This window comes from Pleurodeles waltl, chromosome 5 (genome assembly GCF_031143425.1).
Source record: "Pleurodeles waltl isolate 20211129_DDA chromosome 5, aPleWal1.hap1.20221129, whole genome shotgun sequence".
In the NCBI taxonomy this organism is placed as follows: Eukaryota; Metazoa; Chordata; class Amphibia; order Caudata; family Salamandridae; genus Pleurodeles; species Pleurodeles waltl.
In genome coordinates this window covers 813,635,334-813,923,691 of record NC_090444.1, presented here as the reverse complement: position 1 = coordinate 813,923,691, position 288,358 = coordinate 813,635,334, and positions in this window count along the sequence as shown.

The window sequence follows — 288,358 nt, the reverse complement described above, 5'->3', positions numbered from 1 at the left end:
GTTGTGGAATACTATTTTGAAAGCTTTAGAGAGGTTGAGGAGGATGAGTGCAGCTATTTCTTCTCAGTCAAGGATGCTTTTGATGTCATTGGTGGTTGCAATGAGGGATGTTTCTGTGCTGTGGTTCTTGTGAAAGCTAAATTGAGAGCTGGCTAGGAGTTGATGCAATTCTATGTGGTCTGGGAGTTGAGTATTGATGGCTTTCTCAATTACTTTAGCGGAAAAGGCAGGATCGAGATGGACCTGTAGTTACTGAGGGTCTACAATATGCAGAAAAGGTGTATGATTCAACTTGGCTCTTTCTTTTTTAGCATTAATGAGCCATGGCTGAACGCTAAGCGTATTCTAGGATCCAAGGGTGGAGTGATATTTTAAGAGAAAAAGTGAGTCAATCCACAAATGGAAAGAAAGTATAAAGTAACCACCTTCACAGACTACAACATCAACTGGCCAGACACTGAGGGCCTCATTACGACTTTGGCGGTCTTAACAGAAGACCGCCAAAGCCTCTGCAGCCACCATATTGCCAGTGCTGGCAGTATGCTGGCTGCCCTAATAGGAGTTTTCCACTGGACCAGCGGGCGAAAACAGCGTTTCCACCCTCTGGCCCAGCAGAAAACTCACCACAACAATGAAGCTGGCTCGTAATGGAGCCGACGGGAATGTTGTGGTGTGTTGGGTGTGACAGCACCTGTCACGCATTTCACTGCAGTTAATTCAGGCAGTGAAATGCACGACGGGGCTGTCCATTAGGGCCCCTGCAGTGCCCATGCCAAGTGCATGGGCACCCAATGGCACCCTTCGGGGCCCCCGACGCCACCTTTCTGCCAGCCTTTGCATGGCGGTGAGACTGTCATTAAAAGGCTGGCGGAAAGGAGACTTGTAATCCCCAAGGCAGCGTTGCTTGCAGTGCTGCCCTGGCAAATTGCGACCGCCGAGACTGCCAGGCTTTCGACAGGCGGCAAACTGGCAGTGCCAATGGTCGGACGGTGGCCCATCATGTGTCACGGTCATAATAGGGCAGTCTGTCCACCCTGGCTGCGGTGGTCCGACTGCCATCGTGAGTGTGGCGGTCTTGAGACTACCACACTCGTAATGAGGGCCTGTGTCTTATGCTGTACCTCTAGACCATGACAAGAGGTTTGATGCAGTACAACTAACTGAATAGAGTGACCCCATACAGGATGGCATAACTAATGGCTTGATTTAGAGTTTGGGGGATGGGTTACTCCTTCACAAATGTGACGGATATCCTGCCCACCGTATTATGATTTATTTAGCATATATCAGAATCATAATACGGTGAACGGGATATCCGTTATGTTTTGATCGAGTAACCCCATCTACCAAACTCAAGATCAGGCCATAAGTGTTTTAATGAGCTATAGTTTAACAGAGAAGAGTTATTGATGCTTTCACACCTATGTGGACAACCTGACATCTTATGTTTCACAGCTTTGCAGAGCCTAGTTAAACATAGGGCTGAGTGAGTCTCCTCAAAAAGCCATGTGTCCAGCTTCTTGCTTAATTCAAGAAGTGAGCAGGAGGCTCTTATGTGTGGTAGCTGACTGTTCCATACTTTAGGAGTGATGCAGGAGAAGGCTTGACTGGCAGATTTGGTTCTCAATGTGCGTCGGATGTGTGTATTAAGAGCCTGGACAAGGGAAGGAGTCTGGAATGTTTGTGAAAGCAAATGTGATTGTTGAGGTATGCTGGGTCAGTGTTACATAGTGCATTGAAAGAGTTTGAATTGTGCTCATTTGTGTGTGGCGAGTCAGTGGAGCTTCTTCAGGTATGATGTGGCATCTGAGATTGAGAGTGATTCTGGCCACTGAGTTCTGAATGGTCTGCTGTTGTATAGCTATTTTAGCCATGTTTTAGACACAGTATTTTAGGAAACTACGCCTGCTGTTGTGCACTTTAATCCAGTTACATTTTATTCAGCATTGCTCTATTTTTCTAGTATTAGTTTTAATCTCTCTATCTGTTTGTTCTTTTGCCTAGGCAAGCATTACGTTCTTAGCACTGCATTCATTTCACTTTGTGCTTTCCTCAAGACTGCATTCAGATAGGGTTGCCGGCAAAAGTGGTACGCTGTGTCTACGACATTCACAGAAACATACATATCCTTATGTGGGGACCTTTTCTTAGAACATCATTCGATTTAATATAAAACACTTCTGTGTCCCGTACACATTATAGGGAGATTCCAGCCAGATGACCACGGCTGCATGCTGATTGCTGAACATCTTCGGTACGGCTGCTTGCTTAGACTGCCAAAACCCTGGCCTATATGGGGATGGTGTCTTTTTAGACAACAGGCTTCCTTGCCCAGGCATGGGAGAGGATGTCTTGCCGGGCCAAAACCTGAAGGGCGGTTAGGGCTTTTCACTCTGTGCTCTAACATAGCTGAGGAAGGAAACAAATATATTATTTCTAGTGACAGCATGGTGGGACCCGTTTTTGTGTTTCACTCTCCTTGCCACAATTTTGCTTCTAATGTGTTTTATCATCCTAGTTATTGCAATACATGCCATTTTATCTAAGATGCAGTTATTTCAATAAACCTTATTGATCTATGCTCTGCATCTATTTGTCTTTGCCTGTGTGAGACTAATGTAACAGAGAGAAAGGGATGAGATCTGATCGACCACGATTCCCCTGAGGAGTCTTCTCTGTCATGCGTCCGGTTGCCACAATCATCCCCGCTCTCAGGTGGAGATGAGGCGCTGCTAGTTGGCCAGAAAACCTGGATTGGGCTAACAGGCATCACTTGGTGTGGGATTGTACTCAGTAGCCCACAATTCGGGTGATTTTGCTGCCCAAATCGGTAGTCTCATTAAGATAATAAGAACCTATGTGACATGGCGCCACCAACGTTGGGTCAGGCACTAATTTTTGGATCCTCCTAAGTATCTCTTTCTCACTATGTGCTAAAGGCACCTCAATACTATATACGGAGGTGCCCGTGGTATTGAGGATTTCCTCTTCAGATAAGTAGGTAGTACCTAATTAATGCTGTAGGTTGTTTAGGCTTGAACCTTAAAAGGATTAATCCCCTTTTAGTGTCCTTACCACTGAACAAAAACCTTTACCATTACCATGGCGAACCCGCAACAGGTAGTAATTTCAGCAAATATGCAACCTCCCCTCACAGCACATTTCTTGACAAATGACCTCACAGGATAGTGGGGTCCAGTCACATTTGTTGTTGAGTCTCATCCAGCCTACAGAACAGAAACATTTTACTCTTGGGTCATTTTTCCAGCAGTTGAGGGGAACACAAACACATTTCATTACAACCCACCTGCAAACGTACCTCCACAATTCAGAGCTTATGCATATTTAGAGATATTTTACCAAGAGCATAATAATTGGCTTGATGGCACACTACCACATACAATATTACACATTAGGTCCTCTAAGCAATGATGGCCCTACCTGGCTTTATTGGCCACATATACACTGCACCCTGATGCAGCAACCTTGGCGACACCGTTTATATACGGAGCTCACAACAATATACAGACTGTTAGTACAGTTTGTAATGCAAATATTAAATACTAACCCAGCACATGCTGCCCCATCGCAACTACATGCAGTTACGCCAGGCATTAATCCTGCGACTGTACATTCGACCAGGGGTAAAGTACCCGCCAAGCGGTAGAATATTCTGTTTTGGTGAGCTCAAAAATGAATGTGCTGGAAGCAGTTTTTCCCCATACGGGTCCTCAGGATAACCATATAATACTTACTATGTGCGTGCCATTTGGGATGGTTCCCACAGTAGATAACTGCAATACTTGGGGCACAGTATTTGCCATGGTCTATACTACCACACATGGTACACCAACACTTGCTAATCTTCCGGAGGTGTTAGAACAAATTCAGATGAATACGTGGCTGCCCCGGCCCTTGATTTGGGGATGCAATTGATGGGTAATTTCACCACAGTGTTCTCAATAAAATTGAATAATCTAAAAGGGGAGGCAGTTGCACTAGCAGTGCGTATGCAGCTCCGGGATGTTCCTGCACAGGTTCAAGAACTTGAGTTGTCAAAGATTATCACCAAAACCTACTCCAGTATTGGTCGAGGTAGTCTGGGGGCCAGACCGATTAAACCCCAATTTCAGGGTAGTTGTAATAAAGATTCCCCTGATCAAGCACCTGAAGGTTCTTAAAATGCAGGGATTAAAACAAAAACACCTAAAGAAGAAACAGGAGAATCTCCCCATTCGGAGGCCCCTCAAAACAACTATAATCTTAGAACTAGAGTTAGTATAAAAACGCCAGACAGATATCAATATACTGATACACGCCAATCTCGTTCTTTTTAGGACTCACCGGAAAAACACAGTGAGAGAGGTGGGTGGTCAGAGCAGCGAACAGAGTACGTGAAACTGAGAAAGGACTCGCAACGAGGAAGGGGTGCCCATCAGACCCTGACCTCCCTGATGATGTGCACACTGGCGGTGGCCTACTCTGAGCTGGATGGGTGCTTGAGGGAATCACAGCAGCCACAAGGGGGTGAGTACAGTGAGCATCATTACAACTTATGGCTGGTGGGATTGTATCTGGGTGGTGGTTGTGTGTTAGTGGGTGTCCTTAAGGCCAGGCCAAACATTGCTGCGTAGATCCTCTGAAGGGTAATGGTTGCATGGCAAATACAGGTAACCTAGCTTGTTAGTATTCACTTCTAGGCAGGGCTGCGTGGGTCCCAGGTGTGATGCAGTTGGCAGTGTGTGCTCCTCCTCATGCCTTGGTGACTAGCCATTCACTGGTAGTGCAATGCACTGTGCGTAGGCCTGTTCCCTATGTGTGAGGGTGCTGTGTACGCCTATGGTGGTTTGGTGCAGTCATTGACCCAGTGTATCCTTTGTCTCTCTCCCCCCCTTTCTTATTTTGTCATTGTGTCCTTGTGTACATTAGCATCATCTAGCGGAGGAGTTGGGGCACTGGCGACAGAGGGAGCTGCATCCCACAGGACCCTGGAGGAAGAGTCCACTGACGTCGAGGGAACCAGTGGGACCGAGTGCGAGGGGAACACCACAGCAGATACTGGAGGGGACAACACAGACTGTGATACCTGCTCCGATGGGAGCTCCCTGGTGGTGGCAGACACCTTTCTGACCACCTTAGCTGCAGGTACAGCCGCCACACCCACACCAGCACTGCCCTCCCATTAGCCCCTCAACGAATTGCCTGTGCCCGCTCACTCAGGAGGGTGGGCATCTCCTTCGCCCAGGCACCTCAGGCCCTGCCCCAATGACCCCTGCTGCCCTGGGTGAGGAGGCTATTGACCTCCTGAGATCCTTCTCTGTAGGGCAGTCAATCATTGGGAATGCCATCCAGGGGCTGGCATCCCAGGTGCAGCAGTGCAATGCATTCCTGGAGAGCATTCACAGTGGATTGGTGGCCCAACAGAGATTGTTTCAGGCTCTGGCCTCCTCTCTGATGGCAGCCATTGTCCCTGTTTCTATCGTCCCCCCTCCAACTACCACTTCCCAGTCCCATTCTCCGTAACCCCACCCCATCCCAGGCACACATACAGACGAGCATGCACACAAGGCAACACACAAGAGTGACACAGGCAAACACAAGCACCACACTTCATCCCACAGGCACTCACACAAACACATACAGTTGCAGACACGATAACATCCACTGCCTCTACTGTCTCCCCCTCCTCCTCCTACTCCACCTCCCTCCCAAGCATGTCCACACTCACACCTGCATGCACAACATCTACATCCACAATCAGCATCACCACACCAAGAAGAACACACGTCACTGGCAGACACCTCCACAACAACTATGCATGTGTCCCCTCTGTCCGCTCCCACCGTGTCTGTCCCCCCTCCTAAAGGACAGAAGCGCAAGCACTCAGACACCCAACAGCCATCCACCTCACATCAGAATACAGCCCATGCATCTGCACCCAAATCCAGTAGACACACACCTTCAACAACCACTCCCTCATCCTCCACTCCCATTACTCCTCCCCCCAATGTCCCTAAAAAGCTTTTCATTTCCCAAATGGACATCTTCCCTACCCCTCCCCCTGTTCTGCACATATGGGCAGGGTACCAAGGACACAGCCCTGCACCTCAGCCAAAAAGTCCACAGGGACAGTGGTAGCACCTCCTGCTCATTGTGGTAACGATAGCAGACCTACAACACAGTAGGGGAAGGAGCAAGCGCCTTCAGGGAAGAAAGGGAAGAGTCCTGCACCAGCTGTGAAGATGGGGAAGGGGCCTGCACCAGCTGTGAAGAAGGGGAAGGAGCCTGCACCAGCTGTGAAGAAGGGGAAGGAGCCTGCACCACCAGGCCCAGGAGGCTCATCCAACATCCACCACAGTGCAGATATTGGACAGTGCAAGGGCTGCCCAGGAGGCTCCTCCAACCACCACCACAATGCAGCCACCAGTGAGTTTAGGGGCTGCCCAGTCGGCTCCTCCAGCCACCACCACAATGCAGCCATCAGTGAGTGTAGGGGCTCCCCAGGAGGCTCATCCAACCACCACCACAGTGCAGATATCGGACGGTGCAGGGGCTGACCAGGAGGCTCCTCCAACCACCACCACAGTGCAGCCATTACCGCTGGCAGACACCATGTAGGCCACCCTCCAGGGGCTGCTGTGTGGGCTGCCCCATCCAGAACCAGTGGGCAAGTCACCCACTCGAGAGACTGTGGCCTTGCACTCCCCAGGACAAAGCAATGGACATGTTGTCCCCTCCAGAACCAGCGGGCAAGTCACCCACTCCAGAGACTGTGACCTTGCACTCCCCAGGACAAAGCAATGGGCATGTTGCCATATCCAGAACTAGTGGGGACGTTCCCGTATTTGGCTGAGGTGCCTCCCATCTCCCTGAGGTGCCTTCCCACTTACAAAATGATGCCCCTGCAGTGTTCTCTCCGGCTGTCATATTGGGCCTTGGACTGTGCCCTGTGGCCTTGTGTGCCCTCATGACTTTGGACTTGGCATTGGCCCTTTATGGACATTTGTATATATTTGGTTCATGTGGTGGATTTTGCTATGCTAATACATTGTTGCTACTCCAGCATTATGGTCCGTGTTTTATTATGCCGTGTGTCTTGTGCGATTGGTTTACGTGTGCAGCTGATTGTGTGTATGGTGTGTGTGTGTCAGGTGTGTGTAGTGCGTGTGTGTATGTCACTCTTGTTTTCCTCCCTCTCTTCCTTGTGTGCTAGGTGGCTGTACTCACTGTCGTCGTCTTTGTCGGCATTGGTGTTCCAGGTGGAGCATGACATAGAAGATCATCGGGAAAACTTGCAGTTCGGGTTCCATGGCGGCGTGGTTCTTCCCTGTGTCTCCAATGATGAGTCACTTAAGAGCTCTGTTTCCGCCAGGCTTTTGTTGGCGTTGGTACCACCCTGGAAAAGATGGCTGTTTGTAGTTTCATAATATGGTGGGCCGTACATTGTCTTCCACCTGGCTGTTTGACGTCTACCACTGTGGTGACTGTTGTTTCCGCTGTGGCGGTTGGTGTGGTACATTGGCTGTTATCGGAGTTATCATCGCCATGGTCATAATTTGATGGTACTTACCGCCAGCCTGTTGGCGGTATTACCGCCACTTTATCGCTCACCGCCAGGGTCGCAATGAGGGCCATAGTCCCCATTCTTTCAACCTCCTGGCTTGTTCTTCTTCTTAGCACTCTCCACCATTCTTTGCTCCCCGTGAGTACACTGCTCCTGAGTGGTCTGCTAGACAGCACCCACATCTTGCGTGCTAGAAGGTAGGGTTCCTGACTGCAAATCATGTCTCAGAGAAGGGTTAGAATTAAGTTTGGTATCAAAGGCAGCCTTTGTGTGCAGATTTATTTCTAGAGTATGATCCAATTTTGATAGCTTCTTCTCGACAGCATCTAATTGAGCAAAATGCGGGCTAATTAAGCCTGATATGGCCGATACAACACAGTCACTCACATCTCCCACGAAACCCTCTGACATGAGGACCTTAGCCTCCTACACAGCTCTCCCCTCCACCCACCACTGTCTGCCTGTCCCAGATACTTGAAGGATAGAGTGGGTCACTGGACTCAGGTATCTTCTTTTGAATGTAATTCCCCAGCTCAGAAAAAGGTCACCTGCAAGGTTATCCATCAAATAACACTGCAATATCCTCTACTGCTGTCGCCTTTACTGTTGAGGATTCTGTGATGCCTTCACCAACCCTCTGTATTGTATATGTCTTTCCAAGAGACAAGATCCTGAGAACAGCATGGTGCACAGATGAACCAAACATATGAAGAACACAAGTTGAGCAGAACAAAATACCACTCACTCAATGGATCATTCCAAGAGTTGTGGGGAAATTGTAGTATGTGCCATCTCACCAGAAAATCCAAGTCAAATGATTTACGTTCGGAAACGCGTGCCCACACAAACTGTAACAAAGAATTCCTGATATGTATGATTACATATTTTTGTGGCCTGAAATATATTGGTAACACAATGCTGAAGGTGAAAATAAGATCCACAGGTCCGAGCACAGGACACAGCAGTAGCATTCACTGCACTTGCCTCACAAAAAAGTAAATTGCTCACTGTCTTGAACTGACAGACATGACTGAAGCTTTCCTGGACAGTTATTGAAAAAGTTAATCCTACTGACAATATGGCTTCTACCACAGATATACTGCATGCTACATAACAATATTGGAGAATTTCTTTGAAATCAAACACTAGGGGTTTGAACGACAATGTAGAGTAGAAGAAGATGAGAAATATGTAACTGTCTCTTGACTACCCAGAGACATTATAGAAAAATACATGGAATGAATAGACTCTTTTTCTACTCAGAAAACCTAACGTTAGTACTTTTAGCACCACAGTCATAAAAATATTTAATATTTTGGCGAATTAGACTAATGCAATCTGAAAAATCATCCATTACGTAATAGGTCTCTTGATGCAAGCCCATTTTTTATTTAGTGGACAAAGTTCCGGCCATAATCGATCATCCAACCATAAAATATTAACCTATGCATAACTGCAATGAAACAGTTAATATATTTCACATTAAGAATGTACAGTATATTTCATACCCTTATATTGGTGCACACACCACAGGTAATGTAATTAGAGATAAACATTTGAAGTGGACATGCCCTATGCTGCTGTGGCATCTCTAGGTTAAAACAGAGAGTGGCTCCATTTTAAGAGGGTTCCCAAGAGGTCTCAAAACTGGCCAGATGCTCCCGCACTGAAAGAAATCTACATTAGATTCTAATGGCCTCACCCACTACTCGGCCATCAATCACCTACCTGTCAACAGAAAGATCATTGAAAAAGAAGTCTCTGTACAACTCTAAGATCTCATCAAGGTTAACTATCTCCTTCATGACTGCCAGTCTGGCTTCAGATCACAATGCAGCATGGCGACCACCACCTTACACATTGCAGACAATGCCATCTTCATAACACATGAAGATGACACCCGCCTCCTGATATTGCTGGACTGCTCAGTTTCCTCTGGCAGTTGCCCACCTCACCCTTGGACGCACCCTCAAATTACGAATGGGATTCTTCAGCAATGTTCTTTACTGGTTCTGCTCCTACCTATTCAACTAACACCAATTTGTTCACATGGGCACCTCCAGGTCACAAAAGATACCTATTGCGAGGGTCAAGCTGTGTTTTCTAGAAATCAGCTTCAGCACTGCTTTTCAAGCCCTTCCACTCTTGCATTGGGATGATGGCAATGTCCTATTTTATGGCCTCCCAGATTCCACACTGTCACCACTTAGGGGCTTTCTACTGCCCATAGCTCATCTCATCCAGTGACTGAAAAAATATGATAACATCCCCACCCTGATGGAACTACTTTGGCTTCACTTGCCAGTCATCTTCAACACTAGCTGCATCAATTACAAAGCTGCACAACTAGCGTATCTGTTTATGTTTCAGAAAAGCTCACCATCTCTGGTAGTTCTCAGCAAATCTGCTACCAGGACACCATCAGAGTGCACATTAGGAAGTGTAAAAAAGAAAAAAGCAAGATACTAAACCTTTCCATCTTTGTTCCCATATCCTTCAAGACTGCTTCAAAGGTACTCCAATTTTGGAAAGAGTTAAAGACACAGCTCTTTAAAGAACACTACATTACTATGAAGAAATGCTTTTTAGCTAAGTTCACGCTTTAGAAATACCATATACATACATACATACATGAATACATAAATGTGTGTAGATACAAGAATATCACATTAACCACACACTCCTCATCTGTGATTAGTGAAGAATGGCTTGTACAATGGTAAATCCTAATCTTACAGGGGCCATTAAGTGAAGGATGACTAGGAAGAATTCAAAACCAGATAAGGTGGGGCCACACAATCATTGGGGTACCACTCATACAGTCATTATGTGTTCCACTTAGTGCTAACTCTAAGAAGTGTATGATTAAGTGCTATTGATACTGTGATTATCCTATGTTATATGGATTTGTAGAGCGGGGCTAATGAACCATAAGGGTATAAAGGCGCTGAGTAGGCCAGGCCTGAGGGAGGAGATTGTGCCTGTTTCATCTGGAAGAGCTATGTCTTGAGGATCCTTTGGAAATCCCTGAGGGAGGGGAAGGTTCTGAGGTATTTTGGGAGGCCATACCAGGTCTTGGCTGTGAGGTATGAGAAGGAGCATCCTCTGCTTATGGTCTTCTTGATACAAGGGAGGTGTGCTCTTACCTGGGATGTAGACTGAAGATGTCAGGTGTGTTGGTAGAAGTTGAGGCTGTGGTTGAGGTATGCTGAACTGGTTTAGTGGAGAGCTTTGTAGGGGGCGAGTAGCTTGAACTTACACCTTTCCTGGACTGGGAGCCAGTGGTGATTGTTGGGTTGTAGATATGTGGTTATTTCACTGGATGTTGAGGATGTGTCTAGCGGACGTGTTCTGGGTGGTTTGGAATTACTATGGAGCATGGGCTGGTATTCTGAAGTAGAGGGCTTTTCTCTAATCAAGTCTACTTGTGATAAGAACGTGGGTGACTGTTTATCTGGTGTGAAGTGGGATCCACTTTAAAATCTTGCCTAGCATTCGCAGGATGTGGAATAATGATGAGGCAACGTCAGTGATCTGTCTGCTGATGGAGAGGTTGGTATCCAGGATAATCCCAAGGTTCTTGACATGGTCAGCAGGAGTGGGTGGGGGTTCGAAGTTCAGAGAACCTCCAAGAGGCGTCTCGTGGGACTGGTTGTTACTGGCGACAAGGACTTTGGTTTTATCTGTGTTGAGTTGGAGATAGTGGTTTTTCATCCAAGCAATGACATTGCTCATACATTGATGAAGCTTGCTTTGGGGTGCTTGTTGAGTCAGTAAAGGAGGGAATGAGCTGTATGTCAATGGCATAGGATACTATATTGATGCTGTGGGCTCTCACAATGTCTGTGAGGGGCATCATGTGGACGCTGAAGAGTGGTGGCCTGAGCGACGATCCTTGAGGGACTCCACAGATCAGTTTATAGGGTTCTGAGGTGTAGGAGGAGAGGTCTAACTCAATGAGTTCTGCCTGTGAGGAAGGAGGATTTCCAGTTGAGGGCCAGTCCACAGATACCCAAATGCTGAAGCTGTCTGATGAGTAAGTTGTGGAATACTATTTTGAAAGCTTTAGAGAGGTTGAGGAGGATGAGTGCAGCTATTTCTTCTCAGTCAAGGATGCTTTTGATGTCATTGGTGGTTGCAATGAGGGATGTTTCTGTGCTGTGGTTCTTGTGAAAGCTAAATTGAGAGCTGGCTAGGAGTTGATGCAATTCTATGTGGTCTGGGAGTTGAGTATTGATGGCTTTCTCAATTACTTTAGCGGAAAAGGCAGGAGCGAGATGGACCTGTAGTTACAGAGGGTCTACAACATGCAGAAAAGGTGTATGATTCAACTTGGCTCTTTCTTTTTTAGCATTAATGAGCCATGGCTGAACGCTAAGCGTATTCTAGGATCCAAGGGTGGAGTGATATTTTAAAAGAAAAAGTGAGTCAATCCACAAATGGAAAGAAAGTATAAAGTAACCACCTTCACAGACTACAACATCAACTGGCCAGACACTGAGGGCCTCATTACGACTTTGGCGGTCTTAACAGAAGACCGCCAAAGCCTCTGCAGCCACCATATTGCCAGTGCTGGCAGTATGCTGGCTGCCCTAATAGGAGTTTTCCACTGGACCAGCGGGCGAAAACAGCGTTTCCACCCTCTGGCCCAGCAGAAAACTCACCACAACAATGAAGCTGGCTCGTAATGGAGCCGACGGGAATGTTGTGGTGTGTTGGGTGTGACAGCACCTGTCACGCATTTCACTGCAGGTAATTCAGGCAGTGAAATGCACGACGGGCTGTCCATTGGGGCCCCTGCAGTGCCCATGCCAAGTGCATGGGCATCCAATGGCACCCTTCGGGGCCCCCGACGCCACCTTTCTGCCAGCCTTTGCATGGCGGTGAGACTGTCATTAAAAGGCTGGCGGAAAGGAGACTTGTAATCCCCAAGGCAGCGTTGCTTGCAGTGCTGCCCTGGCAAATTGCGACCGCCGAGACTGCCAGGCCTTCGACAGGCGGCAAACTGGCAGTGCCAATGGTCGGACGGTGGCCCATCATGTGTCACGGTCATAATAGGGCAGTCTGTCCACCCTGGCTGCGGTGGTCCGACTGCCATCGTGAGTGTGGCGGTCTTGAGACTACCACACTCGTAATGAGGGCCTGTGTCTTATGCTGTACCTCTAGACCATGACAAGAGGTTTGATGCAGTACAACTAACTGAATAGAGTGACCCCATACAGGATGGCATAACTAATGGCTTGATTTAGAGTTTGGGGGATGGGTTACTCCTTCACAAATGTGACGGATATCCTGCCCACCATATTATGATTTATTTAGCATATATCAGAATCATAATACGGTGAACGGGATATCCGTTATGTTTTGATCGAGTAACCCCATCTACCAAACTCAAGATCAGGCCATAAGTGTTTTAATGAGCTATAGTTTAACAGAGAAGAGTTATTGATGCTTTCACACCTATGTGGACAACCTGACATCTTATGTTTCACAGCTTTGCAGAGCCTAGTTAAACATAGGGCTGAGTGAGTCTCCTCAAAAAGCCATGTGTCCAGCTTCTTGCTTAATTCAAGAAGTGAGCAGGAGGCTCTTATGTGTGGTAGCTGACTGTTCCATACTTTAGGAGTGATGCAGGAGAAGGCTTGACTGGCAGATCTGGTTCTCAATGTGCGTCGGATGTGTGTAATAAGAGCCTGGACAAGGGAAGGAGTCTGGAATGTTTGTGAAAGCAAATGTGATTGTTGAGGTATGCTGGGTCAGTGTTACATAGTGCATTGAAAGAGTTTGAATTGTGTTCATTTGTGTGTGGCGAGTCAGTGGAGCTTCTTCAGGTATGATGTGGCATCTGAGATTGAGAGTGATTCTGGCCACTGAGTTCTGAATGGTCTGCTGTTGTATAGCTATTTTAGCCATGTTTTAGACACAGTATTTTAGGAAACTACGCCTGCTGTTGTGCACTTTAATCCAGTTACATTTTATTCAGCATTGCTCTATTTTTCTAGTATTAGTTTTAATCTCTCTATCTGTTTGTTCTTTTGCCTAGGCAAGCATTACGTTCTTAGCACTGCATTCATTTCACTTTGTGCTTTCCTCAAGACTGCATTCAGATAGGGTTGCCGGCAAAAGTGGTACGCTGTGTCTACGACATTCACAGAAACATACATATCCTTATGTGGGGACCTTTTCTTAGAACATCATTCGATTTAATATAAAACACTTCTGTGTCCCGTACACATTATAGGGAGATTCCAGCCAGATGACCACGGCTGCATGCTGATTGCTGAACATCTTCGGTACGGCTGCTTGCTTAGACTGCCAAAACCCTGGCCTATATGGGGATGGTGTCTTTTTAGACAACAGGCTTCCTTGCCCAGGCATGGGAGAGGATGTCTTGCCGGGCCAAAACCTGAAGGGCGGTTAGGGCTTTTCACTCTGTGCTCTAACATAGCTGAGGAAGGAAACAAATATATTATTTCTAGTGACAGCATGGTGGGACCCGTTTTTGTGTTTCACTCTCCTTGCCACAATTTTGCTTCTAATGTGTTTTATCATCCTAGTTATTGCAATACATGCCATTTTATCTAAGATGCAGTTATTTCAATAAACCTTATTGATCTATGCTCTGCATCTATTTGTCTTTGCCTGTGTGAGACTAATGTAACAGAGAGAAAGGGATGAGATCTGATCGACCACGATTCCCCTGAGGAGTCTTCTCTGTCATGCGTCCGGTTGCCACAATCATCCCCGCTCTCAGGTGGAGATGAGGCGCTGCTAGTTGGCCAGAAAACCTGGATTGGGCTAACAGGCATCACTTGGTGTGGGATTGTACTCAGTAGCCCACAATTCAGGTGATTTTGCTGCCCAAATCGGTAGTCTCATTAGGATAATAAGAACCTATGTGACATGGCGCCACCAACGTTGGGTCAGGCACTAATTTTTGGATCCTCCTAAGTATCTCTTTCTCACTATGTGCTAAAGGCACCTCAATACTATATACGGAGGTGCCCGTGGTATTGAGGATTTCCTCTTCAGATAAGTAGGTAGTACCTAATTAATGCTGTAGGTTGTTTAGGCTTGAACCTTAAAAGGATTAATCCCCTTTTAGTGTCCTTACCACTGAACAAAAACCTTTACCATTACCATGGCGAACCTGCAACAGGTAGTAATTTCAGCAAATATGCAACCTCCCCTCACAGCACATTTCTTGACAAATGACCTCACAGGATAGTGGGGTCCAGTCACATTTGTTGTTGAGTCTCATCCAGCCTACAGAACAGAAACATTTTACTCTTGGGTCATTTTTCCAGCAGTTGAGGGGAACACAAACACATTTCATTACAACCCACCTGCAAACGTACCTCCACAATTCAGAGCTTATGCATATTTAGAGATATTTTACCAAGAGCATAATAATTGGCTTGATGGCACACTACCACATACAATATTACACATTAGGTCCTCTAAGCAATGATGGCCCTACCTGGCTTTATTGGCCACATATACACTGCACCCTGATGGAGCAACCTTGGCGACACCGTTTATATACGGAGCTCACAACAATATACAGACTGTTAGTACAGTTTGTAATGCAAATATTAAATACTAACCCAGCACATGCTGCCCCATCGCAACTACATGCAGTTACGCCAGGCATTAATCCTGCGACTGTACATTCGACCAGGGGTAAAGTACCCGCCAAGCGGTAGAATATTCTGTTTTGGTTAGCTCAAAAATGAATGCGCTGGAAGCAGTTTTTCCCCATACGGGTCCTCAGGATAACCATATAATACTTACTATGTGCGTGCCATTTGGGATGGTTCCCACAGTAGATAACTGCAATACTTGGGGCACAGTATTTGCCATGGTCTATACTACCACACATGGTACACCAACACTTGCTAATCTTCCGGAGGTGTTAGAACAAATTCAGATGAATACGTGGCTGCCCCGGTCCTTGATTTGGGGATGCAATTGATGGGTAATTTCACCACAGTGTTCTCAATAAAATTGAATAATCTAAAAGGGGAGGCAGTTGCACTAGCAGTGCGTATGCAGCTCCGGGATGTTCCTGCACAGGTTCAAGAACTTGAGTTGTCAAAGATTATCACCAAAACCTACTCCAGTATTGGTCGAGGTAGTCTGGGGGCCAGACCGATTAAACCCCAATTTCAGGGTAGTTGTAATAAAGATTCCCCTGATCAAGCACCTGAAGGTTCTTAAAATGCAGGGATTAAAACAAAAACACCTAAAGAAGAAACAGGAGAATCTCCCCATTCGGAGGCCCCTCAAAACAACTATAATCTTAGAACTAGAGTTAGTATAAAAACGCCAGACAGATATCAATATACTGATACACGCCAATCTCGTTCTTTTTAGGACTCACCGGAAAAACACAGTGAGAGAGGTGGGTGGTCAGAGCAGCGAACAGAGTACGTGAAACTGAGAAAGGACTCGCAACACTTATGTGAAGTTTCTGAAGTCTGAAAGAAGAAAAACTTCCCTAGCAAAAACCCCAATTCATAAAGAAAAAAGTGGTGGCAGTTTCTATATGACATGCCACTCAGGAAGAAGGCTTTACTGGAGAACAGGAATTGTGCACTAGCACTGCTAGACAGTGCAGCAGAGCTCACAATAGTTCATCGGGATCTTCAAGAGTATCCGGAGGTGAAAACAACTGATGACTTCTTACAAGTTGAGACCCATAGGGTGTATAAAGTAACTGTACAGTTAGAAGGAGACATTGAAAGCACAATTTATGCCATCTTTCAGGATCACATTGTTACCATTTATAATATTTTGTTGGCTGAGAAGAATTGGCCACCAGAATCCGTCCATAATCTCCCTATGGGGAAGAGGTTGTTGAACAGTATTTTTCGCCCCTTGTTCCCAGAAATCTCATAGAAATTCACTCCATTGATTGGGCAGTGGTGCAGGTACCTGCGTTATATTGCAACCACGTAGGGTGGGATAAAGATTCCCCCTATCATGTAATACCCATTAAATCCCAACCCCAGCCTCAACCCCAATATCCAATAAAGCATGAAGCTAAAACACCCGTGATGGAAATCCTCACACAATTAGAGTACCAAGGCATAATTGAACCCTGTGTCTCACCAATGAACAATCCGTTGTTCCCCATAGCTAAACCAGACCATTCATACAGAACAGTCAATGGGCAAAGTCTCTGACGGCCTTTGAAGTTGACTATATTTTTTACCCAAAATTACAAACTCAATAATTTTTGCAATACAAACTTGAATACCCAGTTCCAGCAAGCACATTGCCTATTGAACAATTTAAACAATTATATAAACTGATGGTTCAGCCCAACAAGCTATAGGTGCAAAACATCAATACTCCGCTGCTTGTGCAGTCGTGAGTGGCTACATGAAGGATGGTGAGTTCCATCCACAGCATACTTATACACAGACCTTAGAGGATTACACTGCATAATTGGCAGAGCTTAAAGCTCTGGTGATGGCACTGGCAAACACAGATCCTGAACAGCTGATGCTGATTGTCTGTGTCTCGTACTATTGTGTCCAGTCCTTCAATGAATATCTGCACTACTGGCACCAGAATGAGTTCAGAGATTCAAAAGGGAACACCATCAAACACAGACTTTTGTGGGGGGAAAGTAGCAGATCTGAAGAAATACTGCCTAATGTCCATGTTGTACATACACTTGGACATCAGCGTGCTTGAATACACGTTGCTGCAATACCCTGGCTGATGAAGCAGCCAAATCAGCAGTAGCTACGAATTCTGTTGCTGCAGTAACTAATTCTAGAATGAAATTGGATGATGAAACACTGGCTGCTGTGAAAGCTTCAGCTGATGGCACACCGATGCTAAAGGCATATCCTGCCAAATATTCCCACTGTATATCATGCCTCAATACAGCTTTCGTAGTCATACAAGGGGTGGGCAATCGTGTGATTCCCAACAAAGATCAAAGACCAGAATTGATCAAAGCAGTGCATGAGGGAATTGCTTCTACCCATGCTGGTGTGGGCGCTGCAATATAATTGTTACAAGCATGTTACTAGTGGCCAGGTTTATATAAACAGAACAAGCAGTATCTACTTTGTTGTGAAATCTGTCAACAAATAAAAGGGTCCACCTTCAAACCCCCATCGCAGATACCCTACCTAATTTCTAACAAACCATTACAATGTGTGTACTTGGAACATTGTGGTCCCTTGACACCTGGCAGTAAATACAAATACAGTTTAGTCGCTGTTGACTCATGCCCAGATTTCTATTGGTTTGGCTTCAACTGATATTAAAGATTTGCAAGTCTTTATCTGCACATATGCTGTTGCGGCTTTCCACTCGGACTAGGGCCCTGCTTTCTTCTCAAGGGCTTTCAGGGATGCCATGGCTTAATTAGGGGTGCAACTGCATTATTCGACTCCATTTCATCCCAAGGGAAATAGTGTCATGGAGCGAAGAAACAGGATTTAAAGCAACCCTTAACAGCCAGGGTATTAGGGTCCGGGTTGTAGTTGGCGAACTCACCTGTATGGAGTCCAGAGAGCCCTTACTAATCTGCCCAGAAGGTCCTAGGGGGGTCTACCTCGTATGAATGCCTATTCAGAACATGAATGTATGTTCCAGATCTTGATGGTCATGGTGCAGAGGCAGCAGATACAACTTTTGACATAAATGAATGTATCAGTGTCCTGCAGGTCTTACAACAGTTCAGTGACAACAACACATCTGCCATTGCCGCCTCCTTGGGAATAAGGGATGTACCAATAACATCTACCTGCTGGATTCCAAAAGTTGGAGATCTAGTGCATGAAAAGATTGCTGTGAAAAAGGGGTTCGATCCTTCCTGTCATGCACTGTTTCCAGTCCTGGGAATACACGGTAACAGAACTGAAATTTTACCACCGCTTCCTGGTTCTAAGAAAATTGCTTTGTCTGCATTGACAATGTCAAGCTACATCATATTGCCAATCCTTCACAGCAGACCTAGAGGACTCATGGGTAGTACCTGAATCCCTCTCACTACAGACAAGGATGTTCCTCTACAGGTTTTAAGACGCAACGCTGATACCTATGGGGAGCTTGGGGAAGGTGGAAAATGATCTTTCATTAGTTCCATTAACTTCTTCTGCGACAAGTAACGTCAACAACATTGAGCGATTCTACACAAATTCTACACAACAGACGGTATAGTTTAATATGAACCACGGTGAGAGGCTTCTGCCAGCTCTCCTCCTTCGAACACGACTCCAGTTTTTGCACAAAGTGCTTCTGGATATTTTTCTGACTTCATCTGCCTCTACTGCAACAGAACTGTCAAAGGCATGTAAGCTGATAATTTGGCCAAAAATAATTATTTTATTTTTCCATGGAATTATCTATGGCTTTTATTAACTGTACTTGCCTTCCTCCTTTGGATTGGGTTTGTCATTGTTTTCTTTTTAATGATACATGGTCATTACCTTTCTGAATACTTTACAGTTGAACTGGTGGGTGAGGTCCTAAAACCACCTTTTTCCTCTGACAAAGTCTGCAGATACTTGTCCCTAGTGAACATTTCTGCTATACCAATTCCTGATGTGATTGTCTGGGATAAAGTAATATTTGATATATATGGCCCGACGAACGTCATCCAAATTCCGTATGTGTCTAAACTTTCAATGAACGATCTTATAACACCTTTTTGACCAGTTTCTGATGATTAGGATGTGAAAACAGTTGATTCTATGATATACAATATTTCACTGTATTTGAAAGTGATGATATTTATCAATCCTAAGAAATGTATGGGGATATGTTCTGTTATAATTATTATGGACATCATTCCATTCACAGAGCAGGTGCCCAAAGACTATTTTTAATTTTACTCAGTGGGAACACTGTTCAACTCCGCCAATGGGGAGCTACAAAATGTACACTGAAAAGTTTGCATATTTCTCTTGGCACAATGTTAAAAATGCTGAGTCGTATTATTTTAAATTGCCGATAATGGAAAGTCAACATGTTTTAATGACTGATACAAAATTGATTTATTCTGATTCCTTTGTTTCCTGGTTAGCTATAGAAGGCTATGAATATTGGTTGAAGTTGATCGACTTGAAAAGTCTGTGGGGAAGTAAAAATTTTCAAATAAGGTGAAAGGAAGCTTTATTTAGAGCATGCCTGATCCCTGTTCAAATTATATTTTTAAACAAAACTGTACAACAGACAAGTTGCTTAGGCTTGGCAAAAATTAAGGATTTGAATGTGCCAGGTATTCTTGTCCCTACAAATGGCAAAAGTACATAAATGCACCTGATGATCAGCTCGAAAAGTGGGTCCAGAATAGAACATTTAACACATCACTTTCACGTCCTGGTGGGTGGTTATGGTGGCCAGTAGACACCAATGGGTGCCATACACATTTTGTAAACTCCACGGAGTTTCTAGAACAAATAGGCCAAAACTTCGCTATCCGTCAGCAGAACACTCGGGTATAACAACAACAAACAGGCACCTTATTCGACCCTGGCGGTGGGTGATAAATTTGGTGCTAAGTACCGCCAAATTATGACCATGTCAGTGATATCTCCCATAGACAGCCAATGTACCACACCAACCGCCACAGTGGAAACAACAGCCACCACGGCGGTAGCCGCCTACAGCCAGGCAGAAGTCAAAGTTCTACCCAGCATATTTTGACCCTGCAAACCACCACCTTTTCAAGGGCGGTACCAACGCCAACAAAAGCCTGGCAGAAACAGAGCACACAAGTGAAGGGACTCACCATTGGAGACACAGAGAAGAACCACGCTGCCATGGAACCCCAACTGCAAGTTTTCCAGATGAACTTCTACATTATGCTCCACCAGCGACACTAATGACGACAAAGATGACGATGGTGAGTACAGCCGCCTAGCACACAAGGGAGGGTTGGAAGAAAACAAGAGTGACACACACGCAGCAAACACACAACCAGCTGCACTACAAAAACAATTTGACCCTGAAAATCAGCAGAACAATGCAATGACAACAGGAATTATCGAAAGTAATTGTAATCAGTTCAACATCAAAATTAATAATCTGTTGGCAATGAAACAGATATGTATACATGTACAAAAAAGGGACATTGCCCAGTCCAAAGTTCAAAGGGCCCACATGGCCCCAGGGCACAGTCGAAGGCCCAACTCAAATCTTGACCACATCTGGATAGAACACTGCAGGGGCATCAGTTTGCAAATAGGCAGGCACCTCAGGGGGAAGAGGGGCACCTCAGCCGGATGCGGGAACAAGCCCACTGGTTCTGGAGGGGGCAACATTCCCATAGCTCTATGTCCTGGGGAGTGCAAGGTCACAGTCTCTTGAGTGGGTGTCTTGCCCACTGGTTCTGGAGGGGGCAACGTGCCCATTGCTTTTTGTCCTGGGGAGTGCAAGGCCACAGAGGGGGCAACATGCCCATTGCTCTTTGTCCTGGGGAGTGCAAGGCCACAGTGTCTCAAGTGGGTGACTTGCCCACTGGTTTTGGAGGGGGCAGCCCTCACAGTAGCTCCTGGAGGGTTGACTACATCGCGTCTGACGGTGGGGATGGCTGCATAGTGGTGGTGGTTGGCGGAGGCTCCTGGGCAGCCCCTGCACTGACTGATGGCTGCGTGCTGGTGGTGGTTGGGGGAGGATCCTGGGCAGCTCCTGTACTCTCTGATGGCTGCATGCTGGTGGTGGTTGGGAGAGGCTCCTGGGCAGCCACTGCACTCAGTGATGGCTGCATGCTGGTGGTGGTTGGGGGAGGCTCCTGGGCAGCCTTCACTCACTGATGGCTGCACTTCCACGGTTGGTTGTGGGCGCCCGTGGCAGCTGGTTGTGGTGGTGGTGTTTGCCTGACAGCGTCTGCTGGTGTAGAGTGCCTCTTCTCCTCCTTGTCATTTGTTGGGGATCCCTTACCTTTCCTGGCAGGGGAGAATATGCTCTTCTCCTCTCTGCCTGGTGGTGCAGGCTCCTTCCCCTTCTTCACAACTGATGTAGGCTACTTCCTGTTCCTCACAGCTGGTGCAGTCTCCTTCCCCTTCCTCACAGCTGGTGCCGGACCCTTCCCTTTTATTGCAGGTGGTGCTGGGTCCTTCCCATTCAGTGTTGTTGATCTTAAATCCCTACCACCACGAGTAGGTGGAGCTACCACTGTCCCTGTGCACCTTTTGGCTGAGGTGCTGGGCTGTGTCCTTGGTACCCTGCCCATACGTGCAGGACAGGGGGAGGGGTAGGAAAGAGGTCAATCTGGGAAAGGAAAAGATTTTTAGGGATGTTGGGGCGGGAGGAGGGAGGAGTGATGGGAGTAGAGGATGAGGGAGTGGTTGTTGGAGTAGTATGTCTGCTGGATTTGGGTGCAGGTGCATGGGCTGGATGCTGTTGTGAGGTAGATAGCTGTTTGGTGTCTGAGTGCTTGTGTTTGTGTCCTTTGGGGGGGACAGACACAGTGGGAGAAGACACAGGGGACGCATGCATGGATGTTGTGGAGGTGTCTGAAAGTGAGGTGTGTGTTCTGCTTGGTGTGGTGGTGATGCTGGTAGTGGATATTGATGTAGTGCATGCAGGTGTGAGTGTGAACGTAACTGGGTGGGAGGCAGAGGAGGAGAAGGAGGTGGAGACAGTGAGGCAGTGGATGTTGTCGTGTATGCCTCCTCACTCAGGACAGCAGGGCTGACTGGGGCAGGGCCTGAGGTGCCTGGGGCGAATGAGATGCACACTCTCCTGGGTGAGCGGGCACGGGCAACTCGCTGACGGGGCTACTGGGAGGGCGGTGCTTATACGGGGTGGCAGCTGTACCTGCAGCTGGCGTGGTCACAGAGGTGTCCGCCACCACCAGGGAGATCCCATCGGAGAAGGTACCAGAGTAGGTGTTGTCCTCTCCAGTCTCCGCCGTGGTGCTCCCCTTGACCTCCATCCCACTGGTTCCCTTGGCGTCAGTGGACTCTGCCTCTAGGGTCCTGTGGGATGCAGCTCTCTCTGTCACCAGTGCCTCTGCTCCTTTGCCAGATGATGCTAATGCACATAAGGACAGGATGACAAAACAAGAAAGGGGGGGAGAGAGACAAAGGATACACTGGGTCAATGACTGCACCAACACCACTGTTTGGGTACACAGCACCCTCACACACAGGGAACAGGCCTTACCACTATGCATTGTACTACCAGTGAAATGGCTAGTCACCAAGGCCCGAGGAGGGGCACACACCACCAACTGTAGCACACTGGGCACCAACGCAACCCTGCCTAGAAGTGAATACTAACAAGCTAGGTAACCAGTACTTCCCATTCAACCCTTAGCCTCCAGAGGACCTACGCTGCTAAATCTGGCCTGGCCTTAGGGGCACGCACTAATACACAACCACCACCCGGATACCACCCCATTAGCCATAAGTTGTAATGATACCCACTGTACTCACCCCCTTGTGGCTGCTGTGATGCATTCAAGCCAGTGGCGTAGCGTGGGTTGTCAGCACCCGGGGCAAGGCAAGTAATTTGCACCCCCTAACCCGTGGATTTTAGCACTCGCGAGTGCGAGCGCACCCCCCCCAGATGTTGCGCCCGGTGCGGCTGGCCCCCCCTGCACCCCCCACACTACGGCACTGATTCAAGCGCCCATTTAGCTCAGGGTAGGCCACCACCAGTATGCGGGCCATCAGGTGGGTCAGGGTCCGACGGGCACCCCTTCCTCATTGGGAGGCCATCCCAAGCTGGGCGTCCACGATCTTCAATGCCCAGAGTCTCAGGTCCTCCCACCGTTTCCGACAGTGGGTGCTCCACCTGCCATAGACCCCCAGGGTCCACACGTCCTTGGCGATGGCACACCATATTCCCTTCTTTTGATGGGCGCTGACCTGCAGAGGGAATGCAGACGGGAGAACACCATTAGACAAACAGTCCAGCCTGTCACACAAATGGCCCACCATACCTGTTTCCATCACCAATGGCACACACATAGTCCACCGCACACCATGTACACCACCAAGAGGAATTCCACTCCCCCCTTACACGATGCCTTCACACACAACTCCATGCATTCATGACACATGCATCGTGCCCACAGTGTACTCACTTGTTGGTCTGGAGGCCCATACAGCTGTCGGTACTGGGGAAGGACCCGATCCACCAGTCGCTCCAACTCCTCCAAACTGAAGGCTGGGGCCCTTTCACTGGTCACACGGGCCATGGTAGGTTCCAGACACAGGTCACAGCAGCAAAAGCAGTGTAGGTTCTCTCCTATGGAAGGTCAGGAAACAAGTGAGGAATGTGAAATAAAATGGCGGTAATGTCTGCGGCGGTGTATACTGTCACTGCCGGCGTAGATTCCCATTGGCCACTGCACCCCCAAGGGCCAAATATAATCTAATGAGGAATTGCACGGCGGTTCCCGACCGTCTACCGCCACAGCGCACAACGTCGGCGGCATTACCTCACTTCCACCTCTCCCTCAACACAAGACAGGCGGTCGCCATTTCAGGGGGGGTGAACAGGCCTATCAATAATTTCTGCGTCACAAGTTATATAGGCACATACTTTTAAATTACACTGTCCCAAAACATGTTTACACGGTGTAGACTGCTCTTGTGGTATAGTTGTTCAAATTGTGACAGCCTACTCACTCTTGTGTCCCTTAGATACCTACCACTGCGGATGAATAGGAGATGGAGACACACCCCCGTGTACAGACCCCTGGTGGACTTGGCTGCACTGGAGGACAGGCACATTATACTCACCTATAGACTGGACAGGGCCACAATCACAGTGTGCCCAGTTGGAACCTGACCTGATCTCAGATATCCGTCATCCAACTGGGAATCCCCCCTCTTCTGCAAGTTCTTTCAGTGCTCCATTTCCTGGCAACTGTTTTTTTCCAAGTGACAGTGGGCTTGGCAGCAGAAATGTCACAGCCAATGTTCTCAATAGTGCTGGCAAGAGTGTTGTCCGCCCTGATAAAACACATGTGCAGCTACATTGCTTTCCCCCAAGTGGAGGATTTGGCCACTGTGAAGGCTGGGTTTTATGCAATGGGACATATCCCCTATATAATTGGGGCGATTGACGGAACACATATTGGCCCTCATTACAACCCTGGCGGTCGGTGTTAAAGAGGCGCTAACAACGCAAACAGGCCAGCGAGAAAAAAAAATGGGATTACGGCCGTGGCGGAAACTGCCAACATAGACAGCCACTTTAAAACTCTGACCGCCACGGCGGTAGAAACAAACACCGCAGTGGACACCGCCAACAGACAGGCGGAAGACAAAGTACCGCCCACTGTATTATAAGAGGCCTATTCGCCACCTTTTCCGGGGCGGAACCAACGCTATCAAAAGCACGGTAGAAACAGTACACAGAAGGGAAAACACTCACCTCTCGACACCCAACCAGGAACTAGGACGCCATGGAGCCCGAACTTCAGGTGTTACCCATGTTGGTTTACCTCCTCTTCTACCAGGAGTCCGAACGGCGGCGGCGGCGACCACGGTGAGTACTGCACCTACAACACAGGGGAGAGGGGAGGAAAGAGAGTGACACACACACACAACACACAACACCCCCACCCTCACCCACAACATAGACACAAATACATGCAGCAACATTACATTTACACCCCTCACCCCCTGGAAGAACGCAAGGACAAAAGGAAATGATTGTAACAATTGTAATCATGACAAGTCCATTAGTCAAAACTCCAAATTCAGTATATACAAATATGTACACCAACTACACAAGTCCGGATTGTGTACTAATCATTGTATGTGGACCACTGGTCCCAAAATGCATGGGCGAAGCCCACACATGATACCTGACTCGAGACGGAGAGAACACTGCTGGGGCATCAGATCGAAAATACACAGGCACCTCGGGAGGAGAGGGAGGGGGGGCACCTCAGCCTGATGAACACACAACACCACTGCTGCACGAGGGGGCTCCATGCCCATTGCTGTATCCTGGGGAGTTCAAAGCCACAGTCTCTCAAGTCTCTCCAGTGGGTGGGTTGCCCACTGCTTTATCCTGGGGAGTGCAAAGCCACAGTCTCTCAAGTCTCTCCAGTGGGTGGGTTGCCCACTGCTTTATCCTAGGGAGTGCAAAGCCACAGTCTCTCAAGTCTCTCCAGTGAGTGGTTTGCCCACTGCTTTATCCTGGGGAGTGCAAAGCCACAGTCTCTCAAGTCTCTCCAGTGGGTAGTTTGCCCACTCATTTATCCTGGGGAGTGCAAAGCCACAGTCTCTCAAGTCTTTCCAGTGGGTGGTTTGCCCACTGCTTTATCCTGGGAAGTGCAAAGCCACAGTCTCTCAAGTGGATAACAGTCTCCACTGGTTCTGGAGGGGGCCTGGTGTCCAGAGTGCTTCATCCTGCCAAGGACTGAGGTAGTGGATGTGATACTCCACTGGTTCTGGAGGGGGCCTTGTACCCAGAGTGCTTCATCCTGCCAAGGACTGAGGTAGTGGATGTGATACTCCACTGGTTCTGGAGGGGGGCCTGGTGCCCAGAGTGCTTCATCCTGCCAAGGACTGAGGCAGTGGATGTATCTCTCCACTGGTTCTGGAGGGGGCATGGTCCCCAGAGTGCTCCACGTGCAGTGTGGGCGGTACAATTCCCTCTCCTGGGTGTGCGTGCCACAAGATTGGCAAGGTTCAGGTAGCATGATACGCCATGGAGGCAGCAACATACCCCACACTGCTGCGGCTTCTCCTTTAACCTGCAGGTGCAAACAGTGATGGAAGTCATGCCTCATGGAATCTGCCCAGGGTCCAGGAACTCTCCTCCAGCCTCAGACGACTGACCACTGGGGATGGTAGCCATGTCAGTAGTGGTGCCTGTGTCTGATGACGCCACAGGGCCGGAGACGTCTCCTGCAGCCTCGGACAGCTGCCCACTGGGGAAGAGGCTGGGGACTGTCATTGAGGTTGTAGATGTGCCAGTGTCGGTGCTTGCAGCAGTGTCTGTCGCGGCGGTGCTGGCAGCAGTGCTGGTGGCGGTGCATGGGTCAGCACCTGCTGAGGGAGACAGCAGGACATCTCCTGCAGCCTCGGACGCCTGACAACTGGGGGAGAGGCGGGAGACTGTCATTGAGGCTGTAGTCGTGCCGGGGGCGGTGCAGGTGGCGGTGCTTGCGGTGGTGTCTGTTGTGGCAGTGCTGGTGGCGGTGCTGTCGGCGGTGCATGGGTCAGCACCTACTGAAGGACACAGCAGGACATCTCCTACAGCCTCGGACGGCTGCCCATTGGGGAAGAGGCTGGGGACTGTCGTTAAGGCTGTAGACGGGCCGGGGGCGGTGCATGTGGCGGTGCAGGTGGCGGTGCAGGTGGCGGTGCAGGTGGTGGGCGGTGTATGTCATCATACAGGTTGGCGTGGTCGTGGACAGAAAGTGTGACACTGGTCCCTCAGTCGGTGCCACCATGCCCTCTCCTGACCTGCTCTTCTGCTTTTGGGCCTTCCCCGGCTTTGATGGTGCCGCAGTTGTCTTGCCACAATCCCCATTTGTTTTTGCTGAGCACTTGGTGGCTGGTAGTTTCGGCTTCTCCCTCTGGGATGTGGGCACCTTTTTCACCTTGGCAGGTGGCGGAATGTCCTTGCCCTCGCTATGTGGCACACTGGCAGCCCTGATGGGTGGTGCACTCGATGACCCCGCAGTTGCTAGCACCACTGTGCCTGGGGATGTGGTGGCTGAGGTGCTGGGCTGGGACCTGGAAATCCTGGCCCTAGGGGAAGGTTGGGGGTGTATAGGGAAGAGGTCAATGTTAGCCAGGAAGAGTTTTTTTAGACACACTGAGACGGGAAGATGGAGGGGGTTTGGGAGTGGAAGTAGAGGTAGTGGTTGTAGGAGGTGTACGTCTGCTGAATTTGGGTGAAGGTGCATGGGCCGGAGGCTGTTGTGAGGTGGATGGCTGTTGGGTGGGTGTGTGCCTGCGTTTGTGTACTTTGGGTGGAGGGCTCACTGACACACTGGGAGAGGACACTGGGGATGTGTGAATGGTAGTGGGGGTGGTGAGTGCACGTGAGCGGTGTGTGGTGATGGGCGTGCTGGTGATGGAGGTAGTGGCTGAGGATGTAGTGCATGCAAGTGCGAGTGGAGATGAGACAGGGAGGGAGGAGGAGGACATGGAGGAGGGGGACACAGTGGAGGCAGTGGATGTTGCTGTGTCTGCATGGGGATGGTGCTTGTGTGAGTGCCTGTGGGATGTGTGGTGCTTATGTTTGCCATGTCCACTCTTGTGTGTTGATGAGTATGCACGCTGGTCTGATGGTGTGCTTGGGAAAGGCTGAGGTACAGGGGATTGGGTCTGGGTGGAGGAAGTTGGAGGGGGGAGGCTGGACACAGGGACAATGGCTGCCATCAGTGCTGAGGCCAAAGCCTGAAATGCTCTCTGTTGGGCTGCCTGCCCAGAATGAATGCCCTCCAGGTATGCATTTGTTTGTTGCAAATGCCTCTCTACACCCTGGATGGCATTCACAATGGTAGATTGCCCAACAGTGAGGGATCTCAGGAGGTCAATAGCCTCCTCACTTAGGGCAGCAGGGCTGACTGGGGCAGGGCCTGAGGTGCCTGGGGCGAAGGAGATGCCCACCCTCCTGGGTGAGCGGGCACTGGACACATGCTGAGGGGCTGCTGGGAGGGTGGTGCTGGTAGGGGGGGGGTCGGCTGTACGTGTTGATGCGGTGGGCATAGAGGTGCCCACCACCGCAAGGTAGCTCCCATCAGAGGAGGAGTCGCTGTCACTGCTGTCTGCTCCTGTCCCCGCCTTGGAGCTCCCTTCGCCCTCCGTCCCACTGGTGGTTTCAGACTCCCTTGCTTCGCCCTGCAGGGCCAAGTGGGTTGCCGCTCCCACCTGCTCCGGTGCCAATGCTCCTCTGCCTGATGATACTATTGCACACAAGAACAGGGAGACCACAAAAAGGGGGGGAAGACAGAAGAAAGACATGTTCAGTGCATGCAACACCACTACCTTTGGCAGACACAACACACAGGGAGCAGCCCTCTGCACTACGCCATGCACTGACAGTTCCTAGAAATTTCATCTGACCATGCGGTACGAGGCCCAAGACCAATTGTTGCACACCCGGAAGTCACAGGAACCTGACTAGGTGTAGATGGCTCTTACCACTGGTGGGTTTGGGGTGCCACATGGCCTGCCTCACAAGGGACCTTGCCTACCAAGTTCGCCCTGGACTAGGGGAACCCACTGCCCACCTCCACCACCCAGACACCTCGTAATGCAAGCAGAGTCAGCTGAATGAGAGTGTACTCACCCCCTTGTGGCTGCTGTGATGCCCTCAAGTGCCCATCCAACTCCGGATATGCCACTGCCAGGATCCGGAACATCAGGGGTGTCATGGTGCGACAGGCACCCCTCCCACATTGGGAGGCCATCCCCAGCTGGGCCTCCACCGTATTCTTGCTCCAGCAGCGCAGGTCCTCCCATCTTTTACGGCAGTGGGTGCTCCGTCTGTGGTAGACCCCCAGGGTCCAGACGTCCTCGGCGATGGCACGCCAAATACCCTTCTTCTGGTGGGAGCTGACCTAGGGAATGGTACAGGGGGAAAGGAAATTACTTACCTGTCCGGACCATCATACTCGTTGCCCACCAGTTCCCACCCATGCCCTGATGCACATACACTCCCCATCCGAACATGCCGGCCTCAGCCCCCCCATGTATCTTCCATCCACACCACTCAAAACAGGTATTGCCCATGCAGTATGCTCACCTGTTTGTCTGGAGGACCGTACAGTTGCGTGTACTGGGGGAGAACCCCATCCAATAGTTTCTCCAACTCCTCTGAAGTGAAGGCAGGGGCCCTTTCCCCAGACACATGAGCTTCTAGACACAGGTCACAGCAGCACTTGCAGTGTAGGTCCTCTCCTGTTGAAGGTCAGGTATCAAGTGAGTGAATAGACAGAAAATGGGGGTCACGTCCACGGCGGTGCGTACCGTAACTGCCGGCGTACATCGTCATTGGCTCCTGGAACCCATAGGGCCCAATGTTAACCAATGCAGAATTGCGGCGCGATCTTTGACTGCCCACCGCGATGGTGTACAACGCCAGCGCAGTTACCGAATATCCCCTTGTCCCACCTTACAGGTCAGGTAGCCGCCTTTCAGGAGGCCACATGGTATGGATGTTAACTGCGTCACACCTATCTAGGCCGGGAATATAGACATTGCGGATTAATAAAGTTTCTGCAAATAATACATTGTGATACCTCCGTGTTGGATGACTCTCTACTCGCTGTTCTCCTCCATAGGGCAGGTCCGCTGGGGCAGGTGATGAGATGGCGACATCCTCCGGTGTACAGACCCCTGGTGGACCTGTCGACAATGGAAGAGAGACACATCCTAGTCACATACAGACTTGATCGTGCAACAATCCATGAACTGTGTGCCCAGTTGGAGCCAGACCTGATTTCATCTATCCGCCATCCCACAGGAATCCTCCCTCTAGTGCAGGTCCTGTCTGTACTCCATTTCCTGGACAGTGGGTCTTTTCAAACAACGGTGGCCATGGCATCAGGGATGTCCCAGCCAATGTTCTCTAACGTGTTGTCCAGAGTGTTGTCCCCCCTGCTGAAACAAATGCGCAGCTACATCGTGTTCCCTCAGGTTGAGGATTTGCCCACAGTGAAAGGTGACTTCTCTGCCCTGGGACATATCCCCAACATCATTGGTGCCATTGATGGTACACATGTGCCATTTGTACCCCCCGCAGGAATGAACAGGTGTATAGAAACCGGAAGAGCTATCATTTGATGAATGTGCAGATGGTGTGTTTGGCAGACCAGTACATCTCCCATGTGAATGCCAAGTATCCTGGCTCTGTGCATGACGCTTACATTTTGAGGAATAGCAGAATCCCTTATGTGATGGGGCAATTCCAGAGGCACCGTGTGTGGCTAATAGGTGAGGTCAAGGTCCCAATACAGTTGACATAGGTGTCTGGATATGGGGCTGTCCCTAAGGGTTAGTGTGTGTCTAACAGTTGTCCCTCGACATTTGCAGGTGACTCTGGTTACCCCAACCTGTCATGGCTACTGACCCCAGTGAGGAATCCCAGGACAAGGGCAGAGGAATGCTACAATGAGTCACATGGGTGAACTAGGAGGGTGATCGAACGTACCTTCAGCCTCCTGAAGGCCAGATTCCGGTGCCTCCATCTGACAGGTGGCTTCCTATACTACTCACCGAAGAAGGTGTGCCAGATAATCGTGGCCTGCTGTATGCTGCACAACCTGGCTTTGCAACGGCAGGTGCCTTTTCTGCAGGAGGATGGGCCAGCTGGTGGTCTTGTGTTAGGTGTGGAGCCTATGGACAGTGAAGAAAAGGAGGCAGAAGAAGAGGATATCGACAACTGAAAAAACAGCATCATGCAATACTTCCAGTGAGACACAGGTAAGAAGATGTCACTGCTTCCCACATCTCATACTATTGTTTAGCTAGCAAAAGTCTGTCATTGTCATTCAGTGTATGGACCCTGACTTGTCACTTTGACTTTCCATTTCACAGATCTGGGTCCCACTTTGTGCCCTCTGCCATGTTTACTGCTGGCCTACAGCTGTGTTACATTGTTATGTGAACAAGTACATTGACATTACTATATTCCATAGTTATAATAATTACACATTTGTGAAAGCACAGACTGACTCCAGATTGTTTTGTGATTGAAGTGTGTTTATTCCTGTGCTAATAAGTGGAGGGGGTTGTAAAATGGGCTGGGGTGATGGTGGAGGAATGTCCATGGCAGAGTCCAGTCTAGTTGTTTCACGGGTGCATTATCCAAAGGGGCATAGGAAGTGGAGCAATGGCAATTTAAGGATGGACAGGGTGACATAGTGGGACAGAAGAGTGACATTCAGGGGGGTCTCATTTCCTGGCGGGGGTCTTGGCAATGTTCTCTGTCTTGTTCCTGGATCTCAGGGACCGTTTGCGGGGTGGATCTCCATCTGCAGGGGGTGGGGTGCTGTTGTCCTGTTGTTCCTTTGGCAGTTCCTCCTGTCCACTAGCAACCGCGGAGGTGGAGGGCTGTTCATCGTCCAGGTTAGTGTTAGGGGCCCCTTGTTGTGCCACTGTGTCCCTCCTGGTATTGAGAAGGTCTGCCAGCACCCCTGCAATGGCGACCAGGGTGGTGTTAATGGACTTCAAGTCCTCCCTGATCCCAAGGTAGTGTTCCTCCTGCAGCCGCTGGGTCTCCTGAAACTTGGCCAGTACTGTTGCCATCGTCTCCTGGGAATGATGGTAAGCTCACATGATGTTGGAGAGTGAGTTCCCTGGGCCTGTCCTTCCCCTGTCGCACAGCAGTCTTCCCAGCTTCCCTGTTATCCTGTGCCTCTGTCCCCTGAACTGTGTGCCCACTGCCACTGCCACTGCCCCCAGGTCCCTGATCGTGCTGTGTTAGTCGGGTTGCCTGGGTTCCCTGTAGTGGTGGACACACTGCTGATTGACGTGTCCTGGGGACAGAGGGATGGGCCCGCTGGGTGGGTGCTGTGCTGGTGTTTCTTGAGCAGGGAGGCTCTGTGGTAGCTTGTGACAGTGGCAGGGGAACCGACTGTCCAGAGGTCCCAGATGGGCCGGGCTGGTCATCTTGATCCAGGCGTGCAGAGCTGCTGTCATCACTGTGGGCCTCTTCTGTGGGGGGACTGGATATGTCTGGTGACGTTGGGTAGGAGTCCTGTTGGGGTGTAAATGCATAATTATTGTATCTGTGCGTGCCATTGTGTGCAATGGGTGAGTGACCCTCTACTCCATTGCTTACTTTATTGGCTTGGTCCTTGTGTGATTGGTGATTTTGGCGCATGAGTGAGTCTCTGTACTGGACATGCTTGGGTGATGGGTGTCGATGCATTGGTGTTACATCCAGGGCTTGGTTTTGGGATGTGTGGGTTGTGTTGGTGGGGTATCTGTGGGTTGTTGGGGTGATGGGTGTGAGCGTAAGGGTGGGAGTATGTGATGGCATGCAGGTGGGGTGGGGGGATAAGGTAGTAAAGATTTGCCTTACCAGAGTCAATTCCTCCTGCTACTCCTGTGAGGCCCTCAGGATGCATAATTGCCAAGACCTGCTCCTCCCATGTTGTTAGTTGTGGGGGAGGAGGTTGGGGTCCACCGCCAGTCCTCTGTACAGTAATCTGGTGTCTGGAGACCCCGGAACGCACATTCCACGTAGGTCGTTCCACCTCTTCCTGATGTCATCCTGTGTTCTTGGATGCTGTCCTCCTGCATTTACCCTGTTGACAGTTCTGCGCCATAGCTCCATCTTCCTTGCAATGGATATCTGCTGCACCTTTGATCCGAATAGCTGTGGCTCTACCCAGACGATTTCCTCCACCATGACCCTGAGCTCCTCCTCAGAGAACCTGGGGTGTCTTTGGGGTGTAATGATGTGGTGTGGGTGATGTGTGAGGTGGTGTCTGTTGTGATGTGTGAGGGGATGTGTTGGTGTGTGCTGTTTGAGGTGCGTGGATATTGTGTAAGTGATGGTGTTGTGTGTCTGTGGATGCTGTTTTTTTCTAGGTAGTGTCTCTCTCTGGCCTGCTTTCAAATGTCTGGTAGTAAGGGTTTGTGGGTAATGTGGGTGTGTGTTTTATATTGGATTGGGTGTGTGGGTGTGGAGTGTGTGTATGTGTATCAGGTGTGTGTATTTCAAATTGTCCAATGTGGTTGTGTTTTGTAAATGTGTGTGTGTTTTGAGTGCGGCGGTGTGTACCGCCAATGGTTTACCACAGTTGAAAGACCGCTGCGTTGATTTGTGGGTCGTGATAGTGTGGGCGTATTCTTGTTGGTGTGATGGTGTGGGTTTTGTTTTCGCCAGTTTATCACTGACCTTTGGTGTGGCGGACTTGTGTGGGTGGCTGCACTGTGGTGGATTCTGGGCTGTGGGTCATGACACATGTAGCTGAATTCAGCAACCGCAGCGGTATGTTGGCGGTCTTCTGCACGAGGGTAATTGAGATTTACCACCAGGGTTGTAATGAGGGCCATAGTCTTTGTCCCCCCCCCGGCAAAATGAATAGGTGTACAGGAATAGTAAGAGTTTCTACTCCATGAATGTGCAGATGGTGTGCCTGGCAGACCAGTACATCTCTCACATCAGTGCTAAATATCCTGGGTCGGTGTGTGATGCCTTTGTCCTAAGGAATAGCAGCATCCCAAATGTGATGTCCCAAATACAGAAGCACAGGGTGTGGCTTATAGGTGAACCTTGCTCCCTACCCAGTGTATGTTGGTGTATGCCTATGCTGTCGGCCAAATAGGATAGTGTGTGGCTAAATGTTGTCCCTCAATATTTGCAGGTGACTCTGGTTACCCAAACCTATCGCGGCTGCTGACCCCTGTGAGGAATGCCAGGACAAAGGCAGAAGAACGTTAAAATGAGGCACATGGGCGAAACAGAGGGATAATTCAGAGAACCTTTGCCCTCCTGAAGGCCAGGTTCAGGTGCCTCCATCTGACAGGTGGATCCCTTTGTTACTCACCCGAGAAGGTCTGCCAGATTGTAGTGGCATGCTGCATGTTGCACAACCTGGCCCTCAGAAGGCATGTACCTTTTCTGCAGGAGGAGGAGACTGTGGCGGCAGTGGACCCTGAGGACTGTGAGGATGAGGAGGCAGAGGATAAGGAAGTGGACAACAGAACATTAGTGATCCGTCAGTATTTCCACTAACACACAGGTGAGACAGTGCAACTTTACATTTCTATGACTATTGGTGTATTCTATGTAGCATTGGCATGCTGGCATTACCCAGTTATTTCCCTTACTTACTGTTACCTATGGATATTCATTTTACAGATGTTGGTGATATGACAACAATGTTCTGATATGATCACCATAGCCAGCAACAGGTCATTCATTCTATGCTCACACCATGTACAGTTCATTTGCAATGGTTGTAGCTGTTTCAATCAATTCAAATATCCAATACATGAATGTAGGAAAGTACCATCTTGCCTGGCATGTTACCCCCATTTTTCACTGTATATATGTTGTTTTAGTTGTATGTGTCACTGGAACCCTGCTAGTCAGGGCCCCAGTGCTCATAAGTGTGCCTGAATGTGTTACCTGTGTTATGACTAACTGTCTCACTGAGGCTCTGCTAACCAGAACCTCAGTGGTTATGCTCTCTCATTACTTTCAAATTGTCACTAACAGGCTAGTGACCAATTTTACCAATTTACATTGGCTTACTGGAACACCCTTATAATTCCCTAGTATATGGTACTGAGGTACCCAGGGTATTGGGGTTCCAGGAGATCCCTATGGGCTGCAGCATTTCTTTTGCCACCCATAGGGAGCTCTGACAATTCTTACACAGGCCTGCCACTGCGGCCTGAGTGAAATAACGTCCACGTTATTTCCCAGCCATTTTACACTGCACTTAAGTAACTTATAAGTCACCTATATGTCTAACCTTTACCTGGTAAAGGTTGGGTGCTAAGTTACTTAGTGTGAGGGCACCCTGGCACTAGCCAAGGTGCCCCCACATTGTTCAGGGCCAATTCCCCGGACTTTGTGAGTGCGGGGACACCATTACACGCGTGCACTACATATAGGTCACTACCTATATGTAGCTTCACAATGGTAACTCCGAATATGGCCATGTAATATGTCTATGATCATGGAATTGCCCCCTCTATACCATCCTGGCATAGTTGGCACAATCCCATGATCCCAGTGGTCTGTAGCACAGACCCTGGTACTGCCAAAATGGCTTTCCCGGGGTTTCACTGCAGCTGCTGCTGCTGCCAACCCCTCAGACAGGCATCTGCCCTCCTGGGGTCCAGCCAGGCCTGGCCCAGGATGGCAGAACAAAGGACTTCCTCTGAGAGAGGGTGTTACACCCTCTCCCTTTGGAAAATGGTGTGAAGGCAGGGGAGGAGTTGCCTCCCCCAGCCTCTGGAAATGCTTTCATGGGCACATTTGGTGCCCATTTCTGCATAAGCCAGTCTACACCGGTTCAGGGACCCCTTAGCCCTGCTCTGGCGCGAAACTGGACAAAGGGAAGGGGAGTGACCACTCCCCTGACCTGTACCTCCCCTGGGAGGTGCCCAGAGCTCCTCCAGTGTGCTCCAGACCTCTGCCATCTTGGAAACAGAGGTGCTGCTGGCACACTGGACTGCTCTGAGTGGCCAGTGCCATCAGGTGACGTCAGAGACTCCTTCTGATAGGCTCCTTCAGGTGTTGCTAGCCTATCCTCTCTCCTAGGTAGCCAAACCTCCTTTTCTGGCTATTTAGGGTCTCTGTCTCTTGGGATTCCTTAGATAACAAATGCAAGAGCTCATCCGAGTTCCACTGCATCTCTCTCTTCACCTTCTGCCAAGGAATCGACTGCTGACCACACTGGAAGCCTGCAAAACTGCAACATAGTAGCAAAGACGACTACTGCAACTCTGTAACGCTGATCCAGCCGCCTTCTCGACTGCTTCCTGGTGGTGCATGCTGTGGGGGTAGTCTGCCTCGTCTCTGCACTAGAAGCTCCGAAGAAATCTCCCGTGGGTCCACGGAATCGGCCCCCTGCAACCGCAGGTACCAAAGAACTGCATCACCAGTACCTTGGGTCTCCTCTCAGCACGACGAGCGAGGTCCCTTGAATCCAGCAACTCTGTCCAAGTGACTCCCACAGTCCAGTGACTCTTCAGTCCAAGTTTGGTGAAGGTAAGTCCTTGCCTCCCCACGCCAGACTGCATTGCTGGGAACCGCGACTTTTGCAGTTACTCCGGCCTCCGTGCACTTCCGGCGGAAATCCTTTGTGCACAGTGCAGCCTGGGCCCACGGCACTCTAACCTGCATTGCACGACCTCCTAAGTTGTTCTCCGGCGACGTGGGACTCCTTTGTGCGACTTCGGGTGAGCACCATTTTACGCATCCTCGTAGTGCCTGTTTCTGGCACTTCTCCGGGTGCTACCTGCTGCTGAGAGGGCTCCTTGTCTTGCTCGATGTCCCCTCTGTCTCCTGACGCAATTTGCGACATCCTGATACCTCCTGGGCCACAGCAGCGTCCAAAAACCCTTACCGCACGATTTGCAGCTAGCAAGGCTTGTTGGCGGTCTTTCGGCGGGAAAACACTTCTGCGCGACTCTCCACGGCATGAGGCATCCGTCCTCCAAAGGGGAAGTCTCTAGCCCTTGTCGTTCTTGCAGAAACCTACGCTTCTACTGTCCAGTAGCAGCATCTTTGCACCCACAGCTGGCATTTCCTGGGCATCTGCCCATCTCCGACTTGCTTGTGACTTTTGGACTTGGTCCCCTTGTTCCACAGGTAGCCTCGACTGGAAATCCATTGTTGTTGCATTGCTGGTTTGTGTCTTTCCTGCAGAATTCCCCTATCACGACTTCTATGTCCTTTGGGGAACTTTAGTGCACTTTGCACTCACTTTTCAGGGTCTTGGGGTGGGCTATTTTTCTAACCCTTACTATTTTCTAATAGTCCCAGCGACCCTCTACAAGGTCACATAGGTTTGGGGTCCATTTGTGGTTCGCATTCTACTTTTGGAGTATATGGTTTGTGTTGCCCCTATCCCTATGTGTCTCCATTGCATCCTATTGTAACTATACATTGTTTGCACTGTTTTCTAATACTATCACTGCATATTTTGGTATTGTGTACATATATCTTTTGTATATTTGCTATCCTCATACTGAGGGTACTCACTGAGATACTTTTGGCATATTGTCATAAAAATAAAGTACCTTTATTTTTAGTATATCTGTGTATTGTGTTTTCTTATGATATTGTGCATATGACACTAAGTGGTACTGTAGTGGACACTAAGTGGTTCACTCGTCTCCTAGTTCAGCCTAAGCTGCTCTGCTAAGCTACCATTATCTATCAGCCTATGCTGCTAGACACCCTATACACTAATAAGGGATAACTGGGCCTGGTGCAAGGTGCAAGTACCCCTAGGTACTCACTACAAGCCAGTCCAGCCTCCTACAATGAAATACTAGCAGTTGAGTTTTATCCAAGGGTGTTTATTGTTGTACTAAAATATAGAGGAGAACGTGCAATGGAATGGGGTGATGTTGGAGGAAGGTCCAGGGTATTGTTCCAGTCTGTTTAAAGCACAGGTGCAGTGTCCATAGGGACATAGGAAGGGGAGCAATGGCAGTTCAAGGTGGACAAGGTGACTGAGTGGGACACAAGGGGGACAATCAGGAGAGTCTAATTTCCTGGCGGTGGTCTTAGCAAGTGTCTCTGGCTTCTGTCTGGTTCATAGGAAACGTTTGTGGGTTGGTTCACTTTCTGCAGGGGGAGGGATGCTGGTGGCCTGTGGGTCTTGTGACGGGGCCCCCTGGCCACTAGCAGCAGCAGAAGTGGGGGGCTGTTCAGATGACTGGCTAGTGGGAGGGGCCCGCTGGTGTGCTGTTGCCTCCCTCATGATGTTGGCCATGTCTGCCAGCACCCCTGCTATGGAGATCAAGGTGGTGTTGATGTCCTGCAAGTCCTTCCTGATCCCCGGATACTATCCCTCCTGCAGCCGTCTGTTCTACTGCCTGTTGTCTAGGATCTGGCCCATCATGTCCTGGGAATGTTGGTAGGCTCCCAGGATCTCAGTGAGTGCCTCCTTGAGAGTCGGTTACCTAGGCCTGTCCCCCCGGCGCAGAGCAGTCCTCCTAGTGTCCCTGTTGGCCCGTGCCTCTATCCCCTGAATGGTGTGCCCACTGACACTGATCCTAGGTCCCTGATTGTCTTGTGGGAGAGGTATGGCCTGGGGTCCCTGTGCAGGTGGGCACATTGCTGATTGACGTGTCCTGGGGACAAAGGCATGGGTATTCTGGGTACATGCTATGGTGTTGGTTCCTGATGGGGGAGGCTCTGTGGTGGTCTGTGAGTGGGGTTGGGTGACCGGCTGTCCAGTGGTCCCTGATGGGCCAGGTAGGTCCTCCAGATCCAGAAGTCCAGAGTTACTATCATCACTAGGGGCCTCTTCTGTTGGGGGTCTGGATTGTGGTGGCATCTCTTCTCCACTGACATTGGCTGGGGTACATGTGGGGATGTAAATTATGTATTATGCTTCAAGTGTATGACATTTGTACTTCCGTAGCTTCCCCTCTGTGGTTGGTGTTACCCTGCCAGCTTTTGCTTGTGTATGTTGGTGTATTGTGGGATTATTAGTTTCCCTATGCTGTGTATGCTTTAGTGATGGGTGTCCATGCAGGGCTGAGAGGGGTGTCCATGTATTGGTACAGCATCCAGAGCCTGGCATTGGGATTAATGAGATGTGTTGGTGGAGTGTGTGGGATGTGGTGGATTGATGGGAGTGAGGGTGAGGGTGTGTGATGGCATGCAGGTATGGGGGGGTGATAATTGTTAAATGTTGACTTACAAGTTTCCAGTCCTCCGGCAACTCCAGCGAGTCCCTCAGGATGCAGTATTGCCAATACTTGTTCCTCCCATGCTGTGAGCTGTGGGGGAGTAGGTGGGGGTCCACTGCCAGTCCTCTGTATGGCAAGCCGGTGTCTTGCTGCTATGGAATGTACCTTCCCCCGTGGGTCGTTCCACCTCTTCCTGATGCCGTCCCTTGATCTCGGTGCTGTCCCACTGCGTTGACCCTGTACACAATTCTTTGCCATAGCTCCATCTTCCTTGCTATAGATATTTGCTGTATCTGTGCTTCAAAGAGCTGTGCCCCTACCCTGACGATTTCCTCCACCATGACCCTAAACTCCTCCTCAGTAAAACAGGGGTGCCTTTGTGGTGCCATGGGTGTTGTGTGATGTTGGTTGGTGAGGGTGTGTTGGGTAATGTGGTGGGGTGTATGATGTGGAGTGCGTGAGGGGCGTATGGGTGTAAGTGGTGTGAGTGTCTAGTTGTCTTTAAGCTCTTCTTCTCAGTCTGCTGGTGACAATTGTTGTTTGTAAGGGATTGTGGGTAATGAGGGTGTTTGTTTTATGGTGCTGTAGGGGGTGTAGTGTGTGTATGAATGTCAGGTGTGTGTATTTGGTATTGTCCAATGTAGTGTTGTTTTGTATGTGGGTGTCCATCCTGAGCGCGGCGGTGTGTACAGCCAATGGTTTACCGCCGTTGAATGTCCGCTGTGGTGATTCATGGGTCATAATGTGATGGAAGTTGTTCTGTTGGCGTAACGCTATGGGTTTTGGGACCGCCACTTTATCACTGACCTTTGGTCTGGCGGATTTGTTTATGTGGCTGAATTCTGTCGGATTGGAGTGTGTGTGTCATAATATGGTGAACGGATATTCGCCTCCGCAGTGGTATGTTGGCAGCCGTCAGCGCGGCGGTAAGTGGGATTTACCCCCAATGTCATAATGAGGGCCATAGTGAAGGGAAATTATGCCAACAGTGGTTGAAAGGTCCACACTTGATGCTGTTAAAGAACACCTCAGTCGCCTGTCTAATGATACAGATTTGCAGGATTTCCTGTTATGCACCAGAAGACAACGTAGAAAGCACTCCTTATATGCAGTAGGATGAAATTTGGAAACTACTGCCCAGTTAAGGTTAATAGATCAGGAAAAGTTACAGAAAGTATTAGCCGTTGTAGATAATGGGATTAACACCTTGTCTGACCGGATATACACTTTAACCAACATTGGCCCTCATGACATTGGTGGTAAGCCATGCCCACTGCCGCCAACATATCGCAACCGCGGCGGTATACCGCTACCCATATTATAACACACACATGACAATCCGTCACTATACAGACACAAATACAAGTATGCCAGGCCAAAGGTCAGTGATAAAATGAAGGTACCAAAACCCACACGTTACGCCAACAGAACTACGCCCACAGCGTTATAACGCACGAATCACCGCAGCGGACATTCAACCACAGTAAACCATTGGCAGTACATACCGCCGTGCTCAAAAAACACACACACATACAAAAAAACATCACATTGGTCAATTCAAACTATAGACACCTGACACACATACACACACCACACCCACACACCCAGACACCCACAACACTATAAAACACACATCCACATTACCCACAACTCTTTATGACACAAAGAAATTGACAACTGAGAGAGAGACACACCAAGAGCGCCCACAGAACCAGAGCCACAGAACACCATCACCCATACACCATCCACGCACCTCACAGCACACACCTGAACACATCACCCCACACACCCTCACACACACCACTCACACAACACCCATGGCACCACAAAGACACCCCATGTTGTTAGAGGAGGATCTAAGACTCATGGTGGAGGAAATCATCAGGGTAGAGCCACAGCTATTTGGAGCTCAGGTACAGCAGACATCCATTGCAAGGAAGATGGAGCTATGGTGGAGAATTGTGGACAGGGTCAACGCCGTGGGACAGCATCCTAGAACAAGGGATGACATCAGGAAGAGGTGGAACGATCTACGGGGGAAGGTGCGTTCCATGGTTGCAAGACACCAGATAGCTGTACAGAGGACTGGCGGTGGATCCCCACCTCCTCCCCAACAACTAACAACATGGGAGGAGCAAGTCTTGAAGTCTTGGCAATACTGCATCTTGAGGGCCTGGCGGGAGTAGCAGGAGGACTGGACTCTGGTAAGTCAACTCTTTATTACTATCACCCCCCCCACTTGCATGCCATCACATACCCCAACCTTTACCCTCACCCCCATCACCCCACAACCTCACATACACCCCACCATCACAACCCACCCATCCCAGTACCCAGCACTGCATGCATCACCAATGCATGGACATCACTCACAGCCCTGCATGGACACCCATCACCACAGCATGCACACTAGGGAGAGCCACCTAGTCCACAAAATAACTACTCATACAAGGCAAACCTGACAGGGCACTCACAACCATACAGGGCAACACACCCATGCACAAGATGTCACACGCAGAAACATTAACACTGCATTTACATCCTCACAGGTCCCACACCCAACATCACCCGAGAGGAGGTACCAGCAACAACCAGTCACCCCCCTGAAGAGGTCCATAGTGATGACAGCAGCTCTGCTCGCCTAGATCAGGATAACCAACCTGGCCCATCAGGGACCACCGGACAGTCGGTTACCCAGGCACAGTCCCATACCACCACAGAGCCTCCCCCCTCAGGAAACACCACCACAGCACCCACCCAGTGGACCCATACCTCTGTCCCCAGGACATGTCAATCAGCAGTGTATCCACCACTACAGGGACCCCAGACAGCCCCACAAACACAAGATGATCAGGGACCTGGGTCAGTGGCAGTGGGCACAAGGTTCAGGGGAGAGAGGAACAGGACATCAGGGAAGCTGGGAGGGCTGCTGTGTGACAGGGGGAGGACAGGCCCAGGGAACCGACTCTCCACAAGGCACTCACCAACATCCTGGGAGCATACCACCATTCCCAGGAGACGATGGGCCAGATACTGGCCAAGTTACAGGAGACCCAGCGGCTGCAGGAGGGTCAGTACCTGGGAGGGACATCCACACCACCCTGGTCACCACTGCAGGGGTGCTGACAGACATGGCCAACACCATGAGGGAGGCAGTGGCACATCAACGGGCAACGGACAGGAGGCCCCGCCTCAAGAACAACAGGCCACCAGCACCCCTCCCCTGCAAAAGGAGAACCACCCCGCAAATGGTCCCTGCGATCCAGGCAGAAGCCAGAGAACATTGCCAAGACTCCCGCCAGGAAATAATACTCTCCTGATTGTCACCCTTATGTCCCACTCTGTCACCCTGTCCACCTTGAACTGCCATTGCTCCCCTTCCTATGTCTCCTTGGACAATGCACCTGTGATACAAATAGATTGGACTCTATCTTGGACTCTCCTTCACCATCACCCAAGCCCACTGCAGATCCCCATTAAATGTACTGCATTTAAATAAACACCCTTTGAAAAAATACAAGTATGTAGTATGTCAAATGATTTAAGTATGGATTCCTTTACCAATCTGTAGACATTGCAAGTAGACTGTACAGTAATGTATACATAGGTATTACCTGTATTGTGCTGCAGTCAATACACCAGGAGCCAGAGCAGGGCACAATTATCTTTGAATAGACATGTCAAAGGGTACAGTAAGTGGCCATAGTAGTGGGAACAGCAGCCTGCCAGAGAAAATTTACTACACAAAACTTCAATGGAAGGTGAAGTTAAAGTGTCTTACCTGTGTGTCACTGAAAGTACTGTTGAAGGATAGATGTTCTATTGTCCACATCTTCATCCTCTGCCTCCTTTTCGTCACTGTCCACAGGCTCCAATGCTGCCACATGCCCATCTCCAGCTTCATCCTCCTGCAGAAAAGGCACCTGCCGTCTCAAGGCAAGGTTGTGCAACATGCAACATGCCACAATGATCTGGCATACCTTCTTGGGTGAGTGGCACAGGGAACCACCTGTTAGATGGAGGCACCGAAAACTGGCCTTCAGGAGGCCAAAGGTTTGCTCTCTATAATTCGTCTTGTTCACCCATGTTCTTCATTGTAATGTTCCTCTGCCCTTGTCCTGATATTCCTCACTGGGGTCAGTAACAATGAGAGGTTGGGGTAACCAGAGTCATCTGCAAATATTGAGGAATACCTGTTATCCAGACACTCACCCTTAGGGCCAACCCCCATCCATATACCAACACACACTGGGTGGGGATCATGGGCTCACCTATTAGCCACACCCTGTGCCTCTGGATTTGAGCCATCACATATGGGATGCTGCTATTCCTCAGGATATAGGCATCATGCACAGGCTCAGAATACTTTGCACTCACATGGGAGATGTACTGGTCCGCCAGGCACACTATCTGAACTTTCATCGAGTGAAAGCTCTTTCGATTTCTGAACACCTGTTCATTTCTCCTGGGGGGGACAAGGGCAATATGTGTACCATCAATTGCCCCAACAATGTTAGGGATATGTCCCATTGCATAGAAGTCAGCTTTCACTGTGGCCAAATCCTCCACCTGGGGGAATACGATGTAGCTGCGCATGTGTTTCATCAGGGCAGACATCACTGGTCAGCACTATTGAGAACATTGGCTCGGACATTCCCGCTGCCATGGCCACTGTCACTTGGAAGGAGCCACTTGCCAAGAAATGGAGCACAGATAGGACTTGCACAAGAGGGGGGATCCCAGTGGGCTGACGGATAGCTGAGATCAGGTCTGGCTCCAAGTGGGCACACAGCTCTTGGATTGTGGCCCCATCAAGTCTGTAGGTGAGGATAATGTGCCTGTCCTCCATTGTTGCCAAGTCCACCAGAGGCCTGCACACGGGGGATTAATCCATCTCCAGCGGTTGTAATCTAGGGGGCAAAACGATGAGCATCTGGTCAGTTTTCAACATTTCCTCAAAGTACAATGCATTGCATGTTTTGACAGAAACAGTATGTTGATGTGTAGTTCCAAAATGTGCTTATGTCTGCTGTGATGCAGTTAGGTGCCCTGGTTTGCCCCCCCCCGAAATGGCAGACGTCTGTCTTGTGTGGAAGAACAGGTGGAAATGAGGTAATGCCAATTATGTTGTGCGCCGTTGTGGGAAGGCAGTCGAGGACCGCCGTGCAACTCCTCATTGGTGATCATTTTGCCCTATGGGTACAGTAGCCAATGGTGATGCACGCTGGTGGTGACGGTACGCACCGCCGCAGATGTGACCGCCATTTTCTATGTGTTCACTCACTTGCTACCTGACCTTCAACAGGAGTGGACCTACACTGCAAGTGCTGCTGTTACCAGTGTCTGGAAGCGACCATGGCTTGAGTCACTGGGGAAAGGGCCCCAGCCTTCACCGCTGCAGAGTGGGGAGACTGGTGGATGGGGTCCTACCCCAGTACCAATTTGTTTATGGGCTTCCAGACTAACAGGTGAGTACAATGTGTGCACGATGCATGGGGCATGAATGCATGGAGTGATGTGTGTGAAGGCCTCATGTAAGGGGGTGGTTGAGGGGTCCTGGGCAGCGTGCTGCATGTATGGTGGGCAATGTATGTGCGTAATGGGATGGGAAGGATATGGTGGGACATGGGTGTAACAGGCGGGACAGTATGACTGATCCCTTTTTCCATATTCATTTTTCTGCAGGTCAGTGCCCATCAGAAAAAGGGCATATGGTTTGCCATCGCCAAGGATGTGGGGAACCTGGGGGTCTACGGCAGGTAGAGCACCCACTGTCACAAACGTTGGGAGGACCTGAGACACTGGGCAAGGAAGACGGTGGAGGTCCAGCTTGGGATGGCCTCCCAACGAGAAAGGGGTGCCCATCGAACCATGACCCCCCTGATGTTCTGCATACTGGCGGTGACCTATCTGGAACTGGATGGGTGCTTGAGGGCATCACAGCAGTCACAAGGGGTTGAGTACAGTTTCGAATTCTGCAAATTGCGGGTGGTGGGGTGGTCTCTGGGTGGGGTGTGTGCGCCTGTGGGTACCCCTAGGCCACGCAGGTCATTGCAGGGTAGGTTCCATGTTGGACAGGGGCTGATGCACTCCACCCCCAAACATGCTAGTGGGCATCTACTACTGGGCAGGGATCTGTGTGTCTCAGGTATGCTGCTATTGGCGTTAGGTATTAATGTCCATGGCCTGGTGACTATCATGTGACTGGTAGTGCATCGCCTAGTGCATAGAGCTGTGTCCTGTGCATTGTGTATGCCAACGGTGGTGTTGTTGCTGGCATTGATCAAGTGTATCCTTTGTCTCTCCCCCCCTTTTTGTTTTGTCACCCTGTCCTTATGTGCATTAGCATCATCTGGTGGAGGAGCAGAGGCACCGGCGATGGAGGGAGCTGCATCCCACATGGCCCTGGAGGCCGAATCCACCAACCCTGAAGGTACCAGTGGGACAGAGGGCAAGGGGAGCACCACGGCGGAGGTTGGAACAGTGATGCCTCCTCCGATGGAAGCTCCCAGGTAGTGGTGGACACCTCTGTGCCCAGCCCAACAACAGGTACAGCCGCCACCCCCCCCCCCCTACCAGCACCGCCCTCCCAGCAGCCCCTTCAAGTGTTTCCGGTGCCCGCTCACCCAGGAGGGTGGGCATCTCCTTCGCCCCAGGCACTGCTCCAGTCAGCCCTGCTGCCCTGAGTGAGGAGGCTATTGACCTCCTGCGATCCATCTCTGTTGGGCAGTCAACCATAGTGAATGCCATCCAGGGGCTGGCAGGGCATTCATAACATACAAATGCATTCCTGGAGGGCATTCACTCTGGCATGGCTGCCCAACAGAGATCTTTCCAGGCTCTGGCCTCCTCCCTGATGGCAGCCATTGTCCGTGTCTCTAGCCTCCCACCTCCAACCTCCTCTACCCAGTCCCATTCCCCTGAACCCCAACCTACCCAAGCACACCTTCAGACCAGCATGCACCCAAGAAAACACACAGGAGTGGCTCAGGCAAACACAAGCACCACACATCATCACACAGGCACTCACACAAACACCATCCAGAAGCAGACATACCAACATCCACTGCCTCCAAGGTGTCCCCCTCCTCCTCCTCGTCCACCTCCCTCCCAGTAGTGTCTACATTCACACCTGCATGCACTACATCCTCATCTACTATCTCCATCACCAGCACACCTATCAGTACACACCCCTCACTGGCAGTCACCACCCCCACATCCATGCAGACGTCCCCTATGTCCTCACCCACTGTGTCTGGGGCCCCTCCTCCCAAAGTACACAAACGCAAGCACTCAGACACCCAACAGCTATCCACCTGTCAGCAGCATCCAGCCCATGCACCTGCACCCAAACACAGCAGACAGACACCTTCTACAACCACTCCCTTTCCTCCACTCCCAAACCTTCACCCTCTTGCCACCCCAGTGTCCAAAATAAGCTTTTCCTCTCCACCCTTGACCTCTTCCCTCCTCCTCCCCCCGTCCTTCACTTTGTGCCAGGGTGAGCAGAACCCAGGCCAGCACCTCAGCCACCCAGTCCATGGCCACTGTAGTTTTGGCATCTTCTGCAGGAGTGAGAGGCTCCAAGGAGACACCCATCAGCACTGGCAATGTGCCTGTACCAGCAGCGAAGGGGAAGGGCAAGGAACAACAACTAGCTGCCATGGGCAAGAAGGGACCACTAGCTGCCAAGGGTAAGGAGGCACCACCAGTTGCCAAGGGCAAGGATGCACCACCAGCTGCCAAGGGCAAGGAGGCAACACAAGCTGCCAAAGGCAAGGCCAAAGGCCTTGCCACTGCAGGCAGGAAGGATAGGAGGCCTGGTTCTGGGACTGAATCTGAGCCCACAACACCAACCATGGCGCTTCAACCGTCCAAGGCTGCAGGGGAAGGGCTGGAGCCTCCCCCCACCACTGGCAGCACTGCCACCAGCAGCGCCATCAGCACCACTGCCAGCAGTAGCAGCCCCAGTGGGCAGCCGTCTGAGGCTGCAGGGGAAGGGCTGGAGCCTCCCCCCACCACTGGCAGAAGCAAACTGGGCACAAAGCCCCCTCCAGAACCAGTGGAAGAAGGCATCCACTCACCACATCCTTGCCAGGATGAAGCACACTGGGCACAAGGCCCCCTCCAGAACCAGTGGAAGAAGGCATCCACTCACCACATCCTTGCCAGGATGAAGCACACTGGGCACAAGCCCCCTCCAGAACCAGTGGAGAAGCCACCCACTTGAGAGACTGTGGCTTTGCCCTCCCCAGGACCAAGCAATGGGCAAACCACCCACTAGAGAGACTGTGGCCTTGCACTCCCCAGGACCAAGCAGTGGGCAAACCACCCACTAGAGAGACTGTGGCTTTGCACTACCCAGGGCCAAGCAGTGGGCCAACCACCCACTAGAGAGACTGCGGCTTTGCACTTGCCAGGACCAAGCAGTGGGCAAACCACCCACTTGAGAGACTGTGGTCTTGCACTCCCCAGGATCAAGCACAGGGCATGTTGCCCGCCCAGGAGCAGTGGCATTGCACCATTTTCCGGCTGAGGTGCCCCCACTTCCCTTTCCCCCTGAGGTGCCTGTGTATTTTCGACCTGATGTCCCAGCAGTGTTCTCTCCGTATTGAGGCAGGAGTCAAGTGGGGCCTTGGCCTATGTGATATGGCCCTGTGTCCCACAAACATTATGTACTGGGCAGTGTCCCTACATTTGTATATCTGTAAATACTGTTTTGTTTTTGAGGACATACTTATAATATTTTATCTTATTACACTCACTTTTTTCAATTCATTTTGTCCTTGCTTTATTCCTGAGGGGTATGGGGTGAATATGTAATGTTACTGCATCTGATTGTGTGTATGGTGTTGGGGGTGGGGGTGTTGCGTGTTGCGTGTGTGTCACTCTCTTTTTCCTCCCCCTTCGCCTGTGCGCTAGGCGGCAGTACTTACCGTGGTCGTTGTCACTGGCACTGGTATTCCTGGTGTGGGAGGAGGTAGGCCAGCATGGGAACACCTGCAGTTCGGGCTCCTTGGCGTCATGGTTGTTCCCTGAGTGTCCAGAGGTGAGTTGTTTCCCTTATGTGTACTGTTTCCTCCGTGCTTTTGATGTTGTTGGTACCACCCCAGAAAAGGTGGCGGATAGGCCAGTTGTTGTATTGTGGGCGGCATATTGGTGGTCATTACAACCCTGGCGGTCGGTGTTAAAGCGCCAGTAAGACCGCCAAAAGGCCGGCAGGTAAAAAAATGGAATCACGACCGTGGTGGAAACCGCCAACATAGACAGCCACTTTAACACTCCGACCGCCATGCGGTACAAACAAACAGCATGGTGGTCACCGCCAACAGACAGGCAGAAGACAATGTACCGCCCACAGTATCACAACCTACCAATCCGCCACCTTTTCCGGGGCGGATTCACCGCGAACAAAAACACGGCAGAAACAGGACTTAGAAGGGAAAACGCTCACCTCTATACACCCCACAAGGAATCCGGACGCCATGGAACCCGAGCTCCAGATCCTGCCAGCCCTTCTCTTCTTGCTCCTCTACCAGGAGCACGAATGCCGGTGGCAAAGACCACAGTGAGTACTGCACCTATGACACAGGGGAGGGAAATAACAGGGACACACACATGCAACGCCCCCACCCTCACCCACTACAAGACACACACTAATACAGCATGATACATTACAGTTACACCCCCCCCAAACCCCGGAAGAATGCAAAGACAAAAGCAAATGAGTGTAACCATTGTAATATATTAAAATCCAGTACGCAAAAATATATATACACTATTAAAAAAAATATACACCAAGAATAGTAGTCCAGGAAGTGCTCCATTGAAGTCCGTGGAACACTGGGCCAACACAGCATGGGTGAGGCCCACACTCAATACCCGTTCAAAACGGAGAGAACACTGCAGGGGCATCAGATAGCAATAAAACCGGCACCTCAGGGGGAAGTGAAAGGGGGGGCACCTCAGACGGTTGAGTGCACAACGCCAAATCCAGGAGGGGGCCACATGCCCACTGTTCAATCCTGGGGAGTGCAAAGCCACAGTCTCTCAAGTCTCTACAGTGGGTGGGTTGCCCACTGTTCAATCCTGGGGAGTGCAAAGCCACAGTCTCTCAAGTCTCTACAGTGGGTGGGTTGCCCACTGTTCAATCTTGGAGAGTGCAAAGCCACAGTCTCACAAGTCTCTACAGTGGGTGGTTTGCCCACTGTTCAATCCTGGGGAGTGCAAAGCCACAGTCTCACAAGTCTCTACAGTGGGTGGTTTGCCCACTGTTCAATCCTGGGGAGTGCAAAGCTACAGTCTCTCAAGTGGATGTCATTCTCCACTGGTTCTGGAGGGGGCCTTATGCCCAGAGTGCTTCATCCTGCCAAGGACTGAGGTAGTGGATGTCATTCTCCACTGGTTCTGGAGGGGGCATTGTGCCCAGCGTGCTTCATCCTGCCAAGGACTGAAGTAGTGGATGTATCTCTCCAATGGTTCTGGAGGGGGCCTGGTGCCCAGAGTGCTTCATCCTGCCAAGGACTGAGGTAGTGAATGTATCTCTCCACTGGTTCTGGAGGGGGCCTTGTGCCCAGAGTGCTTCATCCTGCTCGTGGCGGACTCAGTAGCGTCAGTGCCCTTAGCGCTCATGGGCCAGCGGTGCTTGTTGCCGCAGTGTCCTGTTCATCGGTGCTTGTGGCGGCGGTGTCCTTGGCAGCGGTGCTTGTGGCGGCGGGGGTACTTGGCAGTGACTCAGCTGCTGGCGGTCCTGTCTGGCCCAGCGGGGCTGGTGCTGGCGGTCCTTTATGGCCCAGCGGGGCTGGTGCTGGCGGTCCTGTCCTGGGCAGCTGGGCTGGTGCTGGCGGTCCTGTCCTGGGCAGCTGAGCTGGTGCTGGCAGTGGCCTCCTGGGCAGCAGGGCTGGTGCTGGCGGTGGCCTCCTGGGCAGCGGGGATGATGGTGGTGGCCTCCTGGGCAGCGGGGATGATGGCGGTGACCTCCTGGGCAGCAGGGCTGGTGCTGGCGGTGGCCTCCTGGGCAGCAGGGCTGGTGCTGGCGGTGGCCTCCTGGGCAGCAGAGATGATGGTGGTGGCCTCCTGGACAGCGGGGATGATGGCGGTGGCCATCTGGGCAGCAGGGCTGGTGCTGGCCGTGGCCTCCTTGGCAGCAGGGATGATGGCGGTGGCCTCCTAGGCAGCAGGGCTGGTGCTGGCTGTGGCCTCCTGGCCAGCGGGGATGATGGTGGTGGCCTCCTGGGCAGCAGGGCTGGTGCTGGCGGTGGCCTCCTGGGCAGCGGGGATGTGGGCAGCGGGGATGATGGCGGTGGCCTCCTGGGCAGCAGGGCTGGTGCTGGCGGTGGCCTCCTGGGCAGCGGGGATGATGGCGGTGGCTTCCTGGGCAGCGGGGATGATGGCGGTGGCCTCCTGGGCAGCAGGGCTGGTGCTGGCGGTGGCCTCCTGTGCAGCGGGGATGATGGCGGTCTTCTCCGCCGTGCTGTTCTTCCCAGACTTGCTGAGTCTCTTTTGTCCCTTCCCTACCTTGGAAGGTGTCGCAGCTGACTCCACACTCCCACCTGTACCCCTGGGAGCGGCTTTGGTGGCTGGAGTCTTCCCCCTCTCCCGCCGGGCAATGGCCAACTTTTGATGCTTGACAGGTGGGGGACTGTTCGTGCTGTGGCTCCGTGCCACACTGGCTGCCCCGGTGCACTCCAGATTCCGGTGACTACAGGCACCACTGGTCCCAGAGATGTTATGGCTGAGGTGCTAGGTTGGGACCTGGAGAGTCGGGCCCTAGGAGACTGACGGGGTGGGGGAGGTGAGGGAAAGAGGTCAAGGGTGGACAGGAAAAGTTTCTTAGGAACACTGGGACGGGTAGCTGGAGGGGGGTTGGGAGTGGAGGAAGAGGTTGTGGTTGTAGGAGGTGTTCGTTTGGTGACTTTGGGTGAAGGTGCATCCGCTGGAGGCTGTCGTGAGGTGGATGGCTGTTGGGTGGGTGGGTGGCTACGTTTGTGTACCTTGGGAGGGGGCGTCACAGACACAATGGGAGAGGACACAGGGGACGTGTGAATGGTAGTGGGGGTGGTGACTGCACGTGAGTGGGGTGTGGTGGTGGGTGTGCTGGTGATGGAAGTAGTGGCTGTAGATGTAGTGCATGCAGGTGTGAGTGGAGACGAGACTGGGAGGGAGGAGAGAGATGAGGAGGAGGGGGACACAGTGGAGGCAGTGGATGTTGGTGTGTCTGCATGTGTGTGATGCTTGCGTGAGTGCCTGTGGGATGTGTGGGGCTTATGTTTGCCTGAGCGACCCTTGTGTGTTTACGTGTGTGCATGCTGGTCTGAAGGTGTGCTTGGGATAGGCTGAGGTAGAGGGGATTGGGTATGGGTGGAGGAAGTTGGAGGGGGGAGGCTAGAGACAGGGACAATAGCTGCCATCAGTGCTGAGGCCAGAGTCCGAAAAGCTCGCTGAAGGGCTGCCTGACCAAAATGAATGCCCTCCAGGAATGCATTTGTTTGTTGCAACTGCCTTTCTACACCCTGGATGGAATTCAAAATGGTAGACTGCCCAACAGTGAGGGACCTGAGGAGGTCAATGGCCTCCTCACTGAGGGCAGCAGGGGTGACTGGGGCAGGGCCTGAGGTGCCTGGGGCGAAGGTGATGCCCACCCTCCTGGGTGAGCGGGCACGTGGCCAAGGCTGAGGGGCTGCTGAGAGGGCGTGCTGGTGGGGGGGGGGGGGGTGGCGGCTGTACCTGTAGATGCGGGGGAACAGATGTTGCCGCCACCACAAGGGAGCTCCCATCAGAAGACAAGTCCGTATCACTGGTCTCAGCTCCTGTCTGTAGGAGGCTGGACTGGCTTGTAGTGAGTACCAAGGGGTACTTACACCTTGCACCAGGCCCAGGTATCCCTTATTAGTGTATAGGGTGTCTAGCAGCTTAGGCTGATAGATAATGGTAGCTTAGCAGAGCAGCTTAGGCTGAACTAGGAGACGAGTGAAGGTCCTACAGTACCACTAGTGTCATATGCACAATATCATAAGAAAACACAATACACAGATATACTAAAAATAAAGGAACTTTATTTTTATGACAATATGCCAAAAGTATCTCAGTGAGTACCCTCAGTATGAGGATAGCAAATATACACAAGATATATGTACACAATACCAAAAATGTGCAGTATAGTATTAGAAAACAGTGCAAACAATGTATAGTTACAATAGGATGCAATGGGGACACATAAGGATAGGGGCAACACAAACCATATACTCCAAAAGTGGAATGCGAACCACGAATGGACCCCAAACCTATGTGACCTTGTAGAGGGTCACTGGGACTGTAAGAAAACAGTTAGGGTTAGAAAAATAGCCCACCCCAAGACCCAGAAAAGTGAGTGCAAAGTGCACTAAAGTTCCCCAAAGAGCACAGAAGTCGTGATAGGGGAATTCTGCAGGAAAGACACAAATCAGCAATGCAACAACAATGGATTTCCAGTTGAGGGTACCTGTGGAACAAGGGGACCAAGTCCAAAAGTCACAAGCAAGTCGGAGATGGGCAGATGCCCAGGAAATGCCAGCTGTGGGTGCAAAGAAGCTGCTACTGGACAGTAGAAGCTGAGGATTCTGCAGGAACAACAAGGGCTAGAGACTTTCCCTTTGGAGGATGGATCCCCCACACCGTGGAGAGTCGTGCAGAAGTGTTTTCCTGAAGAAAGACCGCCAACAAGCCTTGCTAGCTGCAAGTCATGCGGTTAGCGTTTTTGGATGCTGCTGTGGCCCAGGAGGGACCAGGATGTCACCAATTGCGTCAGAGGACAGAGGTGGCGCCCAGCAAGACAAGGAGCCCTCTCAGAAGCAGGCAGCACCCGCAGAAGTGCCAGAAGAGGCACTACAAAGAGGAGTAAAACAGTGCTCACCCAAAGTCACACAAAGGAGTCCCACGTCGCCGGAGGACAACTTAGAAAGTCGTGCAATGCAGGTTAGAGTGCCGTGGACCCAGGCTTGGCTGTGCACAAAGGATTTCCGCCAGAGGTGCACAGGGGCCGGAGGAGCTGCAAAAGTTGCGGTTCCCAGCAATGCAGTCTGGCGTGGGGAGGCAAGGACTTACCTCCACCAAACTTGGACTGAAGAGTCACTGGACTGTGGGAGTCACTTGGACAGAGTTGCTGGATTCAAGGGACCTCGCTCGTCGTGCTGAGAGGAGACCCAGGGTACTGGTGATGCAGTTCTTTGGTGCCTGCGGTTGCAGGGGGAAGATTCCGTCGACCCACGGGAGATTTCTTCAGAGCTTCTAGAGCAGAGAGGAGGCAGACTACCCCCACAGCATGCACCACCAGGAAAACAGTCGAGAAGGCGGCAGGATCAGCGTTACAGAGTTGCATTAGTCGTCTTCGCTACTTTGTTGCAGTTTTGCAGGCTTCCAGCGCGGTCAGCAGTCGATTCCTTGGCAGAAGGTGAAGAGAGAGATGCAGAGGAACTCTGATGAGCTCTTGCATTCGTTATCTAAGGAAATCCCCAAAGCAGAGACCCTAAATAGCCAGAAAAGAGGGTTTGGCTATTTAGGAGAGAAGATAGGCTAGCAACACCTGAAGGAGCCTATCAGAAGGAGTCTCTGACGTCACCTGCTGGCCCTGGCCACTCAGAGCAGTCCAGTGTGCCAGCAGCACCTCTGTTTCCAAGATGGCAGAGGTCTGGAGCACACTGGAGGAGCTCTGGGCACCTCCCAGGGGAGGTGCAGGTCAGGGGAGTGGTCACTCCCCTTTCCTTTGTCCAGTTTCGCGCCAGAGCAGGGCTGAGGGGTCCCTGAACCGGTGTAGACTGGCTTATGCAGAAATGGGCACCATGTGTGCCCATGAAAGCATTTCCAGAGGCTGGGGGAGGCTACTCCTCCCCTGCCTTCACACCATTTTCCAAAGGGAGAGGGTGTAACACCCTCTCTCTGAGGAAGTCCTTTGTTCTGCCTTCCTGGGCCAAGCCTGGCTGGACCCCAGGAAGGCAGAAACCTGTCTGAGGGGTTGGCAGCAGCAGCAGCTGCAGTGAAACCCCTGAAAATGCAGTTTGGCAGTACCCGGGTCTGTGCTACAGACCCGTGGGATCATGGGATTGTACCAACAATGCCAGGACGGCATAGAGGGGGCAATTCCATGATCTTAGACATGTTACATGGCCATATTCGGAGTTACCATTGTGAAGCTACACATAGGTAGTGACCTATATGTAGTGCACGCGTGTAATGGTGTCCCCGCACTCACAAAGTCCGGGGAATTGGCCCTGAACAATGTGGGGGCACCTTGGCTAGTGCCAGGGTGCCCACACACTAAGTAACTTAGCACCCAACCTTTACCAGGTAAAGGTTAGACATATAGGTGACTTATAAGTTACTTAAGTGCAGTGTAAAATGGCTGTGAAATAACGTGGACGTTATTTCACTCAGGCTGCAGTGGCAGGCCTATGTAAGAATTGTCAGAGCTCCCTATGGGTGGCAAAAGAAATGCTGCAGCCCATAGGGATCTCCTGGAACCCCAATACCCTGGGTACCTCAGTACCATATACTAGGAATTATAAGGGTGTTCCAGTATGCCAATGTAAATTGATAAAATTGGTCACTAGCCTGTTAGTGACAATTTGAAAGAAATGAGAGAGCATAACCACTGAGGTTCTGGATAGCAGAGCCTCAGTGAGACAGTTAGTCATAACACAGGTAACACATTCAGGGCACATGTATGAGCACTGGGGTCCTGGCTGGCAGGGTCCCAGTGACACATACAACTAAAACAACATATATACAGTGAAAAATGGGGGTAACATGCCAGGCAAGATGGTACTTTCCTACACAACCCCCCCCCCCCAAACGAAGGACAATAAGACTAGTCATTACCTGATGGGTCTTCATTGTCTAAGTGGAAATATCTGGAGAGTCCATCTGGATTGGAGTGGCTACTCCCAGGTCTATGTTCCACTGTATAGTCCATTCCCTATAGGGATATGGACCACCTCAACAATTTAGGATTTTCACCTTTCATTTGTTTTAGCCAAAGTAGAGGTTTGTGGTCTGTCTGAACAATGAAGTGAGTGCCAAACAGGTATGGCCTCAACTTCTTCAGTGCCCAGACCACAGCAAAGGCCTCCCTCTCTATGGCAGACCAACGCTTTTCTCTAGGGGTCAACCTCCTACTAATAAAAGCAACAGGTTGATCCTGGCCCTCAGAATTAAGTTGTGATAGGACTGCCCCTACTCCTAATTCAGATGCATCAGTTTGGACATAGAATTTTTTAGAGTAACAAGGGCTTTTCAGGACAGGTGCAGAGCACATTGCCTGCTTCAGCTCCTCAAAAGCTTTCTGACAGTTTGCTGTCCATAATACCTTTTTAGGCATTTTCTTTGAAGTGAGGTCATTAAGAGGGGCTGCAATGGAGCCATAGTTCTTTATGAACCTCCTATAATACCCAGTGAGGCCTAAAAAGGCTCTCACCTGAGTCTGAGTAGTAGGGGGAACCCAATCTATAATAGTTTGGATTTTCCCCTGAAGTGGTGCAATCTGTTCCCCACCAACAAGGTGTCCCAGATAAACCACCTTCCCCTGCCCTATCTGGCACTTTGAAGCCTTGATAGTGAGGCCTGCCTTTTGCAGGGCCTCCAAAACTTTCCATAGGTGGACCAGGTGATCATCCCAGCTGGAGCTAAAGACAGCTATATCGTCCAGATATGCTGCACTAAAAGCTTCCAGCCCTTGCAGGACTGTGTTCACCAACCTCTGAAAAGTGGCAGGTGCATTTTTCAATCCAAAAGGCATTACTGTGAATTGGTAAACCTGTCTGAGGGGTTGGCAGCAGCAGCAGCTGCAGTGAAACCCCTGAAAAGGCAGTTTGGCAGTACCCGGGTCTGTGCTACAGACCCGTGGGATCATGGGATTGTACTAACAATGCCAGGATGGCATAGAGGGGGCAATTCCATGATCTTAGACATGTTACATGGCCATATTCGGAGTTACCATTGTGAAGCTACACATAGGTAGTGACCTATATGTAGTGCACGCGTGTAATGGTGTCCCCGCACTCACAAAGTCCGGGGAATTGGCCCTGAACAATGTGGGGGCACCTTGGCTAGTGCCAGGGTGCCCACACACTAAGTAACGTAGCACCCAACCTTTACCAGGTAAAGGTTAGACATATAGGTGACTTATAAGTTACTTAAGTGCAGTGTAAAATGGCTGTGAAATAACGTGGACGTTATTTCACTCAGGCTGCAGTGGCAGGCCTGTGTAAGAATTGTCAGAGCTCCCTATGGGTGGCAAAAGAAAGGCTGCAGCCCATAGGGATCTCCTGGAACCCCAATACCCTGGGTACCTCAGTACCATATACTAGGGAATTATAAGGGTGTTCCAGTATGCCAATGTAAATTGGTAAAATTGGTCACTAGCCTGTTAGTGACAATTTGAAAGAAATGAGAGAGCATAACCACTGAGGTTCTGGATAGCAGAGCCTCAGTGAGACAGTTAGTCATAACACAGGTAACACATTCAGGGCACACGTATGAGCACTGGGGCCCTGGCTGGCAGGGTCCCACTGACACATACAACTAAAACAACATATATATAGTGAAAAATGGGGGTAACATGCCAGGCAAGATGGTACTTTCCTACACAACCCCCCCCCCCCCAAACGAAGGACAATAAGACTAGTCATTACCTGATGGGTCTTCATTGTCTAAGTGGAAATATCTGGAGAGTCCATCTGGATTGGAGTGGCTACTCCCAGGTCTATGTTCCACTGTATAGTCCATTCCCTGTAGGGATATGGACCACCTCAACAATTTAGGATTTTCACCTTTCATTTGTTTTAGCCAAAGTAGAGGTTTGTGGTCTGTCTGAACAATGAAGTGAGTGCCAAACAGGTATGGCCTCAACTTCTTCAGTGCCCAGACCACAGCAAAGGCCTCCCTCTCTATGGCAGACCAACGCTTTTCTCTAGGGGTCAACCTCCTACTAATAAAAGCAACAGGTTGATCCTGGCCCTCAGAATTAAGTTGTGATAGGACTGCCCCTACTCCTAATTCAGATGCATCAGTTTGGACATAGAATTTTTTAGAGTAACAAGGGCTTTTCAGGACAGGTGCAGAGCACATGGCCTGCTTCAGCTCCTCAAAAGCTTTCTGACAGTTTGCTGTCCATAATACCTTTTTAGGCATTTTCTTTGAAGTGAGGTCATTAAGAGGGGCTGCAATGGAGCCATAGTTCTTTATGAACCTCCTATAATACCCAGTGAGGCCTAAAAAGGCTCTCACCTGAGTCTGAGTAGTAGGGGGAACCCAATCTATAATAGTTTGGATTTTCCCCTGAAGTGGTGCAATCTGTTCCCCACCAACAAGGTGTCCCAGATAAACCACCTTCCCCTGCCCTATCTGGCACTTTGAAGCCTTGATAGTGAGGCCTGCCTTTTGCAGGGCCTCCAAAACTTTCCATAGGTGGACCAGGTGATCATCCCAGCTGGAGCTAAAGACAGCCATATCGTCCAGATATGCTACACTAAAAGCTTCCAGCCCTTGCAGGACTGTGTTCACCAACCTCTGAAAAGTGGCAGGTGCATTTTTCAATCCAAAAGGCATTAGTGTGAATTGGTAATGGCCTCCAATGGTTGAAAATGCAGTTTTTGCTTTTGCATCTTCTGATAATTTGATCTGCCAATACCCTGCAGTCAAGTCAAAAGTGATTAGATACTTGGCAGATGCCAGTGTATCTATGAGCTCATCTGCCCTGGGTATAGGGTGAGCGTCAGTTCTGGTTACTTGGTTGAGACCTCTATAGTCTACACAAAACCGCATTTCCTTCTTTCCATCCTTGGAATGAGGTTTTGGTACAAGTACTGCAGGAGAGGCCCATGGACTTTCAGAGTGCTCAACCACTCCCAGTTCAAGCATTTTCTGCACCTCTTGCTTTATGCAGTCTCTGACATGGTCAGGCTGCCTATAGATCTTACTTTTGACAGGCAAGCTGTCTCCAGTATCTATAGTGTGCTCACACCAAGAAGTGGTGCCTGGCACAGTAGAGAAGAGTTCAGAAAACTGACCCAGGAGATTTATGCAGTGGTCTTTTTGCTCAGCAGTAAGACAATCTGCCAGTACAACCCCTTCCACCAGAGCATCTTGTTCTGTGGAAGAGAAGAGATCAGGGAGAGGGTCACTCTCTTCTTCCTGTCCCTCATCTGTTGCCATGAGCAGGGTGAGATCAGCCCTGTCATAGTAGGGTTTCAGGCGATTGACATGGAGCACCCTAAGGGGACTCCTGGCAGTGCCTAAGTCAACTAAGTAGGTGACTTCACCCTTTTTCTCAACAATTGTGTGGGGTCCACTCCATTTATCTTGGAGTGCTCTTGGGGCCACAGGCTCCAAGACCCACACTTTCTGCCCTGGTTGGTACTGAACCAAAACAGCCTTCTGGTCATGCCATTGCTTTTGGAGCTCTTGGCTGGCCTGAAGGTTTTTACTGGCCTTTTTCATGTACTCAGCAATCCTTGATCTGAGGCCAAGTACATAGTCCACTATGTTTTGCTTTGGAGCTTTTAAAGATTGTTCCCAACCCTCCTTAACAAGTGTTAGAGGACCTCTCACAGGATGCCCAAATAGGAGTTCAAAGGGGCTGAAGCCCACTCCTTTCTGGGGTACCTCCCTGTAAGCAAAAAGGAGGCATGGTAAAAGGATATCCTATCTCCTGCGGAGTTTTTCAGGGAGTCCCATAATCATGCCTTTGAGAGTTTTGTTAAATCTCTCCACCAGTCCATTTGTTTGTGGATGATAGGGTGTGGTGAACTTGTATGTCACACCACACTCCTTCCACATGGCCTTTAAGTAAGCAGACATGAAATTGCTTCCCCTGTCTGATACCACCTCTTTTGGGAAGCCCACCCTGGAAAAGATTCCCAGGAGGGCCTTTGCCACTGCAGGAGCTGTAGTGGTCCTTAGAGGAATTGCTTCAGGATATCTGGTGGCATGGTCCCCTACCACCACGATAAACCTATTGCCTGAAGCAGTAGGAGGGTCAAGGGGGCCAACTATGTCAACCCCTACCCTTTCAAAGGGGACCCCAACCACAGGCAGTGGAATAAGGGGTGCCTTTGGAGTGCCACCTGTCTTGCCACTGGCTTGACAGGTTTCACAGGACTTACAAAATTCCTTTGTGTCCTCTGACATTCTAGGCCAATGAAACAAGGGAACAAGCCTGTCCCAAGTTTTCATTTGCCCCAAATGTCCAGCTAGGGGAATGTCGTGGGCTAGAGTTAGGAGGAACTTTCTGTACTCCTGAGGAATCACCAATCTCCTGGCAGCTCCAGGTTTTGGATCCCTTGCTTCAGTGTACAAGAGGTTGTCCTCCAAGTAAACTCTGTGAGAGTCACTGACATCCCCATTAGCTTGTTTGACAGCTTGCTGCCTTAGACCCTCTAGTGTGGGACAGGTTTGCTGTGCCACACTCAGCTCCTCCCTGGCAGGCCCCCCTTCACCCAAAAGCTCAGCAGTGTCTGCTTCCAGCTCCTCTGGTGTAGGTTCTGCACAGGGTGGAAATTCTTCTTCCTCAGAAGTTGAATCCACTGTAGAGGGAGGGATAGTAGGTAGTGCTTTACTTCTACTAGCCCTAGCTTTAGGGAGAACTTGGTTCATTCTTCCAGGATCCAAGTCACCCTGTCCTTTTTGCTTTTTGGCCTGAGCCCTTGTCAAAGCAAAAATATGCCCTGGGATGCCCAGCATTGCTGCATGGGCCTCCAACTCCACATCTGACCAAGCTGATGTCTCTAAATCATTTCCAAGTAGACAGTCTACAGGTAAATCTGAGGCAACCACAACTTTCTTTGGACCAGTAACCCCCCCCAGTTGAGATTTACAACAGCCATGGTGTGGCTAAGTGTGTTGTTGTGAGCATCGGTTACTTGGTACTGGTGACCAAGTAGGTGTTTTCAGGGTGGACCAGTTTCTCTATTACCATTGTAACACTGGCACCTGTGTCCCTGTAGGCCTGAACCTCAACACCATTTATTAGGGGTAGTTGCTTGTACTTATCCATGTTAAGGGGACAAGCAACTAAGGTGGCAAAATCAATAGCCCCCTCAGAGACTAACACAGCCTCTGTGGTCTCCCTAACAAGACCAACCCCAACTAAGTTACCAAAAGTGAGCCCAGCTACTCCCTTAGATTGGCTATTAGTAGGTTTGCTCCCACCACCACTGCTATTAGTAGGGACACTAGGTGTAGCAGTAGGGGTTGTAGTGGTAGGAGGCTAGGTGATTTTCTTTGGACAACTGGGATCTGTTGTCCAATGGCCTTTTATTTTACATAAATAGCACCATGGTTTATTTTATTTGTTTTGATTTGAAGAGGATTTGGACCCACCCCCCCCACCAGAGTGTTTTTGTGGGCCTGATGAAGACTCATTTTTAGATTTGTCCCCACCCTTGTCAGAAGACTTACCATCCTTCTTCTTGTTGCCATCTTTGTCACCCCCTGTATGAACTTTTCTGTTCACCCTTGTTCTGACCCATTTGTCTGCCTTCTTTCCCAATTTTTGGGGAGAGGTCAGATCAGAGTCCACCAGGTACTGGTGCAACAAATCAGACACACAGTTATTAAGTATATGCTCTCTCAGGATTAAGTTATACAGGCTTTCATAATCATTATCTTTACTGCCATGTAACCACCCCTCCAAGGCCTTCACTGAATGGTCAACAAAGTCTACCCAGTCTTGTGAAGACTCCTTTTTGGTTTCTCTGAACTTCATCCTGTACTGTTCAGTGGTTAAGCCATAACCATCTAGGAGTGCATTCTTAAGAACTGCAAAATTATTGGAATCACTTTCTTTAACAGTAAGGAGCCTATCCCTACCCTTTCCACTAAATGATAGCCATAGGATAGCAGCCCACTGCCTTTGAGGGACATCCTGTTCAACACAGGCCCTCTCAAGTGCAGCAAACCACTTGTTAATGTCATCCCCCTCCTTATAAGGGGGAACTATCTTGTGCAGATTCCTAGAATCATGCTCTCTTGCAGGATGACTATTGGGAATACTGCTGCTGCCACCATGGGTTTCTAAACCCAATTTCTGTCTTTCCCTTTCCACCTCTAAGGACTGCCTATCCAAATCCAGCTGTTGCTTCTTGAGCTTCAGTCTGGTTTGTTCCACTCTCAATCTATTGAGCTTCCTTTCTAACACTCTGTCATCAGGGTGGGTGGGTGAGGCATGTCTAGAGACAGAAGTATGCTGAGATAGAACAGAAGGAGACCTGGCCCTAACAGAAGGCACCCTAATAGCTTGACTAACAGAAACAGCACTTCTACTATGATGAGAAGGGATACTCTTACTGTGATGTGAGACCACACTATCAGTATGGTGTGACTCTACATCAGTACCAGCTATGCTAGGTGGCTTGCTAGGGGGCAGGCTTGGAAGTTTCCCTCCCACCTCTTTTGCTAGGGGTGCCCCAGAATCAGAGTGGGAACCATCAGCTAACTTTTCAACAGTTGTGCCAGCTCTGGCCTTATCCTGTTCAACAAGCATATTCACTAACAGTTCTCTAGGGGGATTCTTCCCTACACTTAAACCTCTTTCTATGCAGAGACTCCTTGCTCCTTTCCAGCTAAGGTGATCATAAGCAAGTTTGGACAGATCAACAGTTTGGCCTGTGCCAGACATTTTAGAAAGTGTTTAAGTGATAGAAAAAGGAAGAAAAAGTTTTTCAGAACTTTTAGAAAGACAGAAAAAAACTTTTTAAACTTTTTAAGAACTTTTTAGAAAGTTAGAGGTACTTTTCAGCACTTTAGAAAAGAAGTGAGAAAAGAAATGCAAAACTTTTTGGTTAGGTGTACATACACTGAACTTGTTTTGTATATTTTTCTCTTATGAAAAGTACAATGACAAAAGTGGTAAGTAGTTACAGAGCACTTATCCCACCACTGCACAACCAATGTAGGAGGCTGGACTGGCTTGTAATGAGTACCAAGGGGTACTTACACCTTGCACCAGGCCCAGGTATCCCTTATTAGTGTATAGGGTGTCTAGCAGCTTAGGCTGATAGATAATGGTAGCTTAGCAGAGCAGCTTAGGCTGAACTAGGAGACGAGTGAAGCTCCTACAGTACCACTAGTGTCATATGCACAATATCATAAGAAAACACAATACACAGATATACTAAAAATAAAGGTACTTTATTTTTATGACAATATGCCAAAAGTATCTCAGTGAGTACCCTCAGTATGAGGATAGCAAATATATACAAGATATATGTACACAATACCAAATATGTGCAGTATAGTATTAGAAAACAGTGCAAACAATGTATAGTTACAATAGGATGCAATGGGGACACATAGGGATAGGGGCAACACAAACCATATACTCCAAAAGTGGAATGCGAACCACGAATGGACCCCAAACCTATGTGACCTTGTAGAGGGTCGCTGGGACTGTAAGAAAACAGTTAGGGTTAGAAAAATAGCCCACCCCAAGACCCTGAAAAGTGAGTGCAAAGTGCACTAAAGTTCCCCAAAGAGCACAGAAGTCGTGATAGGGGAATTCTGCAGGAAAGACACAAATCAGCAATGCAACAACGATGGATTTCCAGTCGAGGGTACCTGTGGAACAAGGGGACCAAGTCCAAAAGTCACAAGCAAGTCAGAGATGGGCAAATGCCCAGGAAATGCCAGCTGTGGGTGCAAAGAAGCTGCTACTGGACAGTAGAAGCTAAGGATTCTGCAGGAACGACAAGGGCTAGAGACTTCCCCTTTGGAGGATGGATCCCCCACGCCGTGGAAAGTCGTGCAGAAGTATTTTCCTGAAGAAAAACACCAACAAGCCTTACTAGCTGCAAGTCGTGCGGTTAGCGTTTTTGGATGCTGCTGTGGTCCAGGAGGGACCAGGATGTTGCCAATTGCGTCAGGGGACAGAAGGGGCACCCAGCAAGACAAGAAGCCCTCTCACAAGCAGGCAGCACCCACAAAAGTGCCAGAACAGGCACTACAAAGAGGAGTGAAACGGTGCTCACCCGAAGTCGCACAAAGGAGTCCCACGTCGCCGGAGGACAACTTAGAAAGTCATGCAATGCAGGTTAGAGTGCTGTTGACCCAGGCTTGGCTGTGCACAAAGGCTTTCCACCGGAAGTGCACAGGGGTTGGAGTAGCTGCAAAAGTTGCGGTTCCCAGCAATGCAGTCTGACGTGGGGAGGCAAGGACTTACCTCCACCAAACTTGGACTGAAGAGTCACTGGACTGTGGGAGTCACTTGGACAGAGTTGCTGGATTCAAGGGACCTCGCTCGTCGTGCTGAGAGGAGACCCAGGGTACCGGTGATGCAGTTCTTTGGTGCCTGCGGTTGCAGGGGGAAGATTCCGTCGACCCACGGGAGATTTCTTCGGAGCTTCTAGTGCAGAGAGGAGGCAGACTACCCCCACAGCATGCACCACCAGGAAAACAGTCGAGAAGGCGGCAGGATCAGCGTTACAGAGTTGCAGTAGTCATCTTCGCTACTTTGTTGCAGTTTTGCAGGCTTCCAGCACGGTCAGCAGTCGATTCCTCAGCAGAAGGTGAAGAGAGAGATGCAGAGGAACTCTGATGAGCTCTTGCATTCGTTATCTAAGGAAATCCCCAAAGCAGAGACCCTAAATAGCCAGAAAAGAGGGTTTTTTGCTACTTAGGAGAGAAGATAGGCTAGCAACACCTGAAGGAGCCTATCAGAAGGAGTCTCTGATGTCACCTGCTGGCCCTGGCCACTCAGAGCAGTCCAGTGTGCCAGCAGCACCACTGTTTCCAAGATGGCAGAGGTCTGGAGCACACTGGAGGAGCTCTGGGCACCTCCCAGGGGAGGTGCAGGTCAGGGGAGTGGTCACTCCCCTTTCCTTTGTCCAGTTTCGCGCCAGAGCAGGGCTGAGGGGTCCCTGAACCGGTGTAGACTGGCTTATGCAGAAATGGGCACCATGTGTGCCCATGAAAGCATTTCCAGAGGCTGGGGGAGGCTACTCCTCCCCTGCCTTCACACCATTTTCCAAAGGGAGAGGGTGTAACACCCTCTCTCTGAGGAAGTCCTTTGTTCTGCCTTCCTGGGCCAAGCCTGGCTGGACCCCAGGAGGGCAGAAACCTGTCTGAGGGGTTGGCAGCAGCAGCAGCTGCAGTGAAACCCCTGAAAAGGCAGTTTGGCAGTACCCGGGTCTGTGCTACAGACCCGTGGGATCATGGGATTGTACCAACAATGCCAGGATGGCATAGAGGGGGCAATTCCATGATCTTAGACATGTTACATGGCCATATTCGGAGTTACCATTGTGAAGCTACACATAGGTAGTGACCTATATGTAGTGCATGCGTGTAATGGTGTCCCCGCACTCACAAAGTCCGGGGAATTGGCCCTGAACAATGTGGGGGCACCTTGGCTAGTGCCAGGGTGCCCACACACTAAGTAACTTAGCACCCAACCTTTACCAGGTAAAGGTTAGACATATAGGTGACTTATAAGTTACTTAAGTGCAGTGTAAAATGGCTGTGAAATAACGTGGACGTTATTTCACTCAGGCTGCAGTGGCAGGCCTGTGTAAGAATTGTCAGAGCTCCCTATGGGTGGCAAAAGAAATGCTGCAGCCGATAGGGATCTCCTGGAACCCCAATACCCTGGGTACCTCAGTACCATATACTAGGGAATGATAAGGGTGTTCCAGTATGCCAATGTAAATTGGTAAAATTGGTCACTAGCCTGTTAGTGACAATTTGAAAGAAATGAGAGAGCATAACCACTGAGGTTCTGGATAGCAGAGCCTCAGTGAGACAGTTAGTCATAACACAGGTAACATATTCAGGGCACACTTATGAGCACTGGGGCCCTGGCTGGCAGGGTCCCAGTGACACATACAACTAAAACAACATATATACAGTGAAAAATGGGGGTAACATGCCAGGCAAGATGGTACTTTCCTACACTGTCCCTGCCGTGGAGCTCCCCTCGCCCTCCGTCCCACTGGTGAATTCCGAGTCCGTAGTCTCACCCTCCAGGGCCATGTGGGATGCAGCTCCCTCCTGCTCCGGTGCCACAGCTCCTCCGCTTGATGATGCTAATGCACACAAGAACAGGGAGACCACAAAAAGGGCGGGAACGACAGAAGAAAGACATGTTGAGTGCATGTATTACCGCTACAGTTGGCGGACACAACAGACACAGAAGCCCCCTGCACTACGCCGCGCACTTGGGGTCCACTATTCAATCCCAGGGACATGGCCTACAAGGCTATGGCCGACATCTGCAAACATGGATGTCACAGGAGCCTGACTAGGTGTACTTGGCACTGTTCACAGGTGGGGTGGGGTGCCACAGGATCTGCCAGAACAAGGGGACCTAACTAGAACACTCGACCTGGCCTAGGGAAACCCACAGCCCACCTCCCCCACCCAGACACCTCCACTGCATGCAAAATTAGCAGATTGAGAGTGTACTCACCCCCTTGTGGCTGCTGTGATGCCCTCAAGCGCCCATCCAACTCCGGGTACGCCACCGCCAGGATCCTGAACATCAGGGGGGTCATGGTGCGACGGGCACCCCTCCCATGTTGGGAGGCCATCCCCATCTGGGCCTCCGCCGTCCTCTTGCTCCAGCGGCGAATGTCCTCCCATCTCTTACGGCAGTGGGTGCTTCGTCTGTGATAGACCCCCAGGGTCCGGACTTCCTTGGCTATGGCACGCCAAATATCCTTCTTCTGGTGGGCGCTGACCTACAGGAATAGTACAGGGGAGAAGGAGAAGATATAACCGTCCGCACCATCACAGTCATTGGCCCACTTCCCTACCCTTGCCATGTGGCACATGCACTCACCGTCGTTTCATGCAAGCCTCAATCCCCCCCCCATCTTTCATCCACCCCACTCCACACAGGCATAGCCCATACAGCATGCTCCCAGTGTACTTACCTGTTTGTCTGGAGGACCGTAGAGTAGCGTGTACTGGGGGAGGACCCCATCCACGAGTTTTTCCAAATACTCCGATGTGAAGGCAGGGGCCCTTTCCCCAGACACATGAGCCATTGTCTCTTACAGGCCGAGGTCACAGCAGCACTTGCAGTGTAGGTCCTCTCCTGTCGAAGATCAGGTATCGAGTGATTGAACAGATAGAAAATGGCGGTCACGTCCGCGGCGGTGCGTACCGTCACCGCCGGCATACATAATCATTGGATCCAGGGACCCATAGGGTCCAATGTTAACCAATGCAGAATTGCGCTGCGGTCTTCGACCGCCTACCGCGATGGTGTACAACGCCAGCGCAGTTACCTCACATCCCATTGACCCACTTTACAGGTCAGGCATCCGCCATTTCAGGGGCCCACATGGCTTAATTTTTTACTGCGTCACACATACCTATGCCTTGCCTCAACACTCATACAGCCAAATTTCGGTTTACGAATCGTGTTCTGTGTAAGCTGTGTGTACTTACCTCTGAGTTGGTTGACTCTGTGCTCGCTGTTGTCCTTCATATGCACCGTCCGCTGGGACATGTGAGGAGATGGCGGCATCCTCCAGTGTACAGACCGCTGGTGCACCTGTCGACAATGGAGGAAAGACATGTGATCATCACCTACAGGCTTGATCGTGCCACAATCCAGGAACTGTGTGCCCAGCTGGAGCCAGACCTGATGTCAGCTATCCGCCATCCCACAGGAGTCCCCCCTCTAGTGCAGGTGCTGTCAGTACTCCATTGCCTTGCAAGTGGGTCATTTCAAACAACAGCGGCCATAGCATCAGGGATGTCCCAGCCTATGTTTTCCAACGTGTTGTCCAGAGTGTTGTCTGCCCTGCTGAAACACATGCAGAGCTACATCGTTTTACCTCAGGTGGAGGATTTGCCTACAGTGAAAGGTGACTACTATGCCCTGGGACATATCCCCAACATCATAGGTGCCATTGATGGGACACATGTGGCTTTGGTACCCCCCGCAGGAGTGAACAGGTGTACAGAAACCGGAAGAGTTATCAATCTATAAATGTGAAGATGATGTGTTTGGCAGACCAGTACATCTCCCATCTGAATGCCAAATTCCCTGGCTCAGTGCATGACGCTTACATCCTGCAGAATAACAGCATCCCTTATGTGACGGGGCAACTCCAGAGGCACCGTGAGTGGCTATTAGGTGAGCACCTGGAAGCAAGTCAGTGGGAATGGTTGTTTGGGTCTGGGGATATCCCTACAGGTTAGTGTGTGTCTAACAGTTGCCCTCGCCATTTGCTGGTGACTCTGGTTACCCCAACCTGTCATGGCTACTGACCCCAGTGAGGAATCCCAGGACAAGGGCAGAGGAATGCTACAATGAGGCCCATGGGCGAACTCAGCGGATTATAGAGTGGACCTTCGGCCTCCTGAAGGCCAGGTTCAGGTGCCTCCATATGACAGGTGGTTCCCTATTCTACTCACCAAAGAAGGTGTGCCAGATCATTGTGGCCTGCTGTATCCTTCACAACTTAGCTTTGCGACGACAGGTGCCTTTTCCGCAGGAAGATGGCCCAGATGGTGGTGTTGTGGCAGCTGTGGAGCCTGTGGACAGTGAAGAAGAGGACATCGACAACAGGAACTCGGTTATCCTGCAATACTTCCAGTGAGACACAGGTAAGAATACAAACCTGCCTACTACATGTACTTTAACACTACTACCTCTCTACTGTCTGTCGTTTTCACCCAGTGTATGGTCACTGAGTTTTCACTGTCCCTCACGATTTCACAGTTGTGGGTCCCACTGTGTGAAATCTGCTTTGTTTCCTCATGGACTAGAGCTGTGTGACATAGGTATGTTGACATTACAATTGAAAGAGCATTTTGTCAATTGTAATTGCTAATACACTATTTTGAAATCACAGACAGACTCCAGATTGTTTTGTGCTTCAAGAGTGTTTATTTAAGTACTCAAGATTGGAGGGGGTTGTAAAATGGTGAGGGGTGATGGTGGAGGAATGTCCATGGCAGAGTCCAGTCTATTAGTCTCACAGGTGCATTGCCCAGATGGGCATAGGAAGTGGAGCTGGGGGAGTTTATGGATGTACAGGGTGACAAAGTGGGACAAAAGGATGACATTCAGGGTGGTCTCATTTCTTGGCGGGGGTCTTGGCATCCTTCTCTGCATTGTCCTGGATCTCAGGGACCGTTTGCGGGGTGGTTCTCCCTCTGCAGGGGGTGGGGTGCTGGTGTGGTGGTCCTGTGGCGGTGCCTCCTGTCCACTAGCGCCGGCGGAGGTGGTGGGCAGTTCATCGTACAGGCTAGTGTCAGGGGCCCCTTGTTGTGCCACAGTGTCCCTCCTGGTGTTGAGGATTTCCTTAAGCACCCCTACAATGGTGCCCAGGGTGGAATTGATGGACCTGAGTTCCTCCCTGAAGCCCAAATACTGTTCCTCCTGCAGGCGCTGGGTCTCCTGAAAATTGGCCAGTACCGTTGCCATCGTCTCCTGGGAATGATGGTAGGCTCCCATGATGTTGGAGAGGGCCTCGTGGAGAGTGGGTTCTGTTGGCCTGTCCTCCCCATGTCGCACAGCAGCCCTCCCAGTTCCCATGTGTTCCTGGGCCTCCGTCCCCTGGACCGTGTGCCCACTGCCACTGCCCCCAGGTCCCTGTTGTTGTTGGGGTGGTGGGTTAGCCTGGGTTCCCTGTAGTGGTGGACACACTGCTGATTGATGTGTCCTGGGGACAAAGGTATGGGCCCGCTGGGTGGGTGCTGTGCTGGTGTTTCCAGAGGGGGGAAGTTCTGTGGTGGCCTGTGACTGTGTCAGGGGAGCCGACTGTCCAGAGGTCCCAGATGGGCAGGGCTGGTCATCTAGATCCAGTTGGACAGAGCTGCTGTCATCACTGTGGGCCTCTTCTGTTGATGTTGTAGACATGTGTGGACCCTCCTGTCCGGTGACGTTGGGTAGGGGTCCTGCAGGGGTATAAAAGGATGTTTATTACATCTGTGTGTGCTATGGTGTGCAATGGGTGGGTGACCGTGTACCCCAGTGCTTGCATTCCTGTGTGGGTCCTTGTGTGATGGTGGTTTAGGGGGGTGTATGGGTATGTGCAGTGGCCATGCTTTGTTGATGGGTGTCCATGCTTTGTTGTTGCATGCAGGGCTTGGTGTTAGGATGTGTGGTTTGTGATGTTGGGACATTTGTGAGGAGTTGGAGTGATGGGGGTGAGGGTGGGGGTATGTGATGGCATGCAGGTAGGGTGGGGGATGTAATAGTTAAGGTTTGACTTACCAGAGTCCATTCCTCCATCTACTCCTGCGAGGCCCTCAGGATGCAGAATCGCCAAGACTTGCTCCTCCCATGTTGTTAGTTGTGAGGGAGGAGGTGGGGGTCCGCCGCCAGTCCTCTGTACCGCGATGTGGTGTCTTGAGACCACGGAACGCACCTTCCCCCGTAGGTATTTCCACCTCTTCCTGATGTCATCCCTATTTCTTGGATGCTGTCCCACTGCGTTGACCCTGTCCACTATTCTTGGCCATAGCTCCATCTTCCTAGCTATGGAGGTGTGCTGCACCTGTGATCCGAATAGCTGTGGCTCTACCCAGACGATTAACTCCACCATGACCCTGAGCTCCTCCTCAGAGAACCTGGGGTGTCTTTGCCATGCCATGGGGTGGTGTGGGTGATGTGTGGGGTGGTGTGTGTAGTGATAAGTAGGATGATATTTAGTGGTGTGTTGTGTGAGGTGCGTGGAAGTAATGTGGGTGATGGTATTGTGTGCCTGTGGATGCTTGGTAGTTGTTTGTAGTGTCTCTCTCTGGCCTTCTCTCAGTAATTTTGTCATAGAGGTTTGTGGGTGATGTGGGTGGGTGTTTTATATTGTAATGGGTGTGTGGGAGTGGTGTGTGTATGTGTATCAGGTGTGTGTATTTTGAATTGTCCAATGTGGTTGTGTTTTGTAAATGTGTGTGTATTTTTAGCGCGGCGGTGTGTATCGCCAATGGAATACCGCGGTTGAAAGACCGATGCGTGGATTCGTGTGTCGTAATAGTGTGGGCGTATTTCTGTTGGCGTGACGGTGGAGGTTTTGTTATCACCAGTTTATCACTGACCTTTGGTGTGGCGGACTTGTGTGGGTGTCAGAATTTTGGCGGATTCCGAGCAGTGGGTCATATTGACCGTGGCGGAATTCCGCTGCTGCGGCGGTGTGTTGGCGGTCTTCTGCGCGGCGGTAAGCGGCTTTTACCGCCAATGTTTTAATGACCCCCATTGTCTTCCGCCCGGCTCTTGGAGGTTACCGCCGCGGTGTTTGTTGCTACCGCCATGGCGGTCAGTGTGTTAAAGTGGCTGTCTGTGTTGGCAGTTTCCACCGTGGCCAAAATTCTATTTTTTTTACCGTCGGCCTGTTGGCGGTATTACCACCGCTTTATCACCGTCCGCCAGTGTTGTAATGAAGGCCATTGCATCTTCTGCAATAGACATAGTACAGAGTGACATGTCATCTTTACACCATGGACAGAGTCAAATAAGGTCTATTATGCAGTTAGGTTGGCCACTACAAACATTGAAAGCAGGTAGTGTTTCCTGGGAACACGTTAGCACACTAGACATAGGCCATCATTACGACCCTGGCGGTTCGGTGATAAAGTGGCGGTAATACCGCCAACAGGCTGGCGGTAATTACCGCCAAATTATGACCATGGAGGAAAGATCTCCGATAGACAGCCAATGTACTACAGTGACCGCCAGGGTGGAAACAACAGCCACAATGGCGGTAGCCCCGTACAGCCAGGCAGAAGTCAATGTTCTGCCAACCATATGAAGACTCGGCAAACCGCCACCTTTTCTGGGGGAGTACCAACGACATCAAAAGCTTGGTGGAAACTGAGCTCAGAAGGGAAAGGACTCACCATTGGAGACACAGGGAAGAACCATGCCACCATGGAACCTGAACTGCATGTCTTCCCGCTGATATTCTACGTTTTGCTCCACCATGAACACCAACGCCGGCGAAGGCAACAACGGTGAGTACAGCCACCTAGCACACAAGGGAGGGGGGGAAGAGAGTGACACACACACACGCACAACACACACCCCACACACACACATCATAGATACAACCAGATGCATTACAAAAACAATTTTACCCCGTAACTCGGCTGAATAATGCAAGGGCAAGACGATTTCTCAAAAGTGAATGTAATGAGATCAACACAGTATGAAAAATAAGTTAAGCAAAATGATAGATATATACATATGTACAGAAAAAGGGACACAGCCCAGTCCACAATTTGCGTAGGCCACATAGCCACAGGCCAAAGCCCAAGGCCACACATGTCATCTGCTTCAACGCGAAGATAACACTGCAGGGGCATCAGTTGGTAAACAGGCAGGCAGCTCAGGGGGACGGGGGATGGGGGGCACCTCAGCCGGGAGATGTAACAAGACCACTGATTCTGGAGGGGACAACATGCCCTGTGCTTGATCCTGGGGAGTGATGGGCCACAGTCTTTCAGGTGGGTGTCATACCCACTGGTTCTGGAGGGGGCAACGGGCCCTGTGCTTGATCCTGGGGAGTGCAAGGCCACAGCCTCTCAGGTGGGTGTCTTGCCCACTGGTTTTGGAGGGTACAGACCGCACAGCAGCCCATGGAGGCAGGATTACACACCGTCCGCCAGCGGTGATGGCTGCACAGTGGTGGTGCTGGTGGGGTGAGGCCCCTGCCCATCCCCTGCAACCTCAGACAGCTGCACAGTGGTGGTGCTGCTGGTGGAGGGAGGCTCCTGCCCTTCCCCTGCAACCTCGGATGGCTGCACAACCATGGTTGGTGGTGGGTGCTCCATCACAGTTCCTGGTCCAGGCCCCTTGCTCTTCCTGCCTACTGGTGCAGGCTCCTTGGCCTTTCGGGTAGCAGGTGCAGGCTTCTTTCCCTTCTTGCTGTTGGGGCATTCTCCTTCCCCTTTAGGCTGGCTGGTGCAGGCTCCTTCCCCTTCAGGACATGCGGCCTGGATCCCTTTCCACCACGAGTGAATGCAGTGAGGACTGGGCCCGTGGACTGTGTGGCTGAGGTGCTTGGCTGGGTTCTTCCTACCCTGGCCATATATACAGGAATGGGGGGAGGGGTAGGGAAGAGGCCAATGGTGGATAGGAATCATTTTTTAGGGACATTGGGGTGGGAAGAGGGAGAAGGAATGGGAGTGGAGGATGAGGGAGTGGTTGTTGGAGGTGTCTGCTGATTTTGGATGCAGGTGCTGTTGAGAGGTGGATGGCTGTTGGGTGTCTGAGTGCTTGCGTTTGTGTACTTTAGGAAGAGGGACAGACACAGTGGGAGAGGACACAGGGAACGTGTGCATGGCTGTTGAGGAGGTGTCTGCCAGTGAGGTGTGATTTCTGCTTGGTGTGGTGATGCTCGTAGTGGATGATGATGGAGTGCATGCAGGTGTGAGTGTGGACATAACTGGGTGGGAGGTGGAGGAGGAGGAGGGGGGAGACAGTAGAAATAGTGGATGTTGTTGTGTCTGCAACTGGATGGTGTGAGTGCCTGTGGGATGAAGTGTGGTGCTTGTAGTTGCCTGTGCCACTCTTGGGTGTTGTCTTGTGTGCATGCTTGTTGCTATGTGTACTTGATATAGGTTGGGATTGAGGGGAATGGGACTGGGCAGTGGAAGTTGGAGGGGGGACATTAGGAACAGGGACAATGGCTGCCATCCCAGAGGAGGCAAGAGCCTAGTCGTTCTCTGCTGCCAATCCAGTGTGAATGCCCTCCAGGAATGCATTAAATTGTTGCATCTGGGCTAGCAGCCCCGGGATGGCATTCACAGTGGTTGACTGCCCTACAGAGATGGATCTCAGGAGGTCATTAGCTTCCTCAATCAGGGCAGCAGGGCTCACTGGGGCAGGGCCTGGGGTGTCTGGGGAAGGAGATGCCCACCTTCCCGGGTGAGCATGCACGGGCAACTCGATGAGGGGCTGCTGGGAGGGCGGTGCTGGTACGGGGTGGCGGCTGTACCTGTAGCTGGGGTGGTCACAGAAGTGCCAACCACCACCAGGGAGCTTCCATCTGAGGAGGTATCTGTGTCAGAACTATCCCCTCCAGCCTCCACCATGGTGCTCCCTTGCCTCCGTCCCACTGGTGCCCTCACCATCAGTGGACACTGCCTCCTGGATCCTGTGGGATGCAGCTCCCTCTGTCACCGATGCCTCTGCTCCTTCTCCAGATAATGCTAATGCACATGAGGACCGGATGACAAAACAAAAATGGGGGGAAGAGACAAAGGATACACTTGGTCAATGGGTGCACCAACATCACTGTTGGCATACACAGCACCGTCACACACAGGGAACAGCCGTACGCAATATGCACTGCACTACCAGAGGAATAGTAAGTGGGCAAGGCATGGGGAGGAGCAAACACCGCCAAATGCAGTACACCTGGGACCCACGCAGCCCTGATCAGTAGTGGATGCCTACGAGCTAGGTTGCAAGATTTTCCCTTCTGAACCATAGCCACCAGGGGACCTATGCTGCAATGTCAGGCTTGGTCTAGGGGCACCCACTAACACACATCCTCCACCCGAATTCCACCCTACCATGTGTAAGTTGTAATGATGGGTACTGTACTGACCACTTTGTGGCTACTGTGATGCCCTCAAGCGCCCATCTACCTCAGGATAGGCCACCGCCAATATGCGGGCCATCAGGGGGGTCAGGGTTCGATCAGCACCCCTTCCTCGTTGGGGGGCCATGCCCAGTTAGGCCTCTGCCGTCTTCCATGCCCAGTGTCTCAGGTCCTCCCACCGTTTGCGACACTGGGTGCTCCGCCTGCCATAGACCGCCAGGGTCCGCATCTCCTGGCGATGGCACTCCATATACCTTTCTTTTGGTGGACGCTGACCTGCAGAGGCAAAACACACAGGAAAATAGCTTTAGTCAAACAGTCCTGCCTGTTACACATATGGCCCACTATACCCATTTCCATTACCATTTACACACACATGGCCCAGCACACAACCTGTATGCCACCCAGAGAACATCCACCAACCCACCTTGCACAAGGCCTTCACAAACACAACTCCATGCATTCATGCCACCTGCATCGTGCTCACAGTGTACTCACTTGTTGGTCTGGAGGCCCATACTGCATTCCGTACTGGGGTAGGACCCCATCCACCAGTCTTTCCAACTCCTACGAAGTGAAGGCTGGGGCCCTTTCCCCAGTCACACGGGCCATGGTAGGTTCCAGACACAGGTCACAGCAGCACATGCAGTATAGGTCCTCTCCTATGGAAGATCAGGTAGCAAGTGAGGAATATGATAGAAAATGGTGGTCACATCCGCGGCGGTGCATACCGTCACCACCGGTGTAGATCACCATTGGCCACTGTTCCCCATAGGGCCCAATGTCAACCAATGAGGAGTTGCACGGCGGTTCACGACTGCCTCTCACAACGACACACAATGTCAGTGGAATTACCTCACATCCATCTGTTTCTCCACACACGACAGGCGGACGCCATTTCAGGAGGGGGGCAGGCCCAGGAATAATGCTGTGTCACATGATATATTAGCACATACTGGACAAATCACAATGGCCCATCAAATGTTTACAGGATGCAAACTACTATTGTAGCTCCATTGTTCAGTTTGTGACCGGATCCTCACTTTTACGTCCCTTAGATTGCTACTGCTGTGGATGGATAGAAGATGGAGACATACCCCGTGTACAGACCCCTGGTGGACTTGGCAACACTGGAGGACAGGCACATTATCCTCACCCATACACTGAACAGGGCAACAATCACAGAACTGTGTGCCCAATTGCAGCCCAACCTGATATCTGATATCCATCACCCCACTGTGATCCCCCATCTTTTGCAAGTTCTATCTGTACTCTATTTCCTGGCAACTTGTTCTTTCCAAGTGACAGTGGGCTTGGCAGCAGGAATGTCACAGCCAATGTTCTCAATAATGCTGACAAGAGTGCTGTCTGCCCTGATAAAACACATGTGGAGCTACATTGTTTTCCCCCAGGTTGAAGATTTGGCCACAGTGAAGGCCGATTTCTATGCAATAAGACATATCTCCTACATAATTGAGGTGATTGATGGAACACATTTAGCATGTGTGTCCCCCCGCACCCCCCAGAATGAACAGGTGTTCGGGAATCTGAAGAGTTTCCACTCCATGAATGCACAGATGGTGTGGCTTGCGGACCAGTACATCTCCCACTTCAATGCTAAGTATCCTGGGTCGGTGCATGATGCCTTTGTCCTAAGGAATAGCAGCATTCCAAATGTGATGGCCCAACTACAGAGGCACAGGCTGTGGCTAATAGGTGAGCCCTGGTTCCCACCTAGTATATGTTGGTGTATGGGTATGGTGTGGGCCATATGGGATAGTGTGTGGCTAAATGTTGTCCCTCAATATTTGCAGGTGACTCTGGTTACCCAAACCTAACATGGCTGCTGACCCCTGTGAGGAATGCCAGGACAAGGGCAGAAGAACGTTCTAATGAGGCCCATGGGCGAACCAGAAGGATAATTGAAAGGACCTTTGGCCTCCTGAAGGCCAGGTTCCTGTGCCTCCATCTAACAGGTGGATCCCTGTGCTACTCACCAAAGAAGGTCTGCTAGATAGGGGTGGCATGCTGCATGTTCAATAACCTGGCCCTCAGACGCCATGTCCCATTCCTGCAGGAGGGGCGGCGGGAGATGGCAGCAGTAGACCCTGAGGACAGAGAGGATGAGGAGGCAGAGGATGAGGATGAGGACAACAGAAGATCTGTGATCCGACAATACTTCCAATGACACACAGGTAGGACAGTGTTACTTCACATTTCACTGACATTTTTTTGAATTTGAGTGGCAATGGCATGCTGATAATTTCCACTTCTATACCCACTTAATAATCCCTCTGGCAATTCATTCTGCAAATGTTGGTGATGTGACAAATACTCCTGGTGTGATCACTACAGCCATCTACAGATCACTAATCTATGCTCTTTGAATGTACAGTTAATTAGCAATGTCTGTACCTGTTTCAAATAATACATATTTGATATACATGACATACTCTAAATAGATTTCTTTCAAAGTTTGTTTATTGAAGTGCTAACATATAGGGGGAAAGTGCAATGGGATGGGGTGATGATGGAGGAAAGTCCAGGGAATTGTTCCAGTCTATTTGTAGCACAGGTGAATTGTCCAAGGGGACATAAGAAGGGGTGAAATGACAGTTCAAGGTGAACAGGGTGACTGAGTGGGACACAAGGGTGAAAATCAGGAGAGTCTAATTTCCTGGCGGGTGTCTTGGCAAGTGTCTCTGGCTTCTGTCTGGATCGCAGGGAACATTTGTGGGGTGGTTCACCTTCTGCAGGGGGAGGGGTGCTGGGGGGATTAACTTACTTTCTTGTGCATCTGGTTTTGTGTATGGGGTGTGTGTATGGGGTGTGTGTATGGGGTGTGTGTTGTGCGTGTCTGTCACTCTCTTTTTCCTCCCCTTTCCCTTGTGTGCTAGGCGGTTGTACTCACCATCGTCGTCTTCTCCGGCATTGGTGTTCGTGATGGAGCAGAACGTAGAATATCATCGGAAATACATGCGGTTCAGGTTCCATGGCGGCGTGGTTCTTCCCTGTGTCTCCAATAGTGAGTTCTTTCATCACTGTTTCCGCCAGGCTTTTGATGTCATTGGTACCACCCTGGAAAAGGTGGTGAATTGTGTTGTTGTAATGTGGTGGGCAGAACTTTGATTTCCGCCTGGCTGTAGGCGGCTACCGCCGTGGCAGCTGTTGTTTCCGCCCTGGTGGTCGGTTTGGGACGTCGGCTGTCTTTCAGAGATCTTTCCGCCATGGTTATAATTTGGCGGTAATTACAGCCAGCCTGTTGGCGGTATTACCGCCACTTTATCACCGACCGCTAGGCTTGTAATGAGGGCCTCGGTCTTTTTTAATTACAAACTTTCTGAGACACTTTGGTGAACTCATGGGATGAATATTTAAAGCATCCAGTACTACTGGAATTGCACATTTTTTAAGGCTTTTGGTTCAGGTTTCGTTCACACCTTTTCCCCTAGATTTGGCTGAAAACCTTCAGCCATGCACTCAATATTTGTGAGTATTTTTGGGGGATTTCCAATTACTTTGGCTATAAATGGTAGCATTCTGCTGTTTCAATTTTTTCTGCACAATGGCTGTCCCTTCAGAACAAACAGAACTGAAAGCGCTTCCACCTTCACAACTATGTTGTGAATGCATGATGCAGTATTTCAGAGCACCACTCCTGGAAAAACTAGAGAGTGACTGGTCTCTGTCATTTAGACCGGTTTTGGATTGTGTGCAGCCCGTGTTTTGATGCCTTGGGTGCCTTTTTGAATGTGCACTGAAAGTTTGTTTTTCTACGCTGCGCTTACTTTCATTGGACGCTGATCTATTGATGTTCTCGCTGAGGGTTCATTATCAGACATCCACGTTGAGGGTGCTTTATCTATGAGAAGCTGTCTATGAGTTGCCCTTCATGGATAACGCAGCTCTTAACTCAACATTGGGAACAACACAGAATGCAGCTGCCTCAGCAGGGGCTTAGGCTTTGGAACATGAGTTCATTATGGTTTTCCTTGGAAACCATTTGCATATTTTACCACCTGCCGAAGTGGAACATTTTCTGGCTTCAATTGTTCTGATTGTCCCAATTTTAAAAGTGACATTGACTTTTGAATTTGCTTTTATTGTCGCCACTGTTGATGTTTTAAAGTGCCCCTTTTACCCCATGCTCAAGTGTCTTTTAACTTGTCATTATTGATATTCTTGTTTATATGCTTAATGAATAGACCTTAGTAGCTTTTGATTTCATTTTAGGCTTTGAGCCAACTTTGAACTGGCAAGGGGAGGGTGTTGTATCTCTATTTTAGCCATATTTTAGACATGTTATTTTAGCAAACTAGACCTGGTGTTGTGCACTTTAGGCCAGTTACATTTTATTGAGCATCACTTTCTTTTCCTAGCATTAGCGACATTTGCTGCATTGTTTTATCTTCTCTATCTGTTTGTTCTTTCGCCTTGGAAAGCATTATGTTCTAAGCACTACATTCATTTCACTTTGTGCTTTCCTAAAGGTTGCAGTCAGATTAGGTTGCCAGAAAATGTGGTATGCTGTGTCTCTGACATTCACAGAAACATACATATCCTTACATGGGAACGTTTCCTTAGAACATCAGTTGTTTTATTATAAAACACTTCTCTGTCCTATACATGTTAGAGGGAGATACCAGTCAGATAACCACAACTGCATGCTGATTGCTGAACGTCTTTGCTACAACTGCTTGCTTAGACTGTTGAATCACTGGCCTGTATGGGGACGGTGCCTTTTTTAACAACAGGCTTCCTTGCTCCGGTATGGGGGTTGATGTCTTTCCAGGGGGGGAACCTGATGCGGATTAGGGCTTATCATGCTGTGCTCTAACAAAGCTTAGGTAGGAAACAATTATAATATTTCTAGGGACAGTATGGTGGGACTGTTTTTGTGTTTCACTCTCCTTGTCAAAATCTTGGTTCCCGTGTGTTTTATCATCCTAGTTAATTTAATACATGCCATTTTATCTAAGATGCTGTTATTTCAATAAACCTTATTGAACAATTCTCTGTTTCTGTTTGTCTTTGACTGTCTGAGACTAATGTAACTGAGAGAAAGAGATGAGAATTGATCGACCATGATTCACCTGAGGAGTCTTCTCTGTCATGCGCCCGGTTTCCACAATCATCCCGCTCTCTGGTGGAGATGAGGCACTGCTAGTTGGCTGGAAAACCCAGATTGGGCCAACAGGTATCACATGGTGTAGGATTGTACTCAGTACCCCCATAATTCAGGTGATTCTGCCCCCCAAATCCAGTAGTCTCATTAGAATAATGGGAACCTACATGACACTGCCACATTCTGGTGAGTTTTTGTTGATCCTGCCATAGACAGCGCTCCTGTAATCCAGCTTGCATGCAATAACGGTGTGCATGACAGGTTTCTGAGTGCTTGGGAACTATTTGAAAGTTTTCCTAAGCATCTTAAGGATATAAAAACATTAGGCTTGACTTGGGCAGTCATGTCGAATTTGGTGTTGATGAATATCCTAAGGGTCTTAACGTGGGTGGTAGGGTAGGTGTCAGTCCTAGCTCTGCTGGCCACCAGGTGGAGACCCATGATAAAGTGCTCTTCTTGAAGATCACAATTTTGGTCTTCCAGTGAGAGATTTTAGTCATGCAGACACTGAACTTCATCCAGGTACTAGGCCCTTTGTCCATGAGGAGGAGTTTTGTTTCATTGGCAGAGGAGAGGAAGTTGATGTGAAAGTAGATGATTATGGCTAGTGGGATTATATACATCTTGAAGAGGGTCAGGCTCAGTGAGGATCCTTGAGGAACTCTGCAGATGAGGACATGGGTGTCTGAGGTGTACGGTGCCATGCTGACTGACTTGGTCCTTCTAGGGGGCGTGGTCTTGGATTTTGATGTCCTGTAGGCATTGGATGAGGAGACCTTGACAAACGCTGCTGAGAAGTCCAGGAGGATGAGGGCTGCTGTGTCTCCTCTGTCAAGAGTCATGCAGATGTCATCTGTGGTGGTTCTGAGGGCAGTTTCTGTGCTGTGTTTGGGTCTGAAACCAGACTGAGTGGCGTTGACGAGAAGGTAGTCATTGAAATATTTTATGAGACGTCTGTTGATGACTTTCTGTAAGATCTTGGCTGAGAATGGTAGATCACTCTGTAGTTGGTGAGTGTTGAAGAGTCCACAGAGGCTTTTTACAGCAATGGGAGGATAGTTACATGTTTTCAAGCATCTGGAAGAGGTGGAGGCATTTAGAATGGGTGTGAACATGGTGCTGATGGGTTGCAGTCCTTTGGAGTAGGCGTGGTTGGGGCAGGGGTCTGATGTGACCCCTGACTGGATGGCTTTCATGGTGGCAGCAGTTTCTCCAGGTATGATTACGGGCCATCTAGTTAGAATTGGTTCTTTGGATAAGATCAGGAGAAATTTGGTGAGGTTTATCAGATCCAGTTGCAGGTTGATTTTGTTGTAAACGGTGCTGATTTTGTTAGTGAAGAATTAAGCAGATTGTTGCAAAGTATCTGCAAGGGGACGTTCGAATTAGAGGCGGCCACTGGTGAGGTGAACTCTTTCATGATGGTGGTGATTTTTTTGCTTCTGCTTATACTGGCATTGATGGTCTGCCAGAGTAGCGTGCTTGGTGACCTTGATCATTCAGTGGTTGCATCTCAGGGCAGATCTTAACATGCTCCTGTCTGGCTGATTCTCCAATCTTCTTCAAGCTGTTCTTAATGACATTTTATCAATCTGAGTTCATATGTGTACTAACTAGCCAGAGGTTTTGATCTTGTTGTATTGTTGTGCTGATGGGGGCAGTGAATTGGCACAGGAGACAATCCAGTTTTTGAAATTCTTAATGTTGTGCAGGAGGTCCCAGATCTCTGTGATGTGTTTGGTGAGCAAGCGGTTATTGAGCACCATTCATGTGAGTTTGGAATATTGTGTGAGTGGTTTCAGGGATGTGTGAGAGAGTTGTGTGATTGGTGCTGTGATGTTGGTACAGACAATAGCATGGGGAGTGGCAGCCAGGGTTGAGGGAGTGGACAGTCAAAGTGGGGTATGTGACATTAGGGAGGATGACCAGGGTTCCTGCCATTGGGTGTGATTTTGGCAAAAACATGCTGCGGCCTCCATTAGGTAGGTCCTTGGAGGTGGAAGGAGTGATGCCACTTCCTGTGGAGAATGATGGTGTGAAATCCAGTGATATCACTTTCTGAGCGGATGAATGATGGGAATCCAGTGATGTCAGTTCCTGTGCAGATGAATGATGGGAATCCAGTGATGTCACATTCTATGCAGATGGATGATTGGGCATCCAGTAATGTCTGTTTCTCTGCAGATGGATGCTGGGAAATCCATTGATGTCACTTCCTGTGCAGATTTACCTTATCCAGTGACTTGCTAGTCCCACAAAATGAAGCTTTAGCCTCCAACTTAAAATACGTTTTAGGTAACATTTTCATTTCTTGGAGAGAAATATTCTCTCACATGTGTCCACTTATTAAGACAGGTACTTATTTTTCTGTTTCTCACACATATCCACCTCACCACAGATTACCGCTCAGTGTTGAAACTGCAGGGATCCAAGAGCAAATGTCCTAAAGAATCCCATTAGAACCAGTGAGGGATAGCTAATATATATATATATATATACTTATATATATAAAAATGTGAACATCAAATATATGTATGTATATATATATATATATATAAATAAAAATCTTTTCTTTTATGTCTATGATTTGTAACAGCTGATATATTGGAAGTTGGAGGGGCCACATGGATTGTGCATTTTTTCCTTTGAGGGCCAATGAAGAAGACCGTGATGGTTGAAACGCGTAGCCCTATTTTTGCATTTGGGAAAAATAAAAAAATAAAAATAATAATTTAAAGGTATGAAATGGATTTTTTGGTCTGAATAAACCATTCAGTTGCATGGAGTGCCAGCGTTTAAATCTTGTTTGGTGGAACATATTATATGGGTCCTGCGCCCATATCATATTTGGAGCACCAACCTCGCTAGGCGAGCGCAGGAAGAACAGCAGGATTTCTTCTCAGTGATATATATATATATATATATATTTATTTATTTATATATATATATATATATATATATATATATATATATATATATGTATATATATATATGTATATATATATATATATATATATAAATATATATATAAATATATATAAACCTACTGACGGTCGACAGTAGATAGTTATAGGTAGGACTTAGGGCCAGATGTAGCAAAGCTTTAGCGAGTCGCAAACGGCGAAAATCGCCGTTTGCGAGTCGCTAAAGCCACTTTGCTATGTAGAAATGCATTTTGCGAGTCGGAACCGACTCGCAAAATGCATTTCTGAGTCGCAAATAGGAAGGGGTGTTCCCTTCCTATTTGCGAGTCGCAATGGTATGCATTTTCATTTGCGACCGCAATGAAAGCGCAGTTACCATCCACTTGAAGTGGATGGTAACCCAGGCGCAAACGGGAAGGGGTCCCCATGGGACCCCTTCCCCTTTGTGTCTGGCAAAAAAAAAAAAAATTCAGGACAGGCAGTGGTCCAATGGACCACTACCTGCCCTGAAAAAATACCGAAACTAAAGGTTTCGTTTTTTTTTTCAAAGTGCAGCTCGTTTTCCTTTAAGGAAAAAGGGTTGCCCTTTGAAAAAAAAAACCTGCTTTATTTAAAAGCAGTCACGGACATGGTGGTCTGCTGTTCCCAGCAGGCCACCATCCCCGTGAGTGCCCTGAATTGCTATGGGGTCGCAAATTGCGACCTACCTCATTAATATTAATGAGGTGGGTCTTCGCGACCCCATAGCGACTCGCAGAAGGTGTCTGAGACACCTTTCTGCATTTCCTTTTGCGAGGTGCAAATTGCGAGTCACTGGGACTCACAATTTGCACCTCGCAAAAGGAAACCTACCTACATCTGGCCCTCTACCTCCATCTCCATTTGTCATTCATTCATATTTTGTTTCCCTTTGTGTCCTTTATGAATTTTCTCTTATTCCCCTAGTCACATTCTTCCAGGCATCCTTTGTTCTTACTTTCTTTCATTCTTTCTATTCCCTCTCCTTCCAACGTTACACTTCCCTTTATTCATTTTCTTTCTCTCCTTTATTTCTCCAGCTAATCCACTACTGTCATTCCTTTTTCTCATTGCCCGTGGTCTTCACTTTTCCTCTCCATACCTGAGCTTTATCCTTCCTCTCTTTCAATCTATCACACTTTTAACTTTGTCTGTGCTACTGCAGTAGGACCATGAAGCAGGTTCAGCCTGGCTAGATCTGACTATCATTGCCTCAGCCAGGGGTCACTGTAGAAATCAGGTAGAGGCCAGCTGTGCTAGTAGGAGAAAGACAAGACTGAGCAGCTGAAAAACTGTGGCCTCTTTAGGGCTATATAAGTACCATGCAGCGGCTCTCACCCTGAAGTTCAGATGTACTTCTGTGAGCATAGGCATCAAAGACAGATTGGGAAGGGGTGGGCATTTTTAAATGGAGTTACATCACAGGGAGATGGCCATCATGGGAGTATTACAGCAGGAGAAGATAGTTGTGCAGATACCATGTTCCATCCAGCTTGTTAGACCTTATGGAAGGGACAGACGTTTGTCCACTTTGTCTCCTGAAATCCTCCTGCCCCTTGCTGACTTCCACTTCAGTCATTAGGACCCATCAAGTGGTCTTTCTGACTTATCTTCTTTCTCCTTGCCACCGCTTTGCCTTCACGATTCTTGTCGGGACTACAGAGCCTTTTTAAGTTGTTTTAACTCATGATTTAATTTGCAATACTTTTGACATGTTCTGGCTCATTCCTTTCTACGTTCCATACAAGACACTCGTAGGGCCTGAATACAAGTATAGTTGCTATTTACTGCCCCTGATAAATAATGATACTACTTTGTCATTTATTCAGTGGACTAAATAGCACTGATTATGAGTTTCTGGGGAATAACATGCAGATTTTGGTGTTTAACCCACCAAATTCCTCATGATAAAGTAACAATTGCATGGTCTTCCCCTCTTAAAGTTCTGCAGGTTTGACCTGCCAAAATGTGTTTGAGGTATATTTAATGCATTCAATAATTATTGGATGTGATAAATAACACTCAAATTGTAATTCCGTCATGTGCATAAACATGGGTTTACACACCGGTTGGAAAAAATATAAAAGACTCCTAACCAGGCCCTCAGTGTCTTGTAGTTTACATGTAGAGATGTTGCCTGGGGCGATACAGAGTTTAACGTTTGTAGTAACCTCTTATTCAAGTAGCACACCAAACCTTAGGGAACATTGCAGAATGGTACATATTCATTTTCTGTTTCCCATGAAACAAGAAAATAATTGGGCAAGAAACGAATTCTCTCACCTATGAAACAAGCAATTAATGCACTGACCGCTACTATCAACATCTCCATAACCACTGCCAGTGTTCCATCTTGCTTGAAAAATGCAGAAGTCATCAGTAGCTACAAACCCATCTTGCTCCTGCCTTTTCTAGCTTATCCTCTTAAAATATCACTCCAACCTGGGATCCCAGAACATGCTTAGCATTCAGCCATGGCTCATTAATGCTAAAGAAGAAAGAGCCAAGTTGAATAATACACTTATTCTTTATGTTGTAGACCCTCAGTAGTTACAAGTCCATCTCGTTCCTGCATTTCTAGCTAAAGTAATTGAGAAAGCCATCAATATATACCTCCTAGACCACCTACAACTGCATCAACTCCCAGACAGCTCTCAATCTAGCTTCCTTACCAACCACAGCACAGACACAGCACTTATTGTGGCCACCATGACATCAGAAGCATTCTTAACCGAGTACTCATCCTCCTCGACCTCTCTGTACCTTTTGATACGGCCTCCCACAACTCACTCATCAGAAAGCTTCAGCACTTGGGAATCTGTGGACCAGCTAACAAATGGATATCATCTTTCCACACAAATAGAACTCAAGAATTTAGACTTTCTCCCTAAACCTCAGAACCCAAGAAACTCATCTGCGTAGTGCCGCAAGGAGGGTCGCTCAATCCAATACTCTTCAACATCTACATGACACCCCTCGCAGACAATGTCAGAGCCCATGGCATCAATATAGTATCCTACACCAACAGCACACAGCTCATCCTCTAGCTTACCGACTCAACCAGCAAACTTCATCAACTGCATGAGCAACATCACTGCTTGGATGAAAAACAACTGCCTCCAGCTCAACACAAACAAAACTGAAATCCATATTTTTATAGAAACCATTCCCTTTAAGAACCATGGTGACCCTCTGTACGTGTCTCCCGCCCATGCCTGCGGACCACGCCAAGAACCCTGGGATCACCCTAGACACCACCCTCTTCATGAGCAGACTGACTAATTATGTTCCCTCATCATGCTTCTCCATCCTGTGAATGCCACACAACATTTTCAAGTGGATCCCACTTAGCATCAAACAAACAGTCAGCAAGGCTCTTATCACATGTGAACTTTACCATGGAAATGCCCTCTACTTTGGAATCCCAGCCCATGTTCTATATTGACTCCAAACCACCCAGGACACCACCTCTAGACTCATTCTGAACATCTCCAAAATAACCACATCTTTCCACACCTCAGCAATCTCCACTGGCACTCAGTCCAGGAAAGATGTAAGTTCAAACTACTCACCCACACTTACAAAGCTCTCAGCGACACCGGTCTAGCGTACCTCAAACAATGCCTCACCTTCTATCAACCAGCCTGGCACCTTCGATCTGTGTTCCAGGCAAGAGCACATATCCCTTACATCAAGAAGCCCAGAAGTATATGATTCTCCTTCTCATACCTCACAGCCAAGATCTTGAATGACCTCCCACAACACCTCAGAAACCCTCCCACAGACTTCAGAAGGAACCTCAAGACATGGCTCTTTCAGGTGAAACAGGCATGATGTCCTCTTCCCCTCTCCGGCCTGCCCTACTCAGTGCCTGGATACCCTAACGGGTGATTACCCGCACCTCAACACATCCACATAATTTAACAGAGCATGTGAATAGTCAAGGTCCTGCATTCATACTGATTTATAATGTTTCTGTTGGTTGTTTCCCTTCCTGGGTTGGGTAATCCTGTCCTGTCTTGGTACTTAAGCATCATTAGCTGCCCCTGCTGGGTTTGGTAGCACTCTCTTATGTCCAGTTGTGGGAAACTGGCACCCTGTTGCAGTACCCCCCCCCACACACTTTCTGCCTGTTTTTTTAATGCAACTTGGACTGGAGTTCACTGGGATTCTGCTTACCAGGTCCCCATTGCCAGTGTTCTTTTCCTAAACCATTGCAAAGGTATTGATACAATTGGCAACAACTTTAGCTGCCCCTATAAGTCCCTGGTAATGGTACTTAGGTGCTCAGGGTATGGGGTACTAGGGGTAGGCCCCTGAGGGCAGCAGCAAAGATTGTGCCAGCCTCTAGGGCCACACATCTAGAAGCACCCAACACTGCCATTGCAAGCTGAGTATGCTGATGCAATCCTAAAAGTCAAACTGTACATGGCACACAGTCTGCCTTCCCTGCCCACTATACACTGCATGCATGTAAGATAAGTCACCACTGTAGCAGGCCTTCCAGCTCTAAGGCAGGGTGCACTATTCTGTATATGTGGGCACAGCTGTGTGAACATTATGCCCTTACTGTGTCTTTGCCAAACCTGGGACATAGTAAGTGAACAGAGCAGACATTTTAATACATGTGCTGGACACTGGTCAGCACGTGTTTCACAGCTGCATGATGGCTACTCTGAACCCTGAGTTGTTTGGTATCAAACAACTCACAATGATAAACCCAAACGAGTACCAGTTTTGGATTTATTACCACATGTACCCAGGGGTCACGTTTGAGGTGTTCCCTGCAAAAGCTAACTACCTTGGCATGGTTGTTGGCCAGTCACAACCAGCTTGTTACCACCAGACAAGATTCTGAATCCGTGGGGTGAGAGATCCTGCTCTCTGGGTCAGAAAATAAAGCCCTTCTTTGTGGAGGTGTGAACACCCCCTCCCTCCGGAATGTGCACTGCCCTGCTAGAGAGCTTCAAAGGGGTTACTGCCCTTGAAACTCGGCACCCAAGCCTGCTGCTACCAGCAGATGGCCATCCTCATTACAAATCCCCCCTTCTGGCAGGAGCAATGGTGGGAAACCACACAAAGGACAGGAGGACTGGTCACCCCAAGCTTGCATGACCCATAAGGTGTTGCATGCAAGTTGACCTCTCATTTCATTTTCCTTGATCTTGCATGGAAGGGAAATAGCCAATCAGGTGTAGGGAAGTGACCTCTGCCCACAGGAAGTGGTCACTTAGTGGGTGTAGCCATCCAAGGTAGATGACCCATTGGTCACTACTAGAAACTTCCCTAAATGCCCACTAGATACAGTATTTAGTGGGCATCCTTAGACTAAGAAAACATTCCATGAACAAAAGAAGACCAGCAACAAAGAAGTCCTGCTGTACCTAGAAAAGGTACCAAATCCTGCCTGCTACACCAAGGACTCAACAATTGCCGGTGAGGGGTTGCTTGGATATTGGACAGACTCTACCAACCCCCAGAAAACCCCCACTCTTAAAAAATCATCAAAGATCTCCCTCCAGAGTGAAGGCATCACTCTACTGCAGCAAGAAACCAAAGATCCAGTGAAGGCCACTTCACTGACCGATTGCTGACCAAGGATGTGGACACTGCAGCCAGATCAAACTCCACCCAATGGACCATGAAGTCAAACCCTGAAAGTTTGCCAAGTTTGGTGGCACTGTGCCCTTCAGTGGCCAAACAGTTCAATAGCCCTTGGTACGAGCCACCTCACGTCATACACCAAGAAGGACAGTCCATTGTAGACTGTAAAAGGACCAGGAGAAATCTCAGTTGAGGGATTCCAGAAACCTCCAGGACCTCCCATCAAAGTGCCTGTGCTGACCTGCAAATGACCTTCAACACGACCTACCTCCTGCTTCCAAGGGCACCTTTGCTCACATCTCCTGGCTCACTGATTCGCTCTGCACTCTGCCGCCCTGTGACGTGCACCAAAGTTTCAGCTGTGCCTTAAGGGTTCCCCACCCTTTGTGACCTTGACACTCCAAGGAGACAAACCGGACTTAACTTTAAGTCCACCTGTGCATCACTTTTGCAAGTGGGCCCCCGCAATGCCCTGGCACCTGCTCCAACAATATTATGCAGCTGCTCCCAACACTGGGAACCACCCTAACTTCTTCAGCTGGCCCATCGTGCCCACCAGTGACCTCCAAACATTTAATCAATCAATCTATCTGTTTTCTGGGGGGGAGGGGCCTCATCCAAAGAGCCACGTCTTGAGGTTCTTCCTGAAGATGGTGAGCGATCGGCTTTGTTTGGGGCTTTGAGGTGCAGGGGGGGAGTTGTTCCAGCTCTTTGCTGCAATGTAGGTGAAGGATCGCCCTCCGGCGGTGGTTTGCAGATGTGAGGGATGGAGGCCAGGGCCATTTGGATGAAGCGTAGGGATCTGGTGGGGGTGTGGAAGGTGACGCAGTAGTTCAGGTTGGCCAGGCCTGCGTTGTGTATGGCCTGGTACTTGTGGGTGAGTATCTTGAAGGTGATTTGCTTCTCGACTGGTAGCCAGTGGAGGGTCCTCCAGTGTTGGGAGATGTGTTCTTGCCATGGGAGGTTCAGAATGAGTCTGGTGGTGGCGTTATGGATGAGTTGTAGTTTTTTGATGTTTCTATTTGAGTGGCCAGCGCAGAGGGCTTGCCGTAGTCAAGCATGCTTGTGACTAAGGCATGAGTGACTGTCCTGAGACAGTCTGCTGGGATTCATCTGAAGATCTTCTGAAGTTTGAGGAGTGTGTGCCAGTAGGAGGAGGTGACTGAGTTTACCTGGCGGGTCATGGATAGGGAGGAGTTAAGGATGATGCTTAGTTTGGGGGCATGCTCAGTCAATGCAGGCGGGTGCTGAGAGATGTGGGCCACCAGGAGTCGTCCCAAGCTGAGGTGGTGGTTCCAAAGATGATGAGCTCAATCTTGCCGGACTTGAGCGCAAGGCAGCTTTCTCTCACTCAGGTGGAGATGGCTTCCATTGATGAGTGGAAGTTCCTTTTGGCAGTATCTAGGTCTTTGTGAGGGAAATGATGAGTTGTGTGTCATCGGCATATGACACAATGGTCAGACCATGGCTTCTGCTGATGGCTGCGAGAGGGGCCATATATACTTTGAACAGTGTGGGGCTCAATGAGGATCCTTGGGGGACTCTGCAGTTTACTCCTGTGGGTCTGGATCTGTAGGGCAGGAGTCTGACACTCTGTGTCCTCCTGGAGAGGAAGGAGTGGATCCATTACAGGGCTCTTCAGTGGATTCTAATTTCGTGGAGTCTGGTCCCCCGGGTGCTGTGGGAGACCGTGTCGAAAGATGCTAAGATCTTGAGGAGTATGATGGCTGCAGTATGGCCACGGTCTAGGAGTAATTGGATGTCGTCGGTGGCTGCCAAGAGGGCTGTCTCTGTGCTGTGGTTGCTGTGGAAGCTAGACTGGGAGCTGTCCAGGGAGTTGATTGCGATGACATACCAGCAAAAGGAGACACTTGTAAATGCAGTGCCTGATTTTATATGCATTTTCAAAGTATTATTTGATTCGTATAGTGCACAATTACGGACAAAAGCACAAAAAGACTATCTTATTAAAACTTCAAATATTCATAACCTAAAAAGAACTTATTCGATTTTGAAGATCATGGTCTTAACATTTTTATAAAAATCTGAGTTTGTTGTCTCATTTATTGATACTCTGTGTATAACAAATGCTTTGCACTTTTCCAAGATTAGCCTAACTGCCCGACCAAGCTACCATAAAAATTAGAGCATTAGGAGGTCTAATTTTTACCTCTGCACACCAACATGTGCTTGCCTGGACTCCCTGTACAGTGTGCCTAATTTTGCACATTACATCGAGGGCCAACCTTCTACACCCATCCTGGGGGTACAGTGGACAGCAATCTGGTGGTCTAACTCTTTCTTTAATTTTCCCAACTTCTGCTTTTTTTTCTTTCAGTATCAGTTTTCAATATTTTTTGCCCACTGCTTCCCTTGAGTGTCCTTTCCTTCGATCTTTAATTTCTCTTTTTTATTTTGATACATAATGTTTTGCCTTCCCTTTTCCTTTTTGTTTTACTTGTTAAACTTTCCGTAATTTTCCTTTTGCTTTATCTTGTGTACTTTTCCCATCTACACTTTCCCTGTTTAGTGGTTGTTTGTATATATTTTTCTTCCTTTCTTCCTTCCATCCTCCCTCCCTCCTTCCCTTCATTGCGTCTGTCCTCTCTTATGGCAATCCTAGGGCTTCCTCAGTAAAATTAATCTTTGGGTAGAATTTACCATATGCACACATAGATACATCTATAAATCTACTAGATGCACTTGAAGAACATGGGGTGCACATTTATGCCCAGCAAGAGTACATATTTCATCACCTTACATAAGAGAATGCAGAAATGTACAACTAAAAATGCAACCGGAAAATTCCTACTAGTAACTTCGCAGACATATGTTATGAGTATGCTGGTAAACCTACGGCCTCATTTATGAGGCCCCTGGTGCAGGGCAGTGCAGCAAGTATCTTGCTGCTCCTCCCTGCGCCACCAGGAAGTGGCAGAAATGCATCATTTGTATAAGATACAGCACATTTCTGTTCTCTTACCCCAGCGCTGGTGCACAATTTGCTGCCTAGAGCCAAAGCAGGCACCCTTGCACCATGGTGTAAGGATGCCTGTGTTGCATGGATGATTGGTGTCCCTTCCTGCACAAAAACAATCACAAGAGGTGTTTTCCTCTTTCTATGTGTGCTGCGGATTGCAGCACACATAGAAAGAGGAAAAGACTTGGAGAAATACAGATATTTTCTCCTGGTGTGTCATTCTTACTCCCCCCCTGAGGTGGCATAGGAATCGGATGCATCCCATACTTGTAAATCTGGGAATGCATCAGATTCCTTCTGGTTCCATCGGTGTTGCGTGGGAACACCCCAAGCAACACCCATGGAATGCCCCTTGCATGCAGTGTTATGCGTGAAAGTGGACCATATTTATGAGGTCATGAAAAGCCACACAAGGTAGCTTTGCATGGCCTTGTAAATATGGGGTATCACACTGCAGCACTGTAGCTTTGAATAAAATGGTGGTCCTGTGGAGCAGTGTGTCACTAGGCCCTGTAAATTAGGGCCCTATTTTTACATGGTGTGAGCAGACATCTCAGCCTACCGAACATAAAATTATGGGGGTCATTATGACCCGGCAGTAGATGATAATGTGGCGGTAGTACCGCCGAGAGGCGGGCGGTACATACAGCCACACTATGACATTGGCGGGTTGGCTGCAGCCAACCCGCCAACTTACCATTCCTACTGTCATGGCAGTAGCAGCCACTGGGCTGGAGATAACAATCTCCAGCCCGGCGGACGCTATTGTACCACCAGCGGCATTATGAGCCTGCCTACTGCCATGGATTTGTTGGGGTTCGCAATGCCACGAAAACCATGGTGTTAGGCCCTACCAGTGACAGGGAATTCCTTCCCTGTCAATGGTAGGAGGCTCACCCACCCCCCAAACACTCCCCAGATGCCCCCAACCCCCTTCCAGTCCCCTACCTCCTTCACTTACACTCACAGACACGCACCATGCATACACACACTACTCACACTGACATACACAAATTCATTCACGTATGCATCCATTCATTCCCACACACATCCGTGCACGCATTCACACTGACATACAGGCACGCATTCTCACACATGCATACACCCACGCAAACAACACTACACACACAGTTGCATTCACACACACTCACACATACATGCACACAACACCCCCCCCCCACACACACACAACACCTCCCACCCCCCCCCTGTCAGAAGCCCAGCTTAGCTGCATCCAGGGGGCCTTCCGTCAGGGAACGGAATGGGGAACTGCTACTGCCAGCAGCAGCCACTAGCAGAACACTGCCAGGCAGTATCATGTGTCATGATATGGCTGGCGGTGGTCTGCTGGCATGCACTGCTGGTGATAGCAGCGCCACCTTACCACCATCCACCAGTATGGCCACAGACAGATTTCCGCCCTTCTTGTGGCAGAAATCCAGCTGTGGTCATAATTTGGCGAACGGATGGTAGCCGTGGCAATGGTCTTTGCGGCCGTTGCGGAAGCAGTAGGTGGCTTTTACCGCCAATGTTAAAATGAGGGCCTATGTCTCGAAAAGAATAAGTAAGCAGCCATCACGCAAAGAAAATCAAACATACCTGATAATTATTAAGGGTCTGATTTAGAAGTTGGCAGAGAAGAATACTTTGTCACAAACATGATGGATATCCCGTCCACTGTATTACGATCTCATTCTATCCTATGGGAATCGTAATATGAAAGACAGGATATCCGTCACATTTGTAATTGAGTAACCCGTCCACCAAACTCTATCAGACAAGAAGCACATAGATACAGGCCACATCCTGGGTTCTGCCCTCTTCCCCTTGCACTGAGGTCCAGTGTCAAGCCACGCTTCAAGCAGTGGACACTATCATCCAGCCCATCCCAGGAAGAGGAAAAAGAAATTCCCTGAAAGAGGAGACAGAATTTGTTGTTAACTTTGTAGCTGATCTCTACCAGGAACTACTCAGTCTGTCCCCACATACCCACATTGGAGTCATGTAGCAGGAGGTCACTGACAGGGTGTTTTTATTGAGGGGGTGGTACACTTTGTCAGGGATCTGAAACGAAATAGCACAATGAGATCTGGAGAGTAAATAATACATTTTCAATATTACAGGTGGCAAAAGCTCTGTCTTATGACAGACCTGGACCCTCTTTCAGATCCACATCAATGAGGGTCTCTTCTTCACCATATACTCTGACCTGCAATTTTATCTGCCTGGTCCAGGATAATCTAAGATCGGGCCTGTTATAAACCCAACACAGTCTTATGCCACAACTAAATTCTGGCTATCCACTTGTCACACAGTCCTGAAACAGCAGACTCCATCACATAAAGGTATAGATCTGCCATATATCACACAGACATACCCTGTCCCCTACTGATTTGTGATGAATACTTATATTAAAATGAATGCCTTCTATCTTACCTTTCTACAGTCCCCATGTTTGGTGCATTACAGACGAGACCCGGAGAAGCAACAGCCTCTCCTACGCCAAAACCACAACCAAACAGCAGCTTAATTCATTACCAACACTCAACCAGCTATCAATATCACAATCACACTCTTTTGAAGTGTACATTTTGTAGGAAAGTAGCTTTCTAGCTTGGTTAACCCCACTTTTGGCCCATTTGTCAATGTGTTTGACAGTGTCTACTGGAATCCTGTTACCCAGGACCCCAGTAGTTCTGCTCTCTCCCTTAAATGTGGTTGTTGGTTACTGTTAACACAGTATTTCACCCACAATTGGCATACTGGTGCCCCCTTATAAGTCAATAGTATATGGTACCTAGGTACTCACGGCATTGGGGTTCCAGAAGATTCCTATGGGCTGCAGCATGTGTTTTGCCACCCATAGGGAGCCCATGCCAATGCTTCTTCAGGATGGCTATTGCAGCCTGCGTGTAAAGGTGCAAGCACCCTTTCACTGCCATTTTTACTGCACCAGGTCACTTATAAATCTCCTCTATAGCAGGCCCTTTAGCCCTGAGGGCAGGGTGCAAAGTACGTGTGTGTGAGGGCACCCCTGCACTAGTAAAGATGCCCCCTTGAACTCCAGGACCATTTTCCCAGACATTATGAGTGTAGGAATGCCATTTTATGTCTGTACTGGACATAGGCCATTACCTATGTCCAGCTACATAATGGTAACTCTGAACATAGGCATGTTTTTTATCAAAAATGTTTGAATCATACCCCAAGGCATTTGCAAGCATTGGTTGTATGATTCCATGTACTCTGGGGCCTTCTTAGAGGATCCCCAGTATTGCCATTTCAGCCTTATGAGGTTTTCCAGGCACTCCCAGTTGCTGCCACATTACAGACAGGTTTCTCCCCTGCTGTTACACCCTCTCCCTTTGGAAATAGGTGTTGCAGGCTGGGGAGGGGTAGCCTCCCCAAGCCACTGGAAATGCTTTGAAGGGCACATTTGGTTCCCTCCCTGCATAAACCAGTCTACACCGGTTCAGGGACCCCCAGTACCTGCTATGGGGCGAAACTGGACAAAGGAAAGGAGGTGACGCCAGGGGTGGTGCTCAGAACTCCTCAAGAGGGTCCCTGGGTTTTTCCATCTTGGATTCAAGGTTGTCAGGGAACTCTGGAAGCAGGTGACATTAGGGCCATCCCCTGATAGGTGCTTACCTGGTTAGGTGACCAATCCCCCTTTCAGGCCAATTTAGGGTCTCTCCTTTGGGTGGTTCCTCAGATTCAGATTGCAAGACTCTAGCAGGAATCCTCTGCATCCTCCACTTCTCACTGAAGAAACTACATCTTGACACTTCAGGAACCTACAAGCTGCAACAAAGAAGCAAGACGCCTCCTGCAACATTTTATCTCTGTCTCCTGCCAGCAACTGCAAGAGATTCCTAGTCGTGCATCCTCTGAAGACAGCCCATCTTCAGCCTGCATCAGAAGGAAGAAGGAATCTCCCTTGGGGTGAAGCAGCCACTCCCCTGCTTCTGCAGGCACCAACTGCGACGATGTCCGGCTGCGTGGATCCCCTCTCCTGCTGAGCTACATTGATCTTCTATCATGGGTGGTGGACTGAAGTGGTCCCGATGGTTCTCTCTTCCAGCTGTCCCACTTTAGTGGAGGTAAGACCTTGCCTCACCACGCAAGACAGTACCCCCGTGCCCGCATCTTTTGCAGCTGCCAGGGCTTGCTGGCATTCTTCCTCCAAGTCCTTCGTGCATCATGTAGCTTCTGCCCCAGCACTCTATCCTGCATCGCACAGCTTCCTGAGTAGTTCCCCAGCAGCATGGGAGCCTTTGTCGTCGTGCTGCAGGGGACTCTCCTGCAACTTTCTTGTCCCCGTCCTGTGGGACTCCTGGGTGCGCTGCCTGGTGTTCTGTGGGCAATCTGTGCCACTGAGCACCCCCTCTGACTTCCTCTCCTGGGTAGAGGCCACCTGGTCCTTCCTGGTCCCCGGAAGCACCATTTTCTGCTAACCGCAAGCTTTACGTGTGCCAAGGCATGTTGGTTGACAATGCAAACCCAACTGCAATACTCCATCCATGGGACATCATTTGCAGCCTCCAGGAACCTGACTAGATCTTCTTGGGTGGAGTACTGACTTTTCTTCTCCATCAGTGGTTCTTCTTTTGCATCTACATACACGTTAGAAGGGGCTCCTGCTCGTCCTGGACTCTTCTGTGCTTCTTGGACTTAGTCCCCTTCTTCACAGGTCTTCATGTCCAGGAATCCACTGTTGGTGTCTTGCAGTCTCCTCAGGGTTTTGCATAATTCTTCTTCTCATTTCTGTGTGTGTTCTGGGAAAGTTACTGTGATTTATTCCTGCTTTCCTGGTCGCTGGGGTGGGTTGTGGAACTTACCTTTGGGCTTTTCTCGTACTCCCAGCGCCCCTCTACATACTACACTTGCCTAGGTGGGGACCGACTTTCACATTTCACTTTATTAGTATATGGTTTGTGCTCCCTAGGCCCATTTCTAACTATTGTGATTTTCACTAATTACACTGTTTTCCAACTGTTTTATGCCTATTTCTACATACTAGTGTATATAATTTGTGTATTACTTACCTCCTAAGGGTGTATAATCTCTATGGTATTTTTGGTATTTGTGTCACCAAAATAAAGTACCTTTATTGTTGTAACACTGAGTATTTTCTTTCATGTGTGTGAGTACTGTGTGATTACAGTGGTATTGCATGAGCTTTCCATGTCTACTAGATAAGCCTTGACTGCTCATCCAACAGCAACCTCTAGAGAGCCTGGCTTCTTGACACTGCCTACACTACACTAATAATGGATAACTGGACTGGGTATATGGTGCAAGTACCATAGGTACCAACTACACACCATGCCAGCCTCCTACACATTTTGATTATTGTAGCTCATCACTATCATAAATGTTCTTGTCTGCATATTTTGAGACAATGTGTCAAACATATTATTAATATATTGCAAGTAATCTCAATTCAAATATATTTCTTCACGCCATGTAATTTTCTTCATTTCAGGCCCTGTGTTGCCAACTTGCCAAATCCTCAGTCATCTGTCACTACTTCAGCTGCTGCTGCATATGACATAGGGGCTGATTTACATCTTGGCGGTTTCACTACCAAGCTGCAGCGGCCTAAGAAGACTGTCAAGTCGACTGTCTTCTGCCTATCATACTTAGATGTTACAGCTCTGGAACAGGTAGACTGGTGACGGTTCGCTGATGGAGGGAGGACATTGCGGGATCCAATGGATGGAAGACAATGATAGTGGCTGTGGAATAGAGGTAAGTGACACATACAGTCTACCATTGCCATATGTATCCCCCTGCACTACACACAACACAACCCACCATATACACACAATTATCCATTTCCTTTCAAAAACAACACAACACCCACATGTTGAAAACAAACATTGACAGACATCATGACACAACATATATTTACCATTGGCACTGTACCCACACACGACACAACCACAACAACCAATAAAACAACACACTCATTTACACCAACATACTCACACATGAGCACAACTACACACATCATGAAAACAACAACCACACAACAACACTCATCTGAATGTTGCATGCAGCAAAACCACACAAAACCAAACATTCACAACAACATAACAACCATATGCATGTGGCACACATACTGACACACCCACAGTACCCACTCCAGCTCCATCCCCTTCACCCAGCCAATCGCAGAGCATGCAACATAAAGATACTAACTCACACACACAACTTGCAGCACAACATGATAGTTACAGGTTCCCTGGTAATGTGTACACATGCACACAGTTGACAGGTGTGAATGTACCATCACTGTTGTGCTAGAATTAATTTTCCAATGAACACTGGTACCATAATGACAATGGTGTATGTGTGTGATATGTGTTATGTACCAGTGTGTCCCCATCTGTGTTTGACCCACTTGTGTCCACAACATATGCAAGTCACAGTAACTTTAAAAAATGACTTTGACATATATATGTCTACAGTGGTCCTGACATCCCATGCATTGCCCACCCAACGTGCCTTGGCAGCGAGGCATCCCTACCTTCAAGTCTGGCAACGGTGAGTGGGGGTGTTGTGTTTTCTTCCGTGGGTCGGTGGAAGCAGTGATGGCAGGTGTTGTGCAGTCGTGTCCCGTTGAAGACGGGGATGGAATGGGGAAAAAAGGCGAGTATTCACTCCCTTAACCCCAAAATAATCCCACTCAGAAGTGGAGGTTGGACTGCCACTATTTTCTTGGCGGCAAGGCACAACCAAGTCTGCACAGTGGGAAGGAGGGCTGGGGTCCTGACCTGAATCCGCCTTTCCTTCACCTGCCATCAAAGTTGGGTGGTATTTCTTGGCAGAGACAGCAGTTCAAATGCAGGCTTTCGTTAATGGGACCGCCTACACCTAAATACAGCATGCGGACCGCCACTGCAGTGGAAAGGGTTTCCTTCCAGTCAAAAAGTTGAGGGTGGGACCGCTACTGCTAAGATCTAAATCAGGACCTAAGTCTGATAAATCTATATTTATGTCAATTAACAATAATCTACACACCTCTCCCTCTGCATAAGTGAGGGAACAGTGTAACTATGAGCACCACAAAATGAACCCCATGTTCAGTATGCCCCATCAACTAGTGTAATGGGTGACAATACACTATGTTGCTGTGTCTTTATGTGGCAAAATGCATCCTTTATTTTTCTAATTCCTTGCTAAGTATATGTATATGCCTCTTGTCACTCACTCAATCTACCCATATCTTCTCTGCAGTCAATCACAGAGTGATGCCATTTGTCACAATCCCTATAACTCTCTCTTGTTATGTCAGTGTCTGCCTCTAACAGACTCCATTCTCCCAGAAGCTTTCACACATGACACAAGTCTGTAGATGTATCATCGCTGCATTACACTAAAGTGTTCCCATACATCATATAATTTGCGTTGTGGTACTAGCTCAATTATCTTTCTCTCTCTTGAAAGCTGCTGTGACGCAATGGTCTCTGATATTCACACTACAGTCCATCCATCACATCATAAAGGGAACATCCTGCAAACTAGAATTCAGCCCTTTGCCATCTCATTCGCTTCTTTCTCATTTCTAACAAAAATCTTCTCATCATTTTGTCATTGTGAAACAAATGGAGCACAACCCCATTTGTGTCAGGATTCAGAAGACTTAAATTTATCGAGTCACACATAGGGTCTTTAAAGGTTGGAAAGCAATGAGAACAGGGCTCTGGAAACTGAACTTACACAAGCAGTAAACATTACAACACAGTTTGTTTGCACATGATCACTTCTAGTAACTAGGGTAAGACTCAGTACTTAGGCTTATGTCAACATAGAGGAGGCACCTGCAATGTGTTGTGTAGATGCTGTGATTTCCCACTTCGCTTAGTTCACACTCATTTACCGTCCTCGCACATTTGTTGATTTCTACCTTTCCAGTTCCCCTTGCAGAAGCCAATAGGATTTCCTGATTAGTTTCCTTCCTGGTTCTCCTCTCTTATTTTTTCCTAATTATGTTTTTTTACTCAGCTAGTGACCTGACCTGTTTCCTGGGGTCCCAGAATTCTGTCCTTGACCATGTAGGGAACTCCTTACAGTGTATTCCACCAGTACAATGGATGTCTTTTACTCTCTGCATTACAGTTAATATTGGCTTACTAAAAACTTATTACAAAACTCCTGACTGCTGCCTTCTTCGTAAACTAAACTACAGCTGGTCTCTCATTTCTCAAAGCCCCCAAGGTTGCTTGATAGAGGACTCTGATAGTATCACTTACTGAGATAATTCTTCTTGTACGCAAATCCAGGCCTGGTTTTCTTTTAGCCTTTTTCCATGTTTTCCCTGGATTTTTTCACCAAGCAAATCAGTTAATTGATACCCTGTCTTGTAGGGACATCAGCGGATCATGAATGATCTGAATTGTCGTAACCTGATAGTTTTGCATTAATCAGCATCAACAAACGTTTCCACAGCAACCAGTAGTCCATGGTCCCATTATCAGATTTCTAAAATGTTTCATTACTTTTTCGAGAGCTGCAACTTCAAGGATCTTATGTTCACAGTCACCTTCAGGTACTGCTAGTGAACAGCTGATATCAAGGGATTTATCAGCACAGGAAACATCTATGGCACTTTCAGGGAATACATTATCTTATCTCATGTCCATTGGTACATACCAAGTAAGACGAATATATCCCAATATTAAGTTATATCTGTCTTTCTTGAAGTACAATCTGTGCCTTAAAGTGACATTATAACATGTCTTCCTGTATGAGGCAGCATCCCTCTCCACCCTCTCAAATGTCTAAGATTAAACAATTTGTTATATCCATTGTAGCAAATGGGAAAAATCAGACTCAAAGTAATGTCATTCCATCTGCAAGGGGAAGACAACATGTAGTCTAAAGATAAAACCCATTGTTCCTGCAAACTGCCATCTTGGTGGCCCCAGCATCTCTGAGAAAGAAGAGGTTATTGACAACATGCAGGATGATATCTCAAAGACCACTTCACTGTTAACCAGCCATCTCCCTCAAAGGGCACTCTACCAGATTGCAGGACCCCAAGCACCCTAAAAAAAGACAAGGATGCTTTTCCTGCCAGGCAGAAACTCATGTCTAACCAAGCCTCAACCAGCAGCAGTTGCCTGTCTGTTCAACCTTCCCACCCAGGTGTAACTTCTTTCTTTTGACAGAGAGGAGACACCTCTCCCATTAATCAACTATACCCCACAATCTTCCTGGTCCCAATCCTCAACATGGAAGATAACAAGCTGGCTGTCTCAGATGGCCACAAATGCTAGGACTGGTTGACAGGGACAAGAGCTACCTTCTGGGAGAATAAGTTCTATCAACAATAGCCCTCTTTGCAAAATGAGATCCCTAAGATAGCGGCGAGGATGGAGGGCATGCAGAAAATATTCCCTCACCTAGAAGACCTTCCATCTCCCAAGGTAGATGGAGAGACAGGCCAAGGTATTGGGGACATTGTGAAGTTACAGCAGGAATATATTTTTGTATTGAAGGAAGAGTTTGCAAGCTCCGTGGTATTGCCATGTAGCTCATTCAGGTCTATTCTCACAAGAGCATGTCAAAAACCAAGTACAACCTCACCCTGCAGTAACCCACCACTTTCCAGTCATAACCTGACCCTCAACAAAATTTTGAATAGCCATGGATGCCACCAGCCTTTCCGTAGGCACGGGATGGAGCCACTACTCCCATGAAGTCTTCATCCACCAGTCACAGCTCCATCTTCACAGAACGCAACCCTACTTTCCTTTCACCCATTCCATCACAGTATACATATGGAAACACTAATTTGTTAACCATTTTAAAAGAAAACAAATGGAATGTGCCACCTATCTGTGAATCATCTCATGTATGAAGGCGGGTGCAGGTGAATGTGTTCAACTTTAGGTCACCATTTGTACACAGGGAGGAAAGACATCATTGAAACAGTGGGAAAAGTTGGCAAATGAAGGGAAATACTCAAAAGAACAATCCAAACAAATGTACAAATGTTTCAAAATAATCAAAGGTAATAAAAAAAAAATGTCCAAGTAGTCCCAATTACTTCAAAAGTCACTTATCCAACTCAATCAATGTCTCTTCGTTGATGCCCAGGGTTGTAGGCAAAAGTTCCTGGCCACCCAATATATCACATATGTGAACCACAAGGAACTTACCCTCTGTTGCATGCATTGCTGGGGTGAGCAGGACCAGACACTGCCTGGGGATGGTTGTATGATAGATGCTTGACTATAAAGTATGAGAGTATCGTCTACAAAAATATTGTGTATTTCATTAGTAGATACATGTATTTAAATGTAATTATTATTGTAATAAAACATGAAATCCATTGCCACAAAAATGTAATACAATGTAATACATTTAAAAAAATACAAACAATAATTTATTAACTGTTGTAAATTGTAATTGTTGTAATACATGTAACTTTTAAAATAAATGTAACGATTCATGTAAAAATTATAACATTAACATATACATTCAAGAAAGTTTACTAAACAAATACATATAAATAAAAAAAAATATCCAAACCCAGAATTATGTTCATTACAATATGAAAAATAAAACCAATATTTTTAAATACTAAAGTGTATAAACAAATAACAAATAAAAAAAAACATAACACAGTGAAAAAAATGAAAAGTAAATACATAATTTAAAAAATATATTTACTTTTAAAGGAAATACCCTCAACATAGCTTATAAGAACCCAGAATGAAGTAAAAAAAATAGCAACCTCACACCAATCTAAAAACATTAAAAAAAATAAAAAATAAACAGCAATTCAAACACACTACCCTAAATGAGGCCCTATTGTAAAGACGCTTTAATTTTTGTGTGGGAGGGATTAAGGCCCTCATTACAAGTTTGGTTGTCAGAAAACTCTGAGTGCCAAACTCGTGGGGAGAAGGCAGCCATCATACTGGATGCCTCCCCCCAGTTGCATTACTGTGTTCCCACCAGGCTGACCAGTGGAACGTTGTTTTCTGACGTTCCCACCGGTCAGACCGGTGGGAAGAACAGTGCTACATTATTAGGCCAACACTAGGGCACCCTCGGAATGCGCACTGTCTGCAAAGCAGACAATGCACATTCCAAGGGTGCTAAGCAGGGGGGGGCCCTGCACTGCCCGTGCAATGGACATGGGCAGTGCAGGGGGCCCCCATGACCCCCTGCATGGGGTGTTTCCACTAACCTTTCCATGGTGGGTTCCCACCATGAAAAGGCTGGAAGAAACAGGAGCCATGATCAGCATGGCTGGTGCTGAGTTTAGCGCCGCCGTGGCTGACCTTGAGTCCGACCATCATCGGCCCGTCTGGAGCATTGTTCCCAGTGGTGATGGTAGTCCCCTGATGATCCGACCCGACCTGTAATGGGGCAGTTGGACCACCTGGAGTGTGGCGGTCCGACTGTCATTGTGAGTCTGACAGTCCTTGGATCACCAGACTCATAATGAGGCCCTAAGTCAGATTTGTTATTCTAACAACAATCTAAAAAACACTGGAGAAAATCCATATATTGAGGAAGCCAGATTCCCTCTTATATCTCCAGTTTCACAAACATTGAAAAATGTACATACATTGGGGCGGGCTAAAGTTTAGATTTACTCTTTTAACTCTTCTCCAGCAAACACTGAAGAAAGTGCACGCGTGGGTGGGCAAATTTATTATTTAAGATTCAGTCTAACAGCCATTAAGGAAAGTACAGAATTTCAGATTTACTATTCGAACCCCAGCCCAACAAATGTTTGACAAAACGCAGACACTGGGAGAGACTTATTTACTACTCATACTCCAGTGTAACGAATTTTGGGGAAAGTGTAAACATTGGGGGAGGGTTTGATTTACAATTTTAACTCAAGTCCAAAAAATGTTGGGAACGTGCATGCTTGTGTGGGTGGCATCAGATTTACTAGTCCAGCTCCAGTCTAACAAACATTGGAAAAAGTATATAAATTGGCAGAGAGGAGGATCAGATTTACTATTCTAACTCTAATCCAACAAATGTTTGGAAAAGTGCATACATTGGTGGAATCTGTTTTACATTTCTAACTCTAGTCAAACAGTTATTGTGGAAAGCAGTGGGCTGGGGTGTCACACTGGGCAAAGTGCATATAATTGAGGGGAGGAGAAGATTTGGTATTCTTACTTCAATCCAACAAATGGTGGAAAGGGGCATACATTGAAGGAGTCAGATTTGCTACTCTAACGAACATTTGGCAAATTGCTCATACTAGGGGGGGTAATTTTACAATTGTAACTTCATGCTAACAATCAATCAGAAAAGTGCATATATTGGGGCAGCATAATCATGATGTGTGTATAGTATGTGCCCATTTAAATTAGGTAATCAGTTGGATTAAAAAATAGAATGAAAAACAAAATCACTAAAATATCTTATAATTGATTAAAAATACTGATCTTTCAATAATGTAACCATTAAACAGAATTTAAACATATTGAAACTATTAAAATAAAAAAAGATTCCTAAAATGCACACATAAAACACTAATCAAAAATATTCTTTAAATATTTTATACAGTTACATTTTCCATTACAAATAAATTATTATTTTGATTAAAAAACATAGCCACCTATTCGCCAAAGCCAGTTAAATAATTACAAAAATGTCTTTAAGAAATTATACAATCATATATTTGTATATCTTAATAATAATCAGATACAATTAATTTCCAAATAAATATTGCATACTTGATACATTAATATCAACCTATCTGTATATTATAAAAACAATCCACTTAACCTCCCAGTAAGCCCCACACTTAATAAAATAATTATCCTTAATCAATTAACCTTAATTATTATACAGCTAAAAATTTCCCACCCAATTCAGTAATAAATTGTGAAACCAAAATTAAAAAAGAATAAAAATAATTTTAAAATGAAATTACAAATAATTTACACTTAAAAATAATTATCATGTCGACATTTGAAGCAAATACTACTCATTCTATACCTAAATAACACCAACAACCCCAAAAAAGTACTCATTACTATAACATATTCTAAAATAAATAAAATCAGGTTTAAAAAATGTATATAATAAATTAAAAACATAATATAATACAATCAAACAGCATAATAAAAAGAAGTGATGTGAAGGATATGTTAAAATTTGATTATATAGTAAAACAGTGAAAATAAACTATATACTTACCTTCAATATCTTTGTCCGTAATATTTTTATAGTCACAATATTTTGAGGATAATATTCAGGTTGGACAATATTTTCGAGTTGATATTCACATAGGATGCTGAGTAGTTTGGGGTCACAGGGGAAAGGTGCACTGGGCCTCACAAAGACAGCAGTGATTTCCAAGAGGACATGAAAAAGCAGAATGTGGTCAGCCTACACCTTTTAAACTAGCTGCAGCTTTGTGTATTGCTGACAGAAATTTCTACAATTTGTCTCACATCTGTCCTGGTCTGCTACTCTTTCCCTCTCCTCGGTTCCTATGAGGGGACTGTGTTCTTTACTGAGTCACTAGTATCAGTGTACCGGTGGCTGTTCTTCCTATTTTTAGCATGATTCCAGGGAAATTCGACATGCCGAAAGGTGAGTACTGTAGGAAAGATGAATATGAATGACAAATGATTGAGAAAGGACAATCACGTTATTGAGGCTAGTATAAGGAAGAAAGAGAAAGCTTCAGGGTGAAAAGCACATTATAAAAAGAAAGTGGCTGGTTTGACATAGAAAAAGAAACATTCCTTGGGAACATCGAGTACTTCTGAAGAATATGTAAGGTCCACTCCCTGGTGGTGGATAGTGGGGGAAGGGCCAGCTGTGAGGACTTTTACCTTTTGAGGTCCTCACTGCTCTCCCTGCCCCAACTCTCCAACCATGGTGGCACTAACCCGCTGCAGCATGAGGCAGGCCAGTGCATCATCCAGTAAATGTGATCAATGTGCATCCACTCTAAGATCTAGCTTCACCTCACACAAGCTCTATAATAGATCCCACAGATCCTGGTCACCATCTTGGGTGTGGTCTATGCCTAAGCAAAAGTTAACTGCCAGTTCTTTGAGCAATTCAGCCCAGGAGCATCACACATCGTGCACCTGACACTGTGCACCAGTGAGGAAAAAGTTCCTGCTAACTACAATTACCTGAGAGCCGTGGCAGTCTAGTTAGCATTTGGTATACGGAGATCCTGCACCACACTTTTTAAGAGAAAAACCCAGGAACCTGAGGTAAATCTAACAACAGAAGGTTAAGAAAGCAATCAAAGTTCAGGTAGGAACAAAAATAAATCCAATTATAAAGAAAGCAATAAATGTTCTTCTAATTATATGGAGATTGGAAGCTTGTTTATTTTAATGTTGTTATATTGATGATTCACTTATGGGACAATGAACTTGAAAGATAAAAAGAAAGACCCTTTAAAAGATCAACACTAATTTAAAAACCCTTGGGAAAAACTAATACAAACTCTTGAAGGAAAATGAAAGAGGTTAAGACAATCATTAAAATATCTTTAGAAAGAAATACAGGATTGAGACAACTAAAACAACAAGACAGTATTTTCACATGTATATATTCTATTGAAATAACTGTAGTACAGAAGGGTTTTGCATGCAGACAAACTAATGAGATAAATTCAGTCATGGAAAGATGAAAGGTAAAAAGATTTTGGAAACGATAATCAGAGAAGTAAACATAAAATCTAACTGGGTGACAGCAGAGATAAAGGTATGAGTGTAACAGGTGTTCTGATTTTAAGTAAAGGTGGTAACTGTGATTAAGTTATAAAAGCACTACTATGATTAATATTCTGCCATTCTCTAATCAGGTGACTTTGAGAGTATCAAGTAGCCCCCCAAGAAAATCCAACTGCAAACCAGAGAAGGACCTTACAGCGTTGACACCCTAGAAGAAACTAAAGCCTCAACAGTCTCTGTGTTTCTCTCCTTCTATCACATTCCGCTGCTGCCTGTTTGACAACATCGGATCCTAGACTGATCAACAGAGGGAAGGTATTATAGAGTGGAAGCATGGTGGGATTCCTCGTCGCTGCTGGCAGAATCAAGAATAACATATTAGTTGTCTTAAGTTCTGAGAGAATAGGCCCATGTATTCCTTAGTCCTGAGCAATATGAAATTACAATGAGTTACCTTAGAAGACCTCACACAAATGATTCTCGTTGTTCAAAGAGACCATAAAGCCGAAAGACACAATTTAACATTTTTCTCTCCTCTTATTCCATCCCCTTAACCTCTATTTAACATTATCAACTCCCAAATTTAACCCCTTGTGGAAGTTTTTGTGAGCATAGGTTTGGTGAAATTCATTGCCGCTGTTATCATCAACAAGATTAACAGGTTAGTGGACTTTAGTTTTGACAGAATGGAACACGGCAATAGTGCTTCAGGGCAATGCAGTGGGTGCATCTATAGTTTGTTGGCTGTCAAAGAGCATCAGGCTGTGACCCCCAATTGAAGAATACAATTAGAAATATGGATCATAGTGTAGAAACACAGTCATATATTTCACATGTGTCTGGTCACATTTATCAGATTGCTATGTGATCATCCTAGATGAGGATGGTTGGCCACCACTCTTTGTAAGGGTCACACTTTGTGGAGAGGAACTGATACTTCCTCCTTGGTGCCAGGGGACAAGAATGCAGTAACATTTGAAGCAAGCTCCAGCATCATACAGAGATCAAGCAGGGTGTGATATTCTGTGCTACTTGTGATTCCCTTTGGAGTCAACCACAGGTACATGCTTAGTAGCCATTAAAACCAAAGGGAGAACATTATATAAGAGCCATTGCGGCTCAATTACAGTATCAGAAAATGACAGTGCCATGTCACTCCACCTTGAACATTCCTTTTTCTCCAATGTTGAAACTGTTCCATGCATATAGAATCGGGCTCAAAATTTGAATTCATATATATACACACACAAGCAGTCCAAATACAGTACTGGACTGATGACGAATTTAGTTAGTTGGAAATACAAAAACCACTTTGAAAATTTCACATGGATTCTTTAGCCAGAATATAGCAGCAGAATCACAGTTTCTAACCACCTTCATATTCAGTTGTGCTTAGTGTGCTTATATGAGATATAATGGAGATTTTACAAGAAGAGTCAGATGTGTTATCTTATATCAATGACTTATACTTCACTGATGATGGCTTAAATGACCACCAAGATAGAGTGGGAGGAATAGTGACAATACCAACTTAAATTTGTTATCAAATACATTTCCCTGAATTGAGAATTGCATACCTTAATATAATATTTGTGGGACATGAATCATCTTTTGAAGGTAAGGCTCTGCCACTTGAGTTGTTTACAGAAATGTGCCACTTTGCAGCCCCCAAACATGCCATGAAAGTCTCAAGCCCTTATGGAGTTCTTGAACCTTTGGACTAGTGGACTTGCCTCCTTAGGCCAAGCAAGTGAAGCCACTGTATGATCCAATGACTTCTTCATCTTCTAAAAATAATTGGACAGATACACATGTAGTTATTTACATAGACTACAAGCAAGGCATGTCCTTGCAGCCTGAGTGCAGTTTTAACCTGCAATTCACCTTGGCATTTAATTTCTCTTGCCAAGGCTTAAACCCCCTGTTTGTTACATATGTTACCCCAAAGGTATTCCCTCGGCAACTCATAGGGCAGGGTACTGTGTAGTTAAAAGGTTAGATGTGTACTCAAAAGTTTTACTTGTCCTAGTTGTGAAACACTCCTGAAGTTGTTTTTCGCTACTGTGAGGCCTACCCCTCCAATATCATAACATTGAGGATTTCTTGTTACATTTAATAAGCCGTAATTCCTAATTGGAAGCAGGTATCTATTTTAGTTTGGTACCCATCAAATTGTGATAGTAAATTCTCTTTAATGGTAAACTAGATATTTCATTGCAATTTTGAAAATGCCACTCTTATAAAGTTGCCATTTTCCTGCCCTTAGCCCTTTTGTGCCTGCAGCCTGTCTTCCGTTACATGACTAGACATAAACTTTGTGAATTCCTCCTAGACATTCACACAGTAGAGGAATTGAGGGGTACGCCTCTATGGGCCATCTGCTGGCAGGATGGGGGGGTGGACCTGAGCAAAGCCCCATTTACAACTGAATAGCCTGTACTCTGCCTTCATACAAAGGGCCTAACGACCCTGCATCATTGTCACTGCTGCCAACAGGACCTCAGGAAAGGGGAGTCAAAAATTCCATTCACTTCACAGAACCTTTCCAGAACCTTCTCCCACCTTCCAGAAGAAGGGAACTAGGGTATAAAAATAGGATCCTTTTAATCCACTCTTCAGTTCCCTACTGGGCCTGCAGAAGGACTCTCAGATGACCTGCTGTAGTGACCCGCTGTGCACTCTGCTAGACTGCTGCTGTACCTCAAAATACTGCTTTTCTGCCTGAAGCCTGCCTTTAACCCTCAGCGGTCAACCCTGCTGTTCAGCCTGACATCTTCACCTGCATCCAGGACTACCAGAGCAACTCCAAGGGCTAGTTTGTTGGCCTTCTGGTACTCAAAGCTACAGGGGAATGAAAGCTCCCTCCACCTTGAAGCCACACCTGGACCCAGCCTGAGTGAGTCCTGAACAACCAAGAGGTGTCACACCAGTCCTGGACTCTTGGTTGTGGTGCTAAAAGTACCCAGATGGTCAATTCTCAAAACTGAGGACTTGGAAACATTTTGGCCAAAAAATGGTCAGAGAACCAGGAGAAGATGGGGACCAACCTGCTCGCCTCTCCGCCCGTGGTGCATTGTCCATTGCATTGACTTTGCAGATTCTCCTGATACATTCTTCTCTGCAGCAGCAAATATTTTTCAGCAGGCCTTCGCCAAAGGGTTATTCAATCCTGTGTAACTGTCTTCGGCTACTGCATTCTGCCTTGTCCTGCTGGAAAAAAAAATTGACTCCCATTTTAGTGGTTGTTACGACAAAAGACTGCTAATTCTCATGTGGTTGCAAAAGGCTTGCAGTGCCTAGTAGCAACAGGAACAGTTCAAACCTTTCTTTCAAACAATGGTTCTGCATTTGCTGCTTTGGCATTTATTAAAGCTGTTTGCTATGGAGATACGACTGCTATACTTGTACTCCTTTTATTCTGAATCAAACAGACCCTTTGAGTGAGCCAACAGCACACTTAAAAAAGTCTTGACTGCTAGTCTATTAGATTCAGAATTGTCATGGTGCTATAATAAGTACAGAGTTCAGCAATTAATAATCTGCTTAGATGCTTCCTAAGTAGCTGTTCACCATACAAAATGATCATTGGGGTACCTATGTATGTACCCGACCTCAGTTGTCTTGGAAAGGTGGAGTCAAACATTAATTTGTCACATTGAGTCTCACTGATTCATCTATTACAGAATATCCAAGAAGTGCAAACAAGAAAAGTTTGCTTGATTTTACAAATAAAAGAAAGTGTCATTTGATACATGACTCCCAAGAACTAGTCCAGAAACGAATTCCTGACAAACAGCCTTTTGGACAGGCCTACATCCACTTGTGCCAATTTTTGGGATAGACTGCACTGAATGGTGCAGAAAAAAATAGGAGAGTGTTGATCAATAACTTTAAAGTATCATGTGGCTAACTGTGTTCAGCAGCCAGCTGCCAGTGCCAAAAAGCCTCTAGAGTAGACCAGTATACTCTCTTTCCTTGCTCTAGAGTTATACCGAAAAGGGGATTAGCCAAGCTGGGATCATTGGTCCTTTCCAAGGGACTTCTGAGTATGCTGAGTCTCCAGCTTTGCAACCAACTTCAAGTAGTGATCCAGATGTGGTTCAAGCAACATCTTCCATGGTGCATGAGGCACAATTGCAAGGGTTGTTTTCCTTCAATCACTCCCAGAAAAACTAACATCTTAAATTAGTTGGCACTACAGATGGAGTGTCACGTGTTGTGGGGCGTGTGAAAGGTACATTTGCCCACCTTGGTCATACAGTTGGGGCTTTGCTGTAATTGCTTACAATGGTCATTATTATTTGATAATGTTGATGTATGATCATTAGCTTCAGGAAATTCTTCCACCATCTCCTGTGATACAGGAACTGCAATCAGATTTTTTCACAGACAGAGATAAAAGAAATTATCATGCTGTTAACATCACTGCATAACTAGTGCTTGATGGTGCTCTTTGGGAAAGAGAACTACATAAAATGTAGGGCCCTACAGAAGTAATTCAAATTCCCATCTCATCGGCTGTTTACACCAGGTCCTCAGGTTGGCGGACAGTTGCTTTTGGTGCGAAGAGCAGGTCCTGCAGGTGGGAGAATCCATGGGCCAGCAATGCTGTTCACTGTTAGGAGGACCCCAACTTCAGGATTTTCACTTTGGGTTTTAGGAGCAGCTCTCACTGATGCCAGTGACCTGGGGGTACCTCTTGGGCATCAGGACGCACTCCAGCAGAGGCCAACAGCAGGGCTCAGGCAGGTCCAGGCCGGTCCAGTTGCAGGTATTCAGCTGGGTAAGTGCAGTGAGGCCGCTGGAAGCTTGTTGTGTCCCTGTAGCTCACACAGGAGGTCCACCAACTGACACTTCACTCTCAGTATCCCGGGATCAAGGTAAGCAGGTCCAGTCTTCTTTATTCAAACTGCAAAGCATTCCTTTAGGCAACCGGGCAGTATTTCTGGCAGCAGAGCCGTGCTTCTTCTGAGTCTTCCACTGGTCCAGGAGTGTTCTGATGAGTGGTTCTGAAGGTTCCCTTTTCATACTTTGTACCAAACTTTGTGTGGGGAAATGCCTCAACCTACCCTCAAAATGGGTTCTGGTCTGTTCTTCTCCTTTCCCTGGTTTTGGCTCCAAACTGTCTAGGCTGACAAAAGGGAGGGCTGGATTGGTGTCAGGTTCCTTTCTGTGTGCTGCAGGCAAGGTCCTTTGAAATGTAATCAGGTAGGGTACACCTCCTTTCCAGATACAGCCAGATCCCATTGTCCATTTTCTGGACCCAATGACATTTCTAGTGGGGAAACAGTTAACAGGCTCAGACAGCTGGAAATGCATAGACATGTCTTACAAAAGATTCACCATTAAAAATAAACTTAAATTATAATTCATTTGACTGTAAATATCACTTCTCTATCTTCTTTTCATCTGGGGTTAGCAATTATTGCTTATTAGTTGAAATGAGGTAACCAAGTGTTAGATGGGACAGATGGGCCTTGAAACATTGAAAAACAACTTTAAGAGTTTTTCACTGTCAGGCCATGTGAAACTGAAATACACATGAACTAATTTATAAATACCATGCACCTAGCCCAATGAGCCTTGAGGGTCCACCTTAGGGTGTAATATAAGCATTAAAAGGTATGTTTAGGTCTCATTAAAATGTTTATTTTGCCATGTCAAAATTGCAGTTTTAAACTACACTACTGGTTGAAGTGTCAGGCCTGAGACATGTTTTGTCTGCCTTAGTAGGTGGTACAATGAGTATTGCAGACCTACTTGTAGCGTTTACTTTACAGGTCCTGAGTATGTTTAGTTCCATTTACTAGGGGTGTGCAGGTAAATAAATGAACCAATGAGGTGTAGGCCAGTTTTACCATGATTAAAGGAGAAAGCACACACAGTTTACCACTGGCTAGCTGGGACAAAGTACACAGAGTACTAAAAGCCAACAAAAACGAGTTCAGCAAAGGAAGGCAGAGAAAGGCAAAAATCTGGGATGACCAGAAAGGACCAGGTCTAACAATTACATGCAGTGATTAACTAACGTCATCCACCTTCCCTGTCTTCCTACCCGCTCATACAGGTTTGCTGTCTGCTTTCAGTCAAGACAGACAAGCAGCATTTTGGTGACAGGCTCTCAGTGAGTCCTGTCACCCTGGCCTGGAAGGCCTTTGTGATGGAGCAACAGTGGGTAACAAGTTTTTTTATCAGCTTTTGCTTTGTCTTAGCAGTAAATTACCAAAGTTAGAATTGGAGGCTTACTATACAACGCATGCATAACATTACAAAGACCATATTCAAAGGCATTAATAATAGTTTCCAAAGCTTTATCTAAACATGTGTATACTATCACTTGTTCTGATTTAAAGATTTTTAAAGAAAATGTGCAATTTTTTCAACAAGGACAAGCTTAGATGTATGCTCTAACACAACTGAGTAGGGCAGTACAGACAAGTAAAAGCTCAAATGGAATCTTGGTCTTTAATTGATGTAATTGCTTTATCAGCCTTATAATCTCACTGCATAACAGCAAATTATTTCTTATTAGGAGTCTTCCTGTTGTCCTCTCTTGATTAAGCAGATCAAGAGCATTAACTTCTATCCTGCATACGACCTACATTTAATGTGGTCTTTGCACAAATTGTTTCTTTACCTATCACAGCCTTTCATTTTAATGGCTTTCAGAAAAACGCCTGTCTGGGGTGGTATGAATGCATGCACAATAAGCTTTCTTGAAATACTTGGTATTTTCCTTTGACATTTATTTGCCTTTAAAATAGAAATCCTATTTTGATTAGCAATTCTTCTTGCACAAATCCTTCAGCGAATTCAAGTCTGTGTGCAGAGATCATTGTTCATGAATCTTGTAACCCTTTTCAGCCTTGCTGTGCTTCTAAGCTACTAACTGCACCAGTTTCTTCCTTCCTAAAATGTTCTTTTAAACAATGTTGTATAATTTTCACACAAACACTTCATGCTAAGGATTGACCAAAGAACACATTCATCTTAGAATGGCTCAAAGAATAGTAAAGGTTAGTGAGATTACGCTGAACTCCGAGGAGGCCTTATGATGTTGGGGTCAATTTAACCAAAACGTGCTTTAACAAGTTTAAAAAGTTACTCGCTCTTCTAACACAAAAGAGTTGCTTTTCATCTCAGCAACTAAAACGTTTGACCTTTAAACAGTGCAATCTGCATCAGATGTACAATGGGTCTCATATACAAGGCCAGTGGTGCAAGCTGGCACCACCGGGAAAGATCAGAAATGCACTGTATCGACAAGATATGGCACATTTCTGTTCCCTACCTTTGCGCTGGTGCACAAATTGATGCGATGCGCCAACACAGGCACCCTTGCACCCGGGTGCAAGGCTGCCTGCATTTTGGGATGATTATTTTTGTGCAGAATAATCACAAGAGGTGTTTTTCTTGTTGTATGTGTGCTACGGAATCCAGCAGACATAGAAAGAGATAAAAATGGGAAGAAGTGAAGATATTTCTCACTGTTGTGTCACTCTTATGCCACCCCGGAGGTGGCGTGTGAATCTGACGCACTCACAGACTTGTAAATCTGGGAATGCGCCAAATTCCTTCGGGTTCCATGGGTGTTGCTTGGAAACAGTCCAAGCAACACCAATGGAACAAACCGTTTTCACTCAGGGTTATGCATGAAAGGGATCCATACCTACAAGGCCATGAAAAGCCACGCAAGGTGGCTTTGCGTGGCCTTGTAAATATGGGCTGGCACACTGTGCCACCGGAGGTTAAAAAGAATGACGCTCAGGTGGTGCAGTGTGCCGCTATGGCCTTGTAAATGAGGCCCAATGTCTTTCACACACACTCAACATTTGACTCAGGAGTACCGAACGTCAGACTTGGAGTATGGACAGCGCATGGAGGATGAATACCTCTTCTGGATGGCGCAGGTGCTGGAGCTGATCTGCAACAAAAATGAAGACCCTGAAGCCCGCTCACGAAGAAACAACCTCCGTGTCAGGAATAAGGCTGTGCGCAGTCCAGGTCCTGCCCGAAACTGCTGCGTGGATTTGCGGAGCTTCATGTGCACCACTTCTCATCCCCTCTTGCTCCAAAAGTGACCATCAGCGTCGACTGCCCTGTGGTAAAGCTCATGTAGCTGCAGGGTCAGGACATTAGTGGACAAGATGCACTTATCAGTGCTATTCTATGAAGGGACTACAATTCCCATGTTTTTAGAGGCAGCAGCCAACTTGGGGTGTGGCAGGCCTATAAAGCCCAGCCACACACAAGCACGTTGCTCACTATTTTGAAGACTTCGATGCAGTCCGACCTCGTGGAGGTTCCTCGGAAGAAGAGCAGATTTCCTGCATGGCAGATTGACGGCAAATCGGAGTATCCTTGGTTCCATGGTGAATTCAGATACGAGTAGGTCGTACTCACAGTGGTAAGGTCTTGATGAGCCCAATCTTGAAGGGAGTTGTTACTTCCAAAAGGTAAAGTGCCCCTTAGCACAACAAGCAAAGCGTTTTCAGTTTTCAGAGTAAAGTAGTCTTGACGCGACGATCAAAGCGCTTCTAAGCACAGAAGTAAAGCACCCCTTAGCACAACGAGCAAAGCGCTTCAGCACACATGTAAAGCGCTTTTGGAATGGAAATCAAAGCGCTTCATTCCACATAAGTAAACCGCCCTTGGCACGACAAACAAAGCGCTTCAGTCCACATCAAGAAAGCACCCTTGGCAAGACAATCAAAGCACTTCAGTCCGCATGAGTAAAGTGCCCTTGGCACAACAATCAAAGCGCTTCAGTCCACATCAAGAAAGCGCCCTTGGCCCGGCAATCAAATTGCTTCAGTCTGCATGAGTAAAGCGCCCTTGGCACGGCAATCAAAGCGCTTCAGTCTGCATGAGTAAAGCGCCCTTAGCACAACAATCAAAGCGCTCCAGTCCATATGAGTAAAGCGCCCTTGGCACAGCAATCAAATCGCTTCAGTCCGCATGAGTAAAGCGCCCCTTAGCATAACGAGCGTAGCGCTTCAGATAAGACAAGTGAAAGCGCTTTCTGGCATAAGGAACAAAGCGCTTCATGTATAATAATCAAAGCACTTCATGAACAATAAACAAGGCGCTTTTGCCCAACAAATAAAGCGCTTCAAGTTCAATGAGTAAAACTTTCAGACCTGTAGTTGTAAATGTGAAAGCATTTTTGGAGATAAGCAAATTATAGTTTCATTGTTTTTTGGAAAGCATAATATGTGAAAAGCATATTTAAGTCTTTGAGAATTTCTAGGCTGTGATCAAACGTTTATGTTATGAATGCATAGTTGTTACAGGATTGATATTCAGAGCATGACCATAGTCCAAAGCTCTTGCCATCTCTTGGTTGTGAGGTTGTAGTTTGTTCTTGTTCCATGATACAAAGAAGGGGCTTCACCCTCTCTTCAAAAGGGGTCTCAATCTGATATCACGGAGACGCTTTTCGTCAAGAGTCTATTGATGAGTTATACTGCTATGAATGAGTATATGCATCTTTGTTCTAACCTTTTCTTTTCAGATCTCACTCACTTCAGTTCCCTACCCTAACTCCCTTCCCCCAGCTTTGCTTCATCATAACTCTGTGCTATTATAGCTTTCTGAGTTGGTGACGCCGGGAGGTGGGCCTTTTGTTCAGCAACGTGCAGATCCTGAGGAAAGGACACTGTGACACTCCGCATCCTAGGAGTCCCCGAATCAACGGACATGGGTCGCATGGAGGACTACTTGGAGACTATGCTGACTGTGCTCTTCCTGAGCGAGCTCTCCCCTGTGTTGGAGCGGGCGCATAGATCATTGGGCCAGAAGCCGCCTCCAGGCGCAGCGTCCCATCCCATCATAGCACGCCTGCTAAATTATAGAGATTGAGACACTGTATTACATCTTGCCTGTGACCGCAACCCCATTGTATACAAAAATAACAAGCTCAGCATTTTCCCGGAATACACCTCAGGTGTGCAGGCGGCATGCAGGGCGTTTCTGCCGGTTAAGTGCACCCTGAACTAAATAGAAGCAAAATACTCCCTAATATACCCAACCAAGTTGAGAATCCAGCATAACTGCAAACTGCACTTTTTCACTGATCTGAAGCAGGCCACAAAGTTTGTAAAATCACTCCCTAAGAAACAGGACCTGACTCAAGCACCTGACAATGGAGACTGGGGGATCACCTCAGCGACAATAACTAAGTTGTAAAGTTACTGTTGATTGAGTACCATAATGCTGCGGGTCCCTAGGCCTGGAGCGTGCTGATAACGTTTTGAAGCCAGGCGGCTCCTGGCCCAACTGTCTCACCATGCTGTGGTATCACCTCCCCACCCACCCACTCTGGAGTGGGCCATACAGCCACACCAATGCACCATTGTATGAGTCCAAGAGAATGGTTACACATTTGGGGTTGGTATTTGTACACAGGATTGTTTAGGGTGGGGAAGGGCAGTCTGGCCCAATTGGGGGCCAATGTGGGTTGTGGGTGGGCCAGGAGGTGTTGGTTAGAAAGTTTGCACCTGTTCCATCTAATTCCTTTCCTTTCCATTCCCCTCCCTGTACTCGCACTTGATGTTGGTAGTTCTGCGCTGGCTGAAGTCACTGTATGGACGAGATGGGGGCAGCTACATGATGGATCACGGTAAATTCGCTACAGTGAGATGTTCGTTGTGCAATTTAAGGGGACGCTCAAAAAAAGGAGTCTACTATCGGCATACTTACAGGGCCATGCGATTGATGTCTGCATGTTGAAGGAAGTTCACTTAACTGCTGAAAAAAAATTGTGGCTGTGAGCAGGATGGATGGGGGAATGCCACATGGCTACATAATCAGGCTATGAGTGTGGGGTAGCAATAATTATACGCAAGGGTCTGCCATGGTGCACTTTCAGGGTGCTCTGTGATCCGAATGTTGGTTATGCAATGATGAAAGGTATGCTCCAGGACCGGCCCTGTCTGTTGTTGTCGATATATGATCCTAATGTGGACGATGCAGAGTTCTTTGAGGAGTCCTGGAGCCTGGCGAGTGCCCTGGGCACTGGGACCCTGTTATGGGGTGGCGTTTTTAATGTGGTGCTCAACCGTGCCATAGATCGCAATAGCCACAGCGCCCCCCCCACACCAGGCAGTGGCAATGGTCGAGTCTGACATCATGTCGATATATGGAGGATGAGACATGGCATGCGCAGGGAGGGCACTTGTGTTAACACAGTGCACAACAGCTGGTCACGCATAGATATGTGGCTTGGGACTAGAGACGTACAGCTATGGACTGCAGAGGTTGAGCACCTGCCCTGAACACTATCGGATCACTCTCCAGTACTCCTTGAAATGCGGATACTCGGGGGTGTTTGTTGAGAGTTTACCTGGCGCCTCCTAAGCGTGGCACTACGAGATCAGGCTTTTAGGGAAGAAGTTTGGGTGAAACTTGTGGATTATTTTGTCCACAACAAGGGCTCTGTATCCCCCCCTAACATGCTTTGGGAAGTCTTTGAGGCGATGATTCGTGGAGTTTGTCTTGCCAAGCAGCATGGAGTGCTCCAAATGATCTGCCGCAAGTTGGCTGACTTGGAGAGTCAGCTACCATCACTGGGGTGTCGCTTTTGCAAATCTATGGATGACGCTCACCTCCGAGAGGCAAGAGAAATGCTGTCACCGTATGAGGAAGCAATGCAGTGGGAAATTTGTTTTTTGGGGAAAGAGGCGAAGGCAAGGAGATACGGGAGGGTGAGAGAGCTGGTAAGACACTCGCTGCAATGCTGCTCAAACCATGGGCAGGACACTACATTGTTGCACTTAAAGACACAAGTGACATGCGATGCGCCAGAATGGTGGAAGTCCAGAGATTGATGACAGATTTTTATGCTTTTTTATACTCCACACTGGAGGCACCAGACCCTATGAAATACAATGAGTATTTTGACAACATCAGCTTGCTTTGGCTAGAGAGCTTCCATAGACAATACCTAGAGTGCCCATTCTCAGCTGAAGATATGACCCAGGTCATTTGCGACCTACTTGGTGACAAAGCACCAGGCACAGATGGTCTCACAGTGGCCTTTTATAAAAAGTATGCAGATTTATTGGCACCACATCTGTTAGAAATGTACACGGAGTCCTTGGAGGAAGGAATGCTTCCCCCTTCGCTCTGCAAAGCCCTTATAGTCACCATATTGAAGGGCAGAAAGGACCCATGTCTATGTGATTCATACAGACTGCTGTTGCTCATAAATGTTGACAATAAGATTCTAGCAAAGCTAATAGCATCCAGGCTGCAACCTCTGCTATCAACCATAGTTCTCCCTGATCAATCGGTGCCAGGGCGTTCAACCCTGTATAATCTTCGCACATTCTTTGCAGTCGCTTGGATGGTGGATCCGGAGGATCGAGCTGTGGTGATTTTCTTAAATGCCACAAAGGCCTTTGACTCCCTTGCTTGGCCTTACTTGTTTGGCCTACTCAGTAGGTTGGGGCTGAGCCCCAGATTTATCCAATTAACTTGCTTACTATACATGAACCTAACAGCCAGACTAAGAGTTAATGGAGGCGTTACAGAGCCTTTCCGGGTTGCTTGACGCACCAAGCAGGGATGCCCCCTCTCCCCACTGCTGTTTGCAGTGGTGATGGAGCCGCTGGCAGCATGTCTGAACCAGAATCACAATGGCCGAGGGCTTGCGTTTCAACAGCATCCCATTCTGGTAGAGATGTTTCCTGATGACATCTCTCTGTATGTGCAAGAGCCGCAGGTCCATTTGGACACCATCATAGAAGAATTTGTGCTCTTCATTTACATTTTGGGCATTACAATCCACTGGGACAACCACACATCTCTCGGACTACCCCATACTTTTGGCGTCCGAGCTGGTTCATTACTTAGGAGTCCGGCTTAGTAGAGATGTAGATGAGCTATGGGCCGAGAATTATAGCAGGGCAATTACGTGGCTGGAGGACAAGGTCAAGTCCTTGCGCTCTCTTCCGCTCTCACTGACTGGCCGGATAGCAATTGCCAAGATGGTAATCTTACCCAAATTTTTATATTTATTTAGTAATATCCCCCTTACTCTTACAGCTAGCTTCCTAAAGAGACTTAAATCTCTAATTATCTCACTGGTCTGGGAGGGCAAGCAGTCCAGAATTTCATGGGAAATGCTGACTCTTCTCTTCGAAAGGGGCAATTGGCAGACCCTGATCTGGAATTATCCCAAAATTGCAGCTAGGCACATTATGTGCACTTCTGGATCCACTTCATTAGAAGTGGCACCTGGCCCCTGAACATAATTTTATATGGCCGTGTAAGCTAGCCAGCAGGATACACCACCCTCCAAAGCGGATCAGGGTGGGCATTGATTCAGTGGCCTGCACAGCTCTGGCCTGGCATGCACTGTTCCACCAAACTGGGGCTTCGGAGATATATGCACCCTTGATGCCCATTTTAGACCTTCCAGGACTGCAAATGGTGGAGGGGGGAAGGCTCATACGCGTCTCTGTAATATGAAGTTGACAAGCCTGGGATCACTGTATCCAGAGGGCCAATTTATCTCCATGAAGGCTGCACTTTGTGAACCCAACAATACTGCATTGCACTATCTGACGTACCTCCAGATTAAAGTGGAAGTGTGCACGCGCTACGCGTACTTCCTTTCTGCACCACAGACATTTCAGGTTCTTGAACTGCTATAAAAGGCCCCAACACCCCGTAGGCTAGTCACTGGCTTCCATGCCAGCATGCAGGCCACCACTTCCTCTGCAGATCCCAAGGCCAGAGTGCAGTGGGAGTCGGATCAAGGCGTGGCCCTGCCCGATGACGTCTGGCGATACTGCTGCATGCAGAGGCGCGATCTTTCCCCTAATTACAGATTAATACATTTTAAGTTTTTAAACTGCATATACTATGGGTCTCAGAGTGGATGCCAGATGCCTCAGATGCCTGTCGCTGGATGCAGACTTTCTGCACTCAGCTTGGAGCTGCAGTGGGTTACAGTTGAAAGTGCTGGAGGGAATCGATGAAATGACTGGTATGAAAGCCCCACGCACCCCCATGTTGGCACTCTTAGGCAATGCAAGAGATATACAGCCTGGATGAAGGAAGTTAGTTAGTTGGCTTGCTGCTAGTATTGGCAAAGTGTAGAGTTGCTATGTATTAGGAGAGGAATCATGCACCACGTAGCATGGGCTGGCTGAAGGATGCAGCATATTGTCAGGAGCAACTAACAGCTTACTGGGAGATGATGCTGCCCCACTCCCGTCCGGTGGATGTTTGGGCACCCCTCCAGACATATCTTATGTCTAAGACTTATATGATGTGGCTCGGCTGCTTAGCTCTTGGATGAGCAGAACCCTCTACTGCAAGACCTTCCATGCGGGGTTGGCCCTTGGTGCACCTCTCACCTGAAGACGATGGCAGAGTGCGTGTACTCCTTCTTTCACCCTCTCCTCCCCCCACTTCTAGAAATGACCTCCATGGGTTAAAGTAAACCATTTTAATCCTTTTGCCTGCCTCATGCTATACACGATATAGTCACTATAGTACCCAGGTTTTGGGCCTGTTACAGACACAAAATACAAATTGATGCACAGGATGAGACGGTTATGATGTTGGTGATAATGAACACTTGCTCTGTGGCCGTTGGTCATGTGTTGTTGTTAATCTGCAAAGTTCAATAAATAAATATTTTTAAAAAATCTGACTCATTTTGCTGATCTCTTTGGTGCTAATTTTCATACTTTAACACAACTGGTGTTTCAGTGTTTTTAAAACAATCGGATATGGATTGGTCAAAGGGTTTAAAACCATTTGTGGAACTGTGCCTGCTTTTCTGAGCTCACTATTTTACAACTTGTTTATTGGAATGGAATGTTAGTGTTCTTCATTCTTTTAGGTGTTACTATGATCATCCTTTTAAGATGGTATGCATGAATATCAGCACACCATATGCAAGGAAACTGCACTGTGACCAAGCTGCAGTTTTCTCCTTGGATCAGGTCTTCTTTCCACCCTGGGTGAAGACAGAACACTGTGCTTTCGTAGGCTTCATCCACCTTATTTAAGGCCTCATCTTCAGTGCTTGAATTTAAAAACATCATCATTTTGGGTGTTCCCTTACAACAATGACCCTAGCTCTTTTTGGATCACTGGGATCTGATATAGCCAATAGTGCTATATTAAGCATACTGCAAAGCTACATAGTTTCCCATTGTAAAAGCACTGGATTAATATTTGGGGTGGACTGCTGCCCACCTCAAGGAATAATCACAGCTGTTGCCAGGATTAACCCTTAAAGTCACTAAATTAACCTCAGTTTAACCCATGGTAAATATGCCACAGAGCAGACATACCTAACTTAGGGAAATGTGTAAAGTATTTCCACAATAACAAAACAGCCAAGAAATGAAAGCACCAGGCAATAAAAATCCCAAACAAAATTAAAAAAATAGAGTCAAATTTAATTAACAATTTGACACAAAAAAAAAAAATCAAGAACGGAACCCAGAGCTATCACAATTTTAACTTTTAAGTGCAAATCACACCAAAAAGTGTTAAACGCCAAATATATACAATGGTCACAGTAGACCAGGGCCTACGCATGATTTCAGGCTGATAACAATGGAGCACAGGTCAGATACACCAACAAGGTTTGTCCTAGTCAAAAAAGTTGGGCCTCGTTACGAGTCTGACGGTCTGAAACCTGGACCCCCAGACCCATGGGGATGAGTTTGCCGCGAGGCTGGCAGGCTCCCCAGGGCCCTATTATGAGGTTTCCAATAGGCTGACCGGTGGAAACCTCAGAAATCTGAGGTTTCTGCCAGTCGGCACAGTGGAAACCATGCGGTGACATTGTCCTCGGCTACTCGTACAGAGGGTACCACCAGCACTCTCTGAATGTGCACTGTCTATCATAGCAGGCAATGCGCATTCTGAGGGTGCTGGGCAGGGGGGGGCTGCATTGCCCATGACATGGTCGTGGGCAGAGCAGGTGCCACCTGTGGCCCCTAGCACTTCCTTTTTGCAAGTCTTTTCATGGTGCGGCACCACCATGAAAATGCTGGTGTAAAGGGGACTTGTTATCAGCATGGCAGCGCTGAAATCCGTGCGGCCATAGCTGACCATGGCTCTGACCACTGCCACCTCATTGGGAACCCTGTTCTTGGTGGAGGTGGCGGTCCCCTGGTGGTCTGACCACCAGGGTTGTAATGTGGCAGTCAAACTGCCACCGCAAGTCTGGTGATCTTAAAACTGCCAGACCCGTAATAGGGCCCTTTACCTTTTGACTAAATCTTTAGGTCCCAATTTTGCATAGTTTCTGGAGCTGCTATTTTTACCACTTCTAAGGCTCACATGCCTTCAAAGGCAGGACTTTGAGGCAGGACTCACTCCAGCAGAGTCCAGTCCAGGTCCATTTGCTACTGGTCTGCTGGGCACTTTAGGGAAAGCTTTTGCACCTGTTGAAATCTTGTTCTTTATCCTGATTACAAAAGGGCACAGATCTAGACCTTCAGGGCTCCTCTTGATCACAGATAGCGGGTGCAATCCTCTTTTGTTCTACAACAGGTCCAGAAGCTCTTCTGTCCAGGTAGTTTGGGCTGCCACTTTTGTCCCTGCCACCAGATAGTAGGTGGAGGTAACTCCTGGGCACTTCCTAATCAATTGGGTAAAATATCCCACGGGCAATACTAACCACTTTTTTAGTACTTCCTGATTGCCTTACTGCACACAGGCACAAAAAGCCATGTGTTGGGGCAGTTTCAAGATGGAATAAGTCTTAAGCCACATTACACTTAGACCTTGACGACTGTGGGTGTGTAGGGGAGTGCACTATGGTAATCAGTAAAGTTCCTCCCACATCTAATACTAAAATCCAGTTTGAGACAGGCTTTTTACCCATAACAAAAGCAATATCCTTCAGGAGCCTGGCAGGGGATATACAAACATCGTCTTGGCACTCTGTTCTCTCCCTTCCAAGTGTGCAGAAGTGTTACATATGGCTCAACAGACCTGTTAGGCAGGATTTGATACTCTGTTGTTAACAGAATGCGCTCTCTTTATTCGGTTGAACGTAGACGAGTCATCTCTGGTCATTTAGTTCAGACTATTGTGTGTTCCTGCTCCTGGGAGGAATTTCACACTACTTTCACACCTCTTCCAGGGTTGACATAAACTGGGAGTTGCTTGAAAGTTAATGTACATTATCCCCCAGGAACGTAAGCCAGGGAAAAGGTAACTTTTTTTAAACATTAATTTTCCTAAATATTTTTGGGTTTTGCCAAGTCAAGTCAATAATTCTTTATTTTGCTCTAATTAGGACCAGAAAAAGACAATAAATAAATAACCACTTTATAAAAACATTTTAAAATTCTCAATATTTAGAAGAAAACAATACAATCACATCATAAAATATTACATTAGTGCCGGTCAATTGATATAGTTACACCTAATGTTCAGCTCACATCTGATGAAATTCAAAAAAGCCATATGTACTTCGACATAGCCAAGTTGCTGTAAAAATATTAATGCCAACTGATGCCTAATATTTTCTGATTTTAAAATAGGACATAAAAACCTTTGGTGTGGACGTTTGTAAAGTGCACTGAACAGCATAAAGTGCACTGTGGTTTGTGAAGTAATATTATCAAAGAGGCATTTTTGACGTCTCCTAAACAAAGACCCTTGGAGGGAGAAAGCATAAAAAAGAATAACACCCAGTCTTGCACTTGTTAAATGAAATCTGTGCTGCAGGTTGAAAAAATAATACAAGGTAAGGTTCCAAGCCTGTAGATGTAATCACGTGTGAGTAACTGGCAACTGTTTGCATTTTTGAACTTCATCTGCTCATATTTTAGACAGATAATCATAGAAAAGGCTTTTGACAATTCCCATAAAAAATGTGGTGATTGTTGAAGGATTGAAATAATTATCTTTCATACCCAGCTGCTCAAACATATGCTTGATGCCTTTCAACCACAATATCTTATCTGCACCATCCAGTGCTAAACAGTCTTCCGTTATTAACCTAGACAGGGTGGTTTCCGGCGACGACTAAACTTTAATCCATAAAAGTAATGGGTCAGGTTAGACCAGGCCTGGTAGATGATTTAAGCCCAATTGCTCATGAATAAAATAAGAAGCAAAAGAATTTGGGATAGATAAAATACTGCTCACGCATCTATTTTATAATATCTGCAAAGGCTCTACACTTACATAGCCCCATACTCCTGTGCCGTACAGGCCCACGTGGATGCATTTGCTTCTGTACATAAAGAGCATTTCTTTTACTAATTTGGCACCGAGCCTATACACAAATTAAAAAAGTGCTTCAATTGTACCTTGAAAATGTTGAGCTCTAAAAATTGAGAATATGTACAGGAACCTCGACAACCTTCCTTCTCGCTCTGACTTTCCATCCATCATTCTACCTACCGACAATTGCTCCTCCACTTTGGAATACTTTGAACCTTTCTCCCCAGAATCAGTTTTAGAAGTGATGAGCAAAGTCAAGTCAGGTTCCCCTTCCGGCGTTTCTCCTCTGCTCATTATGGTGACACTTGCTAATACTCGGCTCCCAGACATTACAGCATCTCTCTCTTAATACTGCCACTGTACCCCAGGCATGTAAGGCAGCGCAGGTTATGCTCATTTTGAAAAAATCCAATGCGAACCATCTGAAACCTATGAACTACAGGCCAATATCTGTTATTCCCTACCTTAATAACATTTTAGAAAGCCTAGTTAACCAACAACGCACTCTGTATTTGGAATCCAGTGCCCTCTTGGATCCTTTGTAATGCCGTTTCAGAGCCTCACACAGTACTGAAACAGCACTGATAGGGGTTCTGGACACCTTTTGACTCTCCCTTTGTTAGAAATGGAGTCTCTAGTAGGCAGAGGCATACACCCTTGTCCAAGTAGGGACCCCAATCCTAGTCAGGGTAAGTCACACACAATCCAAATTATCCTATGCCCACCCTCTGGTAGCTCTGAGCTGTTAGGCTTAGCTTAGAAGGCAATGTGAAACGTATTTGTGCAATAAATCATGCAATGACAAAGTGAGAACACCACAGAAAGACACCACACAGGTGTAGAAAGATATAGGATATTTATCTGATTAAATGCAGGTCAAAACGATCAAGATTTTATAAGTACACGTTGAAATATCATTTTTGAAATTAAAAAAAGAGTCTTTAGTTCTTAAAAGCAACAATGGCCTCTTGCAAGCACAAAGTACCTGGTTTGCATCAAAATTACACGCACGAAGACTGCAGAGGAGGAGATGCGTGGCAAACGAAGGGTGTGCGTTGGATTTCCAGTCGCACACAGACAAAGTGTTGATTCCTTTCCACGCGGTAAGGGTTTTGCGTCGAATTCCGTCACGCAGGCTTGAATCCTCTTTGCGATGCAGGGTCTTTTGATGCCCATGGATGATGCGTGGAAATCCTGGGCATGCTGGATGAAGTCACAGGTGCTGCGTTGATCCGGTGGGCGATGCAGGGAAGTTTCTGTTGCACGGCTGGCACTGCATTGATTCCTCTCGCAGGAAGTCGGGCTAAGTCGTCCCGTTTGCGATGCATCGATCCAGTGGGCTGTGCGTCGAAGTTTCGGTCACAACGCTGGCGCTGCGCCAATCTCCACTTGGAGAGCCGTGTTGCATTGTTCCGGTTCAGAGATGCAGTGATTTTCTCACCGCTGGGCAGGCTGTGCGTCGATTCCGGCAGGCTGTGAGTCGATTTTCGCAATACAAGGAGTTTCTTTCCAGAGATGAAGTATTTTTGGCACTGAGACTACAGGAAAAAGGAGACAAGCTCAATCCAAGCCCTTGAAGAGCACTTCTCAGCAGAGCCAGAGGTCAGCAAGGCAGCAGGGCAACAGCAAGGCAGCAGTCCTTTACAGCAAAGCAGTCCAGGTGAGTCCTTTGGGCAGCAAGGCAGCTTCTCTTGGCAGTTTGCAGGTTCTGGTGCAGAATGTCTTCCCAAGAAGTGTCTAAGTTGGTAGGGTCAGGGACCCAGTTTATATTCCCAAAAGCGCTTTTGAAGTGGGGAGACTTCAAAGATTGATTTTGAAGTGCATAACGTCCCCTTTCAGTACAACCCTGTCTGCCAGGGTCCCAGTAGGGGGTTTGGCAGTCTGTTGTGTGAGGGCAGGCCACTGTTCTTTGAAATGTAAGTGTCAGGCTCTCCAACTTTCTAGCCCAGGAAGACACATTCAGTATGAAGATGTGTGCAGGTGTGACTGAGCCTTCTGTGTTTGTGGTTGTCTGAGTGAAATGCACAAGAGAGCTGTCAACCAGCCGAGCCCAGACGTTAGGCACAGAAGGATTTAAGTGCAGAGAAAAGCTCACTTTCTAAAAGTAGCATTTCTAAAATAGTAATATAAAATCCAACTTCACCATTCATAGGATTTTGTATTACCATTCTGGCCATACTAAATATGACCTATTTACTCTTTTCTAATCAGGATCTACCACTCAAACAGTTTATGAGGGTAGCCTTAATGTTAGCCTACGAAAGTAACAGGCCTCACAGCACTGGAAAATGAATTTAGGAGTTTTACACTACCAGGACATATAAAACACACATGTATATGTCCTGCCTTTTACCTACATGGCACCCTGCCCTATGGGTTACCTAGAGCCTACCTTAGGGGTGACTTATATGTAGAAAAAGGGGGGTTCAAGTCTTGGCAAGTACTTTTAAATGCCAAGTCGAAGTGGAGGTGAAACTGAACACACAGGCCTTGCAATGGCAGGCCTGAGACATGGTTAAGGGGCTACTTACGTGAGTGGCACAATCAGTGCTGCAGGCCCACTAGTAGCATTTAATTTACAGGCCCTGGGTACACACAGTGAACTTTGCTAGGGACTTACAAGTAAAATAAATATGCCAATTGGGTATGAGCCAATGTCACCATGTTTTAAGGGAGAGAGCATATGCACTTTAGCACTGGTTAACTGTGGTAAAGTGCGCAGCGTCCTAAAACCAGCAAAAACAGTGTCAAAAAAGTGGAGGGAGGTAGGCAAAAAGTTGGGGGTGACCACCCCAAGGCTGTCAGGTCTAACACCCTTGATGAGGATTGCACAGCCATAATGGAGCTACTTGGCCTGTCGACTGCTTCCAACACTATCTCACATTCCATCTTGGTCCAAAGACTTTCTGAGATTGGTGTTGAAGGCAAAGCCCTTGCGTGGCTTCAGAATTTCCTTAAGAATCATACTCAAATTGTTAACCTAGGCCCCTTTAAATCTCCTGTAATGTCATTAGACAAATTTCTTTCACATAAATTTTGCACCACTGGCTCAAGTAGTAAGGTCCTGTGGCCATGATGTCATCTCATATGCAGATGACACAACATTGATCATTTCCAAGGGTCCAAACACCGAATCAACTAAACCCAAATTCAAGGAATGTATGAGGGAATTGCTTTCTGGATGTCCCAGGACTGTCTACAGCTCAATGGCGATAAAACAAGGAGATAGTACTATTTGGTGAGGCCCACAACTATTGGTCGGATGATTGTTGGCCATGCAAATTAGGCACCTCACCACAACCCACAAAGGTGGTTAAAAATCTTGGCATCCTAATTGATGACAATCTCACTATAAGAGAGCAGATAGACACCACATGCAGCACCTGTTGTGCTATAATGTGCATGTTGGAAACAGCATTTCAGTGGCTGCCTCTTCATGCAAGAACAACTCTCACGCAGGCTTGTGGTTAGCCACTTACACTATGGAAACACCCTAATGGTAGCAGCTAATGAATCACTCGTATCAAAACTACAGTTAGAACACTGCGGCCCACCTTGTTCTCAAGCTTCATCCCCGCACTCCCTCAGTTCCCAATCTCAGGTCATTGCATTGGCTTCCTATTAGGAAACGTGCCAGTTACAAGATACTTTGCCTGGTACACAAAGGTCCAGCTCTACCAAATTGGCATATTTAATTTATCAGTGAGTCCCTAGTAAAGTGCCCAGGGCCTGTAAATTAAATGCTACTAGTTGGCCAGCAGCACTGATTGTGCCACCCACATAAGTAGCCCCTTAACCATGTCTGAGGGCTGCCATTGCAAGGCATGTGTGTTTATTTTCACTGCCACTTTGTATTGGCATTTAAAACTACTTGCCAAGCCTTAAACCCCCCTTTATCTACATGTAAGTCACCCCTGTGGTATGCCCTAGGTAACCCATAGGGCAGGGTGCTATATAGGGAAAAGGCACGAAATGTACTTATGTGATTTATATGCCGTGGTAGTGAAAAACTCATACATTCATTTTCCACTACTGTGAGGCCTGCTCCTCCTGTAGACTAGCAGTAGAACTGCCCTCATATACTCTTAAGTGGTAGATTCTGATCTGGAAGGAGTAGCCATGTCTTGTGTGGTATTGCCAGAATGGTAATAGAAAATCCTGCTTACGAGTAAAGTTGGATTTAATATTACTATTTTAGAAATGCCACTTTTAGAAAGTGGGCATTTCTCTACACCTACTACCATCTGTCTAATCCACATCTGGTCTTTGCTAGTTGACAGCTCCTCTTGTGAATTCCATCCGGACAACCACAAATACAGGACACTCAGTCAGATCTGTATTCATCTGCATACTGAATGGGTCTTCCTGGGCAGAAAGGGAGGAGGGGCTCACACTTACATTTCAAAGGCCAGCGGTCTGCCCTCACACAAAGGACTGATAACCCCCCACAGGGATCCTGGCAGATAGGAATGGGCTGAAAGGGGAACTTGTGCACTTCAAAACTACTCTTTGAAGTTTTCCCCACATCAAAGGCATTTTTGGGTATATTAACTTGGTCTCTGACCCTACCAATTCAGACACCTCTGAACCTACACCTTCAGTCTGTCAGAGGAACTGCCTGGCTGCCCAAAGGACTCATCTGGACTGCTTTGCTGAGAAGGACTGCTGCCCTGCTTGTTGCCCTGCTGTCCTGCTGGCCTCCGACTCTGCTGGAAGGACTCTGCCTTCATCCTGAAGTACTCTCCTAAGCTTGCCTCGTGTTTCTGAAGTCTCAGACCCAACAAAGACTTCACCTTTTCAAGAAACTTCTTGTGTGTCGAAAATCAACTCAACGGCTGCAGAAATCGATGCAAAGCCTGCATCAGGTCTGAGAAATCTCCACATCGCCAACCAGAACGAAGCAACACCAACTTCCTGACAGAAAATTCAATGCAGCGCCTGCCTTGCGATGGAAGTGTAATGTATTGCCTACCAAATGGATGCAGCGGCTCCTCCTTCTACCAGCACGTCAAGGATTTTCAACGCATCGTCCCTGGTTGTCAAAATATTCCTGCATCACAGTGAGGAACCAAGAATGCACACCTGAAACATTACACAACTCTTGCAGCGTGAAAAAAATGATTCATCGTCTGTGCCGCGACTGAAAATTTTGTGCAGCACCTTATTTTTGCACGCATCTCCTCCTCTGCAATTTCCGTGCGTTGTTAATTTTCATGCATCCCAAGTGCTGTGTGTTAAGAAGAAAAAACTATTGATTTCTAAGGATTGAGACTCTTTGAAGCATTTTAAAAGTTATATTTCAACTTGTGCTTATTGAATCTTTGTAGTTTTGACCTTATTTTATCCCAGTAAATATTATCTATTTTTCTAAACTTGTGTGATGTATTTTTGTGGTGTTTTCACTGTGTTACTGTATGATTTATTGCATAAATACTTTACACATTGCCTTCTAAATTAAGCCTGACTGCTCAGTGTCAAGCTACCAGAGGGTTGGCACAGGATAATTTGGATTGCATTGTGACTTACCCTGACTAGTATTGTGGTCTTTATTTGGACAAGGGTGTATACCTCTGTCAACTAGAGACCCAATTTCTAACAGCATCCACCTAAGAATATCTGCTAATTTCAGCTCAAGCACCATGGCCTATAATTTGAAGTGGTTAACATTGTCAAAAGCGCAGGAGAGGCTCATGAAGGCCAAATGTAGGGCACTTCCCCTGGCTTTGACTTATTTCCTGATTATAAGTGATAGATTAAAGCACTGCTCCACCGCCACTACCCAAGGGAGAAACCAAATTGGACTGAGGACAGAATCTTATTGGATTCGGCCTTGGTATCTAAATGTGAATGAAGGACCCGTCCTGGCAATTTGGATCATCTGGGTGTGGAACTTTATGAGCCAAACTCTTTCTAATAGCAAGGGTGACTTCCTTTAAGTCTATGGGGGGGCTCAAAAATATAGGAGCAGCTGCCTCAATATTGGGCTCCTGGACCTCTTCTAAGGCAGATTCTAAATAGTTTTCATGGTCAAAAAGTTTTCTAAAATGCAGGATCCAACATTCAGCTGAGACTACACATTCTATTTTAGGGGAATTTGATTGAGAGAAAAAAGGGTAGTTAACTACTGCCGAAAACCAGGATTGATCATTTACCTTTACCGCACTTCTAGTTCATCGCAAGCTAATTCTTTAACTTCAATCTTCATACGTGTAAGGGCTTCTTTTTAGATCTTTCGCGTGAGTTTAACTAGGGCCTTGTCTCTCGGGCTCACCTTACATGCATTTTTAAGATTCCGGTGTGCAGCCACACGGTTTGAGGCACTTCTTATCAACTCTTGATGAGCAAAGAATTAAACACCTTCTGACACAGTGAAATAAACTCATTTATAATCAAAGATGATTCCTTATCAGTTGATAAATAGATAGAAACAGATGCCTCCTCACTCTGAATTAGTTCCCATATGAAAAAATCAGGATTTGTATTTTTAGTTTTAGCGTTACACCCGAATTGGCCCAAATAAACTAATTCCCCAGGCTCCTGGGAATCAGTCTTCACTATATCCAGATTCATTACTAAATATATTAAACTATGATCACTCGCATAGTTTCTCGTGACCGAGAAGTCCTCAATCAAAGAGTGAGAGTCACCAGTAACTAAAATATAATCAATGGTGCTGCAATTCCCATTCCCATAAAAAGTCGATAAAATGGGCTGATATTTAGGCAGTAAGTCCAATGTAAACAGGAAACGGTATTTAAAAAGAATCCTATGAAGGTTTTCCCTATACGGGGTATGACTGAAATGAGTAATGTGGTCCTCTTTCGTATAAATTAAACCACACACGGAGTTAGCAGCAAATTCGTAAAGTTTGATATTAAAATTGCCTGCGTATAAAACGAAGCACTGGTAGTTTAACTTTGAGAGAACCTTAGATAAAATCATATCAAGTTCATCTCCCACCTCGGTCTGTTTATGATCAAATATATTATAATATTAGTCAATTAGCAACACTTTCTTACTGCTCACACTTGATAAGAACATACTTTGAAACCACCTAGTGTGTGTAGTTTGTCAACCTTCGGGCAGGGTAAAGTAAGTGATATTAATACCGCTTAACCTGCACTTGCTCGTCCAGGAGGCGAAAGGATGGCAGGACTACAATAAATATGGAAGCCATCCATAGTAAAAGGTAACACCAGCCAGGTTTCTTGCAAACATATTAAATCATGTTTTCCTACCACACTTAGTCATTCTGGGTTGTCAAGCCTGGTACACATACTTACAATATTCCTGGAGAGGATGACAAAAGCACCATCCCCGTGTGAAACTGTGCTATGAAGAGGGTTTAAATCATCATCCTCAATGCTCCAAGTTCACTCCTGCCTACAGTCTCATTAAACAAAACCACATTTCATCTGGTTCAGTTCCGCCATTGCACTTCCCAATGTGCCTCCTATTGGGGTTCAGTCAGTCTCACCCCTCCATGGAGTTTAGGGCTTCAAATCGATTGCGTGTTGAAATGTTAGAGGCACCTAAACAAATCTCAACCCCGTCCATTAGTGGTGTAGAGGTGGAGACTGCACGGACTTGACTGACAGGTTTATAGAAAAACCCCAATGGTAGAGTCTGAATACCCCTTACACTAGCACATATATGCCTAAAGTGATTTAAGAGAAGTGCCACACACCTTGCTTTCCTAAAGTTAACCACTGTACAGTCCATCATTTGATTACACACACAATGCCCAATGCGCTTGACTCTTCTAACTAGTAGGATCTCACTATGCAAATCATCCCTCCACCCTGAATTTTTCATGAGCCAATGAACCACTTTGGCATTCAAATCTGGTACCTGTTCCTACTTCCCATTGGTCAAAACTGGTACGTTTCTCAGAACTATGACATAAGGAGTACATGCAGGGGGGTAAATGCAAATACCTGGACAGGTAAAGATGAGTCAATATGGATGTTACTTCTAATATTCAAAGTGGGTTCCTGCTGCCTATCACCCTTCACTAACGGGTTAGGTTTAGCATGAGCTTCACTGTTTTGTGTGTGAACTCTTTCTGCATTACCATTAGTTAGCAATGTTGGGGCACCATTTCGCTGACTGCCTGCAAAGCTGCACCTCTGGGGTGATGTTTTACAATCCAAGTGACCTGCATCTCTGTGCAGACTTTCTGAAGTCTACTATCCGCATTTTTAAGAAAGGTAGTAAATATGTTATACAGAAGGACACAACAAGGACGTTGTCCTGGGGATACTAAGGGCGCTTGAGTACTAACACCCTCCACTGCAGTCGTCAGTAGAGCTCCCCCCAGTCACAGTCTCAGAAAAGAAATGACCACCAATATTAGGTCTCCCAGTTCTTTTAGCTGCTTTGGCATGTGTGCCCTTTCTTTTCCTTTTTGAAGGAGGGGGGTTTTATGTTAGAGCACATTATTTAATAACTTCAGGCTGGGGATTAGTACTAATACAGGAATTATGAGTGTCACAAAAAAAATCTTCATGACAGCAACAATGTCCCCAATCCCAGGTAAAGTATTAACCTCCTGTGTTGGTTTTACACAGCCCCCATGTTAGGCGAAGTTGATGCTAAGGCCAGGGATTGTCGCAGGATTAGGTCCATACGTTCCTCTACCAAGTCTGTTTCAGTGGTGAATGTGCCCCTCACAGTGGTGAGATAATTAGTGATAGATGGAGTGATATGGGACACATGATTGTTGGTTCCTTGCCCATTGCAAACTTTTTTTTTTCCCACCTCTAAAAAGCAGAATATAACTTACTCACAGTATTGAGGCAAGAAACCAAGGGGGTGTCCCAGCCCAACCTCTTCCTAGCTCTAGGTCTTTGTCCAGGCCATGACTGGACTGCGCTTGCCTCATAGCGAACTTTGTAGTGCTATTGTGGTGTGACCCCTCCTTCATCCCCAGGAGCAGTCTGGGAATTGTAGTCTCCTCCAGGCGGTGGTACGGGCAATGCGAGGTGGGTGAGACTGTCGTCCCACTCGGCATGGTAGAGCAGCATGCTCAGTAGTGCTATCCTGGTGTGGCCCCTCCATCACCAAGAGCAGTCTGGGAATCTTGCCATCATAGGGTCATTGCATTATTAATTTTCTGCCTATCTCATTTGCAAATACCATGCACATTCCCTTGTCGGCTACCAGAACTACATAGAGGTAACTTACTAATAATTGAAAGGGAGGCCTATACCTGCCAAAACGAGTTATTTTGACTGGCCACACTGCCGGGTTCAAAGTGAAGCAGAGAGGCTACACAGGTTAGGCCTGAGGCCATGTTTTCATTGACATGATAATTTATGGCGCAATGGGTGTTGCAGTCCACAAATGGCATTTAACTTCCAGGCACAGGGCATTCTTCCCACATGATATACTATGGACCTATATGCAAGTTAAATGTGCCAATCGCTAATATGCCAAATTTACAATGTTTAAAGGGGGAAACAAGAATTTTACTCCTGGTTAACAGTATTACGTGCATAGAGATCTAAATTCAGTTTAAATAATGTTCAGTGAAAGGGAAAAAGTCTGGGATATATTTGCAGAAAATACTGTTTTTCCTGCAGCCATGCTTAAAACTGTTTGTTTGAGTCTCCCATGATACTCACACTATTTTCCACTATTAACTAATGTGGGAATACCACTGTTACCATACTCGGATGTATTGAGTTACGTCTTACATGTGACTTATTAATCTACATCTTTGCTTTTCTTTTGTGTGATGGCATCTCCAAGCATTACTTCAAGGTGGCCAGACCCTTCATGTCGCTCCTCACAAGTAAGACTGGGCACACGTCATTGTTTTCAATCTTAGGTCTCTTTTCGACACTACAGATCTGGAACTTTCACCTTGCAATATGCCTTGATTTTTAGAATGATATGAACTCAGTTAAACGTAAGACACTAATCAATTGCTGCTGCTGTTTCTAGTGTAGCCCTCTCATTACTTTTTTGTGCTTTATTCCTTTTGCATTTCTTAGTTTTTGCGCCGTGCTGCATATTTAAATTGGGTTTGAGGCCGTTGTCTAGTGTAGCCATTTATCAACATACATACATACATTTGATATATATCCAGATTTAATGAGTTTTTATATTGAATATACACATATTCACTAGAATTGCTGCCCTATTGAGATGGTATCACATTCTTTGCGGTTTCCCTACTTTTGAGACCCCCATGCAATTAATTTACTCATATATTTAAATGTATGGTAATATCCATCATTTCACTGCTTGTATTCATTCTGTAATATAGTGCTTTGATATAGATTTATAGTGTTTCAATAGCTGATATGTTTGTTGCTTAAAAGCTCAATTTATAAATTACAATAGATTTGGGCAATGTGCAGAGGAAATTCATGTTTCTTTTTCACACTTTCCATCACAAACAAAGGAGACAATATATAAAATGGCTGCACCGTCATTTTAGAGGATAGAGAAGCGTCAGCATTTTGGGAGAGCATCAAAGTCAACCGCAGACTGCCTGAATCTCACACTCTGTCTCCGGTTGCTGTTGTCTGTTGCTTTCTCTGGCAAATGATGACAAAACTAAGACAGAGAATGGCTTGACTTGCTGCAGACAGAAATCATGTAATGGCTATGAGTGAAAAGTTTGTGAGTTAAAAAGGACTTTTTTGATGCTGATGTAGGCATGACTTAATATAGAAAGGGAGTGATTCTGCTACAGATTTACCCCATCAATGATTTGAGTTCATGATCACTATCGGATATGTTGCAATTTTTTCTTGTATCTCCATGTATCACATTTTTGCTTTTTACCATTATTGCTATTTCTGCAATAACACTCATTCATAAAATCTGTACTAGATTTGGACTTTGACATGTAATACAATCTTTTAAAATACATTGGGTCTGATTTAGATTTTGGCAGTCAGTTACTCCATCACAACGGGGAGAGATATCCAGTCCACCAAAATAAAATCCCATAGAAAATAATGGGATTTATATTTCATGTGGATGGGACATCCTTCATCGTTGTGACAGAGTGACCCATCTTCCGAAATCTAAATCAAGCACTTAGGCCCTCAAAATGATTTTGGCAGTCAGCTGACTGCCACACCGGTGATGGCGTATGACTACGGCGGTGATCCCTCCTGTATACAACCAATGGACCGCTTGTACTGCCAGTGAGGTCCGGCCACTGACCACGACGGTTGACATCTTCAGGCCGGCCGAACACCATTCAACACCCACCATATTATGAGATAGCAGACTGCCAGGATTTCGGGGGCGGGACCACTGCCACGAAAAGTCTGGCAGAAACAACCCATATTAAAGGAGACACTCGCCTCCATGGACACAGAGGAGTCCGCGGCCACCATGGAACCCGCATTGGAAGTCCTGCTGATGCTGTACCAGGCAGTGGGAGTCCAGGAGCAGCGCCAATGACGAAGATGATGACGCTGAGTACAGCTGCCTAGCACACAAGGGAGGGAGGGGAGAGTGAAACACCCACATGCACAACACACACCATACACACATACCACACACGGAGAACAATCTGCTGAAAAGTACAACAACAATATAAGCCAGAAGTAAAGAAAGCCAGGACAAATACCTTTGATCCAACCACTGTATTCAGGTGGGAATAGCGACCACATAAAATAAACTGAACTATATACACAAAGGGCCATTGGTCAGTCCAAAAGTGTCCATTACACTACACAGGGCAACGTGAGAGGCTCAACTTGACTCCTGACAGCCCAAGTGACTCTACTGGGCAGGGACATCAATGTGGAAGGCAGGCACCTCAGGGGACAGGGGGTGGGGTTGGGAGTGTTTTTTTCCTGAAAGGGGGATCTTTGGATTTTGGTTTGGGATGGGGTGGTTTTTGCTCCTCTGTTTAGGTGGCAGAAGAGTGGGCTAGGAGTGGGGGGTCAAAGTAGCTGCCCTGTGCCCCATAGTGGGAGGTTTTTTAGTGGGGGAAGGACATATGTAACACAAGGGGTGCCATGAGAGGAGTGGGAGCTGGAGGGACTGGGCTGGGCTGGGGGAGCGGGACCTTCCATTTTGGGACAACATGGGGTGGGTCAGGAGGAGGGATGAGGTCAAGGTGGGAAAGGACAAGTTTCTTAGGTACAGTGGGGTGGAGTGTGGGAGGAGGTTTGGGAGTGGAGGTAGAGGGAGTGGTTGTAGGAGGTGTAGGTGTGTTGGACTGGGTTGTAGGTGCATGTAAAGTGTGCATGTGTGAGGTGGATGGCTGTTGAGTATCTGAGTGGGAGTGTTTACGTGTTTTAGGAGGGGGCAGAGAGGGAGGGAGAGGACAAACAGGTCGTATGCATGCATGTTTGGGTGCTGTCTACAAGTAAGGTGGGTGTGCTGCATGTGGTTGTGATGGTGGTTGTGGTGACTGTGCATGTGGTGAATGGGGTGCTAGTCTACGTGTCTGCTGTTACGTTGACTGTGGGCAAAGCTGAACAGGTGGCAGGATCTGGGACTGAGGATGCAGTGCTTGCAGGTGTGAGTGCTGATGTGACTGTGAGGGAGGAAGTGGAGGGGAGACAGTGGAGACAGTGACTGTTGATGTGTGTGCTTCTGTATGTTGGCTGTGTGTATGCTTGTGGTGTGATCTGTGGTGCTTGTTCTTGTTTTGCGAGTCCTGTCTGTTGTCTTGGGTGCATGCATGTCTGATTGTGTGTTTGGAATGGGTGGGGGAGAGGGTTCTGGAACTGGGTACAGGTAGTTGGAGGGGGGGAACGGAAGAACTAGGGACACTGGCTGCCGACAAAGAGGAAGGCAGAGCCTGAAACGATCTCTGTAGGGCAGCCAAGCCACCATGAATGCCTGCCTGGAAGGCATTGCATTGCTGCATCTGGGATTCCAGCGCCTGGATGGCATTCACTATGGTTGACATCCCTGCAGAGATGGATCTCAGGAGGTCAACAGCCTCCTCAGGGAGGGCAGCAGGGCTGACTGGGGCTGAGGTGCCTGCGGCAAAGGAGAAGCCCCCCCTCCTGGGTGAGCAGGCACAGGCAACTGGGTGGGGGGCTACTGGGAGGGCAGTGCTGGTATAGGGTAGTGGTAGATAACGATGCTGGGGTGGTCCCAGAGGGGTCCGCCACCATCCAGGAGCTTCCATCGGAGGAGGAATCAGAGTCTGTTGTTGTAGCTCCTGTCTCCCCCATGGTGCTACCCTCGCCCTCCAATCCACTGATCCCCTCAGTGTCGGCGGACACTGCCTCCTGGGTCCTGTGGGCTGCAGCTCCCCCACTCGCCGGTGACCCTGCTCCTTCGCCAGATGATGCTAATGCACACAAGGACAGGAGAAGAAAAGGAGGGAGGGTGGGGGAAAGAAAGGGAGCACAGGGTCGATTATAGCAATAACAGCACAAATGGAATGCACATCACAATGACTCACTGGTATTTACACTATGCAGTAACAACCACAATACCACACCATTGCCTGGGAACAACAGCTGAAATGAACTCAGAAGACACAACCATCTGCACACCTACTGAGACTCACTAATCCATGTCTGCCTGTTGACAAAGGTACAGCTACACAACTCCGACAAAGTGACTGCACAACGTGCAATTGCCCGGTCACACCACCTAGGCAGTGGATTTCAGGGCATCATTCCAACACCAGTGAGTCAGAGTGTAGGCCCTTACTGAAGCTGGTATGCCAGCAAATTACCAATACCAATTGTACATACCACTCACCTTAACTATGAAGAAATTGACAACATTACCTACAGGGGCATATTGAGGCATACACTGACTATTACCTTGCATCCAAACACCTTGACAGGCATCAGGAATGAATTTAACACAGTGTGTACTCAGCCCCTTGTGGCTGCTGTGCTGCCCTCAAGCACTGATCTAACTCTGGGTTGCCTACCGCAAGTATGCAGGCCATTTGGGGGTTCGGGGTACCACGGGCACCCCTCTCTCGTTGGGAGGACGTCCCCAGGTGAGCCTACGCGGTCTTCTGGGCCCAGTGTCGCAGGTCCTCCCACCTCTTTCTGCAGTGGGTGCTCTGCTGGCTATAGACACCCAGGGTCCGCACGTCCTTGGCGATGGCAAGCCATAACCCTTTCTACCTGATGGGCGCTGACCTGCATAGGAAACATACACAGAAGGACACCATTAACTACCCACTACATTGTGTTACAGCAATACTGCATTGATCCCACATTCATCTAACACATAGCTCATACCTCTGGGTACATATTGCATGCAGCAAAAAAGCACTCCCTAAAGGACACACTGCCTGCACACACATACATCTCCATACCTTCATGTCACATCGAAAATACCCAAAAGGTGCTCACCTGTTGGTCTGGAGGCCCGTACAACTGTCCCTACAAGGGTAGGACCCCTTCCACGAGCTTCTCCAGTTCTTAAGATGTGAAGGCTGGGGTCCTTTCCCCTGTATTACGGGCCATTGTGGGTTCCAGACACAGGGCACAGCAGCACACGCAGTGGAGGTGTTGATAGGGTGAGAGTCAGGAGTCAAGTGACATGGCAGCTTCTGAAAATGGTGGTCACGTCTGCGCCGGTAAACACTGTCACTGCCGGTGGTAATCATCATTGGCCCCTGTGCTCCATAGACCTCAATGTTAACCAATGAGGAGTTGCACGGTGGTTCAGACTGCCTTCTGCCATGATGTCAAACGCCGGCGGAGTGAAGTTACTTACACCTGTTCTTTGCATGCAGGGCAGGTAGGTGCCATTTCCTAATGATAGTACTCATGGCAGCCAATTAAATGTGCATCATAGGAACAGATGGTACACACCAAGGCAATTCCAAGCCGTCTACATGCTTTGATTTGGTGGGAGACTCTGGCTCTTCAATGAGATCTCATACCAGTGCACTGCTTGAAGAACAGTAGTTGACAGAACATGTAAAATGTGATGCCACAAATCACGTCACACAACTTTGACTACATCTATGAGGCACTATAGCAAATGAATAAGAATTTATGGTTTCAGAAGTCCGTTTGCATGTAGAGTACACCTGTGCAGATTCCAATCATTGGTTGCCTGAACTGTATGAGACAGCTCTGTTTACTGTGATGTTGTGTGTCTATCCTTCTTGCTATCACACGCTTTTGATGTTTGGTTTGATTAGGTACCAACCACTGCGGAGAAGGAGGAGGAATGCACCCGTGTACAGACCCCTAGGTGACTTGGCTACACTGGAGGAATACCATGTTATACTCACCTATCGTCTGGACAGGGTCAAGATCATCGAACTGTGTTCACAATTGGAGCCAGATCTCATTCCTGCTATTCGTAGTCCTACTGCAATACCTCCTACAGTACAGGTGCTGTCAGTGCTCATCTTCCTGGCTATTGGATCATTTTAGGTGACTGTGGGCTTGGCTGCAGGTATGTCAAAGCCAATGTTTTCTAATGCGCTGAATAGAGTCTTGACTGCCTTGTTGAAACACATGAGCAGCTATATCTCATTCCCCTATAGTGATGGTTTGCCCACTGTGAAGGCTGCTTTCTACACAATGGGACACATTCCACATGTGAGTGGTGCCATTGACGGTACCCATATTGCTTTGGTCCCTCCCAGAACAAATGCACACATGTACAGAAATAGGAAGAATTACCATTCTATAAATGTGCAGATGGTGTGCCTTGCTGATCAGTATATTTCCCACGTTACTGCCATGTTTCCAGGATCTGTGCATGATGCCTACGTATTGAGAAACAACAGTGTCCCACAGATAATGGCAAAACTACAGAGAGAGAGAGTCTGGCTGATTGGTGAGCTTGATGTTTCACACTATGTATGTCACTGTATGCCACCTGGAGTTGTCCTCTGTGCTATTGTACACAAGTAATGTGTGTTTCTCACTATGTCCAGGTGACTCTGGCTACACAAACCTATCCTGGCTGTTGACACCAGTGAGGAATCCGAGGACAGGGACAGAGAATCAATACAATGTGGCACATGGACGGACCAGAAGAGTCATCGAAATAATTTTTGGGCTACTGAAAGCCTTGTTCATGTGCCTTCATATTTCTGGTGAATCCCTACTTTACTCCCCTGGAAAGGTCTGCCAGATAGTGGTGGCCTGCTGCATGCTCCACAATTTGGCCCTCAGATGGCACATGCCATTCCTGCAGGAGGAGGGGGAGACAATGCACCTCTGGCAGCAGAGGACACTGAAGATAGTGATGAAGATGGTGAGGAGAAGGATATGGACACCAGGACACATCTGATACATCAGTACTTGTAATGACACTCAGGTAAGACTGTAATTCTGTTTACACCACCATTACAATCAAGAGCTGTGTGTCAGCTATGATGTACCAAGCACAAATGTGTGTATTTTGTAACCTGACACTGTTCCATCTGTGGTCAGTTGTACGAGTGGTATGATGATAGGGATAAAGCATATTCAGCCTATGCAATGTATATGATGTATTGCATTTTCCAATATATGCGCACATCAAAGTGTGTCCTCATTCCATGCAGTACTTAGCATTTGTTGCTAGCAACGTTATGTGAGTTACAATGTGCTTACACTACCACTCTGTGACTTAATTGTACCTGACAGTTTGCCCCAGACTAGGTGGTCCAGAGGAGGGATTAACATACTGACATTATGGCATTGCTAATACTGTGGTATCTTGTGTGAGGGCCTGAAATTAGTTGTTTCTCCTCACTTCTGGTGTTTGGAGTCAATTGAAGTGCAAATTTCTGAGTTGATGTGACCAGTTGAATGTAGGCTGTTATGTTACAGGTGCTCATGTTTCTCTACTTCCTTAACTCCTCATTTGAATGTCACTAATGGTTTCTCTTTTGACAGATGTCAGTGTGGTCACCACTGCATACTCATGTAATACCTACAGACTGCTTTCACACAGTTTGGTGGATGGTGACTTGTGGCATGCTCTTACACAGGTTATGTGTACCTCAAGCTGACTGTCCATTGGATGGAGTCACACTTTACGTTGCATTTGCACAGCATAAAAAAGGTCAGAACATTACATATTGTTGAAATTAAAGCACAATTCCTTCAGTTATGTTTAACTGTGTTTATTGAATTGACAAAAAGGAAGGGATAGTGCAAAAGAGTGGGGTGATGGTGGACAAAATCTTCAGTGTAGTGGCCCAGTTACTTTGTAGCACAGGTCCAGTACCCATGGGGCCATAGGAAAAGGAGCAATGGCAGTCCAAATTAAACAAGGTGTCTCAGTGACACACAAGGGAGACATGGAGGAGAGGCTCACTTCCTGGCAGTGTTTTGGGTCTTGGCTACAGTCCCTGGTGGCTGTCTGGGTTGCAGGGAACGTTTGGGGATTGGTTCTTCTGCTGCAGAGGGAGGGGTGCTGGTGATCTGTGAGTCCTTTGGCAGGTCCTCCTGTCCACTAGCTGCAGCAGATGTGGAGGGCTGGTCAGTACACTGGCTAGTGGAAGGGGCCCACTGGTGTGTTGTGTACTCACGCATGATGCTAGCTATATCACTGAGCACCCCCTGCAATGAAGGCCATGGTGGCATTGAAGGCCTGCATCTGCTACATGACCTTCTGATGGTATTCCCCCTGCAGCCTATGATTTTCCTGCAAGATGGTAAGTACCTGGCCCATCCTGTCCTGGGATTTCTGGAATGCTCCCAGGATGTGGGACAGTGCCTCCTGGACAGTCGGTTCCCTGGGTTGGCCCACCCCTTGGCACACAGATAGTCTTCCACTGGCCCTGGCCCCCTCTGCCTGTGTCCCCTGAACTGTGTGCCCACTCCCACTGACAACAGGACCTTCTTTGTCTTACCCATGAAGTGTTGACTCGGGTCCCTGTACAGATGGGCACACTGTTGATTGACATATCCTGGGGCAGAGGTTTGGGGATGTTGGGTGGCTGATGTAGTAGTGGAGTCCAGATCTTCCAGATCCAGACATCCAGAGTTGCTGTCATCAATGGGGCCTTCTTCTGGTGGAGGACTGGGTTGACGTGGCACATGCTGCCAGCTGACATTGGCTAGGATACCTGTGGACATGTATGATATTTGTTACATTCATTTTCAGATACATATTCAGCATTTCTGGGTTTCCCTATGAGATGGGTGTGGTTTTTCCACCTTTAGTTTGAATATGGTGATGCATTGTGGGATTGGTGGTGCTACATGCTGGCCATGCATTACTGATGTATATGAATGCTGACCTTGGAGAGGTATGCTTGCAAATTTTTGAGGGTGGTTATGGGGGTGGTTCTCTGTTTGGGATGGAGTGGGGTGAAGGAAGATAGGGTGACAGGAAGACATGACATGAAGGTGTGGGTGGTGGTGGGGAAGTAATGGTAACTTACCAGTGTCCAGCCCTCCAGTATTTCCAGTGAGGCCATTAAGAAGCAGGATAGCCAAGACTTTCTCCTCCCATGTTGTCAACTGTTGGGGAGGAGGTGGGGGTCCACCGCCAAGCTTCATAACAGCAATATGGTGCCTGGATGCCATTGCACGCACCTTCCCCCATAGGTCCTTCACCTCTTTCTAATGTCGTCCCTTGTGCGTGGATAGGTTCCCACGGAGTTCACCTTGTCCACGACTCTCCGCCATATCTCCATCTTCCTGGCAATGGATATCTGCTGGATCTGTGCATCGAACAGCTGTGGCTCTACCCTTACGATTATGTCTACCATGACCCGCAACCCCTCATCAGTGAAACGGGGTGCCTTTGTGGGGACATGTCAATTGTGTAGTGGGTGTAGTGTGTGTGTTGTACAGAGGGTGGAATGTTTGGTCGGGGGCAGGGTGTGTGAGTATGTGGGATGCTGTGAAGTAGTGATTGTGTCCAGTGTTGTTGTTTGTGTTAGGTGTAGAGGTATGGTGTGTGGTGTGTGATGTGTGAAGGCTGTGTAGGTGGTTTATATGTTCCTTTCTAGAAATGTGTGGGCTGGCAATTTGTAGCTAGATTTCCACGCTTGTAAAGAATTGTGGGTTGTGTGGGGGTGTGTTTTATAGTGCTGTTGGTGGGTGGGTACGGTGTGTGTATGTGTGTCAGGTGTAGGTTTTTCATTCTGGCCAGTGTTTGCTTCTGTTGGTGTGGAGTGGCAAAATCGACTGCGGCGGGCCGCATCGCCAATGGGTAAACGCCGTTGAGTAACCGCTGTGGTGATTTGTGGGTCATTATTTGGAGGGCGGGGTGTTGTAGGCGTGACGGGGAGGGTGGTGGGAGTGAATCTTTCACGTCTTCGTTGGGTCTGGCAGGATTTTGATTTTGGTTGCTTTCTGGCGGTTTTGTGTTTGTGAGTCATGATCTGGCAGTCGGATTGCCACCTCCTCAGTGGTCTTTTGGTGACCATCACCACAGCAGTCTTATGTAAAGACCGCCAAAGTCATAATGAGGGCCTTAGTGACTGTAAGAAATTGGTTTATTAGTTGTGAAGGATGTGAGCCCTGCACAAGTAATAAATCTGCAACTGTCTTTTTACTGGGAACTAAGTACCCCATTGCAGCACTTGAATCTCTCAAGGTAGTGAAGCAGAGCAGGCCGAGGCCCACTCAGGAGAGGTGTTGTGGCCTAGCAATCCCAATTCACTGGCACGCAAAAAGAACACTCCATAAATTATTGCCCAGTGGGTGCTTTAGGCAAACGGAAATAACTTTGGTGACACCATCATTTCACATTTCACCCCTGTGGGTCCTGAACTCCATAATCACGTCCCCCACATCTATGCCTGATTCAACATCACATATATATATATATATATATATATATATATATATATATATATATATATATATATATATATATATATATGTATAAACACTTGTTTCAGCGAATATAAATTGGATAGTATTTCATTAACCAAATGCAACAGGAACGCATTTTGCCATTGCTGCCTTAGTCATCCTGTTCAGCGCCATGTTTGATTTCTTTTATACCATCACGTGATCCCTTTAGCAAAATGGCACACATTGAAGAAACTTCGATTTTCTAATGCAAAAAGCAACATTGCATTGTATAACACGCCCTGAATATATTCTATATAAATATCTAATATTATTTTCAATCTTTACTTCATTACTAACTAATAAATGTAATCCTGTAATCCTAGTCTCTGACAGAAATGATCATTACCTGATGTATATGTTCTTCAGGTAAGTCACGGAAGCTGTGTGAGCCGGAGCCTGTCAGCCTTTCCTACCTGTGCTGGTAAGTTGTTTCATTCCTGTACCAAATTTACAAGAGGACCTGTTAAAATATTTCAAAATTAATTTGTATGTTTTGCATAAATACAAACATAATACACCAATACTTTCCCCACGAGGAAGATGGAAGCCAGGAATAACACCAGATACCACTACAGGTCTCTTTTAAATTCGTATCAGTCTCCAAGTGTATTTATATTATTGGTCAACCACTACTCCTGTCAGGTCATTGCTGACTCATTTGCAGTTTATGCATTTGACATGTTGCCTTCTATTGGTTGTGCAGTTTTATGTGTTTCCCCTACAACCTTTTGCTGTAGTCAGTGTTTTATTGCCATCGTCGGTATATGTATTTTGTCTGTTATTTCACGATGGTTCAATTATTTGTTATTAACGCTTTAAACTTTTTTATATTATCTTCACCCATTCTGTAGAACGGCGCCTTACTTCATCAACAGTTTTGAATAGCTGTATAGCTATGTGATCTGTAAAATAATAACATGTATAGGTTAAAGTGGATTTGGTGTGTTTTACTGGCCTGCGTGTAGGTTTTTTAGGATGTTTGATTTTTTTGATTAGCTTTATTTGGTGCTAGCAGGAAGCTGCAGATGTACTGATTCATATGGCCAGACATATTATTGCTTTCACTTTTTAAAATGGCATCAGTAAAACACACCTCCAGTCAAAAACTGTACGTGGAAATATGTGCTGATAATTGTATATATGTTGTTTTTATTTATTTATGGCTTTGCTAATAAGAGACATGTCTTTGCAAGGTTGGATCTGGCACATTAACCATGTAAAAAAGTATCCTGCCAGCACCAGAGGAAGTTATTAAGAATAGGTCGGTGCCTGTGCAGTCAGTGGTAGAGAGCCGTGTGCCTTGGTGCACAACGTTGAGGCTATGCAGCCTCATTGGCCTCCTGGTCTACACTCGACACTGATGTTCTTCATGTAGGTGGAAATAGATGACATGACTTGTGAGAGCAAAGCTCATGCGTGAGACATTTATAGTGCTGTATCCTGCAGCAACTATACATGATATTAAGGGCAGAGTTGGTGCTTGTGCGGAAGGTGGAGGAAACCATGGAAGTTGGGGCAATTCGCTTCTGCTACCTGATTGGTCATTCACCTCGCCCTGCATGTTGACCGTCTGCATAGCCTGGGATGGTGACGCAGTAAGTCAGTGCATGACGTATAGCAGGCACGACAGAACACAGAAAAGAGATAAAAGCGTTGCTGATTTTGCCCCAGGTCTGATAAGTATGGAGACTCAAATATCATTAAAGTATGAAATAGCCTCCAGTTGTATAGTTAGACATTTTAAAATTCTATTTGGGAAAATTATCCCTGAAACACCTTTGCCCAACTGAAAAGCGTGGGGCAAAAAATTAAATTGAACAAGAAGATGGCATAAAGCAACAAAACTATCAGCGGGCTCAAGGGACTCCGTTTATGTTGTCCCTCAGATGCTCTTACGCTAAACATTAGTATATGAATACAAAGTAAAACAGTGGTGTTTCTCAGATACGACTTATTTGAAAGGACAAAAGTGAAAGTGGGCCCTTAACTCATTTAATACGTCTGCACATGCGGGCGGTCAATGTGCCAAGTGTTACACGCGGTCGTAGAGAGAACACAGCCTTGAGCGTGACGAAATGTAGTGGGACATGAAGTATACTGGCGGAGTAAAAACCCATTGCTAAATTTATGAGGGGACAAGCGTACTTTTTTAGTGGAAACTCCACCTTAAAATTCTAAAAATAATAATTAAGAAACTTGTTTTTAGGAGAAAATCAGGGCACACATTTTTTCATAGTAGAGAAAAGGGGGCTTATTCAAAATGCACTGCAAAAAAAAAAAAATCACACCAGAATAGGAACGGAAAAAGTCAAAGTGAAGTGTTGGGGGAAATACTTAAAGAAATGAGGGATTTTGGGAGGGTTCTGAGATATCCTGGGACGGGGCTATTGGGGAGAGTGAGCATTCACAAAATACATTTATGGTTAAGGTAATTAGCCAACAGTTGAGCAATCAGAGTCTATATACCCTTGCCTCCTCTTCTCTTGAATATTAAAGATGAATAATCATTCGAGGTGGGATGGGTCCATTTAATCAATGAAACTGAGAGGCAACATACACCAGGATAGATGCATGATAAGAAAAAGAATAGAAATTCAAACAAATGCAAGAAGCAAATGGAAGAAAGGCATAATTTTGATCTAGGTGTGTGGAGCAACATCACTGACCTAGTCAGTGAACTGCTCTGCCTCCCCGTAGCTTCACTGCCAAGTAGAGCCCTTCGTTCCTCTGAACTCTGACCTCTGTCAGGAGTTCGACGCCCTCCTCCAACTTCTACTTCTACCTGCGCCTCATCCCTGGTGTCTCTGCTCTTCAACTAGGCTACCCTCTGCCTCTCTTCTCCTTTTTTTCCTCTTTTGCCTCTGTTTCACCCTTTGTGTGCTTTTCCTTCCGTGTTCTGTCCCTTTTGTGTTCCTTTTGTCTTTCGCCTTCTGCGTTTCACTGTCTCTTTCCTGCTTCTTTCCCCTCTCACTCCGTTCTCTCTCTCTCTCACTGTCGCTCTACCCCCTCTCTCTCTCCCCGCTGCTGCTGCCCCTGCAGCCCCACCCCCTCCTCTCTCTCGTGCTGTATCCGCGCCGCTGCTGCCCCAGCAGCCCCACCCACTTTTTTTCACACTGTTTTCCGCCCTGCTCCCGCCTCCTAGCTGTCCTCTCCTCCCTACTTAATGGCGGGCGCGCCACTGGCACGCTGAAGGTGCACTTAAAGCAAGCCCGTCTGCGCCTGTCTGTGCTTGGATTTGCCCACCGCCAGAACCCCTGGTTCTTTCTCCCCCCACTGCCGCGACGCATGACACCGCTATGACCCCATCACCCTCCATGCACTCAATGCCGGTTGCTCATCCACCTGCCACCAGGCCACCCCAAGCTCACCCTTAGACCCTTCTCCTGCCGGAACTGCACCTTCACCAGCCTCTATGCCAGCGACCCGCCCGCCAGGGCAGGACGCAACCATCTCAGATGCATCCTACTCAACACCCGCTCCGTCCACAAACATGCCATCGAACTCTGGAACCTACTTGACTCAGCCTCCCCGGATGTCGCCTTCCTGAACGGGACCTAGATGAACCCCTCCTCAGCGTCCGACATCGCCATAGCCATCCCGGATGGCTACAACATCAGCCGTAGGGACCGCACCAACAGACCAGGAAGAAGCATCTCTATCGTCCACAGGAATACACTCATAATCACGACCGGCACCGAAGACACCCTCAGGGCCGCCAACACCTACACTTACAGATCCACACCAACCCAAACACCACCCTCAGAGGGACCCTTGTCTACAGACCCCCTGGACTCCGACAGCAGTTCAGCTACTCCATCACCAATGTCAGCACGCACACCCTCGCATCCACAGACCACATACTCCTAGGGACCTGAACTTCCACCTCGAGAACACCAGCAAAAACAACTTCACCACTCTGCTCGCCAACCTCGGACTCAAGCAGCTTGTCATGACACCCACCCACTCCGCAGGACACACGCTCGACCCCTTCTTCTCCACCAGCAAACATGTCTCCTTCACCCACACCACTGAACTCCACTGGACCGTCCATCGCTGCATCCACTTCATCTTCGAGAAAGCCACAACGCACTACCACCCGCAGAGGATTCCCCGCCGTAGCTGGAACAAGGTCACCGAAGACCAGCTGATCACCACTGTCTCCTGGAACCCACCAATCGACACCACCGACACTGACACACCTGCCTGCAACCTCGACGAATGTGCCAACACTCTCGCCCTGATCAAGAAACCTTTAAACAGATGCACCAACAGAAAGGCCAACTGGCTCACCGCCGACCTCCAAGAATCCAAGCAAACATGCCGAAGACTCAAGAAGAAGTGGCACCAAGAACAGACACCGGACAACCACACAGCCCTCAAGAATGCCATCCACAGACACCATAACTCATCCGAACAGCCAAAAGAACTGCCTTCAAAGAATGCATCGACAACAACGAACATAGTTATAAGGAGCTCTTTCACATTGTGGAGGAACTCTCCAACCCTGGTTCCAATGCCAAAGACATCCTGCCATCTCAAGACCTCTGTTACCCCCTAGCCACCTTCTTCTACCGTAAGATTGCAGACATCCATGACAGCTTCTATACCCAGACCCCCGTCAACCACCGACACTACAGACTCACCACCCCCAATACACCACCCTCCTGCTCTCCTGGACCCACGTCAATGACGACGACACCATGAAAATCACAAACACCATCAACTCCGGCTCACCATCCGACCCCTGCCCTCACCACATCTTCAACAAAGCGAGCTCTGTCATCGCACCCTAACTCTGGAAGATCATCAACAGCTCCTTCGAGTCCACCACCTTCCTGGAGAGCTGGAAGCACGCCGAGATCAACCCCCTCCTCAAGAAACCCAAGGCGGACCCAAAGGACCTCAAGAACTTCTGGCCCATCTCCCTGTTCCCCTTCCCGGCAAAAACATCGAGAAGATTGTCAACAGACAACTGACCTGCTTCCTCGAGGAGAACAACACTCTGGACTCATCGCAATCCGGATTCTGCAGCAACCAAAGCACCAAAACCACCCCTATCGCCGCCACCAATGACATCAGGACCCTGCTTGACAACAGCAAAACAGAAGCCCTCATCCTCCTGGACCTCTTGGCTGCCTTTCTCACTGTCTGCCACCACATCCTATGCACATGCCTCAATCACACAGGGATCCATGACAGAGCCCTGGACTGGATCACCTTCTTCCTCACAGGCAGAGCCCAGAGAGTCCGCATCCGTCCATTCCTCTCTGAAGCCACCAAGATCATCTGCAGCGTACCCCAATAGTCATCCCTCAGCCCGACCCTCTTTAATGCTTACATGACACAGCTTGCAAACATTGTCCAGTCACATGACCTCAACATCGTCTCATACGCCATTGACACTCAGCTGATCCTCTCCCTCACCAAGGACCCCGCCACCGGCAAAACCAACCTCCACGAAGGGATGAAGGCCATCGCCAAATGGATGAAGAACAGCCACTTGAAACTGAACTCTGACAAGCCTGAGGTCCTCATCCTCAGCTCCACCCCCTCCTCCTGGGACGACTCCTGTTGGTCTGCCACACTGGGAACTGCACAGACACCCACCGACCACACACCAACCTGGGGTTCATCCTGGACTCATTGCTATCAATGACCCAGCAAGTCAACGCCGTATCTTCCTTCTGCTTCAACACCCTCTGCATGCTTCGGAAGATCTACAGATGGATCCCCACCGGAACCAAGCCCTCGTAAGCAGCAGACTGGACTACGGCAACACCCTCTACGCAGGGATCACAGCAAAGCTCCAGAAAAGACTGCAACGCGCTGGGAACTCTGTTTTGCTGCCTGACTTGCCTGACCTTGCCTGCCTGGAGGAAGGGGTGGGCTCTGAGCCCCTTTAAAACAGCTATCACGCTCCCGCCCTGTGGGACGCGCTGGGAACTCCGTTTTGCTGCCTGACTTGCCTGACCTTGCCTGCCTGGAGGAAGGGGCGGGCTCTGAGCCCCTTTAAAACAGCTATCGCACTCCCGCCCTGTGGGACGCGCTGGGAACTCCGTTTTGCTGCCTGACTTGCCTGACCTTGCCTGCCTGGAGGAAGGGGCGGGCTCTGAGCCCCTTTAAAACAGCTATTGCTCTCCCGCCCTGTGGGACACGCTGAGAACTCCGTTTTGCTGCCTGACTTGCCTGACCTTGCCTGCCTGGAGGAAGGGGCGGGCTCTGAGCCCCTTTAAAACAGCTATCGCGCTCCCGCCCGGGCAAAGCCTGGGCCAAGGGCGGGCCCGTCCTTCGCCTGTCATCGACAGGAAGAGGCTGGGCTGGGCCCACCCTCTCTCATCTTATTTTTCATCTGGAGGTAAAAAAAACTCTGGGAGCTATTAAAGGAGGCGTGAGTGATTACTATTGTGATTTTATTTAAAATGGGAAAAAGAAAGATCAGTCTCCAAAAAGGGGAAGGTAGGTCCAGCCTCTAAGCCCAGTCTTCTATCACCAGTTATTTATCCTTTGTAATGGGGGGTATTGAATCCAAACTGGAGCAAGTTGAAGAAAGGATTGGGGCTGTCCAAAAAAACTGTTCAGCAGCCCCCATTGGAACCCATTGTTCACATAATTACTAATTCAAAGGAGGGGTCACGTTCTTTGGCCCCGCGTATTAATACCACTCATTGTGATATGTCTTCACACATCCCACCTAAAGCTCCTGCTCAAAGTGTTAATTCATCCTTGGAACGTTCCCCGGCGCTTCCCCCCCCACTGAAGAAGAGGAGAGCGGGTAAAAGGTCTAAGAATTTAAAGAAGATGTCGGGCCCCAAAAAGAGAACTCATACTTCACCGATAATTAGCCCCAATGATTCACTCGTTTTGGTTACACCAAATAAACCCGTTAAAAGCACCGATGCTTATAGTGACCCCTCTGGTGTAATAGACACTATACTCAAATCTTTTTGTGCTACCCTTGAGGAGAAACTTATTACCCTGATTACCAAAAAACCTGACTGTTTCTGTAATAATGTGCTTAGCACTCTTGTCCAGTTACCTAATACAGGAGTATTAAGAGAGGGAAATGTACCTACCCGGGATGTGGCATCAAATGAAAATTTATCTCAAGACTCCGGTATATTGATGGCCAAACCTTTGATTATATCTGGCCAAGGTAATGCTGTGACCAAGCAGCCACAAGTAACCACCAAGGAAATTATTTCACAAGGCCCAAATCCTCCATTATCAAACAAATCTATTTATCAAGCAGATGTATTGCATTTACCTCCTGATTGTATTCCTTTTGTTCTGCTGTTAACAAACATGCCTCCTTTGGGTAGAAACCAAAAAGAAGACACCCAAGCTCTGATAAGGAAATCTGCACACTGGTTGAAATCTAAATTTAAGGTTAAATATCATGCAAATAATAAGATCCTTATGGCGCGAAGAGTGAAGCAGGTTGGCCATCGAAGAAATATGGATGATGGAGATTGCTTTGTAATCAATTTTGCCAACCCGTATTTAGCTGATCACCTTTTGGCAAATTTAGACTATTTTAATTTTTTAGATAATGGGATCCAACTACACTCCCTGTGCCATTTTTATGACTACTCCCTTTTTCCACAACACTCTAATGTTGTTCCTAGTACTCACAGCTCATTTCCAGCTAGGCCATCTGTGCAGGTGAATGTTCCTTTTAGCAATTGCCCCTTGGCCTTTAATTCTCTTGATGAGAATGATTGACCCACGGCTATTGCCAGCCTGGGTCCAAAACATTTGTCGAGATTAACACCTGATGACAAACAAGATGAACTTATAAAGGAAGAAAGAGAGATCATTTATGATACCTTCCATTTAAACTATACTGACAAATTGGCGTTACCCTTAGGATCAAAGCCCCTATCTCTGATTAGCTGGAATATTGCAGGGCTTCGACCCAAAATAAACGACCAAGAATGGACAAGTTTTATATCATCCTATGACATAATTTGTCTACAGGAAACATGGTCAAAAGATACGTTCCTTTTGGATGGGTATACAACTCTTTACCAGCCGGCATTAACTTCCTCTATGGGAAGAGCACGAGGAGGGCTATTAGTGCTTGTATCCTTAAATTTATCATCATTGAAGGCTTCCTTAATTTGGTCTTCACCTTATTTTATGATTGTTCTTTTATCCATTAGGGGGTGTAAAGGCATTCTGATTTTAAATTTCTATAATAATGTCCCACGTGGTCTCCTTAAAGGAATGTTAGAGGATGCTGTGGATTTTATTGATTCTTCCACCAAATTGCAGGATGAAGATTTAGTTGTCTTATGGGTTGGTGATTTTAATACTCCCCTATGTTGTCAGGAAAATTTAGAATTGTGTGCAATTCCCAATGAAGGTAGAGAGTTGTTAATCCACTTTACTCATTCACCTGAAGGAGAAGCTCTGAACTCCTTTCTATGTAATTTTGACCTGGTCCATGTTAGAAAGAAAGCGGCACCAGACTCTTTAAATGTTCCAACTTTCATAGGGAATGCGAAAGGGAGTACTATTGATTTTATTCTTATTGGCTCCCCAGATTATCATTTAATCTGTGATTTTAAGATAATTCCTCACTGTGCCAGTGACCACAATCCCCTGTGTATTAACCTAGATTTAACTATAGATCAGGTATCTAGGGATAAGGGATTGAGAAGAAATACAACCTTTCATACAAACTCTGGTCTACGTCTGAAGTGGGACAAAATAAATCCAACGACTTTCAATCAAGAAATTATAAGATCTGGGCTTGACTCCATTAACATATGTTTATCTCAGCAGTCTAATCATGACCATATAGTTCATGAATTTAAACTATTAAGTAATGCTATTTCGCACGCCCTTGTGGTGGACAGGCCTACCATGGGTTTGCCCGCACACAGATGGTTTGATTTTGCGTGTTCAGCTGCTCACAAAACACTAAAAGACGTCCTTAAATCAGTTCCTACTTCCCGCTATTTAATTAAATTAGCTAGGGCTGAGTATAAGGCCACTTTGGAAAAAAGGAAATCAGAAATAAGGTCTAAGGTGTGGGAAGAGCTACAGGCTGCGTCCCATCTGAAGGACACTTCAAAATTTTGGAAGGTGGTGAATCATTCTTATTTCTCAGACAGTAACACTAAGGTTGACGATTGCCTTATCGCAGAAGAAGTTTGGTTGAACCACTTTAGAAAAGTTTTTGACCCAGATAACGACTTTCTGACTAAGGAAGAAAATAATACCAACCCCAACATAAAAGCCCTTGATATTTCTTTTGATTTACATGAGATCCTTGGAGCCATTAATCGTTCAAAACAAGGGAAGGCTCCTGGCCCTGATGGTGTTCCCATCAAAATTTTTAAATCTATGCCTAATTTTTTGGGTCCCTTAGTTACAAATGTCCTAAGAAGTGTTGTTAAAGGAAACTTACCTCCTTCCTGGAAACCGGCAATTATTATTCCTATTTTTAAAAAGGGCAATAGACAAGATCCTTTCTGTTACAGACCAATATATTTGATCGATTCCACGGCCAAGATCCTGGGCAGTGTGATTTTGTCCCGCCTGGAGGATTGGGTGTTACAGACACAGATTTTTATCTCCAATTCAATTTGGTTTCAGATCCGGTTTGGGCACAGTTGAGCAAGTATTAAACTTGAATCTTATTCTTAGCAAATATGTAACTGCCAAAAGGGAGTCAATTCATATGGCTTTTATTGACTTATCCAGCGCATTTGACTTGGTAAACAGGGAAGAAGTTGTGGCAAATCATGGAACCCCGGGGTGTGACGTGACTCTACTGGGAATTATAAAGCGCCTTCATATGGACTTAAAGGTTTCAGTTCAGTTTGGCCCATTGGGACAGAGAACTGCCCCCATCCCCTCTTTTAGGGGAGTAAGACAGGGATGTATTTTGGCCCCCTTTCTTTTTTTAATATATATAAATGGGCTTTATGACTTTTTGATAAAGAATGGGAAGGATATGCCAAAGATGGGCCAGAGATTGCTCCCAGTTTTGTTATATGCAGATGATACTGTACTTATTGCACGCACTGCTAACGGTTTACAAGGCTTGTTGGACCTTTTTCTGAACTTTATGCTGGACCTCGATTTTGAAAGTCAATTACTCCAAGACATTTGTTATGATATGTGGCCCCCGAAATACAAAATCGAAACAATTTATTATGGGGGGCAATAATATTAATAAGGTGAGTGATTTCTGTTACCTAGGTATGCATTTAAGTTCTTCTATGCTTTGGAATACCCACCTTAAATTTAAGACTCAACAAATGGCAAGGAATATGGAAGCGATTTTTTGATTTGCTCGTAAACTGGGTCATAGACCATCTCCTCAGATTATGACGCTATATAATTCTAAGTGTGCCTCAGCAGCTCTATATGGGGCTGGTGTCTGGGGCCACATCAAAGTACCTACTCTCCAACATATCGAGAATAAATTGATGCGCAGACTGTTGATGGTACCTAAGTGTATAGCAAACATCATTATCCACAAGGAGTTGGGCCAATGTTTTTTAGAGGACACAGTTTCTATTGCCCCTCTTTTGTTGTGGATTAGATGTTGGACAAATCCAGCGGCAATTCGAACAGGATTCCCTGGCTTTCATATTTGCGATCGTCTTTTGATAAGCTGGGGCTTAAGTATATGTTTGATGAACCACAACTGCTAACCACAACTGCTAGGTTTTTGCTGAAATCACAAAACTCTGAGCATACCTTAGACATAAGACTTCATAGCTGTCTGAAACTGAAATCTTTAGATTCTTATACCCAGATTGTAATGGCCTTATAAATAGAAACCCTATCTGACCTGGTTTTCATGTCCAAAAATGTATTCTCTGTTAATCTTTTTTAGACTTGATCCATTTTAAGGTGGCCTTTCCGAATCAGTGTATTTGGCAAAAAGATTTACCACCCTGTCCCTGTGATGCTAGTTCAAAGCAAAGTACTTCCCACTTTTTTCTTTTTTGTTCTTTTTATGCCACCCGGAGGAATGCTTTTATCTTACCTATTTTACGTACATTAAGACCGATCCATTATCAGGAAGCTTTGATACACCTTGAGAAATTATCAAATGACAAAATTTGTTTTCAGGTATTACATTTTATCAGATCATCTATTGTTATTAGGAATCGTTACTAATAATTTTTGTGATTTATTAATCTATTTATGCTGATTCTTAGAACTTATTTCTGTTTTAAAATCTTTGATTTTATATTTGATATAGTACAGATTCTCCCACAGGGAGAAAGGTTTTTTAGTATGTTTTAGGGTAGCTAAAAAGTTTTCTTTTGATTTTATATCATATGATCTTAGTTCATGTTCTGATAAGAATACTGGAATATAATATATGTAAGATATGATGTTATGAGCTGTTGTCTTAATCCCTTTTGTTTGTTTGTTTACTTGGATATGTGATTTTTATTTGTACTTTTATGGCAAATGCCGAATAAAGATCTTTGACTGACTGACTGACTGCAACCCATACAGAAAGCCTCAGCGCACCTCATCCTGGACATCCCCCACCACTGGCTCCCTGTCAACAAGAGAATCACTTTCAAGCTCCTCACCCACAATCACAAAGCACTGCACAACACCGGACCAGAATACCTCAAGAGACGACTCACCTTCTACACCCCGACCCCCCAGCTTCGCTTCATTGACATTGCCCTTGTCACCATTCCACGCATCCATATAACGATGGCTGGTGGCAGATCGTTCTCCCACCTCACCGCCAAGACGTGGCATACCCTTCCTATCCACCTGCGACAGACACAGGACCTGCTAACCTTCAGGAGACACCTCAAGACCTGGCTGTTCGAGCAGTTGCAGCATCCCCCCCCTCAGCATCTTGAGACCCTCAGAGGTGAGTACTGCGCTTTACAAATGCTACGATTGATTGCTTGATTGTGTGTGTGTGCAAACAAAAGAGGTGTTCAAAAGAATAATGCTTCGGTATTATTGAAGTCAAGAAAAAGTTGAATAATAAACACAAGGGTAAGAACACGAAGGTGGAAATGAGCATCTATATCAAGACAGTATTGTCAGATAAGGGAGGAGCCTTAGGAGTTTACAATTTTGTGTTTTAGATGTGGGTGAGAAGCCTCTAGGAGTGAAAAAGCGCACACCATTAAGCGGAGGCAGCTGTTGCTCTTTTTTTGATGTGGTATGTTTGTTGAAAGTAACAGATCTGCAAACCAAAAGTGCTTGAGGTTTGTTGACAAAGCAGCTGTCTACTGGTGAAGTTCCTCTTTGTGTTTGTGCAAGTTAATGTAGGCCATCGAAAAGCTGAGGATACAAAGGTTGTACTATGAAAGACCATAGTATCAAAAAGATGATCCATTGCAATGGGGCAGCCTTGAAATCATGGAGGCATTGCCCTTTTACAAGCGTAGTTGATCCTGATCCGAATAGTAATACAAGGAAGACAAGCTGACAACGCATGTGAGGGCCTGAGAGGGTCAAAGAGAGGCTGTAAGTGAAAGAGTTAATGCGACAGCACAAAATGAGGAGGCTGAAAGTGAGAGTCAGGTAGGGACAGAAACTGTTGGGGCAAGCGGGAGATGCTTAAAGACAGAGTACAGTGCATGTGAGCAACACACTGATCAGAGAACGGGAGGACAGGAGTTATTACTGAAGTTAAGAGGCACGTTTCATCTATTCAATTTGTTTCCATTATTGTCCATGTCTATGTCCATGTGCATGCTGAATTGTTCAGAGATTATGATCATCACTTTTTATCTTAGTTTGGATATTCTACCTTTACTAGGAGACTTGGTTATGTGAGACCTCTGGAGCTATTGGATATGTTGTGTGTGATAAGTGCTAGGAACAGTGGAGGATGGTCTTCTGGTGCTATTGATTATTGATATGCCACTGAGATTGGATTGAGGAGTGGAAAATGCATGTAGAAAATTAGAACATTCTGATGTCTTGTTTGTGGGAGCCAACATATGGCAATCCTAGGGATGAAATTGTCCTAATATGTAGGTTTGAGAAGAAACACAGGAAGAACCCACACCATGTTATCGGTGTAATAATATATGATGATGATATGAGAATGGTTTGTGGCTAGGTTTGTGAGTTTTTCAACTTTACTTGGAGGAGAGATGAGACGACAAGAACACCCTAATACCAGACCACAGGGAGGAAGGGGGCATAATCAATGGACCAAATACTTCAAGCCATTCATAAGCCTTGCAGCCAAACATGTATACAATCTGCATCATTTAAAAAAAAATGCAATGTTGATCCTTAAATGTAATATTTGGGCCTTATTTAGTTCTTGATGGGCATCCAGCTTGCCCACAAGGTCAGCAGAGGTTATGGGTTCCGTTCCTCAATTTAGACATGTCTGCCTGCCTGGCAGAGATCTTTTAGTCTACAGGAACTCACTTTTGCAGCGACTCCACTATAGCCTAAGGGAAATGCTGATCAGGCACCATGTTGATTTGATAATGCTCTGCATCTGTTTATTTTCAAAATGGAACTGTCAATGTGGAAGTTTGTTATTAAAAACAGAAATCAATGACAACGGCATCCTAGACATTTTCTCCCTGTGTCGGGCCATTAATTGATTTTACTGCCTGGAAGGAGTATGTGTCACATAGTGTTTGCAGACAGGGAAAACTAGTGATGGTTGCCCTGTTTTACCCACTTTTGTTCACCCACTCTGCTAAACCCTGCATGACACCCTGTGTCTCTGAATGAATACGTTTTTGGTACAATTAAACACTACTGTCTTCCAGGTGGATGCTAATAGTGGAAGGGACCATCTTCACATAAACCCAAAAAGCAGGCAATGATGTAGACTCAGCATGTAGTAATAAACAGGAAAGCACATATAAAGCACTTTTATTGTAAGGGGTGTGCAATGGGTGTTCCTGTGGACGTTCCACAGCGACACCAATTGCATTTTTATGCTGTCAGACATTTGCGAGATTTCGTAAACCTGAGGCAGTGCCAAAATCTAACACCATCCCAGGGGTGGTGTTATCATGGCACAACAAGGAGAAATGCTTTTATTGCTCCTCTTTTTTACAGTTTCTGTGTGTGCTGCATTCTACAGCACACATAGAAGGAGCAAATCGCCATTAAAACTGTTTTTGTTCAGGAAGGTGTCCCTTCCTGCACAAAAACTATCTCCCTCGCAACGCAGCCATCCTTGCACCATGGCGCTAGGGTGGCTGCTTTGGCTCTTGGCAGCCAATTTATCGCATGTGCAGGGAGAAACACAGGGATGAACTGTATTCTTTTAAATATGGCACATAACTGCATTTTAAATCTGAAGCAGCACGGTGCTGCTAATTTTGGCGCAGCAGCTGTGGTGCGCCACTTCTAGTAAATATGCCCCTTTGTTTGTGATGCTCAATGGGTAGTCATTCTAAGTACATTCTCCATCAGGGTGAACCAATAAAGTCACTACAGTAACTTCTGCTTAACCCTCTTGTAAACTGGAACAAAAGCAGTCAGGTTTAATTTAGAGGCAACGTTAAAAGTATTTATGCAACACACAAACAGTGATAAAGTGAAAACACAACACAAGAAAAATTCCACACCAATTTAGGAAAAAGAGTGCATTTTAATAAATTATTTGACACCAAAGCAAAAAAAAATGTGATTAGTAGAGCTGGAGTTATGGAATAATAAATGTTTTTGTAAAAATCAAGCATCAAGAACCAAAAAGCACCAACTACAGTTATCTGGTTGTGGTTGACTGAGTACAAGTCACAAGTCCAGGCGGGCAGTGGTGGAGCATAGGCTGGATACAGGACTAAGTTCAATCCGCTGACAAAGCACCTTGTGACTTTGTTATTGAGATGCAAAGTCCTTGTGTTGAGCTGTGCGGGCCAAGATTGAGGAATCATCAACTAGGAGCTGCGATGCAAGGTCCGGCATGGAGATGGATCACAAAACAGATGAGCCGATGAGCCATCAACAAGAGCCTGCGAGGCAGAGTCCTGCGTTGTTGTCATCGGAGCTGCAAAGATTTCTGCTGCGATGAATCGGCGCAAAGGACGAGATGCGTCACGCTGGACTTTTGTCAGTGACAACCTGTGTTGGCATTGAAGGCTCCACCGCGGCTTGCGGGGACTTGTGCTGCGATGTGTCGAGCTGCGTGGAACTGGGCTGGTGCCGGTGTTGAACTGTGTTGCGCAGAGCAGAGATGCACAGAGGTGCATCAACATCAAAGAAACTTGTCATATGCCTGTGGCTTGAACAGAGCTAAAGTCTTGGGTCCAAGGATCCACTATTTATATCTGGTGCCAGCTTTGAAGTGGGAGAAGCTTTCTCCTATAAGAACACAGTTCATGTAACCACAAATCTTCAAGGGATATCTTGAATAACCGGAGCCAAGGTATTTTCAATGCCCCTGGTGAGTTTAAGATATTGGTCAAAGAACCCCCTATACTGTTTTAGATTTGGGACAGCCCAGCTCTGAATCCAAAACAATACTGGTTTTAGTTTAATTTGGTCTTTGATTGATTTTAGGTTTAACCCTACTTTCAAGAGACTGATAGGAGTAGTTTGGGGGAATTACATAAAATACCTCACAAATTTGTTTTCAGCCTCTACCAGCTGATCAACATTACCATGGCCCTACAATTCTGCACCATGTGAGGAACCTGGCACTTATTGCGCTCACCATACATCTAAAGAATGTAAAACTGGGTGGTAGTGTGTTTTGTGGACAAACCTACTTACTGTTGCTGCCCTGTGGTTCAGCATCATAGTGCTCTTTGATATATGACTACACCAGGGTGCAGAAGAAGAAAGTGAATCCCCGAAGTAATAGAAGTCAACCACTCACTCTAGCTTTGAGTCATTTATAAGGGCAGTTCCCTTAAAATGTTTATGGGGATTAATGGTCAAAAACTTGGTTTTAGCTGGATTAATTTCTAAGCCATGTGGCCAACAAAAGCCATTAAATATTTCAAACCTCTTGGGAGTCCTTGACATCAATAAAGTGTTGCTGACAAACTGGGGTTTTGTGACCACCCAAAATAGGGGCGCAGCCCACTAGGTGTTCAACACACCTGTTAATATATAGGAGGAAGAGTGTTAGGGCAAGTACACAAACTTGGCATACTCCTCTCTTTACTGGAATAGCCACAGTAAGCTCACCATTCTTATCCCACCACATTTGTGTAAAATAATCTTCAGGCCGGCAGATAATGACATCTAGTAATGATATCTAGTAATGTTGGAGGGAGCTTCAACTCTTTTAAACTCTCCAATAGTTTGTTTCTGAGAACGTAATCAAAGCCACCCTTCAAGTGAACAAAGATTATGTATAGGCTGTCCCTGTTCAAGTCCACCATTTTCCATCTCAACATTAGAAAACGGAAGACCTGGTAGATGGTACTGGTCTTTTCTCCCTTGTAATCAACTTGTATAGCCCCTGGTAGTCACTCACATCACTGCCCTTCACCTAAACATCCACTGCCTTGCAAAAGTGGTCCACACAGTCATTTGCCTAGACCTTTCTGGGGTGACCCCATATTTCCTGGTGAGAGTGTCCTTCATGAGAGGAGACTTCATCCTAGGGCTAACAGGGCTAACAGCATATCCCTCCCTTCACTGGGAATAGGCCTCTAGAGGCATGCCCCCAATCCTCCACAGGGACCATGCACATCTTCAGAGCAACCTCATAGGCCTCAAACCATTTGTCTTTGTAATGCAAAGTTAGACACCAGAACCTTCAGTGCCCAGTGGACACTGGGGTATTGTTGCCAACAATGATGATGGACTCTGAGGTTTGCCTGGCTCTGAGCTCCAGCTCCTTCATGCTCATCTCATGCTCCAGCAGTAGGTTCCTCCCAGCCAATACTCTCTCAGCCTTTGCCAAGGCTCTTTCAGCCTCAACCTTCTCCATTGCCAAGACTCTGTCAGCCTCAGTTTTTCTCTCCTCTGCTTCTGGTTTTATATTGGCCAAGCTGCAATTTGAACTCCTTTTCTGCCTTTCTGTCCTCCAGCTCCTCTGGGGACTGACCACATGAAGACACACTACTCTGTGCCCTGACAATGGGCTCCATGTCTGGCAAGTAGCTTCCATCCTCTGGGAGCTGCAGCTCAGGGCTCATAGATGAACCCTCCTCCTGCTATAAATAGACTCCCTACTCCTGTGGACTGTCATCCTCTGGCTCCTTTGGGTTGGACTGCATTCTCTTGACCACCTCAGAGGCACAGAGGGCTATCTTAAGGTCTAGTTTTGTGACCCTCTTCCCTGTATTCAGCCCCCATGTCCTTGCAGAGTTTCTGCAGTTCAGCCTTCCAGAGTTTAACAAGGTGTAAAAAACCCATCCCTATTGTAGAAAAAAGTAGGTAGGGAAACTACATTTTAAAAAAGGGGGAACAATAGCCAATCAGAATCCAAGGAGGGTTTAAAAAGTGGTTAGATCTGATGTCAAATTATTTTTCGGGGATTTTAGTGGTACACCAAGCATTGTATGGCACTGCACATTCACAAGTGCTGTATCCCAACAATGAACACCAATGTGAGAAACTGGGTTGCTGGTTGAGGGAGTATGACCCATTCTCAAACAACAGCCGCAATCTCCGTCAGTGTAAACCACTAAAGTCACAAATCAATATATCTTCTGGTAGCTTGGCACAAAAGCGTAACTTGGAGGCAAAGTATAAAGTATTTATGCAGCACACAAACAATAATAACCTTCAAAACAACACAAGAAACATCAAACTCAAATTGACACCAAAATGACAAAAATCCAATTAGTAAAACTGGAGTTATGGAATTTTAAAGGTTTAAGTGAAAATCAAGCACCAAGAAGCCATCTGGTTATGGTAGACTGGGTCCAAGTCACAAGTTCAGGCCAACCGCAATGGAGCATGGGTCAGATACAGGACTGAGTTTAGTTTGCTGATAAAGTACCTTGTGCCCTGGGCGTTGAGGTGCAAAGTCCTTGCGCCAAACTGCTTGTGCAATCATTGAGGAGCTGGAATGCAAGGCCCAGCATTGAGATGCATCGCGTAGCAGCAAAGCCGATGAGTCTTCGATGAGAGCATGTGATGTGGGTCTTGCGTCATCGTAGAGAGAGCCGCTGGGGGAGCAAAGACTTGCTCTACAATGCATTGGTGCAGGAGATGAGATATATCGGTATGGGACGCTGCTGGTGTCGAGGTGTGTCAACATTGAAGGAGCTAATGGGGCTTGCGAGGAATTGATTTGATGATGAGATACATCGAGCTGGCCTGGTGCCGGTTTTGAGTTGTGTCATGCTGGATCGAGATGCATGGGGTTGTGTCAATGTTGAAGAAGCCTGGTATGTTCCTGTGGCTTGAACAGAGAGGCTAGCCGACTGACCCTTGGAGATTTCCTTGAGTTCTGGGTCCACTCAGACAGGCTTGATTCAGCAGAGCAGCTCACAGTAGTAGAAGAATCCTGTTACTGACCCACAGGTTTTGGGCAGCAAAGCAGTCCTTGGTCAGACAGCAGGGCGGACCATGCTGGGAAGTCCTTCTTCCTGGCTACTTCTTTTTGTCTACAGGTCCAGAAGTGATCTGAAGAGTTGGGTCTCAGGGTCCACTGCTTATTTCTTTGAAGTTAGAGGAAATTCTAGTGTTCTTCCCTCTCAGAGATGTCTGAAATTTTCTTCCTCTCTGCCCTCGCCCAACTTGCCTAGGGCACAAAAGATGAATGTTAAACTCCTAGTGGGTGTGCTGTGGAAGAGTCTTTGTAGTACAATTGTGATAGGTGACAGATCCCCCACCTCATCCTGACAGAAATGCACCATCCTATTCCCCTTTGTCTCATTGTCTAGAGAAACACACAATACCAACTACCAACTACACCTTGTAATTTGACCCAGGATACAGGCTACAGGGACCAAATGGTTAGGGCATAAAAATGGCAGTTTTATAAAAGCTACTTTTTCAGAATTATGATTTAATATCTGACTTACCCATTATAGATGGTTTTAAATTAAAATTCTTTAATCACCAAACTTGTCCTTTCTGCCTGCTTCTAATTGGAAATGATCACTTAATAAGGTAACCCACTGTTATCCTGTGGGAGAAGTAGCCCTTGCAGTAATGAAAAATGAATGTAAGTGCTTGTCACTATCTCGACATATAAAACTTAAAATTACTTGTCTGACTTTTTAAATACACTGCACTGCCCTCAGGGTTTGTGTGGGGCCTGCCTTAGGAGTGAGCTACATCTCATAAAAAGAAAGCTGTAGGCCTGTCAAAAGGAGTATTTTTCTGGGATGAAATGGCAGTTCAAAACTGCCCACATAAGCTCGGGTGGTAGGTCGGAGACAGGCTTAAAGGGCTACTTACATGGCTGCAGGCCCACTGGTAGCATTTAATTTGCAGGCCTTGGGTGCCACTTTACTAGGAAATTACTAGCAAAATAAATTTGCCAGTTTTACTATGTTGAAATGAGAGACCACAGGCACTTTAAGATTGCTCAGCAGCAGAAAAGTGCAGAGTCCTAAGGCCAACAAAACAAGATCCTCAAAAATGGTAGGGTGAAGGTAAAAAAGTTTTGGGGAAGACCACCCTAAAGCTGACCGGTCTAATAAATATAAAGTTTTACATGGGTAGCCATAAATAACAGAACTCGAGCCTCACTCTCGTTATCTATGGCACTGTGGACCCAATGGTGAAAAACACCCCTGTTATTATTGGCCACCGATCTGTAATTATATACCTTGTATATGGGCTTTCATAGAAAGACCCATCTACAATTCGATATGCTGTATATGGGCTTTGAGAGTAAGACTTTATCATGAACAACTTGATCAAAACTCAGCTATTCATTGGAGTGGCATCACCAGAGTAGTTAGCCAAAGTGAGTTAACACCTCTAGGGAAAGCCCTAGTTTCACCTTTGTTCCACTCCTTAGCCTGGTACTCAAGAGATCCAAGTGCAGAGAATGAATAGTAGTTGGCTATCTCACCCACCCTCTCGTGCCTCTAGTTTCTTTGAGGATGGAGGTGGTGGCATGGTACAAGGGATCATGGTGATGGGTGACAGGAGGCCAGGTAATTGTTTTTCAGTTTAGGTGGGTGTCAGGTTTACAGAATGTGGCATGGTTGGGTGAAGAAGGCCAAGTATTTGTTCTTTTTATACTTGGATTTGGGCTGGGAAAGGACAGCACAGAGGATATTGAGGGTGAGTCCTAGGTGACCAGGTATTTATTTTTTAATTTGACAGGGGTGAGGGTATCTCAAGTGCACTTGAGTTAAGTGGCTTTTAAATGTTACATGTGACTCTGCCATTACTCCTTTAACACTGCACACATGTTCAAAGTGTAAGCAGGTGATTTGAGGGTCCTACATACAACATACAGTTAGAGATGGGTAAAACGTGAATAATGGGGATTTTTTTTCACGTTGGGGTTTTGAATGATATCATAGATAACGCACTCTTCACTCTTATCTGTTTGATGTCACTCAGAACCCTTTGGTGAAAAATATCCTTATCATTCAGTTACCCATTTAGAATTTTACATGTTTTTTGTGACTCTCACTGAGAGCAACCAGTGAGAACACCAGATTCTAAATTTTGTTATTCACTGCTGAGAAAACATAGCATCAGTAGGTAACAGACGTTGCTACTCACTGTTGCCACGTCATAAAGGAATTCCAGGATAGGACTCTCAGACATGCTGTCCTAGCAGCGCTGGTTTGTTGCCCTGATAGAGTGCAAGGGTACTGCTGTGGGGTGGGGAGGATGTGCAATGACCAGAGGCTGCTGTGTTTGGTGGCTTTAGGCCACTTATTTATGTTTACACTTGGGGAATGGAGGAGAAGCCATGTTATCAATAGCTCCACATTACATCTCTGCCCCTGTGTGGCAGCTGAAAGCAGGGGCAAATGATTTTTGGAGCCTTCCTGACATAAAATTAAACATGGGTGAAAAGTAAATAACAAATGTTCATGTTTTTCACCTCAGAAGTTTGTATAACATCATGGACGACTAGAGCTTCACTCTCCTTGCCTATTTGTTGTCACGCAAAATCCATAAGTTAAAAAATTTCCATTCACTGTTGCCTTCTATAATACTAAATCTTATGTATGGCTCTCATTGAATGCCAGAATTGTGAATATCACATCCCACATCTGGCTATTCACTACTATGACGTCACAACAGTGGGATTCATAAGTTGTTTACACTGCTGCTAGACACTAAAGAAATTTGAGGCTGTTCTGTCACCTCTCTGAGAGCCTGTGAGCGCAGTTCAGGTTCTCTGCTCCGATGGAGATCAGAGAGACAGTTTCATGCCTGGAGAAGGAGGAAAGACACAGAACGTGGTGAAGGTGTCTAGCTGCCCGACTGTAGTAAGTTATCACAATTTAGTTTTAACATTACAATACCTGATGCCAGAGCTAGGAAGGTGGACGACAGGTCACAGAGTGTATATACAGCAGCAGTCTAAACAAGAAAAATAGTAACTGGCTTTTTGTTCTTTCAATTTGTTTTTCTAAAATTAATAGTACTCATCTGAAAGGGGATATTAATTACATGTTAATTTTTTTGCACATCATTACAGGACAGGTAAAATATCATGTTTTTGAATGCCCTGTATGCCCTGTATGATTCCACATATTTACTTTTTTAGTCTGACTTGCAATAAACTGATTATAATATCTTTTTTGAATAAATTACTAACTGCTTTTTGGTACATTTACTTTCACACTACAAATGTTACTTTTATTTCCAATGTTTGCAAACATACCATCTCTTTCATATGAAAGGGTAACACACCAATGGGCACATTTACAAGTCCCTTGCCCCCCTGGTGCATCACTTATTTTGATGCTCTGGCAGCACAGAGTGCAGGCCTATAAATATGAGGCCACACAAAGTCACTTTGTGTGGCTTTTCATGGCCTCGTAGATATGGTATAAGAAAAAGCAGCGCAAGTCCCTGCTTTGTCTTACGCTACATCAGGCAGGATGTTCAATGGGCAATGCAATGGGTTTTCCCACGCAATACCCAGGGGTTTTGATGCATCCCCAAATTTACAAGGCAAAGGAAACATGGGAATGTGTCAAAATCCTACTCCTCCCCAGGGAAGGCACAACAAGGAGAAATATCTATATTTCTCCTTGTTTTTTTACTCTTTCTATGTGTGCTGCATTCTGCAGCACACATAGAAAGAGGATGATGCCTCAATGAATTGTGTTGTGCAGGAAAGTGTTCCTTCCTGCGCAAAAACAATCCTGCATGCAACACAGTAACCCTTGCACCATGGTGCAAGAGTGCCTGCACTGGTACTAGGCAGCAAATTGTGCACCAGCGCAGGGGGAAAGGACAGAAATGCACGTACCTAATAAATAAGGTGCATTTCTGCCCTTTCAAATTGGCATAAGGCAGCAAAGCAAAAAGACATTTGGAGCAGCCCTATGCCAAATTGTTGTAAATATGCCCCCAAGTATTTAAGCAAGAAGGGTGAATGTATGACAATGATTTTAAAGGATAAAATACGCTCTGCTGTAGATTAAAAGGATATTGTAAATCACCTTGGGGCTCCATGACCTTATAAAGATACTGGCGGTCATTCCGCCGCCCGCCATGCGGTTACCGCCGAATGACCGCACCGCGGTCAAAAGACCGCAGCAGCCATTCTGGCTTTCCCGCTGGGCCGGCGGGCGACCGCCAAAAGGCCGCCCGCCGGCCCAGCGGGAAAGCCCCAGCAACGATGAGGCCGGCTCCGAATGGAGCCGGCGGAGTTGCTGGTGTGCGACGGGTGCAGTGGCACCCGTCGCGATTTTCAGTGTCTGCTTTGCAGACACTGAAAATCATTATGAGGCCCTGTGAGGGGGCCCCTGCACTGCCCATGCCAGTGGCATGGGTAGTGCAGGGGCCCCCAGGGGCCCTACGACACCCGTTCCCGCCATCCTGTTCCTGGCGGTATTTACCGCCAGGACCAGGATGGCGGGAAGGGGGTCGGAATCCCCATGGCAGTGCTGCAAGCAGCGCCGCCAAGGCGGATTCCTTGCCCTTTTCTGACCGCGGCGGTAGAATGGCCCTGGAAGCAGCGCCAGCCTGTTGGCGGTGCTTCCGTGGTCCCCGGCCCTGGCGGTCATGGACCGCCAGGGTCGGAATGACCCCCACTGTGTCTTTGAGCATGTTCTTCTATATGGTCATGGAACTTCTTGGTGACTTGTAATATCCTTATAATGCATGTCAGGAGGTTTTTTATCCCCTATATGGTATACAATACTATTCGGCAAGACTATTTTCCTGTTGTAAATTGGTACTTGTGTATACATAGAGGGCTTCATTTACGAGGCCCTAGAGACACACTGCCCCACCTGAGCGCCATTTTTTTAATGCTCCAGTGACGCAGTGTGCCTGCACATATTTACAAGGCCACACAAAGCCACCTTGTGTGGCTTTTCATGGCCTTGTAAATATAGACCCCTTTCATGCATAACATTGCATGAAAAGGGAGTTCTATGGGTGTTGCTTGGGGTGTTCCCACGCAACACCAATGGAACTGGAAGGAATCTGACGCATTCCCAGATTTACAAGTCTGGGAATGCATCAGATTCCTATGTGACCTCAGGGGTAGTGTAAGAATGACACAACAGGGAGAAATATCTTTATTTCTCCTCACATTTTCCTCTTTCTTTGAAGAAAGAGAAAAACACCTCTTGTGATTGAACAATAATCTCTGCAACGCAGGCATCCTTGCACCACGGTGCAAGGGAGCCTGCATTAGTGCTAGGCAGCAATTTGTGTGCCAGCTCTGGGGGTAGGGGACAGAACTGAGTCATATATTGAAGATATAGTGCACTTCTGCCCTTTCCTGGTGGCACAGGGTGGTGCAGCAAGTTACCTGCTGCACTGCCCTGCACCATAGGCCTTGTAAATGAGGCCCATAGTTCTGTATGTTGTTTTGCACAACATTGTATTTGTTTTATTAAATGGATTAAAGAGGACAGTATTAATATACTGGTTTCCTGTGTTCTATGCAAGATATATCCATTAATCAGTTAATACAATTTTGAATAGTTTTGATTGAAGGTGTGGAGTTGTTTTACAACAAATTGTTTATTGATTTTGAACCACCAAATAAAACACATTCACATATGCATTTCACAGTCACATTCTAACATGCTACAAACAAGTCATACCTTCAGTCCAAGGTATGTTCCCTACCACCCCCATATCTTGATGTATTTCCATGGGCAGCCATGGGCAGTGTAAACAGATTTTTTAAGTTGAGTCCTAGTTCAAACTTGAAGTTAATTTCACTAGGGTTGAGGCACCAGGAAAATCCATTGCTGAGCTTTGTCTGTTTTAGCCACCAATGTGGCTACACCCAGGAACATGTGGTCCACCTGAGAGCCTTCCAGTGTGTCTACCGTCCCCAAGAGAGCCACTGTAGGAGTCAAATCAAGTTTCTTTCCAGGACCTCAGAAAGCTCACTGAACACTTGCTGCCAATATGCTGAAATACCCGGCAAGCCCAGACAAGATGGAAGAAATTTGCTGCCATTGCCAGGCAATGGAACGAAGTTGGTGGGGGAGCTTTCCAGCCTGATGCAGGCGTGTTGAGGTAAGGTGGGTCCCATCCAAGTAATTCTTTGGATCAATCAAACTGAGTGGAGACAGTCAATGTTTGCTGGGCCATTCTGGCTTCCCTTCAATCCACTTCATCAAGCTTGTCAACCCATCCCTCCCACCAGATTCTGAGTTTGTCAAGGTCATGCAAAGTGTTTGCGATAAGGGAACGGAATATCTGGAAAACTGGGCCCTTGCCTATGTGGCCCATCAGCAACTTGGCCACCAAGGGGCTAGACTCTGGCACCTCCGTGTCTTGAGGGATATTAGCTAGCAGTGCATGGTGTAACTACAGATGTTTATGCAACTGGGTCCGACTGAGGTCAAAGCAGCCCTGTAGTTCCTGGAAGGGCAAGATGTGTTTCCCATCCCAGACACCGCCAAGGACTGTGTTGCTTATCATGTCCTATTTTTAGAAGCCCTCTAAGCCAACTGTGTGATAGGAGTTGCCCCGTCAGTACACCATTACAGTCTATGAATCACAGAGCTCAGCACCATTAAATGAAAACCACACAAGTGATGTCAGATAGGGTACGAGGTAAGGAACATCCATATAGCAGGTCCAGGATGTGATCAAAGATCAAAAAGCAGAGATCCCAACTATATGTTGGGTCATTCCACCCCTCGCAGAACCAATCATTAACCATGATCAGCTGGGAGGCCATGCAGTAACACCATAGGTCCACCATCTCCAGGCTGCTGTCATAGGTGGCTTGTTGACCATTTTGAAATAAAGGTGTGAGCTTTATTTCTAAGAATGGTCTGCATTTTTAAAACATTGCTGTCTTATTTTGTACCAAAATCACTGTATAATAGAAAAAGCATCATGAATGTGTCACATTTCTTGGCTTTAAACACTTGAAATGGTATATAAATTAGCATTCCGTTGACTCACTCTTTTTGCTTTCAAATATTAGCTTTTTAGTTTTTAATAACTGTCCTAGTTTAGTCGTTCAAATATCAATTTGTCATTGTCATTAAATCTTTTAATTTCTAATAGCCCCAGAAGGACAATTAATGGCCATGTTCCGATTTTTTGTCTCATATACCCATGTACCACCAATCCGAATCTCTTTACCTCTGTCATAGTTCCATGTACCACTAACATATACTAGGAAGTTTTAAGTGCCCAGGATCAGCTTCACATACCCATGTCTGGCCTCATATACAAAGGTGCAACCCAGTGCTGTGTGAAGTCATGTAGTATTATTTGCAAGGAGTGCACACAGTTCATCCAAGCACCTGGAATATTAGCAGTTGCCCAAAAAAGTAATTGTCTATATGTAAATTATGCAAGGAATTCTTTGCCAGATTCACTTGCAAAATAAAAGCTACATTCAAGCTTAGTGGGATCAAGAAGAGGCAAGTGCACCCATAATTACAGCCTCTTTCACAGGGCTATGGGGCAAGCAGGAGTTACTAAGCTAAACAGTGGTGTTTGAGAGCTTTTTCTCCTGATGTCCCAGTGCCTGACCTACTAAGGGTCCTGAGTAACTGGTACAAGTACTACCTCTTCAGCACTTGACTCTCAGTGGTAGCACTGGTGGAGTAGCCATGGCTTCTAGGAGAGGTGATATATTCAAACTGTACACAGACTCACAACTCAGAATACTCTCACAACCCCAAAAAATAATGCCAAACCAGGTTTTTACCTTTATGCAAATAGTAGTATTTATATACCATTACAAAGTGAAATACGGCATAACAAATATTACACACAGTCTTCTGAAGGTCTGTACTCTACTAATGTCTGGGTAAGTCCCTGAGTGCCATTTTCCTGCCTAAAAACAGTGACTATTCACCATTCGCATGAGATGATCATTCAGGTTACGCCTTGCTAGTAGGTCTTTGTCCTGGTCAGAGCAAGGTCCTACAGATGCTTGGTGGCCCAGGAGTCAGTCTTACCCGCTTTCACTGGAGCTGCAGTTTGTGAGGGCAGGGCGTGTATCAGTGGTCCATCAATTAGCAGATGTGTAGATGCTTTGGCTGTGGCAACAGGCATCAATGACCCTCCTCTGATCAACCGTTATGTTTTCCTGAGTTTGGCTAGCAGTCTTGGGTGCTCCTGGGTTTAGGCGATTGAATCAATTCTCTGCTCCAGCAGCTCAAACCAGCTACACTTCTCTGACATTTGATCCTCTAGGGAGTCGGCCCTTATCTTCACCACGGTTCCCTCTTGGCATACAGGGACCATGAACTACCCAGACAGGGTGATGGACCCTTCACATCCTACAATGTATGGGGCAATTGTCCTATTGTTTCCACAGTGCTGTACGAGAGCTAGAGCTCTTACCTTCACCACGGTCCCCTCCTGGCATACAGGGCCTGCAAATAGAACACATAAGTAGACCACCCTTCTGAGTCTGAAAACTGCATGGGTATCAGCTTGCTTTTTGTCACAGTGATGTACCAGGAAGTCGGCTATAATGTTTACTGCAGCACCCATGTGGCATACAGGGATCGCAACCAGCAGCGCTTAGGTGGACTGCCCAATCAGTGCAATGATCCTCAACGCAGACACAAACTCTCATACTCTACTTCAAGGGATCCACTTGACAGGGTGCCCATTGGATCTTGCACCCTCCAACTGCTCTCCTCCTCATCACAGGGTTGTCTAGTCTCAGCAGGCAGGCAGATGCTGATGCTCCCGGTTCCAGGGCGAGTGGTCTTGAGTCTCCCGGGTGACGTCTCATCAAGAAGTATGGAGACTTGCAGACCTTAGCCCCTAGTCCTGGTCACAACAGGCAGATGTTGTGCTGACCTTTTCCATGCTGATGCACAGCTCCAATTTGACAATTTTGGAAAGCTCAAGATCCCCTTTTTATAATCCATTTCGGGACACATATGTGATTTATTGTATTAGCCTTTGAAGTATATGTTGTGATGGGTCACCCTTTTCCCACTCCTCTGTTCTGTCCTTTGCCTAAGAAGCAGTCTGTCACAGCAGTGCGACTGCAAAACTGATGATAGCCTAGCACACAAGCCATTTGTGTGACTAGAGGATCACATCAAAATTTCAACCTCACTCATGTATGCCTATCAAAAGGTTACCAAGGCACCAGCCTTATTCTTTCCTTATCATTTCCAGCTCCTTCCTGAGATATTCCCAAGTCCCACTGACTAGTGAACCTTTTGGAATCAAAGAATCCTTTTGAAGTGCACAAGAGAGTCTGGCTCTCGCTTCCTCCAGTGTGTGACTGACCCAGCTCTCAGTAATGAAAGCAAACCACAAATCTGTGTGTAATGGCTCCTCCACCTCCACATGCCTTTTCCAAGCCCCTGGGATTTTAATATGGAGCATGACGACCTCCATGTATGGATCCATACACAGGGACACATACACTACAGCACACACATGCAATCACAATTAAAAGCATGGTGAAGGCCAAGGGCAAGTTAGGAACATAGCAGTGGACCTTTTCCTGAGTGCCTATGTAGGCCTCACTCCAGCAAAAAAGGTAACAAGGCCCCTTCACTTTAAAAATCACTGTTACAAAAACTGCTTGCTCACACCACCGTGCTTATGCTATTTAACACTCCCCAGAAACAGTGGCAATCATGCTACTCGTATATTAAAGCACACATTCAAAGCCAATCAATTTCTTGCAGCAGAAAACATTTGTTAATTGCTACCTATCTCAATGGTGCACATTGTATTAATCTCATAAGTATAGAAGGATAAAAGAACCAACCGGATTAAACCCTGGGATTACATGGTTAAAAACAAGCCGCAGATAGTGACTAAAGTAGTACACTGTGCAGTTAGACATCATATGTGTTTGGTTATTATTTATGCATATTATGGTGCTAGGAGACTTAATACATGGGCAGAAAACCCTGTCATTTTTAAGGTGATCAACTCATTGAGCAAGCTGGGTCCCCATCATTTAATTAGCAGTACCACACATAGAGCTGAGCACAGCCTATATCTAATCTTTAGCACCACACAAAGACAAGAATTTCTCAACATAGTTGAACTACATCACCATATGGACCTCTTAATATTGCCACCGTACAAAAGAGCAAAGGGTTTTACGATCCCACCTCTACTTCAATTAAAATTGCTAACATTGGAAAATAGCTACTCTACAGAAAATTAGTACGAAATTTGACAAAGCTGTCACATAATTTGGCAATGTTGTGGCTCTTTCTGATATCACTGTCAAATTAACTGGACTTAACTCTCATCTTATGGGAACCCTGAACCACATTGGTCCGCTGGAAAATACGAAGATAGAAATTAAATAACATGCTTGTCTTTCATTATAACTAGCAGTCAAAGGGGATGAAAGGCTTAAAACCATAGAACGAATATAGTGCAAAACCTACAACCGATTAGATAAACTTGAGCACACTAAACAAATGTATAAATACATTAAATTAGTAAAATGAAAACAAACCTATTGTTCTTAAAATATACCTTTAGCAAAATCTCCTCTGAAGAAATATTTAACTAACTGGAGTGTTTAAGTAATCAAACTGCCATTAGCAGTAATATTACTCCCTCTCAGTAACCAGTTGATATTTATCAAATTTCCTTCATGATAAGGTAAGGAAAATTAGGAATAACTTTACACTTGATGCTCATATGCATAAGGAAAGCCAAGAAATAGTGATCATGTACCCCCCCAAAGAAATTGTCGTCACCTTCCTCTCAGCCCTTTTGGAGAGGACTGCAAGAAGCAAATACATTCTAATGAACCCTATGGCTCCCCTCTTGATATCTGTGCTGCAGCCAGAATAAAATATTTTAGTAAAACCATAATTCCTGCTATCATGCATATAATTAAGATGCCACATATCACTAATGACTGGAGAAGTTCTTAGAGTTTTTCAAGCAACCATTTTGCCCGCTTTCTTGAAAGAATCCTCCCTCAACCCTGATGACAGAGCCAATTACTGACTAATACTGCTGCTAATTTAAATGTCAATACTACTGGAAAAGGTAGTTACTATACAGATTCAATCGCTTGAGATCATACATAAGTAAGATTTAGACCACATTTTGGAACCTGACAAGTCATCATTTCAATCATAGATGACCTCTGGGTGATGGCTGAGATTCACGAGTAGTGTAACTCCTCAACTTATCCACCACCTTTGATACCATTGACAACGTCATCTTGTTCCACTGATTAGAAAATCTAGTGATAACAGACTAAAATCTCTTATCACTAACAGAGCCTAACAAATACAATTATACTCCTCCTCCTTGGTACCAGTACTGCACTTCTCGAACATAAACACTGTTGTTAACTCATGGAAAGGTTACATCCCTTTCCTTGTAATCCACCCTCTCAACTTATTGTTTGAACCCAAGCAATCTCAACGCGTCACTGAAAGCACTGGGAGGGAATTGTGGAGCAAGTACTTTGACAAGGAAGAAAAGTCTCAGTGTAATAAAGGTTTTATGAAGTAAACCAGATATTACACTCTCAAATCTTCCTTGTCACAGTCCTTACGAAAAATAGTATGTACCAAGCCAACAGCTACAGGATGTGAAACATCTCAATAAGCACAATGTGGTTCGGAAATTAAATGTGTTTCTTGTGTTCATTTGATGTAGTTCCGTGCAGCAAAGAGGTAATATCCAAGAGCCCTCTACAATAACTTCTAGATTTCCAAATGCATTAGAGAAGTCAAAAAGTGTGAAGACAGTCCATTTTCTGGACACATGTGATTGCGACATGTCGATGCATACAGGAATTCTGGTCTGGAATATTTAAGATGTTAACAACCATGGCGCAGGTATCCATAACTCCCAGTATCTGGCTGATGTGCCTAGGCTTCAACTCTGAGGCTAGGTTCCCTTTTAGGTGGAGAAACTTGTATTTATCGCTACTGTGGTCGCCAGATCTCTTCTGCTAATAAACTGGCGGTCTGAGCTCTCTCCCACTGCTCAAAAATGGGCGGTGCAAAATGATGCAAGTCAGGATTCAGGAAATGAGATACGCTAACAGAGCAGGAAGTGGTAAAAAGTTTTCTTTGATTTGGGGTGATTGCTTCTCAGATAAATTTGGGTGAATTTCTCTATGGTTTAATTTTCTATGGAATGATTATACACAGTTATTTATGTTCATTGTAAGTGTCAATGTATTGTTTTTGTTATTATCTTGATTGATCCTGACAAAGGGGGGGGGGATTTAAATTTAATAAAAATATTTTTTTTTAAAAAGGGAAAAAAAGAGGACAGTCCATTTAGCTGCATCAGATCTGTTAACTGCTGTAACTATTACCCCCTAGTTCCAGGATTTGGACTTTTCAGGATTTCAACACTTTGGTGACATAAACTCTCTCCCTTTAAATTAAAATGTTCATAAAACATACTTTTGTAGAAGTAGTCTCTTTTCTAAAAGTGGGGATTTGGGGATTCCAGGATTTTTTTTACAGCACAGCTCAGTTTTGAGGATTTTTTCACATCTTTTTTTTAACTCTGTATCCTACATAAGGGTTGAAAGTTTTAGAAAAAAATCACCAAGTTTGTGTGTAGAAATGTTAGCAAATTTGCGAACCCCTAGAAGTTCAATATGTTTTTCCAAGTATGTAGAGAGTGTATCAGTATGAGAGCTAAAGAGAGCCCTGGAAATTGTGCTCCTACCAGCCTCACATTGTATTTAACAAATGAATGTAGCCAGTGACTCTAATGGTCTCAGGAAACAATTTTGATGGAAAATTGTATTTGTTCCAAAAGAAAACTGTGTGCTTACCCAAGGTTTTTTTTTAGCTGTGGTGTATAACTGATGATCCCTCTGTTCATTCACTTCTATAAACACACCAAGGTTCTCAGCCTAGAAGGAGTTTTCATTGTGGCCAAAAGGTCATTCTAGCCTTCGGCTGTATTATGCAACATTGCCAGCTCCTATATTGTGGGAGGTTTTGGATCATTGCATTTTAGAGGCTCATTATTCTTAAACACTGACATTTTTGACTGGTAATAAAGTAAAGCAGATATTACAACTGGAAACTAAGGGCCAGCGTGGTGCTGCGCCAAAATTGGCAGTGCCGGGCTGCATCACTTTAGAAACGCAGGGATGCACCATATTTATTAGAAAACGGCCCAGCCCTGTGTTTCCCCCTGCGCTGGCACTAAATTTAGCTGCCAGTGCCAACACAGGCATCCTTGCACCATCGTACAACGATGTCTATGTTGAGGGGTTTGTTTATGTGCAGGAAGGTGTCTCTTCCCGCACATAAACAATCACTAATGGCTCTTTGGCACTTCTGTGTGTGCTGCAGATTGCGGCACACACAGAAGTTCCAAAGCGTCATTTTCAAATGATTGTTTAGGTGCAGGAAGGGACACCTTCCCGCACATAAACAATCATATCTCTCATTTTGCTTTTTCTATGCGTGTGGCAGAATGCAGCATGCAGAGAAAAAGCAAAAACGAGGAGGAATAAAAGTATTCCTCCTCCTTGTGCCCTGCTAACGCCACCCCAGTGGTGATGTTAGATTTTGGAGCTGCCTCAGGTTTACAAGATTTCATAAATCTGAGGGAGCATCAAAATACAATGGGCGTTGCTGTGGCACTCCCACAGCAACACCCATTGCACTCCCCTTCCACGCACAGTGCTGTGTGGGAAGGGGCTGCCAAAGTGACGATCCTGTGGCGCTAGGGGCCTATAAATACGGCCCTAAATGTCCGATCCAAAGATTTGCAGTTGAGTCACGAATTTTATGTAATGGTGATATCTGAATCTTGACATTTTTCCTTGTTTCATTTTTGTTCTAAGCAGTACCTAATAGGTTGTAGAGAATGAACTTAACACAGGACAACACAGAGGGGCATCATTTGATGTATAGACATGTCCATACAAACAAAGGGCGATCCCGCAAAACGCTTCTAAAGGTCATAGTCTCAAAAGATAGGAAAACAATTACACCAGGTCCCACATGGTTAAGCGTAAGTGGCCTTTCTCGGTGAGAAGAGTGAAAGTAAACAGCCCAAGGCTTTCCCAAGTAAATGCCGCAGCCAATAATCACATCATTAGTCCTGAATCGTGGGTCATACATCAACAACTTTAGAACATACGAGAGCATAGACATCGTAATAAATGTAGCAATTATTATTTGCAACACTTTTTTCAGTTGTAGCTCATTTTTTCCTTTGAGAGAAACGACACCAGACGTTATTGTGATCGCAAAAGCAACACAGCACTTTATACTTTTCAGGTCTTATGGCCACCGTATTAGTTGCTATTAACCGAAAACCACATAATTAGTTCCTTGTAATTAGGTTCAGATGACAGTAATTGGCTTTCAGCGTACAATAGTAAGCTAATGCACAGGGTTTAATTACAACCCATTTCACTTTGTTTATTCACCATGTACCAAACATAATTTAAGTAAAATATCAATCTGAGACCGTAGTGCGGACCCGTGGAAAAGTTAGAGAAAAAAATCAGCGGAAATTGGTGCATGCTTACAAGGGACGAGTAGCACATTGGGATGTGGCCAACATTACATAATTATTTTCACGCTGGAATAAAAATGAATAAAATGAAAAGCATAAAATATCAATTAATTTAATTTAAAAAAAATGCGAAACCACTACAAACAAAACATAATTTTCCACATGCAAGTGAAAATGGAGCAAGGCATATTTTGTTCTGTACACACTAAAATTGTACAGAATTAGGAGTTCATTTAGACAGTGGGTGGCCTGCCAGGTCACCAGATCAGCAGGCACTGGACACTACTCCGCTGGCCCCCGTTTTTTCTAAAATACACCCTGAACTGGATGTTTGTTTAGAAAATAACAAAAATAAATGCTCGTTGTGGGCAGGAAGTTTTTTCCCCCCACTGCGTAAGGGCCATTTTCTGCCCTGACTGCTATGCCGCGCCCGAGGGTTTAAGCCAGCGGTAATCAAGGGATGATCATGGTGCACTAAGGAGGGATAGGCGACTGTCACTGTAATCTGGTAACCCTGGGGCGGACGGGCCACCTGGTCAATGGTTTTCACCGGCTGTGCCAGTGGAGATATTGTTGTTTCTCCAACATGAAGTGGTGCATGGGAGCCATGACTTTGGCAGGTGGGGTATACACTGTTTTGGCAGATGCCCTGCATCAGCTTACCTCAAAATGACCCTCTTAGTTTGCTCTAATTTTTTTCCTGGTTCAAAACTTTCTTTTTCTGTTCTCAACTGTGAAAGCAACACAAGTGTCAGAAATTGGTTTGCTCAATGTATTGTACATTTATAAAACTGTATGCAATATGGTTTTACTGTCTCCTGATTCAGTCCCTACATTGATTATTGAATAATAAATATATTTAGCAAGGGTTGTCTCAAACTACATTGTTCTGAGTTCCAGATTCGCTCAGGATCTTTATTTAAGACCTTCTAAATGTTGGGACTGTCAGAATCACTTTAATCCACCACCCGTGTTGCTGGATCCACGCCGGTCATCTGGAGAGGGGACCCATGCCACCAGTTGTTGCTGCAGAGAGGTGCCTGCTGAAGCAGTGAAGTGACTCCTTCACTCCACGGGAGATTCCTTTGGTTCTTCTGGTGCAGACTCAAAACAAGCAGTCCTCGGAGGATGCACAACCTGGAAACTGTTGCACTTGCTGGCAGGAGCTGAAGATACAATGTTGCAGAAGTCGTCTTAGCTTCTTTGTTGCAGTTTTGAAGAGTTCCTGGAGCAGTCAGCGGCTGTTCCGTAGGTAGAAGATGAAGTAAAGGATGCAGAGGATTCCTGCTGGAGTCTTGCAATCCGAATCTGCAGAAACACCCAGAGGAGACCCTAAGTAGCCCCGAGAGAGGGATTGGTCACAACACCAGGTAAGCACATATCAGGAGGGATCTCTGACGTCGCCTGCTGGAACTGGCCACTTAGATGCTCCCAGAGTACCCAACACCTTGGAATCCAAGATATCACAATCAGGGTCAGGAAAACACCAGCAAAAAATGGAAAATGGGGCAAAAAATTAGGGGGCCTCTGCAATCAGCCTTGTTTTTTCACACAGGTCCCTACCCAGCCTACATGCCCAGGAGAATCAGGCCAACCTTGGGAGAGTCTTCCTGGCTTGTCAGGTGAGGAAGACAGTGAAGAAAACTGGCTGTCCCTTTGCATGGCCTACTCTGCTCTACATTCTTCTGTCATGGTCACTCCCTCTGGGTACTGAACCCATCCCAACAGTGAAATGACCTATCTTAAACTGAAACTTTCCCCTGGGGGAGTCTTCCTCCTCTCTCTCTCCCAACTTGGGTAGCGAGGTACCCACATCCCCTATCGCTAACTTTGCTAGGGCAATACGTAGCTTACCCACAGAGGTCACCCAACACTTGAACAACCCCAACATGAACAACAGGGGCTACTTTGTGCTGTGCTGCCATGAAGGCCAGGACCCAGCAGTGGCTACTGGCAGCTGTCAGCACCCAGAACCACACCCTAAGCTCTCCACTGACAGGTGGGTGAGCTGCTTTAGGGGCAACTGTTGGGTCCTTGCACCCCTCTTGCTGTTTAGAGTGGGAGGCTACCACATCCTGTAGCAGACACCCTTCTTCCACTCTTCCTTCTGTCAGTGCAGGGGCAACATCCTGCATCTGGACAGCTGCCTGGCCACTCAGGACTTCATTGGGGTCAGGTGAGGCCTTACCAGTGCCAATTCTAGGCTCCCCCCTACTGGGGCTGAAGGCCTTTGGCCCCCTGGAACTCTCTTTAAGAGTTGCCTACCCTTCTTTTTCTTCTTCCCTTTTCTTGGGGACCCCTGTCTCCTAACTGTAGCGACTAGCTCCCCAGGACTTTGGGTTGTGGGGCACCCTGGGCAACAGCCTCATCTGGGACCAGACTCACCTCTGGGAGGTTATTGCCCAGGATACAATCTAGGGGGAGTTCAGCACTGACCACCACCCTAAACCAGTCAAGGATACCCTCCCTTTTTAGAGGCACTATGGCTACAGGTTTGATGGTGACCTCACCTGTGGCTATCTTGACTTTCCTGGTCTCTCCTGGGACATACATGTCCGGGGTCACCAACTGGTCACTCATTATAGTGTGACTGGCACAGGTGTCTCTCAGGCCAGTGGTAGGGATCCCATTCACATGAAGGGGATGAAAGTGCCTACTCCCACCCTCAGGGATCACCAGCTTACCATCTAGTCCTGTCTCCCAGCCCCATACTATGAGGACCTCATCATCTGAGGAGTCCTCCTCTATGGCTACACTGGACAGCCCAGTGCTAGCCACCTTCCTTGGACAGGCTGGATCTTCCCTGAAATGACCTGTCTGCTGACAATCAAAGCAGGCCTTACAGTCTAAGAGCTTTTTCAACCCTGGGTCTCCCTTCCTCTGCTTGTCAGAGTGGGAGTGGGATTTACTCCCCTCCTTCTTAGGGTTCTGGGTTACGGAGGGAGTCTCTGTGGTTGGCTTACCACCTCCCTCCTTAGGTTTTTGGAGACCTGACCCCCCTTTCTTGGACTCTCCCCCCTGGGGCTTGACAACCACCCTGGTTTTCAACCACTCATAAGCTGCCTCCGCCAGCTCTCTGGGGTTGGTCAGCTTAGAGTCCACTAGATGCTGGTGTAACCTATCTTGGATAAAATTGGTCAAGATGTGCTCTCTCGTGATTGTATAACCCCTCAAAGGTACTTACCTTGTCACCATGTAGCTGGCCCTATAGTGCCTTAAGTGAGGTGTCTACAAAGTTAACCCAAGACTGGGTATTGACCTTCTGGGTGTCCCTGAACTTCATCCTGTACTGCTCTGGGGTTAGAGCAAACTTTTTGATTAAGCACCTCTTCATGCCGGGATAGGAATCTGCTTCTTCCCCCACCTAGGGTCAGGAGCCTATTTCTCACGGATATTGGGACCAACTCCCATAGGAGTGAACCTCAATATTGGGGTGTAATCCTTCTCATTCTGAGTGCCCTCTCAAAGGCCTCCAACCACTTGTCTATGTCATCCTCCTCTACATAAGCAGGAATAACTGACTTGGGCAACCTGGGGCAGAACCCCCCATCCATGGACACCTCAACTTCTCTGTCGCTGCCACCATTTCACTGTTCAATCCTTGCCCACTTCTCCTTCTCTAGGGCCAACATCTCTGCCTCCAAAGCTATGAGGGCTACCTAGGCCTCAAGTTCCCGTTCTCTGAGGTCCAGTTCTGCTTTTTCTTGGTTTGATGCCACAGGCCCTCGCCTCCCATTAGCTCTGGATGGGGCCCTAGATGCTGAAATCATAGTTAGGCAATCATCCTCCTCCTCCTGGAGGTTGGGTGGACATATTCTCTCTCCTTTCCTACCTCTGAAGCTTTCTCTGCTTCCCTCTGCAGTACGCAGGCTTCAAGCGACTTGATCATCACAGCCTTCCTAAGGTTGTTAGAAGCAGGTAATCCCCTCTTTCTGCACAACACCTTAAGCTCAGCTGCAGTGAGAGTGGGTAGGCAAGCTTGTGCCCCACCTACATTGGGAGGACAGCCGAAGCTGGACCTCAGCGATCTTCCCGGCTCAGCGTTTCAGGTCCTTCCACCTCTTCCAACAGTCGGCACTCCTGTGGACCCCCAGGGTATGCAAGTTCTAGGTGATGGCTTGCCGAATCCCCTTCTTCTGATGGGCATTGACCTGTATGGATGTAATAGACAAATCAAAAGATCACAAACACAAGCTTTTGCACAAATGGTTGTGTCACACACATGTCAGAAACAACAAGCACAAAACATGCAACTTATCAACACACCACAACTGTAAAGCACACATGCTGATAAGTATAGGGACATGACTACACACTTTTGTAGTTATCTGAAAACTAACTCACTATGCTGATCATGGCCTGCAATGACTAAGTAAGCCTACTGACATACGTTAGCCCAGCCTCAAGCAACATGCTCTGTGATGCAAGCCACAATGAAACACTACACACCATTATAGTTTCTGAAAGATATACTTCTTGGGCCTGGCTGGACCAACCTGTTTACAGTTGGCAACATTGACTCAATGCATATAATCCCTATAGGCAATACAATAGTACAGACTTCACCCTTATACTAGAGTGACAATGGAAAGGCTAGCATTTGGGCACTGAAAGTCTACCCTGTGTATGTGTGGACATGTGGCCTACCAAATGACAACTCATGTCACTTCAGGGTGGGTTTCTGTGGTATGTACCTGTACCACAGAGCACCCCATTGAACATATGTGGCAAACCTACTGATATGGCATCCAACATATAAAGGTATGTTTGGGAGAGGGAGTATGTAACAACCTCCTGTCTATTGTCTATTGCCAGGCCTTCAAACCATAGAGAATAGCCACATAATTCAGCTGTGCCATCTGAATAGGGAAACAATAGTGGATTTATGCCATCAGTTGGAGCCAGATCTGATGCCAGCTAACAGTAATCCAAACTGCATACCACCCATTCTTCAAACATATAGTGGCCCTATTTGATGGTATGTCCCAACCTATGTTAAGTCTGGTGTTAAGAAATTTCCTCTCATCAATGTTGAAACACATTGAGAGCTATATCAGGTTCCCCCAACGTGAGGATTTAGCCAATGTGAAAGCTGACTTCTATGGCTTTGCCCACCTCCCACATGTGGCTGGAGCCATTGATGGCACACATGTTGCCTTGGTGCCCCTGCAGGCCACTGAACAAGTCTATCGGAAAATAAAAAACTTCCATTCCATCAACCTGCAAGTTATCTGATCTCTACACCTCAAACATCTGTGCCCATTTCCCCCAATCAGCACATAATTCCTTTATAACACGGAACAGCAACATACCCCAGCTGCTGTCACAACTGCAACTAGAGAGGACCTGGCTGGTTGGTAAGTCACGTCTGTCCTGATTGTGTATGAGCAATTTCTGATGCTACAATCATGAAGTGAGTCACTGTTGCACTTATGTCCCATTCCTTAGCAGGAGACTCAGCATATCCAAACCGTGCTTGGTTATTGACACCACTGATAAATCTAACTATGCCAGGGGAAGCCTGCTTCCATGAGGCCCATGGAAGAGCAAGGCGGGCAGTGGAGCAGGCTTCTGGACTACTGAAAGCCAGATTCTACTGTCTGAACAGGACTAGTGGAGCCCTTCTCTAATCACCCAGGAAAGTGTGGCAGATCACTGTGGTATGCTGCATGCTCCACAACTTCACCCTGCGGAGGAATATCCCACACACCTCAGAGGAGAGGGAGCCTGTAGTGTCACTGGGTGAGAATCCTGAAATGCCAACTGAAGATGACAGTGGTGAAGAGGAAGGAGCTGACTTAAGACAGGATCTGATCAATAGCTTTTTCTCATGAGTGTAAGTATGTCATGTGATGTCATGACTGTGACTGTACAATGTACTGTAGTTGTGAGAATGTTAGAGAGCTGATACTCAGCCAAAATCAGCCAAAGGGTGTTTGATGCGATAGCTTTTGACACATGCCCACATTGACAATGTTGCTTTGTTCATGTCAGATTTATTGCAAAGTACTTTGTTTTCCAGATGCTTGCTATGTGACTTGTGTCATAGGTATGGTCTCATGCCTATTACTCCTAGTTTTGTTCTTCGTACAGAAACCTCCACCATGACATCTTCATGTGGGCATTTCAGAGTTGTGTCATTGGCAGGTATGTGACGCTATTCTGACATATGAAGTGGACATGGATTGTTCCAGGGAAGGTAGGTCACAGAGTTTGGTGTAGGAGACCTGTGCCAAGACAGTTTGCACAGTGTTAGGGTGGAAGTCTAGAAGATTCAATTGGACTTGTTTTGTATCTGTGTTGGCCCTGATGCATCATGTGTGCCATAATATGGTAATAAAATATGTAGTCTTAGACCACAACCATGTCGGTTACCCTTCACATTGACTAAACACTCTTTTTGAATGATATGACCTGTATATAGTTGTTGAAGTGTTTCATCATTGAATACCACAGTGCCGGAACCAAATCACTGACATATGTTTGTGTGATACCACCAGATGCATGAGCACTGGATTACCCTGTGATCATAAACTGTTATACTGCCATCTGTCTGAATCTTGGATTATTTGACATTCGATTACTTTGGTGTGGTAAGTGATATGGCTCCAGCTGATGACATTAACCACTTCAATGTTTGCCTGTTCTACAGGACAATGTCTGGCAAATCCCTTCTTCAAAGGACTGGAGGTCTGTACCTGTAAATATGTTCATTTACTCTGTATGATTAAATCATTCATAATTTGCAATATTTCAGACAGATTGACAACGTATGTGCTGAACACAGCAATAATCATTTTTCTTTAACCAGACACTTGTGTGTATGTGATTGTGTGGGATGGTTGTGATCCTGAGCTGGACACTGTGTACATGCAACAAATCCCATCTTGAACAAGTACCTTGGATTTTCATCATATGGTTCATATGATCTGACATATTTACATAGCTAAATCTGAAATTAAAAACAGCAGACAATGAGTCAGTGAAGGGTGATGTTTTGGGGAAGCTTCGACTAACAGAAAACATATGTGACATGATTTACTAAAAAAACTAAGGGGAAAGGGTCAGTTATTGTGAATGAAATCATTGGAGTAGATGCTACACCATTGGAAGTCCAAAGTCCAGAGTACTCCTCCCATTGGAAATGGAAGGTAGTTCAGGATCAGACCATAGATTGAATGTGTGACACACAAGGGAGGACCTTAAGAAAGAGGATTCTTGCTGACAGTGGTGGGTGTCTTGCCATCCATACCTCCTGGATTCTTTGCTGGACGTCCCCGCTTGCAAGGGAGGGGGGCCAGCTGCTGCAGTGGCAGAGGTGTCTGCAACTGTTTGTGCCTCTGTCAGGGCCTCCCTTCCTGTGTCTGCTACAGATGTATTTTGCCATGGTGTACTTGCTGGACAGGAAAGGGCAGAAGCTCTGATCAGTGTGGTGTTAATTTCCTGCAGCACTCCTGTTAGGGTTCCCTCTCCAACTGGGTCTTGGACCCTCAGTGTCCGGATTGTTGAGTTGCACCTCAGGATCTAGGACTGCGGGATACAAGATGGTGGAAACTGTGCTAGGTACACAGGTTGGGGGGAGCATCGTTGATTAAGATGTTGAAGCAAGAGGGCTGGGAAGTGACTTTGTGGCCACAGTGAGATTCACTGGTGCCATCTGACCAGGTTGCCCAGATAGGTCAGGACCTTTCTCCACGTCCATAAGTCCAGGAATGTTGTCATGGAGAACTTCATCCAGGGGGGTAGTGGTAGTCTGTTCTGTGACCTCCGTGTGCCAAGTGGCAGCTCGATCTGTTGTTGAAGAACGTACATTGTTACTGGTTGAATTATGATATCTACCACCAAAGGTTTTGTGTTACAGTAAGTGAGACATTGGACATAGTTAAGTTGTAGGTAATCCTATTGTGCCAAGTTACCATGCTATTGGGTTATTTGATATGACATGTGTGAAGCATGCCTAACCTATTTGACTCAAGCAGCTGATGAGATGTGCAGATCAGTTGCACTTTGAAAAATGGCCTGAAAATGACATCTTGCCACCAGTGAAACCAACACAGTAAAGAGGCAACATATGGCTTTGACCATTTGGAGATCTAGTTGAGCGGGATGCAGGCAAACACAGGACTTTGTTGTATATGTGACTGTAGCCATCATGTGCACTGTGCTGTGTCAATGTGTCTGCTGCCAATACCAATCTGGTGATGCAGCTGGAGCCTTTAGGAATACTTGTTTTACACACTGAGTAAGGTTTAATTCCTGTCCTCCATAGTTTAATCTTGGCTTAGCAGGTCAAGATGGAGCTAGGTAGACAGACATATCTCTCAGTTGAGCATTATCTGTATCTTGGTCACTCCCAGTTGAGTAAACATAAATTGGAAGTTGTCAAACAAGGGTATTTGGACAAGTGCATGTTGGGCTGGTGGTGGGAGTTACAGAAACAGGGCCTCCTGGGGGTTGCAGTCAGGACACCCTCTCTACTAAACACACCACACAAATGGTATCCTCCCAGATGAGAACACTACAATTGAGAGTTAACAAACAATGGTATTTGGACGTGTCCACTGTGCTGGTGTTTGGAGTAACAGGACCTTCTGACCTTAGCAGCCAGGTCACTCCCTCTACTTCCCAACACTTGACATATGCTATCATCTTAGGTGAGTAAACGTCATTTGGGAGTTCACTAACAGATGTACTGGGGCAGGCGAATACTTGGCTGGTGGTTGGAGTTACTGAAACACAGGCTCCTGGCCTTAGCAATCAGCTCACTCCCTCCATTTCCCAACACTTGACATATGGTATCCTCCCAGGTGAGTAAACATAATTTGGAAGTTCATTAACAGATGCACTGGGGCAAGTGAACACTGGACTGGTAGTTGTAGTTACAGACACAGTGCCTCCTGGGAGTTGTAGCCAGGTCACTCTCTCTACTACACACACTGCATAAATGGTATCCTCTCAGGTGAGTACACTTCAATTAAGAGTTAGCAAACAAAGGTCATTGGACATGTGAACACTGGGCTGGTGTTTGGAAACACTGAAACAGGGCATCCTGGCCTTAGTAGTCAGGTCACTCCATCTACTTCCCAAAACGTGACTAATGACATTCTCCCCAGGTGAGTTGACTTCATTTGAGAGTTCACAGATGTATTGGTTCAAGTGCACACTGGGCTGATAGCTAGAGTTATAGAAAGAGGGCCTACTGGGAGTTGAAGTCAGGTCACTCTACTCATTAACACTTGACAAATGTTGGGTATTACATATCTGTAAGCAGTATGAATTTAGCTTTGAGCATATATTTACAGTTTGGGACATAAATCCTGGATTTATTTTGATATTGTGAGATTTACAGGCAGCATTTTACATATGGCATGTGAACGGTCTTGGTAGCTGTGATGTTAGGTCCAATAATACACATTGACAGTGTAAAAAACCTCAGATACTCTGGGTATTGAATGTTAGTGAGGTACATGAGCAAGACAGTGGCAAAAGCTGAGCTGTGAGCATGCATGACATTTCAGTTTTGTGACAGTTTTTGTGTTGTAACTTACCAGACTCCACTCCTCCAGGCATTCCTGTCAAGCCCGCAGGATGGCAGAGACCTTCTCGTCCCAGGGAAAGAGTCTTAATGGGACTCAGGGAGGTCCACCACCGGTGTTCTTGACCTCCAGCTTCTACCGCGAGACCAGAGAATGGACCTTGCCCCTGAGATCATTCCACCTCTTCCTAATGTCCTCCTTTGTGCACAGTGTGGTGCCTACAGCATTCACCCTGTCCACTATCCTGTTCCACATTTCCATTTTCCTACTGAGAGGAGTGTGCTGGGCTTGGGCTCCAAACAATTGTAACTCTACTCTTATGATTTTATCCACCATGACTCTCAACTCATCTTCTGAAAAACAGGAAATTTTGAAATGTTACATAGTGGACAAATAAATTGGATGACAGGGACTTAACAGGGGAAGTGCAATAGGGATTGAATGGACAAAAGTGTGTGCAGGGTGTTCTATGCGATGGTGGAAAAAGGTGTGCCGTATCTCTGAAAAATTCAATAAACAGTGGTCAGGGTTCTTTTGCTCCCTGTGGAAATGCAAAGGATTGTGGTCTGTAAAGGTGTGCGTTTTATAGTGTGATATGTAGGTGTGTCTAGTGGACCAATATGTGTCAGATGTGTTGTTTTTTAATTCATCCAATGTGCATTTGTGTGTTACTTGGCTGGATGTCTATCATGGTGGTTGACCACCAATGGCTATCCGCCGCAAGGAGACTGCCATGGCAACTGTGTGTTTGTAATATGCTTGGTGGTTGGCCGCGGCACTGACCGCACTGGATGTCAGACCGCCTAGATACAAGCCGGTGCACTGCTGGCGGTATGCATATTTTACTTGGCAGGTGGCGGTTCTCCCTGTTTGCATTGTAATACGGTGGTCTGCTGTCCACAGGCACAGCTATCTTTTTAGGATCTCCGTCATGGCAGTCTGGCTGTCCAACCACCAAACTCATAATCAGGTCAATAGTATGAATTGAAAATCCCGTCTGTCGCTCTTACCTCAGGCTGAACTTAATTCACTTTATGGTTGCCTTTCCAGAGTAATGTGTCTGGCAGCATGAATTACTCCCTTGCTACTAATATAACCTAACGAAACAGAACACGTCCCACTTATGCTGTCTTTTTTAGTACCCGTGCTACCTAAAGCCAAATTGAAATAGATATTGATAAGCGCTAGAGTTTCCGCAAAACTGTCTCCCATAGAGATATGCTATGCAGACTTAAACCTCATTAAGAATGCTCTAGCCATTGGATAGCAGTGTGAATTTCTGACTTGGTGATAACTGTCCCAATCGCTTCCATGTAAATTCCTTTAGCACCTAAATTATTTAATAATAGGGAACATGAATGGCGATATGAGCTTTCGTGAAACTTAGTAGTGGCATTGATGATGATCTTATGGTCACTGGGCGTCTCATATGTACTTTAAGCATGTTGATTAAATGAGTGTGATTTTTAAATTCAATGTATTATGCTATTTTAATGAATTACATTTTATAACTCTATGAATGTATATGGAAATGTTTCTATATGCTTTTAAAGCTCTCTGTCGAATAAAGATGTTCTTGACTAGACTGTGTGACGGTTTTATCAATTATTCTAACTTGATTCTCCTATCATTACACAGATGTTGTTTGGCAGGAAGATACAGGTAAACTTACACTACACAGTTGACAGTTTCAATAGGAGCAGATGATATCTACAATTCTTATGTTGCAATGTTCCTATTATGCCCATGAAGTAGGAAAGGATCAACTGCTATTCTTATATCATCTAGTATATTAATATAAAATCTAAAGGCATAGCAAATTCAAAGCACTAGTTTTATTACTATAATTTAATATAGCAAAATATCTGTTCTGTATTGGATTAACAATTTTCCGGTTGTGTGGATTTGTACAGACAGTTGATTTGAAATGAATTTTAACATGGTAAATAGACTGCAAATCAAATTAGAAAAAAATCAAATGGGCTTTTACACAAGAGGCATGATTTCACTTTAGATACATCAGTCCTTATTCACAGAGTGCATTTTGTAGTAAGTTTTTGTAGTACTACAGTGACACAACAAAACTTACTATGAAGTGCTATTCACAAACTGCACTTTTGAAGCAACTTATGTGTTTTTAGTAATCAACACTTTTGTAGTAAGTTCAACACTTTGCAGGAGCAATAGTGCAGCACACTCCCACAGACAATAATGGAGGTCTGCAATTAAAATAAAAACCAATAGAATGTAAAATTACATTAAAATATTTAAAACAGTTAAATGTATAAATAAATACAAATTAAAACTGAAAATATAGAAATAGTACATATTTTTTCATTATAAGATACGTAATAACCTATTTTAAACTATTTTTAATTTAAAACAAAATGCGTCATTATGTTTTGTTGAACACACGTACAGTATTGTTAATTCTATAATCACTTAAAAAAATAACTTTTAAACATTAACTATCCCCTGAAAAAAAACATGTTTTGTAATATTGATTAATGATTATTAATAGTGATGTGTAGAATTAAATTAATAATTACTTAACAAATATGTACTATTTTCATATTTTTTAACATTAATTTATTTGTATTTGTATTTTTAACGATTTTAAATAATCTAATCTAATTTAATTTAAAATAATTTCCTATGGAGTGTTATTTTAGCTATCCCCATTATTTTCTATGGGAGGATGTTGCAGCATCACTGCTTGGCCATGTGTACTTTTGGACTATTACAAAAGTGGTAAGTTACTACAAAAGTGCAGTTTGTAAATTGCACTTTGTTAGAAGTTTTGTAGTACTACTGTAGTACTGCAAAATATACTACAAAGTACAATTTCTGAATCAGGCAGAACATTTTGCAAGATCTCTGTTTTGGAACACTGTATTACCTTAACCGGAACCACAAAACAGAATTTCTGTTATTCTACTTCCTTATTGCACCTCTTGGTTCATCCTTGAATGGATGACTTAAATTTACTAGGCTACAATACTTCCATCCTTAAGAGAGTGACATCACTTGGCTTCAAATGTGACTGTAACCTAAATTCCATGAATCTGCTCGATATCACATTGGCTCACATACCCTGTCTTTCCCCTAGAATAAGCTATCAACCTACAGTTGAACCAACATGAAGCTTCTTGCTCTAATAAAGACCTAAAGCTCTACACATGTTTTTTGCTCCTGCAAAGTCTGCACTGCGGTAATTGGTGGTCTTTGTGAGTATAAAACGTAAACTCCATTGTATGAAAAGAAGATGGCATAATGGCTTAGAGACACACAAGGTTCCTATTGTGATTGCTAATGAATCATGAGAAAAACATTGGCACCTCCATTTGCTGTGACTCTCACATAATTGTACTAATTGTTTGTGGACACTGCTGCAATCGTGATGGACCGAAGGAACTGACATCTGAAAATGCTTGAGCAACAGCATCCATTGAATGGAAGACAGATGGATGCATTGAAGGAAGCATACCCTCAGATGACCACTGCATGCTCATCCTATGACCTATCGCATTGTGCCACATGTTGTTCCTGTATTGAATTCACTATTAGGGACAGTGGTTACAACAGTGATACTTTTCCACTGCAGATGGCGTGATGGAGGTCTGTTGCCCCTTACAGGCCTCCATCTCTGCATCAGTCATTTGCATTGGAACTTCATCCTCTGGCATATAAATATGGTAGGTTTTCTAAGGATGTTTGATAATGGCCGTTTTGAGTGATGCTGGATCAGAACATCTAGCTAAGAGCAATAAATGGTTCAGGTTGCAAAACCAGCAACTGTCATTTGACTCACCTCAATGTACAACAGGCCTCACCTTCTCAGGAAATAATAATTTTGGTGGGCTGAATTTTCAAATAATCTGCTACCTCTAGCTCATTAAATTGGATAATGGTTTGATATTCCATAGTTTTGCAGGCAGAATATTGTCTTCTAAAAATGCTTTTCACAATTCACTACTTTTGTTACTCTCCTTTTAATGGATGTGGATGTAAAATTTCTTAAAAAAGACTAAGGGCCTGATTCAGACTTTGATGGATGTGTTACTCCATCACAAACCTAGTATATACCCCCTCCTCCATATTACGATGTTCCTATGATGTAATGGAATTGTAATACAGTGGACCGGATATCCAAAATATTTGTGGTGGAATAACCCCATCTACCAACCTCTTAATCAGGCCCTAAGTAATGGGACCTGGCTTCAGGAGATTTTAGTCATAATAACACTGTAACAAAGATTCTTTATTAACTTAAATGATTCAAGGCACTTTGAAATGTAAATCCTCAGCGTCATTTTGTTGAGCTAAGTAAAATGTTTTGTTTTATCCAGTTGATTCTACTTCCACATAGGGGGTATGCTATCAACCTGATATAGGAATCTGAAGATTGTAGTCCGTTGTTTACTAATCTACAAAAGGGTGTTTTTGACATAACTATGTGTTCAGTTATATTTAACTTCTATGTATTTTCAGGCTACCCCAATACAACATGAAAATGGAGTATGGGACAGGGAAAATGTTCTATAGCACTAAAATATCTCTATGAGGACAAAATCCAAATCCATTTTTTTTTTTATGTGTTTATTGACATTTTTCCCAGTAACTCACATCTTCGTTTGATTAACAAGTCATGTTGCAGTGCCTCGAATTCACAATACAAACATATCGATATTCGTAACTTTGGAAATGTAGAACAGGCATTCGATTAGTATGTTAACAGTTATATTCTACATATCATGTTAATGCCCCTGTCCTCTGATTTTATAACCCTCTTCTTGTTCCCAATCTGCAAAGTGTCACATTCTGCATCAAATCATGATGATGTCCTATAAACCGTAATAATTAATAAATCTAACTGTGTGCTGGTGAGACAATCCCAAAACTGGTGTGGGGGTCAGAGTCAACAGGGCCACGGGCCCACCATCCCGGCGGGTAGGCGCCCACCCATCCCTGTCTTTTCCCGCAGCTCTTTCGCCAGGGTTCAGTCACAATGTTCAACAGCTGGTTTCTCAGTACATCATGTATTGGGATCAGGACGGTCCTAACCTCTATATCGCAGTTCCCTCGGTTGTGACCATCGCTAGTAGTGTCCCTCATTCCCTTCCATACACTCCAGTTCAACCCTATTATTCACCTGTGTCTGGGACTGTATGAATCATGTCAGTCTTGTCCTCCCCTTTCCCTGAGTTATCTCCTACCACCGACGCCTGCTCCTCCCATGCTGTCAGTAATTCAGCCCAGAGTGGGGCAATTGGATGCTGGCGGACCCCCCGGGCCTCATCACGCCACAACGCATGCAGCTCAGCCTGCGCCCAGGTCGATACATCATGCCTCCTAGTCACCACCAAGGGGCCCCAAGGAGACTTCCAGTTCATAGCAATTCAGCACTTTTATAGCGCCTAGTCCAAAAACCTGTCGCCTATTTTTCGGGAGACCCTTCTAGGGCCCAAACCTTACAGGCAAACAGAGGGGTCCATCTTCACACTCACACGTAGTGCCCCATCCATGTCATTCACTACTTTTGCCAGCATTCCTGTATCTCAGGGCAGTGCCACAGCATGTGGTCCAAATCCGCACCCTCAGCACCACATCTGGGACACACCCGGGGTTCACCCCTGTATATCACCTGTATTATGTGTGGTGTAAGGTACGTTCTATGCACATAATTGTACTGGATGTATCGAAGGCGGATGTTCCGTGATACCCTACGCGGGTACGCTAGTGCTCTCTGCCACTCCGCTTCAGTCCTGTCTCTGCCTAACGTCCCCTCCCACTTCGCCCTAAGGTCTTGAAGGGATTCCATTGCGCCTTTATTATGGGTTATATATAGCCTAGTGATAAGATAAGTGTCCCCCCCATTGTTAGTAAGAGGTGAAGTATTGTATGAACCTCTGGTTCCGCATTCACTGTGCTCCAATGCTCCCGTATGGAATGTGTCAGCATTTGGTAAAGAAGGAACTGTCCCCTCGGAACTCCGCTCTCCTCCATCATACTAGGGAAGGATCTCATCACCCCGTCACGGAAGAGATCCCCCAGGGACCCCACGTCTGCCTGGACCCAGGCCACAACCTTGGATCTCAGTAGCACTCAACCTGGTGGACCCCGAGGCAATGCCGTCAATGGGAGTGCCGGTGAGTATGCAGTCCTAATTTCAATGTGTTTCAGGCAACTCTTCCAACAGGAGAAGGCCACTTTCAGCAAAGTTTTCCCCACTGGCAACGGTATCCACCTATCGGTCATTTGCGCCAGTATCAAGTCTCCCCAATCTCTCCCCTGGCAGTGACTCTGTCCAATCGCCGCTACCGTGCAAACCATCTGACCATCTATTGTAGCTGGCTCGACAAGTAGTAAAGTTCAAAGTCCGGGACTCCCAGTCCTCCCTCATCAGCGGGGCGACGCAAGACAGACAGAGCAGTCCACCTGCGACCCCCAGCCCATATTAGCTCTCTCAGCAGTGTATTCAGTTCCCTGAACCAACTCGCCGAAACCGTCACCTGAAGGTTGGAGAAATAATATAGAAGGTGAGGCAACATAATCATTTTAGAGAGGGATATTCGTGCCATTCTGGATAGTTTAAGAGGGCGCCAGAATGTCACAGAAGACCTCAAAGACCGGAGTGCCCTGCCCAAGTTGCCATCACGAAGGTCCCCTAAGTCATGAAACACCTGAACTCCCAGGTATTTAACGGTGCGGGATGCCCATCTGATATCCACAGGACAGGACGGTGGCCGTGGTTCACCCGTCCCCCACGGGAATACGTACGTCTTATGTCTATTGAGTCGTAAGCCTGAAAAGTCTCCAAACTCCTGCAGTAATGCAAGCGCCCATGGGACCCCGGAATCATCCTCCCTCAAATAGATTAATATATCATCTGCATAAAGTGAAATGTTATGTTCCGTGCAGCCCCACGTCACCCCGCTGCCTCAGCCCTCTGCCCGGAACCGAGCCGCCGGAGGCTCAACGGCAAGTGTAAACAGTAGAGGAGACAACAGGCAGCCTTCTCTGGTGCCTCTAAAAATGGGGTAGGCTGCTGACACCATCCGGCCTGTTCTCACCCGCGCCATCGGTTCACTGTATAGTAAGTCAATCCACTGCACCCATCCCTCGCCTAGGCCCACCCTGAGCATCACTGCCTTCAGGTAGTTCCATCTCACCGAATCAAACACCTTCTCCAGGTCCACAGATAGAAACACTGCCCCTGATGGCCTTTTAGTTCTCGCAATATGTAAGAGAGCAAACAAATGTCTAAGATTGAGAGACGTGCTACATGCTGTTATAAAACCATTTTGGTCCTTGTGTATTAAGGATCAAATCAAATCAAATCATTAACATTTATAAAGCGTGCTACTCACCCGTGCGGGTCTAAAGGCGCTAGGGGGGAGAGGGGTTACTGCTGCTCGAAAAGCCAGGTCTTGAGGAGTCTCCGGAATGCGGAGTGGTCCTGGGTGGTCCTGAGGCTGGTGGGGAGGGTGTTCCAGGTCTTGGCTGCCAGGTAGGAGAAGGACCTCCCACCCGCCGTGGAGCAGCGGATGCGAGGGACGGCAGCAAGCGTGAGGCCAGAGGAACGGAGGAGACGGGTGGGGGCGTAGAAGCTGAGGCGACGGTTGAGGTATTCCGGTCCCTTGTTGTGGAGGGCTTTGTGTGCGTGGGTGAGAAGTCGGAAGGTGATCCTTTTGCTGACTGGGAGCCAATGCAGGTGTCTCAGGTGTGCGGAGATGTGGCTGTTGTGGGGTACGTCGAGGATGAGGCGGGCCGAGGCGTTTTGAATACGTTGCAGGCGTTTTTGGAGTTTATCGGTGGTTCTAGCGTAGAGGGTGTTGCCGTAGTCCAGGCGGCTTGTGACGAGGGCGTGGGTCACGGTTTTTCTGTTGTCGGCGGGGATCCAGCGGAAGATCTTGCGGAGCATGCAGAGGGTGAGGAAGCAGGCGGAGGACACGGCGTTGACTTGTTTGGTCATGGTGAGAAGAGGGTCCAAGATGAAGCCGAGTTTGCGGGCGTGGTCTGAGGGGGTCGGTGCGGTGCCAAGGGCCGTGGGCCACCAGGAGTCGTCCCATGCGGTCGGGGTGTTGCCGAGGATGAGGACTTCCGTTTTGTCAGAGTTCAGCTTTAGGCGGCTGAGCCTCATCCAATCTGCGACGTACTTCATGCCATCTTGTAGGTTGGTCTTAGCGCTGGCGGGGTCCTTGATGAGGGAGAGTATAAGTTGGGTGTCGTCGGCGTAGGAGGTGATGATGATGTTGTGCTTGCGTACGATGTCGGCGAGGGGGCTCATGTAGACATTGAAGAGTGTCGGGCTGAGCGAAGAGCCTTGAGGTACGCCGCAGATGATCTCGGTGGGGTCTGAGTGGAAAGGTGGGAGCTAAACTCTTTGAGATCGGTTTGAGAGGAAGGAGGCGATCCAGTCCAGGGCCTGGCCTTGGATCCCGGTGGAGCGGAGGCGGGTTATTAGGGTGCGGTGACAGACGGTGTCGAAGGCAGCCGAGAGTCGGGGAGGATGAGGGCGACTGTTTCACCGTTGTCCATCAGGGTGCTGATGTCGTCTGTGACTGAGATGAGGGCGGTTTCAGTGCTGTGGTTGGTTCGGAATCCAGTTTGTGAAGGGTCGAGAAGGTTGTTGTCTTCCAGAAAGTTGGTAAGCTGTTTGTTGACGGTCTTCTCTATTACCTTGGCAGGGAAGGGGAGGAGCGAGATGGGGCGGAAGTTTTTCAGGTCTCTTGGGTCAGCCGTAGGTTTCTTTAGTAGGACGTTGACTTCGGCGTGTTTCCAGCTTTCGGGGAAGGTAGCAGAAGAAAATGAAGAGTTGATGATGGCCTGGAGGTGCGGGGCGATGATGTCGTCGGCTTTATTGAAGATAAAGTGAGGGCAGGTGTCCGATGGGGTGCCGGAGAGGATAGAGTTCATGGTGGTTTTGGTTTCTTCAGTGTTGATGTGGGTCCAGGCGTTGAGGGTGATGGCCGGGGGTGTGGGTTCGGTGATGCTTGGTTGGGTTTGGTGTCCGAAGCTGTCGTGGAGGCCGGTGATCTTGCGATGGAAGAAGGTGGCGAGGGAGTTGCACAGGTCTTGTGAGGGCGTGACGGCGTTGGCGTTGGGGGTGGAGAACTCTTTAACGATGCTGAAAAGTTCTTTGCTGTTTTTGTCCAGTCTGTCAGTGAAAATATTCCTTTTGGCTGCGCGGATCAAGTGGTGTTGTTCGCGGGTTGCGTTTTTGAGGGCAGTCATGTTGTCGGCGGTGTGGTCCTTGCGCCAGGCCTTCTCGAGGGCGCTACAGGTTTTCTTCCATTCCTTAAGGGTGTCAGAGAACCAGAGAGGTTTTTTGGTGATGGCCTGTTGATGCGTGCATCTGAGGGGAGCAAGGTTGTCTGCGCAGTAGGAGATCCAGTTCGAGAAGCTGAGGGCTACGTCGTTGGGGTCGGTGGTGAGGGTGGGTTGGTTGACGGTGAGTGCGGAGAAGAGTTGTTCCTCTGGGATTTTGTTCCACTGTCGACGAGGGATGGGTTGAGTGCGGAGGAGGCGGGTCTCGCAACAGAATGTGAAGTGGACGCAGCTGTGGTCGGTCCAGTGTAGAGCGGAGGCGTGGCTGAAGGAGACGTGTTTGCTGGCGGAGAAGATGGGGTCAAGCGTGTGTCCGGCGATGTGGGTGGCGGTGTTCACCAGTTGCTTGAGGCCGAGGTTGGCGAGGTTGTCGAGCAGAGCGGTGGTGTTGGGGTCATTGTTTTGTTCCAGATGGAAGTTGAGGTCGCCTAGGAGGATGTAGTCCGGCGAGGCGAGGGCGTGTGGGGAGACGAAGTCTGCGATGGAGTCGCTGAAAGGGGCGCGCGGCCCGGGAGGACGGTAGATGAGGGATCCTCTGAGGGTGGTCCTGGGGTCGGTGCGAATCTGGAAATGCAGGTGTTCGGCGGCGAGGGGGGTGTCTTCGGTGGAGGTGGTGACACTGATGGAGTCTTTGAAGACGATGGCGATTCCTCCTCCTACTTGGTTGGTGCGGTCTTTCCTGGAAATCTTGTAGCCTTCGGGGATGGCAGTGGCGATGTCAGGGGCCGAGGAGGCGTTCATCCAGGTCTCCGTGATGAAGGCGAAGTCCGGTGCTGTGGAGTCCAGGAGGTCCCAGAGTTCAACGGCGTGCTTGTGGATGGATCGAGCGTTGACCAGGATGCACTTGAGGTGGTTGATGGCGCGTGGGTTGGTGGTCGTGGTAGTGGCGTGGTGGAAGATGCGTTTGCAGGAGTGGCAGGTGAAGGGTCCATGGGTGCGTTTGGGTTGAGCTTGGAAGCAGGTGTTGGAGCGCCCTGGGTTGAGGGCGTGGAGGGTGGAGGGATCGTAGCGGATCAGCGGGGTGTAGGAGAGCTGGGGACCAGGGGTCGTGGCGCTGGGCGCGTGCCAGGCGCGGACGGGCGCAGACGGGCTTGCCTCTGGCGCGCCCGCTGCACGGTCGCGCAGCGGCCGCCATAAGAGGGAGGAGGGGGGGAGGGGTCAGCTGGGGGCGAATGGGAGCTGGGGGGCGGGGGCATGCAGGAGGTGGCGGCGGGAAAGTGGAAGGGGGGGACAGGTAAAGGGAGAAGAGCTGGGGGAGGGGGGTTTAAGGGTGGTGGGGGTGAGTTTTAGGAAGTTTAGGGAGAGAGATAGGAGTAAGGTTGGGAAGATAGGGGAGCAGGGCTGTAGAGGTGGGTGAGAGGAAGAGAGAAAGGATAGGAAGATAGGGGTGGTAACGGGGTAAGATAGGGGTGGTGAGTGGGGGGGAAAGATAGAGAAATAGGTAGATAGGAGGAGGTGGTGAGTGAGGGAGCTAGATAGTGAGATAGAGAGATAGGTGGATTGGTAGATAGGAGGAGTGAGGGAGGCAGATAGCGAACGGGGTAGATAGGGGTGATACTGAGGTGGAGGCGAGTGAGGGAGAGAGAAGAGACAGGAGCAGGAGGGCAGGCGCGGGAAGAGCAGAAGACGGAGGACGAAGAAGCAGAAGAGCAGAAGACAGAAGATGAAGAGCAGAAGAAAGAAGCAGAAGAACAGAAGACAGAAGATGAAGAACAAAAGACAGAAGACCACAGAAGAAGGTGCAGGAGACGAAGAGCAGAAGACAGAAGATGAAGAGCAGAAGAAAGAAGCAGAAGAACAGAAGACAGAAGATGAAGAACAAAAGACAGAAGACCACAGAAGAAGGTGCAGGAGACGAAGAGCAGAAGACAGAAGACTACAGAAGAAGATGAAGAAGAAGAGGAGCGCAGAAGACAGAAGAATACAGATGAAGAAGAAGAAGAGGGGCGGCGAGCGGCAGAGGAAGGCGCCAAGAAGAGGGACAGAGAAGAAGAGGCACACGCGGGTCGCGGTGCAGAGGAGAGGCTGAGAAGCACACAGATGAAGAGAGAAGACGGGGAGCAGGAGCGAAAGAAGAGTACAGAAGAAAATTACAGAAGAGGAGCGAGGAGGAAGAACAGAGAAGGAGAAAAGAAGCAGGAGAGAGGGTGAGTAGCGCGGGGCAGGGCAGGGGCTGGGAGGTGGGGGGTACTTACTGCGAGGTGGCTGGGCGGTCTCAGGAACCTGGAGGAGCTGGAGGAGCTGCAGCGGCAGGGGGAGCGACCTACCCTTGGGTCAAGGGTCACTACCACTGTCGCGCAGCGGCCGCCATAAGAGGGAGGAGGGGGGGGAGGGGTCAGCTGGGGGCGAATGGGAGCTGGGGGGCGGGGGTGTGCAGGAGGTGGCGGCGGGAAAGCGGAAGGGAGGGGGGACAGGTAGAGGGAGAAGAGCTGGGGGAGGGGGGTTTAAGGGTGGGGGGTGAGTTTTAGGAAGTTTAGGGAGAGAGATAGGAGTAAGGTTGGGAAAATAGGGGAGGGGGGTTGTAGAGGTGGGTGAGGGTGAGAGGTAGAGAGAAAGGATAGGAAGATAGGGGTGGTAACGGGGCAAGATAGGGGTGGCGAGTGGGGGTGAAAGATAGAGAAATAGGTAGATAGGAGGAGGTGGTGAGTGAGGGAGATAGATAATGAGATAGAGAGATAGGTGGATTGGTAGATAGGAGGAGTGAGGGAGGCAGATAGCGAACGGGGTAGATAGGGGTGATACTGATGGGGAGGCGAGTGAGGGAGAGAGAAGAGACAGGAGCAGGAGGGCAGGCACGGGAAGAGCAGAAGACGGAGGACGAAGAAGCAGAAGAGCAGAAGACAGAAGATGAAGAGCAGAAGAACAGAAGACAGAAGATGAAGAACAAAAGACAGAAGACCACAGAAGAAGGTGCAGGAGACGAAGAGCAGAAGACAGAAGACTACAGAAGAAGATGAAGAAGAAGAGGAGCGCAGAAGACAGAAGAATACAGATGAAGAAGAAGAAGAGGGGCGGCGAACGGCAGAGGAAGGAGCCAAGAAGAGGGACAGAGAAGAAGAGGCACACGCGGGTCGGGGTTCAAAGGAGAGGCTGAGAAGCACACAGATGAAGAGAGAAGACGGGGAGCAGGAGCGAAAGAAGAGTACAGAAGAAAATTACAGAAGAGGAGCGAGGAGGAAGAACATAGAAGGAGAAAAGAAGCAGGAGAGAGGGTGAGTAGCGCGTGGCAGGGCGAGGGGCTGGGAGGTGGGGGGTACTTACTGCGAGGTGGCTGGGCGGTCTCAGGAACCTGGAGGAGCTGGAGGAGCTGCAGCGGCAGGGGGAGCGACCTACCCTTGGGTCAAGGGTCGCTACCACTGTCGCGCAGCGGCCGCCATAAGAGGGAGGGGGGAGGGGTCAGCTGGGGGCGAATGGGAGCTGGGGGGCGGGGGCGTGCAGGAGGTGGTGGCGGGAAAGCGGAAGGGAGGGGGGACAGGTAGAGGGAGAAGAGCTGGGGGAGGGGGGTTTAAGGGTGGTTGGGGGTGAGTTTTAGGAAGTTTAGGGAGAGAGATAGGAGTAAGGTTGGGAAGATAGGGTAGGGGGGTTGTAGAGGTGGGTGAGGGTGAGAGGTAGAGAGAAAGGATAGGAAGATAGGGGTGGTAACGGGGTAAGATAGGGGTGGCGAGTGGGGGGAAAGATAGAGAAATAGGTAGATAGGAGGAGGTGGTGAGTGAGGGAGATAGATAGTGAGATAGAGAGATAGGTGGATTGGTAGATAGGAGGAGTGAGGGAGGCAGATAGCAAACGGGGTAGATAGGGGTGATACTGAGGGGGAGGCGAGTGAGGGAGAAAGAAGAGACAGGAGCAGGAGGGCAGGCGCGGGAAGAGCAGAAGACGGAGGACGAAGAAGCAGAAGAGCAGAAGATGAAGAGCAGAAGAAAGAAGCAGAAGAACAGAAGACAGAAGATGAAGAACAGAAGACAGAAGCCCACAGAAGAAGGTGCAGGAGACGAAGAGCAGAAGACAGAAGACTACAGAAGAAGATGTAGAAGAAGAGGAGCGCAGAAGACAGAAGAATACAGATGAAGAAGAAGAAGAGGGGCGGCGAGCGGCAGAGGAAGGAGCCAAGAAGAGGGACAGAGAAGAAGAGGCACACGCGGGTCGCGGTGCAGAGGAGAGGCTGAGAAGCACACAGATGAAGAGAGAAGACGGGGAGCAGGAGCGAAAGTAGAGTACAGAAGAAGATTACAGAAGAGGAGCGAGGAGGAAGAACAGAGAAGGAGAAAAGAAGCAGGAGAGAGGGTGAGTAGGGCGGGGCAGGGTGAGGGGCTGGGAGGTGGGGGGTACTTACTGCGAGGTGTCTGGGCGGTCTCAGGAACCTGGAGGAGCTGGAGGAGCTGCAGCGGCAGGGGGAGCGACCTACCCTTGGGTCAAGGGTCGCTACCACTGTCGCGCAGCGGCCGCCATAAGAGGGAGGAAGGGGGGGTGGGGTCAGCTGGGGGCGAATGGGAGCTGGGGGGCGGGGGTGTGCAGGAGGTGGCGGCGGGAAAGCGGAAGGGAGGGGGGGACAGGTAGAGGGAGAAGAGCTGGGGGAGGGGGGTTTAAAGGTGGTGGGGGTGAGTTTTAGGAAGTTTAGGGAGAGAGATAGGAGTAAGGTTGGGAAGATAGGGGAGGGGGGTTGTAGAGGTGGGTGAGGGTGAGAGGTAGAGAGAAAGGATAGGAAGATAGGGGTGGTAACGGGGTAAGATAGGGGTGGTGAGTGGGGGGGAAAGATATAGAAATAGGTAGATAGGAGGAGGTGGTGAGTGAGGGAGATAGATAGTGAGATAGAGAGATAGGTGGATTGGTAGATAGGAGGAGTGAGGGAGGCAGATAGCGAACGGGGTAGATAGGGGTGATACTGAGGGGGAGGCGAGTGAGGGAGAGAGAAGAGACAGGAGCAGGAGGGCAGGCGCGGGAAGAGCAGAAGACGGAGGACGAAGAAGCAGAAGAGCAGAAGACAGAAGAGCAGAAGAAAGAAGCAGAAGAACAGAAGACAGAAGATGAAGAACAGAAGACAGAAGACCACAGAAGAAGGTGCAGGAGACGAAGAGCAGAAGACAGAAGACTACAGAAGAAGATGAAGAAGAAGAGGAGCGCAGAAGACAGAAGAATACAGATGAAGAAGAGGGGCGGCAGAGGAAGGAGCCAAGAAGAGGGACAGAGAAGAAGAGGCACACGCGGGTCGCGGTGCAGAGGAGAGGCTGAGAAGCACACAGATGAAGAGAGAAGACGGGGAGCAGGAGCGAAAGAAGAGTACAGAAGAAGATTACAGAAGAGGAGCGAGGAGGAAGAACAGGGAAGGAGAAAAGAAGGTGGAGAGAGGATGAGTAGCGCAGGGCAGGGTGAGGAGCTGGGAGGTGGGGGGTACTTACTGCGAGGTGGCTGGGCGGTCTCAGGAACCTGGAGGACCTGGAGGAGCTGCAGCGGCAGGGGGAGCGACCTACCCTTGGGTCAAGGGTCGCTACCACTGTCGCGCAGCGGCCGCCATAAGAGGGAGGAGGGGGGGGAGGGGTCAGCTGGGGGCGAATGGGAGCTGGGGGGCGGGGGCTTGCAGGAGGTGGCGGCGGGAAAGCGGAAGGGAGGGGGGACAGGTAAAGGGAGAAGAGCTGGGGGAGGGGGATGTTGGACCAATCTGTTGGCCAGGGTCTTACTCAGTATCTTAAAGTCACAATTCAGCAACGAAAGCGGTCTGAAATCGGTCACCGGCGCCTCCCGCGACTCTGTGTTGCGCAATGGGACCACCAGCCCTTCTCTCATTGTCTCGGGAAGTGTGCCCCGGTGGAGAGCCTCTGCATAGAGTTCTACCAACATAATCCAAATCCTATGTAGTATGTTTTTTGTTAACATGGTTTCTATGTTCAATCACCTAGCCAAATAGAGAGGAGGTAATGAGTTAAGATAATCTTTTGAGTTTAAATCCACCTTGTTCAAGACAGTGTCTGTTTTAAGGAAGGATGCTATAACTCACATGCTATAACTCACATAGTATAGTATAAGTAAACTGTGGGCCAGATTTAGACCTTGGCAGGCTAGGTTACTCTGTTACAAATGTGACAGATATCCCGTCCACTGTATTCCAATTCCATTAAATCCTATTCAAAATGTAAAATTGCGGACGGAATAACGATCAACTTTGTGACAGAGTAACTCGTTCACCAAGATCTAAATCAAGCCCTGAGTCACAGAGAAGAAATAGATGTTGCAGTAGCAACAAGTGGCCTCACCTGCCCAAAAGCCAACCTATGCACGGTATAAGTGTATGGATGTCCTAAATTTCCAAATTTCAAATTTATGAGATTCCACTATTATGAAGTATCCCACGGGGAACACAGCTGTGTTAGTATGGTAATTACACCCAGCTGTAGTATTATTATCAGAGCCAATCTCAAATAATGAGTTCCATTTTTGGCTCACAGGACCACTGCTGGGGGCTTTAGCTTTGGGTGATGTGACATGGGTAATACAATTCCATCTCAAATAACACGTTGGTACAGAGTATCAATGCAGCATATGTTTAGCTCAGAATTCTACTAATGACCTTATTTAGCAGTTGTGAAATGTTGCAAAAAAGCCTTTGTTGAATATTGCCTTCGGTTGTTTTCCTTGCATATGATATGTTCATAAGTGGCAACTCTTGCCATTTCAGTTAAACATTTGTCAAGTGCCAGGAACAAGATTTTTCTTTAGTGGTGCATGGTACAAGTTTTTGGTTAACTAATGATGTAGCCATTCATCTTTGCTTGTGGTTTAACTACCTGTAATGTCTGAAATACCATGGAGTATCACCAGTCAAACTAAAGGAGTGAACACAAGCCTGCCAACAGATAAAGTGGTAGACCATTTCATGATGTAGTATTGTGGTCCTATCCGCAAATAAGCCTGATTTAATAGCAGCATTCAGAACTATGTGAAAGCCCTGCCCTGTGCAAGTAGAGAGGGGATGAGGATGAGTCATGCAATATCTTATAGTGTGAATTTTTCAGTTTGACTTTCCTAAGTAATGTTGCTATCTTCATCTGTAAAATAGGAATACAGTACTGACTGCCAGAAGGCTCCTGAGATCAACCCCAAACAGTTTAGAGTAGATGTTATTGAGAAGTATCCCATGCAGACTTTACGCTATTCCTCTATGTTGCTCCCATATTTTGAGATATTTTCTTATGGGAGAGTCCAGAATGTTAAACAGCGATACTCCCTGCAACTTTAAAGACAAACAGGCATTTGATTGTTCTGCCATTAGAATGAGGTTAGTAATTGAAACTCATGGCCTCATCTAAAAGGCCCTAGAGGCACACTGCGCCACAAGTCTGGGAATGGTTCAAATTCCTATGCCACCCAAAGGGTGGTGTAGAATGATGCAACAGTGAGAAATATCTTTATTTTTCCCTGTTTTTCCTCTTTCTAAGTGTGCCTCATTTTGCAGCACACATAGAAAGAGGAAAACACCTCCTGTGGTTGTTTTTGTGCAGGAAGGTGCCCTGTCCTGCACAAAAACACTCATCCCTACAATGCAGGCACCCTTGCACCACGGTGCCTGCATTGGCGCATGGCAGAAATTTGTGCTTGAGAGCAGGGGAGAAGCTCGAAAAGCGCTGTATCTTGCAGATACAACACAGTTCTGCCTTTTCCTGGTGGCTCAGGGTGGCGCATGAAGTGCACTCTGCACCATGGGACTTAAAAATGAGGCCCTCAGTATAAAGAGCTTTGAGACATTTAAATGATCACTTATTAGTGAGTTGATCTGCCTATTGAATTCCTCTAGATGCCCAGAAATTCCAGTGGATGGTACAGCTTCCTATGATCAGCCCTACACTTCTCCACAGGGGAATGAAGTATGAAGCCACATGTCTACTTTTAGTTGTTTATAAGCTATTTTAAAGATTACTGTCATGACCTTATTTTAAGCCAGCCCTATGAAAGCTGTGTGGCCCAAAAAGCAGGGTACGTGGTATTTAAAAGTGGGATATGTACAAAATTAAAGTCCCATCAGTGAAAAATGCTCTAAAAGCTATTTTCACTGAGGCAGGCCTATTGGTCCTCTGTGAAAAACAGTGTGCTGAATGAAATACTGATACTGTTGGTCCGGTAAAGGGGCCGGTAGAAAAAATATTCATCCACCAATGTTAATAGTTATCAAAAATCCAATTCAGTTATGAAGTTAGATTTTCTATAAATATCTTATTAAAAAACTTTTGCAAAGCTACATTTACCTGCCTGAATTCAGTCTAAAAAAATGTGTGAAATTAATCCCATGAGCACACAAACAACTGACCTGAATGGGCAGGGATGACTTTTCCAAGAATATGTAATTAGGGTGTGTACTTTCTTTTGGCACTCCATTGTCAAATCCTGCATGAGAGGTCTGTGTGAAACATCTGTAAAAGTTTTGAACTCTGTGTATTGTGTGTCTGATTGCCGAGGGACCCTGCTTTTGCCCAACTGGACTAGACTATTGTAGGTGCAAGGCTTGCTTTAATTGGATGTTGGTGTTAGGTGTGAGTGGGCACTAGTAATTTATCTGTGACATACCGATACCCCTAGCCTTCAGAGCCCAAGGTTAGAGTTGTTGAAGATGTTTTCTATGTTGAAAATGCCATGGTACACAACATTTGGGGCCTGTTTGCAGTGAGGAAAATAAGAACTATGAAAACATTGGGAAGAGTTAGTTGAACCTGGATCTTTCACTCAATTGGTTAGGGAGTGCCCAAGATTCATCTCCATTCATTAGCAAGTGCCAGTCATTAATGTGGCTCCTGAAGTCACTTCATGAGGACACTGGTGGACTTGGGAAAGGATACAAGGAGGGCTGAAACTGCCATAATTGGCATTTGTGAACTATGAGAAGGACCTGAGGAAATTGGACCTCCTTCCATTTGAACTTTAAGGACAGAAAGATATCCAAGGGTCATAAGACTGATCCCCTGGGTGGCTCTAGAACCATAAAAATGCAGACAAAGACATCCCTGTGAAAAAACCCAGCTGACTAGTAGCTACTGGACCTTTGCTGCTTTTTCAAAGTTGCATAAAGTATAACTACAGGTGACTAGAGCAGAGTATTTTCTTTTCCAATGGCACTTTAAATACAACATGGGTGACTGGAATTATGTGACAATGTTATGAAAAGGACTGACAAAATTATGCAGCATTATTATCTTACTGTTGTAACAATTTTACACACATTGATGCAGTAGGGGTACAAGTATTAAAGTTTAGGAAAGCATTTCAGACTTTTGAGGAAAAAAACACTTGGGTGGAGTAGATAAGGACTTCAGTGTAAATATTTAATTTGATGCTTAGTTAAAGTAATTGGAGTTGCTTAAGGTAAAATTTGGAAGTTTGGGGCCTAATATATGAAACTCTTTTGCAGACGAAAAGCCTGCTAGTCACAAAATCAACAACTTTGCAATCTCAAAAGTGTATCACTATGTATTAAAAGAACTTTAGGAGTCAAAAAAGTAATTTTGTCTCGAAAGTCTTTCTGACTCACAGGGTGCTTTTTTTACTTTATCAGAATCACAAATCGGAGGGACATCAAAAGAGTATCCGAAGGAGGCTGGCTCTCTATATAGTATACGAAAATGACGTGCACTGTGCAGACAGTCCAGGCACCCCACCTTGGTATCCAGAGGTCAAAAACAGGCCACCTAATGATCTGTTGTTGTGGTCGTGTGGGGGGGCAGTTAGGCTTATCTTGCAGATGCTCTAAGCATTAGTTGTACTCACAATATAAATAAATGTGGACACACACTCGGAAGAATAACTTAAGACTGATTTACACAAATACTTCAGACTTTTATGAACTTTTTAAGACTAAGCTTATCAATATATGGTAAGTACTTTTTAGTTATGATTTTTAAAACTTGAGAAAACCTTCAGTTTTTTGCGTAATTACGCACTATATGAATCAATGGGAAAAACTTTAAAAATGCATATAAACCCAGGCAATGCTCTCACAAATGTCACTCTCTTTTTTAGGTTGAGATCGTCGAAGTGTCCAATGGGCCAGGCGGAGAATTTCAGGTGGTTCCTGGTTCAAGCGGGAGCAGCGGCCAAAGGTCATGGAGCTGGAACCCAAAGGAGAAGGAAATCACTTGGAAATACATTGCAAAGTTAGAATTAACGTTAAGTCCAGTGAGTCCCCTTGGAGGGTGGATGTCACAAGAGGTTTGGGACCCCTAGAGCACAGTTGGTTTGTCGATGCAGGGGCCAGGGATGTGGGGTACAGTGAAGATATATCAACTAGGAGTCATGTATCTTGGAGTCCCTGTAGTCAAGAACAGGTGACTTTGAGGGGATGGATCTCAGGTGCCCTAAAGTCCCTCAACTGGTGCTTGCCTCTGGACTTTTGAGAGTTCAAAGTGGACTTTCCTTCTGTGTGTCTGATGTTAGGAGTCTGATACCCTGAGTAGTAGTACACCACAGCCCTGGTGAATCGCAATACCTACCAAACTTGGCATAGTGGCAGGTATTGCCCTTGAAGCCTGCCATACAAAATTTGGTTGGGCCACTGGGTTCGGGTCATTGGTCGGCAGATGGTCACTTTACCAGACTTCACAGGTTTCATCACAGGTTCCTTGCCTGCTGGATGCAGGGAGTGATACCTGCACTCAAAGGGAGGTTTTTGGCATGTTTTAGGAGGCTGGAGGTGATCTCGGGTTCTGAATAGTCCTTTAGGTTTCTAGGTGACACCACAAAGGCAATTGTCGAGTCTTGGAGCAGCAGGCATGGTTTGGTGCCTTTTTCTTTCTGCAGCAGGGTTTCAGTTCTCGTGCCTTGGGTCTTCTTTGTCCTAGCCTTCTTTGTGTCCATCAAATGTAATCTCTTGTTCTAGGAATGCCCTCTAAATGTTGCATTTAAGTGGCATTATGGGGGGTACCTTGTAGTGGCCAATTTGCTACCTACCTTAAGGTGGCTATACCCACTAAGTGATCACTTCCTGTGGGAAGGGTCACATTCCTAACCTGATTAGCTATTGACCTACCATCCAAGATGGAGGAAAATGAAATGGAGTGGTTGCCTTGCCTTCCACATCTGAGGAGTGGTGCTAGCTGGGGATGACCACTCCTCCTATCCTTGCTAGGTTTCCCAACGGTTTTCTCACCTACTGTGGGGGCAAAACCATTGGGTGGCCTACCTGGGGGAGGCGGTGTAACACCTCCACCCAGGAAAAACTTTGTGTTCTGCCCTTTACCCTTAATGCATGCAGTGTTAGTGGACCAGACACTTTTGGTGAGCCCCATGTTGAGTCTGAAACTTTAGATACACCTTGTCATGCATTTGCAACGGCAGTCTGCATGAGGCTAGTGTGGGGCCTCTCAGAGTGGCACAATTGATGCTGCAGCTCTGGGGGCCCTCTTCAGCACCCATGTCCTAAATACCAGGGATACCATTTACTAGGGACTTACAAAGGTGGCTGATGTGCCAAACATAGTACAGTTTTGAGAGAAGAGATATAGCCCTAGGAACCTGTTTAGCAGAGGCAGGGTTTGAAACCACATCATTTTCCAGGCAGGAAGTAGGGGGCTACCACGTTAAAGGAGGCCCTTTCTCACAGTACCCCTGTCCAAACAAAATGGAATGAAAACACCCTTCCCCTGGGCAGTCTTCATCCACTAAGTGGAAGAACCTGGAAAAGTCATCTGCAATGGCGTGGTTGTTTCCAGGTCTGTGTTCTACTTTAAAGTCCATTCCCTGTAGAGATATGGACCACCTAAGTGGTTTTTGGTTTTCACCTTTCATTTGTTGAAGCCACCTGAGAAACCTGTTATATGTCTGAACTATGAAGTGAGAGACAAATAAGCATTGCCTCAGCTACTTAAAGGCCCAGGTCACAGCAACGGCTTCCCCTCCATGGCACTCCATTTTTGTTCCCTTGGGAGTAGTCTTCTACTTATGAAAACAACAGGCTGGTCGTGCCCCTCATCATTTGTCTATGCTAGGACTGCTCCTATCCCAAGTTCAGAGGCATATGTTTGGACAATAAACTGCGTGGAGTAATCTGGAGCTTTCAGGACTGGGGGAGAGCACATTGCATCCTTCAGCATGTCAAAATCCTTTTGACAACTTCTTTTCTTAGAGGTTAGTTCTGTGAGGGGAGCCACTGTGATGGCATACTCCTTCACAAAAGGTGGGGGGGCTACCACTTCAAAAGATGCCCTTTCTCACGGTGCCCCCAACAAATTGAGATTTCAAATGCAATATGTGAATGGTTTGTAAGCGTAATTGTGGTTGCAAACCATTGATCAGTTACCAGCATTCTAAATGGAGTGGCGGCAGTGTGACAAAAGTGGAAGCTGTCCCTTGTGTCAGTTTCCACCTTTTATGAATTATGCTGGATGGATTTGGTTAGGACCTAGGGAGGATTGGGAGCTGGCAGTGGACTGGGATATCACCGTATTTTCAACAATGTCATTCCTAGGAATGCAAATTTTTTTTATAACCAGTCCCTTAGTCCAGATTACATTCAGTTAAGGTGAAAGAAGAGAATGAGGTCTAAGGTCTCTCTCATTCCTTGCGCCCCTCCAAACCTGAGTTTGCAGGGATTCATGAGGTGTCATATTAAACGACATGTGCTTCTTACACGTCATTGTTGTAGAAAAAGCCAAGTCTAATTTGTGATGTAAATGCTTTAAGGAATAGATCTTCCTGTGTGTTATCCATTATTTTACTGCAAACAAATCAGGACTATTACTAGGTCGTAAATGATTTTTTAGGATTCTAAAAATATTGAAACCTATTTGAACAAAAATAGTGGTTAGACACTGTTGTTTGGGTTCTATGTTTTAGCTGAAAACACATTGGAAATCTCCAGGGTTTAAATGTACATTTTTAATTAGGGCAATGTCTAATCATGTCTAATCATGTATTGTGAGTGAATTAATGAATGTCTAAATTTATATTATTAATATTTTATAGAGTCTGCTAGGTTTATTAAAAACAGAAAAAAGAGGGGTGTTCATTAACCTCAAGGCACTATAATATCCTGCAGCTAGTTCTCGATGTCATGTTTAGCTTCTGTCTTTGGAAGACATTGGGGGTCATTACGACCCTGGCGGCCGGCGGTAAGTTGGCGGTAACACCGCCAACAGGCTGGCGGTGTTCCGCCAGCAATTATGACCGTGGCGGAATTGCCACGGCCATACCGCCGGCCCCTCCAATATACCGCCAGGATTCCGCCTGGCGGTCATAATCCCCCGGGCAGCGGTGCAAGCACCGCTGCCCGGGGGATTATGAGTCCCCGACCGCCAGCCTGTCCGTGGCGGTACACACCGCCATTGAAAGGCTTGGGGCCCACTCCTTAAGGGAATGACTTGTGGAACTGTTTGTTTATACCGCCCTCCTTTATTTCTGTACAGGGCTCACTTTGTAATTTTTGTAACTGTATATGGTCAGTAATGTTGTACCCTTTAACTAGTAAATTTCAATTATTTTATTTTAATTAATGACCCTTCCTGTAGTTTAACTATTTATTTAATTGTAGATTAGAGGTTTCTTCAACACAACTTGCAGTGGTACAAACTATATTAACTATAATTTTACTTTATTTTATTTTTTCGATGAATCAATGTTGTAATGATATACTGCAACCAACTTCTATGAAAGTATCAGTCCAATCCACCCTAAGAGAACACAGCTGTGCATGTCCTTTGGCCCTGTGAAGTCAGGGTTGGCAGCAGGGTCAGACATTCGGTCAGGTTCTGTGTCCACATCCAGTGGATGGCTAACTCCTACTGTATGTGACCTATGGCCATGTACAGCAGGGATTGTAGGGTTGTAAGAAGGCCAGGCTCTGTGTACAAGTCACTGCTGGTGGCCTATTCTGGTCGGCACTACTGATAGACCATGCAGCCAATCCATTTAGGTGGACTTGCGGAGCTTAGGAGTTTTATAGAGAGTTGTTTTTTATTGTTTGTTGATGCTTCTAATAAGAAGTATTTTTGCATGGGTTTTTGTGTTTTGTGTTTTTGGTTTGCAACTTTGTCGCCAATGGCTACTTAAAAACTTTTAAACTTTTTAAAAATGTTTTTCTTTTTAATGAAATTTGCATTAATATCCCTTCATCATTTTATTCCCAATCTTGGAAATATTTTCCCTGCATCAGATATTAGTTCTGCTGTTCCAGGCACGTGACTTACATCTTCATGCTTCACTGATGTGGTGTCTTTGAATTGCTTTACCCCTGAAGGAGTAAAGTCCTTTATGCCTCCATCTAAAATTTTGCTCACAAATCTTGCAGTTGACCCTCCTCGTGTTGAGTCTCTTCTCATCTTGTTGATGAGCAAAGAACTTCAATATGACTTAATGCTTGTTGTGCTTTCCACTTCTTCCCTTGCTGCAATGCAAACCATTTCTTGATCCTCCTGTGCACCAGAGGATCTTTCAGGAACTTTTTTGGGCTCACTGTGACATGTCTTTCTTAAATGGCACTGTGAGTATCGGTAACACCTGTTCAGGTCTTCTGCACTTCACAAATGGTGGGTGTGGCTTCTGTCACTACTTAAAATGGAACTTCTTTAAATGGTGTAAGTTTCACTTGAGCATTCAGCGATTGAAAAGCTTAGAGTGTTCTTTGTCTTGAAAAATAGTTGGGGCACTTGTCTGGAAAGACCCAAGGACTATTAAGGATGTTTCGCCCTTGTGATATGCATGCAGAGTCTTCGGTCTCAAGTTTGAGACCACAGATTAAGCAAGTTTTAAAAAAAGTTGAATTCTCTATGAATATTTTCACCAAAATCCAATCTGATGTCAGCCCAGATCTAAAACAATAATTTTATGAGGAAATAACTTTTAAAATGTAACTGGCTCCTCAATCTCTTGGTAGTTAACAGACTTTTTTTGGAGACAGCAACTTGATATACCAAAAATGGCAATGATTATCAGTGCTTAACTTGTAAAAGAATGTTTGCTGGTGCCCAGAACTCTGCTCAGAAGCCTGCAGCCAGTGCACATGAATGTTGCTGTACCTAATATTAAGGCTATGTAGTCCTAAATGCATATTATGCCGCATGTAGACTTTTGTAGAGGGCAGTACATTGGATAGGTGAAAGTCACCCCTGCAAAATATAATGAGGGGCTCTGGGTCTCCCATATCTTACACACTAGACATAGGTGCTGTAAGCGTCCCTGTACATGAGGAATTAATATTCAATTAGTCTTGTTGAGTGATTAAGGCGAAAGAGAAGTCAGGTGAACAGGTACTATGAGGTACATTGAGGGGCATATTTATAAGCCCCTTGTGCCTCCTTGAGCAGTCCTAGTGTCATTTTGTTTTATGCGAAGGGTGCATTAAGGAGGCCCCCACCATGTGCCATACTTACAAAGTGGTGCAGTGTATGCATTGCGCCACTTTGTAACCCCTTGCGCCACACTATACCTGTGCCAGGAAGGCCCAGACAAAATGACAAAGTGAAATTTACAAGATTTCACTGCACCATTTTTTCTATCATTTTTAACGCCTGCTCCCATAATAACTTAATGGCCTCCCTCTGCTTTGCTGGACTAGCGCCATATTTTATGACGCTTAACCAGCAAAGCACCACAATAGTGTCATAAATTATGACGCTATTGTGCTAACGTCTGTAATGGTGCACTGTATTGTAAATACAGCGCTACCATTGTGACGATAGGGGGATAAAGCGTGACGCAAGAAAAGTGGCACATCAGAGGTGATGCACTACTTTCCTGAAATTATGCCCTTAAGTACTCAGGAATGCTGAGACACTTGGGAAGGTTCTACTGTACTGCAAATTACTTGAGAGTACTCAGGAACAGGCAGAGACACAAAAGATGGTGGAAATGTTTTGTATGTGAATCAAAGGAAATCAAGTTAAGTAAAGTCAAAGACCAACTCAAAGAAAGCAAACTAGTCACTTAATGGGAAGTTGTCATAAATGCCCAACAATTGTGCCTTCCGTCATCTAGCAGAGCTTTATCAATCTAAGGAAGTACTGAGATGCTTGCTATTAGCAACATCAACTCAGACCCTTCCTGTCATGCGTCAGGCAGTTGTTGAGTTGAGCAGACCATGAATAGAAACAACACCAAAGTCTTCATCTAATAGGATGGCAACTTCTGATCTCCCCACAAATTCTGTATGTGCAAGGACAGGAATTCTGAGATGTGCAGTAAACAACGCTACCCCAATAATCTTCCCCTGATGAAGTTTGTCAGGCTAACCTGCTGAAATGTATGGGGTGAAACGCATGCAGTATATTCAGTTACATGTGGATTTGGTGCAGAAAACCTTAATTCCCCTATTAATTCGCCATTTTCCCAATTAAAGCTCAGAATTAGAGATGTGTACCACATTCCCTATATACTTCATCAGATGATGCCAGTAATTTCTGTGCTGTCAATGCTCCACCCATTTCCAGCCCAAATGTAACCAGGACCTAAGCATAGCAAGATTAATTTGTTTTCCATTTTATGGATTTTTTTAAAGTCAAACAAATGAGGTACATTTGGCACATTACCATATCCCTATTGGTTATCAGAAAGTTTGCAAAGTAACATTAATCAGTATTACCACCTAATACCAGTGTTGATGTAGATAGAGATATAATCATGTAATTCAATAGTCTTTACTTTACAAATTGACATAGCACACGCCATTTCAAGGCCTTGTCTCCGCAGGCTCCTGATTTCTCCTTGTCATGATTCTCCAACCCCATTCTCTACCACTGCAAATAGTTGTGGTATTCTCAAATAGTATTTGGAGGTGCTTTCTCCGTATCCAGCGTAGGGATGCCTCCATGGCTATGGTTTGTCTCTAGGGCTTCCGTATCTCAAGGAAGGACCCAAATAAGCCCTGAGGGAAGCAACATATGTCTTTTGGGCATGAGGTCATCGGGTGCATCTGTGGGTAGGAGTTGATTCGATCACTGAAGACTGTCAACTTTCTTAGCCAGTCAGCCACTCTGGGAGTGCTGTGGCTACCCCAGTAGATTGCAACCCTGGATTTGTCCAAGGGTAGTTCCATTGCCACGGGAGTGTCCTTGACAAAACCTAGTAGTGTTACAAGTGGGTGCAGTGTCAGGTGACGGTCTGTCATTTGAGCCATTAGGGTTAGAACCTCGTCCCAATAAGACTGGGCAGAAGTGCATTCCCACACCTAATGTATAAAGCCTGCATGCTCCACAGCACAGTTCGGCAAATATGGGCTTTTACAGTGTTGGAAAGCTTATGTACTGTGAGCCCTGTGTACAATTTGAAGTGTAGAAGTTTGAGTTGATAATTTAGGGATATTCAACTCGCTTGGGCGCAACAGTATTGCCATTGTGCGTCGGTTAAGGGTACACCCAGTGACAAACTGGCATATAGTTGAGATACCCATCTCGTTAGATCAGGTAAGCTAATCAGCTATGTAAGCAATGGAATGCCAACTGGTTCAGCTGAACAACGTGGGACCTTTTCCCAAACTGTGCTATAGAGTTGCTAGCATGCCTGGTCCTTAGTAAGTAAATTTACAAGGGGACGCGTATAGGCTGATGAACCTTTTGGATCGCATGGAGTATCCTAGCCATGGGGTAACCAATGACCATGAACAATCTATACACAATTAGTAATCAGTAAGCAACATTTTTATCATCAGTAAATAGCATCAACATCTCATGAATAACCACAATTCAATTATACGTTTTATCAATTTTATTTCCCTATTTGTTACAATCCTAAATCATAAGATTAATTTGAGTTTATTAAATCAGCTCAGAATTAGTACATTAATGACCACCAATAACATAATCTAATCAGAACTTGAGAAAACATATGCTCAAATGCTTCAGCATAAGCCAACAAGGATAAATATAACAGCATTAATAAGAAAGTTCAGCAATCAGTTCATCAATCATTTGTCACTGTCAGTGTTACCCAAAGGAACCTTGCCTAACCCAGATTAGCATTAGCATGTGGGACTTCATGCAAAAACAATTTTGAACACGAATTTAGAAAACATTGAGATAACAGAAAAACTATTTAAACAGCGCAGTTGGTACCTAGAAAGAAAAGGCACAAAAGTTAACAGTCACATTGTCATAGCTACCTATCCACGGAATGGATCAGCAACAAAGTCAAGTTTTCGTCTTCAGAGCATCAATCAATCAGCAACGCATCAGGCTCTCAAGAGCATGAGCCCAATGACAGAATATTGAATTGCGTCTTCCGACATCATCAATTCACCCCTCACATCTGCAGATTTTGCCCTTTGTCATGACTTTTTATTAAGGTGACCAAGTCCATCCCCCTAATTCCCAATTGGTCAGTCAATCACCAGTTATTGCCCTAACTAATAATGCTTATTTTACAAATCTATAAATTCTAAGATTACGCTGTTCTCATTTCGTTGATTGGTTCACTGTACGATGTCCTCATCATCTGGCTCATCAGATATCGAAAATGTTGCATCTTCTTCTCCAGTCAGTGTCTATTGTCCGAGTCCTGGGAAAGTACATCTTGTCTGCTCTACACAACATATGTTGCTATTTGATTCACTCATCTCCTGTCCGTTGGTACATTGCAGAACATTCTAGCTAAGCAAACTTTAACGGTGAGTTCAATATATCAGCTTCTCTACAGTGCTAGTAATTCAGCTTCTGCATGAGGCCTGGCAAAACTAGGCCACAACTTCGGCTAAGTTAGCTCTACAATATAATGCAAAACACACGTTATACATCTTAATATGACATATTACTACAATTTTATTACGCATTTCCGATATTTTACACATTTTTATCATTTTTCGTATAACTTGTGAATGTTGGCAGCCACTCTTCGTGGGCAAATTTTTCAAACGTGCACATTAATCTTTCTACGTTTAATTTTACTATCATTTTCTTGTTAATCAAAACGCATAAACATTCATCTGCTTCAACAGTCCATCCTCTGATGACTAAATATGTCATCACACCACCTTTACCATCATTATTTTCATAATTCAATTTCCTCAGTGTTTTGTCTTCTTCCCAAATCTTCCCTATAGATTCTTTCCCTGTTCATCCCTCCTCGAATTATTTTTAGATCTTCTCAATTTAATCTTTTGACACAATTTACAAAAACCCCATAATCCTAATATGCAAGCAATCACAATTAATATTCCCTTTATGATTTTCAATAATAGCCCATTCCAAATGTTACTAAGCAAATATCCCACTGAAGTAAATCCTTTTCCAACCTTTTCCCAACCACCTGGTTCTTTCAATTCTTTTAAATCCTTACTTGAGTTAGTCAGGTTAGTGAGTAAGTCTCTCATCTCCTTACTATTGTTAGGAATGTATGAGCAGCAATGCCTAGAGTTAATCATTTTACAGTCTCTGCTGTCTTTTGGTAAAGGAATGTATAAAACAAGGTGATTCTGAAGCGTCATAGCTCTACCCGCGGCTACTTCAGTATCTATCAGGAGTATTGCTCTTGTAAAATTTGTCAGCATGTTATCCACAATAGTAGACAACTTTAGTATCTTGATCGAATTCAGAATGACTCCCACTGTAGGAATCCCTGCACCAAAGATATCACCCACAACTGCAGAAGAGGTTTCCCTCCTCCGTCGCTTATGATGTAATTTATTCAATTTCGGAAACTTCTTTAAGTCATCTATCTGATAAATCTTTGGGAAAACTATCCTCAAATAACATGTCCCATACCATCCTCTTGGAAGACGGTAATAAGCATTTAGTCCACAAATATAATAAATCCCAGGAATCGCAGGGTCCTGACCATTCAACTTAACAGTTCACTTACGCTGAAACAAAAACACATGCCTACATTCACTTGTTCTCACAAATAAATTGTCAGTGCGTGATTTTGACCTGTATATACAAAGCTTCCCTACGTGTAATGCATCTAATGCTAATTTTACTTGCGTTTTAATTGCAGTGTAAGCATAATCATTCGTGTAAGTCCTTTTCTCTAAACCTTTTTCTAATTTTTATTTTAATGCTTTTCTTCTGTCATCAGTATGACCTATAAAGCTCTTTTCTAAAGGTGTAAGCAAGCATGTAAGATTATTCTTATGCGCAGATGCCATTCCAAATGTTAGTGTAGGCTCATAAAATCCTCTAACTAATACTATATCATGCTCTTTAGCTACTGTATTCAAATATCTCATAATAGGAACAAATTAAAACACTACACCGTAATTAGAGTAAAAATACTGTATATACTCTTGATTTTAGAACCTTGTTAGTAACAAACTACAGCTTATTCTGTATGTTAATGGTAAGTTGTGGTGCGTAACTCTTTCTTCTACTGACAAAGGAATTCGCGTACACATAAGACAATCCCTTGCATCCATCATCTCAACATATTCACTCTACAAGCAATAAAAAACGTTTGAAGAAAGCTCTCCTTGAGCATAAGTATAGTCATGCAAATATTTCTCATCTAGCTTAAACTTCTCCAAAGTCGTTAGTGTAGTAGTCTCAGGAGCAGAAGTATGAGTTACTCCCTGCACATCAAGAACAGACATTCCCACAATCACCACTATAAACAATATTTCACACGTAATTGCCAACCCTACACTCATATATCCACAGCGACTAGCATTTCTACCTTGATTATTTAACTCAGCCATGATCTGTAAAGAATCAGAAAGCACAAGTAACTCTTCTTTAAGGTGCAGTAAAAATCAAGAATAAAGAAAAATGATTTTCTCACAGTTCAGTTTCACATCCAGGCACCCTTTCCCTTTGTCAAAATCGATTAGCAGCTTGTCACATCCGGTTTTATGTCAAATCAGGTTATCAATGTCTCTTTCGGTTTATTTTCAACAGTTTCTTTTAGTTTTTTCAGATTAGCTAAAAAATTCATTTTCTTCTTCCCCTTCAGGTTACATCAAAGTACTGACTTGGAACCTCTCTATCAAAACAAAAGGACATAAACTTGTGTTGCCATTCATTAGTAGTTGCATATACCCATTCAGGACCTGCATAACGCCGACTTGCTATTCTCTTTCTTTTCAACCTTTGATCACCACTTAATTCACCTTCACTCAATTCTTCTTTTCTCGTAGTATCTACTTCTTCCTCTATTTTTTCATTCATGACCAATTCCTTTCTTTTCCCTACTTGCAACTCCGGCCAATTATCTCCTTTTCTCAATCCTTCTGTCAGTATACTTCTCAGGATTGGACTCTTCTCCTTCTCTTTCTCTATGGTGTTTTCTCTTGATGGACCTGCAAAGGGCTGAGGAGGAGTCGGATCACCTTGACTTTGATCCGACTCAACTCTTTCCCCATCTTGGTCTGGAACTTGCTCTGTCTGCTTTTCAGCACCGTCTGCTTCTGGGAGACCTCTGCTGAGCTCCTGCTGTATCTGTTGAGATAGATTCTTCTGCACCCTCCTATAATTCTCCACTCTTGTCTCTTACAGGGGTAATAGAATCATCTTCCACCAGCTCTGGTTCAACTTCAGGCTCTCTTGGCTCCTTTTATGGTTCAGGTTCGGCAACCTGTTTTGCTGTTGTTGGTGCTCTCAACAACACTTCTTCATGATCCTGTGGACATACCACTCTCTGGGTATGGTTCGCATGTATCCAGTTTAGAAGTCCTGTACACTTCAGAGCTGTCGTAGTTACTAGGACCGCCTGGTAAGGCCCTCTCTAGCGTTGCTCCAAACAAGTCTTGCTCACATGTTTTTGAACAATGACCCAGTCTCCGGCTCTCAGATTGTGACCTGAAGCGTGGATGGGTGGCAGGGTGGTGGCCTGCACCTGCGGAGAGAAAGAGCGAACCACATCAGCCAGACCCTTACAGTAGTCCAACACCATATCATCTGTAATGTTTACAAGTTCATTGGCTGGAACTGCTGGCAATCTAATTGCTCTGCCCATGAGGATATCATGGGGCGACAGCCCTGACTTCCTGTCAAGTGTATTTCTCATCGACATCAACACCAACGGCAATGCATCTGGCAATTTCAGATTCGTAGCTGCACCCATCTTTGCAATTCTTGATTTCACAGTACCATTCATCTGTTCCACTAGTGCTGATGCTTCAGGGCGGTAACTACAATGCAACTTCTGCTCAATGTTTAGTGCTGTACATGAGAGTTTAATCACCTCGTTGTTGAAGTGAGTTCCCATATCTGATTCTAAAGAGATCGGAAACCCGAAACGTGGTATCAACTCCCTAAGTAACAGCTTTGCTACTGTGAAACTGTCATTCCTTCTTGTAGGGTATGCTTCAATCCAGTGACTAAAAACACACACAATCACCAACACGTACTTCAAACCTCCACACGCAGGCTTTCAATGAAATCCAACTGCATTTTGCTGAATGGACCTCCTGCTCTTCCAGTGTGGCTCAAGTTCACCACTGTCCCTTTTCCCACATGTAGCTGCTGACAAATTATACAGTGATGACATACTGCCTCTGCTGCCTGGCTAAATTTGGGATTAAACCAGTTGATTTTGAACAAACAAACCATCGCATCCCTCCCAATGTGTGCCTGCCCGTGGTAGTAACGGGCCATTTGTGACAATAAACTATTGGGCAGGACCATCTGACCCTCCTCAGAAACCCAAATCTCATCAGGACGTTGGACACATTTTAATTTGGACCAGAGTAATTTCTCTTCTTTGTCAACATTACTTTGCAATGTTTTTAATTCATCCAAAGTATTGATCACTTTCAATGCAAAACTTGTACATGGGTTATCTTCTTCTGACATCAGTTCCCACTTGTCTTTGAACGATATACAGTTCAATGCGCAAAACCTTGCGACTTAATCCGCAGATCCATTTCCCAGTGAGATGTATTCTTGTGTCTTTTGATGTGCACTGCATTTTACCACAGCAATTTCTTCAGGTAACTGTATTGCACACAGCAATTGCTTTATTCTGTCGCCATTCCTTACTGGTGAACCAGTAGAGGTCAGGAAACCTCTTTGCGACCACAATTGACCAAAATCATGAACAATTCCGAAACCATATTGGCTGTCAATATAGATTGTGACTCTCAGTCTTGCAGATACATGGCATGCTCTAGTAAGAGCTACCAATTCTGCTATTTGTGCAGAATACACACCTCAAAGCCAAGAAGCTTCTAAAGTACCTGTAATCGTGCACACAGCATATCCTGTTCTTAGTGTTCCTGTACCATCTCTGAGACATGAGCCATCAACAAAGACAATTTGGTAATTTTCTTCCAATCGTGTATCTCTGATATCTGTCCTGTCAATTCTCTGCAATCAGTATTTTTAGGTGAGATTCTCATTTCAGGAACTCAATCGCCTTATAATAATGTTTCCTCACTTCAGGTGATGGTGCACCTGTAACTCTATCCCTTTCCGGTTCATTCGTCGGCCAATCCACTGCTCTCTTGCACTCAACCCACAAATCAGCTGGAACCACTATCTCCAACAGAGTATTCAGGCCTTCCCACAGACATTTGGAAAGCTTCACAAATCTATCTGTTTGCTGGTACCACTCAACTGGTTTCTTCCTCAATTTTGGATAATCATTTGTGAATGACAGAATATCACTCCTGTGCCAGGGTACATGAACAAATTGCCCTCCTGGAATTTCCCTCATTGGTAAAAATTTTACTGGATCCTTTTCTTTCTGAGCACTCTCAGACCCTTCTTGTGAATCTCGTTTCTGTTTATCCTTCTTCTTCGCCCATCTACCTTCCCACTTCTCTAATGCTCCCGAAATCTGAGCACTGCAATAATTCTCTAAGGAGCGCTTTCATCCCTGCTGACCTCATGTGTTCAAAATCTTTTGCCTCAAAATCTAACCTCTAACTCCTTTTCAAGTGCTTTGTTTTCTCAATTTTTATGTCATGTTTATCTGCTGATCATCAAATTTCTGATATATCTTGCCCGCTTCTCTCGTAATTCTCGGACACAAATATCTCAGCTCTTCTTCAGTATAGGATTCTAACCTATTCACTCCCATTGACTCTTCAACTAGTTTGGTTATTTCAGTAGCCAGCCTTACATGATTAATCTGCTCTTCACCCTTGAATGCGTTTCAAGGAGTATTCTGACTGTCTAATCACTCATTTAACTGCTGTGCTATCAATCCCTGCAATGAAATATTACCCACGTTTTGCAATGGCACCTGTTGCACCACTGCACCTGGAGTTTGCGGTGTCAAAAGCTTCAAGCTCTGACTTACGCTTGTTCCATTTACGGCATCTGGAAGTGCAACAAGTGGCCTAAGATCCATTAATGGCCTAGATCCATAAAAGGTCTGATCTATAGATGAAACCACCTGCACATGGTCTCTCACCCCCTCTTCACGAGGCTTTGTGACATTTCACCCTGTTCCCCTGCAATCGGCTTATTCTGCGCAAATAATGGTACAGCCGGACCAACAGTAATCAGCAACGATACTGCATCTGGTGATGCTCTGACACCTGCATTTTGTGGAAGGGCTACTCCCATACTCTGATTCATCACTGGTGTCACATCTGACTGTGTCCCTGTCATTGGTGTGAACTTCGGCAAACCCTGTGGCTTGCCTGAGGCAATAACATTGGAGTTGGCTCAGTCTGAACTAGTATTGGCCTCGGAACCACCTGCTCCGTAGGAACCCCTAAGTTCGAAGTTGTCTCAAGAATTGGTAGTTCGGATAAATTCTCTGTATCAGTGGTGGGTGCATCTGCGCTTGGACCACCGAAGTAGTCACTGCATTAGGAATACTCTACACTACCCCTTGCACCTGTCTATTTTCTATCAGTACTGGTCCTGCTGACCCCGACACTTGGGCTGGGGCAGTTGGAGCAGAACTAGTACTTGGGCCCCCTGCCCACACCGCATATGGTGGAGGTCGGTCCCTCAACCCCTGAGTAATAAGATCCTCAACATCTGAATCTTCTTCTTCCACATAAGTCTTTTTCTTCTTCTTACCCCCGACAAACTCTTAGTATCCTCTTTCTCTTCTGACTCATCTTCCTCTGTGATAGCAGGAAACAACTTAACACCTTGCAATGTCGCTATTCTCCATTTCTTCTGTCACCAATCCCATCTTGCCTCTGCTAAAGATTTCTCTACCTTTTGTATTCTCCTCTGGAATTTCATTTCTTGCTGCTGTCTTGCTATGAGCTCCCAAACTGCTAAAGCCTCAAACTGTGCCGGTCTCGGAAGTGGCTTCGTCTCATATAATGTCATTTGCAATTGATCCAAAATTCTCAAATTAAACGTTCCATGCTTTGGAAACGCTAAAGCTCCCTGTTTCTCAGTCAATTTGCACCACTGCTTTAACCACAGACATGGCGCAACACCTGTGAGAAAACAGGGCTGATTGCAGAGGCCCCATAACTTTTTGCCCCCATTTTCCTCTTTTTGCTGGTGTTTTCCTGACTTTGATGGTGCCCTGGGTACTGCTAACCAGTCCCAGGGCCTGTGCTCTGTGTAAAATTGATATGCAAATTAGGCTAATTATAATTGGCTAAGTTAACCTACCTATAAGTCCCTAGTATATGGTAGGGCATGTAGGTTTAGGGACCACAGCATGGGTGGTGCACACCTAGGTGCACTGCTGAGGTGCCCAGTGTCATTTTAAAAGCAAGCCTGCCTTGCTGGCTGCTTTTAAATTAAAGTTATATGCAAATTCGACTTTGGAACTAAAGGTACTTCCAAAGTCTTAAACTACCTTATTTTTACATATAAGTCACCCCTAAGGTGTGCCCTATGTGCCCCTAGGGCTGGGTGCCATGTAACTATAAGCAGGGAGTTTATAAAAATAGATTTATAAGCCCTGGTGAGGTAAAAACAGCCAAATTCGTTTTTCCCTCATTGAAGTAAATGGCCTTCATAGGCTAGAATGGGCAGACTTTATTTTAAATTTTAAAGTCTCCTTAAATGTTACATACCAAGAATTTGGTATCAAATTGATTGTTATAATAAATCCCACAACTTCCAGTTGTTGGATTTAATATAACTAGTTCAGGTAAAAAGTTTAGACTTTACCTAAAAAGTTGCCAATTTCAGCTCTGCATTGTTTTTGCTGCTGTGCTCTGATTGGCCAGCCTGCAGCAGCTTCTGCCAGGCTACCTTGATGAGGTGTGAAGTGGCCTGACTTCACACAAAGGAATGTGCTTGGGGGAGAGAATCTCCCCTCAGCAGATGGTGAGGCAGGAAGGGGGAGGGCTGCCAAACTGGTCTTCAAAGGCAGAGAAGGACATTTGCAGCACCCAACAACACCCCCACATCCTGCAACCCCGGACAATTAGGTGCCCCCTTGATTAGATTAGGAGAGGGCAGGAGAGGGGTGTGTTTATGATTTTTAGCCACACCAGTGGGTGGGCTCAGCCAGATGTAACCTCCAAAAATCAGATTCATCCATGTTGGATTTTTGGAGACTGTTGCCTTCTGGGATGGATTTTTGCCACACTTCCCAGGAAGTGGTCATCACAGGGGGACGACCCTGTACCTGATTGGAGGATCAGGACCCACCTGCTTTTCACCCAGGAGCAAGAATAAAACTGGCAGACCTGCCCCCACACCTCAGATCCCCACCAAATTTCAAGAAGAAAGAACTTAAGGAGAAGAAGGACTGCCCTGCTGGACCCCTGGCCTGCACCTGGAACCTGCACTCAGAAGGACTGCACCAGCTGCACACTTGGGCTTCACCACAAGAAGGACTTTGCCTGGCTTCAACTGGTTCAAGGAGGGACTCCCTGTTTGCTACAGGTGAAAAATTGCTAACCAGAGTCCCCTGCACCAACTCCTGAAGAAAGCGACCAGCTGACCACTGTCCAGTGGCCAAAAAGGAGTTTGCGCCAGGTGTATTCTGGGAGTGGAAGTCCGCACCCTCCAAGGACCATCACAGAACTTCTGGACCCTTGGGGTGAGCTGTGGACCCCAAAAGAACCTTAAAAGAACATCTGGGTGAAGCCCCAGAAGTTTGGAAAAGATTTGAGAATTTTTGGAAAAAAGCTCCAGAGAGGGACCGACCCGCCGCGGAAATTCTAGCCGGCTTGCCTCAACCGCGACCCGGCCTGACTTCGTGGTTCGTCCCGGTAAAGAAAAACATCCAAAAAAGAGACTAAGTCCGAAGGTAAAAAGTTGACCGGGACCTCCCAGCCATCGTATCCGAGAAGGGCTCCATGGACGTCGGATCAAGATCCAGGTTTACCCCGGTCGAAGGATTTTCATCTCGAAAAAACGACTAAGTCCGAAGAAAAAAGTCTCCACCGAGGAAACCCACATCGCGTATCCGGACAAGGGCTCCAGGAGGTCGGATTCAACTGGCAGGTTCGTCCAGGTGAAGAAAAACTTCAAAATAAAGACTAAGTCAGAAGGTAACTTTTTAACCGAGGCCTCCCGCGACCTGTAGCCGAGCAGGGCTCCATCGCGGTCGGCCTGAAAGTTTGACTTTGCCCCGGTCGAGGTGCAACCAGATGACCCGATTGGCGCTTTTTGTTTCTAAGCGCTAGAAAAGTAATAATTCTTTAAAAATTCATATCTCCGGTTCCCCTGAACCGATTTTAATCGTTTTTGTGTCATTTTAAAGATAAAAATATAAACTATTTTTATAAATTGGTTTTGGATTTTTAAACTGTTTCCTGTGTTTTATTTAATTACTGTTTTGTGATATTTGAATGCTTTACACTTTGTCTCCTAAGTTAAGCCTTGACGCTCGTTGCCAAGCTACCAAGGGTTGAGCTGGGATTAATTTACTGAGACCTAACTGTACCTACGTGGAGGTTAGTGGCTTGTTGCTAGGTGTAGGTACCTACCTGCCCTACCAATAACCCATTTTCCAACATAATTGGAAGCAGCGACGGGATCCTGTACTTGTGTTCAATATCACGTTACAGTTTTAGGTAAAACAAATTAAAAATCCTTTAAATTGTCCTAGTGCAAAAATTGTTTTTAATTTTTAATTTGGATTAATTTCAAATATTGAATTTTTGTAATTTTTCTAAATTCTTGTTCCCAATTTTTGCAAAAAGTTTTTGTTGACACAAAACTAGGGAACTATGGAGCTTGATCTGGCTAGCCTACCCACACTGACAGTAGTCCAGCTTAGGGAGTTGTGTATTGAAAGAGGGTTGCCTGCAACCACTGATCTCAGGAAGCAAATCCTGATCACATCCCTGACAGCATGGGCTGAGGCCCAAGAGTTAGAGTCAGAAGAAGCTCCAGAGGAGGGAGAAAGAAGGGAGGATGCAAGCTCTAACCACTCAGGGGAGGGAAGGCATCTGAGCCCAAGTGAGGATGAGGAAGAACGGTCCTCAGTAAATACAGTCACTAGGGGCAGATCCAAAGCTAGTGGTGGGAAGGGGGTCCTTTCAGGAGGAGAGAACCCATCCATCAGAGAAAGAGAGCTGGAGGCCCAGCTAGCATACATAGCTTTGGAAGCAGAGAAGCTGGCCCTAGAAAAGAAAAAGTGGGCATACAAAGAGAAAAGAGATGGAGGCAGCGATAAAGAAGCTGAGGTGTCCATGGGTGGGGGAGTTTGCCCCAGATTACCCAAGGGGGTGGTTCCTGCTTATGTAGAGGGGGATGACATAGATAAGTGGCTGGGGGCCTTTGAGAGGGCACTCCAAATGAGAAGGGTTAGGCCTCAATACTGGGGTTCCCTTTTGTGGGAGTTAGTTCCCAACTCAGGGAGGGATAGGCTTCTCACCTTAAGGGGGGAGGAGGCAGATTCATACCCTAGTATGAGGAGGTGCTTAGCCAAGAAGTTTGGTCTGACCCCAGAGCAATATAGAATGAAGTTCAGGGACACCCAGAAGGTCAGTACCCAGACTTGGGTTGACTTTGTGGACATTTCACTAAAGGCACTAGAGGGCTGGATTATTGGTAACAAAGTAGATACTTATGAGGGGTTATACAATCTGATCATGAGAGAGCACATCTTGACCAATTGTACCCAAGAAAGGTTACGCCAGCATCTAGTGGACTCTAAGCAGACCAACCCTAGAGAGCTAGGGGAGGCAGCTGATGAGTGGTTGAGAACCAGGGTGGTTGTCAAGTCCCAGGGGGGAGACTCCAAGAAGGGGGGGCAGGTCCCCAAAAACCTAAGGAGGGAGGTGGTAAGCCCACCACAGAGACTCCCTCTGTACCCCAGAACCCTAAGAAGGAGGAGAGTAAATCCCACTCCCACTCTGACCAGCAGAGACAGTTAGACCCAGGGTTAAAAAAGCTCTTGGACAGTAGGGCTTGCTTTGACTGTCAGCAGACAGGTCACTTCAGAGGAGATGCAGCCTGTCCAAAGAAGGTGGTTAGCACTGGGCTGTCCAGTGTAGCCATAGAGGAGGATTCCTCAGATGATGAAGTCCTCCTAGCATTGAGCTGGGAGACAGGACCAGATGGTAAGCTGGTGATCCCTGAGGGTGGGAGTAGGCACTTCCACCACATTCAAGTGAATGGGATCCCTACCACTGGCCTGAGAGACACCTGTGCCAGTCACACTATAGTGAGTGACCGGTTAGTGACCCCAGACATGTATGTCCCAGGAAAGACAAAGAAAGTCAGGATAGCCACAGGGGAGGTCACCTCCAAACCTGTAGCCATAGTGCCCCTAGAGAGGGAGGGTATCCTTGACTGGATTAGGGTGGTAGTCAGTGCTGACCTTCCCCTAGATTGTATCCTGGGCAATGACCTCCCAGAGGTGAGTCTGGTCACTGATGGGGTGGTCGCCCAGGGCGCCCCCCCAACCCAAAGTCCTGGGGAGTCAGTCCCTACAGTTAGGAGACAGGGGTCCCCAAGAAAAGGAAAGAAGAAAAGGAAGGGTAGGCCACTCTTAAAGAGAGTTCCAGGGAGCCAAGGGCCTTCTGCCCCAGTAGGGGGGGAGCCCAGAGTTGGCACTGGTGAGGCCTCACCTGACCCCAAGGAAGTCCTGAGTAGTCAGGCAGCTGTCCAGATGCAAGGTGTTGCCCCTGCACTGACAGAAGGGAGAGTGGAAGGAGGGTGTCTGCCACAGGAGGTGGTAGCCCCCCACTCTAGACAGCAAGAGGGGTGCCAGGACCCCAAAGATGCCCCTAAAGCAGCTCAGCCACCTCTCAGTGGAGAGCTTAGGGTGTGGTTCTGGGTACTGACAGCTGTCAGTAGCCTCTGCTGGGTGCTAGCCTTCCAGGCAGCACTGTACTTGGCCTGGGAGGCAGACCCCAGGGCCAATAGCAAAGTAGGCCCCCTGACCCTATTGGTCATGGTAGGGTTGCTCAAGTGTTGGGTGACCTCTTTGGGTAAGCTAGGTGTTGCCCTAGCAAAGTTTGGAGTAGGGGAGGTGGGCACCTCACTACCCAAGTTGGCAGAGAGAAAGGAGGAAGACCCCCCTAGAGGGAAGTTTCAGTTTGAGTTGGGTCCTTTTACTGTTGGGATGGCTTCACTACCCATAGGGAGTGACCCTGACAGGAGAATATAAGGCAGAGTAGGCCCTGCAAAGGGACAGCCAGTTTTCTTCACTGTCTTCCTCGCCTAACAAGCCAGGAAGACTCTCCCAGGGTTGGGCTGAGTCTCCTGGGCGTGTGGGCTGGGGGGGGGGGTTGTGTGAGAAAACAGGGCTGATTGCAGAGGCCCCATAACTTTTTGCCCCCATTTTCCTCTTTTTGCTGGTGTTTTCCTGACTTTGATGGTGCCCTGGGTACTGCTAACCAGTCCCAGGGCCTGTGCTCTGTGTAAAATGGATATGCAAATTAGGCTAATTATAATTGGCTAAGTTAACCTACCTATAAGTCCCTAGTATATGGTAGGGCATGTAGGTTTAGGGACCACAGCATAGGTGGTGCACACCTAGGTGCACTGCTGAGGTGCCCAGTGTCATTTTAAAAGCAAGCCTGCCTTGCTGGCTGCTTTTAAATTAAAGTTATATGCAAATTCGACTTTGGAACTAAAGGTACTTCCAAAGTCTTAAACTACCTTATTTTTACATATAAGTCACCCCTAAGGTGTGCCCTATGTGCCCCTAGGGCTGGGTGCCATGTAACTATAAGCAGGGAGTTTATAAAAATAGATTTATAAGCCCTGGTGAGGTAAAAACAGCCAAATTCGTTTTTCCCTCATTGAAGTAAATGGCCTTCATAGGCTAGAATGGGCAGACTTTATTTTAAATTTTAAAGTCTCCTTAAATGTTACATACCAAGAATTTGGTATCAAATTGATTGTTATAATAAATCCCACAACTTCCAGTTGTTGGATTTAATATAACTAGTTCAGGTAAAAAGTTTAGACTTTACCTAAAAAGTTGCCAATTTCAGCTCTGCATTGTTTTTGCTGCTGTGCTCTGATTGGCCAGCCTGCAGCAGCTTCTGCCAGGCTACCTTGATGAGGTGTGAAGTGGCCTGACTTCACACAAAGGAATGTGCTTGGGGGAGAGAATCTCCCCTCAGCAGATGGTGAGGCAGGAAGGGGGAGGGCTGCCAAACTGGTCTTCAAAGGCAGAGAAGGACATTTGCAGCACCCAACAACACCCCCACATCCTGCAACCCCAGACAATTAGGTGCCCCCTAGATTAGATTAGGAGAGGGCAGGAGAGGGGTGTGTTTATGATTTTTAGCCACACCAGTGGGTGGGCTCAGCCAGATGTAACCTCCAAAAATCAGATTCATCCATGTTGGATTTTTGGAGACTGTTGCCTTCTGGGATGGATTTTTGCCACACTTCCCAGGAAGTGGTCATCACAGGGGGACGACCCTGTACCTGATTGGAGGATCAGGACCCCCCTGCTTTTCACCCAGGAGCAAGAATAAAACTGGCAGACCTGCCCCCACACCTCAGATCCCCACCAAATTTCAAGAAGAAAGAACTTAAGGAGAAGAAGGACTGCCCTGCTGGACCCCTGGCCTGCACCTGGAACCTGCACTCAGAAGGACTGCACCAGCTGCACACTTGGGCTTCACCACAAGAAGGACTTTGCCTGGCTTCAACTGGTTCAAGGAGGGACTCCCTGTTTGCTACAGGTGAAAAATTGCTAACCAGAGTCCCCTGCACCAACTCCTGAAGAAAGCGACCAGCTGACCACTGTCCAGTGGCCAAAAAGGAGTTTGCGCCAGGTGTATTCTGGGAGTTGAAGTCCGCACCCTCCAAGGACCATCACAGAACTTCTGGACCCTTGGGGTGAGCTGTGGACCCCAAAAGAACCTTAAAAGAACATCTGGGTGAAGCCCCAGAAGTTTGGAAAAGATTTGAGAATTTTTGGAAAAAAGCTCCAGAGAGGGACCGACCCGCCGCGGAAATTCTAGCCGGCTTGCCTCAACCGCGACCCGGCCTGACTTTGTGGTTCGTCTCGGTAAAGAAAAACATCCAAAAAAGGGACTAAGTCCGAAGGTAAAAAGTTGACCGGGACCTCCCAGCCATCGTATTCGAGAAGGGCTCCATGGACGTCGGATCAAGATCCAGGTTTACCCCGGTCGAAGGATTTTCATCTCGAAAAAATGACTACGTCCGAAGGTAAAAGTCTCCACCGAGGAAACCCACATCGCGTATCCGGACAAGGGCTCCAGGAGGTCAGATTCAACTGGCAGGTTCGTCCCGGTGAAGAAAAACTTCAAAATAAAGACTAAGTCAGAAGGTAACTTTTTAACCGAGTCCTCCCGCGACCTGTAGCCGAGCAGGGCTCCATCGCGGTCGGCCTGAAAGTTTGACTTTGCCCCGGTCGAGGTGCAACCAGATGACCCGATTGGCGCTTTTTGTTTCTAAGCGCTAGAAAAGTAATAATTCTTTAAAAATTCATATCTCCGGTTCCCCTGAACCGATTTTAATCGTTTTTGTGTCATTTTAAAGATAAAAATATAAACTATTTTTATAAATTGGTTTTGGATTTTTAAACTGTTTCCTGTGTTTTATTTAATTACTGTTTTGTGAATTTTGAATGCTTTACACTTTGGGCCTGATTCCAACTTTGGAGGACGGTGTTAAACCGTCCCAAAAGTGGCGGATATACCACCTACCGTATTACGAGTCCATTATATCCTATGGAACTCGTAATACGGTAGGTGGTATATCCGCCACTTTTGGGACGGTTTAACACCGTCCTCCAAAGTTGGAATCAGGCCCTTTGTCTCCTAAGTTAAGCCTTGACGCTCGTTGCCAAGCTACCAAGGGTTGAGCTGGGATTAATTTACTGAGACCTATCTGTACCTACGTGGAGGTTAGTGGCTTGTTGCTAGGTGTAGGTACCTACCTGCCCTACCAATAACCCATTTTCCAACACTCCTCCATCACAATAAATGCCAGAGACTTTTCCGGTGGGGTCGGCTCCCCCACTGTCACCTTAATGTAACTATCGCCCTTCATGGCACTCCTAAACACTTTGAAAAACTTCAGCTTTTCTATCTTTTGTGTATTCGATTCAATAAGGAAATGACTTTTACTCCCAAGATTCCTTTCACCCGCTTACTCAACCAGTTGCCCCTTACGGATGGCTGCCAATCCGCTCGGGAATCTTCTCACTAACCAACCTATCCCAGCGCGGCTCAATCTGACGTCAAACTCACACACTGTGGCTGACAAAGTCTTGCGGCTTGTCCTCCTAATCTTCAACTCACACGAAACTAATGCAAAAGTATTGGGAGCACTAACCAAAAAACAATAACCAAAACAAATCAGCTGGTTTACTAGAGGAAGGTACACAATCGCTTCAGAGACCTTACAGATTTTCACTGATGGCCCTTTTGCTCATGCAGCTATTCCTCTTTCTCAGTCTCCCACATTCGCTAGCAAAATTCGACCCACGAATTTCACTCTCAACTGATCAATGGGTCTGTCCTGGTGCACATAGGACTCGCCAAATCTCAGTCAAAAATTTCCCTTACTCACTTAACTTACACACCGACTTGTTGACCATGCCTGATCAACCTACTAAACCAGACAGATCACATCATATAACCAAGTTTCTCCTACACTTGCCAATATACTCCAGAGTATTAGACCACGCGATTGTCCGTACATCACCAACAACCACGTGGACAATTTATGAGCACAAAACGCCACACACATGTGAAGTTCAACGACCTCCCTACTCTCATACTGTGGAGTACGCACAGTCCTACTAAACTTCAACTGGAGTATGCAAACTCCCTACTTTACCTCTCATACATCACAATTCACCTGCAATCTGCAGAAGCCTTTGCAAGCGCAACCTACCACTTTCACACTACCACAAAGACACCCAGAACATACCCAACTTTACTAGCGGGATCCAGGATCTGGGAAAGTCAATTCTGGGCTTCAGGGGACATCATCTTTGCTACAACTGCCATCACGAAAAATAAAATTCAAATCACAATAAAAATGAACAACTAACACTAACTCAAACTACTACCATAACCATTAATTACCACATAACCAGTTCTCCAAGTAAACTAACCATTAAACTGCTACCAAAAACTGCTAGCATGCCTGGTCCATAGAATGTAAACTTACAAGGGGACGCCTATAGGCCGATGAACCTTTTGGATCGCATGGTGTATCGTAGCTATGGGGCAACCAATGACCATCAACAATCTATACCCAATTTGTAATCAATAAGCAAAATATTAATCATCACTAAATAGCATCAACATCTCATGAATAACCACAATTCAATTATATGTTTTATCAATTTTATTTCCCTATTTGTTACAATTCTAAGTCATAAGATTAATTCAAACTTATTCAATCAGATCAGAATTAGTACATTAATGACCACCAATACCATAATCTAATCAGAATTTGAGAAAACATATGCTCGAATGGTTCAGCATAAGCCAACAAGGATGAATATAACAGCAATAATGGCAAAGTTCAGCAATCAGTTTGTCAATCATTTGTCACTGTCAGCATTACCCAAAGAAACCTTACCTAGCCCAAATTAGCATTAGCATGTGGGACTTCATGAGAAAAAATTTTGAACACGAATTTAGAAAACATCGAGCTAAAAGAAAAACTATTAACAGCGCAGTTGGTACCTAGAAAGAAAAGGCACAAAAGTTAACAGTCACATTGTCATAGCTACCTATCCACAGAATGGATCAGCAACAAAGTCAAGTCTTTGTCTTCAGGTCGTCAATTGACCAGCAACGCATCAGGCTCTCAAAAGCATGGACCCAATGACAGAATCTTGAATCGCATCTTCCGACATCATCAATTCACTCCTCAGATCTGCAGATTTTGCCCTTTGTCATGACTTTTTATTAAGGTTACTCAGTCCATCCCCTTAATACCTACTTGGTCAGTCACTCACCAGTTATTGCCCTAACCAATAATGCTCATTTTACAGATCTATAAGTTCTAAGATTACGCAGTTCTCAGTTTATTGATTGGTTCACTGTATGATGTCCTCATCATCCGGCTCATCACGTATCGAAAATGTTGCATCTTCTTCTCCAGTCAGTGTCTCTATTGTCCGAGTCCTGGGAAAGTACATCTTGTCTGTTCTACACAACATATGTCGCAATTTGATTCACTCATCTCCTGTCCATCGGTACATTGCAGAAAATTCTAGCTAAGCAGACTTTAACAGCAAATGGTTCACGGTCAGTTCAATACATCATCTTCTCTACAGTGCTAGTAATTCAGCTTCTGCATGAGGCCTGGCAAAACTAGGCCACAACTTCGGCTACGGTAGCTGTACAACATAATGCAAAACACACGTTATACATCTTAATATGACACCTTACTACAATTTTATCATGCATTTGAAATATTTCACACATTTTAATCATTTTTAGTATAACTCGTGAATGATGGCAGCCACTCTTCGTGGGCACATTTTTCAAACGTGCACATTAATCTTTCTACGTTTAATTTAACTATTATTTTCTTGTTAATCAAAACACATAAGCATTCATTAATAATCTCTAATTAACATATCTGCTTCAACAGAGACTTACAAATATAAAACTGTCTAAGGCTGTAGGGTTCCAATGAGCTTTTAATTGTTGTAAAGTAAGAAACTGCCCTTGCTCATACGACTGACAGAGCACTGACACAGCTATTTTATGCAGGTCGTCTATACCTTCAGTTCCATGGTGAGTGGCAGGAAGGGGTTATTAAAAAGAGGAATCACTGGGGATTATAAACAGGAGACTTCCACTCTACGACATAGAGTGCGCCATTCTCAGCTCACTGCAGCAACTGTTTTCATCTCACTTTGGGGTTGTGGGAATCCTTGAGGGAGTAATGACACCAAGGGTGCATTTTCCACCTGCTCCTACTTGAGTATTACCTAGAGGAGGCATGCATCTGTATGTCACAATAAGACACTGTGACACATACTAGTGCAGTTCTAAATCAAAGTCCCTATGTTCGTAGGGGCGAGTCGGTGTGTCCCACCCAACACAAGCATGTCCATTGGACCAAAGAAAGATAACCAATAGAGATTTAGGTGTATGGAAAAAGAAAAAGTTCTTGTTCAGAGATTTAGATGTTTTGGAATAGATAGAGACATTTTGTCAATACCTTGATTTTTAGCAGGGTCACTCTGCCGCCCAAGGACAAAGGAAGTCTAATCCATGTGTCGATTTGGCGCTGGAAAGTGTCAATTGCAGGGCCACATTTCAAATGTATAAGGACTCCACCTCTCTGTGTATGAGGCCCAAGTATTTGACTAAGTTCAAAACCCACCTAAGCTGAAACCTTAGGAGACAAAGGGCCTGATTTATGTTTCGGTGGATGGGTTACATTGTCACAATATTCCAATATATCATATGGGATTTAGGTTTCGGTGGAAGGAATATCTATCACCATTGTGACGAAGTAACTCATCAGCCAAAATATAAATCAGGCCCAAGGTCTTGTGTTATCGGTTAATGGGAGTATGTCTCCTTTGTTCCAGTTAATGGTGATGCCTGAGCATCTACCAAATCTGATAATTTCCCTGATCAGTGGCAGTGCGTGGGACCCTGAATGTATAACAAAAAGCAGTATATCATCTGCATTCTTTAACAATTGTGTTTTGTTGGAATGAAATGAAAACCCCCATTGTAAGTGCCGTTCTTGGAGATGTTGGGTAAGTGGGTCCATAGCTAAGATAAATAGTAGAGGGATGGATGCATGTCTGACGTGTGCCCCAGTTTATTTGGAATGGCTTGGATAAAAGACCATTCACTCTGACTCTGACAGTGATGTTGGTGTACAGCAGCTGGATAAGGACCTGAAATCCTTTTGGAATACCATTTTACTTGAGCAATTTCATGAGAAAAGGCCAGGAAGTCAAATGCCTTTTCAGGATCTAATAATACCACTGCTGCCCAGAGCTCTGGTTTTAGTTAGTGTAAAGCTGTGAACATCGTACGGAGGTTGATGGAGGTGAGTAGGTGAGGCACAAAGCCAGCATGCACCAGGGAGACTATCTTGTCGAGGATACTGGATAACCATGGATGAACAATGACATTGCTCTGTAAGAGGGGCAGCGAGGGATGTCTCTCTCAGATTTGGGGAACACAGAGATCACTGCTTCACATAGTGTTTGAGGGAGAACTTCATGAGTGAGTGCCTCTTTGTAAACTTCCAAAAGATAGGCAGCCAGTGTGTGTTCATAGGCTTTATAAAAGTTGGCCAGCAGGCCATCTGAACCTGGTACCTTGCCCTCTATTAGGGCATCTATGGCAGTCTCCATCTCTTTCACTGCTATTGGAATGCTGAGAAACTGTTGGTGGCTGTTAGCTAGCCAGACCAAGGCTACTTCATCTAGGTAGGCAGATATTTGGGCAGTAGGGTCTGCAATTTGGGTCTGATATAGATGCATGTAGTAAGTCGCAAACTCAGTCAAATGTCTTTGTTATCCACCAGAGACACACCCATCTGAGATGTTGAAATGTGCATGGTCCCCTGTTGCCTAGTGTGATGTAGAGCCAGGAGAGGGTCCGGCAGGCCTCTCCCCTTACTGATAGGCTAGCACACTTTTGCTCGAGATCTGCTAGGTCTCGAAATTCCTAAAATAGTCGATGTTCCATTTTCAGTATTTCATGATATGGAGTAGATGTGATCTGGGTCTCCAGATCCCTAAGCTTCTGTTCCAGTTGAGTGAGTTGTCTCCATATATCATGGAGAATCCATGCATGTTTGGCTGTCGCAACCACTCTGATAATGGACTTGAATGCCTCCCACACCGTGGCATATTTCTACACTGTACCATGGTTTACCTGAAAATAATATAATGTGGCTGTAATTAGTTCTTCATGACGGACCTGATCTACAAATGGTACTGTACTGTACTGTAGGGAAATACCTTTGTGGTCTTAGCAGTTGAGAGCCTGGGAACAACAGCTGTCGTTTGACTGGGTTATGGTTCAAGAAGGTTTGTGGTAAATGGGTAATATCCTTGCCCCAGGCCCCCAAATCTGGTGTACACAACCAATAGTCCAATCTGGAGGAGGAATTGTATGGTGAGAAATAGTGTGTAAATCATTTAGTGGAAGGACGTGCCTGTTGCCAGAGATCGCAAAGCTTGAAGAGAGACATGGCTTCCTCTAGCACATTCAGTAATTTTTGTAGAGAGTTTCATGTATATGTGCATTCAAAATTGGGATTTTGCACTAGATTAAAATCCCCTCCCCACAGTATTATGTCAACCTTCAAGTGTTGTAAGGTGGGAAGAATATCTAGGAACAAGCGAAGCAAGTCGATATTTGACACACACACACTTTCACCAGGGCCAGTTTTACATTTTCCATGGAGCCGATTAAGGCCAAAAATCCCCTGTCTGTATCTGTGTGTTGGTGATGTTTTCGAAGAACGATACAAACCCCTTGTGAGTATGTGCTATGTGCAGAGAAGAACCTTTGGGAGCCCCATTTCTGAGCGAAGTCCTATGTCTGTCTTGGGGGTAGATGTGTTTCCTACAATAGTGTGATTTCAAAGGAGTGTCTATCTGTTGAAGTATGCTAGTGCTTGTCGCATCTTGCAGTGATCATACAGGCCTTGGATTTCCAAGGAAAGTAGTGAAATGTTTCACTTATGGAGTACGATTGCAGTGTATAATGGCTGTAAAGTGTGATAGAGACATTAAATGTAGATAGAGAATATTGTAATGTGCAATCAAATCAAATAGGATACAAAAAACATTCAGAAAAACATCAAATCAAGTCCCCCCCACCCACACTGACAACCCCAAACGTCAGCCAGGCAAACCTATAAAGGAAAACCCATGTTAGCTCTCAGGAATGGCAAGCTCCAAAGGCTGCCATACAAAATACAAAACCAAACTGTAAGACATAGGGTGGCTGTTTGGGGGAGTGAAACCCTACTCAAGCAGCCACCACAATCCTTGTCAGGGTGAAGTCACAAGCAAAGCCTAAATTAACCTTGCTGGATCCTTTGGTAGCATGGCACAGAGAAGTAAGGCTTAACTTTGAGGCAATGTGTAAAGTATTTGTGCAACACTTCAAACAGTAACAGTGATGACACACTACAAAAGGATCCCACACCAAATCTAAGAAATAGAATAATCTTCAGTAAATAAAACAAGACTAAAGCAACAATAATCCAGGGAACTGGAGATATTCAATTTTAAAAGCTTCAGTGAAAATAGCGCCAAAAATCACAAAGCACCAACTGTGAATATCTGGTCACGGCAGACCAGAACAAATTTAGAAGTTCAGGGCAACTGCAATGGAGTGTGGACCGGCCACAGGGACCCAGTTAGCCCCACTGTTTGCGGAGCTTTGCGAAGTCCCATGTTGAGGATTCTTTGTATGGCTGAGGCAATGCGTTAGTTCCGAGTGGCTGAAGAGCTGCGATGCCAGGTCCTGCTTCATTGTTGAGGATCATGTCGATGAGGGCTTGGGATGCGAAGTTAATGCTTTGAAGATGTATCATGCAGCTGGCACAATGTGTAGGTTCTAAGGAGCTGCGAGGCTTCAATGCGAGAACCTGTGCCACACCCGAGGCTACCATGAATGAGAGATTTTCAATAAAAGGGCCTATTTCACAGAAGCTTTATACAGCCGTGGTTGTGACATGGCCTCCAAGACTGATATAGAGTCCTTACACTAAAAGAATCCTCCCAGCAGAGGCAAGGCATCGGTTCTGCATGGGTTTGCACAGGGCAGCAGAGGGGATATGTCGGTTCTACTGGATCAATAGATGGGCTGGCAGAGCACCTTCAGGCCCGCTTCAAAAGGTACAGGACTGGGGTGGCACCACTTGGTGGAAATGGCCCTCTGGTGTGGAAAATGCTGACATCTATATATCCCCTTCATTTAAGGCTATCTGCAGGAACCCTGAAGTTAAGCCAAAACTACTCAGCAACTGGGCAGCCCCGAAACAATCATTGAGTTGGGTAAGCATCAGTCTTTGTGACTGAATTGAGCCCCATGTAGTCCACATAGAGCCAGATTTCTAGTGTGGTGCTCAGCAGGGCAGCCTTTGGAACCAGCACCACTGGGCTGCACTTGGGACTACTGATGTGCTCTATCACTCCCAACTCCATCATCTTGGAGACCTTCTCCATGATGCTGGCCCTCACCTTGTCTGACAGTCTGTAGGTTTTGTTTTGGACCAGGGGACTGCAAATGTGTAATCCCAAGCGTGAGGTAGAACAGAGAGGCCAATTGTCCCAATAACTGGTGACAGTCACTCTGCTGCTCTGGGGTCAGTGTAGGGGAGAGTTTGACACCCTTCACTGACCAATCTTTCTCCTTCTGTGACAAGAGAAAAGGGCGAGGCCACTGTTCTCCTTTACTCCATCATCCGTCACCAACAGCATGGTGATCTCAGACCTCTTGTAGTGGGGCTTCAGACAATTGAGGTGGAGGACCCATAGTGGGGTTCTAGGGGTCGCGAGATCCACCAGTTAGGTGACTTTCCCCTTTCTCTGAATCTCCTCATAGAACCCAGTTCAACAACCTCAGAGGGCCCTTCGCTCAACTGACTCCATCACCCACACCTTCTGGCCAGGCTGAAACTTGACCAGAGTGGCCTTCTGGTCATGGGATTGCTTCATAATTTCCTGACTAGCCTCTAAAGTCTCAGAAGCGTTCTTCCAGAACTTCTGCATTTGGTTTTGCAGGGCTAGCATGTAGCTAACCATGCCTTGAGACTGTTTATGGGAGCTTTCAACCACTCCTCCTTCACCAAACTTAGAGGTCCCTGTACAGGATGACCATAGAGGAGCTCAAAGGTGGAGAAAAATACACATTTTTGTTGTAGCCCCCTGTAGACAGAGTGACAGGGCAAGAAGTTGTCCAACTTCCTACTTATGGGCTCTGGTAGGACCATAATCATGCCCATGAGGATCTTGTGGAACCTCTGAGCAAGCCCAATAGTCTGGGGCTGTTAAGGAGTGGAGAACTTGTATGCTACCCCACATTCCTTCCACAAGGACTTCATGCACAAGTATATAAAGTTTGTGACCCTGTCTGACACCAATTCCTTGGGGAAACCCACTCAGATAAAAATTCCCATCAAGGCCCTAGCCACCTCAGGTGAAGTTATGGTGTTCAGAGGGATGGCCTCAGGGTACCATGTGGCATGGTCATCCAAAACCTGGATAAACCTTTTGCCCAAAGCAGTACTGGGGACCAGAGGCCCAACAATGTCGATGCCCTCCCTCTCAAATGGGATGCGATCGAGAGGCATGGAGTAAGGGGAGCTTTGAGCATCCTCCCAGAGCACTGATACAATATTGTGGTAAACAATATTGTTGACAAAACTACTGTGTCAAAAATATTGTTAACCACGATATCGTGATCCTATATTTATAATGGTACGTGCAAAAGTATCAGAATAGTTGACACTAATATCACCCAAAAATAGACAACAAATGTTTTTTAATATAAATGGTTTACAGTGGTAAATGTTAGATATTTTATTATGTAATTTTATTATAATGTAAGTTAAATATATTCCACTAATTTTTAATACTGTATGTTAACATATACTTCTATAAACACACAAAAATGTATATATATATATATATATATATATATATATATATATATTTTTTTTTTTTTTTTTTGCATTATATTTTTTATTTTATTTTCATAGCATTACTCTGAATATATATGTATGAGTGTGTGTACATATGTATATACACTATGGGGGTCATTATGACCCTGGTGGAAGGTGGAGAAGCGGCGGTAAGACCGCCAACAGGCTGGCGGTCTTTTTTTGGGAATTATGACCATGGCGGTTACCGCCATGGTCATCCGCCGGCTCTCCGTTCCGCCCGCCGGGCTGGAGACCTGGGTCTCTAGCCCGGCGGCCGTCACTATACCGCCGGCGGTATTTGGACCCGGCTGACCGCCATGGATTTCATGCGGTTTGAAACCGCCATGAAATCCATGGCGGTAAGCACTATCAGTGCCAGGGAATTGCTTCCCTGGCACTGATAGGGGTCTCCACCCCCCACCCAACTCCCTCAACTACACCCCCTACCACCCCTGCCACCCCCCAAAGGTGGCAGGGCCCCCCTCCCCACCCCGACCCTCAACATCACATCACTCACTCACACACGACACGCACGCAGGCACCACCAACACACATACACGCACACACACCGACATACATGCCAACATCCACACACACAGTCAGACACGCACACCTACATTCAAACATACACGCACACATCCATACAGACATACACGCACTCATTCCCAAACACGCAACACCCCTGCAAGCATACACGCACTCACACACCCCCTCTGCATACACACATGCACACCCCCATGCACGCACACAACACACAACCCCCGCCTCCCCTAACGGACGATCGACTTACCTGGTCCGTCGATCCTCCGGGAGGGGACGGGAGCCATGGGGGCTGCTCCGCCGACACCACACCGTCAACAGAACACCGCCATGTCGAATCACAGGACGTGATTCGGTGGGCGGTGTTCTGTTGGCGTGGAGGTGGAGCAACCTCCACTTCCCCGCCACCCGCCAGTATGGCTGTTGGCGGCTCTCCGTCCGAAAAAGGACAGAGAGCTGCCAACGGTCATAATACGCCGAGCGGCAAACCGCCACCATTGGCGGTCTTCCGCACGGCGGTCCCTCAGCGGTCTTGGCAAAAGACCGCTGAGGTCAAAATGACCCCCTATATATACAAACACGTGTATATACACACACACACATATATACATTCATGCCATTCAGAATTGCTGTGACCACCAGGTTGCCACTGCAGGAGTGAAGCCTGCTGTTGGGTGTGGCCCCCGGCTGCAGAAATGCTAAAATGCATCCATGAGAATACGACTCACGGGCTCTCAAAGTAGTATAGGGATGCTTTATTCCAAAGAATCCAGCCCTGCAACTCATTTCAGCACTAAGGGGGTTATTCTAACTTTGGAGGAGTGTTAATCCGTCCCAAAAGTGACGGTAAAGTGACGGATATACCACCAGCCGTATTACGAGTTCCATAGGATATAATGGACTCGTAATACGGCTGGTGGTAAATCCGTCACTTTTCCGTCACTTTTGGGACGGATTAACACCTCCTCCAAAGTTAGAATAACCCCCTAATTCTTGGTTCACAAACTGGGTGGCTGTGTTTCTAAATCAATTATATCATGTGTGAACAAGCCAAAAGAAATTGAAAGAGGACCAGTTAATACATTCAGCAAAGGTCCAAATGTGGCTGCCATCTTTAACTAAAGAAAAAGTCTGAATGCATGAATGCAAAACAAATCAATAGTGCCTTCAGGATAATGTAAATATGTGTTGATTATTCAAGAGCACCTCCCCAATAATACTGTGTGCACATGTAGTCAACAAAAGTGTAGAAAATCATCTGCGCTGCATATCATGATGTGTTATATGCATGGGGCCCTGTTACCTAAATGGCATTCATAGACAGCCACACATTACAAATGGTATCACATGCTGAGAAAACAATAATGAAATAAGGTAAAATAAAATGAAATTAAAATTACAATTGAACATAATGCCCAAATGGGCATTGTGACTAGTGTTTTTTGCCTGACAAAATACATCTAACCATGCATACATTGTGAACTGTAATGATTCCAAAGTGGGGCTATGTGACATGTGGTTTTCAGAATCAACTTGCTCCCAAGAGAACTAAAGAATCCTAAGTTGTACACAGGAGATACTAAACTGATCTGGGTACCACTAACAGGTCACAAAATCAGTGACTGTCTCAAATGAATAGAAACAGAAACAGTGAATGGCATACAGTACCAATGTCTAGAACTGAATCAAAGGAGAATGACCAAGTGGGCTAAGGTAAACCAGCAATGTTAGAAAAAAGTAGTCAAACTATAAATTCTTACACAACCAAAGAGGTACTCTGTAAAGGGTGACGCTAGCCAACAAAGCATCATAAACATGTAACAACTTCCATAATCCTCAAGCGATCATTCAACAACAAGACAGTGTAAATATCACTCAAGTGCTCTAAGTGCTGCTGGAAGAAAAGGGTAGGGTTCCCCAGCCAGGGCCTCCTCTTGAACCCAGCGTGCCAGGTGAGAGTCCCTTCATCTCCTCCCTGTAAAATAACAAAAACATAAAACAGGTTGCATTACACACATTGTAAAGAGAGCACAGCTAAAAACCCATGTACAACAGGCACTCATGGCAAAGAACTACACTCTAGTGCCAAACACTACCCCTAATCTAAAATGACATGTAATTCTCCATCAGAATTGAGACCTTGTAGGGCATTTGTATTTAAACTGTAGAATACATTTGGATTCTTCTTTCCTCAACATTGAGACCCAGTCTCCCCCCACCGGGGTTTGGTGCAATGTAATCATCCTTATGCACCTCAGTAGTTTGCTGTCGCTATAATGATGTGTTCTGAAATGTCTAGTGACAGGATAACATTCGTCCTGGTTCATGATTGCCCTAGTACATTCAAGATTTTTTTTTCATACTAGGTGTATGGTGCTACCCACATACCAGAGGCCACATGGACATTCCAAAAAGTATACCACAAAGGGTGCGCTGCATGGGATAAATTTGGTAATGGGATACACCCTGTTTGTGGTAGGAATTCTAATCTCTTTACAGTTAGACAACTGCTCACATGCTTTGCATTTACCACATTTGTAAAAAACAGCCATGGTTTTACCTAATGCACCCTGTGTGCTGACACCCATACAGACATCAGTCTTGACCAACATATCTCTGGGAGATCTAGTTTTGCAGTGAGTGATCTTGGGTCTGTTCCCCAAGTAGGAGGTTCTCCTATAGACGTTCTCATTTGGTATTGTATACAGTGATCAGTGCAGTGTCATTCCCCTCTGTGTCAGTAACTGTCCTCTTCTTTTTGCTGTGTCCATTTAGAATCTCATTCCTAGTTTGTATATCAACCCTCTGGCTGGCCTTGTCCAATACCAATCTAGGATAACCACATTAGGCAAAGTGTTCCATCATGATGGCCTTTTCTACATGGAATGTGTTGTCATCATTGACATTCCTATTGGCCCATACCAGTTCACTATATGGGGTGTTCCATTTCACTTGACCAGGACGGATACTAACAGCATTTAATAAACTATGTGGACTTATGGTGTAATCTGGATGTGACCCTATTGCCCACTGTTTCTACTTCTACATCCAGAAACACAATGAGTTCCTTACTGAAGTGCACAGTGAACTCCAAATTAAGATTGTTCCTGGTGAGACATTTAACATATTTATTAGTATCCTCCTCATGGCCCTGCCAGATTAGAAAAAAGTCATCAATAAATCCGAACCAAAGCACAACCTTATTCATGTCATCCCTGTATTCCGGCTCAGTGGATACCTTCTCCTCCCATCAGCCCATGAGAAGATTTGCATAACTGGAAAAGAAGCAGGTGCCCATCACAGTCCCTTGCACCTATCTGTACATGGTTCCATTAAAGTAAAAAATATTGTTAATCAAGCAAAAAGTTACTATTTCAAGGAGCATACATGTGTGTGAAAGAAGGCTCAGTGGTCTAGCTCCCAGATAATATTCATAGGTTTTTATGCCATCTTGATGTCGGATGCTGGTATACAGCACTTTGACATCAATTCTCCTAAGGAAGTCTTTGGTATCAACAATATATAATGGTAGAGCACTTACAAAAGGAATCAGAAAATGATAATGTACTTGGAGGTATTCATAAGCAAACTACCAGACGAAGAGTCTATCGGCCTCCCTGGAGTATTAGTAGTGGACCTATGTACCTTAAGGAGAAGGTATAATGTGCGTACTCTAGGATGGAGATTTTTCTAAAATTGGTAGGCCTCTGTTTCAATTAAACCCTTATTCTCTATACACTCTCTTTGCCCCAATATTGGCTAATTGACTCCCTATATTCTTTCATGGTGATGATAGCATAACAGTCTCTGTCACCCAACTGCCTCAATGCCTTGGTGGTGTACATGTCAATAGGCATAATAACTATATATCCGTCCTTGTCCACGGGTCTAATTACTATGCTGCTGCCTCTTAGCTATGATTCTGTCACTTGTCTTTGTGACCATGTGATGTGGTTCTGAGCTTTTCTTATGTTCCTTTCCAATCTCCTAAAATCACAATCTGCTTTTTATTGGAACACCCCAATCATATCGAAACCCTACATAGGAGTGAATTTGGACTTGGGTCTGAACTTTGTTGAGGCACTTTGATCAAATGTTATGCCCTGTCCTTCCATCGTAGTTTCCATATCTCCTACATATCCACCCTAATCCTGCACCACCACCAATGTAGTTAAAAAATCGATGTCTCTAATAGTTTTATTATCCAATACTGGCAACCAAGTTCCTTCTGTCTTTTTGCTTTTGGCTTTGCCAGAGTTCATTTGAAAACCTTTTTGAGTTTCAAACGTCTAATACATTTAAATAAGTTGATTCTGCTGGAAACAAAGTCATAATTTCCTGTAGGGCAAAAGATAATTCAAGACTCAGGACCTTAATTTATGTTGATGTCAGATTCCTGATTGACAAATTAATAACTGTATTATTTGCCATTATAGTCCCTGTTGCTTGGCTCCCCCCTGTGTTGCCTTGAGGGTTGTTTCTGGTTAGTTTCTTTTTTTGTTTTCTCTTTTTCTTCCTCTGCTGCCTCCACCTCTTCCTTTTGAACCTCTTCTTGGTGAGAGATTCTCCATCGACCCCTTGCTCAAGAGACGGAATTGTAAAAAATAATTTCTGTTCATCCCTTCTGAGGCACTTGTGTCTCCTGTACCTGACATATTCGATGCATCTGTATCATTGGCAGTGTCTGGTTCCCTATTGACCATTGCTGTGGTAAGGGCGGCTGCTTCTGTGATATTTCCTTTACTAGCATTGCAGATGTTGTCAAGTTTCTTATTAAATGTAAAAATGTGTCCTGCTTGGTAATCCACTGTATCTCTTGCAAATTTGATTTGTTTGCTTAATTTTAGATCACTCTCCATCACAAATTTCTTGATCTGTTGCTGTTCTTTTTGGGTCACAAGCCAGCTTTCTATTTCAGATATTTCTTTGAGGGTCTTTTCATGAACTGGCCATGCATATTTAATCAATTTATTAAGCTTTGTTCTAGAATAGTTAGTGAGATTGTCCACCTATTCATCTATCATATAGGGATCTGGGTTCTCGTATGTGTGATCTATGAATATTCTGAGTCCTTTCGGAACCATGCCTGAGTCTAAATAATATTGAAGCACTTCCCACCACTTGCTGAGTTCTGGTTTCAATAGTTTTTCCAATCAGCCCATTTGTCCTGGCAGTGTGATGTTAGTGATGCCATCACTAGTGTTAGAATTTGCTTTAATACAGGCTGCTGAAAAAAGTGCACTAGCAGCCAAAGTTCTTTGTGCTTCCCTCTCTGATGCCAACCCAATCGGCAGGTAAATGTACCCTTATCCATGCTGTTACTTCTTATAAGGGTCACCTTACTTCCCTGAACCTAAAGAGTAATAGGTCAGGTTTTCCCTACACACATGTATAATGCTGGTCGCTGTGCCGTTCCTGTGACTGGATATATGAATGTCCCCACCTAGAGGCAGAATGAGTTGTATGCGGAATGTACAGTCTCTTATGAACCATAAGGCTCCCAATACCCCCATGGAGACTTACTGCAACATTTCCCTCCCAGCATGTAGTGTACCCTCCAACCTATTACTGCTGCTCATACTCTGCTGTAACTCCTGCTGGGTGATACACAGTACAGTGTACTCTGCCTCCTTATTTCTCTTCACATAATGGTCTGCTTAGACTCCTGCAATTCTTGGGGTTTCTTCGCTCTATAAACGTTCACGATGGATGCGGGCTGCCAGGCTCCACAAATGAAAATATGCCGTTCAAAATTGCAGTGACCACCAGGCTGCCAGTGCGGGAGTAGCGTATGTTGTTGAGTGTGGTCCCTAGCTACAGAAACGCCAAAACACCTCCATGAAAAGACGATGCACATGTTCTCAAAGTAGTAGAAAAAGTATTTGTTCCAATTAATCCAACACCTGCAACACACTTCGACACTAAGCCTTGTTCACACTCAGGGTGGCTGTGTTTCCAAACCAATTACATCATATGTGATCATACCAAAATACACCGAAAGGGGACCAGTTAATACATTCAACAAAGGTTCAAATATGGCCACCATCTTTAACTAAAGAATGAGTCTGAATGCATGAATACAAAACAAATCAATAATGTCTTCAGGATAATATAAATACATGCTGATTATTCAAGAGCGTATCTCCAATAATACTGTGTGTAAATATAACCAACAAATGTTTAGAAAACTACCTTACAGCTCGGTAAGGATGTTCCTGGGTCAATCCTATGCTTAAAGATTTTGCTGTACAAATGGCAAAAAACGTCGCTTTCTAGCTCAGCGTTGATTGCACTGTGCCAAACCTATGCTTAAAAACTTTGCTAGAAAAACAGACATTTGAGGTGAGCAAATCTAAAGTGTCACTGGTGTTGCATGGTTCTCCTCACTGAAGCTGCTCTCCACCTAAACTTGGGAACTACACAGAGTTCTCTCTTTTGTTTTGCATAATTTATGCGTCGCTCAAACCCTGAAAGGGTGTTGTTTTGACTTATACTGGGTGCTCCCTTGGGTCTAAACAAAGCTAAACCTCTCTGATGAGACATTGAAACATGTGTCAGGGGTTGCTTTTGCTCATTCCAGGTTAGCTTAGAAGGTATTTTACCAGTCCAAAGCTGTAATACAGTGCCTGGAGTGGTGTAAGACTTTTGTCATTTTACAGCTTGGCAAGTATGGCACTGGGCCAAACTTATGCTTAAAAATGTTGCTGTACAAATGGCAAAATACTTTGTCGCTTTCTAGCTCGAGGTGGATGGCATTGTGCCAATCCTATGCTTAAAAACTTTCCTAGAAAAACAGACATTTTGAGGTGAGCAAATCTAGAGTGTCGCTTGTGTTGCAAGGTGCTCCTTACTGGAGCTGCTCTACACCTAAACTTGAGACCTACTCAGAGTTCTCTCTTTTGTTTGCATATATATATATTTATATATATATATATACATACATACATATATATATATATATACATCTATATACATATATCTATCTATCTATGTATCTATCTATATACATATATATACATATATCTATCTATATACATATATCTATCTATCTATCTATCTATCTATCTATCTATCTATCTATCTATCTATCTATCTATCTCTCTCTCTATATATATATTTTATATATTTATATATTTATATATATCTATATCTATCTATCTATCTATCTATCTATCTATCTATCTATCTATCTATCTATCTATCTATCTATCTATCTATCTATATATATATATATATATATATATATATATATATATATATAGCTCTATGTAGATATATCTATATATATATATATATCTAAATATATATATATATATATATATATATATATATATATATATATCACAGTCTCCAATGTCCACTTCAAAATGCCAAACTCTTAACAGGTGCATCCATTATGTGTAAGTGATTGCCACGCCAATACTTGTCAAACAAAAAGAGGATGGAGCAGTCACTGGGTTCTCTGTGTCTCATTTATTGCACCACAGACGCATTTCAGCAACACTTGCCTTTTTCAATGTGATCGCGCAGTTTTTAAGGCAGTCTCAGCTTGCTCTGATTGGATGAGACCCCCTCACATGCTGCAGATTACCATTTAACAGGCAACTCATACCCCAAAGTGCCGATTTCATAATCAGGACTTTGTGTCAGCAGGTATGGTGTTCCTTTTGGTTAGCAGTGGTTCAGCCATTCTTTATAAAACAAAGTCTTCAAAGTTCACTTCAAAATGCCGAACTCTTAACAGGTGCATCCATTATGTGTAAGTGATTGCCACGCCAATACTTGTAAAACAAAAAGAGGATGGAGCAGTCACTGGGTTCTCTGTGTCTCATTTATTGCACCACAGACGCATTTCAGCAACACTTGCCTTTTTCAATGTGATCGCGCAGTTTTTAAGGCAGTCTCAGCTTGCTCTGATTGGATGAGACCCCCTCACATGCTGCAGATTACTATTTAACAGGCAACTCATACCCCAAAGTGCCGATTTCATAATCAGGACTTTGTGTCAGCAGGTATGGTGTTCCTTTTGGTTAGCAGTGGTTCAGCCATTCTTTATAAAACAAAGTCTTCAAAGTCCACTTCAAAATGACAAACTCTTAACAGGTGGATTTTGTAGACCTTAACAAAATGTTATTGACAATGATGAAGTGATGCCTCAAGAAAAACATGTTTATTTTTAATAAGGAATTCTATCACAGATTGAGAGGAACAGCTGTGGGCACCTGCTGCACCCCCAGCTATGCTAATTTGCATACGGGCTGGTGAGATGTGAGAGGAGCAGGTACCTGGCAATATGAACAAATCAGTGGAGTATATTGCCTTGGAATTTAGGTTCATTGATGATTTATTTCTGTTCTAGAAAGGGGCAGAGGCTCACGTGGAAACCTTTGTAGTAAAGATTAAACAAAACAATCTAAATTTTAATTTTACTAGCAAAATCAGTAAGTCTAAGATTGAACTCTCTGTTAGTAAAGGTTGAAGGGGAGTCTTCGACAACTACTGTGTAGGGTATCCCAAAGGTGGATAAAACAATTCTGTATACACACAGTAGTCATCCTGCACCCCTGATTAAAAGTGTCCCATTTGGGGAATGCTACAGGGCCCGCAGACTCTTCAGTACAGAGGAAGATTACTTCAAAACTGAGGCAGAAATGATCACATGCTTTAAGGCCAGAGGATACTAGGAGAGTATCATTAAAGTTTCTGCTGAAAGAGTGAGGTCCCATAAAAGAGAGGTAGCATGCTTTGCACCATCTAAAAAACTGAAAAAGAAGATCAGGGAGTAGAGATTCATTACAACATATAGGCCCTCATTCCGACCCGCGGGCAACGGAAGCACCGGGTCCGGCGGTTTCCCGACGGATTAGCCCCGGCTGGGCGAATCCTCCATGGCGGCGCTGCAAACAGCGCCGCCATGGAGATTCCGACCCCCTTCCCGCCAGCCTGTTTACAGGATGGTGGGAACGGGTGTCCTGGGGCCCCTGGGGGCCCCTGCACTGCCCATGCCACTGGCATGGGCAGTGCAGGGGCCCCCTAACAGGGCCCCAGTATGCTTTTCACTGTCTGCATAGCAGACAGTGAAAAGCGCGACGGGTGCAACTGCACCCGTCGCACACCTGCAACACCGCCGGCTCCATTCGGAGCCGGCTTCTGTGTTGCAGGCCCTTTCACGCCGCCCGCCAAACTTGGAATGAGGGCCATAATGTGGAAAATACACAGATACATCTATCATTACAGAGACACTGGCACTTGATCAAACATGATCCTGTGACTGGCCAGGATATCTCCAATGAGCCTCAGATGAGTTTTAGACATGCCAGGTCCCTCAGAGACCAATTTGTTCAAAGTGAATTAGCTCCTTTAACATCTAGAGGAACATGGCTTATTCAGAAAAAAGGTTTCACTAAATGTGCACGCTGTAAAGCGTGTCAGCATGGGGAAAATGGTACTCCGATAAAAACACCCTTTACTCATCATATAAATAAGGAGTAGGATCATTTGCAAAAGTGAATATGTAGTCTACATCTTAGTGTCCATGCCCTAAAGTGTACATAGGCAGTACTATGCTACCCGGCCACAAGGGAATATTATAGCTTTTGAGGGCCATTACTAACAAGGATAGATTTTATCCAGTTGCAAGACATTTTGAAAAATATCACAAAAGTGATTTAGGACTGATGGCACATAGGTGCATTGTACAGATCCCCAATAGCCAGAGAGGTAGAGATCAGGAAACAAAGCTTAGACAACTGGAGGCAGGGTTGATATTGGATATGGACAGTAAGGAGCCCTCTGGCCTAAGTTTAATTAGGTTTAATACAGTACTTTTGGGCAGGTGTGCTTGATTATTATTCTTCCTTGAATGTGATTGTAATAGGGGTTGCGCAATGATGACACTAAGCCCGTGGTCAGATAGAATGCACACAGTCTTTATTTCAGATTACAGATAACTTCTCTGCTTATATATTATGTTGTTTGGCCACTCTTCCTCTGCTGTTTATTTCTTGTCTTCTTCTTTCCAGGTGAACTCCCAGGAGGCACATGTGGGAAGAAAACGGAGACAAACAGCGGTAAGTGGCCTGGTGAGTGGGTTTTTATCTCTTTTCCCTTTTCTTTCTATTCTTTTTGTTTCTCTCTCTCCTCTCTTCTTCTCTTTTGTTCTGTGTTATTCTCTCTCTCTCTCTAGGGTTTCTTTCTTTCCCTTCCTGCTACTTTCCCTCTACTTTCTCCTTTCTTTTTTCTTGTGACTGTCTGTTTGTCTTCTCCTGCACCTTCTTTTCCTTTTCTTTTCTTCTTTTTTCCCTTGTTGTAGGACCAGACCGGATTTGAGTGAAGGTTTTAGCTCCATTCCTTTTATTTTCAGGGAAAAGGGGTCGCTCTCTTTCTAGGCTATGCTGGACTAACGAGAGCTATCTCTCTCTCTCTCGTAGTCATGTAGCGTCTTGTAAAACATTAAAAAAAAAACTAAATCCTAAATGCCTCTAATGGTGGCCGGTAATTAATCCTCATGGTGAAAGGGAACAAAATTAACCTAAATAACATAAACAAACAACAAAGCCCTCCCAATGCCCCCTGGTACTTTTTACTCCCCCTCCTTTTACCTCCCTCCTTCCCCTTTTATCTATGTTAAGTCCTGCCCCACACACCTGCTGAGGCCACGCTCTTCCCAGAGGAAGGCTGGGAATTCTGGTGAAGTGCCTCCTGGTCCTCCGCTGCGTCTTGCGGTGCTGCTTAGTTCTGGTGTCCTCTCCACTCTTTCACTGCAATAACCACCACTGAGTCTTCCCCTGCCTTCCTCTCCATCCTCAGGTCTTCCATCGCCTTCTACTCCATCCTCTCCCAATGCCTCCACCTTCTCTCTCGCCGTCCTTGCTCCTTCAGTCTCCGCCTCCTCTCTCGCCGTCCTCGCTCCTTCGGTCTCCGCCTCCTCGCGCTTTTCTACTGGTGACGGCGTGAAGGGCCTGTTTCTGCCCGCCGTCACCCGGAAGGCCAACCAGATTGGTTCCCGAACGGAGGACTTCCAGGTCGGGAACCTCCTCCATGCCGGTGCTCCGGGGGTATGGCGGAGCCGACAGTATCAGCCCGTCACAGTGGTATTTTAGTGTATGAAGTGTTTTTTCTAACTGAGATGCTGTTTACATTGGCTAAGTAGCTTACCGGGGCATTATCAGTTTTATTAGCGGGATAGGATGTATTTCCATGCTACACATGACTTTCATGTGTATTTTTTCACGAGTGGTCAAGCCCACTTGGGTGATAATATTGTGCTGTCATAGGAATAACTAGCACTTGGAATCCATCAATTACTTGTAGGAGCTGAATTTAGATGTAGGAGGGATATTAAGTCATCAATGTCCTTCTATTGATTAAAATTGACACCTAGTGGTGGTCGTCACTAGGTAGGTATAGTTAGGACCTATTTTCTATAGAAAAAGCTCTGTTGGAAGGGGGTCATTAGTTGTGTGGTCTGCACAAGTAATGTGTCCACACACGACCACCACTGGGAACCAAACACTCCATTGCAGTGCTTGACTCCTACAGGACAGCGTTGCAGAGCAGTTCAAGGCTTACTCAAGGGAGGTGGTGTGGGCTAGTAATCTCCATTCAGGAGCACAGAAGCATGACACTCAATAATTGATTGTCCAGTCTTTTCATTTTCTTTTGATAAAGTAAAAGTACATTTATTACACACACATTACTCAATACTATGCAACAATTTACAAATATACACAACTTGATGGAATTACTCTTGGATGGTATTATGCAAACTCTCATGTCTCCCCCAAGGGAAAATATAATCCAACAACCCACATGGCAAAACAATCCCTAGTATTCCGATGCAACATTTTACTGTAATGTAGAGTGAGAGCACCAAAATCTATCAAATAAGGACATCTACTGTGTGACAAAGTGATTATAGTCTCATTACGCAAATCAACATTGACAAGAAACATATAGGGACATGTTTACATACTACAAAGATTAATATTACTTTTGGATCACGTTTAGATTGGTTTGATTACTTCTTGGTTATTCCTGATTAACCGGGTGTAAAACCATATCCTTGATTAATCTGGTGTAATACCATCCTACACCCCTAGAGGGTGCAGTCTCAAAAAAAATGAACAAAAGTTCTAAGAGGCTTGCGATTTGCAATATGTTGGAACCCTTGAGGGGTTATATTTCCTTTGTCCCACCCAACCTAGGATAGGGTCACAGACGTTGCGTTGGGGGGATGCTGTGATGATCCGGCAGCGCACCCTGGCAATGGGCACTTGGTTGGGGATGACCACATCTTTCTGGGGCCACCACGAGCTGAGCACACAACTCAGAATGACATTGGACCTCGCAAGGCCTTGTGAGACATATGCATAAGTGATGTGCCAGGGAGAGCCGCTTTGCATTTCATGTTGGTGGTTTTTCTCTTCTGACGGCCTTGCGCCGCGTTTCCGGGTGTCCTGAGTGGAGTGTAGCATGGGGAGCCCACCCACGACTGCCCTCATGGTTGAGGGGTGTCTGGTCCCACCTCACCCAATCTCAAGTATCTACAACTCGTACCCTACGGTACGGAGTGCTTCGCTGCAGCTGCTTATGTAGACTACAGGCCTCTTGCTCAGGTATGAGGGATGATTTCTTCCGAGGGGAACCTGAAGGGCAGAATTAGAGCTTCACATGCTGTGCTCTAACATAACCTAGGTAGGAACTACTCCTAACGATCGTAGTGACAACATTGTAGCGTTGTTTTTATGTTTCACTCTCCTTGTCACAGTTTTAATCCTGTCATGCTTAATCGTCCTAGTTATTGCAATACATGCTTTATTATCTAAGATGCAGTTGCTTCAATAAAACCTTATTGAACTACACTCTGGCTCTGATTGTCCTTGCATATGTGAGACTAATGTAACTGAGAGAAACAGATGAGATCTGAGTGACCACGATTTCCCTGAGGAGTCATTTGTGTCATGTGCCCGGTTGTCCATTCATCCATGCTCTTGGGTGGAGATTAGGCCTAGCTAGTTAGCCGGAACAAAACCCGGATTAGACTGACAGGTGTCACCAGGAGTGGGTTCAGATTCAGTCCCCCGCAAAACAAGTGATTCTGCTGCCCAAATCCAGTATTCTCATTAGGATAATGAGAACCTACACTACAACTCTAGCTATAACTGGTGAAACTCTTTGGTTTTGTACTTTTAAAATATGAGCCGAACTATAACGTCCCTGTAACATTAGATTTTTTTAAGTGAAAAAATAAATATATACATATGTGTGTGTGTATTTATATATATATATATATATATATATATATATATATATATATATATATATATACATATATATATATATATATATGTATGTATATTCACTGAAAAAACAAATGTTACAGGGATGTTGAAGTTAGGTTCTGCACTTACTCGTACAAAACCATAGAAATTCAGCAGGTATAATTAGAGTTCTTTGAAGTAACTATACCTTGCGCCCTAAAGTAACTATAACTCGTGCCCTTGTCGTGCACAGCTTTTTCTTTCAAAATGTGACACCTAATGTTTCGTTTATTGTTGTAATATCTGGTGTAATTAGCAATGAGTGGCAGGGGCGTGAGTTATAGTCACCTTAGGGTGTGAGTTATAGTTACTTGAAAGAACTCTAACTATGGTGGTCATTACAACCTTGGCGGATGGTGTTAAAGCGGCGGTAAGACCGCCAACAGGCCGGCGGGCAAAGAAAGAGAATTATGACCCTGGCGGGAGCCGCCAACAAAGACAGCCACTTTAACACACTGCCCGCCACGGCGGTACAGACAAGCAGCGCGGCGGTCACCGCCAACAGACAGGCGTAACACAATGTACCGCCCATAGTATTACAACCCGCCAATGCGCCACCTTTTCCGGGGCGGATTCACCGTGGATAAAAACACGGCGGAAACCGCTTTGGCAATGGGAAAACGCTCAACTGAACACATCCCACGAGGAACGAGGACTCCATGGACCCGGAAATCCAAATACTCCCTGCCCTTGTCTTTCTGCTCCTCTACGACCATCATCTACGTAGGCGCCGCAGACAACGGTGAGTACTGCACCTACGACATGGGGGAGGGTGGAGGCAAAAGTTAGGGGGACACCCACCAAACACCCCCACCCCCACCCCCAACCTCGCATTATACAACATACACACCAAAGCAGTCACAAAAATCACAGTAACAACCTACAATCGCCCCGGAAGAATGAAAAGACAAAGCGAAATTCGGTCAAACACTGTAATGTGGCAATATGCATGTCATACAAAAATATACAGATATATATGAAAATCAGTCATAATTATATACAGTACGAGAAGTAGTGCAGATATGTACACAACAATGTCCGTGCACCAACAGTCCAAAAATGCATGGGCGAGGCCCACAAAGGATACCTGACCACAATCGGAGAGAACACTGCCGGGGCATCAGATAGAAATACTATAGGCACCTCAGGGGGAAGGGAAGGGGGGGCACCTCAGCCGGATGACTGCAAAGCCAGAACCACGAAGGGGCTCCATGCCCATTTATGTATCCTGGGGAGTGCAAAGCCACAGTCTCTCAAGTCTCTCCAGTGGGTGGTTTGCCCACTGTGCCATCCTGGGGAGTGCAAAGCCACAGTCTCTCAAGTCCTTCCAGTGGGTGGCTTGCCCACTGTGCCATCCTGGGGAGTGCAAAGCCACAGTCTCCCAAGTCTCTCCAGTGGGTGGCTTGCCCACTGTGCCATCCTGGGGAGTGCAAAGCCACAGTCTCTCAAGTCTCTCCAGTGGGTGGTTTGCCCACTGTGCCATCCTGGGGAGTGCAAAGCCACAGTCTCTCAAGTCTCTCCAATGGGTGGTTTGCCCACTGTGCCATCCTGGGGAGTGCAAAGCCAGTCTCTCAAGTAGATGCAGGTCTCCACTGGTACTGTGGGGGACTGGTGCCCAGACTGGATGAGTCTCCCTGTGAAGTTCCTGTCCTGTCACTGTCCCAGCTGCACATGGGATGAGGATGCCTGATGTGGCGGTCTAATCATTCCTACCCGGTGCTTGCCCTGTTCAGCGGTGCTTCGACATGGCGGTTCAGGACTGTTCAGCGGTGCTTTGCCATGGCGGTCTTTGCCCTGTTCAGCGGTGCTTCGACATGGCGGTTCAGGACTGTTCAGCGGTGCTTTGCCATGGCGGTCTTTGCCCTGTTCAGCGGTGCTTCGACATAGCGGTTCTGGTACGGACATTGGTGTGTGGCATGACGTTCCATCATAGCCCACCTGGGCTGTGGCAGCCGGGGCCCTCCTGTGCTGTGACTCCGGCGGTGGCGGTGGTCTCCTGACCAGTGACGATACTTGGGCCCACCTGGGCTGTGACTCCAGTGGTGGCGGTGGTCTCCTGACCAGTGACGATACTTGGGCCCTCCTGGGCTGTGACTCTGGCGGTGGTCTCCTGACCAGTGACGATACTTGGGCCCTCCTGGGCTGTGACTCCGGCGGTGGCGGTGGTCTCTGGACCACTGACGATACTTGGGCCCTCCTGGGCAATGACTCTGGCGGTGGTCTCCTGACCAGTGACGATACTTGTGCCCTCCTGGGCAATGACTCTGGCGGTGGTCTCCTGACCAGTGACGATACTTGGGCCCTCCTGGGCAATGACTCTGGCGGTGGTCTCTGGACCAGTGACGACGGTGCTGGCGGTTGTGTCTAGACCGCCGGAAGTGATGGCGCACTTCTCCGCTGTGACACTCACAACAGGCTGGGCAGACTTCCTCTGGCACTTCCCCACCTTTGGTGGAGTCACAGCTGACTCTCCAATCCCCTTGGAACCCATGTGAGTTGTTTTCCCACCAGGAGTCTTCACACGGTCCCGTCGTCCACTCTCCAATTTTAGAGCCTTTACAGGGGGTGGGCTGCCAGTGCCTAGGCTCTGGGTCCTACTGCCTGCCCTGGTGGACGGAGCACTCCACAAACCTTGAACAGGCACCACTGGTATTGGAGGCTTTTTGGCTGAGGCGCTACGACGGGACTGATGAATTTGAGGTGGGGTGGGGGCAAAAAGGTCAACTTTACAGAGGGACAGTTTCTGATGAACACTGGGATGGGTAGTTGGAGGGGGCCTGGGAGTGGAGGAAGAGGAGGTGGTTGTAGGAGGTGTCACTTTAGGTGTTTTGGGTGCAGGTGCAGGTACTGGAGGCTGTTGTGAGGTGGATGGATGTTGGGTGAGTGATTGCCGGCGTTTGTGTACTTTGGGAGGGGGCGTCACAGACACACTGGGAGAGGACACAGGGGACGTTTAAATGGGAGTGGAGGTGGTGAGTGCAGGGGAGCGGGGTGTGGTGCTGGGTGTTCTGGTGCGAGTCCTCGTGCCTGTAGATGTAGTGCATACAGGTGAGAGTGTAGACGAGACTGTGGGTAATGCTTGTGTGAGTGCCTGTGGGATGTGTAGTGCCTATGTTTGCTTGAGCTACCTGTGTGTGCTGACTTGTGTGCATGCTGGTCTGTAGGTGTGCTTGGGATGGGCTGGGGTACAGGAGATTGGGTCTGGGTGGAGGAGGTTGGAGGGGGGAGGCTAGACACAGGGACAATGGCTGCCATCAGTGCTGAGGCCAGAGATTGCAGGGTTCGCTGAAGGACAGCCTGACCAGAATGAATGCACTCCAGGAATGCATTACCGTGTTGCAACTCTCGTTCTACACCCTGGATGGCATTCACAATGGTAGACTGTCCAACAGTGAGTGACCTGAGGAGGTCAATGGCCTCCTCACTGAGGGCAGCAGGGGTGACTGGGGCAGGGGCTGAGGTGCCTGTGGCAAAGGTGATGCCCACCCTCCTGGGTGAGCGGGCACGGGGCGAACGCTGAGGGGCTGCTGGGAGAGCGGTGCTGGTAGGGGAGGTGGCGGCTGTACCTGTAGAAGTGGGGCGCACAGATCGTGCCGCCACCACAAGGGAGCCCCCATCGGCGGACGAGTCCGTGTTGCTGCTTGGTGATCCGGTGGCCGACGTGAAGCTCCCCTCGCCCTCCGTCCCACTGGTGCATTCAGAGTCCATGGTGTGGCCCTCCATGGCCATGTGGGATGCAGCTCCCTCCTGCTCCGGTGCCACTGTACCTCCGCCTGATGATGTTGATGTACAAAAGGACATGGAGAGCAGAAAAAGGAGGGGAGACAGAAGAAAGAGAGTTTTAGTGCATGGCATACCGCTACCGTTGGCGGACAAGACAGACACAGCAGCCCCCTGCCTTACGCCGTGCTCCTGCCCTCTGCACATGCAATTCCTGGGATTTGGCCTACATGGCAATGGTGGACATCTGCGCACATGGATGCCACAGGGGCAACTATACCTCGACTTGGCACTCTGCTGAGGTGGGGTAGAGTGCCACATGGCCTACATCACGGAGGGGCCTTGCCTACCGAACTGGCCCTGGCCTAGGGACACCCACAGCCCACCTCCCCCAGCCAGACACCTCCACTGAGCGCAAAGTCCGCTGAATGAGAGTGTACTCACCCCCATGTGTCTGCTGTGATGCCCTCAAGCGCCCATCCAACTCCGTGTAGGCCACCGCCAGGATCCGGAACATCAAGGGGGTCATGGTGCGACGGGCACCCCTCCCACGTTGGGAGGCCATCCCCAGCCGAGCATCCGCCGTCTTCTTGCTGCAGCAGCGAATGTCCTCCCATCTCTTACGGCAGTGGGTGCCCCGTCTCTGGTGGGCCCCCAGGGTCCGGACCTCCTTGGCGATGGCACGCCAAATGTCCCTCTTCTGGTGGGCGCTGACCTACATGACATGCACAAGGAAAGAGGAACAGTCATTAACAACTGCACCGTCGCTGTGACTAGCCCCCCTCCCTTCTCTATGCATTAATGTACTATGAACTCTGCCCCCTTCCCTCTTCCAACCAGCCCTCTCCACCCAGGCCTAGCCCATCCCATGTGCTCCCTGTGTACTAACCTGTTGGTCTGGAGGACCGTAGAGTGGCGTGTACTGGGGGAAGACCCCGTCTACCAGTTTCTCCATCTACTGTGCAGTGAAGGCAGGGGCCCTTTCCCCAGACGCAGCAGCCATCGTCGCTTCCAGACCGAGGTCACAGCAGCACTTGCAGTGTAGGTCCTCTCCTGTCGAAGGTCAGGTATCTAGTGATTGAACAGATAGAAAATGGCGGTGACGTCCGCGGCGGTGACGACAGCAGCGGTGCGCATCATCACCGCCGGCGCACCTGTTCATTGGCCCCTGGGACCCATAGGGTCCAAAGTTAACCAATGCAGCATTGTGCCGCGGTCTACGACCGCCTACCGTGACGGTGTGTAACGCCAGCACTGTTACCCCACAATCCCATTGTCCCAGTTTGGAGGTCAGGCAGCTGCCATTCCAGGGGCCCACATGGCTTAATTAACCTCTGCGTCACACATAGCTAGGCCTACACTCAACACACATACAGGAAGGGTTCTGTGAGTGGTGTAGTCTTGTGTGTAACTGTGGGTACATACCTGGAGGAATAATGACTGATTCTTCGCTGTTGTCCTTCGTAGGCACCGTCAGCTGGGACAGTTGAGAAGATGGCGGAATCCTCCGGTGTACCGACCGCTGGAGGACCTGTTGACAATGGAAGAGCGACATGTCATCGTGACCTACAGGTTTGACCTTGCCACAATCCAGGAACTATGTACCCAGTTGGATCCAGACCTGATGTCACCAATCCACCATCTCACTGGAATCCCCCCTGACGTGCAGGTGCTGTCAATGCTCCATTTCCTTGCAAGTGGGTCTTTTCAGACAACAGTGGCCATGGCATCAGGGATGTCCCAGCCTATGTTTTCCAACATGTTGTCCAGAGTGCTGTCTGCCCTGCTGAAACACGTACGGAGATACATCATTTTCCCTGAGGTGGCAGATTTGCCTACAGTAAAAGGTGACTTCTATGCCCTTGGACATATCCCCAACGTCATAGGTGCCATTGATGGGACCCATGTAGCTCTGGTCCCCCCCCACAGGAGTGAACAGGTGTATAGGAACAGGAAGAGTTATCATTCAATGAATGTCCATATGGTATGTTTGGCAGACCAGTACATCTCGCAGGTAAATGCTATGTTCCGTGGCTCAGTGCATGACGCCTACATCCTGCGGAATGGCAGCATCCCTGATATGATGGGTCAACTCCAGAGGCACTGTGTATGGCAATTGGGGGACTCTGGTTACCCCAACCTTTCCTGGCTATTGACCCCAGTGAGGAATCCCAGGGCAGAGGAATGCTACAATGAGGCCCATGGGCGGACTAGGAGGGTGATCGAACGCACCTTCGGCCTCCTGAAGGCCAGGTTCAGGTGCCTCCATACGACAGGTGGATCCCTATTCTACTCACCGAAGAAGGTGTGTGAGATCATCATCGCCTGCTCCATGCTCCATAATTTGGCTTTGCGACGCCAGGTGCCTTTTCTGCAGGAGGATGATCCAGATGACGGTGTTGTTGCAGCTGTGGAGCCTGTGGAGCCTGTGGACAGTGATGAGGAGGAAGCTGAGGAAGAAGACAACAGGGAGTCAGTCATACAGCAATATTTCCAGTGACACACAGGTGAGAACATTTGCATGTTTAACATTACATTGACTTTCACACGTCTACCTCTATCCGGTTTTTCGATTTCAAACACTATTTGGTAACTGAGTTGTACCTTTCCATTACGGTTTCACAGGTGTGGTTACCAACGTGTCATCTGCTTGCATCCTTCAAGGACTTGTGATGTGTGACATAGGTATGTTAGCCTTACAATGGGAAATGCATTATGACACTGTCATTGATAATACATAATTGGTAAATCACAGACTGACTGAAGATTGTTTTGTGTTTCAAGGGTGTTTATTGAAGTGCTCAGAAATGTGAGGGGGTTGTAAAAGGAGGAGGGGTGATGGCGTAGGAATGTCCATGGCAGAGTCCAGTCTATTAGTCTCACAGATGCACTGCCCATCTGGGCATAGGAAGTGGAGCTGGGGCAGTTTAAGTATGGACAGGGTAGCAAGGTGGTACAGTGGGAGGACAAACAGGGTGGTCTCATTTCCTGGCGGGGGTCTTGCCATCTTGCTCTGTCCTGTTCCTGGATCTCAGGGACCGCTTGCGTGGTGGTTGTCCGTCTGCAGGGGGTGGGGTGCTGGTGTGTTGGTTCTGTGGCGGGGCATCCTGTCCACTAGCGCCGGCGGAGGTGGTGGGCAGTTCATCGTCCTGGCTAGTGCCAAGGGCCCCTTGGAGTGCCACGGTGTCCCTCATGGTGTTCTGTATGTCCTTCAGCACCCCTACGATGGTGCCCAAGGTGGAGCTGATGGTCCTGAGCTCCTCCCTGAACCCCAAATACTGTTCCTCCTGCAGGCGCAGGGTCTCCTGAAACATGGCCAGGACCGTCGCCATCGTCTCCTGGGAGTGGTGGTAGGCTCCCATGATGGAGGAGAGGGCCTCATGGAGAGTGGGTTCCCTTGGCCTGTCCGCCCCCTGTCGCACAGCAGCCCTCCCAGTTCCCCTGTGTACCGGTGCCTCCGTCCCCTGGACCGTGTGCCCACTACCACTGCCCCCAGGTCCCTGTTGTTGTTGGGGGGGTGGGTTATCCTGGGTTCCCTGTAGTGGTGGACACACCGCTGATTGACCTGTCCTGGGTAGGGAGGTTTGGGCCCGCTGGGTGGGTGCTGTGCTGGTGTTACCAGAGGGTGGAAGGTCAGTGTTGGGCTGTGCCTCTGCAGGGGGAACCGACTGTCCCGAGGGCCACAATGGTCCGGGCTGGTCATCAGGATCCAGTAGGGCAGAGCTGCTATCGTGACTGTGGGCCTCTTCTGGGGGTGGAGTCGTGTTGTCTGGACCCTCTAATGTGGTGACTGTCCTTCGGGTTCCTGCAGGGGCATAAGGGCATGATTATTGCATGTGTGTGTGATGGCGTGCAATGGGTGGGTGTCTGTGTACCCCAGTGCAAGCATTCCAGTGTGTGGGCTTGTTTGATGATGGTTAGGGGGTTGTTCTGGGTATGTGCAGTGAGCATGCTTTAGTGCTGGGTGTCCATGCTTTGTTGTGTCATGCAGGGCTTGGTGTTCTTAGTACATTAGTGAGGAGTTGGAGTGATAGGGGAGGGTGTGAGGGTGGGGGTGTGTGAGAGCATGCAGGTAGGGTGGGGGATCTAATAGTTAAGATTTGACTTACCAGTGTCCCATCCTCCACCGACTCCTCCAAGGCCCTCTGGATGCATGATGGTCAAGACTTGCTCCTCCCATGTTGTTAGTTGTGGGGGAGGAGGTGGGGGTCTGCCGCCAGTCCGCTGCATCGCGATGTTGTGCCTGGAGACCGCTGAATGCACTTTCCCTCGTAGGTCGTTCCACCTCCTCCTGATGTCCTCCCTATTTCTTGGGTGCTGTCCCACGGCGTTGACCCTGTCCACTATTCTTCGCCATAGCTCCATCTTCCTGGCTATTGATGTGTGCTGTACCTGTGAGCCAAATAGCTGTGGCTCTACCCGGATGATTTCCTCCACCATGACCCTGAGCTCCTCCTCGGAGAAGCGGGGGTGTCTTTGGTGTGACATGGGGTGGTGTGTGTGATGTGTGGGGAGGTGTATGTGGTGATGAGTGTGGTGATGTGTAGTGGTGTGTGGTGTTTTGTGCGTGGATGTAGTGTGGGTGATGGTGTTGTGTGCCTCTGTGTGATGGGGTTGTCTATTCTGTGCTCTCTCTCTGGCCTTCGTTCATGATCTTTTGGTCGTAGGGGTTTGTGGGTGATGTGGGTGTGTGTTTTATATTGTAATGGGTGTGCGGGAGTGGTGTGTGTATGTGTATCAGGTGTGTGTATTTGGAATTGTCCAATGTGGCGGTGTTTTGGAGATGTGTGTGTATTTTGAGCGCAGCGATGTGTACCGCCAATGGAATACCGCGGTTGAAAGACCGCCGCATGGATTTGTGTGTTGTGATAGTGTGGGCGTATTTCTGTTGGCGTGGAGGTGGAAGTTTTGTTTTCGCCAGTTTATCACTGACCTTTGGTGTGGCGGAGTTGCGTGGGTGTCTGAATTTCAGCGGATTCTGAGATGTGGGTCATAATAGCTGTGGCGGAATTCCACGGCCGCGGCGGGGTATTGGCGGTCTTCTGCACGGCGGTAAGCGCCTTTTACCGCCAATGTTGTAATGACCCCCTATAACTGTTGAATTTCTTTGGTTTTGTATGAGTAAATTTGGAACCTAACTACACCATCCCTAAAACCATTGGTTTCCAGTGAATTTCTAAGTTTTTTTAATTCTATTTCCTAACTATAATGTCCCTGTAACCTTTGGGTTTTTGAGTGAATTTCTAAGGTTTTTAAAAAATTTGATTTTCGAACTATAACGTCCTTGTAACCTTTGGTTTTACCAGTGAATTTCTAAGATTTTTTTAATTCTATTTCCTAACTATAATGTCCCTGTAACCTTTACATTTTTCCAATGAATTTATAAGGTTTTATTTAATGAAAAGTAATTTTCATTACTACAGGTACATCCAACCACTGCCGGGCATGGTCTTTGGCTATGTGTGATGGAGGATGACTGCTGGGCCTGGCCACCACCCCCTATAACAACCCAACTCCACGCTGCGCACAACCTTCGGCTTAGCCAGCAGGAGTTGACCACAGGGCCTGGACTGCAGCAAGGCAAACCTTTATAACCACCCAACCCTGTGCTGCGTACGGCCTTTGTCTGTGTGCATCCAGAGTTGGTCACAGGGTCTGGCCTGCGGCGAGACCCTGCAACAAACCCCCATACCCCCCCAACCCTGCATCATGCACAGCCAAACAGTCTGTCTCTCTTCCTATGAGAATAGGTTTGAGGGGGTGTCTCTGGGTGTGAAAGTGTCTGACTGGGTGTGAAAGTTGATGTGTGTGAGGGTCTGAGTGGTTTGTAAGTAGGTGCATCAGTGTCTGAGTGGGTCTGCGAGCGGGTGCATCAGTGTCTGAGTGGGTCTGTGAGTGGGTGCATCAGTGTCTGATTAGATCTGTGAGTGGGTGCATGAGGGTCTGAGTGGGTTTGTGAGTGGGTGCATAAGTCTCTGATTGGGTGTCTGAGGGGGTGCATGAGGGACTGAGTGGGCCTTTGTGTGTGTACATCAGTGTTTGAGAGGGTCTGTAAGTGGATACACCAGTGTTTGAGTGGGACTGTGAGTGGGTACATGAGGGTCTGAGTGGGTTTAAAAGTGGGTGCATGAGGGTCTGACTGGGTCTGTGAGTGGGTGCATCAGTGTCTGAGTTGGTCTATGAGTGGGTGCATCATTTACTGAGTGGGTCTGTGAGTGGGTGCATGAGGGTCTATATATATATATATATAAATTCCGATATCATCCTTATGTATAAGGAAAGCCCAGACACCTCTGAAGTGCTGCAAATTCATTTTATTTAGGAAACAGGTTTCCCCTCCAATGTGTTTCGCCAGTAGCCTTGATCACGGATGGAGTAGGAATGAAAAAAAACATTTTTAAATGAGATCAAACACCATCAACTGACATCAATACATCCACATACAATGTAACATAGACGATGGTGGCCATCTTTAAACTTGTTATTGACCCTCGTAATCTGCAATGATCTTGCTGGCACCTGTTGTACGGAGTCAGATGCAAATATTCCTGATTATCATAAGATCACACAAGGTATACCACAACAGAGATCTAATTGGCCGTGTTTCTATTTAGTGAAATGCAAATATTCACTGTTCACGTAATATAGTACAAATTATGCCACAATCAAACACAATATCTGTGTTTCAGAGTATCTCTCCCCAGATCGCAAAAAATCACTACCAACTATTCCTTATAAGCAATTAATTCGAAGCATTGGACTAAATATATCTCCATACCATACATGACTGTAATTATAATAATTATTTTCTATAATTGTAGTCATCAGTCCTTAAAATAAGAGGCCATGTCACAATCAAGCCCAAATGGGCAAAACGTAATGTCACATGTGCACGGCATGATTTCTCTCTGGAAAGAAAAGAACATAACACATATGCCTTGAAATGGCAATCAAAACAGATTTAAATGAATATTGCAGATACAGACACTGCGAATCAACAAATTATCCCAAGTGTGCATCACTACAGATCATCATGTGTCCCAGGAAACCGGACTATTCTACAGCAATATAGCGCCACACTCAAGTGTAGAACAATTAAGCCTAGCAAGCTACCATCGACCTTCCCTCTGTCATCACCTGTGTAAAATAAAAACAACACAGTGAGATCAAAAACACACATATATAACATGTATACACCATAAAAATTAATACAATCCTTGCAAAGAGGCTCAATGCATTATTCAATACTATACCCTCTGTCTACACCAAATGAATGCATATTTCTTCATTAGAGTTCAACCCAAAAGGATCAAGTGTATCAAAATGTATTATATATTTGGACTCCAGTACTCTTAATTCATGTTCCCTATCTTCTCCCCGGCTGTTTACCTTAATCTGGTCAATCAGTACAAATCAAAGTAAATTCTCATTCCCAAAATGATATTCATGAAAATGTCTCAAATTGGTAGCTTTGATCATGGTGTTAAATAGCCCTTTTGTGTTTCAACACTCTTTTCCTGGCACAGTGGATTGTGCTACCTACATAGATCTTCTCACATGGGCATATCAGGCAGTACACACAAAAATCCGCATTGCAATTGTAATGGCCTTTAATGATGTGTTGGGACCAATAAGGATATTTCACATGCAAGGGTAACCTCTCTTTCCGGAACAACGCACGGCTTTTTCTCTGCCTTAACCACACTGCTGAACTACGGATATGTGTGGTTAAGGCAGAGAAAAAGGCAGAGTGGATCAGGAGAGGACGCGGTCAAGTAAGATGGGTTGAAGCAGGGTTGGGGTAGTTTTTAGGTGTCTGGGGGTGGATAAAGGGCATGGGGTGGAGGTGAAGGGTTGCAGTATTTTTTTTAGGGGTGCAGGTGGGGGGATTTTTTTTTTTTTTTTTTAGGGTTGATCAGGCGAGGGCGCAGTCCGGTAAGTGGGGTTGGGGCAGGGTTGGGGGTAGTGTTTAGGGGTGGACGGTGGATTAGGGGCTTGGGGTGGGTGTTGGGCTATTTTATTTTCTAAGGGGCGGGATGTGGAGTTGGGGTAATTTTATTATTAGGGTGGGTGGAGGGGTCGGGTAGCATTTTCTTTAGGGGTGGGGTGGGGAGTTGAGATAGTTTTGTTTTTAGGGGCGGGCAGAGGGGTTGGGGTGATTTGTTTTTAGGATGGCTCAGTTGTTTTTAGGGTGGGTGGGGGTGAAAAAGGTTTTAAGGCTCATGGTGGGTGGGTGGTATTGTGGTAGTTCAGTTTTTAGGGGTGGGGGTGTCGGGTAGTCCTTTTTTTTGGAGCGGGGTCAGGGTTGTTTTGTTTTAAGGGAGGGTTAGCGGGGTCGGCGTAGTTTTTATTTTTAGGGTGGGTGGGCGATCGGGGTAGTATAAGTATTTGGGCTACTTATGGGCCTTTGGGTGGGTGGGGAGGGTGGCATGATAGAACCACATATGGGGTTCCCACACATGCCTTTACTAGGCATGCTATTACAATGAAAAATAATTGTAAAGGCATGTGAGGTAAAGGTATACATTTAAACAATGTGGTTGCTGTTCCGACCACGTTGTAAAGGCATGCAAGGTTCCTGCATGCGTTGTTCCATCATACATTTCCTTGCGTGACATTACGATAATCAGGAATACTTGCATTTCACTACGTTTAAACAGGTACCAGCAAGATCATTGCAGATTACGAGGGTCAATAAAAATGTGTAAAGATGGCCGCCATCGTCTATGATACATTGTATGTTGATGCATTGATGCCCATTGTTTGTGTTTGATATCATTTAAATATGTGGTTTTTTCATACCCACTCCATCCGTGATCAAGGCTATGGCAGAAACGTATTGGAGGGGAAACCTGTTTCCTAAATAACAGGAATTTGCAGCACTTTGGAGGTGTCTGGGCTTTTCTCACACATAAGGATGATTTTTGAATATTTTAGGGGTTTCAAGGACCCTGCCTGGACCGCTGTACCACAGCTCCCGCATTTCTGGAGTGTATTTTGATATTTATTTTACACTACATTAATTTTCTTATATTTTACATTCAGTAATATGACAATATATATGTACAAATATGTGTACATACATTTAAAGTATTATTTAAATTAATGTAATGTAAAATAAATATTTTAATAATTGTAACTCTATCTATCTATCTATCTGTCTAGGATGGGAAAGCAAGATATCTATATTTATAATAATATACATTCACAATAAAACCTATATTTATTAATGTAGAAAATATATATAGAAAATATATAAAATATTAAGAACTGAAAAATAAATACATTTGAAAATAATAATAAATAATATACAATATAAAACAATTAATGCTACAAACAATATTTAAACAGCATTATGAACACTATTGAAGTCTTAAAATATCAAATATACTATTCACACCCTAGTTTATGCAACACTAGGGAATGTGTTGGACTTTGAAGGGATAAAATGTACTATGTCCACTCCAGTCTGTGCCAGTAGGGAATGCGTTGGATTGCGGAGGGGTGAAATTTACTATTCCATTCCTAACAGCGAAACAGGAGGGAAAGTGCTGAATTGAAAAGAAGTTAATGTTACCATTCCTACTACAGTGTTGTTACACATTCCAGATATAACACCATGAATATACAAAAAATATTCTACTCTTATTAAAAAAAGTTCATTAACATTATATATATATTTTTATTGCTCTATATGGATCTATCTGTCTATCTATCTATCTATTCTATCTATCTATCTATCTATCTATCTATCTATCTATCTATCTATCTATCTATCTATCTATCTCAAACAATACAAAATTAATCAATTTACATATTATACTTCAATAAAATAATTAGGTATCAATGTATAAATAATTGTTATTCAATTAACAACTACTTAGCTTTCCAACCTATACCCCTATGAAGCAAGCAGCATGCAGCTAACATATAACTTAAACAACTAAGTATTCCATAATTTACATATTTAAAATCAGTTAAATAATAAAGCAGCAATTAATAGTTAATTGTTCATTTATTATTACTTAATTAACTTCCCATCCTAGACCTCAACAAACCCACCACTAATATATATTTAAAATGAATATGTTTTACGTAATTTTAATATTAAAATGGAATGAAATAATTAGTTTACAAAAAGTAGTAATTATCTTCCCACCCCATGTCTCTACAAACCTAGCATTCCATAACTAAAATATCAGTAAATAAATCTTTATTCCATAATTTACACAATTATAAGTCAAATAAATGATTAATTAAAATTGCTAAATACATTATTAATTAATTATAAATTAATTATTTAACTTTAAATATTTAATTATTTAAAAAAAACAGAAGTCCACAATTAAAATATAAGTAAAATAAATAAGTATTCCATACATTACATGATTAAAATCAAGCAAATAATTTCTTGATATTTAATTAATTATTACTTAATTAACTTCCCATCATATACCCCTAAAAAACCTAACACCCCATAATGAAGATACATCAACATTACATGGTCTACCTAATAAATACGTAACATTTACATAATAAATAATCATATAGTTAAGTATCATTTACTAAATAATTCATAATTCCCTAATTAGATTCCCACCCTATGCCCTATAACCCAACAACCTGCGATGACAATATTAATTACTATAAAAATGTAAATACAAAATTTGAAATAACTTAAAATTGCAAGCTTTATTTAAAAGAAATAACATTTCATTAAGCAACATTAACACATAAAATCAACTAAACACATTCAAATAATTATATTTTTAACCACTATATTATTGCAAATAAAATAAAAAATATTGAAAATATTTTCAAACAATATTACTTACTTAAGAAACAATTGTCAACAATATTTGAGCATCACACTGTTTTTGATTCACAATATTTATTTTCTAATATTTCTTTCTATAAGTCCTAAAGAAATCATCTGAGGCTCTCCTCATGTGTGGCTAATAAAAATGTGTGACAAGCCTGCTAAATGTCTTTTCCTGTCCCAGAAGTCCTGCCAAGGGTATCTCATGAGCCAGAACTAGTAGGAAGGCCTTGTAACATTGGGGGAGCACCAACACACATGCTGCCCCATGGACAGGCACCATTCACTCACTATAAAGGAGGTAGTTCTCCCAGAAGATCAGTTGAACTCCAGAGGTGTCACCAGCTGCCTAGGCTTCAGTGTGCTGCCCTCAAGGGTTGGGCATTCTGTCTGTGTCTTGCAGAACTCCTCCCTGGTGGGCCCACTCTCAACTTGCCACCCAGCAAGCTTTGGCAGATCACAAAGAGAGGCAATGTCCTCCCCCATCAGCTCTGGGGCTGAATCCTCCGGCGCACAATACACTAATACCATAGAAATGTCAGAGGTGGGTTTCCAAGCCTCCTTTCCTTCCCTTTCTTTGCAGCTGCCAGGGCCACTGTTCATGGCTCCAGGCTCTCTTGACTCTCCTTGCAAAGCAGACATAGACCGAGTGGTCAAGCAGACCCACTCAGGCAAACCAAGAATTTCTAGGTGCAATTTGAGCTCCACTTCCTGACAGACAGTGTGCTCTAAGCAAACAATCCACGGGCATGGCAGGGCTCACCGTTATCTTAAGAGAACTTGAGACGTCCCTGACTTGAAGGGAGCCAGAGTCACCAGGTAGTGGCTCTCATGGTTGTCTGCTACTACGACCTGGTGAAATGTATCAGTAGCTCCTCTGACCACACCAGGTGACAACTAACAGTAGTCATACTGGCTCCTGTGTCTCTCAGAGACTTCACTCTGCCATTTATGCTGACCTACTGCCTATATTTGGAGGCATTTGCAGAAATGTGGGTCCATGTTTCCTACACCTATGGGCACTAAGGTAACCTCAGCTGCCCCCTTCCCCACACTGACTGGGACATCCCCTCCCCAAGTGCTACACTGGCCAACCCCTGGGTCTGCCCACCATTCGGAGGGCTGTGCCCTCTTGGAGCCCTTAACATCTTTCTTGATGGGCCCATACTGGTAGCACTCTTAGCACTTAAGGATAAACTTACCAGCATTTATGTTCACAAAAACTTTCTTTTGGTGGCCAGATTGTGATTGGGACCCTTTCCCCTGTGATCCATTTTGAGGGCTGTGTAAGAACACCTTTTTCTATCTCCCTTCTCTCCTTCCTCTAATGGAAACCCTGACCACTCTTTTGGGAGTCCCCCAGATGCATTCTAGGACACCTAGATACTGATCTAGATGTCCGCCTCCTCAGAGAGCTTCCTGGGATCAGTCAGCTTGCTATCCACAAGGTGCTGGTGCAGCTCTATAAAACAAATATTGATAATTTGCTCCTTGAGAATCAGGCTATACAGCCCATCATAATCATTAACTTTTCTGCCCCTCACCCACCCACCATCAGTGCCTGTTACCTTCAGACAGTACAGATAAGCTGCTGGATTCTGAGCTTTGCCTTGCTTTAATCAACAGTTCTTTCAGGTTCCTCTCATGTTACAAAAACATTCTCTTTTCTGCCAAATCTCTTTCAGGCATTTTCTTCTCTACCTTTAGTCTCATTTTAGCCAACTGCAGGTTGAACTCCCTTTCTGACTTCCTGTACATATGGAAGGAAATAAAAATATTTTAATGAAATGTAAATGATGGTATATGTGCAATTGGTTTATGAAATTCAACGCAATTGATTTGTTTACTTACAGGAAATAAGATAACCCAATAAATATATAAAAATACAATGGGGTAAGTGCTTTGAAATTTAGAATTAATTATTAAAAATAAATGTTTTAACTAAGGTGTTAGAAGGTCATATCTAAGAAACATTATATCAAGAAATAACAAGTACAATTACAGATGACGAAATAACAACGATGATAGATAAGAATTATCAGGGTAAATGTGCAGGTATTTGGAGTCCATGTCCAAAATAGATGTTTTTCTCAAATAACAAATGTGTAGTAAAAGATATTATCCCAGGACTAAATAGTACTGTCTAATGGGAAGAAATTGGGACTTGTGCCTCTTGGTGGGGTTTGGTGAAATTCCCTCCTACTGGTCCAGCTGAGCGACTCTTCCTCAGGGGACTGATAGCTCCAAAGTTGAAGGGTGCAAGGTGATGCCTGGTGGCTCCTGGCATTGCAGGGCCTCCCTTTCTGTGGCGGATCCTTTTGGAGAGTTATCAGATGATGAAGGCCCCCAGAAAGGGGTATGTGACTGAATAAAAGCCCTGCATATGCCCTTAAAACATCCTGCATCACCCCAAACAGGGAAGACAATACAGATATCTGCTTCTCCATGAGGTCATTGTTCTCCTTCTGCAACTGCTTGATTCTCCCCATGAGCTGGTTGTTCTCTCTGAGGAGCTCCATAACCTGGCCCATCTGATGTTTGTACCGGGAGGCTCCTCCTACGATGTTCTGAACTATTGTTTTCCTAAAACGATAGGCATCAGTGGCCTCACTCTACTGCCTAAATGGTGGTCTATCCCTACCCCCACCACAATGTGGCATATGCACAGATTGAACCATCAGATAGGGTCCTGGCCCAAATGCAGATTGTGCTGTTGTTGGCAGTACAGGAACCAGTATTTGAGTGCAGACTGCAGATGTCGGTAGCAATGTTGGGCTACAGGCAGCTGTTACTGCTACTACCTATGGGGAAAGAGCAGTCACTATGGGGGTCATTACGAGTTTGGCAGTCGGAAATATCCGATCACCAAACTCTGACAAGGAGACTGCCACAGTGCTGGCGGTCTCCCTACCTGGCACGTTACAACTTTCCCACTTGGCTAACTGGTGGAAACCGAGGTTCCCGCCTGTCAGCCCAGTGGGAAAGGTGCATTGTTCCTGACTCATAATTGAGCTGGCGACAATGCTGCCGCAAGCACCAGCACCCTTGAAATACACACTGTCTGCACATAAGACAGTGAGCATACCAAGGGTGCTGGGCAGGGGGATCCTTGCACTGCCCATGCCATGGTGCCACACTGCTGTAAGCTGGCAAATAGAGGCAAGCACTCTCTGAGGGGTGCACTCAGGGCTGCTGCAAAGGGCAAATAATAGATCATGGGCATTGTGGTGGAAGAATTCTGGAATAGACCACTTCTATACAGGTGGTGTAACTGCGTCCTGTAATACTAATGTGCTGTGGTGTGCTGGCAGCAGCACAGTGACACTGGGCTGGCAGAGGCTCTCCTTGGTCTCAGTATGTTGTATGATGCTGCAAGACGGTTGACCTGGAGCAGAGCCCTTGTCATGTTGTCATCTGCCCTGGTGAAGAAAGTGCACATCTACAAGTGTTGTCAGAGTGCATGATCATAACCCTGACGCCCTGCCCCGGGACACATGTGTATGTCTGACATTTTAGGTAAGGCTTTCTGGGTGCTGTTGCACTGGACTAAGGAGGGCGCGGAAGTCAGACAACTTAATAACATCCTGCCTGGCAGTGAGTGTCACCTCCTTCATGATCCCTGCTCATGCTGTTGATTAAATGTACTGCTTTCACTGTTCACTGGTTGGTATGCGGCACGGAAAAGAAAGCTGCAGACCACTGTTTCAGCCTGACTGGGCTGATCCCATCTGAGTGATCACAGACTTGGGGGAGGTGCCTTTTTGGAAAAGAACAACACAGGCAAGGCACCGCTCCCCAGATCCATGTGGTCATACTCATTGCTTGCTGATTGTTGATTTAAGCAGCGCATATACAAAGACCTATGTGGTACACAGAACACTGGCCATTCCCTTAGTTATTTTATTCATGATTGTGGTATCTGGTGTGGCACCTGAACTGTCATTTTTATTTCAAATCATTCCCTGCATATACCAATAGTGATCACTAAGGCCCATATTTATACTTTTTGACGCTAAACTGCGCTAACGCAGTTTAGCGTCAAAAAATTTTGCGCCGTCTAACGCCATTCTGAAGCGCCATGCGGGCGCCGTATTTATGGAATGGCGTTAGCCGGCGCAAGCAGACCGGCGCTGCCTGGTTTGCGTGGAAAAAAGCCACGTACACCAGACAGCGCCGGCGTAGGGGGAAAATGGCGTATGGGCGTCTTAAAATGGGGCAAGTCAGGTTACGTCGAAAAAATCGTCGTAACCCGACTTGCGCCATTTTTTTTCGACGCCCATCCCCCATCAACATGACTCCTATCATTGTAAAGATAGGAGTCATGCCCCCTTGCCCAATGGCCATGCCCAGGGGACTTCTGTCCCCTGGGCATGGTCATTGGGCATAGTGGCATGTAGGGGGGCACAAATCAGGCCCCCCTATGCCACAAAAAATAAAAAAATAAAAACTTACCTGAACTTACCTTAATGTCCATGGGATGGGTCCCTCCATCCTTGGGTGTCCTCCTGGGGTGGCCAAGGGTGGCAGGGGGGGTCCCTGGGGGCAGGGGAGGGCACTCTGGGCTCATTTTGAGCCCACTTGTCCCTTAACGCCATGCCTGACCCAGGCGTTAAAAAGCGGCGCAAATGCGCCGTTTTTGGCCACGCCCACTCCCGGGCGTCATTTTTGCCCGGGAGTATAAATACCACGTAAAGGCCTGGGAGTCATTTTTTAAGACGGGAACGCCTCCCTTGCATATCATTAACGCAAGGAAGGGGTTCACGCTAAAAAATGACGCACACTCCGGGCACTTTGGCGCCCGAAGCGTCTAACGCCATAGTATAAATATGGCGTTAGTTGGCGTTAGTTTAGCGTCGAATTTGCGTCGAAAAAAACGACGCAAATTCGGCGCAACCAGAGTATAAATACGGCCCTAAGTGTTAAAATTAAAACAGAACATTCCAGTATAATGCATTCACTCCCAGAACATTTGCAACACTATAGCAGACTGTGCCCAAAATGTCCCAGGGAGTCTTAAGATACGTGACTGATGAAGTTTAGCACAGTGATGCTAACACCATTATTAAAATACATTACTCTGACCCTTGATTTGTGGTATTTGAATGAAGAATGCAGACCAGGAGGAGCTCCTTTTTGGAAGAAGATAAACCACCAAAGAAGACGTAGCCCATCAGATGGAAATTTTTCACTATACCTTCTCGGGAGAAGAAGGTGATTGAAGTAGTACAGTGCAGTGTTTGACAGAAGTACTGCCATGGTACAGGCAGCATGCTAAAACATTTAAGAACAATTCACCTTCGCTACCTAGCAAGTGAGGAGATAGCACATGCTGTATGCCTTTATATCTGGTGCAGCACCTGTAGCACATGGGGAGCCAGTGCCAGCTGCAGTTTCTGCTCATCTGCCAACTACGGTTCCAGAATTTCAAAAGTTTCAAACATTTTGCACAGTGTTAAAAAAAGTACTTACAGTTGGGGAGCAGTCTATCCCTGCTTTGACTGAGGCAGTAAAAAACCACAAAAGATATTCTTTTTGTTTATAAATATTTGTTGTACAAGTTCTGTGCATTTGTTTTGAGACTTCATTTTTTACAGTTGGTATTAAAAACACACCTTAAACGTGCAAAAAAAAATCAAGTCTTGTTAGAACCACGTTTTCTGGTTTAAAGAAAGATAATCTATATGTTATATGTTTGTGAATATCTGAATATATGTTGCTCTATATCAGTCTGACTGAGTGAATAAGTGTTTGTATGGGTGTGTGAGTGGGTCTGTGAGTGGCTGTACTGGTGTGTGGCTGGTTGTGTGAATACCTGTATCAATGTGTGGTTGGCTGTGTAAGTGGCTTTATCAGTGTGTGAGTTGGTGTATGGTTGTATCAGTGTGTGTCTGGCTGTATCAGTGGCTGTATCGGTTAGTCAGTGGGTGTGTGACTGATTGTATCAGCGTGTGAATAACGGTGTCATTGGCTGTACCAGTTTGTGAGTGGGTGTGTTACTGATTATAATGGACTGTGAGTGGGTGTGTGAGTGGTCATATCTGTGTGTGAGTGGGTGTGTGAAAGGGTGTATAAGTGTGTGAGTGGCTGTATCAGTCTGTGAGTGGCTGTGTGAGTGGCTATATGTAGGAAAGTACCATCTTGCCTGGCATGTAACCCCCATATTTCACTGTATATATGTTGTTTGAGTCTAAGTGTCACTGGGACTCTGCCAGGCAGGGCCCCAGTGCTCATAAGTATGTACCCTGTATGTGTTCCCTGTGTGATGCCTAACTGTCTCACTGAGGCTCTGCTAACCAGAACCTCAGTGGTTATGCTCTCTCTGCTTTCTAAATTTATCACTAGCAGGCTAGTGACTAAATTTAACAATTCACATTGGCATACTGGTACACCCATATAATTCCCTAGTATATGGTACTGAGGTACCCAGGGTATTGGGGTTTCAGGAGATCCCTATGGGCTGCAGCATTTCTTTTGCCACCCATAGGGAGCACTGACAATTCTTACACAGGCCTGCCAGTGCAGCTTGAGTGAAATAACGTCCACGTTATTTCACAGCCATTTACCACTGCACTTAAGTAACTTATAAGTCACCTATATGTCTAACCTTCACCTAGTGAAGGTTGGGTGCAAAGTTACTTAGTGTGTGGGCACCCTGGCACTAGCCAAGGTGCCCCCACATCGTTCAGGGCAAATTCCCCGGACTTTGTGAGTGTGGGGACACCATTACACGCGTGTACTGTACATAGGTCACTACCTATGTACAGCGTCACAATGGTAACTCCGAACATGGCCATGTAACATGTCTAAGATCATGGAATTGTCACCCCAATGCCATTCTGGCATTGGGGGGACAATTCCATGATCCCCCGGGTCTCTAGCACAGAACCCGGGTACTGCCAAACTGCCTTTCCCGGGTCTCCACTGCAGCTGCTGCCAACCCCTCAGACAGGTTTCTGCCCTCCTGGGGTCCAGGCAGCCCTGGCCTAGGAAGGCAGAACAAAGGACTTCCTCTGAGAGAGGGTGTAACACCCTCTCCCTTTGGAAATAGGTGTGAGGGCTGGGGAGGAGTAGCCTCCCCCAGCCTCTGGAAATGCTTTGATGGGCACAGATGGTGCCCATCTCTGCATAAGCCAGTCTACACCGGTTCAGGGATCCCCCAGCCCTGCTCTGGCGCAAAACTGGACAAAGGAAAGGGGAGTGACCACTCCCCTGACCTGCACCTCCCAGGGGAGGTGCCCAGAGCTCCTCCAGTGTGTCCCAGACCTCTGCCATCTTGGAAACAGAGGTGTCTGTGGCACACTGGACTGCTCTGAGTGGCCAGTGCCAGCAGGTGACGTCAGAGGCTCCTTCTGATAGGCTCTTACCTCTCTTGCTAGCCAATCCTCCTTCCTAGGTAGCCAAACCTCCTTTTCTGGCTATTTAGGGTCTCTGCTTTGGGGATCTCACCAGATAATGAATGCAGGAGCTCATCAGAGTTCCTCTGCATCTCCCTCTTCACCTTCTGCCAAAGGATTGACCGCTGACTGCTCAGGACGCCTGCAAAACCGCAACAAAGCAGCAAGATGACTACTAGCAACCTTGTATCGCTTCATCCTTCCGGCTTTCTCAACAGTTTCCAGGTGGTGCATGCTCTGGGGGTAGCCTGCCTCCTCTCTGCACCAGGAGCTCTGAAGAAATCTCCTGTGGGTCGACGGAATCTTCCCCCTGCAACCGCAGGCACCAAAAGACTGCATCACTGGTCCTCTGGGTCCCCTCTCAGCATGACGAGCGCGGTCCCTGGAACTCAGCAACTCTGTCCAAGTGACTCCCACAGTCCAGTGACTCTTCAGTCCAAGTTTGGTGGAGGTAAGTCCTTGCCTCCCCACGCTAGACTGCATTGCTGGGTACCATGTGATTTGCAGCTGCTCCGGCTCCTGTGCACTCTTCCATGATTTCCTACATGCACAACCAAGCCTGGGTCCCTGACACTCTAACCTGCAGTGCACAACCTTCTGAGTTGTCCTCCGGCGTCGTGGGACTCCCTTTTGTGACTTCACGTGGACTCCAGTTCACTCTTCTTCTAAGTGCCTGTTCAGGTACTTCTGTGGGTGCTGCCTGCTCCTGTGAGGGCTCCCTACATTGCTGGGTGCCCCCTCTGTCTCCTCATCCAAGTGGCGACATCCTGATCCCTCCTGGGCCACATCAGCACCCAAAAACCTCTACCACAACCCTTGCAGCTGGCAAGGCTTGTTTGTAGTCATTCTGCGTGGGAACACATCTGCAAGCTTGAACGCGACGTGGGACATCCATCCTCCAAAGGGGAAGTTCCTAGTCCTCTTCTTTCTTGCAGAACTCCAAGCTTCTTCCAACAGGTGGCAGCTTCCTTGCACCCTCAGCTGGCATTTCCTGGGCTCCTGCCCACTCTCGACACTGTCGCGACTATTGGACTTGGTCCCCTTGTCTTACAGGTACTCAGGTCCAGAAATCCACTGTTGTTGCATTGCTGGTGTTTGTTCTTCCTGCAGAATCCCACTATCACGACTTCTGTGCTCTCTGGGGGTAGTAGGTGCACTTTACACCTACCATTCAGGGTCATGGGGTGGGCTATATTTCTAACCCTCACTGTTTTATTACAGCCCCAGCGACCCTCCACAAGCTCACATAGGTTTGGGGTCCATTCGTGGTTCGCATTCCACTTTTGGAGTATATATTTGTGTTGCCCCTACACCTATGTGCTCCTATTGCAATCTACTGTAACTTTACATTGCTTGCATTACTTTTCTTGCTATTACCTGCATAATTTTGGTTTGTGTACATATATCTTATCCTCATATTGAGGGTACTCACTGAGATACTTTTGGCATATTGTCATAAAAATAAAGTACCTTTATTTTTAGTACTTCTGTGTATTGTGTTTTCTTATGATATTGTGCATATGACACCAGTGGTATAGTAGGAGCTTTACATGTCTCCTAGTTCAGCCTAAGCTGCTTTGCCATAGCTACCTTCTATCAGCCTAAGCTGCTAGAAACACCTCTTCTACACTAATAAGGGATAACTGGACCTGGCACAAGGTGTTAGTACCTCTGGTACCCACTACAAGCCAGGCCAGCCTCCTACATTGGTTGTGCAGCGGTGGGATAAGTACTTGTTACTACTTACCACTTTGTCATTGTGTACTTTTCATAAGAGAATAATATACAAAACAAGTTCAGTGTATGTACACCTAACCAAAAAGTTTTGCTTTTCTCTTCTTAAACTTTTTACTAAGTTCTGAAAAGTACTCTTAAACTTCTAAAAGTTTCTAAAAAGTTAGAAAAAGTTTTTTCTCTGTTCTTTAAAAAGTTCTGAAACTTTGTCTTCCTTCTCACTGTCTCTAAACCTTTTGCTATCATGTCTGATGTAGAGTCTGCTCTTAAAATGGTCAATACTACTTATGACAATTTGAATTACAAGAGGCGAAGGAGTCTCTGCTTAGATAGAGGTTTAGTGATAGGAAAGAACCCTACAAAAGATTTTCTATATAACATGCTAATTGTGAATGATGAGTCCCAAGCAGGCACTTCAAATGAGCGGTTAATAGAAGGCTCCCATTCTGACTCAGGGGATCTCCTTGAGGGAGGTGGGGAGGGTTATGTTCCAAATCTGCCCCCTTGCAGGCCACCTAGTAATGCTGATAGTAATGGAGGTTCCCATCATAGTAGGGGTGTCTTTGTTCCTGGAGGCCAGGTTATTAGGGTCCAGTCAGTTAGGGACAGATCTCCCTCTGTTGTTTCCAATTTATCTTCTGTGTCCAAGCATTCCCAACCCACCCACCCTGAAGACAACATGTTAGAAAGGGAACTCAAAAAGTTGAGAGTGGAAGAGACCAGACTGAAGCTTAAACAGCAACAGCTGGCCTTAGATAGGGAATCCCTAGACCTGGAGAAGGAGAGACAGAGATTGGGGTTTGGACCCCATGGTGGCAGCAACAGCAGCATTCCTGATAGTAATCCTGTTAGAGAGCATGATTCCAGGAATCTGCACAAGATAGTCCCCACTTACAAGGATGGGGATGACATCAACAAGTGGTATGCTGCACTTGAGAGGGCCTGTATGGTACAAGGGGTCCCTCAAAGGCAGTGGGCTGCTATATTGTGGCTATCTTTCAATGGAAAGGGTAGGGATAGGCTCCTTACTGTTAGAGAAAGTGATGCTAACAATTTTGCAGTTTTGAAGGATGCACTCTTGGGTGGATTTGGCTTAACCACTGAACAATACAGGATTAAGTTCAGAGACACCAGAAAAGAGTCCTCACAAGACTGGATAGACTTTGTTGACTGTTCAGTGAAGGCCTTGGAGGGGTGGTTACATGGCAGTAAAGTTTCTGACTATGAAAGCCTGTATAATCTTATTCTGAGAGAGCATATTCTGAATAACTGTGTGTCTGACTTGTTACACCAATATCTAGTGGACTCAGATCTGACCTCTCCCCAAGAATTGGGAAAGAAGGCAGACAAATGGGTCAGAACAAAAGTGAACAGAAAAGTTCATACAGGGGGTGACAAGGATGGCAAGAAGAAGGATGGTAAGTCTTCTGACAAGGGTGGGGACAAAAGTAAAACTGAGTCTTCATCAGGCCCACAAAAATCCTCTGATGGGGGTGGTGGGACCAAATCCTCTTCCAATAATCAAGTTAAAAAGCCTTGGTGTTATTTGTGTAAAGTCAAAGGCCATTGGATAACTGATGCCAGTTGTCCAAAGAAAAACACCAAACCTCCCACTACCACAACCCCTACTGCAAATTCTAGTGCCCCTAGTAATAGCAGTGGTAGTGGGAGGAAACCTACTAATAGCCAATCTAAGGGAGTAGCTGGGCTCACTTTTGGTAATTTAGTTGGGGTTGGTCTTGTTCGGGAGACTACAGAGGCTGTGTTAGTCTCTGAAGGTGCCATTGATTTGGCCACCCTGGATGCTTGTCCCCTTAATATGGATAAGTACTAGCAACTTCCCCTAATAAATGGTGTTGAGGTTCAGGCCTACAGAGACACAGGTGCCAGTGTTACCATGGTAATAGAGAAACTGGTGCACCCTGAACAACACCTACTTGGTCAGCATTACCAAGTGACAGACGCTCATAACAACACTCTTAGCCACCCCATGGCTGTTGTGAATCTCAACTGGGGGGGGTTACTGGTCCAAAGAAAGTTGTGGTTGCCTCAAATTTACCTGTAGACTGTCTACTAGGGAACAATTTAGAGACATCAGCTTGGGCAGAAGTGGAGTTGGAGGCTCATGCAGCAATGCTGGGCATTCCTGGGCATATTTTTGCTTTGACAAGGGCTCAGGCCAAAAAGCAAAAAGGACAGGGTAACTTGGATCCTGGAACAATGGACCAAGTGCGCCCTAAAGCTAGGGGTAGCAAGGGTAAATCCCTACCCACTATCCATCCCTCTACAGATGATTCTCCTTTTAAGGAAGAAGAATTTCCTCCCTGTGCAGAACCTTCACCAGATGAGCTGGCAGCAGACACTGCTGAGCTTTTGGGTGGAGGGGGGCCTGCCAGGGAAGAGCTGAGTGTGGCACAGCAAACCTGTCCCACATTAGAGGGTCTCAGACAGCAAACTGTCAAGCAGCAAAATGGGGATGACAGTGACTCACATAGAGTTTACTGGGAGGACAACCTCTTGTACACAGAGGCAAGGGACCCAAAACCTGGAGCAACCAGGAGATTGGTCATCCCCCTGCAGTACAGAGAGTTCCTCCTAACTCTGGCACATGACATTCCTTTGGCTGGGCATTTGGGCCAGATCAAAACATGGGAAAGACTTGTCCCCCTGTTTTACTGGCCTAGGATGTCAGAGGACACTAAAGAGTTTTGCAAGTCTTGTGTGACCTGCCAAGCCAGTGGCAAGACTGGTGGCACACCAAAGGCTCCCCTTATTCCACTACCTGTGGTTGGGGTCCCCTTTGAAAGGGTAGGGGTTGACATAGTTGGCCCCCTTGACCCTCCTACTGCTTCAGGCAATAGGTTTATCTTGGTGGTTGTGGACCATGCCACAAGATATCCTGAAGCAATCCCTCTAAGGACCACTACAGCTCCTGCAGTGGCAAAGGCCCTCCTGGGAATCTTTTCCAGGGTGGGTTTCCCAAAAGAGGTTGTATCAGACAGGGGTAGCAACTTTATGTCTGCATACTTGAAAGCTATGTGGAAGGAATGTGGTGTAACATACAAATTCACCACTCCTTATCATCCACAGACTAATGTACTGGTAGAGAGGTTTAATAAAACTCTCAAAGGTATGATAATGGGACTCCCTGAAAAACTCAGGAGGAGATGGGATGTCCTGTTACCTTGCCTCCTTTTTGCTTTCATGGAGGTACCCCAGAAAGGAGTGGGCTTCAGCCCCTTTGAACTCTTCTTTGGACACCCTGTAAGGTCCACTAACACTTGTGAAGGGGGGTTGGGAACAACCTTTAAAAGCTCCCAAACAGGACATAGTGGACTGAGTACATGAAAAAGGCCAGTAAAAACCTTCAGGCCAGCCAAGAGCTCCAAAAGCAATGGCATGACCAGAAGGCTGTTCTGATTCAGTACCAACCAGGACAGAAGGTGTGGGTATTGGAGCCTGTGGCCCCAAGAGCACTCCAAGACAAATGGAGTGGACCCCACCAAATTGTTGAGAAAAAGGGTGAGGTTACCTATCTGGTAGACCTGGGCACTGCCAGGAGTCCCCTTAGGGTGATTCATGTCAACCGCCTAAAACCCTACTATGACAGGGCTGATCTCACCCTGCTCATGGCAACAGATGAAGGACAGGAAGAAGAGAGTGACCCTCTCCCTGATCTCTTCTCCTCCACTGAAGAGGATGCTTTAGTGGAGGGAGTATTGTTAGCAGATTGTCTGACTGCAGAACAGAAAGACAACTGCATAAATCTCCTTGGACAATTTTCTGAACTCTTTTCAACTGTGCCAGGCACCACATCTTGGTGTGAACACACAATTGATACTGGAGACAGCTTGCCTGTCAAAAGTAAAATCTATAGGCAGCCTGACCATGTCAGGGACTGCATAAAACAAGAGGTTCAGAAAATGCTTGATCTAGGAGTGGTTGAACCTTCTGAAAGTCCATGGGCGAGTCCTGTGGTACTTGTACCAAAGCCTCACTCAAAAGATGGAAAAAGGGAGATGAGGTTTTGTGTTGACTACAGAGGTCTCAATCAGGTAACAAAAACTGATGCTCACTCTATACCCAGGGCAGATGAGCTCATAGACACACTGGCATCTGCCAGGTATCTAAGCACCTTTGATTTGACTGCAGGGTATTGGCAGATCAAATTGGCTGAGGATGCTAAACCTAAAACTGCATTTTCAACTATAGGAGGGCACTACCAATTTACAGTGATGCCCTTTGGTTTGAAGAATACACCTGCCACTTTTCAGAGGTTGGTGAACGCAGTCCTGCAAGGGTTGGAGGCTTTTAGTGAAGCATATCTTGATGACATAGCTGTCTTTAGCTCCACGTGGGACGAGCGCCTGGTCCACCTTTGGAAAGTTTTGGAGGCCCTGCAAAAGGCAGGCCTCACTATCAAGGCCTCAAAGTGGCAGATAGGGCAGGGAAAGGTGGTCTATCTGGGACACCTGGTAGGTGGAGAACAGATTGCACCACTTCAGGGGAAAATCCAGACAATCATGGATTGGGTTCCCCCTACAACACAGACCCAGGTGAGAGCCTTCCTAGGCCTCACTGGGTATTACAGGAGATTCATTAAAATCTATGGCTCCATAGCAGCCCCACTTAATGACCTCACCAGTAAAAAGATGCCTAAAAAGGTATTGTGGCAGCTAGCTGTCAGAAAGCTTTTGAGGAGCTCAAACAGGCCATGTGCACTGCACCTGTCCTAAAAAGCCCATGTTACTCCAAGAAATTCATTGTTCAAACTGATGCATCTGAATTAGGGGTAGGGGCAGTCTTATCACAACTGAATTCTGAGGGCCAGGATCAACCAGTTGCTTTTATCAGCAGAAGGTTGACCCCTAGAGAAAAGCATCGGTCTGCCATTGAGAGGGAGGCCTTTGCTGTGGTCTGGGCACTGAAAAAGTTGAGGCCATACCTGTTTGGCACTCACTTTATTGTTCAGACAGACCACAAACCTCTACTTTGGCTAAAACAAATGAAAGGTGAAAATCCTAAACTGTTGAGGTGGTCCATATCTCTACAGGGAATGGACTATACAGTGGAACATAGACCTGGGAGTACCCACTCCAATGCAGATGGACTCTCCAGATATTTCCACTTAGACAATGAAGACTCATCAGGTCATGGCTATTCTTATTGTCCTTCGTTTGGGGGGGGTTGTGTTGGAAAGTACCATCTTGCCCGGCTTGTAACCCCCATATTTCACTGTATATATGTTGTTTTAGTCTATGTGTCATTGGGACCCTGCCAGGCAGGGCCCCGGTGCTCATAAGTATGTGCCCTGTATGCGTTCCCTGAGTGATGCCTAACTGTCTCACTGAGGCTCTGCTAACCAGAACCTCAGTGGTTATGCTCTCTCTGCTTTCCAAATTTGTCACTAACAGGCTAGTGACTAAATTTACCAATTCACATTGGCATACTGGTACACCCATATAATTCCCTAGTGTATGGTACTGAGGTACCCAGGGTATTGGGGTTCCAGGAGATCCCTATGGGCTGCAGCATTTCTTTTGCCACCAATAGGGAGCTCTGACAATTCCTACACAGGCCTGCCAGTGCAGCCTGAGTGAAATAACGTCCACGTTATTTCACAGCCATTTACCACTGCACTTAAGTAACTTATAAGTCATCTATGTGTCTAACCTTCACCTACTGAAGGTTGGGTGCAAAGTTACTTAGTGTGTGGGCACCCTGGCACTAGCCAAGATGCCCCCACATTGTTCAGGGCAAATTCCCCGGACTTTGTGAGTGCGGGGACACCATTACACGCATGCACTGTACATAGGTCACTACCTATGTACAGCGTCACAATGGTAACTCCGAACATGGCCATGTAACATGTCTAAGATCATGGAATTGTCCCCCCAATGCCATTCTGGCATTGGGGGGACAATTCCATGATCCCCCGGGTCTCTAGCACAGACCCCTGGTACTGCCAAACTGCCTTTCCGGGGTCTCCACTGCAGCTGCTGCTGCTGCCAACCCCTCAGACAGGTTTCTGTCCTCCTGGGGTCCAGGCAGCCCTGGCCCAGGAAGGCAGAACAAAGGACTTCCTCTGAGAGAGGGTGTTACACCCTCTCCCTTTGGAAATAGGTGTGAGGGCTGGGGAGGAGAAGCCTCCCCCAGCCTCTGGAAATGCTTTGATGGCACAGATGGTGCCCATCTCTGCATAAGCCAGTCTACACTGGTTCAGGGAACCCCCGGCCCTGCTCTGGTGCGAAACTGGACAAAGGAAAGGGGAGTGACCCCTCCCCTGACCTGCACCTCCCAGGGAAGGTGCCCAGAGCTCCTCCAGTGTGTCCCAGACCTCTGCCATCTTGGAAACAGAGGTGTCTGTGGCACACTGGACTGCTCTTAGTGGCCAGTGCCAGCAGGTAACGTCAGAGGCTCCTTCTGATAGACTCTTACCTCTCTTGGTAGCCAATCCTCCTTCCTAGGTCGCCAAACTTCCTTTTCTGGCTATTTAGGGTCTCTGCTTTGGGGATCTCACCAGATAACGAATGCAAGAGCTCATCAGAGTTCCTCTGCATCTCCCTCTTCACCTTCTGCCAAAGGATCGACCGCTGACTGCTCAGGACGCCTGCAAAACCGCAATAAAGTAGCAAGACGACTACTAGCAACCTTGTATCGCTTCATCCTGCCGGCTTTCTCAACCGATTCCAGGTGGTGCATGCGCTGGGGGTAGTCTGCCTCCTCTCTACACCAGGAGCTCTGAAGAAATCTCCTGTGGGACAACAGAATCTTCCCCCTGCAACCGCAGGCACCAAAAGACTGCATCACTGGTCCTCTGGGTCCCCTCTCAGCATGACGAGCGTGGTCCCTGGAACTCAGCAACTCTGTCCAAGTGACTCCCACAGTCCAGTGACTCTTCAGTCCAAGTTTGGTGGAGGTAAGTCCTTGCCTCCCCACGCTAGACTGCATTGCTGGGTACCGCATGATTTGCAGCTGCTCCAGCTCCTGTGCACTCTTGCAGGATTTCCTTTGTGCACAGCCAAGCCTGGGTCCCTGACACTCTAACCTGCAGTGCACAACCTTCTGAGTTGTCCTCCGGCGTCGTGGGACTCCCTTTTGTGACTTCTTGTGGACTCTGGTTCACTCTTCTTCCAAGTGCCTGTTCAGGTACTTCTGCAGGTGCTGCCTGCTCCTGTGAGGGCTCCCTACGTTGCTGGGTGCCCCCTCTGTCTCCTCCTCCAAGTGGTGACATCCTGGTCCCTCCTGGGCTACAGCAGCACCCAAACACCTCTACCATGACCCTTGCAGCTAGCAAGGCTTGTTTGTGGTCTTTCTGCGTGGGAACACCTTTGCAAGCTTCATCGTGACATGGGACATCCATCCTCCAAAGGGGAAGTTCCTAGTCCTCTTCTTTCTTGCAGAACTCCAAGCTTCTTCCAACAGGTGGCAGCTTCTTTGCACCCTCAGCTGGCATTTCCTGGGCTCCTGCCCACTCTCGACACTGTCGCGACTATTGGACTTGGTCCCCTTGTCTTACAGGTACTCAGGTCCGGAAATACACTGTTGTTGCATTGCTGGTGTTTGTTCTTCCTGCAGAATCCCCTATCACGACTTCTGTGCTCTCTGGGGGTAGTAGGTGTACTTTACACCTACCTTTCAGGGTCTTGGGGTGGGCTATTTTTCTAACTCTCACTGTTTTATTACAGTCCCAGCGACCCTCTACAAGCTCACATAGGTTTAGGGTCCATTCGTGGTTCGCATTCCACTTTTGGAGTATATGGTTTGTGTTGCCCCTATACCTATGTGCTCCTAGTGCAATCTACTGTAACTTTACATTGCTTGCATTACTTTTCTTGCTATTACCTGCATAATTTTGGTTTGTGTACATATATCTTGTGTATATATCTTATCCTCATACTGAGGGTACTCACTGAGATACTTTTGGCATATTGTCATAAAAATAAAGTACCTTTATTTTTAGTACTTCTGTGTATTGTGTTTTCTTATGATATTGTGCATATGACACCAGTGGTATAGTATGAGCTTTACATGTCTCCTAGTTCAGCCTAAGCTGCTTTGCCATAGCTACCTTCTATCAGCCTAAGCTGCTAGAAACACCTCTTCTACACTAATAAGGGATAACTGGACCTGGCACAAGGTATAAGTACCTCTGGTACCCACTACAAGCCAGGCCCGCCTCCTACACTATATCAGTGTGCGTGTGAGAGCTGTATCAATGTGTCAGTCTGTGTGTGTGTGAGTGGCTACATCAGTATTTGGCTGGGAGTGTGAGTGGCTGTATTGGTGTGTGAATGGATGTGTGAGTGAGTGTGTGTATCAGTGCGTGAGTGTTTATGTGAGTTACTGTATTGGCATGTGAGTGTGTGAGTGCAGCTGTATCAGTGTGTGGTGGGTCTGTGAGTAGCTGTATCGGTGTGTGGCTGGGTGTGCAGGTGGCTGAGTGTGTGGCTGGTTATGTCAGTGGCTGTATCGGTCTGTGAGTGGGTGGTTGAGTGATTGTATCGGTCTGTGAGTGGGTGTGTGAGTGGCTGTATTGGTGTGTGGCTGGGTGTGTGAATGGCAGGGTGTGTGAGTGGAAGATTGGTATGTGAGTGGGTGTATCAGTTCATGAGTGGGTGTGTCAGTGGCTGTATCAGTACATGAGTGGGTGTGTCAGTGACTGTATCAGTGTGTGAGTGGGTGTGTCAATGTATGGATGTGTGTGTGTGTGTGTGTGTGTGTGTGTGTGAGTGGTTGTATGGAGTATAAGTGGATCCTGACCCTGGGATGTTACTCAGGAAAGCCGTAGCACGGACGAGCACATGTCAGAAGAGGAGCAGTGAGTTGGGCGATGCAAGAGCCACACAAACTGTCCCGGTGGAGATGCTGAGTGACAGAGACACTCCCAGGAAGTGGGACGGGTCTGGGCATTTGGGGACTTGAACACCCAGTGCTGGGGTTGCAGACCAACAAGAGAAAAATAAAGTTGCGGCCAAATTGCCAAAAGGGGCCCAGGCGACTGTGGAATACTGGCAGGGCTAATGACAGCGGAATGTTTTTGTGCCGCCCTGCTTCTCCTGTTTCTGCCTTCACTGTCTGCAGGCAGCAGTCAGCAGTCAACTGGCCATTCACCACCATTGTCATCATCACCCTAGAAACACGGGGCAATAGGTGCCAGTTCCTGTTATTGTTCCATGTTATTCATAACCAAAAGCAGGACAAAGCCAGTGGAAGCAGGCAGAGCTCTAGCAAGGCAGTGAGAAATCAACTGAAAGGCCTCAGGGGCGGGAAAAATGGGAAGCGTAAACTTTGAAATTGGCATAGACCCTCAATGGGCAATCTCTTCAATTTGGACTCTAAGGACTGCTGTGGCTTGCTGAGTGGTGTGTGAGGGGCAGATAATAGGCTACCAGGCCTTCAGCACAGCACAGAGTTGGGAGGCATTTAGGCCGGTGCCGCTTCTGCTTCACTGAAGGACTGGCTACCCCATCTCTAGCCTATACCTGACATCTGTGTCGGAGCCCTTGCTCAAAGCAGACTTAACCCATTTTGGATCTTCCACAACCTCTTTACAAGGCTTTTGGTGGCTTTCTAACATGGGCCCTCATTATGCCTTTGGCGGTTTTTACAAAAGACTACTGTGGTGATGGCTGCCAAAAGACCCAGTGGAGGTGGAAATCTGCCCTCCATATAATGAGTTACAAACACAAAACCGCCAGAAAGCATACAAAACTACAATCCGGCCATACCCAACGAAGGTCTTAAACAGTCATTCCTGCCACTCTCCCCGCCATGCCTGCAACACACCGCCCTCCAAATAATGACCTACGAATCAGCACAGTGGTCACGCAACAGCGGTTACCCATTGACGGTGCGGACCGCTGCAGTCGATTTTGCCACTCCACACCAACAGATGCCAACATTGGCCAGATTGAAAAACCCACACCAGACACATATACACACTCACCAACAGAACTTTAAAACACACCCCCACACAACCCAAAATCCTTTGCAAATGTGAAAACCTAGCTACAAGTTGCCAGCCCAAACATTTCCTGAACTGCACTCAAAAACCACAACCACCCATATACCTGCCACACATCACACACAACACACCATGCCTACACACTTAACACACATCAACACTGGACACAAATAAAACTTCACAGCATCTCACACACTCACACACCCTACACCCCGACCAAACATTCCACCCTCTGTACAACACACACACTACACATTAGGCATGTCCCTACAAAAGAACCACCATTTCACGATGAGGAGTTGCGGGTCATGGTAGACAAAATCGTAAGGGTACAGCCAAAGCTGTTCGGTGCATAGGTCCATCAGATATCCATTGCCAGGAAGACGGAGCTATGGCGGAGAATTGTGGACAAGGTGAACTCCGTGGGAACCTATCCACGCACAAGGATAGACATTCAAAAGAGGTGAAATGACCTACGGGGGAAGGTGCGTTCCATGGCTTCCAGGCACCACGTTGACATAATGAAGACTGGCTGTGGACCCCCACCTCCTCCCCCACAGTTGCTAAAATGGGAGGAGAAAGTCTTGGATATCCTGCATCCAAAGGGCCTCACTGGAATCACTGGAGGGCTGACACTGGTATGTCACCAACATTTCCCTACCACCACGACCCCTGCATGGCATGTCTCCCCATCACCCAACCTCCCTTCACCCCACTAAAACCGGAACCGAGAACCACCCCCATAACCATCCTTAACAATTTACCCCTGCATTCCCTACCCACTGCAAGCACACCCCTCCAAGGTCAGCATGCACACACATCAGTTTTGCATGGGCAGCATGTAGCACTACCAATCCCACAATGCATCACCATACACAACCCAAAGGTGGCAAAACACCACACCCATCCCATAGGGAAACCCAGAAATGCTGAATATGTATCTAAGAATTGTTAGAAATTGGGTTTTTGGTTGGCAGTCAGGTTGCCCTCTGTCCAAGCAAGAACCCTCACTCTAGTCAGGGTAAGTCACACACAATCCAAAATCAGCCCGTGCTCACCCTCCGGTAGCTAGGCACGAGCAGTCAGGCTTAACTTAGAAGGCAATGTGTAAAGCATTTGTGCAATAAATCATACAACACCATAGCATAACACCACAAAAATACACCACACAGTGTTTAGAAAAATATATAATATTTATCTGGGTATCTTCAGGTCAAAACGATCAAAGTTGCAATACGAATTTGTAAAGATATCACTGAAAAGGGATAGAAAGTGTCTTAAGTCTTTAGAAAGTAAACAAAGTCTCTTTCAAACACAAAGTACCTGGTTTCTGGTGGAAAATCTCCTCAGAGGGCCACAGGAGAAGAGGTGCGTGGAAAACTGATGTGTGCGTCGATTTCTCCTCAGCACACACGGACTTGCGTCGTTATTTTCCACACGGGGAGTCGGGCGTCGTTTTCCGGCGCGCGGACAGTCTCTTACTGTGGTTTGCAGGGAGTACCAGATGTCCCGGGTCTGTGCGTGGATTTTCCTGCTTGTTTTCCGGCTGCGCGTCATTCTGCGGGGCTGCGCGTCGAAGTTTCGATCTCACGGCAGGCGTCGCGTCGATTTCTCCTGCGGAGTCGGGTGGCGTTGTCCTTGCGAGGCCGTGCGTCAAAGTTTCGATCTAACAGCAGGCGTCGCGTCGATTTCTCCTGCGGAGTCGGGCGGCGTTGTCCTTGCGAGGCCGTGCGTCAAAGTTTTGATCTCACGGCAGGCGTCGCGTCGATTTCTCCCGGGAAGTCGGGCGGCGTTGTCCTTGCGAGGCCGCGCGTCAAAGTTTTGGTCGTCCCGAAGACGTCGCGTCGATCAACGTCGGTGTGCGGCGTTTTTCTTGCCGCGGAACAAGCTGTGCGTCGAAAAGTTCAGCGCACGGAGCGTCCAAGAGGAAGAGAGAAGTCTTTTTGGTCCTGAGACTTCAGGGAACAGGAGGCAAGCTCTATCCAAGCCCTTGGAGAGCACTTTTACAGCCAGACAAGAGTTCAGCAAGGCAGCAGGCCAACAGCAAGGCAGCAGTCCTTTGTAGAAAAGCAGACAGTTGAGTCCTTTGAGTAGCCAGGCAGTTCTTCTTGGCAGGATGTAGTTTCTGGTTCAGGTTTCTTCTCCAGCAAGTGTCTCATGAGGTAGGGCAGAGGCCCTGTTTTATACTAAGTTGTGCCTTTGAAGTGGGGGTGACTTCAAAGAGTGTCTAAGAAATGCACCAAGCCCCCTTTCAGTTCAATCCTGTCTGCCAGAGTCCCAGTAGGGGGTGTGGCAGTCCTTTGTGTGAGGGCAGGCCCTCCACCCTCCCAGCCCAGGAAGACCCATTCAAAATGCAGATGTATGCAAGTGAGGCTGAGTACCCTGTGTTTGGGGTGTGTCTGAGTGAATGCACAAGGAGCTGTCAACTAAACCTAGCCAGACGTGGATTGAAGGGCACAACAAGATTTTAGTGCAAAGAAATTCTCACTTTCTAAAAGTGGCATTTTTAGAATAGTAATATTAAATCCGACTTCACCAGTCAGCAGGATTTTATATTACCATTCTGGCCATACTAAATATGACCTTCCTGCTCCTTTCAGATCAGCAGCTGCCACTTCAACAGTGTATGAGGGCAGCCCCAATATTAGCCTATGAAGGGAGCAGGCCTCACAGTAGTGTAAAAACGAATTTAGGGGTTTTACACTACCAGGACATATAACCACACAGGTACATGTCCTGCCTTTTACCCACACAGCACCCTGCTCTAGGGGTTACCTAGGGCACACATTAGGGGTGACTTATATGTAGAAAAAGGGGAGTTCTAGGCTTGGCAAGTACTTTTAAACGCCAAGTTGAAGTGGCAGTGCAACTGCACACACAGGCCTTGCAATGGCAGATCTGAGACCAGGTTAAGGGGCTACTGAAGTGGGTGGCACAACCAGTGGTGCAGGCCCACTAGTAGCATTTAATCTACCTGCCCTAGGCACATGTAGAGCACTCTACCAGGGACTTACAAGTAAATTAAATAGTCAATCATGGATTAACCAATCAGTAGTACAATTTACACAGAGAGCATATGCACTTTAGCACTGGTTAGCAGTGGTAAAGTGCCCAGAGGTCAAAAGCCAACAACAACAGGTCAGAAAAAATAGGAGGAAGGAGGCAAAAAGTTTGGGGATGTCCCTGTCAAAAAGCCAGGTCCAACAAGAATGAATATCACAAATATCATACATGTTCACAGGTACCCCAGCCAATGTCAGCTGGCAGCATGTGCCATATCAACCCAGTCCTCCACCAGAAGAAGGCCCTAGTGATGACAGCAATTCTGGATGTCTGGATCTGGATGATCTTCCTGGCCCATCTGGTACCACTGATCAGTCAAACACCACAGGCAAGACCCAGTCCACCCCAGAGCACCCAACATCGGACACCACCACCACATCATCACCCAAGTCCCGAAACCTCTGTCCCTAGGACATGTCAATCAACAGTGTGCCCACCTGTACAGGGACCCGAGTCAACACCTCACAGGCAAGACGAAGAAGGTCCTGGTGTCAGTGGGAGTGGGCACACAGTTCAGGGGACACAGGCACAGGGGCCAGGGCCAGTGGGACGGTATCTGTGTGCCAAGGGGTGGGCCAACCCAGGGAACCGACTGCCCAGGAGGTACTGTCACATGTCCTGGGAGCATAAAAGAAATCCCAGGACAGGATGGGCCAGGTACTTACTATCTTGCAGGAGAACCAGCGGCTGCATGGGGAATACCACCAGGAAGCCATGCAGCAGTTGCAGACCTTCAATGCCACTATGGCCTCCATTGCTGGGGTGCTCAGTGATTTGGCTAGCATCATGCGTGAGTACACAACACACCAGCAGGCCCCTTCCAATAGCCAGCGTACTGACCAGTTCTCCACATCTGATGCAGCTAGTGGGCAGGAGGACCTGCCACAGGACTCACTGACCATCAGCACCCCTCCCTCTGCAGCAGAAGAACCACCCTGCAAATGATCCCTGCGACCCAGACAGCCACCAGAGACTGTAGCCAAGACCCAAACCACTGCCAGGAAGTGAGCCTCACCAACATCTCCCATGTGTGATAAATGAGACACCTTGTTTACTTTGGACTGCCATTGCTCCTTTGCCTATGGCCCCATGGATACTAGACCTGTGCTTCAAACCAACTAGGCAACTACACTGAAGATTCCGTCCACCATCATCCCACTCTATTGCACTATCCCTTCCTTTTTGTCAATTCAATAAACACACTTAAACACAACTGAAGGATTTGGGCTTTAATTTCAACAATATGCAATGTTTTGACCTTTGTTGTCCTGTGCAAATGTAACATAAAGTTTGCATCCATCCAATGGACAGTCAGCTTGGGGTACACATAACCAGTGTAAGAGTATGCCACAAGGCACCCTGCGCCAAACTGTGTGAAAGCAGTCTGTACTCATAACATGAGTACACAGTAGTGACCACTCCAACATCTGCAAAAAGGGAAACCATTAGTAACATTCATATGTGAAGTCAGTGAAGTAGACCAACAG